The sequence below is a fragment of the Pelecanus crispus genome, chromosome 11, assembly GCF_030463565.1.
Source record: "Pelecanus crispus isolate bPelCri1 chromosome 11, bPelCri1.pri, whole genome shotgun sequence".
In the NCBI taxonomy this organism is placed as follows: Eukaryota; Metazoa; Chordata; class Aves; order Pelecaniformes; family Pelecanidae; genus Pelecanus; species Pelecanus crispus.
In genome coordinates this window covers 36,217,818-36,505,167 of record NC_134653.1, presented here as the reverse complement: position 1 = coordinate 36,505,167, position 287,350 = coordinate 36,217,818, and the positions used below count along the sequence as shown (strand labels likewise).

Here is a 287,350-nt window from a genome sequence, read left to right as displayed (position 1 = left end):
AAAAGATTTTTCACAACTTCAAACTGGTAAAATAGCAATACCAGGCCTTCCCTCATTACAAATTTGGTCTCTGAACAGCTATTTTATTTAAATAAAATTAAGCCAGAAAGTTGCCAGTAAGTTCCACTCACATGCCTGAAGTGAAGCACATAAAAGCAGTGATTTTCTAAGCGTGTGTCTGTGCGTCAGGTTGACCATCTGAACCTCGCAGCTTCCTTGCTATGATACATTAATATTTATTTGTGAAACGCTGTGTGATTCCCTGTATGAAACACCTTTCACAAGCGTAAAGTCTTAGTCTCCTTTGAGACTCAAATGAGGCTAGAAATCACACCAAAACCCCTAGGTGAAGTGCCTCTTCAAGTAGCATCCTGCCTGAAGTGAATTTTTAAAATGCTGCACACAAAACCCCTACTGGAAAATATAAAATTTTACCTTTAAGCCACATGGTATAATGAGTGGAATTATGACACCAACTGGTGCCTTCTGTGAAGGGTATGTTTGGTATTTAAGTCAGGGCTAGCGCTGTGGGTTTGAGCACAGAAATTCAAGAATGTCTTTTCTTTAGGAGACTCCTTAAGGACACATAAAGGGCGGCAGATGGAGAAACTCGCTGAATCTCGGATAAATTGCTGAGACGTTGTGTAGTTGCTGTAAATATTGTAGGACCTCATGAGAGCCAAAGGGGACAAAAAAAGACATCTACACAGAAGCAAAGTGTTTGTAAGCCTCCAACATTCAAGAAGGAATGAGTGTCTACCTGCCTGCAGTTTTGGGGTCCTTAGACCACAGTCCTCTAAGGCGAGTCCCAGTGAAATAGGTCTCCCCACACAGCACCAGTGTCTAGAGAAGGACCCTGCAGCATTTCATTGTGTACAACAGTGTTTGCTGATGGTTCAGACTCATCCAAGCCATTTCCCAGGTGTCCTAAGCACCGTACCCTATTTGCTTCCGAGGGAAAATCAGACTCCAGCCTGACTTTTAGAACTGCAGGTGAGAAGGAAGGTTCAGTTTTCCCTTTAGTGACGTCCTCTGTTTCTTTCTTTCGTTTGTACCTATCAAATCTGTGACGGAAGCTTAGTGCCAGTTTCTCGCTAGTATTCTGAATCCGCAATTAGGACAGACTATTCTTTTTAAGATCTCCATGCACCGCAGTCAGCAGAGTTTTCTCTAAATCCTTTTATCTTATTTAACCTCATGAGTTAAAAAGATTTTATTCATTATCTTAAGTATTAATTATCTTATTATTTTATTATTATCTTTAGATACTCTAGAGTTCGACATGCCAGCTTTTTTGCTGCAATTTCTGGTTGTGAGTACCAGTTATCATACGTAAAGACTCTGTGCAGGGCAGCTCCTTATTCTGGATGGTTTCACTCGGGCAAACTCCCAGATGTGGCAGGATCAGGCCTCCTATTCTGAGGGTGCTGATAATTCCAGCCAAAGTCTTCTGTCAAAACTTCTTCCGAGCTCAGCGCAACAGATGCAGCCAAAACCAGTTCCCTGCTAGTGCTGAATTAATACCCATCTCTTATCTTTTGACTCCAAAGAGATGGCTGGATGGACCTTATGTCCCTTGGTGCAAATATTTTCTGACTAATTCTCCTATGTATTTTCTCACTTTTGTACATGCGTACACTTTTTAAGGAAAAACTTGCTTATGTGCCAAAAAATTCTGTTCCTGCTTTTTCCTTTGTTCCATGGTTTCTCCATTTAAATTGCCTCATAGCAGTTCCTTTTCATTCACATGTGTTTATCAATTTTTAACAATTTTCAATTACCATATTAATTTCTCGAATTTGCAGAAGTAATGTTGCTGACAGAAGCGTCATATTTACTGCATCGCTTCTAGCCTACCTGAAAAAAACCCCAGTGAAAACAAGAGTGCTGTTTACAGAGATGTACCACTTCGGGTCAACAGGGATCCAAACCAAATGGTTACACGCTGACATCTTTGTGATCTCAAGGAATCTAAACCAGTTCTCACTCTGTAGCCTGCAACCTAAAGGCCTTTTCTGGGAAGGGTTAGTATCAAACACCTAAAGGGGCATATTCTTAATTTTCAGTATGCTCTTAACGTCGAGCGTTCTGCGCTCACACTTTTAAAACGCAGTATCTCAAGCCATAAGAAATTATCCGAAACTGTGGAGAACTTGACCTGCGTATACTTTTCCTTTCAAACTCTCCTTTCATTTTAAAAAGGTCACACCAATTGGAACAATAATTAGCAGAACAAACACTACTGTCCTCAGAGGAGACCTTGCCTGCCAAACTACTGACTGAAGAGAATGGTTACAGCCAGACCTTCCTGCTCTGGAAAAGAGACCTGACTTAGGCTGGAAAATGCTGGCAGACCCTGAACTTTATCTGTGCTGGTGGGTGTCAGGCTATAATAAAGCACACCTCAGTCAAGCACATAAAACCAGGATTTAATTCAGAATTTGATGCTTAACTCTGCATCATCAATCTTCCTTCTGTATTAATCACACCAAAATACAGACTGTTTGCATCTGTTAATACTCCAGAGCTTGTTTGACAACTGAACACAGCTGAAAGCTCTTAATTCTTGATTTGTATTTTGGTTTTTTGGGGGGTTGGGTTCTTTCTTTTAGCACATAGCAAAGCTAGATGCTAAGAGCTGGCCTGTCCTCCACTGAAGTTTGCCCAAAACAGAAAACCAATTTGGAAGAGCAGGCTGTACTCAAGAGCTTGTTAAATAGAGTTTGAGTGGATTGGCAATTATTTGAGGCTGGTGCCTATTAAAAAAAGTACCCTCAGTGAGTATTTAGGAAACACTAGTTTTCAATAAACAAGGAAATTGGAAATATTATACAGATGCTAATGAATGGGACTTCAACTCTGTCAGAATTAGTCAAATTCATCCCTGCTGTGTAATGCCTAACATTTGGTAAAACAGTAAGACCTCTGGACCCTTCTAGATGAGAGACAGGTTCTGCAGAGCACTGCAGCCCTGCTAGTTTTACTGGCGGCGTGCTGATTTACATCAGCCGTGAATCTTGTCCTGTTGCAAGCCAGGAAAGGGGGGCGTTGATGGTTGGAAAAGCCTGCAACGCTGGTAGGGCTGAAGGTTCAAATCTGATCGCAAAGCCAGGCAGCAACAGGCATGCCTTGGCCCAAAGGCAACCTTCACACGGGCTTCAAGGTGCCTTCGTCCCGACCGTTACGCGCAAGGTCGCTGAGAAATTGCGAAGTTGTTAGCGCTGCGGGTGCTGACGGCGCAGTTCCGCTCTGCTCTCTTGTACCTTCTGCTCTCCTCTAGGCAGCACGTGTCGAACGCCCCGGATTTTGCGAAGGTTGCAGGGCTTCGGGTCTCAGCCTTCTGCACTTCTCCATTAGCTGGCTCAGTGTTGCTGCAGTTGTGCTGGAGATGGGACTGCGTCCTGAGATTTGGACTGGGAGCGATGCTAAGGGTCACGCCAGCGTGGCAGGCAGGGAGTTTAGGAAGTGTCAGCTGGGGAAAGAGAGAAACAAGCTGAAGGCGCAGCAGGAGAGAGGGTTTGTCTGGCACAGCCGCTGCTGCAGCTGATTTCCCCGGTTCCTCTGGCTAATGCAGAAACCCTTTGGACAATTAGGAAGTGCGAGGGTGCTCTGTTTCCATAAAAAAGGGGGTTTCCATAAAAGAAAGTCTGGCAGTTCTGCACAGCAGACGAGGTTTTCTCAGCTGTAAAATTCCTTTGTTTCCCTTACGGATTGTTTCCTTCCAGCTGAATTCAATGGGCAAACCAACCGCTCTCCCTGTCTTTGAGGGTTCCTGTGCTTCACCTGATGCTAAATCATAACATTGGTTTTCAGACTGAAGCACCGCAGCCTTCGGAAGGGAAGAGCTCTCCGACGGCTGCTGGGGAAGCAGGGCACCCAGCTGGATGGACCCGCGGTGCAGCGCAGGTCAGCTCCTCTTCGGCAATGCCTCCTCTGTTAAGCGCAGCCGTAGCGGTCCCGTTGGAGAACATACCTACAGCAGAAATCCCATCTGTATGCCGCAGGACCGTGCAATGGCCGAGAAAATCTAGTTATGCTAAAATTCCTCTTGCTATCTGTCTTTTGACCTTTTGTGGTATCTGCTAGCTCATTTGTCTTGCAGCAATAGCAGAAATATGAGCAAGGAAGCAAAAGAAAAGCCGAGAGCTCACAAAATTGAACACCGATTTCGGATGAGACTAGCAAACCCAATTTTTCTTGCGGAGATGTCCCTTATCACTCTCTTACTCACTGAGGTAGGTCAAAACTTTTCAAACTGGGAACGTATTTTTTATTGTCTGTTGAACTCAGTCAAGCCATGATTCAATTAACTGGATTGAGAGAGATGCTAGTGAGTTATTTGTGCACCTGGCAGCGTACACAGAATACTAATAGTCTGGGTAATGTTCTCCAAATTCTTGATCAGCAGCAGCTGGAGCAAATTTTTTTTATGTTGATGAGTAGGGAAAACGAAGAAATCTATTTCAGTGCAGCGACAGTAGTATATTTACATTACAAACACGGCAATTGCTAACCATTACTGGAATTCAGCTGCCAGAATAAAGGCAGTGGCATTCATTTAGTTTCATTTCCAATTATGAGAGATCCTGTTGTTTTTTCTCTAAAATAAAAACTTCGCAAACCTAGCTTAATTACAAAACTACATGGGCTGCTACACAACTTGTCTGACGGCGGATATGGTCATCTGTCGTCCCAAGCGTTTTGAATTCGTTCGGCTTTGGGTAGAGGAAAGGCAGTCTCTGGTCCTGTGATTATCGTAAAATTTCTTTTATTTCATAGCTGAGCGTGGAAACAGGCAGCCTGGTGCTGTGAGGGATAACTACCCACGGTAAATCGAGGACACCCCTCGCCCCTTTGTTCACCGTGGGAGCTGAATCTTTGGCAAGCAGCTCCTCTTACTAGAGTAAACGGTGACATTTGTTAAGTGCTTCCAAACGGGCGCTTTGTGAATTTTCAATATACCTACCCGGCCTCCGATCCAATTGTCACTGAAGCGAAGTCAGCGGGAGCCTTTCTACTAACTTCAGGGCCACAAAGCAAGTCTCCCGCGGTATGGTTTGTACAAGCAGGGAGTGGCGCGGGGGGTGGTGTAATTTGCTGGCCGTTGGGGAATTTCTTCCAGTGACAGCATTGCGGGGAAGGCTAGTGAGGGTGGAGGCTAATAGGACATTAGTGACCCAGGACAGCAATTCTGCATGCAGCTCCCCTTTCAAGACAGGTGACCCAGTAAGAAAAATTATTCGAGGTAATTTGATGGAAATAGATATTTTAAAAAACGAAGCGTGTTGGAACAAATCCTGCTGTGGGCACAGAAGCGATTTTACCAAAAGAACGGGGTGGAGTGAATCTTTCTTCTAAGTACTGCTCCAAAAAGGTTACTGAGGCTCTCCCTTTCCTTCCACACCGAGGAGCAATACCCCCAAACCCTGCTGGAGACCCCAGCCCTTTGACCTTCCTGCGGAGGTTTTGGGAAGCAAAGGAAGCTCTGACATTGCAACGGGTACGAGATCTAAAATCTGCACAGGGCCTAAATATCCTCTCCTGGCTTCACAGCAGGAATGAAATATTTCAGCTGTGACATAAAGCTTCTCCTGTTTGTTGAGCAAAGCGATGCGTGGATTGGATTTGACTCATTAATAAAGTTTTGTATGCGGGAGCTCTGTTATTTCTTCAGGCTCTTGCTACTATACAGTGAAATACAAGATTAAAACCAGCAAATGTCAGCTCAGAATCAATCTGGCTTGTGTAGGTCCTTTTAAATACAAGTTGCTTTAGTGCCGTTTTCAGCTGGAGTTGCTGCTTGCTGAACACTCGGAGGGTACTGGTTATGCTGCAATTATCAAGAAAAATTAATTCTATTCAGACCCAGTGCAAATTTTATTATGCGTGCAGCTGTTCAAGATTCACTAATTATCTGATGAACCTTTGGAGGCAATGAATTTTAGGTTAAGCATGTGTACATTTTTGTTATGCAGACATTTTTCTTGATCAGTTTTCTCTTCATTTGGTCACTCGATTATGTGGAAGCAATGAGCAAAATCTGCGTGTTTCACTCTTTAGAAAGGAAATTTCCACTTACGTAGCCTTAGTGCTCTCAGCCCACAGGTCCTTCAGTGAATTTTCAAAACTCCGTGATCTGTTGCACTCCACGTAGCAACCTCAATAAACGGGTCATCTCGAAAAGACCAAGGTTAGACCCTCAGCTGGGCTCAACAGTCTTTTCTCTTTTGAGCTCTTTTTGAGCTCGCCTGGAACCATTTCACCTTCAGCTGAGCAGGGGTGGCTGGTAGGGAATCATGACCCAGGTCTCATCAGGGGATGTTCTACGTGGGTTTTTTTCTTGTTTAGAAAAGGTTACAAACCAAAAGCTTCCTCTCTTTATTTTGTTCTTTGCAGGCAGCTAAAAGTTCTTTCTGTTAAAACTGATTTCTGAAAAACACCAAAAAAATAAAAAAGGAAAAAAGGAGCAAAGCAATTCTGAAACAATGAGCAAAAGGATATGCTTTCGAGAGGAGCAAGGTGATTGTTTTTAAGCCTTTTAAATATTTTGCAGTCTGTATTAACTGAAGTATATGTACGTAACTGGTCCAACCTTAGCAAAGCCAGCAGCAGCTTTGGGTTCAGGCCAGATCCATTAAGGGCGGCACCATGATTTGGGCTCCGGATCACCCAGAGTGACTTTCCATGCCACCTTGAGCACTCACCTGCCCCCCTGCTTAGCCCCGAGCTTTTGCCTGGGGGGCAAAACATTCTGGGACTGTTCCAGCAAAGGCTGAAGACGTTATTCTTGAGTCTTTATACCAGATCCATGCACTTACAGGACTGTCCAGCAATGCAGATTTGAACCAAATCAGGCACGGACACACAATTGCATCTCTAGTGAATTAGCCAAAATATAAGATAAGGAGCGTATGTTTATCTTCTGGTAGCTGAAGATGATATGGGATCTCGGAAAATGTTAAAGTGCTGCAGGCAGATGGTGCGTGATCCAGCATGAAGCCTGCCAGTGAAAAGTTAACCTGTCAACATTTTTTTTTTTTTTTTTTAACAAATATGAATCAGCAGAGCAAATTTATACTGGATCAGTGCTTTGTGTCTCAGCTGCAGTAGTTTTGATCTAAGTTGGATTTATTATATCATTGAACCATGATGCGAGTGTGCAGAAGATGTGACTACAGCTCAGGGAACTGCGTTGCTGTCAGGGGAACACACCCTTTAACATACCTCACCCCGAAGCTGTTTGTCTCTGGTTGCGTTGCTTTTAAGCCTACGTCTGGGAGCCTTTTTCCATGATTGCCTTTCCTTCGAACCCAGCTGCCGCAGCACGGTGCCATGCTGCGGTACGCAGAAATATTGGTGTTCTCCATAAAGAGGTTACGTAGCAAGGAAGAAGAGTATATCTATGTAGATATAGGTATTTATAGATAGATAAATACACGTATAAAGCTGTATGCAAGAGCTTTGCTGGATTCTTTCGCGGTAACCCACGTGGTGCCGGCAACACCCAGCTGCTGCGTTACCCTGGCTGCCCTTATCATCGAATCATGGAATGCTTTGGGTGGGAAGGGACCTTTAGAGCCCACCCAGCCCAACCCCTGCAGTGCCAGGGACAGCTTTAACCAGGGCAGGGTGCTCAGAGCCCTGTCCAACCTGGCCTGGGATCGTTCCAGGGATGGGGCCTCCACTGCTTCTCTGGGCAACCCCTTCCAGCACCTTCCGAGGGGATATTCTCTTCCCTGCTGCCCCTTGTAGGTACAAGAATGGGCTTGAGGTGTTCAGCTGTGCTCAAAAAGAAAACCTTCTCGTCCTCCCAACGCCCTGCCTGAGCCCACGCACACCGCGACACCCCAGAGGTGCTACCAGGAGAAGCAGCTGAGTAGTTTTGCCTGGGTAAACTCTGTTTTGCACAGGGGTGTTGGATGAACTGGAGCACATGAAAGGCGTTGTGCTGCTCGGGGTCTGCCTGGGTGCTGCTGCGCTCTCCTGGGGCGCTGCGGGCGCCTCAGAGCAGAACCCTTGCATCCTCGCAGGGGATGACTGCTCGGAAGTTCATTTGGTCAGGTCCAGTTTGTTTCTCTGCACTGGATTTAAGAGGAAAGGACTACAGTTTGCCGCTGGCCGAGCCTGTTGTCCGTGTGTATACAAAAGCCCCAGATCTTGATTATAGGTGGGACCTTCCAGCAGGCTTCCGTCTGGGGAGTAGCACTTGCGCTAATAAGCAACATCTCCAGTGTCTTGACTTTGTCTCATGTAATGGGAAAGCAAGTTTCATGAGCCTAAATCGGATAGATATTGAGGAAAAGCCTGTATTTTAGTGAGACCCGTCCAAGCCTGTTAGAACCTGCGTGATGGATCATTTTTAAGACCTCGGCTGACTCGCTCTCAAACTCAGTCTGGAGTAGGAGCACGGTTACGTTCATTCAGGACTCCTACTGTATCTCTTTGATTTAATACCCCCGTGAGTTTGATGGACCAGTACCACAGAGCACTTTTTTGGATTGTGGTTTTGGTTTTGACAGCTCAGTTGTGTGCCAGTTGTCTGCGTCAGCTGGACTTGTCTCTTCGGGGGTGTGGGTTATCCCTGGAAGTCTTCAAAAAATGGGTAGAAGTGGCACTTCAGGACATGGTTTAGTCTAATCTACCGTTGATTGGGTTAGTGTGGACTTGGTAGTGTAGGTTAATGGTTGGACTGGATGATCTTAAAGGTCTTTTCCAACCTAAATGATTCTATGATTCTATGATTGGAAGTCAGTGGAAGGATTGAACACCCTTGATTTTGGGAGATTTGGAGGAAGCCCACACATGACTGGTAGTGCTTGGGTAATGGTCTAGATTGCCAAGATCACATTTGAGAGTTTCTTCTGTCTGTGGCGTGAAAAGGAGTTGGTTACACGCATTCTGGAGGGTTTATGCTTTGGGGTTTATTTTTACAGTTTTTGCCTTTGGTTCCTTTTTTAAAAATGTTAAAAAAAAAAAAAAAAACCCAAAACCCAAAAACTACAGGTTACAGCTATAAAGCAATAACGTCCTTCCCAGCTCCTGAGGTCCCTAGAAGGCACTTGTGTCTCTTCTGGGTTAGGCTGTAACAGGTTAAATGGGTTAGCATGCTGGGTTTTTTGTTTTCCAGCTGAAAATTGGAAATGCATTTTCTCTTTTCTTTTTTTCTTTTTGTTTTGTTTTTATTATTCCTCCTTCTTTATCTTTAGAATTACAGTAATTAAAACCAGGTCATCCTCCATCTTTCTCCAGAGCTTAACAACCAGTAACCATTGCCCTGCTGAAGGTATCCCACTGCTGGCTTTACCACATTAAATTTGTATGCTGCTTGTGAATAAATATAAAATGCTTGCACATATACCCTGATACTACGTGGTGTCTCAGCTCCTCCAAAGCGTGGTTTATCACACTGGCGTCTAAAATATTGATCTGGGCCTTGTCTCAAGCTGGCAGCTGCAAATCTTTAATCATTGCTTTTCCTTGCCCCCCCCCCCCCCCCCCCCCCCCCCCCCCCCCCCCCCAGTTTCAATCCCAGGGCTTTCTAGCCCCATATAACAGAATCGCAACAAGAAACACGGGTCAGCCCAATACATGCTGTAGTAATTTCCTTTATAACATTGTTTTCTACCAGTAACTCCTAGGAAAAAAGTGATACTGTTCAAAATAAAGTATATGGAGAGAGATGTGTCTTTGTGATCCCGTGCGCTTCAGTATTCCATACGTAAAAAAGGACGGCTTTCTTTTAGACTGTATTTTATATTATTTAGGCTGTGTCTTGTCTGTTCAGACTGATGCCTCTTGTTCTGTAGTTTTATCTAAATGCGTGTTATAAACTGTGCCTTAAACTGCGCAGCAGTCTGGTACCGCAGGAGCCAAGGGGCTTTGCTGAATCAATGCCTTTGGTCAATCGACTTCGGTGGAGTCGGGTGTGACCTCTAACAGGACTGCTGACAGTACATCTAAAGCCAGGGGGTTTATTGCAGTCGCCAGTAAATGAAACCAGCAGATTCTTTAGCAAATGGGCCTTCAGAAGTGGGAGGAAATTTGCCCCGATATACAAAGATGAAAAGCAAGGGGCTAAACTGTCCAGATGTCAGTTGTACTCTTTTTTTCTCAGTCTATCACAGCTGTAAGTAACAACTATTGCATTGCTTGTCCCTTTTTCTTATGCAGGGACAAGCATATGAATAGGTGGAGGTTTGTTTTTATTTGCAGCCATTGTAAAATAAGCGGTGAGGAAGGAGAGGCAAGAGTCTTGTTTTTGTGAACAAGGGCCATAAAAACTAAAACTGGAAAAAATAGCAGAAATCAGGACAAAAACTTTTTAGCTTTTGCATCTTGTAAAAAAAAAAACAAAAAACCCAACCTTTTAATGAAAAATCATTCTGCATCACAAACCAAAATATCGCAGTGAAATGTTTTGACTCCTTTTCATAGCTTTTTTTTTTAATGGAGTTAAATGAAGTCCAGAATGTTGTACAAAATAATAACATGGTGTCCCCATGCCAGTATTTCTTCTTCTGCATGCTTCAAAAACACAGGGGAAAAAAAAAAAATATCTGTTTTTTTCCTCTGAGGTTTTCCAGTTTGGGAGCAAAGCACATGCTACAGGTTCCTCTCAGCTGTCCAGACTGGAGTGAGCTGCTGCTGCGTAGTCCCGACACACTGGATTTGTCCTCCCTAACACGACCCTGGGGTGCGAGGCGGTACTGGCCGGCTGTATGCGTGGTATTTACAGAAATGCTGCTTTTCAGAGCCGGCGTGCTCCGGTGTGCTCATTAGCTACACGTGCAGCTCTAGCAGGGTAAGGCCATGTTTGCTGGGGCGTCTGTAGTAGGAGTTTCAAGAGAGACACATCAACGGTTTTGTTTTATAAGATTCAAAACTTCTAATTTCTTACTAAAAAAACTCTGCTTTTATCTATGAGGTGTACATGCAAGAAAACTTTAGAACAATGACTTTTATGGCATCTGCCAATATTTTTCATTTTAACTTAATGGGGGATTTAAATTATCATTGAGTCCTATTTTCTGAAGAGAGCAAATGCGCAGAAATTTGATTATATTGAGCCTCTAACTGCATAAACACAATACTAGCCCCAGTGGACTAATTCCATTAAGACTTGAACTATCCATCTTGAAGTTGTTCATGAATACAAACTGCCAGAGCTTCTGGCATTGCTGGGTTTGCAAAACAACTTGTATGGTTTTGTGTCAGATAATAAAAGCTAGCTTTATTTAGAGAGACATTAAAAGAAACAGGTTTAATAATATATTTAAAAACTTCATTGTTACTCATATGTTGTTTCTCTCCGCTTGAATGGTATTCTTTATTACAGCTGTATATTACCTTCAAAACGCCTCTTGCGCTGAACCTTGCAAGGTGCTGAATCTGTAAATATATGATCTGTAGCATAGGCAGGTGGAGAATTTTAATTCTTGCGGTAGAAAGGTCCGTTTCAGTAGTTTGCCTATCCAAACGGTGCTCTGGTTTGCCAGTTTTTTAATTCTACCTATCTTTTGGATAACTCTTTTTCTATCTAAATAACATATTACTGCTGAGGTTTGGGATTCATTACGGAAGATCTGCCTGATTAGCATGTTAATTGGGACCTACCAAATTCAGCGATAGGGAGGTGATTGTTCTATTAGCATTCTGCAAGATGAAAGAAAGATTAATGACTGTGCATGCACCCCTTGAGGGGTATAGAAGTAACACTTCTTTCCTGAGATATCTGCGTGTGAGAGGAGGTATTTGAAATGGCTGGGCTTACTGAGGGAGCTGCCTGCTGATTAGTTACGCGTGGAGCAGAGAAAAGTATAATTGAGTTTGTTTCTTGATGAGAAGGGAGCGATAGGACAAAGCAAACAGAACAGGGCAAGAACGTCTGCTGTTATAAATAAGCGAAGTCCCATTGATAGGTTGATGTCAACCAAAGCTTTGGTCCCTTCAACGGGGCGAGCTTATCGGTGGGCCGGCAGGACAAGATTTGGGGCTGTTATATGCGCTATAGTCATAAGAAGGTACTTGGATGCCTCGCCGCTATGAACGGAAGGGCTCGGTTTGTAAGCAGCAAGTCTGTACCTCTCTTCCAGATGCTGTGCTTCCTCGCGGCCACGTAGTCCCATACAGCCACGGAGTCTGACCCATACATACGTTGAACAGGTTATGCCCAGGGCATTAGAATTCAAAAGGCCTAAAATAAAGTCATCTGGGGAAAAAAAGAATGACATGTAGGCAGGAATCATATTCAAATGGAGAAAGGAATAATAATAATGCTAAGAAAAAAGAGCTCTGGGCAACATTATCTGAGACAAACATGTAATCCTTCTTACAACTTTATGATCGCTGTCCCTTCCCACAGCATTTCACATTAAACTAATGTATCCTGCTGCAAGAGAAAATACTATGTGCTCATAATATGCTGAAGAAAGAAGCGAAGTGGTATCATCATTGATCTTTCCGTCAAACTGTTTAATCATTTCTCTCTTGTGCTTAAGAGTTGTCCTCTCCTGCTTTGGTCAATGAGCTGAGTTGTGGAAGCAGTCGATAGCAGGAGACTCTTTCCAGTTGCATTCTGCCAAGTCTTCTACTGCTGCTTCTTGTGACAGCACCTACAAACTCCCACGGTTTAACACTGCGCACGCTGCTTGGTGCTGCATGCAGAGGTAGAAAGGCTGAAAGCCCAGAACAAAACCAGGAGATCATGTAAATGGATGGGAAAAAGTGGTCTTTTTTTTTCATTCCTGATGTGAAGCGCTCTGTGCTGCTCTTCCAGCCTCACCATGGAAGTTCCTGGTATCAGGATCCAGCCCGCAAGTAGGGACTGTGGAAGACTGAAAGCTGCAATGGGTGTAAAGTATTCAAAGGACTAATGAAGAGTAGGAAGAAACAGCTCCAACTAAATGTTTGTAATGGCTTGAGTTCTCTTTGAGAACTTCATCAGATGTATGATATATGGTTGCTTAAACAGCCTTTGTACTGCTTCTGGGACTTAACCTGGAAAGACGTTCTTTGTTCTGCAGTTCTAGCTTAAACTTGTAGTTTAAGCAAAGCTGTATGTGACAGTGTGTAAAAATATCAATGAATCCATCGGGACAATTACTTCCCAGAAGCTCATCTGGGCTCCTTGGAGCTGGACTGGTGGTCAGGATGAATTTATATTATTTTGTCTAGACATGTACCACTAATTGTTTTCAGTTATTCTTAAATCAGAAAAGTTAGGGTTTTTCTTTTTTAAAAAAAAAGGTCAGATCTTCTTTTACTGGATCCTATAGATATTAAGCTTCATAACCACTGAGGGAAGCCAATACTATGGAGCTGGCCACCAGGAACCTTGGAGGATACGTTCCAGTTCGAATGACAATTGGTACCATACAGATTTGCTCCTCCTCTCCACGTACGGCTGTGAAACAGATGCACTCCAACATTCTCTGGCAAGCACAAGTCATGCCTGTCATTTTGTTGCAAAACTCGGGCGCTAATTTATTCCAGGGCTCTCAAATATTCGTGTGCCCGAGGGAAACACCAGAATGTTGGTTTCTTTGCTTCTTCTGAGGTCTCGATGGACAACAGCTATTTTGATGCAATTCCTTCTTATATAAAATCATTGTTCCTCATTTCTTTCATTAAATTCTTGAGTAAACACTGTCAGCTTCTGAAAATTTAGAGGGTTGTCCATGTGGTCTCGTCCATGAATGCACGGGAAATTGTGTTCCTGGCTTTGGGATTTGAACAAATATTCCTTGTAAAGCAAAGGACACCTTCTTCCCAAGATTATCCTCAACAGCATGAAGGAGACCAAAAAAGATTCCTGTGGATGTTATTAGTTTACCATAACTTGATCTTGTTACAAATGCAGGCCATTCTTTAAACCTTTGTTCTACTGTTTTGTCTGGCGCTCACGCACACATCTCCATTCATACGTTACTCACACCAGTCTTAAAATTTCTGTTATAAATTGATGCAGTTCCAGGAAGATTTGCTAGAAATAATTCTATTCTATTTCCCGGTGTGTCTGTTGGCCCTGGATATCTCCACCATTAGATGACCATAAAGTACCATTTGATGTAGTAAATTCCTGATCTGAGTCCCCATTGCACAAGCACAGACCTTGTGCTTTCAACAGTTTGCTTTAATGATAGGAAATTTTTTAACCAAGTAAAGCTGGGGTGAATTACTTTATTCATAGATTTTTTTTTTTTTCCTTTTGTGATGCTGTGTCATCCTTATCCATGTGAATGTTTCTGGATCTGGACTGTAAATTAATCTCTGGCTAAATTTTAAATTGGGATATAAGCAGCTTATTCATCTCACTCAGAACGCAGAAAACGGAGATATGTGTCCTGTGCTCGTGTGAGTTACGGCCAGACTGCTCGATAAAAAGCTACGTACAGCAATAGTATGCGATAGTGATGTGTTTTTTAAAGTCACCCTGAGATGGAGTTTGCTATTTGTCAAACAATAGCTTTTTGGTAGTGGTAAAACCTGCGTACATTATCTTTCAACACAACCAACAGTACCTGTGGGAGACCGCAGTTCTGTATAAAACAATTGATTCTACCGATATAAGCAAATTAGGGGTTGTGACAAAGGGAGGAGTTTTCTTTTTAGTCTAAAATGCTCCCCACTGAGAACTCCCACCAGGTGTACCATGCTTTCTGAAGTCATTAATGTAGATCAAAGAATAATTAGGCTTTGGCAAGCATAAGGGGGTTTGATTAATCAGACTGAACAGCATCCTTTTATCTCACAATACCAACTGCCTGTTGATTCAGCGTGGTGTGGCCGGGTTTTAAGAAAGTACTCTCACAATTATTTTCCTCTTGCACAAAAGCATAGCATTAAGATGAAGCAGAATCCATCCTTTTGTTTCTTACCTTTCCCGGAACGGAGGACTAGGAACAAGCATTTATAGCAAATAGCAGATCCCATGTGGAGGTAGCAAAAGGCTGTCATGAATTTAAAGCTGATATTTACTGGTGGCTGACACATTGCTGTTGTCCAGGAGATAGCAGGGGTTTTTCTTGATATTTGGTTGTTTTTTTTTTTTCCCCCCAGAGATCAGCAGCTGACTCGTGACAAATGCTGAATGGTGGTGGAGTCAAGTGCATGAATCTAGCAGGTGACAAATCTTTGTACGAATGGGATGGAATCACCAAGACTTTCACTGTTCTTATGTCCCCACTCCCCATTGGGGTTCAGCTATTTAGAAAACTCAATAAGCCTTTCTTTTATTATTTCATATGAGCCAGTACTTTGTGAGAAGGAAACCTAGTAAATCTTCTGAATTTTTCACTCCACCAGTGCGGTATCTATTGGAATCTGCAGGTAGAGATCAGCTTCATGACCTACAATACAAAAAAATACAGTAAGCTGTGGGAGCTACCCTTCCGTCAGACGGGTAGTATGAAATCTAAAAGTACCTGGATGTAAGGGATTTTTTTGTTATTGATTTTCTATGGTAATATGTTAAAAAGTCATGTGAAGCCCAAACTGAATGGTAATTCAGACACAGCACTGAACAGATACTGGACCTGAACACTAATTCTTTGTGAATGGTAGAGACCATCCCTTCCTCCAGGAGTGGAAAATCCATGCAGTGCATTTGTTTCTTGAGGACAGTCCTGTGCGGTGAGAGACTGGTTCTTACCCTGCATGTGTCAGACAGCAGACCAGTACTTTCTTGCTCGCTTACAGGACTTTGAGTTATTTCTTGAAAGCTCTGTTTGCAATTCATAGTCCATCTTTCCAAAGATTCTTGAACTCCTTGCCGACACCTATGCCATAGCTTTGTGAAAAAGGCATGCCCTGCTACCCCTGCTTGCAGACGGCCTATTGGTTCCTGGGATAAAAATGTTTATTTCAGATGGATGAAGAGGGGCAGAAAGTCAACGGTGTTAATGTGATCTTGTGTCTGTAGAGCGCTAGTAAGACTGTCTGGCATAAATATGATCAGGGTTTGGCATACAGAGATGTCTTCTGGCTTAATCACCCGGTAAAACCCTAGAAAATTACTATCAACATTTTAAAGTACATTGATTAGAGTAGGCGAGGAGAAGAATCAAACCAGAATCTTTTTAAATTGAGTTTCATGCTTCTGTTAAACAAGAGCATACAGTCCTCCTTCAGGGAGAAGGGAGCTGCTCAGGTCTGTTTGGTTGTGCAGCCCTGGAGAGAGAAGGGAAGAACAGGTTTTGTTGTTAAATTTTAAATTGACTGTAATGGCCACTCTGACATTTCATTTTCAGATCCCACAGAGAGCGGATGATATAAGTGGGGGAAATACAGGGTTTTTTGACTGACCAGCGCTCTGTACCCTGAGAACAGCTGACTGCTTGGGTGCTTCTCTCCTCTCTTCCTGCCACTGCAAGGCGGTAGCACCCACGGGTGTTTCTGTTGTGCAGGTGTGTTACGGTGTAGGTGATCTCAAGAGCAGCTGAAAGCAGAGCGGGGAGAAGGGGGAGCAGAGCAGGGTTTTACGGGTGCCATTTCGGTGGGTGCAGAAGCGATGGGACTCACCGTGGGTGCTGGGTATAGCAACATTATGAATTTTCACCTTCTTTCCAGAAATTATTCTATGTTTTTCCCATCAAGTTGTAATATAAGGATATGAAACACCAGTGATGTCATTGCTGCGTAAGAGCACGCGCCTGGCGGGCGCCTGCGGCAGTCGCTGCAGGTGTCTGAGGTGGGCCAAGAAAAATCCCAAGGAAATAATTGGATCAGGGTGCCCTAGGCTGCATCCCTCACCAGGAATAAGGAATGCTAACGTGGGGAATGGGCCTTGATAGAAGACTGGTAATGAACTCTAGAGGTTAAAGAGGAAATAGCACTGAAAGCTTCCCCAAGTTACATTGTATTTCCACAGGAAAAACATCTAGGTTTTCCTTTTTGTTGGCATGGAAAAATAGAGAAATATAAAACAGCCTTTGCTGGCTTATGGTGAGAATATGATTTTCAGCTTCACTGGAAATGTGTTTTTCCCGCTTTTTTGCACAACTGTAGATGCTATCAACTTTCTGGTAAACTCAAGCAGTGTTACAAGCCCTACAAGGTCGGGTATTAGCAACGAGAAATGACAGAAGGTCCTAGGGAGATGGGAGCCCTGAGGCAGAGCAACTTGCAGGGTCAGGGCCTCAGCCTTGTTTCAATTACAGATTAATGGCATTTACTTGGACTAAAAATTTTCAGAGGATTTTTAAAGTTTGCTAAAGTTTCTAGTGCGTTTTTGTGTCTGGTTTCCATGGAAAAGGAGAGGATTTCCTTGTAGCTGGAGTCCATGAGCTTGGGGAAGGTAGGAATTTGTACCTGGGCAAAGATTGACCTTGCGGTAGAGTCAGATGGAAAAAAAAATACCAGAAACCTTTGTAAAGGGAATATTCTTGAATTGGTCTCGGAAGAAAACCAGCTGCATTTGAGGCTTTCTCTAAAGGGAGGCTCAGGTTTGTTCCGCAGTTCCTCGCTGCTTTCCATCAGTCACCGCTCCCGTGCCAGGCGAGTTAGCGCCCTTCTTCAGCGCACCGCAAAGCGACGGCTTCCTTCCACCTCTTGGGATTGTCCCGAGTTAAAATAAAAACCATAGGAACGATTCTTTGCGAGTGTGAGGACGAAGATTCCCATACGTAGGGAACGACGCCAGGTGATGTAGCTGGACGTGCCCGGCTTTGCTTACCGGGCAGGTTTGCAGGAATTCAGCCGCTTTCTGCAAAGCGCAGGCTCTGGGCTTTGCTGGGGGAGATGCCTGGCCACCCCCTCAGCGAGGAGCAGAGGGGCGAGACGCACTTCCTGAAATTCCTTCCCCTTCTACAAGGTAGGAGCAGAATTTGCCTTCAGAGACCGGGCAAAGAGAAAAAGGAAAGACTCTTCTCTTTCCGCACGTTCTTCTGAAGCGGCTGCGAGTGACAGAGCAGCAAGCTGCGGGACTGGGATCTGCAGATCCGCACCGCTGCCAGCTCCTTCCTGAGATGCGAGGAAAGAAAATCTTACAGCAAGTAGGCAGCATTTTCCTAGCAAGACTACGTTGTTCGTCTCCTTCCCTTACATCAATATTTCAGCGAGGAAACAAAGTGTTTCCTTCTACCAAGTGGTGAAAGATACCTCAAATAAAACAGGGGAAGTAATGCTTTTATTACCAAAGTATCTGTGGAACAAAGTGCTTCCTTTTTTTCCTATTTATTTCTAAATCATATTCACGCTAACTGGTGCATCCATTTTCTGCGTCTCCATCTGTGTGAAAGAAACTTGGGGAGAAATTACCTCGATAATGTCTTTCTAATCTTCCTTGTTTACAGCACGCTTTTTGTTCAAAGTCATTATGACAGTCGCGGAAGATTCTGAGTATGATGCAGTTATTGAATTTTAAATGAAAACTAAATTGGCTGTGGTAGAGGGGAAAAGTATTTCATAACACAGTAATTTTTCCTCAGGGTACAGTTGCTACATTTTATTAGAAATAAGCAATTTTCACTATGTCTCCAGAATGTATAGAACAGATAAACATGAGATATTAATCTAAGGAAAAAAGGCTTTTACAAGTATTTAACACCAAATGGTGGTTCAAAGTTTGCATGTTTTCTACATATTGCTGGTGTGCTGGAGAGAAGCCATTTACTCATTTTACTGAAGTAAAACATCTCTTAGCTTTCGCATCGGTCAAAAGCCTCCAGTGGTGTCAGTTAGACGGGGTTTAATTGAGCCGTTTGGAGGCTTTTTTCCGCTTTATTTGCGCATCTGGGAAGCGGGGAACGTTGTCAATACGTGGAAGGTATTAAATTGCCCATGTGGCTACCAAACAAAGCCTTCCGCTGAACGGGCAGCGCCCAGCTCCCATCGCGATCCCCAGGCGTCTCCCAAGCTGCACCCACCAGCCCCACGCAGGGAGGAGCGCCCCGAGGTTCTCCCGGGGTGGTTCCGCCAGCAAGGCGAAAGGGAGGCGTTTGAGAGGATAAATACTGGGATAAAATAAATGCGCCTTCATGGCAGCGTTGCAGTCGGTTGGCAGGTACTCACTTCGCGGGATAGCTCTGTCAGCCGGCAGGTCTCCGCCGGGAATAGCGCTCATGCACGGCACAGCTCGGAGGCTGCCGGGAGGGAGCTCGGAGCAGCCCCCTGAGCCCTGGCCATGTGGGCACCTCCCTGGCAGGGATTCCAGAGAACAGATTTCTGCAGCCGCTCAAGCTGCTCCAGCAGCATAATTCAGCCATCCCTTTCTAAGCGAGCAGCAGCGATGCCCTGCTTTTACGTTCATTAGACTTGCTTCATTCCTTCGGCAGCTCGCAAGCTCTCGTTAGGCTGCAAATGAGCAATATTCAAATCAGCGCTGAGTGAATTCTCATTGACCAGTACGCGTTCTTGTTCAGCTTCGGCTCCAAGTACGGTTTGTCAAACTGGAAGTAGATGTGAATTAATTGTAGCAGAGGAAGAGGTGTATTTTATCTATTTGCAAAATATACAAATCGGGATGGAAGACGCATCCGCATATGGTTAGTGGAGTCCATAGGGTCATGGTTTCGCTCGGCAGCTGTCGCCAGCCCGTAACGTTGGCATCGTTCCCATCCTTTGCGTACGCCTGCCTTTCGGCTACAGCTCTGCTACGCAGGAGCCAAACGCTCTGCGGCCTCTGTCGTGTTAACAAGCCTGTAGGTTTTCTCCGATAGCTCTTATCCACCAAAATACGGATGGGGAACACAGCCTCTATAAGCACTTAGGTTCCTGAGCAACCCCAGGTAGCTACATCTTCCTGCTCGCAGCCGGGGCATGTTTGTACGTGCCCCTGTTGATGGCCTCTGCGGGCTTTGGCGGTGTTGGCACATCAGTGTCCCCTGCTTGTGGCTCGCATTTGTTTCATGGCTGTAGATCACATTGCGAATCTAAACGCGCGGAGAGTGCAGAGCAGGGTAAGTGCAGCAAGCAGGCAGGAAGAGGTTCGATTGAGTGGAGCCTGTAGGCTTGCAATGGGATGCAATTATGGAGAAATCATGGTTTGCTTGGCCTCTGGTTGCTTTGTGCTTTGGGAAATAAAACCTGCATAGGCACTGAATGCAAAAGGAGTGTTAGAGATGCATTCAGAAGAGTGTGGATAGAGGATTTTGTTAGAGCCTCACAGACTGGTGCCATTTTTGGAAAATCTGGTCCGGGGTTGGGCTTTTCACACTTTTGCCAGGATGCTAAAATAGAAATTCAGGGGAGGTTTACAAGCCAGCTCCCAGCAAACCTCACACTAAGTAAGCTAATTCAATTTATCAGTACTTAATCTGATGCTGGGATGAGAGACCATTTAGAACTGAATATGTTAATGTAAGTCTCTCTCCAGATTAATCACAAGCAGTTATATTTTTATGATTTAGCAGTGTTGTTTATGACTAACATTTATAGAAGATTACTAGTAGATTTTCAATAAAAGCTTTTCAGCTAAAACTAAGATTATAACAATTTTAGACATAATTGGACAACTGTTGAATTCAAAAGCTGATAAATATAGGGAGTTTTTCAAAACTGTATATGGCATGTTGACATAATGGCAGGTTAGACTTCCAGATGCATCTCTATATGATGAATGTATAGCTTGCTAAAAATAGTGGTGGTGTTCATTGGTTGAAATACATCGCAGCCGGTAAGCAAATGAAAGGAGTCCCCCCCATTTCAAATTAAATGAGTTGTGAAAAGCATTTTCTAATTAACAAGCCTCTTCATTTTAGAGCAAATAGCAAAATCCCTCAGAGTATGTTTTTCTCTCTTCTGTTTTTTCCTCTTTGTAAATATGTCATCATCTGTTGCTTTGCTTCCCGTGTAGTCTGTGTGGGCTTCACAAACTGAAATGGGACAGAGACTTGTATTCAGAAAAATTTAAAAAAAAAGGTTGCAAAAACTTGGAGGAAAATTTACGGTTCACATGTAGCTTCTGAAAATAACACTTGTTCCTCCTTTCTTGCTAACATACGATACACAGGTACCGGCATCCCTTGGAGGCTCTGGACCCACAATCGTAAGTGATCAGATGATCTCGGCTAAACGAGCGGCTGGGTAGCAGCAATGCCAAAGTAACTGTGAGCTGGATTTACCCAGCCACCCAGGATAATCGTTCACCTCACAATGAATCTGGAGATGTGATCTGTGAGCTGCCTACAAAGGCAGAAAAGAGAGGTAAGCTTGTAGTCACCACGCTTACATAGTTTTACAACCATCTGCATCAGCCTTGAAATAACTTTATAGTAAATAAGTTGCAAAAGGTCCAAAATCTCTAGTTTAGGGGAAAAAATTATCTCCTCTCCCTCCCAAACTGGAATTTTATCATCTTTACGTTTTGCTATCAGATTTGCTGTAAAAGCGCTTGAATTTTAGTATAACTGCTGCTTCTGTTAACTTCACACAGGAAAAAAAACTCTTCAGAATTTTTTCTACATGTGCATGGGTGCATTTATGGGCTCAAGCTGCACCAGGGGAGGTTTAGGTTGGATATTAGGAAAAATTTCTTCATGGAAAGGGTTGTCAAGCATTGGAACAGGCTGCCCAGAGAGGTGGTGGAGTCACCATCCCTGGAGGGGTTCAAAAAACGGGCAGACGTGGCACTTTGGGACATGGTTTAGTCTAGTCTACCCTTGATTGGTTTAGTGAGGACTTGGTAGTGTAGGTTAATGGTTGGACTGGACGGTCTCAAAGGTCTTTTCCAACCTGAACGATTCTATTATCTTTCCTCAGGCAGTACTGTGTAAGACTATCCTCCGTTTAATGATATTTTAATTAATTGTTTCCTGGTTTTTAGCTTTGCATTGGCTGCCACCCATTCAATCTTAGTTTTGTATTTTGGACAAACCTTGCTGTAAATGGCGTTTCAATGTCTACACAAGAAATGTAAATGTTGTTCTAATTTCCAGCATCATTCAAATGCCCACATAACAGTTATCCTGGTGAAAGCAAATTGAATCTGTCACGTCATCTTCTATGGAAGTCTAATTCTTGGTAACAAAAGATATTGCAGCTGACAGATGGAGCTGCACACTACATAATTAAGTCTCCAGTGTGTGTCAACTGTAGCCTTTCAGGCACAATTAGAGTCTGACCAGTTCACCCATTTAGGCACTTTAAAAAAATATACATCCCTTAGGTGGATGCGGAGGTTTCTGTGAAAAATGAATTCCAAAATGCACTAAAGAGAAGAAAAAAGGATCGTGTTCATCGCCAGACCTTCCAGTGATAAAATTTGATACAGCTCTTTAAATCCTCACTTTACCTCCTTTTCTTTCGCATTTATTATGTCCTGAGTGTAGCTAAGCATAAACTCTTCTCAGTAGGGAGGCTCATGAAGGCAGTGGATGGAAAATACGTTTTCTTTAGAAAACTCGCTTCGGGAACCCCCAGCTGTGCAGGAGGTACAATTGTGTTAGGCTTGTAACTGTAGATTGTAAAACTTAGGAAAAACTACAAAACAACAGAAAACTTTAAGAAAAGAAAAAAAGGCGCTTAGTGGTGTGTGATCCATCCGAAATTAAAGATGAGCCTGATGCATGACCTTGTGATCTGGGTCTCAGTATCTGCTGTGCCTGGGGATCTCCATGTCTAGGACTTTTCTTCACGGAGTCACAAAGATAAAGAGGTTGTAGGTAATCTCTTCCACTGCTCTCCTGACAAAAGGTTAGACATCTTACAGTAGTCTTCTCTGAATACATGAGGTGTTCTGGTCTGTAGGAATACCTGAGCAATACCAGATCTCAGGGTTTTTTCCTGTTATACCTGTATTTTTAACTTCCAGAGTCGATTCCGTTATTTCTAATATGCGCTGCTTTGTTCAGTCTTTCTTCCTTCACTGGAACACACACAGAAGTTGCCTGACAGTCATCATAACGATGCAGCAAAAGCAGCTCTCAGAGTACAACTGTTTTTTCACGTTCCTCTTCACTTTTCAGGCATGCTATGTGTCATTAAAGAGAATTTCCTTGAAAGAAAAAGCAGAATTTTGCTGCTTTTATTACTCTGGCTGCTAATGAAGGATAGGCTTATTAATTCAGAAGTTTTAATTAAATCACTTTCAGAGGGACTGGCTTGGCACGAAAATATACTGTGTGTCTGACCGTAAGGAGCCCCTGGTGATACAGCCTTCCTCGCTGACCATTCGCGTTGGAGACCCATATTTCAAATTGGCGTTGGCGAGGAGGTCAGGAGGCAGGAGACGCCAGGACAGCGTGCGCAGAGCAGAACTCCCCAAATGCAGGGCTGCAACCACCAAGCCAGTCTTTTAGCTTTCTGTAACTGTGTCGGCAGACGTCTCGGATGTCAACACCCACCCAGAAATGGAACTGGACCACGGCGAGCAGTTGCACGTGTCCCACAGCAGCATGCAGGAGGTGAGGTAGCCCCGCACATGGTGGCTTCCCTGGCTGTGAGGGAGGGTGGTCTAGAAGAAGTCTAAACTAAATGGAGAAAACCAGGTTGCCAAGAAGCCAGTCAGTCCACTTTTCCTACACAACTAGCTTAAAATGGGATGGACTGCCTGTGGCTGGCCCTATGGAATGACTAGGTCAGGCTGGGGAGTCACTTTTAGCAGTTTAAATTAGGACTGGAGTGGGATTTATCCACTTTTCTTGAGAAAGAAATCTCCAGAAGGTGTATAAACTTCTGTGGCAGATCTGCATTCAGAAGAAAGGAAGCTAGGTCCCTGAACTTGGTTCAGCTCTATGGCTTATATAGGATAGATTTAATTTCAAGAAATAAATCTTTTCTTGAAAAAGAAAAAAACCAAATGTGTCTAATTCTGGGAACGCTACCTGCTGGTGAATTTGCCCTCTGACCTGCCTCTTTCATGCTGCCCACCCCAATCTGGCATAGATTTACAAAATTGATTTAAAGATTCAGCTTTCTCATCCCATTTCCATGCTCTCCCCCAAAGCAACCAAGTTACAATGCTTTCTTCAGGCAAAATGCATTATCGAGAATGCCATTACTCGATAAACCACAGGCGGGGTCAGGCAGGAAATATTTTTCCTTGCAGTCATCTAAAAAATAGGAAGAGAGCCTTGATTTCATCTACCAGACTACACCCTGCTCGCTCCCCTTCTGGCCCGTGCCTCTTGGGTCTGCGTTGCGCTTTGAGCCGTTGAAGTCCTGGCCCCGACGGGGCTGTAGTGCCGGGAAGGTCCGATTCGGATCTCGCACGCTGGTGTAAGGCAGGAGAAACCCCACGGACAGGACCTCGCCAACTAAAAGCCATAATAGCCATGATACATCAGGTAGAAGACCTGGAGAGAGCAAATGCTTTTATCTCAAACACTGAATTTACAGTAATTAACAATTGTAAATGCAATTGCAATATTTTATAGGCTGTCCTTCCTATGGCTGTGGAGAATGGGAGTTAATGGAAATGCGCTTGATAATACTTGTTGGCTGAAGGGCTTACATTAGCTGATCTAGTACCTCCAAATGCATACTTAGGTAATAATATAGTAGATGAATCGGGGAGGAATGAGGGGCTTGGGGTTTTTTTTTGAGAAATAATAAACGTGTTTCTCTCTCACTAGGCTCCGCTGGGATATTACTGCTCTTCATACAGCCAAGTGTTTTGTTGGAGAGATGAAGTGCTGCGTATAAACTTGTTCATTACCAGAAACCTGAGAAATACTGAGCTAGTATCATGTCAACAGTCAGCTGGGGATAATGCATTTCCTCTCCTTCTAATAGATTTTGCCTTATGTATAATCACAAGCAATACTAAAAAATTACAACGGGGGAAAAAGGGCCGCTGGAAGATGTCTGTTCTCTGTGATACGCAGTTCTTTTGATTTGAAGTATCAGGGGCAGAGAGGATGAAAATAATTTGTTTGGGGATTATCTACACACAGAAAGAAACTTGATAATCACTTGAGTGAGTAGCTGCTGCATTTGTTTGCTACCCTCTTGCCTAGTGCTCATTGTTCAGCTCAGTGAAATTGTTGTTTCCAGGGGTGGGGAGTGAAGGAGGGTTCATTAAAGTGCCTCTGCTGCCCGGTTGCAAAAAATGTTAGCGGCCGCTTAGCAGGGCTCGCGCGCTCAAGGAGGTGTGTTAGTTGGATCCACAATATTCATTGACCAATTAATGTGTTTTTTTGTTTTTCCTTAGGGGAACACAAAAGCTTTAACACAAGCAGGAAGGTTTAATATACAGACCAGCTTAGTCCTCAGAAAAGGAGATGCTTAGCGCATCTTCAACACAACATAGCGCTTAATGGCACATGTATAATTACATTTTATAAAGATTTTATAAGAATAGCCAGAATAATATTAATGATGTGTGAACATAGGTGGCAAGACTAGATTTATGTTTCAGGCAATTACATTTTACAAGCTGAAGTAGAGAACAGAGGTAATTAACAAGAATAATGAAAGCACTACCTTGCCATAAATCACTGTTAAAAAAGAGTAAATAATAGAAGACAAAGGGATTATGAGTCAAGTTCAGTCGTTATTCATCAATTTTAGAGCAGAAGGGTGGGTTTAATTAGTGAAATGGCATAGTACTTGTTTGGTGCTTTTCAAATAATCTGGATGCTCTTCTATCAGTGGGAACAAACATCTGATTGAATGCAAATGACAGTGATTACCTTCTCCACATTTCTAATCAGTGCAGGAAATTTCATTTTGCCCTCCTTTTGATGAAGCAAAGGGAGTGAAGAGCGGGCATGCCGAACTGGGGAATTTTGCAGACCTGATTGCAGATGAGGGTAACGGTCTCCCTAATCTGCGAAGGAAAAAAGCACCCACTTCTCCAGCAGTTTCAGTTTTCTATGAATTGTTTAGTTCCAGTTTTTAATCTGCAATGCTTTGTGGATCAGAAAGCAAATCAGCCTCCACTGGGAAGACCCTTATCTATTAATTACTTTTTCTTCTTCTTATCCTGGGAGAAGATATTTCTCATGCTGAGCCGCAGGAAGTTGATGCTGAATTGCAATAGCAGTAGATGTTACTCGGACGCTATCAAAAGTCTGAGGCGAGCGGGGTCGTTGTGAGCAGCTCTGGGCAGAACCCCAGCATCTTCTGCACGTGTTTTCTTTGCATGTCTTGAGGACGCGGCTCATCTTCAGCTGAGTTCACCCTTCCTCCTCATTCTGTTTAATGTTGTGAGAGGAGCGGCTGTATCTCTGCCCTGCAACAGACTTCTGCAGAGGAGACGTGGTTGACCTTTGCAATTCGTGAGATCGCGTGTGCTCACGATATGCCTCTAGTCTGCTCTGCCAGGGCTTGAATTCACCACTGCCCTTTGTGTCAGCCGCCTAGTTCACTCCTGACAGTGGTGAATTGTCCAGAATCCTCAAAGGCTGTCAAAACCTAGGACTGGCTGTGTGCTATGTGTTGTGGCTTTCGGAGCGATATCACGTTAGCTTTTCTTCTTTAGGTATGGGAGCCATCCTTGGCACCCGCAGGAGGGAGGTATGAGATTCTTCCTTTGCCTGTCCTTTATAGCTTATAGTTACACACACTGCCCTTCGGACAGCTCGGTGTTAACTTGCTATTAGGAGCCTCTGGTGTATGAAAATCTTGTGGCAACTCCACTCGGGTGAGCTGTGGGCCATGAGCACCTGGACAGCGTGCCGATAAGCACGGTGCAACTCCTCAGAAAGCAGAGCGTGAGAGCCCGAGAGCAGGCTCACCATTTACCACAGCCGCAACGGCATAAAGCGAGCGGCTCGGCCATCCAGGTCGGGGCTAGAGCTTTCCCAAACTAGGACATGCCACTGACTTCTAATATTGTGTCTCCCCTGCTGAATAACAGAGTTGTAAGAGGTGATACCAGTTATCCCCCAGCAAGTTCTCCTTCCCCTCCAGTGTTATGGGAGAGACAAGGCACTGCTTCCCTCTGAGCCTTTACAGTATAGGTTGTGGTCAAAAAAGAAATAATGTGGCAGATGCTTTGCCAGCCTGGATAGGATGGAGATGACTATGCATATCCCGTCATCACCCGAGTCAAAAATTAACAGTACGTTTTTGAGCCCCCCTCTTACGGAAATGTGAAGCTTGGTAGAGAGATCCCAGGGGAAACGACATGCCACAGTGTAAATACGGATTTTCCCATGGACAAACCAATTATTTAAACACCTTGTCTTAATATTTTAGCTGATACAAGGGCTGTTTCTTTGGGCGTTGTTTTGTATTCCTCTCAGGGCTGTGCAAAAATGGACTGAAAACATGACTGACTGGAGAGAGCGCTTTTTCCTCGTGATCAGCTTGGGCTGTGATTTTGACTGACTTTACAGACTAAGGGACAAGATAGTGGCTACTTGTAGGTGCATCTGATCTCCCATTGCCAAGAGGACATGCTGCCACTCTGATAAGGAAAAGTAATGCCGAGTTATTTCTCCATTCACAGAACACAAATCCGGTTTTGCAAGCAGTTTGCCAGATCGTGATATAAATCAATATAGCCCCTTTACTAATCCCTGGTTGAGGGCCATTTCATTTGCACTTGGTATCTGTGTCCGAGGTGAGTGGGGGATTTCTTTGTGCTGCTGGAGATTTGCTACAGGGCATCGTGAGAGATGGCTGTTTCACTGCTGGGTAAAAAAACCTAAATATATGCAACAGGTTTTGTAGAGCATTAAGGCATCCTTTGACTGAAAAGTAATGAGAAATGGACTATTAACTATTATTCATTATTGTGTATGCAAAGCCTGTGAGCCAAGTTTAATTAAATTCAATGAAGACATATGCAATAAAAATGAACAATTAGCAGCAGTGAAGGATTCTGGTCTGAATCTGTGAAGACTTCCTGCATCCCTGTAGCGTGGCGAGAAATAAATAGAGCGTGGCATCTCAACTCTGACATACATAGAAAGCGAAAGCTCTACGTTGCCCATATTACAAGTGGGTAAATTCAGTTGATCTGCATTTGTCCTGGATTGCACGCTGCTTTCTCCCCTGCCTACAGACCGCAGCAGAAATGTCTAGCCTCCCGAGTCACCTCCAGCTCCTGACAAAATGCTCTGTGTCACACAGAGAGCACGCCTACTAAATATAAAATGTTGCAATGCAAGTCTAATGAACACTTACGGAATCTAATAAAATAAAAATGCACTTCTGAGCCAGCTATCATCTCTCCAGTTACTGTCTAGGTGGTTTGGGGTTTTTTTCCCAAGTCTTTGCTTGGTGGATGTTAGGGGTTTGTGAATTTTTAGGCTCTAGAGTGCTCCTGAAGAAGGTGGTTGCCAGACCCATGTTTTCTTCACCTATCATTTGCTTTAGACTCTTTATCCTTTGTAGTATCTGGCCCCAGGACTTGTGTGGACCCCAAACTGCGCAGCTGCTGTAGCAGACTGCTGCCGTGACCCTTGACTTTTAGCATAACCTTAATTGGTTTAGTGGTGGGCTTGGTAGTGTGAGGTTAATGGTTGGACTGGACGATCTTAAAGGGCTTTTCCAACCTAAACGCTTCGATGATTCTAAGATCTGCTAATCTGTGCAAAGAGTTGTTCGTGGCTAGCCAGTATTGCAGCGTGCTCCACCCTGCGGGCCACAGCGTGAGTGATAAATAGTGCAGGAGGTATGGAGAGCTGAGGAAACCGGTGCTCGTTCACTGCTGCAGATTCTCTGTGCTGTGTCATCATCTCTGGTGATGCTAGGGTGAGGGTAACGGTGTAGATCCGTTGTGAAAAGGCTCAATGTTTCCTTGGGCGCTCAGTCTGGGAAAAAAATCTCTGTGGTTCAGAAGCTGCACTGGCTGATCAGGAGTGCATTGCAGTCCTTCATGTTAGAGTCCTCAAGAAATGAGGACTATATCTAGTTGAATGAGATCAATTAGATCTAATTGAATGACTAGATCTAATTTCTAGATCTAATTGAATGAGAAACGTAGCCTGAAAAAAGTATTTTGTGATGGTCAAATTAAAAAAAAAAACCAAAACCCAAAACACCCCCCCCCCCAAAAAAAAAACCATAAAGAAGAAGAAAACGAAATTATTCCCATCATTACAGAAAGTTAAATTAAATTTTGCACATCCTATAGCTCTTCATGGCCCAAACCCTAGATGCAAGTTTCGATACTGGGCTTCCTCCACCTCCTCCACTGGCAGGCAGTGCCATATTCGAAAATGAAAATACAGAGGGTTAGCTGTGCTTCTTACAGCCTTGTCTCGGACAAAGATTTTTGTGAGCTCAGTTTTCCTTGAAAGGGATGAGCAGAGCTCTGCCGGCACTGCAGGTCGCATCTCTCCTGCAGCTTGCATAAGCCGACGTAAACTCGGTGCAAACCCTGACAGCTTCACGCGTGTGCTGCCAGTGTCATGATACGGAGCCATGGCTCAGCAAACCAAGCCGGATTCTTTTGGTGCCCCGCCTGCTCTAGCACATCACTAGAGCTGATCAGAAACTGGCCGAGAGAAACAGTTCCTCGCTAAAATTCTGACTCATCAAAAGCGAAGCAGGTTACAAAACGCCTCTGTTTTGAAGAAGCAGGGCAGTAACTTTCAATTCTGAGCTTCTTGGAAAGTAACACCTTTTTCTTTGGAAAAAAAAAAAAAAAAACATTTTCTTTGGTTTTAATATTTGTACTTATACAGTGTATGTATAGTGCATAAGGTACAAAAGAATTGTCCAATTTTAATGACAGATTTTTTTTCTTGATTGAAAAACAATGTTTCAGTTGTCTGAAAATAAATCTCAACTATTTTAACTGGTGGCAAATGTATTTCTTTAAAAATCCTAAAGCAGAAGAAGATGGAAAAAGTGGCAGTTTCATGTGAAACAGAAAATCTGGTTTCAGTTCAGCTTTACAGACAGCACTGCCCGCGTGTCCGAATAGTTAGCTTCAGGAAATGTCTTCACATGAAAAAATACTCATGCAAAACCAATGTTGTTGCATTCCTATCTCTAAAGATCTGACTCTCTGGACACAGGGGCATTGACTACTTTGAATTTAGACCTAATGGATAAATGCATAATAAGGGTTTTCCTGGAAATCCTTGGAGTTTTCTGTTCTTTGGGGGCATATTCTTGTTCCTCGTGTTCACCTCCCTGTCTTTGTATCTTGGTGAGTAAAGCAGCGATACCTTTTAAAGATGTCATTGAAAATCAGGGGAGGGGAAAAAATCTTCAAAGGCTAGTTGTGGGCGTGTGGAAGGAGGGATGATTTTTTATGAGATTTAATGGAGCTGGGAGCCGGGTTATTTAAGATGGGTGCAAAGATCCTTTGTATTGACAATTCAGTGTATGAACCATAAACTCTTCACTCTGTGCCTATAAAAAATGAAAGGACCAATTCCTTATTGAGGCATTCAACACCCAGGAGACAAAGATGCCTGTCTGGCAATAGTAAACATATTGACTGAAACCTATTTGAATTTCAAATTGCCAAATGTCCCAATTTTTTGAAAAGCTTCCTATGGTAACCAAGGTCTTGAAAGTCAATTGAAACTTAATTCTCCTGGATATCTCATGGGGAAAAAGTACATGAATCCAGACAGATTCAATTATTTAATTTTAATGAAAAAATAGATAGCTGCTTTATAATGTCCTTATAGAGCAGTAGATGGGAATTCAGCTCCTTTTTTCTAAGATGTTATCCTAGGATAAATGACAACGGCGGTCTGCCAAACATGGGTTGCCCAGAGGTTTATGGCCAAGGGTTTTCTGCTTCCTCTTGTCCCTAGATCTTTCTTTGCCCTCCATCTGAGCCCAGGTCTTTCTGACATGCCAGCCAAGCCCAGGCCAGCGTTTCCTCCCCGCCCGCAGATGTGCAGATGGTATTTATAAAGCATTGCACAGGGGATCTGCTACGGGCTGCTGTACAGCCACACGTTGCAGCAGGACATGTTTACCGTCTCATCCATTAGAAAGGCTCTCGCACAGCAAATCAGCCGCAGGTCAGCGCTGCCGCTATCAGCATCGTGCCGGTAAGATATCCTGTGACTGCCGTGAGGACAAAGTGAGTCCTGAGAGCAACTGGGGAAAAAAAGCCGCTCCAGTCTGCCCAGTATCCTCGCTCTGACCATCTTCTTGGGCATTTGGGATCCCCCCTTCTATCCGATGCTCTTGGGGCGAGCCAGGGACTTGCCGTGGTCTCAGGACCCGTTTGCCGCGAGGCGGCTGGGCAGAGCTGAAGTTGAATGAAAAGTTGCAACTAACTCTCCCTGACTTGCACGCCTCCCGCCACATTCATCAGTAGAAGAGTTCATCGTGATTAATGCCAGTACTCTGAATGCCAATGGAATTAATTATTTCCTCTGTATTGGCCGGCATTGCCTGAAACGTTAACTCCGCATAAAACCATGAAAACAATTAGTGCGGTGTAATCGTGGGTATTTATTGTGGAATTCGTTTTCCTTTTGTTTTTACGGTAATGTCGTGTACAGAGCAAAGGTACACAGCAGCAGGGTTGTTATCAAAACCTCAGAGGAGTTTATCCTCCCCTTTATATGCTCTGCACACGTAGAGAGAGCCTCCATAATCGTAGCAGTTAGCTGCGTGCGTACTGCCGGGCAGAAGAGACACCTACTACTGTAGGGCTGTCCTTGACCTTGGCATAATAAGACTTTTATCAGATACAGTCAACAAGAACACCACTCAGTGCTTCTGTCTAAAACTGGTATTTGTTGTTGCTTTTGTTCCCGTAGCTCCCTGTTAAATAAGAGAGGACAAGTTGCTGCATATCAGCTCCATTCAGCTAATTGTGAAAGAGATTTCATATCGCCGCCTTTGTCTCTGGTGGTTTCTGTTGGGATTCCCGTCATGCAGTCTTTTTTCTGTATTCCATTTTCTCTCTGTCTTGGTGTACAGTCGTAAATGAAGGCAAGCATTTATCACCACAGCAGCTTTAAATATCAAATGCTTGATGAATTTACTCTCAGCTGGCCGGAAGCAATACTGTGATTGCAGCATTTTATAATCATCAAGACTTGTTTCTCTAAGCTGAATTAATTTGCATGAGCAATGGGTTATTAGCAAAGTTGCTGGTAACTAGCATGCACAAGCAAATCGTGGGAGAAGACTCTTGCTGTCTGCGCTTTCCTTGGGGAAACTTGATTTTGTGAGATGTTTTAAATGGATGGGTGAAGAATTGTGTCAGAGGGCAAAGGTTTAAAATGGGTGCAAGGAATCCGACCCCATATCATAGAATCATTGAATCGTTTAGGTTGGAAAAGACCTTTAAGATCATCAAGTCCAGCCATTAACCTAACACTACCAAGTCCACGCTAAACCAATCAAGGGTAGAGGAATAATTTCATGTTTCCTGGCTTGGTGGCTGGATTATTTTGTGATGAAAGTAAAACTAGAACTGAATCATTAAGGTTGGAAAGGACCTCTAAGATCAGATCCTGCAGAGCCAAGCTCTGTCTCTGGCCGTACAGGGCATTCCCATGTTTCTATCAACACTTATCTCTAGCCATGGTCTTCCAGTACAGTAAATCCAGCACTAGGGTTTGTAATGCCAAGTCAAAAATACAAAGAGGACCATTTTTCTTGTATAAACCCAACCCGTCATTCAAGCGTGCTCAAGAATTCTTGATGACTTAATTGTGTACCAGCAGATCAGGCATCGCCTGGCCTCCTTTAGGCAGGCAGAATAAAGCCAATCGATGCTCTAGATCGTGCATGCTGGCTAAATCAACAGGAGTAAACTCCATGCTTACCCTTCTCTAAACCTCGTATTTACATCTAGGTGGGCTGGTGGCATACGGATCTGGAAGGATGACTGGGCTAGCATTTGTTCCGACTCCCTGGGGTGACTTCTTTTTAAGATGGTGGAAGGTTTCTCTATCATGGCGGGGAATGGACTTGTGTGTCTGCGGCAGGAGCTTCGGCTGTTTCCGTGAAGGCGCCTAAATGCTTCTGACAATTATTTGAAGTGGAAGGCAGTGTTTACGCTTCCCAGCCTCAATGAGATTTCTCCAGCTCACTGTGGTATTTATTGCTGTATTAATTGCTTATGTACAAAAGCTTGTGGTATCGTGCAAAATGCTAATAACAGATCCTAATGACTACGCACCTCCCTCTCCTTCTCCGGTCTGTGCCTTATTGATGTTTTCATTAAACTGTCCAAACAGCGAGGCTGGATGCACATACCAAAATGTTTCCTTTTCATTGAAGAAAAAGACAGAGCCTAAAAGAAATTGGTGGTTGGAGGGTGTCAGACAACTGGCTCTGAAGGATGAACAAAAGCACTCCGAATAATCATGTAAGAACTGACAGTTGGGAGGGATGGCAGAGGCAAGTGGTGGTAGGATGGTAAAAGGCAATTTTTGCATTTTTGAGGAACTTCTCTGAAAATGGGTCCTGATCTCATAGGGACGCTAGGGAACATTCATATGGCAATGGAGCATACCCTGTTTGGGGAAAAATGCATATGGAGAAATCTAGGGCTTTAGATGCTTGTGTGTAACTGCACATTAAAGGACTGCAACACACAGGGAAACCAATTTACCCATGCTGAAGTGCATCCCTTAGGAGAGTCCCCTCATTGCCTCGGGAGGGAGACGCTGGACAATAAGAGCCACTACCAGACTTTCCAGGAAATTCTTCCTTACGTGTGCTGAGAGGAAGGCAACGAGGGAAGCCTCTGGGCAGCTTTGGGTGCATCCTTGAAAGATAACAGGATGACCCGTTAGCTTGAATGCTCTTGTAGCCTTTCTAAAATTATTTACAAGTCCCATTTTGCCACATCCACTACTGCGGGGATCTTAAATAATTCTGAAGAGACGAAAAAGCTCTGAGAGAGGGAGGGAGGGTCACCTTTTGTGGCAAGGTAGACATTTAGCATGTGCATCTGAGGCAGATGAGACTTCCCACAGCCCAGAACAGCAATCCCTGAGTTGCTTTTGCTCCAGTATCTGATACGTGGTTTTCTGGTAACCACAGCTGCTGCTTCTTGAGGTGGGGGGGACATCACAAGAGGTTGGCCAGACCCTGAGGTAGTCACGGCTGTTCTACAAAGACCTTCAGGCTGCGCATGATTGCAAGTGGCAGGATTTTGTGGTTCCACATGGAGAGAGCTGATAGCTCAAGGGCTGAGCCAGGCAGGCAAGGTAGCTAGTGGAGAATGGAGATTTAAAGACGTGGTTGGAGTCAGAAGTACAATCAACCTCATTATCTATAACAATGGGAAGAGCTTATGCCAATCATAGATCTGCTGACAATAGAGCGAAACCATTTTATTTCATCGGAGGATTGGACTGGGAATTGAATGCTACTGAGAACAAAGGCAAGGCTTTCAGTGAGATAGAGAGACCTGGCTGCAGCTTCTAAAAGTCCAAGGCTGTTAAAGCCTCAAATTGCAAACATAAAATAAAGCTATTTTAGGTCAATTTTAGTCATTCCTAAAATGCATTAATTATATTCTTTCTTTTGCTAGGTCTGTGCATTTTTTACTTGTCTTGCAAGGGAACTTGGTTGTGTCAGTGGAAAGATAAGAAGAACAGTACTTAGATTAACTTCTAAAGTATTCAGAATAGAGGGATAATGTGGTGGGCATGCAAGTTTTTGTTGTAATTCACTTGGAACAACCTGCATAACTTGCAGTGCCTCCATCCAAAACTTGTGGTTTTCTCACAGCTTTATCACGTACCTATCCTCTCTTTCTCCTTCTGTATATATACATTTCTCTATATGTTTTTATACACATTAATGTATCCTTGGTTAATGCTGCCTTTTAGCAAAGAACATAGTTCCTTTGTCCCCCAAACTGACTCCACCATCCCAGTTTTTATTCCCCCTTGGAGCTCTGGGGTTGGTATACATAAGAGGTACACTAACTCTTTGTTCTTCATGCTTTTCTTCCCACTTTAAGAATTTTGTCAGATACTAGCTCAGATGTGTCTCCTTCATTGAATTTGTAAATGACATCCAAGCTTTATTTGTCTGTTCATCAGATCAGCCTCTATTTTGTTACTCCTTTGAGAAGATGGGCTAGATGACCTCTAAAGGTCCCTTCCAACCCACAGCTTTCTATGATTCTAAGAATCGGGCATGAATTTGAATTTGTGAACAATCAGCGTCTCCCATGCTGACCGGATGCTCTAGGTATTCACACATGTAACTGTTTTCTGCAGGTTGATCTTGATCTGGTGATCAGAGCTTGCTCTTTTTTCGGGCAGAATAGCTGGAGATGTTTCTTTCGCAGCTCATCTGAGGTCTGTGTTACACAGCCCCCTTGCTGGCTGCACAGGGCTCCACCAAATCAAGTAATAATTTGTCATTTTGTAGAGCTTTTCATCAGAGACATTTCAAAGCGGCTCACAATGGAAGTGTCATAACCTCCATATAGCAAAGGAAAAATCAAGGCACAAAGCTATTCAGGAGATGAGAAAAAGCAGCCGGGTCTCCCAAGGCTTCCCTTCAGTGTTTTGTCAACCATCTTCACTGCTGACCTTAACCCGTGTCTTTGCTCTTACTCCACCTTTCTCTCTTCAGCCTAAGGAGGCATTGGGGAGAGGGCGGTGACATCACATCTGCTTCATCAGTGTCATAAAACGCATGGCAGACCTAACATTGTAAAAGAAGAATATTTTTTTTTTTTAATTCCTAATATGAGTCTATGTTAGAACTCTGTAGAAATAATTGATTAAGTTTCAATTTATACTCAGAATAATAACTGACATGGTGGTAAATGCGTTCATTGATATCTAATTTGGTGTGGCTAATTTCCTCAATGCCAGCTAAATGCCTGGGTATTTCTTATCGCCTTAATGTATTATCTGAATCTTGTTGCACATTTGTTCGGTGCTTGTGCAACTATGACTTAATTACACGGCAACTGAATTTATACCCTGCTATGGAAGTGTTGCTCGTCAGACAGTTTCCTCAGATAAACAATAGATAATTGCCGCGTTCCTGCTTTAATTAATGTAAATGATAAGATTATTGGAATGATCTTGGGTCCGGCCTTGGTGAGGCGCAGATCACTTCTCGAGTCATGCTGAGCTGTCACAGCACCCGCTGAAGCCAGTGCTGTCCATCACCACAGGCTTTCATCCAGCTGGACAGAAATCAGCGCTTCTGCATGTGAAAATACCGTCCCTCGGTATGAGGGAATGACACACGTGTAACAAGATGTAAAACTTTGCTCATTGCGGCAAGAATTGCCTATCCCCACGCCTCAGAGAAGGCTGTGCCTCATGTTCTTGCGCCGTGTGACCTACTTAAAGCAAGTGGGAGTCGATAGCCATTAACTTCTGTTATATCAGTCAATACTTTGTCCTCAAAGCAGTTGTTTTCCTCTCCCTGCCACACAGCTCACGGTCGCGGGGAAAAAGGAACTTTTCTCGCCTCCGTTCCCCCGACGCTTTTTCCCATTAATACCATCAAGCGAGCACCGATTTCCAAACCACACGTGAGCCAAGACGGACGAGTGCAGGAGGGGGACGCGGCAGCTTTCTGGGCGCTCTCGCCTGCCAGACAAACAGCTCCGACTTTCACACATTTCTTATCTCCTCCTCTGCCGGTGGGGTGGGCAGGGGGTGCAGGCAGCTTTTGTGGGGATTCAGCCTACAGGCGTGCCGTACAGCCTGCGAGCACCAAGCGGGACGGAAAGTGCCGCTGTGCAGCACAATTCCTGAAATGACGGAGGGAGCACGCACAGAATAGGAGATGCTGGGGAAAAAAAAAAACCCATGAGTGATCCTTCAAGATACTTAAATAATGCTTCGTGACTCAAGTGAAATGCTCTCTTTAGGCCCTCTGGAGGAGAATTTGACATTTTCCGTGCCACCTGCAACATTAAAAGAAAATGCTGTTGGCTTCTGCATTGTCTCCTGAAAGGCACAGGGGCTGACAGAAATGTAATCAAATTACCTGCAGCATTCATCTGTTGTCATAGCAGCCCTTGCAATGAATATAACAATAATTTCATCTACAGCTTAGCTTAATGCTTGCAGCTTTGCCTAGACCAGCCAGAAAGCAATTTTCTATCCCGTATCTGGCAGAGAGAGAGAGTTCAAGGGTTCCCATTTCGGTTTCACCAACAGCGGTCTACAACGGGGTAAAATCACAGATTATGCCTTTGCTGCATTCCTCCAGCATCAGACAGCACCCATTACCTGTGGGTCATCTCATGCGATTCAGGAGGTCAGATTAGATGATTACATTTTCTTCTAGCCTTAAAAAAAAAAAAAAAAATCCCAGAATCACTGCAGCGACATATATGCAAGTAATAAAAGCACAGTGCAGTGTTTATGTCCACAAAGAAGATCTGGCTGTGCTGTAAACATATGCCCTTCGTTTTGATGGAGCTGTGTTTGAGTTTGGGTGTGTGGAGCACAGCAGTGCTGGCACTGATGGAGGGCACAGCAGAGTGGGTAGAATTTGTCTTCTTTTTTTTGTTTTTGTTTTTTTTTTTTAATTTGCCAAGTAGTATGTTTCAAACAGAGATTTTACTGATGGACCCAGGTGGCTCCAGGCATCTCATGACTGTCCTTTGGTACATGTATGAGTATGAAGGTGTTTCCAACTGGAATTTTTTTTTTATTATTAATTTTTTTTGTTTTCCCTCTTTATAAATGCATCCGCGATATTAATACAAGTCTGTGGACTTCTGAGAGGACTATGGACATGATCTAGTGGTGGACTTGGCAGTGTTAGGTTTACAGTTGGACTCAATGATCTTCTAGGTCTTTTCCAACCTAAATGACTCTATGATTCTATGTGGAATGAGCTCCCTGGCTCAGTTCAATATCCCATAGGTGAGTAAGGTAAGTACCGCTGTGCTTGGCAGAGGGGCCAGCAGAAAGTCTCCACAGAAAGGCTAAAGGATTGAATGACCCCGCACACCTGGATAATGTCTGATACCTAAAGGTGGAGCATCCATTAGGTCCAAGAAAGGGTACCACTACTAATTTTCATGACTTACACTTCTTTGGATATGGAGGACTTTGTCATTGGTTTACCACTCTGAGAAATTTCAACAAAAGTCACTTCACTTGCTGATACTCAACTTCATTTTCTTTTTTGCTGCTATTTATTTACTACTTTCTTCTAGAAGCGACTGTTATTTACCACCTTTCTCAATTAAACAGCCACAGAATTCAGATATGTAGGAGTAACATTTCAAGAGAACAATTAAAAACAAGTCAAGAATGGAAGAATATGATAAATGAGACATACAGCATCTGCAAGAAATCTGTGGCTCCACCTCATACACCTGGGAAATGCCCCCCTCCTGTTTGCTTCTATCCATTCCATTCCTGCTTGGCAGATTTAGGGAGCTGAGGTTCATCCTACAATGACTTGTTTTTATCTCACATATTCAGGAATTCACAAGTTGAAGAGTGTTTAAATGCCGTGTGAAGAAAAGGCTAACTTGTGCATGGCCAAGATAAGCTGATTTGTAAACCGAGGCTTCCCTGAGCCTGGTGTATGGAGTATTCTTCCTCCAGGCATGCTCTGCTCAGAGCAGTGAAGCTTTCTCTCTCTGGAGCGACTGTGCATAATGCCCTTCCCAGGCTAAACGATGCTAAAATGAGTTGTTGCAAATTGCTTATTTGTTGTCATTTTACTTTTCTTTGTATGAATAGACCTAATAATATAGCCATGTGCACAGTGCCTGTCGTATGATGCTCTCAAACACTTTACACGGGTGCAAAAATAGTATTTATGCCTATTTTACAGATGAGGTAAGAGGGATGGCAGTAATAGAAGAGCACAGCTGAGTCTCAAGCAGGGGTACAAAGAGTTAGATGCCGTGCTGGATCATACCAAGCAGTACTTTCTTAGAGTTTGGTAAGCATCAAATAAACATCAAAGGCAGTTCTTGCACCAGATTGTATGTCTGGGAATGTACGTCTGTCACGTTTGACTGACCCAGCGGCAGGTACAGAACAGCTGTATTGAGCTAGAGAGCAAGGAAGAAATGTCGTTCCCTACCTCTGCTGCCCTCTCACCTCCCAGTATAAAAGGGCTAAAATATCTTTCAGAAAAGCATCAGGAGATGAAGAATCCAACATTTTCCTCGGTGCGTGTTCCCCCATTTTTTCCCTCATTTCTTCCTGGCTTGAAATCTGGGGAGCAAGGTCACCCGGCATGGGAACTCACGCTCTCTCCTGCTGACGGATTTGCTTAGAGAGCAAGCAGGAGGGATAAACACGAGTTCTCCTCTGTCCCTCGTGCCCAGAAAAAATTGCTGTTCATAGACAAAATTTGCCTTTTTTGCGTTCAGATATGAGCTGGTCATTAGTCAACTCCTGTTCCCATTTGGGCCAAATATGGTAAATTTGGAGCTGTACATGATTGTGAGTTGCAGCCCAGTGAGCTTGGACCCGTGAGCTTTACAAGGGATGGCTCACTCAGACACCCTGCTCCGTGGCCGTCTGCTAGTACCTGCAGTACAGAGCTGCGAAGCTCTTTTACAAGACAACAAACCTGAGTCAACAAAAGTTTCGCACCAAGTTTCACTGGGGAGGCTGCAGGGTTGGTGTCCTGGTTTTGGCTGGGATAGAGTTAATTTTCTTCCTAGCAGCAGGCACAGTGCTGTGGTTTGGATTTAGTAGGAGAAGAACGCTGATAACACGCTGATGGTTAGTTGTTGCTCAGCACTGCTTGTGCCAGGCAAGGACTTTTCAGCTTCCCATGCTCTGCCAGGGGCACAAGAAGCTGGGAGGGGGCACAACCAGAAGAGTTGATCCCAACTGCCCCAAGGGCCATTCCATACCATACGGCGTCATGGGCAGTATAGAACCTGGGGGGGTTGGCCGGGGAGCAGCGATCGCTGCTCGGGGACTGGCTGGGCATCGGTCGGCGGGTGGTGAGCAATTGCATTGGGCATCACTTGCTTTGGATATTGTTATTATTATTATATTGTTATTATTATCATTACTATTGTACTTTATTTCAATTCTTAAACTGTTCTTATCTCACCCCAGGAGTGTTTCTCACTTTCACTCCTCCGATTCTCTCCCCCACCCCAGCGGGGCAGGGGCAGTGAGCGATGGCTGCGTGGTGCTGAGCTGCTGGATGGGGCTAAACCACGACAGTCAGAAATAGCAAAAAAAGCATCAAGTGGCTCGGCCATCATGGCTTGGCTAACCTACAAATATCTGATTTTCCTGTGATTTGCATGTTGTATTGAAAAAGCCCCAGTTTCGCCTTTGGAGGGTATTACAGCTTTAACTTAATTTGAGTTAAGTAACCTACCCCTGAGAGGCACCAGCAGCAGGGTCGTTCCACAGCCCGCAGAAGCTGCTCTCAGCGGCTTTGGGCTTCTATCCTGCGGGGCTGCAACCCGTGATGACGTTGAGCATCATCTTCTGCTACATCAGAGACTGTGGGGAACGGAAAGCGCCAGCCTCTTACATCTCCTTCCCAGTCCCAGGACTCCTTGGCTGTTTGGATTAATCTGTTGGGGAGCGTTGGAAATGGAAGGCATGTTTCAGGGTTTAACGAGAGGAGCCGCTGATGAAAATTGAGACCTGAAAAAGGGTTGAATGCCACCGGTATTTCTGGTCTGATGCAATGAAGTTTGTTGTGAAGGAGTAAATTAAAGCAAGACAGAAGTTTAAACATCCAACAGAAAATATGCTGAAGGTCATGAGACATAACAAGTTAATAAACTCAACTGGATAATTTAATTCAACCCCAAGAATGCATCTGTGTGCACTGAATAGTAGGTAAGAATTTGACGTAACGAGATGGGAAGGCTTTGTTATCCTCTTGTCTTGCCGGGATTTGCTTCAATTATGCCAAAGAATGTTACTTCATTCTTGCCCTAATAACACTGTAGAGGAAATTAAATTACTCATATATAACAAAAGTGAACTGATTTTGACGTCTCTTCCAGGCAAACCTCCCGCTGTAGTAGCTCCTAAGCGCATTCTCCCTCACTTAAGGTCTCATGCATATGTATGATTATCACTCATAGTAAATATAAGCACTTTGCGAGAACGCAAATTAACTGCAGGATGTAATGGAGGTTGCCAAGGGTATTTTTTATTGTTGACTGTAACATGAAGTCTACAATATGGGTGCAATAATGAGTGCATCATGAGGCATGGAGAAATAATCCCATCGATGTCTCTGACATCAGAAACCACAACAGCAAAACTGATGTCACTGGAACCTTCAGCTGCTTTTACCGTGCTTTTATTTCATTTCATTTTAAAAGGAGACTTGATTTAGCGTGAATTTTTTTCTTTATATTTTTACAACTCATCGATTGGTGAAAGGAACAATTAAAGGCTGTAGAGCTAAAAAAGAATTAATTTTATTTTTTCAGGCTGACAGACCTTAGCCTTTGGTTTCAGCTAGATTAATAATGGTGGCTTCTCTCTGATGCGATGGCTCTTTCTTAACGTTTGATTGCTTTTTCATTACATTAACTAGGTTTTGGAAAGTTTTTTTGTAGCGAATTTAGCCTCCAGAAATAAGCCTCACAACCTTGAAACTAGGGCTGAAGCCTGCAAGGCAGGCTATTGCCTCAACGATCTGCTCTTGCAGTCTTTCATTAGGAGGCAGCTACCACATCCCAAACAGTACAGCATTTAAAACAATGGAGCTTCATTTTTAAAACCCATTACTTTTCCCAGCCCATTCCAAATGCAGCTCTCAACCTTCGTTCTTTTGCTAAAACAGCCTCTTATTTGACCTTTTATTCGGCTCCATCCCCCAACCCTGCCGTACGTCCGCTGTCGGAGCCTGCCTGTGCCAAGGACTGTGCTAGGAGGGGTTTCTGCTGCGGTTTTGGGGTTTGGGGATGAGCTTTGGGGTGCACATGGCTTTCATCATCCATAAAGTGGTGTCCTGGACAGAGTGAGCTAGTTTTGAGATGGACATTCCTGCAATGTTATCCGTAATTTCTGTCTTGAGCTTCAGGTTCTTCCTGCGAAGTGGGGATGGAGTTTTAGGGGCATTGCTGGGCTTTTTGTTTTAAACCCAGTGTCCTGGTTTCAGCTGGGATAGAGTTAATTTTCTTCCTAGCAGCAGGCACAGTGCTGTGGTTTGGATTTAGCAGCAGAAGAATGCTGATAACACGCTGATGGTTTAGTTGTTGCTCAGCACTGCTTGTGCCAGGCAAGGACTTTTCAGCTTCCCCTGCTCTCCAGGGGCACAAGAAGCTGGGAGGGGGCACAGCCAGAAGAGTTGATCCCAACTGCCCCAAGGGCCATTCCATACCATACGGCGTCATGGGCAGTATGGAAACTGGGGGGGTTGGCCGGGGAGCAGCGATCACTGCTCGGGGACGGGCTGGGCATCGGTCGGCGGGTGGTGAGCAATTGCATTGGGCATCACTTGCTTTGTGTATTGTTATTATCATTATTACATTGTTATTATTATCATTACTATTTTGCTTTATTTCAATTATTAAGCTGTTCTTATCCCACCCCAGGAGTGTTTCTCACTCTCACTCCTCCGATTCTCTCCCCCACCCCACCGGGGCAGGGGCAGTGAGCGATGGCTGCGTGGTGCTGAGCTGGGGCTGGGGCTGAGCCCCGACCCCCGGAAAAAGAAGCGAGAAGGCTACAAGGAGAGTGGGGGCAGGCAGGCAAGAGGCCGGTAATTACCCAGGTGGCTGGTAATTACCCGGGTGTAGCAGAGGGGAGTGGGAACAGCTCTGCCTGCCTTTCCCTAAGGACCACAGCACTGCTGTCCTGGGGAGCAAGAGACACGTCCTCTTTCGGCCCTGATGCATCTCCCCGTGCACTGGGCCATACTGCCGTTGGCAGCAGCGTCAGCATTGCAAAGGAACAGCTCAAAGAAAAAGAAGGCAGCGTATATATTGCAGGCATGGGAGGAGGGAGGGAGCTGAACTTTCACTGAAAATGGCAGCGTCCTCTCCACCCATGATTGAGTAGATGAGGAAAATGGGAGAAAAATGGAGACAGCCGTCCCCGGGTTAAGTGTAACCTTGCTTTGCTGCGGTTCAGCATCACGGGCTTCTGCGCCAAGCATGGCGCGCGGGTCAGCGCTCTCGGCGCTGAGCCCCTGCACGCGGAGCGAGGTGCCGAGCCGGCAGAGAGCCGTCACCGCGGCGCAGCGGAGCCTGGCAAGCGGGGCAGAGGCTGCACTCGCCCCGCCTCACGCATCCGAGGGCTAAGTCGTTCTGATGCAGCCTTCAAAGAGTAATTCCGAGTACCAAGCATTGTATAAGCCAAAATACAAAATCGACTGAAATAGAGGAACTAGTAGAGAATGAAATTTCTTCTTATTTTCACCCATCATCATTTTTTGTTTCTAAAGCAGAACGCGTCTGGCATGCAGACGGCGGGAAGCGCAGTGTTTTAATGACACTTAGAGCATCCCAGAGGACCATTCAAAGCAACAAAAAAACCCCGGTGATGTCCTTAAGGACAGCAGATGGTTTCTTCAAGGTGAATAATTTTATTGTTTATTGCCTGCTCTGTATACTGCGAGGAATGACATTTAAAAAAACTGCTCCAAGATGTTTTTACAAAGCACAAAGAAAACATTTAGGAGGCAAATTATCTATACCAGTGACCGTGTCATCACCAGAGCTTGGAGTCAGGCTTAGAGGCACGTAACAGCTTTGGGACAGTGAACTTGCAGGAAAACGTGGAATAAGGGTCAGGTTCACGCCTCTGCCAACGTCACCGTCTTTGCAATGACCTCCAGAATGGGCTCAAAATCTGGAAGGAGGAGGGGGAAAAAGAAACCCCCACCCCCCCAATCTGAACCTTGCAGTCGTGCGGCAGTGCTGTCAGTCGCTTCAGTGTCGCCCGAGCTGCAGCCGCAGCGCTGCTTTAGACTTGATGGCACACAGCTTAGCTGAAGAAGTGTGTTAGAAGGCTTTTAGCCTCTTTTTTTGTGCTTTTAGTGCAATAAATACAAATAATAATACAATAAATACCTGGGATGCTCCTTCCCAGGGGCTGGAACGTGGCAGGGTCCTCTGGAAATGTGGCCAGGTCAGTCCTTCATCTGCGTTCAGATGGAAACGGGCCCTGAGATTCAGCTGGTGATAAAAAAAAAGCCAAGGGTTCAGAGAAAAAATCTCAGAACTGGGATGCTTTTACATTCCATATGAAAACACAGCCTGTGAGAAAAAAGTGTTGTTATAAAAGCAGGTGATCTTCTGAAGCTTTTATTACATAGCTTTTTCATTTTTTCAGGAGAATGGAATACCATTCAAAAGCTTTCCTTTTCCAAGATATTTCTAGGTATGAAATCCAGATCTGGCCAAAAAAACCCAGCGTATAGTGCAAGAACACCCGGAAAATGTCCTTAAAGCACCTGTAAGCTTGTGTTCAAAATTTCTTCAGTACTGAAGATTTTAATGCGTTCGTATTTGGCCAAACCTTCCACTTCATTTTCAGGGTTGGGTGTTTGGGGTTTTTTTTTTTTTCATTTTCCCTCTTTATATTATATTCATATTCTTCCACCCTATGAATATTCAATATTCATAGTCTCCCTTCAGTTCCTGTCCCAACAGATATCAGTCACTTCTCCAGGGAAGTGCTAACTCTGAATAGAAATTCCAGTGTGACCTCTTCCACAGCTAAAAAAACCTATTGCTCACCAGTGCAAACTGGTTTGAGACTGTACCTCCCTGGTGCTCTGGCCAAAGCTGGCTGCTGCCAATGGCTTTGATGATTTTGTTCTGATTCTGGAGCATGTCCAGAGAAGGGCAGCGGAGCTGGGGAAGGGTCTGGAGCACAGGGCTGGTGGGGAGCGGCTGAGGGAGCTGGGGGTGTTCAGCCTGGAGAAGAGGAGGCTGAGGGGAGACCTCATCGCTCTCTACAGCTGCCTGACAGGAGGGGGCAGGGAGGGGGGTGTTGGGCTCTTCTCCCAAGTAGTTAGTGATAGGACGAGAGGAAATGGGCTCAAGCTGCATCAGGGGAGGTTTAGGTTGGATATTAGGAAAAATTTCTTTACGGAAAGGGTGGTCAAGCATTGGAACAGGCTGCCCAGAGAGGTGGGGGAGTCCCCATCCCTGGAGGGGTTCAAAAAACGGGCAGAGGTGGCACCTGGGGACATGGTTCAGTCTAGTCTGCCCTTGATTGGCTTAGAGTAGACTTGGTAGTGTGGGTTAATGGTTGGACTGGATGATCTTAAAGGGCTTTTCCAACCTAAACGATTCTAGGATTCCATGATTCTATGATTCTGCAGTCGGATTTGAAGCCTGTAAAGCAGGCGCATGCTTTTACGGGAAAAAAAAAAGCAACACTCTCTGAAGGTAGAAGAAAGAAAGTATCAGTTTATAACTTTTTTGGTTGGCTTTGAGTTTTGTTTTGGTGGTTTTTTTTTCCTTTTCTTTTAAGAGTTACTTCTGGAAGGATGGTGAAAAGGTCACAGCAGAATTACAGGAGAAAAGTGTCCATAGCTCAGCCTTACAAGCTGCTTTCAAAGCAACTTTTCTGGACAAAAAGATAAAACACCATCAAAGGCAACAACTTTTTTTTTTTTTTCCCCCCCCTTTTACCTGAAAGGCCATGTAAAATTTCTGCCTTGAGAAGGATGGAGGGAGACTCAACCTCCCAGCCCAGGCAGAGCATCGCCCATAGCTACCTGCGACAGCGATGCAGCTCAGGAGAGCGAGTCTATTATTTTCTACATTTGGACATTATTTTTGTTTTAATTAAATCCCTCGGGGAGCTCATCCTGCATAGGTGTCAGGGGCCACCACAAAAATGTAGCCGTGCCTTTTTGTTTTGCCGTGCTACAGTGCGCAACAAGAGATGGCCTCTCCTGGAGCAGAAAGTCTGGAGCAAATTAATGCCCGTGTCCTGGAGAAACGTGGGAGTCGTTAAATGAAAAAAGAAGCAGCAGGAAGGCAGAGAAAACACGGGCTTTGGGGTTGTTGCTTGCATTTTTAATGCTTATGCAGGAGGCCTGGAGTGAGGGGTTAGCAGCTGGAAATGAGCAAAGCCCAAGCCAGCCCTATACAGGCTGCCAGTGAAAATTAATCGGGGAAACGTCGTGTTAAATCCAACCAGACATACGAAATCTAAGCTAGAAGCACCTCACCGTGAGAGTTATGTGCAAATTAAATGATAGAGAAGAGGGAACTTTGTACTCAACATCAAAACACTTCGTCGGGAATTGTCCCCTGCCCACAGCGCAGCCGGAGCCGGGATCGCCGCGCTACCGCTTGGATTTGGGTCGGATACACCCCGTCCTGCCTTCGCACCTCAGTGGAGCGTATGACCAAACCTGCCAAGACATGTTTGATTATGTGGGTGGCTTTGTTTGTTTGTTTGTTTTTTTCAAAATTGTGAATTTCGTGGCTTTGGCAGTGAGAAAGAAAGTAGCTAGCAACACCGTTTAGAAATATTAAAATGCCAAAGAGAGAGAAAACTCTTTTTGCATAGTCAGAAGCTGTTATAACTAGGACTTCTGGGATAATGAAGAATAAGAAGACTTTGGGTTGTCTGACTGGTTGATTTAACAGGCTGCAGAAAAAGCAGCCACGGAGAATGGTGATGGCGCGCTCTGCTCCCATCGGTCTCCCAGATTTGGGGTGAGGTATCGCAGGGGAGGGGAGGCAGCGGCTCGACTCCGGGGGTCACCTTGGAGATTTGGATGTTGGTGCTTAGTAGACCTGCTAAGCCAGAGCTCCGTTCACCCGAGCGCCGACGGTCTGGCAAAGCACACGTTGCCTTTACCTTCTTGAAACCATCAAAGCCATTTTCCTAATTGACTTACAACTGTTGTAATGTAAGAGTTTTAACGCTGTGAATAAAGATTACATATGATTAGATAAGCAGTTTAAAAGCTCAGGGGGCCAAATCGTTGCATTTATTAATTGTGCTCGTTCATTTATCTCTGTGCTTTATTTATTATGATACACTGATGGCTGCAGGGCTGAGCCCCTCTACATGAAGCAGACCCATCTTTTCCACTCCAATGGATCCTCTCAGAGAGGATCACAAGTATAACTGGGTAATTTCAACTGGTAATTCAAACCATTAAGTCTGATAAATTATTTTTTTTCTTTAGACCCGTTTTTAGTCTAAAAACTCTTGTGTTGCAGTAGCAGGGCAGTCTGCCTTTAAATGCAAGGCTAAATCTTGCTGCCCTTCCTCTGTTTGAAGGGAAGGGCGAGAGTTTATGCTTTGTTTTCTTCCCTGGCTAAGAGATCACACTGAACTGTAAAGAAAAAGACTTGGGGTTTAGCCTTGCGTATACATTTTTTTAAAGAAGTGGCAAATTAAAAGTAATGACTTGGGCATTGCGTGTTTGCGCTTTCAGCTGGCCGTAATAAATCTTGAGACTGAACTGTCGGAAGTATTAAATCACCGCAGAGAAGCTTGTCCTTGTTCTTCACTGCCGAGACAATAGGGTTTTAATAAACAATATCTTTGATTAGGTTCAGCAGGAAAGCCAAGGATAACTTAGAATTTGTATCTGTCAGGGATTCAGCAAGAATCCTTGTAATTCACCTTGACTGCAAAAGCTCTTACAAACACACGTGAGACTTGATAATAGGCTTGGCGAGAGGGGGGTTTCTCCGAGTCTCCACATTTGTACTGCTGGGAACTTACTTCTGTAGTGACAAAGCCTTTTCTGATTTTCCCTAGTACATTGTAGAAAATAGAGAAATATTAATATCCCACCCCAGGTTTGTGATCTGTAAAATGAAAGCGTCTTTCTAAAAATAATGGCAGCCCAACATCCACGCATGAAAGCAAAAGCAGTATAAGTGATGCCTATAATTCACAGGGTCGCCTGGAGAGCTGTTATCTGCCAGGGCAAGGCTGCTGGAGGGCCGCGATGCTGTCGGGGCTCAGCCCCAGCCCCAGCTCAGCACCACGCAGCCAGAGCTCGCTGCCCCTGCCCCGGTGGGATGGGGGAGAGAATCAGAGGAGTGAGAGTGAGAAACACTCCTGGGGTGGGATAAGAACACTTTAATAATTGAAATAAAGTACAATAGTAATGATAATAATAACAATGTAATAATGATAATAATAATAACAATATCCAAAGCAAGTGATGCCCAATGCAATTGCTCACCACCCGCCGACCGATGCCCAGCCAGTTCCCGAGCAGCGATCGCTGCTCCCCGGCCAACCCCCCCAGTTTCTATACTGCCCATGATGCCGTATGGTATGGAATGGCCCTTGGGGCAGTTGGGATCAACTCTTCTGGCTGTGCCCCCTCCCAGCTTCTTGTGCCCCTGGAGAGCATGGGAAGCTGAAAAGTCCTTGCCTGGCACAAGCAGTACTGAGCAACAACTAAACCATCAGCGTGTTATCAGCATTCTTCTCCTACTAAATCCAAACCACAGCACTGTGCCTGCTGCTAGGAAGAAAATTAACTCTATCCCAGCTGAAAGCAGGACAGGCTGTCCTCGCTGTACCGCAGCTCAGCTGACTGCCGAGCTCAGGGACTCCGTGTTTGCTCTCACGATACAAAACCAGCAGGCCACCTCCTGCTAATGTCAGGTAATGACCAAAAAATAAAAAAAGAGAGCCATCTGATAGATGGCGGATGGCACAGAAGACCTTGCCCTGCTTTAAAATACGGTAACGTGGGCCTGGCCAGGGATGCAGAATAGTTGCACTGAGTTCGGTGCCCAGGAGCTGCTGCTGCTGAAGCAGAAATGCCTCCTGAGTTGCCCAAGCAAGTACAAATACGCCACTGCAGCTTTTCAACGCCATTAAAAATTGGGACCATTTAGGCCAGTTGCCCCAGAGATTGCTGACGTTGAGGCTGGCTTCCCACTGGCTACTAAGACGGCAAAAGCCTCAAGCGGTTGATGTGAGTCAGTCTGCATCCTGCAAAATATTTGGCTCATAGGAGCGCAGGCTGGATGCGGGGCTGTGAAGCCCTCGCCCTGCCGTGCCGGGGACCACCATGTACAACACGCGGTGCTCCCAACACACTGATGTTCCTTCTGCCAGGCCAGCAATGTCACTGCTTGTTCCTCCGTACCTTCATACAACTGTAGAAGTCAGCTTATGATTTAAGCCATAGATGTTACGCGTTGCTGTATTCGAAGCCTCTTGCTCTCAGCTCCAGAGTCTGACTTCCAAGGCTTGGGTGTAGATGTTAAATACTGGAATACACCATGTAGAGCAGTGCCATTCCCTTCTGAAAAAAAGAAATCTCCTCTTAAATACAATGGCTTGAGCCTGGGTAGAGAATATGATGATAGCCCGGACAATAAACACTTATTATGATAAATGGAGTCATGTTCCTCAAAGAAGAAGGAACAACTCACACGAAAATAGCCAAGGAAAATGAGACTTCACGGGCTGAACTGGCTTGATGAACAGTAATGATATAGAGCCACCAAAACCGATTTGCAAAATGCATTTTGACTTCATTTTAAAGTTGCTTAATATTCTCATGATATCTGTAAAAGGTTCCAAGACAGACGTTACACTGCTTTAAACAAATTATTATTTATGTTCCAGCCACAGAGAAAAGGGCTGGAATATGTGGCCAGAACTTAAAAGGAAAGCAATGCTCAAAATGAAAGTGGGCAAAGAAAACTGAGAGCTGTTGTTTCAGAATAATGACTGTCCCAATGGGATAATTAATTTTCCTTAGAGCAGCTTGTTATTTTTCAAAGATATTATACTTATGCAGATTTAGCTGTAGAAATACTATATTGTTGCAATTCCGCCAGTGTGGTGCGGCTCTAATTACTCACTGCTCAGAGCATGAAAAGGAAATAAAAGATGAACAGCAAGTTAATTTTTGTTTTAAAAACGAAGAAGAAAGATAAGTTTTAAAAGAGGAAAACCAGACCATCGTATCAGACTGGGAGCACGGATACATTTCACGGAAAGAGGAGCTGCAGTAATTCCGGTGTTCCCGGGGGGGATGTTGCCAAAGGTGAGCTACAGCCTGGGAGGAGGCTGGAGGTTATTTACACCAGCGACAGCGGGATGAAAGCAGCACGCCCTGAAGCACCTGCTACCGAGCGCAAGAGCTAACGCGCCGTGCTTCTGTCACCCGTTTCTTTGGGTTTAGCCTTAATCTGCCTATATACAGTAGTTTCAACAAATCTCCTCCAAAACTAAGGATGCTGCCGTGCCTGCGGGGCTGTTTGGCTTAAGGCTGCTGGATCAAACGCGCTCCCAGGACAGCATCTCTCAGCCGCTTCAGGCAGCAAACCTGCACTCACAGGCTGCTGTCTCTGGGCCCAGCGCGCCTCCGCGTTGTGTCTAGGGCTCATGCTGTACCCTTTAAGTAAACCGACCATTTTTCCCAGGCGATGAAAATCCTTTTCTGCCTCATTTTTCCTTGCTGTCGTGGTTCAGCCCCAGCCAGCAGCTCAGCACCACGCAGCCATCGCTCGCTGCCCCTGCCCCGCTGGGGTGGGGGAGAGAATCGGAGGAGTGAGAGTGAGAAACACTCCTGGGGTGAGATAAGAACAGTTTAATAATTGAAATAAAGTAAAATAGTAATGATAATAGTAACAGTATAATAATAATAATAATGATATCCAAAGCAAGTGATGCCCAATGCAATTGCTCACCACCTGCCGACCGATGCCCAGCCCATCCCCGAGCAGCGATCGCCGCTCCCTGGCCAACCCCCCCAGTTTCTATACTGCCCATGACGCCGTATGGTATGGAATGGCCCTTGGGCCAGTTTGGATCAACTCTTCTGGCTGTGCCCCCTCCCAGCTTCTTGTGCCCCTGGCAGAGCATGGGAAGCTGAAAAGTCCTTGCCTGGCACAAGCAGTACTGAGCAACAACTAAACCATCAGTGTGTTATCAGCGTTCTTCTCCTACTAAATCCAAACCACAGCACTGTGCCTGCTGCTAGGAAGAAAATTAACTCTATTCCAGCCGATACCAGGACGCTTGCCTTTCCAAAGCTTTATGCAGTTAAGCGCTGAGCACTGTCAGTACGTGCAGACATACGATGTTCCTGATCCCTCTGCAGGTTGGAGCAATAGTGCTCAGCGCCAACAAACTCTTGAGAGCTTCAATACATCTGGTGAACACCTTGGGCGCTGTCTCCTGCCAAAAGCATAAGCCTTAATGTATCCACGTGTGAGTGCGGAGCAGTGGGGAGAGCTCCGTATCATCCACGTGATGCTGGAACTGATTTCCCTCATGGCTTGCCCCGCCGGGATTGCAGACACGTTGGTTGTGCCCCTACAGCAAACCCCCGGAGCGGAAGGAGCAAATCCAGCAGCTCTCACCCTTGCAAGCACCCGTGTGCATCGCTGGAGAAGGCTTGCGATGGTTGCGGTCGCAGTCGGCTCCGAAGCATCCATCGCACCAGTCAGTGCTGGCTGCTGCGGAGGCAGCAGTTGGGGAGCGTTATTACAGCACTGGCCATCGAGGTGGTGGAGTCCCCATCCCTGGAGGTGTTCAAAAAATGGGTGGACGTGGCACTTGGGGACATGGTTTAGTGGGCATGGGGGTGTTGGGTTGATGGTTGGACTGATGATCTTAGAGATCCTTTCCAAACTTAGTGATTCTATTCTAATTTTACTTTTATTAAAAAATAATCCAGCCACCAAGCCAGGAAACATGAAATTATTACTCTCCCCTTAATTGGTTTAGTGGTGGACTTGGTAGTGTTAGGTTAATGGTTGGACCTGATGATCTTAAGGATCTTTTCCAAGCTGCACCATTCTATGATTCCATGATTCTGAATGAGCTGGTGCCTCCTGGGCTCCAAGTGCACAGCCCGAGCCTGCTCCACAGCCCGCGTTCAGCTGCGTGCTCTCACCGGCTGGCAAATGACCGAGTTATTGGCCAGAAACCTTTCCTAGCTCAAAACAGCCCTGCAACGGTGAACCTGCCAACGCCGTGCGCCTGCGAAAGGCAGGTTCCCCGAGGAACTGCCGCGCCGCGCTTGTTTATTGAGGTGCTACAAATAGGTCAAGGATGTGGCCCCTGTACAAAGGCAGCTAATTAAATGTACAAATCCAATAAAAACAAATATGTCACTTTAATACACAGGGCCTGCTGTTCCCAATGATAATAGGATGCAAGTGGGTTGGTGTAGCTACCATGATAATGGCAAAGAAACCCAGGCTAGCCCAGGGGAAGAAATAGAATCATAGAATCATAGAATGCTTTGGGTTGGAAGGGACCTTGAGAGATCATGGAGCCCAACCCCCTGCAGTAAGCATTGCCACCGAGTCCTGCTCCAAGCCGCGCTGCAGCCGGCTTCCCCAGGCTGCTGCCTTGGCTCTGGCTTCATGGGTTGGGTGAAGACAGGCAGCACTTCCCTGGCCATTAACGCTCTTTTGCTTTATTTCCTTATTGGTTTGCCTTCAGTGCTGCTTCATTCACGGTGACTGATGCCTCTGTTCTGGAGGTGCCGAGGGCTTCACTGAGCGGCAGGATTGATGCTCCCACCGCTGTATCACGCTGGCCTCCACCGCTGTTACTCGCGTTTACAAATGAGAAGCGAATGGGGCATTGCAGACGCGGACGGGGATCTGCAGAGCACCCGGCTGCCCTCTGCTTCATGCCAGCCCTGCCTGCCCCAACACCCCGTCCTTGCCTGCCCCAGCCTCGGGCTGCCTGGGGAGGGGAGACAGCAGCCGTGGATTTTATCTGCTATGTTAAAAGTCAATACAGAGGAAAAAAAAATTTCATCAGCTGGGCTTTTGCCAGCTGATGGGGGTCACAGTACATAGCGAGCAATGAAAAAAAAAAAGCAACTTAAATTGGCAACTGCACCCAAAATGAAGTTTCTCAAACCAAAGGGATAAAAATGCCACCTCACGACCACCCTTTGGCTTTCTAACCCCCACTGTAGCCCATGCCGTGCTGGGCAGCGGTGCTTAAGGGCATGAGCAAAAACCTCATCCTGATGGCAAAGCCGGGGATGCAGCGGCATGGAGCAGAACTCTAAAGAAGTGTCTCCTCAGTGACCAAAGCAACGTGAGCTGCGAACGCATGTCCTGCTCCTGGTTTCTGAATTCCAGGTTTGGGTGGATTGACACAAACGACTGCCCCCACCTCATTTTTTTTTTTTTTAGAAACAAACACAATTTCTGTAAATGACCCTTTGTTACTGCATAGCAAAGCCCAGACCTGCCAGGCAGCGCTCTAGCTGTCGTGCAGAGCTGGCAGAGCAGCTGGTACTCCAGATGCTCTGGCATTTGTCATGGTCACTTGGATGCTTGTGAGCCAAGAATAGCCCCAGCACTCGTCAGCAAGCTTGCAGGGAAGCAAAGGCCGCCTCTGCCCCGTCAGCTATTCAGAATGAAGCCTCAGACACAATTTAACTAAATAAATAATCAAGCACTTTTAAAAAGGAGACAAGTACAGAGGTTGCTTATGGGCAAGGATGAGGCTACGGAGCGTTAGTGCTGGCTCATGGGGGTGCTGGCACAAACCGAAAGTCTTTGCCGTTTCCTTCGCACCTTCTGAGTCGGCTCGGCCATCGTGCTATTAGCTATTAGATCGGCCATCGGTTAATTAGCACGGTTACAGCATCATGGCCGACGAGCAAAGCCGTGCTGGGGAGCACCGCAGGGCATTTTGGCCTTGGGCTGCAGCCACGCTCCTGCTCCAGCAATGCCTGCGTGTTTTACCCAGGCTGAGTGTGTGCTGAGCGGGTCAGGGTTACCTTAGAATCATAGAATCATGGAATAGAATCATCGAATCATTTAGGTTGGAAAAGACCTTTAAGATCATCCAGTCCAACCATTAACCTCACACTACCAAGCCCACCACTAAACCAATTAAGGGGAGAGTGAGAATTAATTTCATGTCCCTGACTTGGTGGCTGGAATATTTTTTAATGAAAGTAAAACTAGGAATCATTAAGGTTGGAAAGGCCCTCTAAGATCATCAGTCCAACCACCAACCCAACACCCCCATGCCCACTAAACCATGTCCCCAAGTGCCACCTCTGCCCGTTTTTTGAAGGCTGGCACTGCTTTAGCCCCTCTTAAACGGCAGGCACAGGCTGTGCTTATTTCTGGCTCCTGTACAGACCCCAACGCCTCTGGCTGCGCCAGCTGACCGAGAGCAGCGTGGTATTGAAATGAATAATCCTTCCCGGGGCTGCACCCTTGCGCGGCGTGAGCCGCTCCTGCAGCATCCACGCTGCTGGCAGCGCCCACCTTCACTGCGGCCCCCGGCCCGTCCCACGCTTTGGCCAAGAGCTGTGCTGGGACAGGCCCCGGGCTCAGCGAATGCCGGAGGTGATAAATCCCATGGGTATTTATCTGCCTTTCCATAGCCAAAGCCACCTGCGGTCCAGTGCAGCGGGAGAGGGTGGGACGGTGCTGAGCTGATACGTCAGTTGGGTACGTTGCAGCTGTTGATGCTACAGCAATGGGAGTGCGGGCTTCATCCCCCAAATCTTCCCTCTGCCTCTTGCATGTGATAAACATAAAATAAAGCCCTGCCGGAGTCGTTAAGCCCAATTAATACAAGCTGCCAATAAACAAGTCAATGCCTGCGCAGTTTGTAAAACCCCTTCGCAGGCTTTCTGCTCCGCCTGCAAGCCGCGCGGACCGCGCATCGGGCTGCTGGCGGCTGTACGGCACACACACGGAATTTTGGGGGGCACGTCACGCGGTGCGTGCTGTACCCCGACCCCTCCCAGTGCTCCCAGGCTCCGGCTGCACCCCTCAGCCCCGGACAGACAGACAGACTGAGCTGGCTCAGGTTGCTGCGTGAAACCCCACACAAATCAGGCGTGCTGCCGTGTCGCAGCTGGTGGTGTAAGACCGTGCATTAAAAGCTCATTTACAGTTCTCAAAATGAAGTACCTGAATAATCCAGTTGTTCACTTTGCCATCACAGTAATGCCACTAAATCCAGTGGGAGAGTGGGGGGAAAAAGCAAACAACAAAACTGAACAAACAAAAAAAGGCAAACCAAAACAGACTCCCTCTAAGTTTTGGGGGAAAAAAATGAAAAGGTACGGTAAGACAGCAGGAATTTGTGTTTACAGCAATTGCATCATGTGTAGGACACGAAATTGAGCACATCCATAGCGTGGCCAAAAATTAAACAGCAAATTGAATGCCATGATTCAATTCTCACCTAACAACGGCTGTAACAAGGGCAGGAAATGGAATTCCTTGACTCAGTTGTCATGACAATACTCTTCAAAAATATCTGCCGTAGGATAAACACTCACTGCCTCCATGTGACTGGAGAGCGCACGTTTCCGCTCGTCCTTGCTCCCATTAATGCAGCATTTTCTTTCAGATCAATGCCAGGACCGAACAATTGCACTCAGCTGCTGGATGCGAAGGCAGCAGATAGCAATGGTGCAGTTTCTAATGCAGCTGCTATAATTAGTTTTTGAAACTTGCACTGCATGGGGAACTCCTCGAGCTATGTCGTTACACCTATAACGGGCTAATTGTAACATGGTCACATTGCTTTTTTTTTTTTTTTTTTAACTCACATTTTTCATTGCTAATAAGCTTGTTAAATAGTGACAAGTACAAATGTTTATAGCAGAAAAATGAAATGCAAATGCTGTTGCTACACTAAAAAAAAAAAAAAAAACCCAACCCGCCCTACTGTATAATTTTTCTTTCTGTTACCACTACTTCTGTGCTGGTCTTAGGAATTATACACCTCTAGGATGAAAATGCAACATATTCCTTGGAATATAAACTGTGATTAGAGTAGGATACTAGTTCTGGCTTTATTCCTAAAACTGGTATTTTATATATATAAAAATATATATTATATGTGTATAATAAAGGGAAGGGGGGGGGGAGAAAGAAACCTGGTTTCTCTGCTGTTCAGCATCAGCTTTGTTTTAAAGAAATTTAAGAGCTAATTGGGCAGCAAGGGGGAAAAAAAAAAAAATACACACTTTAATCCATGAGATGTCCTGCTAATTTACTTCTCCTCATTGACTTCGTAGCAAATATTTTACTACCATCCTTCCAAAATACTGATAAACTTCACTGGGGTGTGATTTAGCTATTGCTAGTGTATTTATGAAAAAAAAAAAAGAAAAAAAATAGAGGGAGGGAAAGAGGGGAAAAAAGTAAACCAGAAGCATGAGTGTCCCGGTTTCAGCTGGGATAGAGTTAATTTTCTTCCTAGTAGCAGGCACAGTGCTGTGGTTTGGATTTAGTAGGAGAAGAATGCTGATAACACGCTGATGGTTTAGTTGTTGCTCAGCACTGCTTGTGCCAGTCAAGGACTTTGCAGCTTCCCCTGCTCTGCCAGGGGCACAAGAAGCTGGGAGGGGGCACAGCCAGAAGAGTTGATCCCAACTGCCCCAAGGGCCATTCCATACCATACGGCATCATGGGCAGTATAGAAACTGGGGGGGTTGGCCGGGGAGCAGCGATCGCTGCTCGGGAACTGGCTGGGCATCGGTCAGCGGGTGGTGAGCAATTGCATTGGGCATCACTTGCTTTGGATATTGTTATTATCATTATCATTATTACATTGTTATTATTATCATTACTATTTGACTTTATTTCAATTCTTAAACTGTTCTTATCCCAGCCCAGGAGTGTTTCTCACTCTCACTCCTCCGATTCTCTCCCCACCCCACCGGGGCAGGGCAGCGAGCGCTGGCTGCGTGGTGCTGAGCTGGGGCTGGGCTGAGCCCTGACAGTGAGCCAGGTCCCCGCTGACGGACGGGCAGTGCCGCAGAAAGGAGAACAGGAACGAGGAGTCGCCGGGAGCAGCGCTGGCCCAAAGCGTGTAACAGGCACGTTATCTCCCCGAATCAGCGTTTCAAGGGCAAAACGAGACAGAAACCCTCGCTCAGTTCAGTTCCGCAAGCGCAATTCAAGTTAATCTGAGGCAGAGCAGCGGCGTTAACATATAGATCCCCCAATCACGCTCAAAACACTCCATTATCCTTTGCAGTAGATGCCTTCGTCCCATCCCCTTGCTTTTATGAGCTGCTTTACAACCGCTCAGCCCAGAGGTCACCTTTCCCGCTGCAACCTAATGTAGCAAACCAACAAATCGCTTTAGAAACGAGCGGGGGTTGCATTTGAATTTCCACTTGCCCTGCACGCTCGCCTGCCCCGTCGGATGCCGGAGCCGGCCACGCACATAGGGTTCGCCCGGCTCACCCTCGCCCGCGGCGACCTCGCGCCTCGGCCAGCGTCGGTGCTTTCTGAGCCGCTGCGGGGCTTCGTGACCGACAGCTTTAGGCGGAGACGTTGTACAACGGCACCCGAAAAAAAAAAAAAAAAAAGCACGGGCAGTTTGCGTGGCAAAGCAGGAAGCTGGTTAGATGGGACGGGGTCTGCGCCGTGCAAATGCTATTTTATTTGCGCTTAGGTGTGCATGTGGCAGAGTTCCAGGCTGACCTCAGGGCAACAGCTGAAGGACCCTGTCGTCACCAGGCATCACTGGGCAAACCCCTGTGTGCCCATCACCAGGGCTTCGGGGCTGCGCAGCCCTCAATGCAGGTGCCACGCACCAGAAGAAAGGTCCAGCCCCTTCGCGCTCTGAGGCTCGGTTCAGGCGCCTTTAGCTCCTCAGCAGCTCTCTGGAAACGCTTTACCCAAGGATTTTGCACTTACTCGTGCACAGAGCTGGGAATCCAGTGGCCAATGGCCATGGGGAGGGATGCTGGGATGGCAGGCACGTGTTTCCACAGCCCAAGCCAAGCCCTAACGCCTGTCTGGTTACAAAAGCTACCGCTGAATCGTCTTGGAGAAGAGTTACCATCTGATTCTCACCATATTAAGTCAGCTAGAAGAAAAAAGATCTTCCTTTTGACACTACTTTTGATACTCTGGCAGTCAGATTATTATCACTGAATTATCTGCTGATTCTGGCACTGAGATATCCCTGAGTATTATCACTGGTTCCTCACTAATTATTTAATGAGGCCAAACGGGGCATGGAAGCGATGCCTCCCAGGTCCTGGCGGTTGGTGACAGCATGTAGTGGCTACTGAGCTCCTGATGGAAAGGAATGAACAGGTCCCCGTTAACCTGTCTCAGGTAGAACCATAGAATCATCGAATCATTTAGGTTGGAAAAGACCTTTAAGATCATCCAGTCCAACCATTAACCTCACACTACCAAGTCCACCACTAAACCAGTCAAGGGTAGAGTAATAATTAATTCCATGTTTCCTGGCTTGGTGGATGGATTATTTTTTAATGAAAGTAAAACTAGGAATCATTGAGGTTGGAAAGGACCTCTAAGGTCATCAGTCCAACCATCAACCCAACACCCCCATGCCCACTAAACCATGTCCCAAAGTGCCACCTCTGCCCGGTTTTTGAACACAAAAGCTACTTATATACAAGTATCTTTTCTTCTAAGCCTAATGCCAAATAATTTCTTCTTCTAATAGTTTTAATTATTTTTAACACTAAATTTGTTTACACACCCTTCTCCCCCATCCAATCTCCTTCCCAACCCCTTTTGTCATTTCACATCCATTTTTCCTCACCCCCCTCCATGCCTTTCCAAAGGCCAAGGGCTGCTCCCTGGTTGGTTGAGTTATTTGCTCCACCACCAGCACCAGCAGCGTTAGCATAACTCCAGGGAACCGGGGTCCTCGTTAATTAACTCGTACCCCTCTGCTTGCTCGGCAGAGAGCAGCCCATCAGCAGTCCTGCATGCGCAGCTGATGTCGTCTTTTCTAAACCAGCTCAGCGCAGTAAAGGGACGGGCGTTACAAACCCCACAGCCCATGTTTCCTGCCCTCCTTTGTGCAAGTAGGGTCTGATTTGCTGTTATCATCCTTAAAAACGGGGCAGACAGGGCACTGGCTCCTCTCTCTGCACATGAATAAATGCCTCAGCCGCAAGGCAGCAAGGGAGGAGCAATATTAACTACTCCTGATTTCCACCAGCGTGCAAGAAGCAGCGAGGGTCCGAGAGCTGGGCGAACACGTGAGCAGTGTCGCTGTATTTCACCTGTTCACCCTCAGCTAAGGACCTTTTTCTGTCAAGGTGGGCATAACCATAATTATTAACTGCTGGAAAGGGCATTAGCTATCGCGGTGGATCGACGCGTTTCAGCCAGGTGTCATTGCACGCGCGCAAATGTGCCGGTTACAGATTCAGATACGTGGAAAACTTTGAAAGTAGTCCCAGCAGATGAATTGCTGTTTGCATTGGACTAGATGGAAGCAACTTTCGGAGAAAACGAACGGTGTATGCAAGCAGCAGGACGCCACGCTTTTTCTATCTTGAAACCCAGAGAGCCACTTAATTCCTGCTTAAGCCAGACCCTGACGGCTCTTTGACAGTGTACTTTGAAGATAAGAGCAGATGGTACCTCAGATGATCCAAACCCGTTCCATAAAGTAAGCTGAAAGTTCAAAATAAAAATCAAACTGGGACTTAAACAAACAAACAAAAAAAACCCTAAAAAATAATCCTGCCCTTTTCTCAGATAATCTGAAACAACCTAGAGGAAAAATAATACCGCGCCGAAGCACAGTGTCAGGCACTGCGAGGATGCGCTCGGGCTTTGGCAATACCCCATGTTTTTCTTTCCTCGCTGTAAATGAGTTGGCAAGAGCCGTAATCTGAGAGCAAAGCCTTTGCTTCCAACCTAACCAGGACAGAGCCTGTGTGGGAATGCCTTCCAACAGTAAGGGAAGAAAAACCCAGCAGGTTACAACAGACGGTAAATATTTCTCCAAGAAGCCTCTGATTTGGCTAAGCACAGATCACAAGCCATGAGAGGGGAGATGCTGGAGCAGGGAGGGAGGACTGCAAGCAGAAATTAAACTGTCAGCTCAACAAAACAAAAAAAACCAGGCGATAAAGGTAGCATCTCCGCGGCTGTGAAGGAGTGCGTGGCTGGCACTGCACATGGGGTACCCTCCTGCTCCTCCTCCTCCTCCTCAAGGTCTAAAGGCCACCCTCTCGCCCACCTGGGTCAGGACGGAGCCGCTGCTCAGAGAAAGCCCGAGGAGCTGGCGGTCACCGGGCACTCGTTGGAGCACGAGCGGAGGCGATGGCTCCCTGCAAAGCACCGTCGCATTAAATGGCGTGTTTCTGTTCCAGCGTGAAAGGCAGCCCCAGCGGAGGCTGGGAAGCTCTCAGCTGAAATCCCCGCCGGTGCCGAAATCCCTGCCTGTGCATTGACGCGGCGGCATCTGGAAGAGGGAGCAGGGTGAGGACCAGCCTGGCCGGGCACAACCCGCTGCCGCAGCTCCGGCGCAACGCAGCTCGCGGCGGTGCAGGCTGCAAAAAACACGCAAAGGGATAAATCGGATCAGACCGGACAGCCGGCATGCCTACCGACACGTTGCCTTTAGCGAGTCCATTTCAAGGTCACCAGCATCACATTCAGACACAGCACGAGCTGGCCCGGGACAGCACTCTCGATATTAAAAGGAAACAATCCATTAAATGCGCCTCTTGATGTGCTCTCATCCTTGCTGGTGATCCGAGCCCACCTCTGCCAGCTCAGGGAATTAGTCATCGGAGTGGCGTAACGTGACCTACGAGTCGGCAGCGGGGATAGCAGCTACCTGCAAGCCTGCAATTTGCTCGCCATCAAATAGAGGTGGATGGCTTAGCAGATCCCAAATTACAGTGCAAGTAGGAACGGAAGGTTTTACGGGAGAAATTATTATTGTCAGGGTTTTATGGAGAAAATAACCCCGTAGAATGTATTTTAAGGTAGTAGTTTAGACAGGAGCATGATAACATCATAAACCATGAGAGGAAAACTTGACGCATTTAAAAACATCAGAGGAAAACCGAGAGTGAATTACTACTGTCTTGCCTTTCCTAGTTATTTGTTGTCTTAAATGATATGTGTGTGCCTGTGTGTGCATTTGTGAATACGTTTCTTTAATTCTTTTTAGATAGATTTTACAAATGAAAGCTCACAGTGTTGCTGTATTAAATAGTAAAAAAAAAAAAAAAGAAAAAGAGAAAGAAAAAGCTGTGAGTGTTTACAAGCACCAGCCGGAGAGTACAGGTAAGCAACCGCATCGCTACAGAAGACGGAGGATGCTATCACACAGCAGCCCATCCATCTGATGGCAGCCACCAGGACCAGCAAAATTCCCTTTGACAACCTCCCACCTCTCCTCCCTTGCGTTTTGGAAGCCACCAGAGCCCTGCTAGAGAGGCACGCAACCCCACAAGTAGGTTCGATTTGTTTTGGGATCTTCTCAGTGGTCCTTTATGCATCAAAACATACAAAAGCTGCATCAGCGCAGCCTGAAGAGCGAGGTGCAGGCGCCTGGTTACGGCGTGCAGGGAGCTCAGGAGGATGCACCAGCGTGGTGGCCTTCTGCTGCCTCTGTGGAGCAACCAAGGTCCTCGGGGATGTTTGTAGGAGCAGTCTGAAGTTCACCTTAAGTTGCACCACCCGGTGCCATCCCACACAGGGATGAGCCTTTGCTCTAACACGGCACCACCCATATCTCCTTCTCGGGTCAGTTTTCGTAGAAAGTGGAATAATAATAATATAGGGCTGGAAAACGTTCACCCACATGCACTTCAGCATGGAGGCCATCACGTGCTGCACGGAGCTGACATGGGTTAAACTCCATATGTCTTCCATTTATCATAATTGAATGTCATAAACAAGCGTCCTCCAGCCAGCTCGGGAACTCCACCACCTCTCTGGGCAGCCTGCTCCAATGCTTGACCACTCTTTCTGTGAAGAGATTTCTCCCAATATCCAACCTAAACCTCCCCTGGCGCAGCTGGAGGCCATTTGTAGATTCAAACCTCCAAGTCTTTCACTTGGCTCAGATTAGAACAAATTGCAGGCCAGACTCCATTTAAGCTGAGTGCTGAAGGATAAATGCCTGTAAGTGAAAGTTACCTTTCAGTGAGCAAGCGGAGAGGGAAGGTGCCCACACAGCTATTTATCCCCAGCATAACACAATGCAGTCTGCACTTTGCCAAAAAAATCACAATGTACGCACTTCGGAAAGAGTTTAGTCATGTGGGGGATGTACCATTACACTTAAATCGTGTTTTGCCAAAAAAAGAATTGCAATGCATGTCCTTCAGAAAGAGTTCAGTCACGTAGGGAAGGTAACTTTACACTTAAATCTTGTTCTCTTTTTTTTCCATTAATCTGCTCTAGGTGTGTCTGCATAGACATGAGATTAAGGAGACTCTCAACAGAGGCAAAATCACCGGTGCCCAACTGACTTCCCTCAACAGCGTATGTGCCCTCTGCCTGGGAAACTCAGCCCTGCAAGGCACGGTCCCCAAGGCACCAAATCCCCAGCAGAGTTAAGAATCTACTTTTCCTCAGCCCTTACTCAAAGCCTTGGTCCTCTGCTTTCTGCAAACACAGATCTGGTCACGCTCCTCCTCCTCCTCCTCCGGTGGTCTCAACCCAGCGGGAAGCTCTTTGCCCAGCACTTGCAGCAGATATTTGCTTTCCTAATAACAAAACTAAACTATGGAAAATGATGCACATGAACTACGCAGGTTTTCACTACAATTATTTTCAGCAAAATACTACATCAAAAGTATCACAGAGCTGTGCAAGGTCTATTGGAGAGGTATAGAAATAAGAAATGGAAAAGGCCCGTTCAGTGACAGGTCCAAGAAAAAGGCTTTTTTAGCTCAGCTCCCTGCTCCGCATACTGGCATATCACCAAAAGCTTGTGTCTGATAAAAGAAGACAGGAATGAAAGTCTAAAACATATTTAAGTAACTTTCTAGGAAGGGGTTTCTCTCTTTTTCAAAAATATGATGAGGATTCACGACTGTTTTGAGACTCTAGTCCAACGTTTTCTCTGCAAATCACTAACCAGGTGGGAAGCTGATGAATGGAAGTTTCTGGTGGACACAGAGAGAGGCAAAGTGATTTTACCCTTCATTGCACTCTTGCAACTTTCCAAGGTTTCCCTCTCAAAGTCCAGCTCTGAAACTTCTGCTGGAAGCTTTGAATTACAAAATCCTGCTCCTCAGTGCAGGATACGGGGACAAAGCAGAGCTGGGCAGCTCGCAAGGATGTGAAGAGCTGTCCCTTTCAAACTCAAAAGAAACCCAGCTAGCATGTTGTGGGCTGGCTGTGGCATGCTACATGTAAATAAATACAGCAGAGCTGACTGCAAACACAGCGTAAGAGCAGGCATTTCTAGGGGTAAGGGCAAGAGCTTCTCCCCAGCGAACAGATTTCCAGATGGTGTTATCCAGCCTGGGTGTGGATTTCAGTATAGAATCATCGAATCGTTTAGGTTGGAAAAGACCTTGAAGATCATCCAGCCCAACCATTAACCTAACATTAGCAAGTCCACCACTAAATCAGTTCAGGGTAGAGTAGTAATTTCATGTTTCCTGACTTGGTGGCTGGATTATTTTTAATGAAAGTAAAACTAGGAATCATTAAGGTTGGAAAGGATCTCTAAGATCACCAGTCCAACCACCAACCCAACACCACCACACTCACTAAACCATGTCCCAAAGTGCCACGTCTGCCTGTTTTTTGAACACTTCCAGCTGCTCCTCATAAGACCAGTGCTCCAGACCCTTCCCCAGCTCTGTTGCCCTTCTCTGGACACAGTAGGGCGATGCTGATTTCTATCATTTAAAGATCTGTCTCAGACTATTTAGAAAGTGGGTCTCTGTTAGAGCAGCTCCAGGGTATCTTCACGGCATAAGACACCCTTTCCTAGGGAACTGTCAGCCAGTGGCACGAGTTATTTCAATGTCTACATCACTTCAGACAAAGCCTCCGCCATCTGCTCTACCCTCTAATTACAAATGCAGAAAACATAATTCACAATCAAATCACATAAAAAAGGAAAGAAAATGAGCAATTAAAATGCACATTCTGCCAGGCAAATTAACCTTCCCTTCCCAGCCACACTGTACCCATGACTGCTCTTGCCTGTTACAGGCAGGGTCTGAATTAGTCCCGGGCCATTGGAGACTTCCGTCCTGCTGGCTTCTCTGACAGCAGCCTTCCAGGCTTGATCTTCTAATCTACCACGGGATCTCTTCAGCTCTAGCCTGCTGCAGTAGTTACTGGTGACTTCCTAACGCTCGGGATCATTTTTGCTGACGGAGCAATTTACCTTCCCAATGTACGGACGTATCTTTGCTATTTCCCGCTTCCCGCCTCTTTTCTGGGGTCCTCCTGGCTCACGAGCCAACAAAAACTTGAGTGTTTCAGGGGAATAAGCAGGGATGGGTGGTGGTGCCTTTGCCAGCAAACACCCCAGGCTGAATTCATCTTTGGTGCAACGTCGCTGCGCTTAGTGAAGTTATCAACCGCTCCGTAACGTTCATAATGAAATGTTCATTAACATGCAGGCATCATTTATACTCCATAAGTAATTCAAGCCTACAGAGGCAAGTTCTTGCATGTTCAAAATTCGAAGTCTCCTTCTCTAACATCAGCCGGTTCGGAAGGGCTGAAATCCAGCTCTGAGACCAGGGTGAAGGGGGGGTCCTTGGAGAGGGAGAAGCTGTGCCTTACCCCCACGTACCTGACCCATGAGACAAGAGAATGGACAGCTCTGTCCGTCAGTCCGTCCATCACTGTTGCAAGGGCTTTTAGGAGCAGCCTGAATGCCCAGCAGGTCCATCCCAGATGATCAGCGTCAGCGCTCTGCAGTGGTCCAGAGCAGGGGTAAAAATCTCCGCTCTGTTAATTGAAAGGAAAACGTCACTCAAGGAATGCAAAGCTCTGCATCTGACGTGTCTACAGAGCCTTTTCTCATGGCACATACTCTCACTCATGCCCAGGTGGGGAAAAAAAAAACCCCTTTGTGAGCCAGCACTGCAGGCTGATCTTCCTTCCCTCCGTCCCTGCTCAAAGCCTGCAAAAGGCTCGCTCTCTTTTTTTTGGCAAGGCTCAGGTTTCCCTGATGGGGTCAAGGAACACACAGCGGCTGGTACCCGCTGTCCCCTCACTGTATAGCTGCTATATGGCACGGCCACGGGAGGGCAAGGGGATGGGGCTCAGCACCATGGCACTCTGCCATCGCAGGGGCTTCACCCAGGATCATAGAATCACGGAATCGTTTAGGTTGGAAAAGACCTTGAAGATCATCCAGTCCAACCATTAACCTAACACTACCAAGTCCACCACGAAACCAATTAAGGGTAGAGGAATAATTAATTTCATGTTTCCTGGCTTGGTGGCTCGATTATTTTTTAATGAAAGTAAAACTAGAATAGAATCTCTAAGGTTGGACTCATCTTGTAGAGCAAAAATCCAGCAACAAGTGGGCTGCCATGAACCCAGGCTGAGGGGGGGGTCCCTGGCTGGATCAGGCTGCTAAATAATTTCTAATTTTCCTTTTAAAAGCCTGCTCCAGTAATCTTCCTCCCCTGCCTACCTTCAAAGCCGCTCCACGGGATCCTCATTGGCAAGGAGAGCACGAGGCTCTGATAGTATTTTGGAAATGTTTCAGGGCTTTACAATAGTTTTACAATATCTTGCAGTGAAGTGGCAGATGGGATTCTGGACTAATCAATACACTAAGCAGAGCCAAGCGCTGGATCACTGATCTGAACTGAAAGAATAAATAGTAAATCAAAAGAACACAAAAGTACCATCAGTTCTGTAAAGCAAGAAGATCTGTAACTTGTTCTGCGAGCGATTGCGTTCCCAGATTTGCCAGCCCGTGCTGTGAGCTCAGCATGATAAAAGGAGGAGGCAATCCTCTTCCCGCACAAGCTGCCATGCCCGAGGAGGAACCGCAGCCCTGCTTGCTGCCATGGGTGATCGCGACCGCAGCTCCTCTCAAAGCTGCTTGGCGTGAGGCTGAAGATGGGCAGCCCGAGCTGAGCACGGGGCGCGGGCTGCTCGCCCCAGCCCAGTTCCCAACGCTGCGTTTGCCTTCCCTGGCCCTTCATGCTCTTCATGAACCAAAACCGCACGACGTTACGTGAGAATCATAGAATCATAGAATTCTTTAGGTTGGAAAAGACCTTTAAGATCATCCAGTCCAACCATTAACCTACACTACCAAGTCCACACTAAACCAATCAAGGGTAGACTAGACTAAACCATGTCCCAAAGTGCCACCTCTGCCCGTTTTTTGAACGCTTCCAGGGATGGGGACTCCCCCACCTCTCTGGGCAGCCTGTTCCAATGCTTGACAACCCTTTCCGTGAAGAAATTTTTCCTAATTTCCAACCTAAACCTCCCCTGGTGCAGCTTGAGCCCATTTCCTCTCGTCCTATTGCTAACTACTTGGGAGAAGAGCCCGACCCCCCCTCACTACTGCCTCCTGTCAGGCAGCTGTAGAGCGATCAGGTCTCCCCTCAGCCTCCTCTTCTCCAGGCTGAACACCCCCAGCTCCCTCAGCCGCTCCCCACCAGCCCTGTGCTCCAGACCCTTCCCCAGCTCCGCTGCCCTTCTCTGGACACGCTCCAGCACCCCAATGTCTTTCCTGTATTGAGGGGCCCAAAACTGGACACAGTATTCCAGGTGTGGCCTCCCCAGCGCCGAGCACAGGGGCACAATCGCCTCCCTGCTCCTGCTGGCCACACCATTCCTGACACAAGCCAGGATGCTGTTGGCCTTCTTGGCCACCTGGGCACACTGCTGGCTCATGTTCAGCCAGCTGTCAACCAGCACCCCCAGGTCCTTTTCAGCCAGGCAGCTTTCCAGCCACTCTTCCCCAAGCCTGCAGCACTGCATGGGGTTGTTGTGACTGAAGTGCAGGACCTGGCACTTGGCCTTGTTGAACCTCATCCAGTTGGCCTTGACCCATCGGTCCAGCCTGTCCAGGTCCCTCTGCAGGGCCATCCCACCCTCCAGCAGATCGACACTCCCACCCAGCTTGGTGTCACCTGCAAAGAGAAGTGCTGGATGCAAGCAGCGAGCCAAGGGCCCTGCAGCTGGCCGGCGCGGCACTTCAAAGGAAGCTCCGCAGCTTCCTCAGGAAGCAGCGTTTGCCGTCAGCCACGCCGGAGGCTTCTCCGGCAATTAGCAATCAGGGCTGAGACGATGCCCAGCTCTCGAGTGCTGTCCGAGCCATGACAAGGCCTCAACCAAAAGCCAAGGGTCACATCATCGTTGCTGGCAGATGGGACCGGGTGGCCAGGAGGTTGCCTGGGCCATTAGGCAGCTTGCCACCAAGGGACGAGCGACCAGCTGCCTGGCTGTAAAACCTGCGGCATGCAGCTCCGCATGTCGGAGATGAGGCAAAGCGGGGTCCCGGCCATGCACGAAGTGCAGGGGCACGCGTGAGCCCCCCCTTCCCTTCTCCTTCACAGCTACAACCTTAATTCAAGACTTGCAGGGGTACCGTGCTGAATCGGGAAAACCAAATTGCTCCTAGCAGGGGAGAAGGGATCGTCTTTCCCTTTCTTAACAGCCCCTGCGCCCGGGGATGAGTCAATACCCATCACCAATTGCACAAGAAAAGGGTTTGCGTTTGGGTTTTTTTTTTTTTAAATATTTGGAGATTATAAAAGCCAAACAAAAAGACATGCAACAAGTTATACATTCAAAGGAGATCCTTTTAAACTGCAGCTGAACTGTAGTTATGGTTATTATACAGAAACAGACATAAAACTATAATATGGATCAACACATTTTATCACAGTCATTCAACAAAATACTGAGTCCATGCAGCTTAGCTATTACCTTTCCACAGCTCTGAAAGATTTACCACAGTTTCAGCTTAATCTGGAATTTTATTATGTAGTTATTTTAATCTCACTCTATTTTATCACTGCTTGGAGTCCTATTATCAAAGTAAGATGATGTTTAGATATAGCAATGATGAATAATGTTAGAAACAGCTAAAACAGAAACAGAACCCAGCTCTGTTTTGCTATATGCAGCAGAAAACCATCAGGAGAGCCTTTATGATGCATTATAGAGCGATAAAGGGGTAGTTCTGACTGGGTGGCTGGGATGAGTGTTTAATTGGATGTTCCCTCTCCTGGTTATTTATCTGTACGAGCATCTCTCATCCGTCATCAGCCTGAAAGCCAGAAGAGACCGCGAGACTATCTTCTCCGAGAGCACGGCTGAATACCAGGCGCCAGCCTGATTTTTGCCTACTCTTACGCACGTTTTGCTGAGGTAAAGTATTTGCTCAGCAGCAGGACAAACCCGCAGTGGAAAATCCTTCTCCCCTCATTTTCTCCTTAACACTGGAGCAGGGCTGCAGGCAGTGAGTCCTGGGACAGACGAGCCGGTCGAGCACACCCTCCCCGCCAGCGAGCAGAGCTGCACCCCGTGCTCGCTCTTGCCGTACATTTTTTTTTTTGGAGATGGCGTTGCTGCTTAGGCTGAGGGGGTCTCTGAGAGCACGCCTTGGGGCTGCAGTCTTTGCCCTGTGGGTATTTTGTTCAGCCATGGTCTGGTGGGTGCTTTGCCCGGTTTGGAATTCAGGAGAGCGTTAGAGAGAGGCGAGTGCTCTAAAGCACCAATTTACCCCTTACCTGCCAAGACGCTTAAAGCGTATATTTAAGCGCTACCCTGAATCAGCACCTTTTCCTAAATTAGGTCTAAAAGTTTATAGGACATGCTTTCATGCTTTAAAAACATAAGGACGAAGTGCACCCGTGGCTGCTTTGGGAAGGACCGGCTGCTCACGTGGCAGAGCAATACAGCGCCAGCGAGCAGAGCCTCCGCTGCCCCGGGCGCAGCCATTGCAACCGCGACACGCGAGTCACCCGGATCAGAGCAGGCATCCTGCTTTCGGCTGGGGTGCAGTTGGGTCTAGCGCACATGCACCACGGGGCACCCTGCGGTTTTACCTGCGCGACCGCGGAGAGGACGTGAGGAAGCGGGATGGGAAATCTGCCTCCACCCTAGAGGCATGGGTGCGTGAGTGGCAAGGAAAAACTCTTACAACACTCTTACAAAAGAGTTTTTCCCCAGGGCTCCGTTTTGGGGCCAGCCGTGTTCAATATCTTTATCAATGATCTGGATGAGGGGATTGAGTGCACCCTCAGTAAGTTTGCAGATGACACCAAGCTGGGTGGGAGTGTCGATCTGCTGGAGGGTGGGATGGCCCTGCACAGGGACCTGGACAGGCTGGACCGATGGGTCAAGGCCAACTGGATGAGGTTCAACAAGGCCAAGTGCCGGGTCCTGCACTTTGGGTCACAACAACCCCATGCAGCGCTGCAGGCTTGGGGAAGAGTGGCTGGAAGCTGCCTGGCCGAAAGGGACCTGGGGGTGTTGGTCGACAGCAGCTGAACATGAGCCAGCAGTGTGCCCAGGTGGCCAAGAAGGCCAACAGCATCCTGGCTTGTGTCAGGAATGGTGTGGCCAGCAGGAGCAGGGAGGGGATTGTGCCCCTGTACTCGGCGCTGGTGAGGCCGCACCTGGAATGCTGTGTCCAGTTTCGGGCCCCTCAGCACAAGAAGGACATTGGGGTGCTGGAGCGTGTCCAGAGAAGGGCAACGGAGCTGGGGAAGGGTCTGGAGCACAGGGCTGGTGGGGAGCGGCTGAGGGAGCTGGGGGTGTTCAGCCTGGAGAAGAGGAGGCTGAGGGGAGACCTGATCGCTCTCTACAGCTGCCTGACAGGAGGGGGCAGTGAGGGGGGTGTTGGTCTCTTCTCCCAAGTAGTTAGCGATAGGACGAGAGGAAATGGGCTCAAGCTGTGCCAGGGGAGGTTTAGGTTGGATATTGGGAAAAATTTCTTTACGGAAAGGGTGGTCAAGCATTGGAACAGGCTGCCCAGAGAGGTGGTGGAGTCCCCATCTCTGGAGGGGTTCAAAAAACGGGCAGAGGTGGCACTTGGGGACATGGTTCAGTCTGGTCTGCCCTTGATTGGTTTAGTGTGGACTTGGTAGTGTAGGTTAATGGTTGGACTGGATGATCTTAAAGGGCTTTTCCAACCTAAACGATTCTATGATTCTACAAGGCGGTTCTCCTGGGAAAATTGCAGCTCCAGTTTCCAGGGAGCAGTTCCGCAGAGGAAGAGGGCTGATTCTGCTTCCAATCTTAATGGAGGGACTTTTGAGTCACATCTACAAGTGAACAGCGAGTACCGTGACCGGTGTTCGAGGGGCCCTGCCTCCAGCCAGGTGGAGGGAAGGGACAACCAGGTTTACTGGGCTGTGCGGAGTCGATGGGCTGGCGCATCAGACCCACAGGAGCAGAAGGCTCCAGTGCACCCCAATGCCATCAAGCTATAGAGGGACAGAACCCATCCGTATTTCTGGAATGACAGGGGATCCCAACAGCTCACCATACTGGAGGCTGAAGTGAGCCGAGCCGGGGATGTGTGGCAGGAGCACCCCACTGCGACTGGCCCAGACGCCCCGTGCACGCCTGGCACAGCTCACCTCAGGAGAGGTGCGGCGTTGGACGGCCGCACGCCGAAACCATGTCGGAACGAGAACGCGAGCGAGCGGCTGCACGGCGCTCAGCTGCTGGCTGGGGTTAAACCACGACGGGGGGGCTGGAGCCTGCCTTAGCGCAGCCTGCAAGCGCAACGCTGGGAGGGAAAATGGGCGCTGTTCGTTCCAAGCGGGATCGTCTCCGCGTTCCAAGGCAGCCGTGGGACAACCCCAGCAAGGGGAAGGGAGGACGCCGGCCCAGGGCAGCCTGCACGGCACACGGGATCCCGGCGGGGCATTTTCCGAAGCACGTCCACCACAGGTTCCGTTAACCCCCACGTAACCACTCTCCTACGTGGTCACGCACCGTCCGCGCCGGCGTTGATGCTCCAGCCCGGGTGGGCACGCGCATTCCCAGGGGAGCTGCAGGAATGGGAGGCTTGGGATTAATCTCCTAGCAAACGGGCTGCGTGCTGCCCTTCCTACACGACAGAAGTGTCACCAGGAGCCTTGGCAGCACGCTGAGGAGAGCCGCGGGCCCGGTCTGCACCGTCCTCTAGTGGCCACCAGCCCCGATTCACTGGCCCAGCTCTGGTCCCCCCAGGGCAGGGGCGAGCAGGCAAAGCCCCCGGGCAACTCTGGGTCAGGGCTGCCCTGAGCATAGCCCGTTCCACGCAGCCCTCGCTTTCTCCGTCACACCGTGCCCTCCCTGCGCCGGGGTCCCCTCTTTTCCTCCGCCTTCCCCTACTCAGCTGAGCCCGGGACCATCATCGCCGCAACAACGACAACCGCAGCCAGCACGCTGATCAGCAGCAAGGCTCCGGCTTTACCCGGCACCCCAACAGCAGAGACGGGGACAGCAATTGCCACTATTTCTTCCACCCTTTCCAAAGCTGAGCTCCATCCCGGCAGGCAGCCAGCCCCGCGGAGCGGGATCGGGGGGCTCAGACCTCGGAGGGGGACCCGGGTGGGAAAGGCCACTGCAATGGCAGCGCAGGCGCCGGGCCGGTCCCGAGCGTGCTGCTCCGGTCTTTGCCACCTGCCAACTCGCTCCACGCCGGCTTCAGCGCAGCTCTAGGACAAATAACCCAGCAGGGTCATCCCACACCAGCCAGCTACCAAAGGGCCGGTTCCCCCGGCCCTCTTCACACATCCGACGTCTTCCGAGACCAAATGACCTCACCCGTCTCGGCATGGGAATGGTGCGACACTAAGCTGCTGCTACAATCAGACTCCACTTTTCCTCCCGATCCCCGTCTTTTCGTTTCAAACCAGAGTTTTTTTAATCTCCACGACGGTGCACGTTGCCAGCTTCTAAAAGCAGAGGCTTGTCGTGGTTCAGCCCCAGCCAGCAGCTCAGCACCACGCAGCCGCTCGCTCACTGCCCCTACCCCAATGGGATGGGGGAGAGAATTGGAGGAGTAAGAGTGAGAAACACTCCTGGGGTGAGATAAGAACAGTTTAAGAATTGAAATAAAGTCAAATAGTAATGCTAATAGTAACAGTATAATAATGATAATAATAATAATGATATACGAAGCAAGTGATGCCCAATGCAATTGCTCACCACCCGCCGACCGATGCCCAGCCCGTCCCCGAGCAGCGATCGCTGCTCCCCGGCCAACCCCCCCAGTTTCCATACTGCCCATGACGCCGTATGGTATGGAATGGCCCTTGGGGCAGTTGGGATCAACTCTTCTGGCTGTGCCCCCTCCCAGCTTCTTGTGCACCTGGCAGAGCATGGGAAGCTGAAAAAGTCCTTGCCTGGCATAAGCAGTACTGAGCAACAACTAAAAACATCAGCGTGTTATCAGCATTCTTCTGCTACTAAATCCAAAACACAGCACTGTGCCTGCTGCTAGGAAGAAAATTAATTCTATCCCAGCCAAAACCAGGACAAGGCTTTTCCACGGTCTTGTAACAAGGAGACAGAGACCAGCAGCGGATGAAACTCCCAAATTGCGACCGCCTGCTGCCCAACTCTGCACAGAACACCCAGGACGGCATTTTCCTCCGAAAAGGCGATGTGCCTGCCCGAGGGCAGCTGGGAGACCCCCCCCGGCTGCTCCCCGGGGCCTGGGTGCTGCAGAGGACCACGCAGGATGGCTCCCGGCTTCGCTGGCTGTGGGACGCAGCCTGGCAGGCTCCACATCCGCAACTCGGATGACCAGGACCAAAGCCCGCAGGCAAAAGTTGCCAGTGACAGCAACAGCCCCCAGGAGGAAGCCGGGGTGGGCTCCAGCCTTCTGCTCGTGGGCACAGGGAATGGGGAGGATTCTTGCTGGGAAAACAATCTCTGCTGCCGCGTATGAAATAAAGTCTGAAGTAAGTCAGGCCATAAATCTCTTGATAAGCTGGAAGAGAATAAAAGCTCCCATTAATATTTATACTCAGCTCCTCAAAGATAACAGGAGTTCATTTACTAAATACCTTTGAAAAACTAAGCCTTGGGGCAGCCATGGTCCAGAAGAAACCTTTCAGCCAGGCAGGATGCTTCAAGAGTCACCTTAACAAGGAGAGGACTGTACCTCCGCAAGGAGCCACCCGCTACAGCTTTAGACACGACACACCGAGCGCCCGAAGCCAAGCCCTGGGACAAGATGCCACAGCGGATCCGCTCCGGCTCCCTTTGGCTCCAGCGAGGCTTGGAGCCATCCCACGGAGCGCGCGAGGCTGGCGAGCGGTGCGACACCCTTCGGGTGCGTGTCGAAGAGCACGTATCGAAGATGACGACCGTGCGCTGGCCCCCAGACCCAGCCAGGCACACAGCTGATGGGAGCCGCTCCGCCGGGAAGCCGGCAGCGGCAGCGACGATCACCGCAGCCACGGTCGCTGCAGCCATGGATCATCCAGCCATCGCCGCTGGCACGGCGGTGGGACTTCACTTACTGCCTGCATCCCTCGCCCCGGCCTCCCCCTGTAAGGCTGCCTGCGTGACACAGCAGCAGATTTCGCCTACGGCTTAACTCAAGGCTTACTCAACTCCAGGAGCCACGGCCCCGGCTGCAGGAGGACGGTACCTGGTGTCGTGGGTCAGCCCCAGCCCCAGCTCAGCACCACGCAGCCAGCGCTCCTGCCCCTGCCCCGCTGGGGTGGGGGAGAGAATCGGAGGAGTGAGAGTGAGAAACACTCCTGTGGTGAGATAAGAACAGTTTAATAATTGAAATAAAGTCAAATAGTAATTATAATAATAACAATATAATAATAATAGTAATAACAATATCCAAAGCAAGTGATGCCCAATGCAATTGCTCACCACCCGCCGACCGATGCCCAGCCAGTTCCCAGCAGCGATCGCTGCTCCCCGGCCAACCCCCCCAGTTTCTATACTGCCCATGACGCCGTATGGTATGGAATGGCCCTTGGGGCAGTTGGGATCAACTCTTCTGGCTGTGCCCCCTCCCAGCTTCTTGTGCCCCTGGAGAGCATGGGAAGCTGCAAAGTCCTTGCCTGGCACAAGCAGTGCTGAGCAACAACTAAACCATCAGCGTGTTATCAGCATTCTTCTCCTACTAAATCCAAACCACAGCGCTGTGCCTGCTACTAGGAAGAAAATTAACTCTATCCCAGCTGAAACCAGGACACCTGGGCAGAGCAGCACACCGGGCAGAGACCCCGTCTCCTCACCAGCAGATGAGACCGAAGGCCGTCCGCTGGGGAACTGCGCTTCTTGGTCATCGAGCCTCTGCTTCCAACACCACAGCACGTGGTATCTCCCGTCTCCAGCTGAGATAACGAAAATGTAAAGCCTCGCTCTCCCAGTCTGCAGGAAACCGATGCAGGCAAAAGGGATGTGGTGATTCACTCACGCCATATCCCGGAGCCCGAGACTGCCTCCCAAGAGCGGCACAAGAATGCACCTTGCCACCCACCTGAACATTTTTATAAAAGTTAAATACAACCACCTGTGATTGATGCTTCTCCTCACTTAGGCGCTCCAGCCCGAATCTGGGTAATGCGCGGCGTTATTAAAGCATCAATTATCTTTAGCGCAAGCGGGGCTACATTAGCAGGACCGCCGCCTGCTCGTTTTGATAAGGTTCGCTCTGCTCGTTTATCAGCAAAGCGGGTACACCAGCGGGCCACGGAGTCTGCAGGTTTTAACTCCGTTAGGACGGAGCTGACATCCAGACCCTCCGCGCGTGCCCATCACTCCGAGCATCCCGGCTGCCCTGGTCGTTGGTTTATTTCTCAGGGCGGTTGGCGCTGCGGCCCATGAGGAGCAGATACCCGCCGGCTACAAAACACCGGGTGAGCTCCCTGGGTCCCAGCGGTGTGCTTACCGTGCTCCAGCTACCCATGCGAAGCGGCCGGAGAGCTCAGCCTTGCTGCCCAGCGGGCGACGTCCCCAACAGCTCAAGTTTTGCTCCTCTCACGTGCAATGCGGCTTAGAAAATGACAGGAGACCAAGAGGGTTCTCTCTGAAGCTGGCCATGCACTAACCCAGCTGCAGGTGCCGCCCGCCAGCTCCGAAGAGAACTTCCCCTCTGTTTTTATCAATTTTGGCTCTACCCACACGCCCCAGTTCTCTCTTTTCAGAGACGCAAGCGTGGCCCAGGGACAGGGCTAAGAAACTGCAGAAAAGCAATTCTTTTTATTAAGAGGCCTAAAATTTCCTTCATAAACTACACTAAGATAGACTCTTGGCTTATTAACAGCAGTAAATCGCCAAGTCCAATAGACTTCAGTTAATGAATATTGATTATGATAGTGCTGGAGAAGGCTGGTGTCAGTAGAACTGAGATCCCGTAGCCCTCTTTGCCTGAGCGGGGCTGTAAATTATGCGAGAGCTCCTTTGTTTTTTCAAACTAGGTAGTGGAAAACACGGGGGTTACGGCTGCACTGCAGCTTTCGCTCTCTCAGGGCTGGGAAACCACCGTAACACTAACAGCAGCCGGTCAGCGGGGCTGGGCATTTCTTACCGGTTTTTTTGAAGCACTCGGGAGCTTGTGGCAGTTTAGATTGGATATTAGGAAAAATTTCTTCACGGAAAGGGTAGTCAAGCATTGGAACAGGCTGCCCAGAGAGGTGGTGGAGTCCCCATCCCTGGAGGGGTTCAAAAAACGGGCAGATGTGGCACTTGGGTACATGGTTTAGTGGGCATGGGGGTGTTGGGTTGATGGTTGGACTGATGATCTTAGAGATCCTTTCCAGCCTTAGTGATTCCTAGTTTTACTTTTATTAAAAACTAATCCAGCCACCAAGCCAGGAAACATGAAATTGCTACTCTACCCTTAATTGGTTTAGTGGTGGACTTGGTAGTGTAGGTTAATGGTTGGACTGGATGATCCTAAAGGTCTTTTCCAATCTAAATGATTCTATGATTCTAAGATGGGATTTATCAACTCACCCAGTGCCCAGCTCCCGCACGCTGGAGGAGCTTACATGCAGTTCAGAGCAGCAGAGGACTCCCGGGCCGCTAAGATGACCGGGGATGCTTGGGTAGGCAGTTCTAATACCCACTCGAGATCCCTGAACCTGGTGTGAAAAGCGAGTTATTTTACACACAGAAGCCCAATTTCTTGGAGGACCACTGCCAGCCTGCAAGCAAGCGTCCTTAGGTCCGCCGTGCTGGAAGGGGACAGGCACCGACTCGGCCCCAGAGCACGGATCCCGCTACCTGGGGCAAGCCGGCCCCAGGCCTCGGGCTGGCATTTGCACTTTTCCACCTATTTACAGGTGTAAATGTACACTTCCTCCATCCCCCCGTGAACATCTTAAAATTCTAAGCTGATTTGCACAAACACCACGGTCGCCTGGACCTTTGGCTCACAAGACAAATCTCATCGAGCTCTTGATGAGCGGCTCGGATCCTTTACCTTCAGGCTAGGATGACTTAGAACGGCCTTGAAATGACTGAAAGCTCTGGAAAATAAACCAAGGGCAGTCCCTTGCAACACAGAGAGACCTTATCGCTATCCTCTGGGAGGGGGATGCGGCAGCGATGGGTGGGGAGCGTGGGGGACTATGTCAATGTTTTTATAAAACTATCCTTTATGCTCACTGAAATAACCCAACAAGAACAAAAAAAAACCCCAGAACAGCCCTCTGCCTCCTCCCCGCGTCTGATAAAAATCAAATAATAACAGGAGTGACTTATGCGCTCTCTGCCTGGTACTTCAAGCTGGCCTTCCAGTTAATACACACCATGATTAAAGCATCTATAATCTGCAGTCTGCGGAGACCTGTAGAGCAGGAGCAGCAGCGGGTGTGCAGCCTGATAAGGGTTGTTCACTCAGCGCAGATAGAAACTTTTAATATTTATAACTGCTGATTCCCCCCCCCCCCCCCCATGCCTCCTATTGAGAGGAAGGGGGTGAAAGTTTAAAGATAAAAACTTGATGAAAGACCAGGTGGAATGTTTTTCCAAGGACAGGCAGGGGCTTACAGCTATCTCCACCCAAGAGCTGGTTCAAGAACGCGGCCGAGGCGAGCGCAGCGTCAGGGCCGGGGGACGCAGTCTCTGGAAGACCTTCAAGGCTCGTCTAAAGTGCACCCAGGCTCCAAAAGCTCCTCTGAGCTGCCCGCGGTTTGTCTTGGCTGCACCAAGCAGAGTGGGGCCGTGCCTGGCGCTGCTAGGCGTCGCCCCAAAATAAGGGCCTTTCAGAAAGGCGTATTTTAAAAATACTGAAGACTTCAAAAATATGGAAAGAAACACCGTAAGAAGTTCACTGAAATTCAACACAAATTTCTGGAATGAGTCTCTGCTGAGGGGAGAGAAACAGTTCCCAGAAAGTATACAACTCACCTGTAGGCTTTTGGAAGGGTTGTTACAAGGAAAATAACAAACCAACGTAAAAATTCCAGAAAAAGACATTGACAGAATTTACCCAAAATAAAAAAAAAGATAAGGCAGCTGCTTAACACTAAGGTTTGTTGCACAGCTGTACTGTTAATGTATGTGTTAATAATTACCTCTATGAATGGTCTTGCAACTTTAGGTGAAATATTTTCATAGAATCATAGATTAGAATCACAGAATCATAGAATCATCGAATCGTTTAGGTTGGAAAAGACCTTTAAGATCATCCAGTCCAACCATTAACCTACACTACCAAGCCCACACTAAACTAATCAAGGGTTTTCTGCTGGAGATGGCTCTTAAGAAAGTACAACAAATTCTTCTGCTTTCACTCTAAATCCAGCAGCATCCCTTTTCCAAGCGCATAGATGGTATCGTAGTCGGGTCGTTTGGTCTCAGAGACACAAGGCTCTGCCCACAAGGCAGCAGGCCACGTCAGAAGGTGGAAAGAAGACAAAAGCTGCTACTTTCCACTGCTTCTCCCCCAACTCCACGTGCCCCACGCGTGGGCTGCCCTCGTTTGGCGCCAGGAGAGCCCGGGACGACAGGCGGAGGCACGCAGCTCACAGCAAGGCTCGGCCCACCCTCTGCTTGGGTTCTTACACCTGGACAAACTCCCTCATTTTCAACGCCGTGAGACCTGCACTTGCCCCATGCCCAAATGGTTTAATCATAGAATCATCGAATCATTTAGGTTGGAAAAGCCCTTTAAGATCATCCAGTCCAACCATTAACCTACACTACCAAGTCCACACTAAACCAATCAAGGGTAGACTAGACTAAACCATGTCCCCAAGTGCCACCTCTGCCCGTTTTTTGAACCCCTCCAGGGATGGGGACTCCCCCACCTCTCTGGGCAGCCTGTTCCAATGCTTGGCCACCCTTTCCGTGAAGAAATTTCTCCCAATATCCAATCTAAACCTCCCCTGGTGCAACTTAAGACCATTTCCTCTTGTCCTATCACTTCTTACTTGGGAGAAGAGCCCAACACCCCCCTCCCTGCCCCCTCCTGTCAGGCAGTTGTAGAGAGCGATCAGGTCTCCCCTCAGCCTCCTCTTCTCCAGGCTGAACACCCCCAGCTCCCTCAGCCGCTCCCCACCAGCCCTGTGCTCCAGACCCTTCCCCAGCTTATTTGTGCATTAAAAAAAAAAAAATCCTAACACTCCCGCAGCGTCAATATTACAAAAGATACGAATGGCACTGCCAGCAGTACTTTCAGACAGACATAACTGGGCCAACCCGAGTAAAACAAAAAGATGCAAAGGCGTTCAATATTCGTTCATTCCAATATTCAATATATTCATTCATTTCATCTGAAAGACGATACATCTTTCAAAGGTAGCTGTGTGGTCCTCATTACTATAGCATCAAAGCACTTCAAATTGTTTACCAAACACATACATACAACGTATGATACAGGGAAATACATTTTAGAGCTGAAATACAACGCTTGGGTGAACCTGGACTGAGGTGTCTCAAGTTGTATGTGATCATCTCAGCCATTTTGCCTTCCTACCACAGATACCAGAAGTCAAAGAAAAAAGAAAAGCAGGCTGGCCAGGGAGGAGACAGGATTGCTTTTTCACCAGAGAACAACAGAGAGTGAAACTTTTTTTTAAAAAAAAAAAAAAAAAAATTGTATCCTGAAAAACACCCTACCTGAATTCAAAAGCATCAGAGGAAAATAAAAAAATTAAAAAATAAAAAAAAAAAAGGAGGAGGTAGAGCTCTATAATCTGAGGACATGTCCATTGTTTGGAAAGTGTGAAGAAAACTGGATAAAGAAAACATAACACTTTGTGTCTCCAAGACAGCTGCAGTTTTCCTTGACTTAAACAGACTTGTCTGCCAGAAATTGGATTTCTTGGCCTCCACTTTCTTGACTCTACTTTTCTCCTCCACAAAATATCATTTCAAAATACACAAGCAGAGTTAAAGTGAGACAATAAGTTGAAAACCATTACAAAAAAAAAAGCCCTGAGTGAGTTCATCTGTGTTCTTAGTAAGGAGTTGATCTCAAACTTAAAATGTTGGGCAGGGGGGGGAAAAAAAAACCTACCACAAGGAATTTGTGCATGACTTTTGGAACTATATGGCAAAAACCCAAATTAACGAAACCACCTAGTACGAGGGGACTAGTTAAAACTTGATCAGCACCTGGATACGCACTGGCCAGAGCTCCTACAACGCTCGCAGGCTGCAAGCGAAGCTGCATTAAGCTGCTTATCATTCTGAAGCAAAAATCAAGGATTAGACGTACCTCCCACTGCACATCAGTTGGCCTCCCCAGCTACGGCAGCCACCAGGATTACGCTCATTTCCAAAGCTCACGAGCATGCTGAATTAAGCAACCTCACAGCCTGAGATGGATGTACATGGAGGAACATCAGCCACGCTTCGTAGATGGAATTACCGAGCATCATCTACGAGTTGTTTTTGACAAACCTGAGCTTTCAATGCCTCGAACGTGAGCGTGTTAAGACAAGTACATAGAAGCTAAACATCCCTCTGAAGACATGAGTTCAAAAGTGTATATAAAAAATATAACTAGAGTATCTGAAGACATAAGTTTGAAAGCGTATATAAAAAAATATAACTAGAGTATCATCAGGTGTTTACAGCCACGCACTGAAGTCACTTGCTACAAACAGGTTACCAGCTCTAGTATGAAAGGAACACATCTGAAAAATAAGAGCAGTAGTCAGAGATCGCACGTCCCCTCAGTCGCATCGAATGGCAGCAAGGCAGTTTGTCGACGCAGTCACTGATCACAGCCAGCACCAAGCAACTTGGGAGAAAAAGGCTGGAACCCCAGCAATGAACAGGTCCAGAAAAATTTGCTCTGATGGAAAATCCCTCCCAAATATCAGGTGGCAACACGCAAGCGTGAGAAACAAGGAGCAACAAAGGCAAGGCCCTCCGTGGGCAGCGGCAAAGGTCACTGAAGAAGGCTGCACCCTCCTCAAGCAGCCCAGCTCTCATCACGTGGAGATGCTTCAAAGGCAGAACCGCCGAGCACAACACGTGAGCTCCGTGCACATCCCCAGGATCAGTCAGTCGTGCAGATGTGTTTACAAAGGATCACGTCAATCTAAAGTGAAGTGCTCTGCAAAAATATCATTTTTCTTCCCAAACAAACCTCGTACTTGCTCAAATTCCAGGGGCACGTCAACAGCCTTTTTCTTTACTTCTTTATCAAAAAGCTACGAAGAAAAAAAATAGAAGATATTGGCAAAACTCCGTAGAAGCTCTTCTCCCTGGCTGATGCCACTGCTCACTCTAGCCTCTTAAAAGATCCAGCAATAAACCCTTCATATAAAAGCCATCCCTGTCACCACTGCTGCCTCATGCTCCATTATTTAACAGATATTTTCCCGCTTTCCCTGGCTCTGGGTAACCCGAAGTCAGTCTAGCCCCCTCCCCAGCAGCAAGGCTGATGAACAGGACACGGCTATTGCCTTTGGAACCAGCCTCCCTTCCTCTGGTTCCGATCGCCCACAAAGGCACGGCAGCGCTACCTCGTACGCCGAGAGCTCCAGGAGCCCCGATATGTCGTCCTCTATTTCAGACAGCGACCGGTTCAGGGTAGCAGCTGCCTTGGCCACATCTGGGTGGTAATGGTTTTGTAGAGACTGCAAAAGCGAGACAAACAGGAGATGGTTTAACAAGTACAGGGTAACACACACCCATCTGGATTCCCACCCAGCGTCTGCCCCTTTGTTGGTCAGATCTCTGGTGAACATTGAATTCTGGCAGAGGCAGGTTTGCTGTACTGCGCTACTACAGAGCTTCAAGAAATCCCGATTTCAGCCGTCTTGCAAACACGTCGAAGGCCCCTCTCACCCGGTTCACATCCAGCTCCAGACAGACAGACTCCTCCACAGACCATGCCTGCAACGCACAACCCGATTCTGCTACCTCCCATAGCCCCAGTGCTGCACCCGAGCTCCTGCACAACGCTCTTCTTGCTGCTTCAGCCCCTCACACAAAACCCTTGTAGCATTTAAATGGAAAGCGATAACCCTGGCATTAAGGTTTTGGAACCATCAGGAATAACGTAACCAATTTCAACCTTCATACGCCATCCTACAAACGATCCAGGTGAAAGGTGAATGTTACAATCTCCTCTCGTGTTTTTAAACCCATTTCTACAGGATGACCTAGCTGTCCCCAATTAATTTCCATCAGTGCTCAGCAAGTTCCTCTCTCCCCTCCAAAGCAAATAAAAAGCTTCATACATTTGCAGCTATTTAGTCTGCTTCAGCTGTTAACCGCACACTTTTCAGCCGCACAGTCAGACGTGTGCTCACAAGTCACCTACTAATTAGCACGTACAATTTCTCCAGTGTGGAATCTTTTGCTGCTTATGCTAGGATAGAAAAGGACGCAGAATAAATGATCAGCCAGAAGCTCATCTCATTTGCAAGACGTATGCCAGCAGGTTCTGGTAAGCGGGACTGCCCGCTGCCAACGTGTGTCAAGGAAGCGGCAAGGGTGGAAGAAGCCCACGGCAGACGCAGACGTTCCTTTTTAGCTGACATACCTGGATCTCCCAGAGAGAGCTCTCCAACGCCCTGCTTTCAGATGGCTCCTCCTCCTCCATAATATATGGATCTTCTGACATACCTGAGGGAAGAGAGATACAGAGCTAATACCTTCTGTGTGATGTACGTAACCCCAAAGGGAACACAGAGACGCAGAGCGGTGCTGCAGCCAGAGTTGCTCCTTCCCAAGACATTTGGGGTGCAGGAACAAGCTGACCCATCCCAACACGACCCAAGAGTCACCGTTTGCAGCACCACAGCATCATGTTACTTTTAAAGAGCAGAGGAAGTAAGGCACAAAGAACTGGAATAGTCTGATGCCAAGCGCATCTCAGGCAACTTTGAGCGGTCACCACTGGTGTTCGACACCGATCGGTTAAATCACAGAGAGATGAAGCAAAAACTCAGGAGTCTGCCGAGGCCCCAGTGGGGCCACCTACACAAAACCGCTACAGATTGAAATCGAAGAGGTCTCTGGTTTCTGCACTCATTTTCTTCTCGTTTCTCGAGGTGAGCAAGACAAGCTCTGTGTCTGGTACAGGTGCCCCCCAGCCCTTTAGCATTTGTAAGTCGCCTGGGTCAGCGTGCAGGGCTCAAAGCAGCCTTCTCCCAGGGAATCACAGACGCCGGGGAGCCAACTGCGAGGCCGAAGGTCAGAGAGGAGCAATGCAGATGGGTCTTCACCGGCAGAGAACTTGCAGGAGCAGCCTGCTGGCTTTCCACAAACTCAAGGGACAGAGGGATCCTTCCAAACCTCAGAACTGGGGCTGGGATCTCCCCTTCTCCTCCGCAGGAATCCCGCTCTTTATGATATCTAAAGGCGTAACACAAAGCTCCCCTGCCCACCTCCCCTCTTACCTTCCGGCCCGTTAGGTCTGTGCACTAGCACTTTGCAGGCGGGGTGCCTCCGAAGGAGATTACGGATGAAGGGAATGACCATGAGCAGAGCCTCGGGAGGGGCAGTGAGGGCCAGCCGGGAGAGGCGCTTTATAAATGCCGCTACCAGGTACGCCGGCAAGTGACTGTTGGAAAGGAGACAGAAGAAACCAGCATGTAAAAGTCCTAGCAAGCAAGCCAGCAGCCTCACCAATCCAAACAGCACGGCAGGTTAAAGATCGCTGGGGTTCTTCAGATTTTTTTGGGCTACGGAGTAAAGAGAAGCTGTAAGAACCCTGGTTTCAAGCAGTACTACAGGGTCTTGTGCGCTCCAGGGAACAAATTTGGGGAGATTTCTATTCAACGCACGAATAACGTCAGATCACTCTGCGGTTCAATCCAGATGCACGGCACCGCTCCAGGCACTCGCCATAGCCGAGCACAGCTCTTGCACATGGCCATTCACACGGTGGTCTTTATTCAGTCATTTTATAAACTTCTGAGTGCTTCGCCAGGCAACCTTAATTATATTCTTCTAATGTCGTTTTGTGGGTTTAATTAATCCACGGGCCATGGTGTTAAATCTACATAATACTTCCAGGACTAAAGTAAGCAGTGCAGCTGTTAATGGGAACGTAAGGCTGCTGTAATGTAAATGTGCGGGACAGTTCTTTTTTTACGGTAAAAACAGCAATCGGCTCATCTAGGCACCTTCTTCAGGTCAGAAGAGCCGGGATGAAAGGTGACAATTTTCAGCCCCTCAGCCTTTCAGCCCTAGGGCTTGCTACACCTGCAAGGCTCTGCAAAGCCACCCCACGGGACGCCAGCGGTCGGATCTTGTTACTCTCCCCAAAGCACACTGTGAATACAGGGGCTTTGATATTAAGCGCCTAGTGCTGAACTGTAAAGCATTACTCTTAGTTTATTTTATAACACATGATGGCAACTATATGACCGGCTGCTTATCTAGTTTCTTCCCTGTGTACTATGAAGTGACAGCATCAAGACAGACAGCCAAACGTTTTATATTTCAATGACACACATCTGCAAAAGGTCATCAAGTTATCAGCAGCTTCATGATCTATAAAAAGCCCGCAAACGTTACTTTTCTATATTCCTACAGACAGAAAAATCATCACTTTCAGCCAAAGTGGAATACAGATCAAAATACATCCGTAATCACTTGCAGATCAAGCTCAGATAACCAACTGCATTTTTACTTTCTGAAACTAGATGGCTGTGTGGCAAATCTTCAAAAACAGCACATGAAAATTACACAACACTACAGTAACACTCTCAGATTCAGTCTTCTGGGTAAAAATGAACCTAATCCAGCAGGCACACTGAATACATTATCTCCAGACGTGTGGGGGACCGTTCAAGAAGTCTCTGGCCTACAGAAAAGCAGGATGAAAATATGTGAACATACCTAATAAAGATGCTACTTACGTCGAAGACAAAAACAGATCAGCTAAATGGAAAAAGCGGGCTCGGTACTTCACGTGATATATAGAAGGGTCTAAAAGACTGTACAGCTTTTTGTAAAAGTCAGGATATTCCCTGTTAAAAAAAGGTAAAAGACAACATCCATTAGTGATGTACAATGGGACTACACTGCATCTAAATGTTCCTGTGCTTTCATTATAGGCTACCCCAGACCACTGCTGTGCTCTCTTTAGCTTTCTTAGGCTTCTCTCCGCAGTCACCATTTGAAAATAAGCTGTAAGGTGAATTTATGGCTCTTGCAGGACCCAGCCATCTTCAGGATGTGAAGCTATGTCCATTGACTGCAAATGGTACAGGATGCACTGAAAGGCATACCACAGACTACAGCTTCACTATGCGATCAGATCAATGGAAATCGATTTTCAAGTGCTGAGCGACCACAGCCTGGAGAAGAAGATACTTAGGCTCAGCTGAAACAAAGGTCAGACTATCAAAAGAGCTCAGCGTCCAAACAGCTGAGCCTCTTGTGCAGCGTTTGTCTTTCTCACGGGGGAATTTTAAAGCCTGAAGCTGCGTAGAATCTATTTCAGTTCCTTTCTATAGAGATATAAATGCAAAAACCCATGTTTTGTTAAACAAGATGCTCTTTTCACTTACAGATTATGCTGATGAATCAGAATAAATAATCCATTTAAGGCTAGAAGACTGATTGCTCCACCTGTAAGAAAGCAGGCAGGTATCAACACAATCGGAAAACAAATATCTGCTTCAACTTGTTTCTATTATAAAACCTTCCCATAAGGAACACAAAACTAAGAGTACCTGCAATTAGAGCCAGCACGATGGCTGTACGGTAACACAATTTCATCCAGAGGCTCATAAGTTACTCACAAAGATTAAGCTGTAGTTTAGAAGAACAGGCTCTGAAGGACATGCTGCTCTCATCCCCCAAGAAAGCCACACTGGGGAGGCAAAGGTCTCCTCAGAAAGGACATTTCTGTAGGAATCTGTGCACCCTGTGACCGGATGCAGGCCAGGTATCAGCACTGCTGGCTGAACTCTACATTTAAAAGAAATCACTCCAGTATTCTACTCTTCCCAAAGCCTTAAATATGATCCTCCTTGCATACAAGGAGCAACAACACTGACACACACAGGTGAAAACATCTCACTTGCAGGGACAACGGAGTTCACACTAGTTCCTTAGCTTCACCCCAGCCAAGAGTACATCTATTTCATCACCCAGGCCATGGAGTTGCATCCAGCAGCCCCCCAAAGTCCATACGCACCACGCTGCAGAGCCTCACAAAGGACAAAAAGCCTGGTTTCACTCACCTATGCCATAGGCCACCGTCAAGAAATCTATCATGAGAGTGGGCTCATTCATGTAAGGCAGGATGCAGTCATGCAGAATGACAAGAACTTTTTTGTAAAGGCCAGTGGGCAGCTGTGAAGGACAAAAGAATAGAGTGAAACAATCATTGCAGGGAGAACTCGGAAAGCAACAGCAACCCACGGCTCAAAAAGGCAACGCACAAGCAAAAGGGAATGTGGCAGGACAATACAGAACGGCTTGCAGCAACAGTTCCCAAACGGGAGAGTTTACAAGTGACACCTGACAATTAAGTTCATTCAAAGAAGCAGGTGCTCACAACTAAACGTGTCATCACAGCTCAGAGGGGAAAGTCACCAGCAAAAAGGTTTGGGAACCTTCAACTTGTGAACAGAGGTTAGAATCATTGAATCGTTTAGGTTGGAAAAGACCTTGAAGATCATCCAGCCCAACCATTAACCTAACACTGCCAAGTCCACCACTAAACCAGTTAAGGGCAGAGTCATAATTAATTCCATGTTTCCTGGCTTGGTGGATGGATTAGTTTGTAATGAAAGAAACACTAGGAATCATTAAGGCTGGAAAGGATCTCTAAGATCATCAGCCCAACCATCAACCCAACAGCACCATGCCCACTAAACCATGCCCCAAAGTGCCACATCTACCCATTTTTTGAACACTTCCAGGGATGGGGACTCCACCACCTCTCTGGGCAGCCTGTTCCAATGCTTGACCACTCTTTCAGTAAAGAAATTTCTCCTAATAGCCAACCTAAACCTCCCCTGGCGCGGCTTGAGCCCATTTCCTCTTGTCCTATCGCTAGCTACTTGGGAGAAGAGACCAACACCCACCTCACTACAACCTCCTTTCAGGCAGTTGTAGAGAGAGGTAAGGTCTCCCCTCAGCCTCCTCTTCTCCAGGCTAAAGTTTGTTATGCTGCAAATCATTCCTTACAGGCAGGCTTGTTTAAGGCAGGAAAAAAAAAAGCTGAGAGTAAGCAGCAAAAGCAGACCCTACGTGAGGCCATGTTTCTTGGCAGGAGAACAATCCAGCAGAAATGGTGAGGGGGCTGTTCTCATCAGCCACTGAAAGCACAGTGGGGTCCTACCAGGAGCTCCAGGCAAGGACAGCCACAGCCCCTAATGGTTAGCGACTGGAAAGCAGCGCAGACTGGAAAGCAGTGGCAGAAGCAACCACTCACCTTGTGCTTCAAAAAACTGAGCCACATTTTTTCAAACGCCTGCTTGTGTGCCTTTAAAACAGAATTGCAAGCAGTGAGTTAAACACGCTGGTGTAGATAAGGCTGTATTTTAAGTTGATAAAATTTCAACTCTGAAGCACCAAATGAACAGTTACCTGCAGCTTTGACACTTTCAATTCCTCCCAGTTATCTAAGAAGAAAGGGAAAACAAGTGTTGAACTTGAAACGGATGTTTAAAAAAATTAAGATGACCCTTTTTAATGTAGTCCTTTGATACCCTAAAAATTTGGGCCCAAGTCCTTGTCTTGACACAAGGCCACAACAGACCCCACTGCAGACTGAGGAATGTGGATTTTGTAATACTGCTTAGAATCACTGCGATCACGGAAGCAGACATTTTTCATTAGCAAACAATAATAGAGTCTTTACGCAATAGAAATCTTAAACCCGATTTTCCTTTTCATACACAGTTCCCCACGTGGATCTTACTGACCTTGCTTCACCATAAATTTGACCATGTCATGCTCTTTGTTCGGCATGTTAATGGGTGAAATGAGGGAAAATACATTCTGCTGGTAAAACGGCAGCGGCCTCTGAGAAAAAAGCATATCATCAAACACGAAGCAAGTTCCACAACAGATGATAAGATGCTGGACTTCAACATTGCCCTATTTCCCAAGCTCTGAATATATTTAGGAAAGAAAAAGGAAAGGAAAAATGCTGATGGCTGAACTACATCCCGATATATTCTCTATTGCTGCCTCATCCTGGAGGGTTACTTGTTTGCCTAACACTAAATCTATCTCTGAACTAATTCTGGTTTAACAAAACTGGTGGATCCAATTAAACAGACTCTTCTTCTGCACCAGAGAGAGAACAGAATTAAAAGTTCTGCGTGTGCCACCCGAGCTGCAGAGATTTGGGTAAAACAGAAGCCAGAGCCCAGACCAGGTTTTGCAAGAATAACAGTATGTGTGTCTCGAACTACTTCCAATTTCAGACTAGAGACAGTCTTAGCAGAATTAGCATACCTTATGAGCAAGGGAAAAATAATAAATTAAAAAAAAAAAAAAATCTATGCCTTCAAGTGAGCACATTCATTTCTCTTGCTTCCAAAGTCTTTCCACATACCACTAGTCCCTTGTCCCTTGTCCCTCCCTGCTTCACGCACAAGATACACGTTTCAGAGCAGTTTATCCAGACCCACCTCAAGAGCAACAATTTAGAATCATAGAATCGTTTAGGTTGGAAAAGACCTTGAAGATCATCCAGTCCAGCCATTAACCTACACTACCAAGCCTACTCTAAGCCAATCAAGGGTAGACTAGACTAAACCATGTCCCCAGGTGCCACATCCACCCGTTTTGTTACCTCTTTTGTCTTCTGCATGACTTGTCCAATACTCTCAGTGACCGCCTTTATGACAAAGTACCGAATGTCATCATACTCCATATATTCTTGAAAGCGAGAGATCAGGAGTGAAGCATCCTCATGTAAGGGAAGTAAGCCATCAACAACTACCTAACAAAAGGTTTGTGAAGGAGAGCAACACGTCAGTCCCTTGCAGGACTGGAGCAGAGAGCGAGCTGTGCTGGCTGAGGGCACCCTCCTGCCTTTCTCAAAGGCAGCCAGCATGGCTGTGCGCTGCTTGCCCCGAGGCAACGTTCACAAGCCATTTTGGCAAGTCCTCCTGACCTCCAAGATGGGCCCCTTCTATCCATACCATTTAGAAATGACACGGTGGATGAACCCAGGGCAGTACTTTCCCTCTCATCTCCCAACCCTTGCAAGTGAGGCCAGGGACCTCAAAAAAAAAAAACCCCCGGAACTGGTACGTTGCAAACACTCAGGAATCCAGCTCGAAGCTGTACAAGGCGGCTGCTCCCACACCTCCCCGGGGACAGAGGCTCCAGGTCTCGGTGCTCTCTCTAGAGCACCGCCCTCCCTCCGCACCGAAAGCCTCCTAGCTTGAAATTCTAGTCCTGGAGAAAGGCGAGCGCGCGAGGCCGCGCGTGCCATCGGGTAACGGGCAGGAGGAACTTTTCATAGAATCATAGAATGCTTTGGGTTGGAAGGGACCTTGAGAGATCATCGAGCCCAACCCCCCTGCAGTAAGCAGGGATTGAACCTGTGAACTTGGCGTTATTAGCACCGTGTTCTAACCAACTGAGCTAACCCGGCTGGTCGAGTTCCTCAGCTTACCTTAAGATGTTCACGAGGAAACGTTAAGCTCCCCTTCCACTCTACTTTGATCAATGGATGCTGTGCCTCTAACTCAACGAACTTCATGAGGGTGCAGAGCGATGATTCCTTTAAAAAAAAGAGAAAAAAACCATCTCAACAAGGACACCACGGGGTCAGACCCAAAGGAGGCAACTTCCAAAGGAGGAAGAATGAACGGAGAGGATCTTCACTGAGGAAGCTGCGTGCCTACTACCGGCAGGCTGGCGAGCAGAGGTGAGCCAGAGCGCCGACAGCGTCTTAGGGTGCTGCCTGCCCTCCCACGCTGAAATCTGAGGGCGATAATTGCTTCTGCGTGGCAAGCGACCCCGGCGTGAATTCGTGCCTACCTTGACCTGGAAGGCATCGTGCCCCATCAGCTCCGCCAAGCAAGCCACGCAGTCGTTGTAGCGGTGCCTCATCCACATCTTGTATTTGTCCTCAGCGCTGCAGCCGTCTGAGGGGGGAAAGCAGAGACGAGCCCCGGGAGCTCAGCCCGGCCGGGACGGGCCCCAGGAGCGGGGAAGCCGGGCTCGGGGCCCCCCACGGCCGCAGGCCCCCCCCCAGCCCTCGACTCACCGGCCAGGGAGGCCTCCTCGGCGGGCAGCCGGCCCACGAACAGCTCCCCGCGCTCCAGCAGCGCCCCGAAGAGCCGGCCGCAGGTCCTGACGGCGCACAGAACATCCTCCTCCTCCTCCTCCTCCCGGCCCTGGGGAACAGCCCGGCTCTGAGGGAGGCAGGGCCCGCCGCGGCCCTCAGCCCCGCAGCCCGCCCGGCCCCGGCCTTCCTCCCCTCCCGCCCGGCCCCGGCCCCGGCCCCGGCCCCGGCCCGCACCGCCAGCAGCTCCAGGATCTCGAAGACGCGGTTGGCATTGCCCCGGCTCCCCAGCACGGCTTCCAGGCAGGAGGCGAGCGCGGCGGCCCTCGCCATGCTGCCGGCGGAAGGGCGGCAGGAGGAGGAGGAGGAGGAGGAGGAGGAGGAGGAGGAGCCGGCGGCCGCCCCGCCCGCAGCCCGGCTCCGGGAGCCCTCAGGCCGGTCCCAGGAGACCTCACCCTGGCTGCCGGAGCCCTCAGCCCCGTCCCGGGAGCCCTCAAGCCCGGTCCCAGGAGACCTCACCCCGGCTCCCGGAGCCCTCAGCCCGGTTCCGGAAGCCCTCAGCCCAGTTCCGGGAGCCCTCAGCCCGGTTCTGGTAGCCCACAGCCCGGCTTCCGGAGCCCGCAGCCCGGTCCCGGGAGCCCTCAGCCCGGTTCTGGTAGCCCGCAGCCCAGCACCCGGAGCCTGCAGCCCGGTTCTGATAGGCCTCAGCCCGGCTCCCGGAGCCCGCATCCCGGTTCTGGGAGCCCTCAGCCCGGTTCTGGTAGCCCGCATCCTGGTTCTGGGAGCCTTCAGCCCAGTTCTGGTAGCCCGCAGCCCGGTTCTGGTAGGCCTCAGCCCGGCTCCCGGAGCCCGCAGCCCGGTTCTGGTAGCCCGCAGCCCGGCTCCGGGAGCCCACAGCCCGGCTCTGGGAGCCCGCATCCCGGTTCTGGGAGCCCTCAGCCCAGTTCTGGTAGCCCGCAGCCCGGTTCTGGTAGCCCTCAGCCCGGCTCCCAGAGCCTGCAGCCCGGTTCTGGTAGGCCTCAGCCCGGCTCCCGGAGCCCGCAGCCCGGTTCTGGTAGCCCGCAGCCCGGCTCCGGGAGCCCTCAGCCCAGTTCTGCTAACCCGCTGCCCGGTTCTGGTAGCCCTCATCCCAGTCCCGGGAGCCCGCAGCCCGGTCCTGGTAACCCGCAGCCCGGCTCCCCGAGCCCTCAGCCTGGTTCTGGTAGCCCTCAGCCCGGCTCCCCGAGCCCTCAGCCCGGTTCCGGGAGCCCGCAGCCCCACCAACCCTAAACCCGCATCTTTTGAGGAAAACCCGCCCAATTCCCCCATTCCGTGAGGCAGCGACGTCCCCTGCGCACCGCGTTACAGAAGGCAGGGCAAGGCGGTGGTATAAAAATGTACACTTTATTACACCTTCAGGTAGGATACATCACTACTCCTTACAACCCTACTGCATCAAGTACAAATGCTTATCTTCGTAAGCTATTTACAGGTCGACTTCCTAACACACTCCTGGGAGAAAAGACACATCAAAAGGAAAAAAAAAAAAAAAAAAGAAAGAAAGAAAAAAAGTGATTTTTCTCTTCATTAACTGACCTAACCAAGAAACCATCGCCTCTTTAGACACCAAATCAGACCAGCACAAGGATGCAGTCACCAGCTTTCCACTGTCAGAAGCGTTCCCCCCCGCCACGACTTTCATGCACATAAGAGCTAAACATTTAAAAGTAAAAACTGGGGCTAACTAAGCAATATTTTGGGATGAGCAACACTATACTGTACGCAGTGTCGGTTACCCGTTCCCACTGCATTCGCTTTGCATTTTAAGCTAGTCCGCCGCCAAGGCGACCGGCTTCGCGGCTAGTAATGAAGTTTAGGTAACGGCACAAACCAGTGGTTCAGCAGGGTGAGGGCAATACTGCTGCATGCACAAACAGCTTAAAAAAAACCCACAAAACAAACCCAACAGTGCCCCTGAATTTGCAGACCTGAAGGTCCAAGAAAAAGAGGACGCAGGAGAAAAGAGGTATAAAATGAAAAAAAAAAAAAAAAGGGAAAAAAAAAAAAAAATCAGGAACGCTGCCTGAGCCGGTGTTTACATTCGTATTTTATCAGAACGGGCTGTACCTAAATCCTACTTAAACCAGGAGCTGACTGGGTGCTCGTTCTTGTTCAAGCCATCTGGACTGCCAGGTACCAATAGGTGTGTACGTACAGAGGTAAGAACAAAAGATACGCTTTCCTTGCCTTTAAATAGGCTCCCCTTCTAAAAGAGTAAAAAGATGACAGAAAGGAAAAAGAGTTTGAAAACCATCTGAGAAAAGGAATGTTATAATTTTGTCTGAATTTTACACATCGTGCAGTTTTATGGCCAAAGTAAAATAAAACCATTCAAGCCACCAAGAGCTTTTTGATTCCTTGCTCTGTGCTGTCTGCAAACAGAGTCTGTGTTTCATTTTATGCAAGAAAAGTAAAGAAACCCCCCACAGTTCTATGCAGCTTTTTGCTTGGGGTTTGGTTTTTGTGTTTTGTTTTTTTTTTTTTTTTCCCATAACAATAAGGCAAACTGATTTGGAGGAAGAGGCCACGCTCTATTCACATCCAAAATACCCACCTGAAGATACATTCATCATTAGCTTTAGTAAAAGAATAGTACAAAAGTTAGATCTTATTCTTTACACAGTTGAAGAATTAAGTCTTAGATTTAATTTCACTATTCTCCCCTTCCCCCAGCCCCCCACCCCCCCGAGCTGAAAGCTGAGTAGAAAGTACTGAACATTTAAACATGTTGCAAGAGCAGAATGAAATGGAGAGATTAAATTTCATCAGTTGGAGAGTTTCCTTGACGGAAGTCCCATGAGAAACAGCTATGGATCATTTGTTTAGCTGTATCCACCAAACAACTCTTTTAAAAAAAAGGAAGAAAAAAAAAAAAAAAAAAAAGGGCTACACTTTAATACACATCTACTATCAACACAGTATTTACTCAGTTCATGCCTAAAATATCCATTATCTTAAAGTGAAATATGAGAATGAGCGCACAGGTTGGGTGATTCAGTAAACTGTACACAAAAACTACTAACAAACATTTTAAAAGACTTACAAAAATGGCGAATGAAACTTTTGTTCCTTTTTACTTACATATACTTACAGGTTTTCACATTTATTGGCTGAACTTTGCAGGGAGCACTTCAAATATAAGCTCTTCCAGAGGTGTTCACCTCAAGCTAGAACAACACGCAGCTTTTACACAGATGGAAAATACTTTGCTGTATTAGCCACACTTGGTTCTTTGAACGGCTTCACCGTGGATACTGAGCGCACACCCAAACTATAGCAAAGAACTGCACATTCCCACAGGCAGTTTATGGTATGCTAACACGGATGAATTTTACTGACATTTATGGCATGTTACCATTTTACTTTTGTGAAGCTGGGCAGAATTTGAACAGAAGTAACGTTTGCTTTACCTGGTTTGAATGAGCACAGAGAACACTGGCAGAACGCGTCTTGTACAGATTTTGAGTGCTAAACAGTTGCTAATATGCTGAAGTTGTATGAGAGTTTCCATGTTTAAATGTTCACCAGCAAAAAACCTCGCTGTTAAAAAAAAAAAAAAAAAATAGAGGTTGTTTGTCTTCATTTGGATGTTTGGAGTAGCTTCTCACTTGGCTCAGCAAACAAGAAATGCTGTGTTTCCCCGTTATTGCATTTTAATCGTTAGTTCAACTGGGTTTAGTAGGTGCCTTTAATCTGACAGTAGGCGTCCTCATTTGTACTTTTGCTTGCTGATTCTGGGCTTCAGATGTTGCTGGTGTCTGGGCCGGATTCTGTACACCCGGAGCCTGAATCTGGGGAGACGCGGTTGTCACGACTTGCTGTTGTATCAGCTTCTGCTGGACAACCTGAGCAGTAGCGGTTGTCGCGGGAATCACCTGAACCTGCTGTTGACCTGCTGTCGTCTGAGAAAGCGTCACAGTTTGGGGTTGAGCTTGTACCTAGGCATGAGGATGACAAGGCAATTACAAAAGAATAGTCTGGTATTAAACGGAGCGTTCGTTCCATTTCCGCTCTACGGAAATGTGTTCAAAAAACGGGCAGAGGTGGCACTTGGGGACATGGTTTAGTCTAGTCTACCCTTGATTGGCTTAGAGTAGACTTGGTAGTGTAGGTTAATGGTTGGACTGGATGATCTTAAAGGTCTTTTCCAACCTAAACGATTCGATGATTCTATGATTCTAAGGCATTTGCTCTCTTGACTGACAAGCATCTTGGGCAACGTAGGAAGGCTGGGAGGGATTCTGGGAACATAGGCTCAGGGGTTTTCACTGAGAAACACCGTTCTGTTGCATTTTCTAGAGCATTATCAATCAGAACTAAGAGCCAAGATGCCTGTAACTCAGATCTCTGCAGTGCAAAGCAAAGGACATTCCCCCAGCTCCTTTACGGAAGACAGATGGAAGGTAAAAAATGGATTACTGGATAAACAGGAAAATTCCTGTACTGCGGAAGCAGAAGTGAAGGAACAGGGAAAAGAACAGAGGGACAGATGGAGGATCAAAGAGGTTAAAAGGCCGACTTTGCACCCGTATTGTGACAATAAGTACAGCCACCGAGGCTTCCTACCAGGCTCTGACATTAGCCTTTCAGACTACAGCTGCCAGTCTCTGTTGCCAATTTAGGGTAGAACAGTTTGAACTCCATCCAGAGATCTAATTTTCATAGCTCTACCCAGAGCAAGGGAGAAAACAATTCAACGACTCCTTGTTCAGAGGACAAGGTAATGAAAACTGAGCAGCTTCAGCTGCCTTTGTCAGACGCAGGAGCCAAATGAAGCTGCAAGGGCTTCTCCAGGGGGAAGTTAGCTCTTGACCAACCCAAGACGAATCCACTGGGAAGCACTAAAAATGCAGGTGAAGAGAATGCCGCATACACATCGAGACCGCAGTTTTAAAAATACTTAGCATGGCCTAATCCTACTGCCACCGATGTCACTGGCGTGTGTGGGAGGGGAGCTGTTTATTTGTCTTTTTACCATGGACTTCAACGGTCCCAGAGTTACGCCAAGATCAATGACTTTTGAAAATCTAGCTTTTAATGCCCCTTGAAAAATTATCTAGGAGCTCTTACTGACTACAGAGGACAACTCAACTTGTGTTGACTGATGAGGTTTCTACTCCCTGCTGTCTACCTTGCCCTTGAAGCATTCACATCTGAGGTGGTTATCAGTCAGCTTACACCACTTTATCATCATTTTAAGACAAACAGTCACAGACTTTATTCTGCACTAAAACACTGCACTATAAACTGTGACAGATTAAGAGCCGATTGGCTCAGATTTTTGTGCACCGAAGGCAGTAACTTCATCCACTGTCCAAAATTAAATCATTCCTGCCAATCAACTGCGTAAGTTATGCCTGTTGCTAATGGTCTGAATGACATTGTTCGAAACAGTGATAAATAAACTGCCTGGTAGTTAGGGGAGGGGAAACCAAACCGCCTGACCGTCTCTTGCCCTAGTCCCGTCCGTTGTCACACCACATTTAGAACTGATACCACACCACTCTGACTTCTAAAAAGCACTTGGCACAGCTTTCTGAACTGGAACAAAACAACTTGTAACCCTCGATTCGTCCCAATTTTTGTAGAACAAACTCCGATGGCGCTCATTAGTTCCATTATTCGCTATCTTGACTATATACATCACAAGAAACCAATTTTAAAAAAAATTCTTTCAGCTCTAGAAACTATTTTTTTAAATCTGTTTCTCAGTTTATCTACAGTGATGAACAAACACTGCTCCATCTACCAAAGTTTTAGACTAGAGAACGTGCAGCAGCTGACTCAGTATTCACATGATTCATTTTTATAGAAGGGCGCTTGCTGTATCCTTCAAACATACTGCCTATGCCACACATAAGGTGAAAAATACGCATATTCCAAATAAGTGAGCTTTCAGTAGGATCACGTTTCTAGCGCTACATTCGACAAGCGCAAAACCTACCTGTTGGGAAACTGAAACCATCTGTTGAATGTTGGCGACAGTAGCCTGTTGCTGGACCACTTGTGGAAGCTTTGCAACCTGTAGTGACATGAAACAGAGAAAGATTTGGTCAAAATCAAAAATTGCTAATGGCAGCAAAACATCATACCTATCAAAACTGCTACCAGGTGAAAACCTCTCCAAAGTCCTGTTCACGATAAGTTGCAGCTTGGCTTTCTCAGGGATACTGAACTTTTGTAAAACTTTTTAGATCAGCATATTGAAGAACTTCACTAGGAGAGCAAAAGTCCTACTTTCAATTTTAACGAGGAAACAAGTATGTTGCAATACTCATTTCCTCCTAACTATACATAAAATTGAAGGAAGCACAGAAGTTCTAACGGGCTACATTATCTTAGATATACTTTTGAAAGAGTAAGGCTTCCAGTTCCTAAATCCCTTCTTTTTCCTTGGTTAAGCCTGATCCAGCTACGCAGAAAAGAAGATAACCGGACTGTTGATAAGAAGATAACCTCCTAATGGCTGGGAGGCAGCACCAGAAAACAGGAAGAACTCCGTCTGAATTTTCCTTAGTAAAAGCAGTATGGAATCCCTTGCTTAATAAAAAGGAGTGACTATTTATTTCAAAGGGGAAAGGCAAACTTAGAGCTCAGATAGTTCCTCTGACCTGCTACAAGGCCACATATTCAGCGCCAATGAATTTTATTACAAAGTCAATTTAAACAAATGTGTGACTAGAATGAATACGAGTGGGCGCTAAAATGCTACATCACCTGTCATCTTTACAATTCTGCAGTCACAGCAGAGTTTAAAGGTGTAAACCTGTGTTACCTGTACCTGAATCTGGGCCTGCACTTGCTGGGTTCCACCTGGTTTCTGGGTTTGGGAAATTGGAGTTGTTAAAAACTGTGTTTTTATGGCAGGCTGTGTAGTATAAGCTACTTTTTGTTGCTGTGAAGTCTGCTGTTGGGTTTGGACTGTAACCTGTTGAGCATTTATCTGCAGAAGAGAAAAAAAAGGCATCAATGACTACAAAATATATGTGTACTTTAAAGAATAGGTATGTAGCTAACAAGATTAATTAATTATTGAAACAAAATCCTCCCAGGATTAGTAATAGCAAAATGAGCATGAAACTTTCATGCGCTCAGACAAATGTTCTGAATCACTTGAAATATTTACTGAAAAGGTTCTCTCTTACACACATGCACACATATGCACGCTTCATACGATAGTGCCCTTCCAAAAAACCACATTGGTGGCTGATTGACAGCAAAGCCCACGAGAGCATGACATTTCAGGAAAAAGTATATTTTGCACAAATTATGCTGTGAACAGTGAAAACCTCTGGGAGTTTTCCACATTTGGTTACATTAGAAGTGACTAAAGACAATCTTCATCTTTGTTACTTGAAAAAGAAACTCAGTTTGAGGCATGAGAAGTCATGGCAAACAGCCGCCTAACTGAAAAAAAGTTATTAAGCACCTGACAGGGCACATGAGAAACCGTTGTCTCTAGATATACTTAAGATTCACCCCTAGAAATACTGGCTGACTCTCAAGGAGCGCCCTCATAATTCAGAGCTGGAGCTTTACAGCCACAGCAGCATTACCTAACTCAACAGGAGAGCAAACAAACAGTACCTTTTGCTGCACAGCAGCTTGACCCTGCGCAACCTGAGGCTGGATAGCTTTCTGTTGCTGTGCTGCTTGATGGTGCTTGAGTTTTAGAAGCTGCTGGACATGCAGTGGCTGCGCAACTACCGTCTGGCCTCCTGAAAAGTACAGAAATAATTAGAACTGTCAGAGTCTTCGTTTTATTGCTTTCTTCCAGTAATCACAGCTTGCAAACATAGATTGTGCTTTCTACAGACTTAGGCATCTGCACAGCTTTGAGCACTAATAACCCACTGATTTTAATGGTAATAAGACATATGATTTTGCGAGTGGAGAAAAAAACATTCTGTTGTCTAAGGGCATGAATAAGCTTTGTGTTCTAACAATAATATTCCTACGGGAAAAATTCTGTCCATACTACAGAGACTGTTACGAAGCCCTCCTATTTCCATTTTGCATTTTAAAAGAAATTATGAAATTACTATGTCTTTATTTTTAAAAACATATCTGCTCGCCTACTCTCATACACAGATTTAAAAAAAAAAAACAACCAAACCACCACATCTGGCTAAAGAATCATGCTAACCTCCAGATTAAATGCAATAAGTGTAATTCTCTTACTTCATTTTTGAAACAAACAGGAATGCAACCTCTATCACTTCAGTTTTTAAAAAGCATGAGTATCCCACAGAAGACATTACTTGAAACATCCTACCTTTACAAAAGTGGGATTTAAAATGTTATTATGCTTTAGCAAGTCTGTTGACGTACCTGCTGCTTTCTGTGGCTGCCCAATGGCGACACTAATGCCTGCAACAGTCACGGGGAGCGTGGTAACTCCTGCCGACGACACAACAGCAGCTGGAACAGACACCACCGGAGGCTTCGCCAAAGCAACCTGTGCTGCTTGCGGAGTTTGGGCCTGGATCTGTCCTTGTGCTTGAAGCTGGGAAGCAGGAACACGAGTCTAAGCAGTAAGGAATGAAGGTTATTGTACTGGCACAAAAAGGATTTGCTGCATACAACAGGTCATTATAAAGTGATAGCTGTAAATGTTTCTAAATATAACTGCTTCTTTACAGTAATACACTTCAAAGATGGAGTCAGCGGGTAAGTGCAATTTAAAGCTGTTTATGCTACAGCTGTATCTTTTGTACTGCCTAAGTCATGCAAAGGGCACCTGTGTGCGTGACTGACCAGTATCCAGTTCATTTAAACCAGTAAAGAGCATAAGGTGTTTAAAACTGTTTTTCCAAAGTCAAAGACAACTTACAAGACGAGCAACTTGCAGGTTTGTCACAGTCGTGCCCGTGAGAACTGCGCCAGGACGAGGTGCTGTAACTGCAGTGAGTTGTTGAGTTTGCTGCTGCTGTTGCACTTGGACTTGTGCTGTTTGCTGTTGTGCCCCTTGCTGCGTCTGCTGTGCTGCCTGCTGCTGGGGAAGCTGCAGTTTCTGCTTCTGCAACTTGATCAGCTGTTCCTGCAAAAATCAAACACTTCCATCATTTCCAATCTTTTACATGTCTACAGGAAAAAAGCGGAGATGAATCTGGAACTTTGAAGGAGAAACATTCTATGCTAGACTTTAGTTAAGAACAAAGAGCTAAGGATGCAACTCCTTTACGCAATGGGTTGCCAGTGAGTAAGTGCTTTACATCCTGACCAAATGCCATAGCGGTACTGTTTGAAACGGCTGTCAGCCTCACTGCCTTCGTGAAATTTTTAGTAAGATCAAATTTAAGAAAGAGCTGCATTACATGCTAGCCCAAGAAAACAGGATACAACACACACTGCTAACAATGCTTACAGTAACAATGAGAGTAACGTGTCACGTTACTTCAGAAGCATTTCCTCACCTGTGACAGTTTCCCTACAGTTTTTATTTGAGCTGGAGACTGGGCTTGTGCCTGAGCCTGAATCTGTGGGACCTGCACCTGAGCAGCCTGCTGCTGCTGCTGCCTCAGAAGCTGGAAGTGAGCAGGGGTGATTGTTTTGCCGGACAGCTGGACTGTTGGTGTAGCTGTGAATAAAGAAAAACCAAAATGCTCTGAAGCAAGATTTTCAACATTCAGTTTAAATTAATGGATTTCACCTGAAAAGCCAAGCTGTTAAATGCCTATTTTTCTGCTCCAGTTTGTGGACTAACTACAAATAACAACACGTTAGAATAAACATAATGTAAAAGCAGAGTAAGTAATAAAATATATGATCCTTTCTTCACAATGGTTGTTAGTCGAGACAGTCAATTCTCATATTCTACTGCTAGATTATCAATTATTTTTTTTAATTGTAAAGCCTAGGAGCCAAGCAGCTCTCTACTGTAACACTTCATCCAGAAATACTGGAGAAAAATGTCATCTGAGCACCAACAATAAAGCAAGTTAAAAATCACAGCACTGTTTAACTGCGCTGCCAACAAATCCAGACTTTGAATATTGTGGGGCTATGGTGGTCAAGCAACCTACAGAAATTCTGGGGCCTTTTATGTACCCTTGGCAAAAATCCCTAAACACACGATTGTTACCTGGTGTAACTTGAGTCACCAAAGATCTTGTCTGGGTCTGCACAGGCGTTAAGTTTGTAGTTACTACCGCTGATGCTGTCACTGATGTTACTGCACGAACTCCCTGGGTAGACGCTATGGTCACCAGTTCCGTGGAAGCAGCAGGTGCTGCCGCAGTTCGCTGCTGGGTATGTACCACTTGTGCAGTTGCAGTGCCTCCCGAAGTCTGAAAAGGAACAAAGTCATTATTTCTCACAGTTTCCATTCCTCATACACAGCTATGGAACCTTCTGGAAATGGATTATACAATTTTAGAAACAAACAGCAAAAATGCAAAAGCATTGCAAAAGCAAAGAAGATCCAAATCTTTCTAACACATCTATCTGTTTGGATATGTCTCATAATCAGCATCTGGTTAAATCTTTTTCAAACAGGCTGACCATCAAACCCTTAACTACATTACAGACATTTGATTTTACTACCTTTCAATTTTTTGCTTTATCTTCCATAGTCTTCCAGCATTAAAATAATAATAAAGATCATGATTAACAAAGCACAAAACAGTTACAGGTTGGAAATGATAATGACATAATACATTGCCTGTGACAGCACTCGTCTACGAACTATTTTTGATGCTAGTACCTATTAGGCACTTTTTTCTGACAAACTGTTGCAGCTTGTTGATATTTTGGTCTGGGAGAGGGCTTTGATACAGAACCACACCATGCACAGGAAATTTGCGAGAAGCAGAGTTTCTGATTATGTGGAAAGCTAAAGAAGAACACAGATACGCTGGTAAAACATGCAACCAAAATCAGTCCAGGGACACACCTAGCGATGCGATCTACTCACAGTCAACGTTCCGGGTATAACAGGTGAAGCCAGGCGTTTATTAATGGGCTGAAAGGTAGCAGCCGGGACTCCAGCAACGGTATTCACTATGACATTTCCACTCACTGTAGCTGAAAGCAAGCCAGGATTAAACGTGAGATTCTAAAAATGAAAATCCGAATGTCCTATCATCTCCAATGCCTAATTATAAAGTCCTCTTACCAGTCTGTATACTTGTCCCCGTAACTGCTGTTTTGATTGTGCCCGCCTATTTAGAAGACAATTGAGGTAACAGTTCAGAAAAACAGTAAAACTATATATAACTCTTACGCTACTATGCTGTTTAACACAATGCTCTATTCTAGACGTGACAAAATAAGAAAAATTGAATAAAACATACAGATACTTCCGCAGTCGTTCATTCATTTTACATAGCAACAACAACTGATGTATATATTAGGATTCTGCCACACTAACAAGCAATTGGAGACCAGTGAAATGTTTGGTAAGTACTGGGCATTTGACATCCTTGTTAGCAGAAGAAGGGAGCGATATATTACTCTGGCGCGCCACAGACAACCACTTACACATGAACATCGCTGAGCAGTAGATACACAGCCATACTTATGGGGCAGAACCCACCCTCTGTCTCTCTCTGTAAAAGCTGTAGTATTCTTGCCCTTCAACAAGCAAAATAAAATCACCACCGCCTGCAGACATTAGTATGCAAGCTGGATCGGCTCTAAAAACAAAAGCCCCAGACCTGTCATCAGACTCATTAAAACATACTCTGGATTTAAGGAAGCCATCAACACTTTGCACAGATTTGCAATAAAACAACCATGATAGGCCCTGTAGGATGCAGCATTCCACTTGCCTTGCAAAGGTCAACAAGGCTTTGGTTTTTAAGCTACTTTAACCGAGCAGCTCGCACAGCTACGTTCTCTTTACTCTCCGAGTTCTCTGTAGAACACTGTTCACCGACTGTGTAAATGTATTTGCTCAGATTTTGATTAAAGCCTAAACTGAAAAAGGCAAAAAAATCTTTGCGAAGGATATGATGTTTTTCTACCTCAGAATGCCAAGACCTGTTGCTCTAATAGTATGAATACGGTCTTAATAAATGAGAAAAAAAAGAAGACGCCCAGCATACTCAGGAAAAAAACAAAGAGAAAGAAAGAAAGAGTTTTTCTCTCGCTAGACTGACCTAAAATTCTCACTTTCCAGAGAAAATAAAACACGCAAATACGGTACACGCAGAAGAACTGAAGTGACTACATCAGAGGCACCAAGCCCTCCCTTTCTTACCAATACTGCTGTGTTGGCCACAGTAGTTACTGCAGTCTGCACTACTGCCTGTGGCTGCTGAACTACCTGTGCCTGAGCCTGCGGCTGTGGTTGGGCTTGTGCTTGCTGTACAGCTGGTTGCTGAGCTTGCTGCTGGCCAGCTTGCTGCTGCTGAGGCTGCGGACCTGTCTGCTGCTGTGCCCTCTGCTGTTCAGCCAAAGCCTAGGAAATCAAAGTGTGAGCTTCATAGTCTTCAAAACAGTGCATGGAACAATCAGGACGTGGTTTTTTTTTAAAAAGAAAACACAAACAACAAACAAAAAGCCTTTAATTCTAAGCACGTAATATATATGTGTGTGCAGAGACAGCAGACAAATCCGTCTTCACTGTCACTCTAACTCCAAGTTGCATGACCTAACCGGTTTCAAGCTACAAGCTATATTCACGGTTGTATGGCTTACAGCACAGCACAACAAGCGATTTACCATCAACAAGCAAGGACACGTATCTCTTTCTGCATAACAGAAGAAAGGAGGCTACAGAACGGTCAAGAATAAAACAAGATTCTTATACGTTTTTAGCGCGCTTTCCAAAAAGATGCTTCTAAACAGTGAGTGTGACACACAGGCCCAAGGAAAGGTCCCACTTTGGACCTTGGATATCTAAACCCTAGTACATGAACAATTTGCTGCTGCCCATAACATCTACTGTACCGCCAAACTTCTCCCAGGAGGCAGCTTTTCTCATACCTCCTCTGTTGTCTAATTTTTTTAATTCCTGCAGCCATACGTATAGCTGAGATGAAGACCGTACCTTTTTCTCTTTTGCAATACGTTCTGCTCGGAGGGATGCAACTTGAATTGGAGGAAGTGGCTTATCATAGTTGATTCCACTAGAAACAATGATAAGACAAAGCAGACAATTGTTACAAATAATAACTGAAAGTTAAAAAATTAAAAAAAAAAAAAAAAAAAAAAAGGCATTTTTATCCTATTCATCACTCCTCTAAGACAGAGAGTGCCCACCTTTCTGCAAGCACTGATGCATGCTTTGGATTCTTCTGGAAAGGATTCATGCCAAGTCTGAAATTGAGCAAAACTGTATTACTGGAGAGAGAAAAAACTTAAAAACAATATTCAATCTCACATGTTTTAGTGGATGACACCACAGTTTTGGTGAAGTTTCATGATATTCCCACCAGTACTGGAGCCTGCATACAGATAGACATTTTAAGAAAGACTCAGAGTAAATATTAAATGAACACAGAAAAAGTTACTGTAGGAATATACATAGAAAACAATGTACTACTAAACAGCGTAGACATCAAAACATTTACAATTCAGGCAAATGGAAAGTGTAGTTTATAAAGTAGATTAAAAAAAAAACCAGCTGAGTGCTCTTCTGCTCGTCATCATGCAAAACAAATTCATACAGTGAGTAAAAGCTCATCCATGAAATATGAAGGTGTTCCTGGCCAGAAGGCCAGGACGCAAGGAAAGAGGTCAAGAACAGAGCAACAAAAGAGCAGTTTGAAACAGAATGTAAAATGACTCTCGGTTGCGAGTGCAATTCAGAACACAGTTTCCAGGAGATCTGCGGTGACAGGGAGATGGAATCATCCCAGTTAAACTTACAGCGGTTTGATAGGCGGACTTCTTTTCCCTGCAATCATTTTCATCATCTCAAAGTGATTAGTATAAAGTTGCGTGTGGGTGGCACCCTCATCTTGAGCATAGATCTGATTGGTACGAAGTGGACGACTGTTTTTAGTCTAAAAAATGAAAACAAACCAACTTTCAATTGCGAACACACCCACATGGCTTTTTGTCTATGTATAAACACATGGTGCACTTGTAGATTATTTAAAAACGTACTCCAACATATCTATCACAGACTGGTTTCTGCCTCGTGCCACTGATAACTTACTGTTACACAAAACTCTATGGGAAATATATAAAGAAAGAGCAAAATAATGAGCAGTTCTCACGGTCACACTGGCATCAGCACTTGGGGACATACAAAATGGCAAACTCTAATTTGAAAAAGAATCTTTGCTTTAGTTTAGATTTTGCAAGTTTAATTCAGTACCCAAACCAAGAGCCCATTAGTTTATAGTTATGCATAGCGCACACGTAATATAGTAAAACCATCACTGCACTGCTCTCCCAACAAAGCTATGTTAACATCCAACACACCATGCCACTCTAACATTTGGCTTCTCCTAAGCGGAAACTGCCAGTCAGGGACAAACCTGCTTATTAGTCAGAGAATGGGACTACAGTCAGAAGTTCTAGATTCTCTACTCGGTCCTGTCACTAAATTGCTGCACGGTTTGGAAGAAGTTGTTTATAATCGTGGAATTTATTTTTATTTCTGTAGTGTACTATCATCCTCATTTACTAAAAGGCGCTTCAAGCATTAAATTCGCTATATATTTGTAATCCACTTAGACCCTAGCATGAAGTACATTCTTACAGATCTTAAGTACCATCATAATAATCAGGATAAGTTATATGGTGGTTGTTAGGTGGAAAAATACCCACTACAGTTTAAGTGAAATCACAAACTGCTTGCATGATTTAAAATTTATCTACCAAATCCGAAAGCTGCAGTCTGGTGTCAATCCACTGTATCAACAAAGAAAGGAAAAATAAATTTGGAATTTTAATTGATGTTTCAGAACTCAAGTAGCACTCAACATGGATCTCATATGAATTTTCTGCCCACCTCCATTGCTGCTAAATACCACAGTGTCTAGATTTGATTTTGAAAGAATACCAATGCACACCTTATAAATACTTTTTGTCTTCTTTTTAGGATTAGCTTCGTACATTAGCTGTAAAATAAGAAGGAAAGTTAGATGATCTTTTGTGGAAGATTTTGTTCAGGTGCTTTTTCTTTTCAAAGAAATCACATAAAATAAGTGGAAATCCTGATGAGGATAATTTTATAATCTTTTAAAAGTTATTTATTTACACTGTTGAAACATTTAACAAAAAAACAAGCGTTTACGGAGATAAGGAAAAAAAACTCTACAAACTTAAGGTAAAAAAAGACGCATCATTCTACGTAAACTCACCTTTCCTTCTTCCCTTGGAATAATGACATTTTCGTATCTGTTTCGGCATTGTTTTGGTGAGCGATAGACTCTGCTGCATGAGTTAACAACATCACTAACAAGGTCCCAATTGGGAGTGTGTGCTGGCGATACAACAGCAAGATTTAAAGGAAGCTCCAGCAGCTGCTTCACTGCCTACAACAGGTAAAATACAAAAGCTTCAGGTGACAAGTCATTCCAATCTTCCAAACCTAGCCTTATCTGCGTGCGTCCACACACCATTACTACAATGATACAGACAGCTTAGGGCTCAGGAGATGGGTTCACCTACATTCACGGAGAATAAACAAGTATAAATGCTATTATGCAGACTGACGTGCAAGAAAACACTTGGAGATGGGTATAAGAGGGACAGAGAGCTGCCACCCAAGTGCTGCTCTCTTCTCGAAGGTGGGGAGAACCTTAGTTGCGTTATCCAACGTTCAGCCAGCACAACTAATCTGGAACATAACAGGAAGTGGTCTCTACAACAAACACAGGACTTAATCATGCATTCTGCAGTCTAACCTTTAATTTATCCTTAGAGGAACACAAATGATAGGCAATCTGTTCCGAGTTACGCCAGCAAAATGCCAAACTAACCATTAAGAATTAGAAATAACCTTGAAGAGATAAAGTGCAGAAAGAGCCCTTTCTGAAATGAGAAGCAAAAATACAATAAATAATAACAGCAGAAAGCGCAGGTATCATCTGACCTGCAGAAGTGCCCAGTCTTCACTGATCAACCACTCTGGATTATCCTGTCCAGCCTCAGCAGCTGGTTTGACAAGAGTCGGCAAAGGCTTTGCAAACTGCGTTTGTTGTTTCAACAAGATGTTTTTCTTTTGCTCTTTGCCCTCCCGGCGCATTTTCAACATTCCTGGAGTTGCTCGATCAAAAAGTGAACGAGGTGGAATAACTGTCTCTCCATGACGTTGCTTTTTCTTCCTGCCTGCAGCTAAGACAAAAAAAACCCGCAAATATTCTTGGTAAATAGTTACTACTGTTCTTCGATTCTTCTGCTACTTATCGCCGCAAAATGCTCCTACATGTGTACAGAGTACTCCCCACTGCCTCTTAAAAGCACACTGTCAGCAACTACACAGAGCCCGGTATAAAGCAAGATCAGCCTTGTCCTAACTCACATAGTAGAATGCCCATTTTCTAAAACTGTCCTTTTCAAAACACCTGTATGTCTAAATAGAAAGACACACTGTAAGAACTGGGCCTTCCAGTGATTCTATTGCTTCAAGACCACGGTGAGACAAGAATTTCACCTCTTCAAACTTGCAAATTTGATCTTTACTGAACCAGACATATAGGAGGTATGAAAAATCCCTTGATTTTTTTCAACCTTCAGCAATAAATCTCAGAACAGTTTCGAACAAACATTTACCAGATGGATCTGTTTTGTGTCGTTTACGTTCCTTCCTGACATAGACTGGAGGCAACTTTGATTCTGGAATAGGGGTGGTATCATACATCAGGCACATAACAGAATCAATGTAGATATCATTGTCATCCTGAGGCGGAGTGGGAGGAGTCCAAAGCTGCACAGAACAAAATTTGTGGTTACTGCGATATTGACTCTCCACTGATCTTTCTGTTTCAAACAATAAAAAGCCTATTTAGGCTGCCCGGTGTTACTTTTACTTACCGGCATTATTTCGGTTTGTCCATCTGGACCTTCATAGACATATTCCTACACAGCAAAAAGAGAATACAGTTCAAATGATCCAACTGAACCCTGAAGGAAAAGGTATCCTCAGAACAACTGTTAAGAAATACACTGTTTAGAAAAACAAGAGTAATCAGGAATTACTTTGTTGTATGCATCCTCCCGAGTGTATGTTAAAAGTTCCTCTTCATCCTCCCAAAGCATTTTTTGCTCTTTTTCCTTTAACTCCTTCATGTGCTGGACTTCCCATGCTTTCTTTGCGGTTTTCAGTTCCATCTAGATGAAAGTCAGACTCCTTATAAACTTTATGCAGTAACAGACACTGGATTAAAAGTTATCCATTTGTACTTTTATGGACAAACCCCTTAAACGTTGACATTTTCAGGCACAGAAATCTTACAGCAATTTCTTAACAGATACTTTCACAATCATTTAGAAGAGATTTTTTTTTGCCTCTGTTGAGGGTCTTTAAACCCTCGAAATAAAGCATTTTCAGAATTTCAGTTGAACAACCAAGAGAACCAGAACACAGCTCCTTTACCCAACTAAGCAGGCTCACTGGAATTAATGAAATTTTTCCCCCGCTATCAGTGGAGTACAACAAATATTTGCTGAGCTGTGCTGAAGAATGTCATTCCCATTTTATAAAAAAACAAATTAAGAACTGACACCTGCTTAAACCAAGAGAATCCCCAAGTAATAAGCTCTAAGGCATTCCGGTGTTCATAAAGTACAGCAAAAGAAGATTGCAGAAGCACCTGCAATATATTCCATGTCATTGGAGAAACTTCCACTTCACATTGAAAACATAACCCTGCTTGTACATGCTGTGACAGAACAACATGGAAAAGAAAGATTTGTTGGTTTACCTCATTCAACCGTGGCTCATTCTCATCAACTGAAACGTGGAAGAGCTCTAAATAATTCAAAGCATACTTCTCAATTGGAGTCAGCTGAGAGAACGTATCAAGGAAAAAAAAAGTTAGTATTGAGGATAATAAATGTTAACTGAAGGAGAGTGTATCAAAGCTCTCTTAAAACTCATCTCCCTCTCTGATGGTTTAACATCTTAAGTCAGTAGGAGATCTCCCATCCATTTAATGGGAGTATCAATCCTATAGATGACAAAGCTGCTTTAAGGCCAGACTGCAAAGAAATTGAAATATTTCAACTAAACATTACTTTTCAACCCAACATTCATGGAAAGTCACGGTACCTGATCCACAACAGCAACTAACTCCTGCAGCTGTGAGGGCTCTTCATTGTATTTAGTCTCGCAGAGCTCCGAGATTAAAGGTTCAATGCTTGACTCGGGTCCTATTTCTTGTACGCCATCACTTGACTCCTCATCCTCTTGTTCAATACTGTTGAGGGCCTTTCAGAAAGACATATTTTAAAAATAATGAACACTTCAAAAATAGGGAAAGAAACCCCATAAGAAGTTCACTGAAATCCAGCAGAGATTTCTGGAATGAGTCTCTGCTGAGGGGAGAGAAACAGTTCCCAGAAAGTATACAACTCACCTGTAGGCTTTTGGAAGGTTTGTTACAAGGAAAATAACAAACCAGCATAAAAATACCAGAAAAAGACATTGACAGAATTTACCCAAAATAAAAAAAAAAAGGTAAGGTATCTGTTTAACACTAAGGTTTGTTGCACAGCTGTACTTTTAATGTATGTGTTAATAATTACCTCTATGAATGGTCTTGCAACTTTAGGTGAAATATTTTCTGCTGGAGATGGCTCTTGAGAAAGTACTACAAATTCTTCTGCTTTCACTCTAAATCCAGAATCCTCCATAGGAGAATGAACCTCAAACAATTCCTGAATCGTTTGCTTGGTAAGTAGAAGGGGGTAAAAAAAAAAAAGAAGTACAGTCAGCTTTTGGGACCATTCTATTTTTGTATATAACTTTGAATTAGCTCAGGTTCAAGTGACCTTATAAACTATGGACTGACTGAAGAAAAAAGAAACCCTTTTCTATTATTTCTGGAAAATTGTCTGCTTTCTCTTCTGTAACTTTCTCCTGTAGGACTACAGAGTAGAATAAAGCGTTAACAGTCCATTCACAGGAAAGTCAGAAATACGCACTGTCTCATCCTGCACCACCATGGGGGGAGTGCCGCAAGGGGATGGACCAGCTTCATCAGTGCAGTCAGTGGCTTCTGCATCTTCAGAGCAGCGATTGAGAGCCCATCTCACTAAATACCCAAACCTCGTATTGCATGTTTTTAAAGTTGTTGAAACGTTCATCCTTACAAGCTCTGCAGAATTTTGCAGCAGGGTGCAAGAAACCAGAATGCATTAAGTCACACAGGATGCCTGTGCATCACTATGCAAGTAACCGAACAAAAGCAGACGGACAGTGTTTGAGAGAGTGTGGCCCTAACACCCAGAGTTCAAGCACTCATGAAATCTAATATGCTTACCTATCAATTCTAGCCCAAACAGATTTCTACTAAACTGTTATTAAACACTCCAACACAGATGCCTGAATTTCTTAAACACTGCAACACTGCAAGTGTTTGAATGTATTTTGAATATTAACTTACCTGGGTTAAAAAGGCCATTGAATAGTCATTTCCCTGAGCAGCTACTTCTCTGATCAAGTCCTTTGTGCCGTTTTTCAAAAGCTTCTCTTCTACAGAATTACCACTGACAAGCCTAAAAAAAAAAAAAAAAAAAAATACCAGGAAAAAGAAAATAATAGAAATCTGGTAAGTCATTTCCAAAACAGCTTTCAGAAACAAGAGAAATTGCCCCTCAGAGAATAACACTGAACTCTTAAAGTTTGCAGGGTTTTGGTTTTTTTTTTAGTTCTGGTACAGGCCCAGAACAAAACACATACCACCACCTCTACTTCAAAGCTTTCTTTTAATAATTAGTGTAATTTAAAAAAAAAAAAAAAAAAAAAAACCAAAACAAACACCAAACCAAAAACCACCTCACTTAAAAAATTCCATGTAAACTAACAGACAAAACCATGTAGCTATGATTCATTGAATACATTTGGTGTTAAGAAAGACCACATTTTCATATGATAACCTGGCATTTTTTTTGTTGAAGTGAGACAAAGTTTTCAGCACTGTTTCCACTTTATTTCAGATCATACAGAGTAGCACTATCTGAATTAACCTTAACACTAAAGCATGTTAAAGAGCGGTCGTTGATCTGTAACCATCACCTGTATATATGGATATCTTTACATCTCCCAATTCTGTCACACCATTCCTGAGCTTTTGCATCCATCACCGGGTTTAGATCATTGTCATAGAACACAACGGTGTCTGCCTCAACAAGATTGACTCCAGTGGAACGACTGTGAGAGGAAAGGATGGCACAGAAAATGCGCTTGTCTCTGTTGAAAATTTTCATCAGCTCCTACACAAATGGAATAAAAGCGAGGAGTAAATAAACCATACACCAAAATAAAATACCCAGCCAAATTCACTATAGCCTAATAAAAAACAAAGACAAGCCAAGTGTTTCAAAATGAGTAAGAAACAAGGCAAATTTCCTTCCCTGTTGTAGCGTATAAAAGCCCGTGCAGCACATATTGCTGTGCCAGTGGACAACCATTAGGGCTAACTTACCTGCCGTTGTTCGTGGTTAGCATATTCATCAATCCTCACAAATGTGAGGAAATGGAAATTCAGAAACAATTCCAGTATGTCCAACATCAGAATCATCTGTGACAAAATCAGCACACGGCGCCCTTCAGATTTCAACTTTTGAAGCAAGACAGCAAGAGCTTCTAATTTTCCTATATTTCAAACAAGAAAACCAATAGTGGATTTCTATAGAAATTTCATTCCTGTGAAACAGGAAATTACTGAAGTATTATCACCAAACGTCCTCCTTTACCTGAGTCATACTGCACCAGCCGGAGGTCAGGGAACTGCAGCAAGTGAGGAGTTGTAATCTGTTGCAACTGATGCAAGTGTGGAGCTGCCTTCTGCTTAAGGCTGTGCTTAAGGAGTTTCAATCTGTGACTATACGAAGGGGGAGGATTTGCTACATACAAACACGGGGGAGCAGCAACTGCAGCTGGCAATACGAAGAGAGCCCTGTGAAAAGCATCAAAACAAGGGAATACCAGTTTAAAAAGCTACATACAAAATGATCATCTGCAGCAATAATTTTCAGCCTGTCAACCATGTAATTTTGCACTTGTATCCAACCACTTTGTTGAAGTGACTTAATAAGTGCTGCATACCTTCAAAGCATTAATACTCTCTATCTCCCTTTATCTTTTTGTTTTGTTTTGTCTGCTTCGATGGTAGCTTCTGTTAAGGTGTTAGCGCTGTGACCACTGTATTCAGTCACTGGAGCTCAAACACAAGAAACACCCATCATACCAAACTTACTAAAAGCAACTCAAAAAAAGTTTGAGATCTTCTAACTGCATTTCATGCTTCTAGAAAACTGCAGCTATTGCTCTGCACACAATCCACTAAATGTCAGCTTTAGCTAAATTAGCTTCCGCCTACACCTCTGTGTGTTAACTCTGGTTGGTTGGTGTCTACTCAGAAGTAAATCCAAAGCGTAAGAATGTAAGCTGAAGTATGGTCAGCTGAATTTGGGCTTGAAATTAGGAACGAGGCACTGAAAACTCTTATTATAAACATCCTAAAAGAAACAGAAGCGACTGTTATTTTTATGTTCATACTGTTATTTTTATGTCCATACTGCACATCATTTACTGCTAAATATATCAGTCTAAACCAAACAAGCTCATGAACAGAAACAAGGTTTTAAAGCTTTTTTTGAAAAGGAGTGCTTCAGCAGTAACTAAATGTGGTAAAGGCTTACAAGACAGAGCCACACATTACCTGTTAACAACATCCTTTAGAGATTCTTGCTGCTGAACCAAAGTCAGGATCATTTCTTGCAATGGGTTACTTGGGCCTCCAGAGGCACTTGAAGAAAGGCCACAGTTCACAAAGCCAGCCCACCTCCAACTGTTGTCTTCGCTGGAAGACAGCCGAGGGGGCTTGCTTTCACCGGCCAAAGAACAAACGCTCAGCAAGTCTCTGCCATACACTGGGGCCCGTGAACAACGGCGCTCATTGCCAGAAAATATTCTGTCCAGGCGCTCCTTCAAAAGCCGGTTCTTTTCTTCATAGGTTTCCTTTGCCAAGAAAAGTCGAAAAAACCCCATTTACTGCTCACCACAATCACTTAGGAATTTGAGTTTCTTTAGAATGAAGCTATCAGGATCAGAGTGCTGTGTGCTTTATACCACCACCATCCCAGATTATAACTACTTAGACCAATCCCAAAAGGTCTAAATTTTGGATAAAATTTGAAGACTACAGCTAAATTCAATATTAAAGAGTCAATTCTCTCTTAGTATATTATCTTCTTGCTTTTTTTAAAGTACATTTTCATAGTTTTGGAAATAAAACAAAATTTATCATTTGTATTTGGGACATTTCAATTAACACATTAATACTGATAAGGTGCAGGTTCTTGCACAGTTTAACATATACTTGATGTTTTCCTATGCTTTATAGGTTGCTTGAGTATCTTTCCTAAAAACTTCTTAAGATTAGAAATCTATAAAAATTTGCTCAATTGCCTTTGTGTTCAAAACACACAGAAAATCTTACGATTCCTTTATTTATGCTTTACTACATAATTACGATATATTGCAGTTATAAGAACCTGTCTGCTATCACAGCACAAGAAACCTGTTAGCTGCTTTTATACACCAGAATTTATTTTAAACTCTGGATTACAGATGAAAATGCATCAGCTCTGTCAACCTGAAACCCTGACAAAAGTTAGCGTTTTTTACCTAATCGGTAATCACCAAAGTTCCTAATTTATTAGGAACTTTTTCTAGCTTCCAACTATTACATGGACTTAGCATCAATCCTGAAGAGTTGTGTTTCCATAAGAAAATAAAAATTAAGTACCTGCGATTGTCCATGTGTAGGTGCTGGTTTTAACACTGCTCCCATGTCACCAGATGACAAATTAGTAACTGCAGTTCTACCTGGAATACAAACTGAGGATAAACCTTGTGTTTATATATTTATTCTTCTGAAGATTGGTTTCATTTATTATTTTCAAGAAGTAGACATTGCATAGCTGTAACACATCATAACTGCAGACACATTTTCAGTCTAAATGTCCACTGGGTATTGCAAATTTGTACTTTGTTACACATCAGATATCTGACAGATATTTACACCAACTGTTTTCACAAAAATCCAAGATAGTGCAATAGGTATTAAGATTCAGAAGTTATACTCTAGATCAGGAGAAGATTGTTCTAACTTATCTTAAACAAATCATCTAAGATTTTTCAGAAAACATATGGATTCAGTGTATCTACAAACTGATGAAGCTGTATGATGGAATCTCACAGCAGCATTCTTGCTAATTCAACTGCTAGAAGATGTTTCCCCAGACAGCTAACTAAGCTATGAGAACATCTCACACACAAGTAAACTAATTGAAACTACAGTACTACCCTTCATGTACCAGCGGACTACAGACATTGTGTAGCCATTATTTTCTTGATAGGATATATAGGTTTCTATCTCAGCCAGAAGGCACTGCTCATCAGCACTGATTATTTGTACTAGAAAAGCAGGACAACCCTCCACTGGTCACAGTGAAACTGTATTGAGTGGCAAGTCAACATGCCCGTGAAGAACTGCATTCAAGTTAAGAAGCAGGTGCTAGCCCTTATATTAAGAATAACAGACTCCAAGAAGTCTGCAAAGGTTTAAGCCTTGCCTTTCTGCATTTTTATTATGGACAAGCTAATACAGATAGCAGTATAAAACCAGTTTTACTATGCAGCTACACGTGAGCCCAGCAATTATAGTTTCCAATTACCCAAAGCAATGGAATTTATTTGGTATTTTATCCAAAATTCAGAAAGACAAAATAAGTGTTTTCAATATGCTTTACATCTTCCTCCAAAGATGAACAGCAAAAATAATAATGTTTTCTTTTATCAACTGGGAATAGTACAGTGGTTATTATTACTTTTAATGGAGCTCTCTTTTTACCATCACGAGAGTAGTGAGATGCGTGAGTTTTTGTAGAAATCTTACATCAATTTTCATTCTGAACTGTGGCCATATTAGGAGTACCTGTAATGTAATCAGAGCTGGAAGGTGAAACGCTTGAGCCACAGATCTCCCAAACTATGACAGAAATCCTTTACCTCCCAACAACTGGCAGGCTGTTGAAGCCTCCTCTCCCTTTTTTATGATGAGATGTTTACTCTTCAGAAAGTCAAAATACGAACTTCAAGGGCCCATTAATACACCAAAAAAAGGAGTGGTAAACAGTCTGTTTTGAGGGAACGGTTTATATCCAGAGAAAATTACAGCAGATGGCCATTTCCAGGAACCAACTCCTAGCATTGCATTTATCATCACTTAACAATCTGCTGGTTTGTTGTAAATGCATCCTAGACAGCAATTTTTCTATTGTTTTTTGATCAACGTCTTGATTGTGTTTTTAAGCAAGGAGCTGATCACATTTGCAGCAAGGCACCAAACACCTAAGCAGTATTTGCAGAGGGAAAGGGAAAACAGTAGCTTGATTAGATAGAGAAGCGAAGAAAATGAGATAAAAGCAAAATCAGTGTGGAAAAATGGAGAGAATTGCTGGGCATTCTCTGTCAGTATAAAAAATAATCACCCTGGTCTTTCTTTGAAAAAAGTAACGAAGTATTTCAAACTCACTTCTTCCCACAAAAATCTGACCTAAGACACAACCAGTAAAAAACATTCTATATATTTAATACAGTTTCAAGCTCTCCTAAGTTTGTACTAAAAAATTATTTAAAACTCCAGTACGCATCAGATGCGAATCAGAAGGATTTGCCTCTTAGTTTACCTGCTTCTGAAGTCAACTCACAGAATTACGATCTGTAACAATTTGGAGCTATACGTCAATGTGATTTGAGTAATTAGATGTTTAGATAGAAACCTACCTTGCTGTGTGACTGCTGTGGAAGTTGGGACACCCGCTTGATGCTGGTTTCCTAAAGCGTTCAGAGCGTTCTGAACAGTTCCCGCTTGGGAAACCGTCTGCATGACAACCGGACCCTGAGGTCTCAAATACTGCTGACCGGGTGCTGAAACAATCTGAAGCACACTTCCTGCAATGGAGGATTTTTAAAAAATTAGGCTGGATAGAATGGTAAGGAATAAATTGTGTTCTCTAGCAAAAGATACTACTGTTACAAACTGATCAGTACTGCTTCAAACTAGGTTAATTTTTCCCAGACAAGTTCATTACACCAATCTGATTTAAAGTTCCATAATATCCAATAGCGGGAAAACAGTTAAGTCTTCCGAGTTAAAGAGGAGATCCATGTTGTTGGGGATATCATTTTAAATCTAGGTATCTTACATGGAATTCAGATGAAATTCAATCAACCAAAAAATCCTCACTCAGCGTTCCCTCTATTTATTTTGTTGGCTACAGAGAACCAAGATTTCCAGGTTCTCCTGACTTTGGCAACACACATACTACGAGCAATGGAAATTTGAGGGTAAAATATATTGTAGCATTCAGGTCAGGGTAATAGTTGGGTCAAAATCCAGAGGCACACCAATCTTGAAGTATTTACACCACTTCAGAACAAACCAAGAACGTCCTCGGTTTTGTCTGTTTCTGCTCACCGGGGAGTTTATCTGAAATAATGCCTCACCATACTTCAGCTGCGTTCCATACATGTGAAAACAAATTCAATAATAAAATCTTGAAATACAGCACAGAAGAAGAAAGTAAGCGTGTCTTTCATTTGACAGGCATGTATTTTTCAAAACAGAGCTACCCCGTTACCCCTGTCTCACACAGAAAACGGGCAGAGCAGAGCAGTACAAGCAACAGGGACGGAAAAAACGCCTTAACATATAGCAACAAGGACTGTGCTGCTCTTATCAAAACCTGAGCATTCTGAATAATGGAAAACTCCCACTTTTGAAAGAAGTACCTTGTAACTGCAAGGGTTGCCCTGCAGTGAGCTGGCGAAGTTGACTATGTGATAAAGTGAACTTGTTCCCTTGGAACTGCAGTGTTACAGGGGTCTCTGGCTGAGCGATTCTGCCTTGTGCTCCTGCTATAGAAGCCAGCTGGGCTATTTTTACTACCTCACCACCTGTTAAGGAGGGAAATAGGCATTAAAAAAAAACCTCCAAAGTCAGAGGCGGGTTGTTCAATATTCACGATTCTAAGTTTTGGTTAGTAAACTGGTGCTGAAGCGCCTTCCATGCATAATTATACTTAGTGCATCAAAAGTGTCATATAAAAGTTAAGCAGGTATTGCTTTCTGTATTTGTTGGACAAACTGGAAAAAAGCTGATTGCTTAAAGGGTAAGAACATCAACATTTTAGAAGTTACCACGTTCATTAGCAAAAAAAGCTAAGAGCTACCTGAAAACTCATGTGACACTTTGTAACAGAACAGGTATAGACATTAAGTGATTTTCACTGCCTTTTCAAGAGCACGAAGGAAGGTTTAAGGAAGAGACAAAAATATTCACACATGTGGCACTGGAAATAGGCATTTGAAATGGCCCGAAATTTGCTGATGAAACATGATTTATATTAAGCCATCTGCACTTAGACAAACCACAACGCTTTAAAGTGACACGGACCAAGCTTTTTGTGATTTAAATGCAGAAAGGTTAGAGGCATTTAAGCATGAAGTTTTACGATATTGAGAAAATATTGGCGTGAAAATTCAGCTTTTGTAAAGGCAGTGCATTACCCCAGAGATCAAATTAATACATCAGTGCTCAGTACTCTATACACATGCTAATAGGCAGTGCACATACAACCTTAAAGCAAAGCCTCATCGCTTTTCTCTGCCTAACACTTGCGACGTTCCTCTCGGCGAGAGGGGCCGTTAGCAGATGGATTAGTGTTTAATATGAAAGGAGTAATTAGGATAGAGCTAAAACGTTTGGTCTGAAGGAAGTCTCGCCAGCGGAAGAAACATGCAGAGACAGGAGATTAAGTTGACACCGCTAATGTATGTCCACAGCAATTCTATTGTTTCTTATCCAATTTTCGATTTTCCTTGGTCATAAGCAACGCGCTGAGCAAGGCTAATCAGAAAGAGTGAAAAAAAAACAACGATTCTGTACACATTTTAGGGTGCCTAGTAACTTAACCTCATTGTAGTACAAAGGCGGGAGGAAACCTCGAAAGGGGAGGCCACTTACTAGGCAACCGTGCCTGGGCCTGAGAGGTGAGTACCAGCCTCTGAGGCAGCACACTCTGTTGGATGGTGTGCGAGGGGGCCTGCGGCTGGGCCTGGCCCAGCTGGGCGGCCTGCGCCGAGCTCTGGCCCCGCGGTTTCACAGGGTTGGCTGTGCTAGTTGCTGTGGTGAAGGTCGCTGCGGGCTGGTGTCTTGGAGCACTGGTGGAAGCCTGAGTTGTCTGAAACTGTGCTGCTGCGGCTGCAATCAATAAGGGTTGTTTGTGCAAGCTGTTAGAGGTTTTAACTCCGCTCTTTTAAACAACCTGCATTAAAAAGAAACCTTCCAACAGGATATTAAAATGGCTACAGGAACGGCTTGTCCTTGCGGACTGGGATTTCTATCCACACCTACTACTCCGTCTTATTTTTACAACATTATACATCCGGACAGCATTGTTTAAAGGTTAAACAAATACACAAAAGCACTGTAAATTCCCATCTTTGACAGAACATTACGCGTGATCGGGGTTTAAATACCAGCTGTGCCGTATTTACTTCATACGCTAACAGTTAGGTTACACAAAGCTTAGTTTTGCATCACGCTGGCAGATCGTACTGTAGAAACTAGTGGGGAAATTTACTGGCAATTAGTCTGTCGGTATTTTCAAGCCATTAGTGTTCTAGACCATTAAGCTAGAGGGAAAAGGAGTTCTATGAACAGACTAACTTGTATCGTCTATGCAGAGGTTCAAGGCGACCAACCCAGCACTAAGTCTCCTACCTTGATTTGACGACACCGTAGCTATGGGTGATCGTCCTCGTACTTGTCCCTGTTGAGTTACCGTTGCAGTGGTCACCGTGCGTTGTACTTGAGTGCTTGGGAAAACTACAGTCCTGCCCTCAGGTTTCTGACCGTACTGAACGGGTTGAAACAACCTGAAAAGAATACGAAGGGTCAAAGTCTATAGCAAGATCACAGTTCAGCCTTTAACAATAAACTCTATCACCCAAAGAATGTATAAACTCATCACATCAGATGCTAAGCTCTTTCTCGCAGATGGCTGAAGCTGGTAAGACTCATCGCTTCAGCAAACTTCACATGTGGACATTCTATTAAGTCTTTTTGCTAAGTCCGAAAAAGAAGAAAACTTTCATTGCCATGCATCCCATTTAACACAGGGTGCATCAGAATTACAGCAAACAGCTTAAACAGTCTAGCCCGCTATCTGGAAAAAGAACGGGGCTCTCGTATCATTTCCAGAGAGACACCAACATGCAGACAGCTCCTTTGCATCAGAAAAACAGTTCCACATTACTTCGAGATCACTACCTCACTAGCAGAGAAATACTCTCAAAAAATTTACTGCTATAAAGCTTCACGTCTCTTATAACACTGCAAGCAGAGCTAACGCTGTAGGCCCAGCTTAGTCTTGAAGAATTACTTCCATGCGAATTTTGCAAAACAATGCTCCCTTGCCATAAACAAGGACCCCAAGAATAAAATGCATCTGCCGGTGAAGTAAAAACTACGGGAAATTCATAGACACACTTCAAATGGCATCATATGCCTCAAAACTACTATTAAAACAGAATCCCTATTTTCAAGGGTAAATGAGAAAGCAACAGAATAATAAAACGCAAAGTCAAGCCTGAGGTTTTGCGTGAATTGCATTAGCAGAGGTGCAGACAGAACTCTGTGAACATCGCAACAGAACTACATTTTCCTCCTGTAATTGTAGCTTAAAAGGAGGGCAGCTGTACATACCTGCTTGGTTTGAGCTTCACTGGGTTGGGCCTAGCCGGTGGCGGAGGGGAGCTGTAGATTTCTTCTATCAGCTTTCTAGTAACCTTTTGTTTTGGCAACATTTGGGCTTCATAGTGAGTCATTTTGTTTTCCATTCCAATGAGATCAAAAAGAGACAGGTCTGATTCCTAGGGACATTGTAAAATAAAGTTTATTTTATGTGATGACCCAAACAGTTAAGTCCTCTCTATGTTCTATGCTGAATTCACTTTCTATGTTTTACTTTTTAACTTGAAATAAATACTGTAAGTTTAAAAAGTGAACTATTAATTATTAGCCAAAACTGTCTAGAAACCTTGGAAATACCTCTTAAGCTGATAGTCCCATTTTAAGCCTCAGCATCGGTAGAAAAAGAATTGAAATCATCAGCCAGTTATGGAAATCAAAGCAAGTCATATTGAACGATACACCATATTCATATACCATAATTTCGAAAGAATGAAGTGGAGCTCTTAAAAGGTGTTTTTTAACTATCGAGCTCAAAGGCCAAACTGTAAAGGCACACACATAGTTTTGGAGTAGAAAAATATGAAGGACAGAAATAAGATTAACCAAAAAGATCAACTCATCTGCCCCATTACTTATAGCTCTCTCTAATGCAATTATTTCCTTTGATTATCTCAAAGAGGGGGTTCACTTCTTTAACGATAAGACAAATAGTGGTACTTCAAATGGATTGACAGAAGCGTACTAATTTAGTCATTGAATCAGAGTGTTTACTCTTATATGGAAAAGAGTAAGTCTTGCTCTCCTTTAGCTACTGAAAGCAGAAAGAAAATTAGAGAATAACATAAATAAGCACTGTGCTACCCAGAGTGTTTTCAGTGTCGGAAAATTCCTGCAAACATGAGTATGATGAAAGCAAAGCTGATTTTCTTTGACCGAGTAGTTCACGAAAATTACTGATTACAAACCACTTGAAAAGCTCAAACTACTATTACAAAAAAGAGATGCAGCAAGTACACGCTTGGTAGGCACAGCTACGGAATAGTGAATTCCTTCTGTTCATAAACTTCAGGCAGACTTACGATGTATAAGAAAGCAACATTAAGTACTGAAATTCTACAAGGGCACTAAGAGAGAAAAAAAAACAGTTTACTTTTCTACTCACCTTCCAGATATCCCTTTCTAGGGCACTCAGTACCAGAGACGCAGTTCTGTATTCCAGTGTTTCTGATACGTAAGAGGTGCTGGAAAGCCGGGGGTTTATCAGATCAGGGTGATTACAAATCCGTTGCAGCTGCATCAGGACATGCAGGACACTGATGAAGTGTCCGCTTTTCAGGGCTTCTTGGGTTCTACCAAATAATTTACACAGAAATACATTAATTTAAGTACAGCTTTTATGGAGATGTCCCTAAATCAGCAAGATGAGAATGTGCAATGCAGAATGTTAGGCAAAAGTCTTAAAACAAGCTTAGATTTTACCTAGGTCTTTCTAGAGTATTTTAAGTAGCACTGTACCAAATGTAAATTTGGAAACATCAAGCTTAAGGACCAGCGCTACCTTACAGTCAACTACGACCGAAGCAGCTCCCTGTCCTCTGCCTGCTTTGTTTCGGTTTTATCCCTGCACCTATCAATAACCACTTGGTATCACAGCACAGGTAAATGGGCCAGTGGGAGGAGAAACACTTTGGGCTTTAAGAAATAAGAGAACCACTCTTTAGAGACAAATCTGAAAACAAAATAGCAGCAAACCTGATCATTACAACTTGATTTTTAGGTCCCAGAGGTAAATGCATGTTTTTCATTAGGCCCATAGCATTACTTGCCTGTAATTTTAGTTTACAACGTCATCACATTCTATTCACTGGTCATAATGGAAGATCTCAGAAAAAAACTAAAGCACTTCCAACCATGACAATCATTTATCATTTCGCTTAAGCACCAAAAATGACAGCCTTTTTTATTTACGGTTTTAACTCCTTACCCCGGTTGTAATATGACATCTTCATACATAGCTTTTTGTCGACTAGAAAGACGGCACTTTAGCACATGTTCATATTTCTTTGTTAGCTGCTTTTCAACGTCTCTCTTTGATCTTCGCAAAATAAATGGCTGAATCATCTGAAACGTTTCATAATTGAGGGGAAAAAAAATTTTCTCACTTCAAAGTCGCAGTTTTACAACATGAAGCTAAACCTATTTGCACCTAACACATTTGATCTGATAAACCTCATATGCCATATATAATCATATTGCTATGCACGCAGTTGTATAGGCATTAATTTGTTCTTTAATTTTTGCATGTTATGCTTTAAAACTTGAGCCTTGTATTATTTTTTTAAAAGAAATCTCCATACTATGCCGGCAGCAGAAACCCCTGCCTTCAGCAGGACTTTCTGTCTGAATTGAACAAAGTGTTGAGAAAGACCAGAAATTTCAAGGCGAACCACATCTTTTCCTTTCTTCCTCCCCGCCCCTGCCCACGCAACGGCTTAACTACTGTAGCAGGACAGATGAGAAAAAATGACAACATACTCTGTGTAACCTGATGACCAGTTTGTGGCAATAATCCTGGTTCTCCTCATTAGCTGCTTTTACTGGAAAATCTAGGTAAGGTCTGGAAATTCCCGGAATCAGAAAATGCACCATGGTCCACAACTCCATCAATGTGTTATGCAAAGGAGTGTCTATCAGAAGCAAACGATGCTGGCTGTGAATAATAAAAGAAGATTTTTTTAACTGATATAGCATTTAGCTAGCATCATTATGAAAAGGACAACAATATTCAAATGCTGCTTACTGTAGCTTTAGGTTTGTCAGATACACAGAAGAAACAGTAGTGCTAATAAAATTAAATCTAGGATAGATTATCTTTTTAATCTTGACTATACCACCAAACTAGCTTCCTCACTGGAAAGTATCAGAACATTCAAGGAGACATGTTTGGGAGCACAGACTATCAGCAAAGAAGAATTACGGTGTTACAATAGTTGCAAGAAAAAAATCCTGAGCACGTCTCTGAATCCTGATTGTCTCAACTAAAGGCACGTCGGTAGGTGCCTCTTGCACAGGAATTTGGGCAGACCAAATCAAGAGGTTTTTTATCCATTTTCTGTCAGAGAACTGTGTGACATGAAGAGAGAAAAACCCACTGCCAGCAGAAAAACAATTCTCTGCTCCGTACCTGCGGAGACTGAAAAGTGCCTCCCAGTGTTTCTCAGTCATGTTCTTTATCTGTTGCATCTCATCTACTATCAAGTATTTCCATCGCATTTTCATAAATGCTGGGTGGCCTTTGAACAGCTGTTTGTAGGAAGTGATACACACATTGAAGCTGTTGGGTTCTGTCCATTCCTACAGAAAAGGAAAGGGAGGATGAGACAGAAAAGTTACGGCAGAACCCTCAAGTATCTCACAACCAGCTATTTCTTCACTAAGAACAGAAAGATGCTATGACCCAAAGCACTCTAAAAAGGCAGTCTTGGTCTTTGAATTATAGTCAGTTCAGAAAGCAGGTTAAGTATTGCATGTACTGCTCCATACCAAGGGAGTTCCAAAAATGCCTTTGAAAATCTAGGACCGTTAGGTGTGAAACTCTTTGTAAACCAACTTGTGGCATTAAAAACTTCTCATATCCCAGCAGGATGTAAGGAACATACAGATAAATGCAGGTTAAAGGAAAAGTTTTGCCGTCTAAAATGCTGAATACAACCGTGTAAGAGTTGCAAAATACAGTACCTGTCTTTTTGCCCTAAGTTCCCTTTGGCTGCCAAAGTAGAGAAGTATTTTCAACCCTGGGCACCAGCGTTTCAGTTCCAGCTCCCATTTCAGTATGTTACAGCTCCGTACAACAACAAGGTGAGGGCCCCAATTACCTACAGAAGGGGAAACACAGCAGTTAACAGTAGAGACTACTGACAATTCACGTGCCTTATACTCTCCCCGGACTTTAAGGGCAATGCACTCAAGTCGTCATTACAAGCGAGATGCAATAACAACAAACACAAGGTATTTTGATGACTAATCTATTCTTTATTATTTTTCAGACCGCAAGTACCCCTTGTGCACCTAATGTCTATTTTTCCCTCAACTACATCAACTGCTTGCTTAAGAGATACTACTTCCACGTCAAGCTTTGCCTTACTTCTATTCTTAAACCACCCTGACTACAAGAACACTATTAGTAATATCTGAGATGATAGACGAGACACATTTGTCCAACTGTTCATATTTACTCCGTGAATTTAACTATCTGTGGCCATCTGGTCATGAAACAATTTGTAAGGCTTTTTTATACTAATAAACTAGGCTTCGGAAGAATTTTATCACCTAGAAGGTAACAGCAGATTGATCAAAGAGTATACTTGATAAGAAGGCACCCCTATGCCACACATTCTAAGGAAGTTTTTCTGACATATCTCACTCTGTGCATTAACTAAAGTCTGATAGGTTCAGCAGAAAAAAACCGTGACCCTAGGCTACAATTCACAAAGACAATGCTGGCCCAGTACCTGTCTAAAATTGTTAGGCAGATGAACTTACCTTCATTACAAGCCAGGTGGGCAAAAAAGGCGATAATTTGTACTGTTTTTCCAAGCCCAGCCTCATCTGCCAGAATGCCGTTGAGGTTCTTCCTATACAGCTTTGCTAACCAATCCAGCCCAATCTTTTGATATTCTCTGAGAGGCCCATACAGTAGCGATGGAGTATTGTATTTTACCTGTAATGTGAATGATTTAGTATTTTTTTCTGAGATAAATTCACGGAGCATGTCATAAAGCATAACCATTCTGTAGCTCAATAACTAGAAAATATTTATTGTCTCTACAACTACCTGACAGGAGGTTGTAGTGAGGTGGGTGTTGGTCTCTTCTCCCATGTAGTTAGCGATAGGATGAGAGGAAATGGGCTCAAGCTGCGCCAGGGGAGGTTTAGGTTGGAAATTAGGAAAAATTTCTTTACAGAAAGGCTGGTCAAGAATTGGAACAGGCTGCCCAGAGAGGTGGTGGAGTCCCCATCCCTGGAAGTGTTCAAAAAACGGGCAGAGGTGGCACTTGGGGACATGGTTTAGTCTAGTCTACCCTTGATTGGTTTAGTGTGGACTTGGTAGTGTAGGTTAATGGTTGGACTGGGTGATCTTAAAGGTCTTTTCCAACCTAAACGAGTCTATGATTCTATGATTTGTTGCTAAAATCTGTGAAATCATGAAAAAAGCATTCTTTATGTAAAAGTAAGCACACACAGCAGCAGAAAGTAGGGAGCCTTACCGCTGTCGTTATCCTGGAGCTGCCTTTAGGTAACAGCATTTCTGCTGCAGCAGCAACTTCCGATATGTCTCGCATGTGCTTCTTTGGAGGGCTTGATCTATCTATACCCTTGTACTGGTCAATGCTGAGAAGGGAGTCTATGAGGACAACTTCTTTCTGAGGACTTTCCCTATCAGAGATAAGGTCTTCCATTTCTATGAGAGAGAAAAATTACATTGGCATTTAAACTAAACTTAAGTACCAGTTACACAAAGGAACTGAGATGACCAGAATTCAGACAGGGGTCTAAAAGGAGGCACCTAACTTTTAAAAACAATTCTATGATTTTCAAGCTAGTCGAGCTAAAATGAAAATAGCCTAAGCTGAGGATCACGTACATGTTCTGGATGTTCACACTAGCTAGGTTAACATGACCATTAGCTTTTCACAACTTCTAGGGAGGTCCTCTCATACTACCTAAAACCTATCTGCAAATATGTAATTCTATCATCACTCCAATACAGAGCAGATGGCAACTTGTAGTAATAGCTAGCTATGAAGTGTGCTGCTTAATTCAGTGTAGAGAGGCTCTTCCAGGGCGCTCTATTGTTCCTGAGAATCTCACACATCTTGGCTGTAAGATAGGCAAACACTACCCTCTTTTCATAAACTGAGAAATGCAAAAAAAAAAAAAAAAAAAAAAAAAAAAAAGGAAGAAATTCTTCACAGACCATCATCCAAAACTATTTAGTAATAACAGGAATAAATCTAATTTTTCTAATGATCATTCCAAATGCTTAGCAAGAAAGCCGCTATATTTTCCATCCATTCTTGTATGTAACATTCTTCTTCACTTAAAAAATAAAAATAATTTTAAACCTGATTCACTCAGTATTTGTTCTCCCCCAGTATAAAATGTCTTTCAACAGCAAGCTGAAGAGCCAATCAATTTATTGCACCTTGTAAGTCAGTACAACTTCTTCTAAACAAAAAGTAATTTACCTTCCTCACTGCTGTCCTCTTCACTGTCAGGCTTCGGCTGGGGCCAATGAAAATTTTCTGCAAAGGCACCTTCATACATCTTCAGTAAATCTTCCAGAGGCAATTCAGCTGAAGGTCATTGAAGGACGTAAGTTTAAAAATATCAAAATTTGTAACAATCAGTAACATTGTTTGTAATCTCATTACATTCTTCACAATTGTATAAAGACAGTTCTCTAATCAGAAGTTAATTGGAGAGGTAATTATTAGGTCGATGATGGCAATATTTATTTAACGACCTCGATTACAGAGAACACTTGGCATTACACCAAGCAGTTTGCTCACCCAGCTTGCTTTTTACTGTATTACAAACCCACCATACAAACTGCCAGTAAACCACTGGCTGGGGAGGTAGGGGCATCAAATCCAGCCAAGTGGTTGAAAGACAATTCAAGACTTCAAAGTTTCAACACTGAGCTGTACCTCAACCCCGCCAAACAGTACCTCCATGACGATCCCTTGTCTGATCTGTTGAAGCAGGAATGTGCATGCTGGCTGTGGCCAATCAATCAGGAATCATCCTCATTAGGAACTTGGCTGACTGGCCAAGAGTTATAATCTCTCCAACTGGCCAGCTGGCTGCAGCCACTAAGCTGCCAAGCAGACCAAACAAACGGATTTGGAAACTGCATATTAATTGCCAGGCATGTATAGCTTAATGGGAAGCTTGCCTCTCAAAATCAGCAAGGTTTTTACTGTGATAAGTGAAGCGATCCCTATGGGATGCTTTGCATGCATCATGCTCAGCACAGCAGTTATTGTTATGTTGCTAAAGAAAGACAGCTGCTAGCCAGAGCACTGTCCCTAAAAGCCCCTTATCTTCAAGTATTTATATCCCCCGAGATCAGCACTTCAGGGCCCTTTGAGACTTATCAGGTGGGTCACAAAATCCTTCCGAGATACTCAAGACAGGTGATGGTAAAATGTTCGTGTTCAATCTGATGCACTTCTGGTTTTAAGTATTTATCACGCATTCCAAGAACTTAGGTTGAGAGTCTTTTGGTGTGAGGTTTTAAAGAAATTCACTGCTTCATTAGAGAAATACTTTTTCTCAAGCTACCTTGTGTGATAACTAGTTAAGTATACGGACCACTTCATAAAATACAGATGTCCATCATCATCCCATAAACTAACCACTACAACTTTCCAATACATAAATACAGATCACATATGACTAAACATCAACTTCTCATCTATAACCCTATTTACAAATACAACAACCGCTGCATGTTTTCACTTGTCATTTCAGAGCCCACCACAGAGATGAATCAAGCCACACGCCTACCTTCTTTGGCTAGATTAGACAATTCAGTTTGATGGTTTATGTTTCCTTCTTTAGCTTCTTGTTCTTCAATTGTTTCTTCTTCATCTTCAACTAAAATAAAAACAACTGCTAACCTTGGCATTCAAATTACACAATAATTCAGGAAGTTTGTAATTACACACCTCTGAAGTGTACTAGCATAGGATATTATAAGCTGGCAGAATGCAAAAAGAATGAGACATATGGAAAACAAGAAAATCTGAGAGCAACTATACATGGAACTTAAAAGGTAGGTGAAAAGGAGAGATGCACTTCTGCCTCAGGACAAAAGGTAGTCTCAAACTCCTAAGTGTTGGTTGACAATGGTCACCACAGACAGATTATTCTGTAGCTTTAAACTGGGGATTTTCTTTGTCAGAAACATGACACAGATGTCATCAGAAGAAAGGAACTAAAGTAGATGGGTTATTCAGTCTGAAATCCTCAAAAGAAGTTTAAGACCACTAGTAAGGTTTGAGAAAAGAAGGAATGAGGAACAGAAAGAATTAAAATCCATCAACAATGATGGCAGTGTGTTTTCAGGGAAAATTTTATTTTCAAAATTTTCACTGAAGCTCTTTTAAGGAAAGTTTACTATCTAATTGACTATCTAATCTCTCTAAGAAATGGATGAGGTGGTATTTAGTTTGTGAAAACCATTGCATCCATGCAGTAGCGACCAAAAACCTGTGGTTTCAGGGTTTTAATATGCAACTTAGGTACTACGCTATAGATGCACAATTTTGAAAAGTGACTTACCCTCCTCATCAGTCAAAGATGTGCTTGCCTTTCTTTTCCTTCCAGATGATGAACCACCCTAGCATTAAATAATTAAAATGTGTAAAATTGTAGAAAACAAAGTTAGGGAGTTTGGTTGTTTGGTTGGTTTTTAAAGAAAGCAACTGGTGCCTTGCAATCACAACAGCATTTGCTAATAGACACTGAACACCTATTAGGACTTTCCTGGCCATGCAAAAACAGATACTCTGCTTCTGTACTGAAGGTAACGTGCGATCAGCCACTTTGAGTGTTTGTGGTTCAAATGACTCAGGTCCAGCTGCGGCACAGAGCCACAGTACACTCTCTCCTTTAAAAACATTATTGAGGCACAAAACTTCTACCCAGGTGGGAATCAAGGACTAAATTTTCGCTAGTCAATAAAAAAGGGATATAGCACAGGGCTACCACTGTTCTCTCTCAGCTGTCCAGCACACTCTGTAGCACAATTTAGCCAGTGCAAGGGAACACTGGCAGGCAGTGCTAGGCCACGGTTTGGCTGGTAACACATGCTAAAGCTTGTTCCTAACAGGAAATTCAGATGCAGGCATCCTGCTTGGTGAAAGGGGAGTTCAGCAAGTGGGCATCAGCTGTGCCATGCCAGATGGCTCGCTCATTTTCTTCCAATTGCACAGATGTAGCCAAGGAGTCCTAGCACACATTTTGTCTAGGGCAAAAGATATTTAAGCTTCATTCAGTTTGATCCCTTCTGTAACATATACCTACATCTCTCAGCAGATAAATCACAGCTGAACAGCTGAAAACATGCTTTCATGCCCCACTAAGTTTACCCCTGGTTACAGCAGATGAAACTCCTGCCTAAAATGAAGCCTGGCAATTAATTTGTACATTTTTGTGGTCTTGCAATCTTAGAATGACTGATTCAAAGCCATTGAGTAGGTACAAATTGTTCCTTTAAAAGACATGTATCAACCGCAATCCACTTCCCTGTTAAAAGTTGTGGTTCTTAACCAGAAAAAATGGTATTTGTGCGTATGAGAAGATGTTCAATTGTCAGTAACTACACAGAAATGTGCTTACCATCACCGTGTATTTAAGGAAAACATTTCACGTTTATCAAAACTTTTTCACACAGGTAGTCATATTTAAACCAATTTGATGGGTTTTTAAGAAACAGAAGGACTTACCATTTCACTTTCTTTTTCCAATAAAAGGTCTTCTGCAGGTTTTGTATCCTTACCTGGAAAATTATTATACTTCATGTATGCATTAGCCACTTAGCAATTTTATGTTTCTTATGTGAACTTTTAAATGCATTCAACATAAAACACAGGCAATATTAACAAAATCTAGCACAAAAGCATAAAAAACTCCTGTAACTCATAGTTCAGATCTGTTCACAACCTATTCTGTCACCAACACGATCAAACTCCACTGACTGAAATAATGTAAAACAATAGCGTCAGAATTTATACTGGATTTCTTATGAAATGGAATACAATTACCTTTCCTTGAAATTCTCTTTAAATTCAAAGCTTTTTTCCTTTTCTCTTGAAATTCAATTTGCAGTTTTATTTCAACAACCTGAAATGTAAATCAAGTCTAATAAAGCATTTAAATTTTATAAATAAATTACTGAAGATGAAAAAAATGGTATGACTTGCACAAGTATTCCTAAGTCGGTATTTTACCTGTTCAATGTTAGACCAGAAGTATTCTATTTCTCTAGCAATCGACGCAGCAATTCGCCTTAGTTTGTTTTGTTCTTCCCTTTTAGCTCGCTCTTCGTTAAGTTTCTTTTCTTCATGATAACGAGCCACAGTTCTTACCATCTAAAATACCGTGAGAGATACTGAATTAGGTTGCCTCAAAATACACATCATTGTGTTTCTTAAGATATAGTGGTTAGCAGCAGCCAGATGTTGACCGCAGCTTTACACAGGTAACATTTACCTCCAGTATTTCTAATTCTTACCATGCCGGTAAAACAACAGACATGAAACTCAAAGGAAAAAAGAAAATACTATAACTAAGCAATCAAGTAGGAAACTCTTAATTCACTACTCTCTCACAGTACAAAAATTAGGAATAAATCTACCTAAATCAGCAGCAAACACACGAAGGAAAACTTTTTGTCAGACAGCACACATGAAGTCATAGAAATCACACCACAAAATGTCAGAGACCAAAGGTAAACTGAGTTCAAAAAGAGTGTACATACATGAGTGAAAGATCAGTCAACGACTGTTAAAGACTGACTCGATTGCAACCTTTAGCTCAGAAGGTCCCTAAAACATTGACTTCCAGAACTTCGCAGCACACTGCCGGGGGAAGGATCATCTCGTATTTGCCCTTCCTGTTTCTCCTATGCTTAAAAACCTACCGTTGGCCGCAAATGGAGTTAAGTGCTTCAAATCTGGATTTAAATTATATTCAAAATGCAGATCTTCGTTTCACAAAACGATACACCTATTTCAATACTTTGCTTGTAAGAAAGAGAGTTCGGAATTTCCATCATTTCAAGAATATACAATAGAAAACAACATGGCAATTTAAACTAATGACCTTCAGTTGCTCTCTCCAAACTGGTCATAAATGTATCAAAAGAAGGTGCTACACCACTAGAATCCATACAAAACTCTTGCTTATTGTAAATAAATAGATTTCACATATTTCATCTCACTCCACCCCAATTTGCATTCCATCACTGCCTTAATTATTCCCACTGTGCTGCTCTCTTCCCCTATGGAAACAGTTCTCTACCATGTTTCCGCTGCTGTGCTTAGAACTCCATGGTTTCTCCTTCATCTTTTTCTGAGATTAAGAAAGAAAAGTTAGACAGACAACCACACCCAATGGAAGTTATTTACAAAATTCTGTATTTACTCTTCATGGAGAGGGAGTAACTGATTTGTGAGACAAGCATGATAGCTGTACTTTTTAAATATGACACAGTCAACAAATTGACTGGGTCCCCTAAACAAGCTGTTTGATTTCTGGAAGAATAAAATCCACAAAATCCAGAACTATTACTTGCATCCTCAATCAATACAATTATCTAGTCCATTACAAATGCTAGAATATCCAAAGCTGACAACATGGCTTCTCATTTAAGTTAACAATCGGTGCCTTATATTCCCATCACTTCTATCTGTAGAAAAAGAATGTTTAAATAGCTTTGCTACCAAGTTCAGTGATACCAAGACCGATTGTTCCGAGTCAAAAAAAAGTTTCTCAACTACCTTCTTAGCAGTTGCCATCTTCCACTTTCTCTCTTGGGCAAAATCAGTTGCCATCCACTGCATTTCTTCCAGCAAATAATCCCAGTGAGATTTTGGTCTTGGAGCCTCTTGGAGCTTAGGCAGTCGCCTCAGGGACCATAAACCTTCCTTTCTCAGTTCTGCTATTCGCTGATGGATTTGATTTTCCTTAAAAAGAAGTACACACAGTTACAATGAAGCTGCAGAATGCACCTAAAACAGTAGCCAAATAGAAAAATAATGATTGTTCCCACTCCATCAAAATAATTGACAGCAAAAAAAAGGTGTAACAGCATGACACATGCATTAACAAAATCAAGGCTGAACACTGCATCAATGAAAAATTTACCGGACTAAATTCAACTTATGCATAAAGAGAATCACAGTACTTCAACCTGTATTACAAGAGATACTTTGTTAAATCACAGGATAAAAAAGATTCGCTGGGCAGCACAAAAAAAACAAGTTACAAGACATATGCGAACTGCAATGAAATAATCTTTTTTTTTTTCAGAAATTGAAATTGCAGATGTATTTATCCAAAGAAGATAAATATAACTTCATTATCAATACTGCTTGATTTCGTGAAAAAACAAGTTCTCTATGACATTCCTGTTAAAGAAGCAAAACAACATCTCCATTAACTATAAAAATAAATGAGGCTGCAGTCACCTCGAATGAGTAGACAGAATCAATATAATAGAAAGAATGCAACAGTATGAAGACCAGTAAGCCTTCTTCAACTTCTCTGAATGCCCATAAAAACAAAACTCAGCATGTAAAGCAGACTTAAAAAAAAAAACACCACACCCCCCCACTCCTGCAAAAAATAGCCCATTTTCATAACTCAAACACATCGCTCATGTTAATTGTTATTTGTGTGTTAACTGTTCATAAGTTTTGGGGAAAACCAAAAAAAAATCTTACCAGCTTTACTTGCTCAGCAAGCTTGTCTTGAGAGTTGTCCTGTGGTAATACTGCTGCATTCTGAGCCGGACTTTGTGTTTTCGGTGCTGCTGCTACTGCTAAGCCTGGGGGTTTTGATGCAATAGGAGACAGGGACTTGTTAGTTGCTGGAGAGGTCCTGTTTGTTTGTACTGGATACGTCGAAGGCGGTGTTGTGCCCGAAATAGTCGCTGGCGCAACAGATGAGGTAGGCGGTAGCGTATTTGCCGTAAGACGCTGAGAAGCCTGAGCGGGATCTGCAGATGGTCGTGTCAGAGTCACAGTCTGCCCAAGAAACACATTTGTTAGCGATGAGTTTAGGATTCAGTAGTTAGTCTAGGTTACAGCAGAACATAACGCGGAGTTAATTTTAGTTTCATAAAAAATTTACACCTGCATTTTTATAAGGAAAGGATTTAAGCATCCGGTGGAACTAAAAAAAACTTTAACATATTTCAGGTATTTTCAAGAAGATAATGTTCTTGGATTTTACTGGGCATCGAAACAAACATATTTTCACCCCAATAAAGTTCACATACCTGTTGCTGGATTGCAGCTTGTGGCTGAGACACTTGGTTTGGCGTCTGTCCTTGCACGTGGATTGCTGGCGGCACCTGCTGTTGAAGCGGTGCTGGAAGCGGAGTGGAAGTCAGGGGTACGCTTTGAGGCTGGATCTTCACCTGAATCTGCGGCTGAGCTGGGGATTCCACTATCTGCGGTTGCTGCTGCGCAAGCTGCAGCGCAGCTGGGAGAGACGTCATGGGGACGTTCGCAGGTTGCAGTCTCCCTGGCAGCTGCGGCGGCGGCGTGTGCAGACTCGCTGCGTTCTGCACGGGAGGGCCTTTCGACGGGTCATACTGCTGTTGACTCTGTTTCTGCCCAGTCAGCTGTACAGTCTGAGGAGTGGGAGGCATTCCACCTACGAAGCAAGAGGAAACGCAACACAGATGAAATGCAAACGTCCGATGCTCTTTACTGATACAAAGAGGACATCAACTGCAAATAGGCTAATTTGTTACTTACGTTGCCACAAGACACCATCACTTGAAAAATACCACACCACAATCACAAAATAAACCACCGTTACAATAAACAACAAAGTATTTCATGCACAGGACTGCAACTAAAATTTGGAGCACAGCAACTATGAAAAAACACGTCATTATATGTCTTCTGAATTTCTTATACTTACAAAAAAAAAAAAGAAAGAAAAAAAAGAAAGGACTGGTGAGCTAACGGAATTTAACCTAAAATAACAGCATCGAGTTCTTAACACATTCGCTCTAATTCTACAGCTCGGCATGACTAACGAATCAAAATTTGTCATGATGTTGCCAATTAGGAGGTTTCCTTTTCATAAATCATTGGCTCAGTTCCAGAATTCTCAGATTAACCATTTTGCATCAGCACCTGTGACGTATTTCCATGCCCACATGCACCTTTGGAGCCCGTCACTCAGCTCCTTAAACAAACCAGGCATTGCATACCAAGTATTAATTTACATGGAGAAGTGCGTGGTGGGACTAGGATCTTGGAAGGCGGGAAGCCCAAGTTTCTAGTCTCATCACTAACATCTCCTTGTTAAATTAATGTGCAACTGGCATGTGGTGACACAGTACCTTGTGCCGTTGGCATTAGCTGTTGAAGAGGAACTCCTGAAGCCACACCCGGGTGCTGAAAAACCATCCCATGACGGCCCACTTCAATTCGTGGTCTCTTAGACGAATCTGTGATATTCAAATTCCATTTATGGCATGGTATAATGGAATGGGTTCAATTTTACAAAGCAAACTACTACACATGATTCCAACATCAGCTCAGAAAGCTACGACTACTATACATGTGTAGCATTCATGAAGAACATGCTCCAAGGGCAGAGTCCCTCTAACTTCAAGTTGGCCATCTCCAATCTTCTTATCCAGAACAATCAACCTAACAACGTCTCCATGCCTGCCAAATCCAGTCCTATATATTGTGAGTGGAGTGCACCCTTCACACAGCACCATTCACAATAGGTAGTCCTAAGGATCTGGCAGTTCCCGAGGTGAGGCAAAAATGTATTTCAAGAGTTAAAGAACAGTGGGCTCCATTAACTGTTTGGGAAAACAAAACAAAACAAAAAAAAGAACCAAAGTGAAATTCTGTCTGCGGAACATACCTGCTGGTGCAAGTGCCTGCTGCCTCTTAAAAGCTTCGATCTCTATGGTGTTCACAGTCGCTGCTACTGGAGTCCCTGTATGCGTTTGCTATCGGAAAAAGAAAACAAATCACAAAAGTTCAATCTGTAGATAGTCTAACACCAAGATGTAATTTCCAAACGGATCTAAAGAGGCCAGCACGGAACAAATCCTTCAGAACAGTTGTACAACGAAGAAAACAAGACTCGTTCAATACCTGCTACAAAGTTTTAGATGTCCATAACGCACAGATATTCTTTGCCGAGTTTAAATTTTAAAACAGTAACTAAACTGATGAAGTTGGTTATATATAATACACATCTACATTTTTTAAAAAGTGATACCAAACCCAGGAACATGGGATATGTAAAAAATAAACTTGCCCAATTTTATTTTTTTTTAAATAAATGGAAATTTTCATTACTGTATTACCCTTCATCATTTGCATAATGCTGCAATGAAGTCAAAATGATGGACTCATATGGTATATAGCTGCAATAAAAAGCTGACATGACAAAAATTAAACACTGTGACTTCATTCCAGGATTAATTAGAAGGGAAATTAGATGAGGAAAGAGAATTTACGCGTAAACTGTATCATAGCTAACAAGACACAAAAGTAAGACATGAGAGCCAATACGTTTGTGAAAGCTAATCCTTTTCACTCTGTGTGGAACGTCAGCAACACACAAATTAACTCTCATCCTGAAGACAGTTTAAGCTTACTTGAGTGTCCACCACTGTCACTCTCAGGGTAGAGCTCCATGAGAGTTAGCCTTGAAATATTTCAGGGAAAACCGCTAAGACTCAGAAGATGGAATAAGAGAATCTCAGCCAAGTTACACAAGTTCCAGTTCCAGCTTTCCAGAGGCTAGACTTGTCCTTGTTTGCACAGCTGGCAAAATGAGTACTACGAACAAACTCGAGGAGGAGAAACACAATATTGCCATAAGGTGACATCAGAGCTCATCAGAAATTACCAGACATTTTGTCTGAGGAGAAACATCACACAGCTATGAATTAACAAGCCTGGAAGAGCACTGAGATGGAAAAGAAATCACAGGGGTTTGACTCAGCAAGTTGGCGTTCAGCTTCAGTAGGATTACCCAGTGCATGAAAACTTTGTTTTAAAATTACTACAATTAATATTGGCAATGACGGCAGAGAATCTATCCTAGATAATCCTTTCAGCATCAAACTCAGATGGCAGACTTACATACAGGATTATTAAAACAAACAAGTTTGGGTATATGACGATTTCCATGCTCTTTGGCCCCTCAGCACCACTGGCAAGTACTTTATTAATGTCCGCCAGGGTTTGTGCAAGCCCGGTTCTTTTCAGTGAGTTTCCAAGTCACGTTTTTAAGTTCTCCTCAATATTTAGCCATGCTATGCCCAATATTCTACTGTGAAAGTTGTTATGAGAAAAATAAGGGTCCAAAGAAAGGGCTTGAGAGATTCTATCAGAATATACAAAGCTGGACTTTATGTACACCTCTGTGCCTCTATGTCCTAGAAAATGAGCTAATTTAACATTCAAGTTCTTTAAGTGTAATTTGCTATTGGTGAGAGCCTCTGCCATACTGATGTTGGGTTGACGGTTGGACTGATGATCTTAGAGATCCTTTCCAACCTTAATGATTCCTAGTTTTTACTTTCATTAAAAAATAATCCAGCCACCAAGCCAGGAAACATGAAATTAATTATGACTCTACCCTTAATTGGTTTAGTGGTGGACTTGGTAGTGTTAGGTTAATGGTTGGACTGGATGATCTTAAAGGTCTTTTCCAACCTACATGATGATTCTATGATGTACAGTAAGGGTTTGCAAATGTTGTAAAAACTTATTATGACAACATAGCAAAGACAGCGATTTCCCTCAAGAATCTTCCAGTTTATTCACAGGTCTTTTCTTCTCTCATTTTTAATTGAAATTCTACCAATGTAAATCAAGCCTAAGGAAGTAAACACCAGTCTATATTGAAATAAACGGTAGCCATCACGACCCTACATCTTCAATGCTTCATCAAATACTATTAATTAACATAGCCAACATCACCTAAAATGACTGGGTTTCAAACACTCTTCTTTGAGCTGAATATATCTCATGCCGCTCAGATTCTATCAATAACTATGAATTAATAACATTTAATCTCTTTGCTGCTGTGAGGGCATTTGTGGCCGCTCTAGCGACACAGCTATAGCCTTAAGATGTGAACCTTGGTTTTAAGAATCTCTGACTCATATTCATCCCTAATGGCCATGGTTCACTGTTGTATCACACTCGATATGGATTAAGTTTTCAAATGTTTGTCTTCTCACAAGGCAGACATACTGCATATTTCAAGTCCAATGGGCAGTGGCTGGCCGAGCGTCGTACACTTAGGCATTTACAGAATTTTCAAAATAAGTCACAAAAACTTATTTTCTACAATCCTACTGGATTAATTAACAAATTCAGCTTATGTCCTGTTTGCATCAAATGCTTTCCGGGACATCAGTTTAAGAAAGTATGTTCTCCAAACTCTGCTTCAAATGCCATTTATTTCACCTGCACTCTTACTCGGGATGATTGCATACTCACAGTTTCAGGCTGCATCGCTACTTTAGGATTTCTGACTGACATTTTCTTAAGAGTATGCCTCCCAGCTGTCTGCATTATCACCACGTAATTTAGGCCAGACGCTTGAAAGAGCAAAGATGTTATGTCTTTATAAATTGCAGTCACATCCCACTAATATTAGACTAAAACTGTCCTAGCTTTAATTAAAATAATGTAGTTCTCCGGAGGTCATGGTTATGTAGCACGCCCACAATAATCATTCCAGCTGCTGCACTTACGCACTCAAATTTGAATGATGATGCTGATCGGGACACATTATTTCTCTATAACCAGTTACACAGAGAAAGACTGACGGAAGGAGATGATACCTTCTGCTAACAGTCTGTGCTAAAAGGTATTACCACAATTACACAGAGAGTTTTGTACATTTTTAGCACGTACCTGCTAGTTTCTCTGAAACAGGTCTGAAATGGTGTAATACTTTCTAAAGTACTTCATCACTGCTGTAGCTATAGCTTGATGATAACCCTAATCACTATAATAAATAACCTGATATAATATTATGTATTTTAAACAGCTTAGTTGAGGCCTGACTACCTAAGGAGACTTCAAGACCCGTCAGTATTGGCCGTAACAAAGAGCTCTCAGTGCAAGCCCCTTAACTACGCCACTCATTTGTAAAATAACACAGTGAACTTCCCGTTTGCTACACGCAGGAATACAACCCAGTCTACATTTCATTTAACTCTCCATTTTCCAAAAACCTAGATGAAAGCAGTGCCGGCTGCACAGCTTCCACGGTACAGCAGAGTAATTCACCCTGTAACCCCTGCTATTCAAGTGTATACAATTGAGCTAAAAAGTAAATATTTTAGTTGCAGAGGAATCCGGGTATGTTATTTCTCAGGGTACATAAGCAATGATGTCTGGGTAGCACAGATTTGAAGGTAGCTGCATAAACCCATACTAGCCTGAACTGAAAGGTTGCATCATCACTGATCCACAGAAATTTTAACTGATTATTGCACTTATTTCTTACTTTGTTCAGTATTCCCTCATGCAAAAAAAAAAAAAAAAGAAAAAAGAAAAAAATTGTGGAAAAGGACGCATATAATAAAAATATGCACTTCAGTTTCTTCTTCCCAGCATTTATGGTAGAGCTAACAGAAAGCGGTTAGTTATTTAAAAAAAAAAAAAAAAAAAAAGAAGTGTCACAGGGTTATTATTGTTGTTTAAAACACTTCAGGGGAGGCAAATCCAAACCTTCTGTAGCCATACTCAAAACCTTTATTTGATAAGGAAAAAAAGAAAAGAAATTTAGGAGAAATCCACAATTACAATGCCACAGACAAAAGAATCCATATTATCACTATGCAGAATGCACAAATGAACCAAATGCATTAGGGAAACAAAAGACAAACAAACCAAAGTGAAAACATTCAAGCTGAAAGTTAATGAAATAAGCCAGCAACCTGGAGACAAAGATTTAACTTCCTCAAGGCTTCATTAATACTGATGCATTTTAAGATTGCAAAGGTTTGTTTTGTTTTGTTTTGTTTGGATGATAAGGGATGGGCTCTTGGGAAAATTCTAATTCATCTAAGAAATATCAAATCTGAATGAAGAAAAAAAATCTGGGATGAAACTACATTTTAGAACCATTGAAAAGTACCTGAAATGGTTGCTGCTGGGATGAAAAAGCAGCAGAAACATTTGGAGGAAGCTGGGTTGCTATAGCGACAGGAGTACCAGTCTGCCCATCCTTTCCTGTCACAACCTTTACCTGAGAGAAATATTTTGGGAAAAAAAAAAAAGAAGGGAGAATCATTTTCTTTTTAAAAGTTTTTCTCTTTTTTTTTTTTTTTTTTTTTTTTTTTTGTCGTACTGTTCAACACACTCATTTTGCACTGATGGCACCTCACTGAAGAGGGGATCATAACTAAACGACCATCAGCACGGCTCGGTTGGAACGCAGGGCGTTGTTGAAGAGTTCCGTCTCGCTTTTAATAGCACAACAGAGTCTGACGGCCTTGGCTATTTATAGTGACTTCTCGTCGCTGGAAACGTTTTCTTAAGTCCAGTTAACATAAAAGCGTGTTTTAAATTTAATGATTGCTGCTCCTAACGGACAACACATTAGCGTGACAGACAGTTCGAACTGAAGAGAGCTCCAACATTTATTTAAGCAATGAGCACAGCCACCATTCGCTCTCCCCTTGAATTCCCAAAGTGATCAACCTTTCCAGGCAAGGGATGAAGTGCGCTGCTTTAGCAGAAAGTGGTAAAGAGGGGGGAGCGGGAAATAAAAAGAGAAGACGACAAAAAAAAATACAAAGAAAGAACATACTCAAAAGATGTCTTAATCTTTCAAAAGGATTCATCGTTTGAAAACACGTAAAGACTTTTGCTCTTGCGCTTTGCAAAATTCTCCAGCAGTTCAACGGAGAAGCGGCTTTCACACACAAAAGACCATCCATCACCAGAAGGCAGTGAAGTATAGCAAACTCCAAACCCAAAAGACCGAGGGGCAGAGCCTCAACTGACGTAAATTGTAGTAGCTCCACTGGCTTCAATGAACCTACACAATTTGCACCCGCTAAAGATCTCCCAGAATGTGCGCGCTGTAGTTAAAAGTACCTGGTATTTCAGCTGACAAACACGCAACCCAACAAGAACACCTAAACAATTTGACAAAATACACACCAGGTCAAAAAAAAAATACTGAATATCCATTGCCAACAAATTACAGTAACAGGCTTGCTTTTAGGTTACTATATATAGAAAGAAACGATTCCTTCAAAAGCATCAATAACTATCACAAGCAGAAATAGATTTTTCCTAGTCAAGAGGCTTAGACCACGAAACAATGAACAAGTTAAACTTTAGCTGTTATACTGTTAAAACTTCCCACAAATTCCAACTGAGGATATGGTCACCAATGATTCACACCCGAGTCATCACTCTTCACTGAAGACACTCATTTCTAACAGACATTTCAAAGCACTACGAGTTTCTTCACGTAACAGGTTTGGTTTGGTTCGGTTCTTTAAAAGCTGGCAACTCCATACCCACAGATATTTTCACAAATTTTAAAAGGTATTTGTGAGTGCCAGGCGATGCAGCGGCATCAGCTACATCTCCCCGGCTGCACGGCAGCTGTCTGTGGCAAGCTTATTTCAAGTCCTTTGCCACTGATAAACGGTGAATTCAAGTTAGTAATTTTAAACCTTTGCGTAAATAACAAAGTTAACTTCTTACTGTCCAGTCTTACGAGTGCTATTTTTCAATCACTTAGACAGCAATACATGCACAGAGCTCTACGACAGCCTAAATGACCTGATTCATTACTATGGACCCATATACTTTATGATTCACATGTTCTCTCTGAGTAATTAGATTAACTTCAGATTTTGCGTTGGCCACAGAAACGCTGAACTTCAGTAACATCTATGGTTAGAAGTCACGCGAGTCACATAAAAGTTAACCTCTTGCACGACTTTTGGCTTATTCTTTTTTGGTTTGTGTAAGTCTAGTAAGTGAAATTTAATCCACGATTCCTATCCATATTCATTCTGATAGCTTAAAACAGCTTCCACACCAACGCCGTCTTTATCTGTGTGTTGGCTTACACACTAACTAGGACAGTGAAAGCTCCTTTCACCTCTCTGTTCTTTCTTTTTAAATACAGACATCTAACGGCACGCTCAAACCGACCTGTCCAATCACGCTACCTAGCAGAACGGCATTCTCTCAGACCAACTATGTAAAGAAAAATTGCGTACTTCATCAAGTAAAAATGGTTTTTCAGGTACCGTCACATTCTCTAATACTTCATCATCCAAGTGCCACAATTTCATCTACGATTTTATTCCAAAACGTTAACAGATTTCTTACCTCATCATTGATGACCTCGGATTGTTCTTCCTCTTCTTCCTCCTCCAGATCCAAGTCATTTTGCCTCAGGTATGCTTGCAGCGGAACACAATGTTTCTTCTTAAAAGCTAAAAAGTCCATCATATTTCCTTGAAGATGTTGCAGGAAAAAGAGTTCAATCAAACATTCCTTAAAAGTTTCCTTAAGAATTTCCATCTGCTTGTGGTGATGATCCAAACATTGTTTTCTCATTTGAGCGGTCTCTTGGTTGGCAGGAGGAATCTCCTCCAATTTTTTGGGTTGTTTTTTCACTGCCGTATTAACCGTAGGAGTAAGAGGAAGACTCGACAGCCCCTGCGGTACAGTGGCCCGCGAAGGACTTGTGGGAGGCGGTGGTGACGTCATTCCAAACGCGCTAGGTCCTCCGACTCCTGCTATCAATCCACCCGAAGTCCTGTCGTATCCAATGGGTCTGCCCAGCTGCTGGCCCTGAAGCACTTGCTGCTGCTGTTGCATAAGTTGCCCTTGGATAATATTGCTGATCTGGGGCGGCAAGCTGGTCGTCGTGATATGGCCCGGGCTAGTCAAAGATTGCATATTTGCTCCGCTAGCTACAGGACTTTGGGGACCGAGATGGTGAATGGTGCCACCAGACTGAGAATGAGGTTGCGAAAGCCTGCGCTCCCTCACCGTAGCAGGCGTCCCAGAAGATGGAAGCTGTACTTGTGCAGCGGCCCCTTGAGCAATTTGTGCGATTCCCGGTCCTTCTTGATACACAAAGTGCCCGCCATTTGAAGGACTCAAGCTGATTTGTCTCACGAGCACGCTAGCGTCTACAAATCCTCTCGTAGGGCTCTGGCTGCACATCCCCAAGCCAGGGCCTGGGGTGCCTGCCCGAACGTTCGGTAAGGTTTGCACCGGCACAGGGTTAGGCTGCGTAGGGCTTTGAGACTGAACTTGTTGAGGCAGCGGCGACGTAACTTGAATATACGACGGGGATCCATGCTCGAACCGCCTCTGCTGAGGACTGAACTGAAAACTCGGCGACGTTGGGTTTGGAATCGGCAACGGGGTAAGCGTTATCTGCTGGTTTCCCGAAGCCACCGGCCCGACGTTCTGCAGCGTGATGTTCACGTTCTGCCCAGCCACCGGACTTCGACTCATTATAAATTGCTGTATCTGGTAGCTGGGGGACTGGGGTGCAGACGGACTTGCAGAAGGTGCAAACGAAGCTGCAGGGGACTGGGGTAAATTTGCCTGTTGCTCTTCTCCCTCACTGCCCGTGAAGGACCTGGATCTCTGGAGCTGGCGCTGGGCATTCTGAGGACCATTACCATGGTGCATTCTCACTGTTCTAGGTTTTTTACAGTATACTCTAAAGAAATAGACAAAAACAGAAATTCAGGGAAGGTAAAAATATTTCTGTAACTGAAACTACTTAGTTACTATTCGAAAGGCTACCTTACAGTAAGAACTCAGTTATCCCATCTTTGCAGTTGCTTAAAATGTTTTATGTCATCAGTCAAATTATCTGAAATCCTCATCACCACTAAAGCTCACTTAAATCCCTCATACACTTCTCTAGCTAACAAAGTGCTGTTGAATAGTTTTACAAATGATACGTTCCCCTTAGCTTGTTAGAATGACTTCAAATAATTAAAAAAAAAAAAACTTTTTCCCTTTCTGCGAAACTTCAAGAATCAAAAGTCTCCAATATCAAAAGTATCTATTCTTTTTTGTGTTCATTATTCCCAATGTTTCAGTGCTTTTAATGCTTAATACGATGTTCTCAAAAACACAACAGTTGCTTAAAATCTAGTTTGCTTCTTCAACGATAACTAAAAATATGGTAAAAATGGACACCGACTATTCAACTTTATTGTTCTAGCTACTGAAAAAAAAACACGTCGTGAAAAATCTCCCTACCAAATCACATAGATGGTTGGAAAAGTATGGTATCTGACAGTTAACTCTGCCTTCTCTTTCCTTCAGAACACTAATGCCTTAAAAGAGATGAAAATTAATCCAAATCTGCATTTCATTTAAAATTCTGTTTATTGAGGCAAGCTATCCAGAAATCCTAAAATGTTTTGGTTTCATATTTCAATCATTGACAAAAAAAAAAAAAATTCCACTGACATGCACTGACAGGTAGATTAAGTGCTGGGTGGTCACATAGTAGTAGCAGAAAAAAAAAAAATTAAGTCTGATTTTTCGGGGGGTTTTGGCCAAAATCTCTCTGATATTTTGGAAACAAGAGTTTCGTTTATTGGTATTTCAGGCCAAATAGACACACAAGCACGCTGCCGTTCCTCTCCGCTCCTAACTCAAGTTGGTGACAAGTGGCAACAGGCAGCAGCGCATCAACACGGCGGCAGTGCTGGGAGGGTACGGAGGCAGCGGCTGACTGACTGCCCCGCTCCTCGCCTGTTCCTCGGGCAGGGAAACGCAGCAGGACTCCGCCGCTCCCCTCTCCTGGGCTATCTGCAGCAACCTGCTCACGCCCTGGGGATGGAGACGTTCCCTTCCTCGGCCTTGGGGATGGAGTCGGCTTCCTGGGAAGGCGAGGATGCGGAGGCACGCTGTCACGCCGTGCTAGCGACGGGGGGCTGCAGAGGAGCAAAGGGGGGCTGCAGAGGAGCAAGGGGGGGCTGCAGAGGAGCAAGGGGGGGCTGCAGAGGAGCAAAGGGCGGGCTGCACAGGAGCAAAGGGGGGGCTGCACAGGAGCAAAGGGGGGGCTGCACAGGAGCAAAGGGGGGCTGCAGAGGGAAGATGTCCCACGCCAAGGAGGCAGCAGGCAGCGCAGCCTGCCCAGGGACCCAAGCACAGCTCTGGGTGGGCTTCGCCTCTCCCGCTCCTCGGAGCTCAAACCTGAGGGAGATCCCTCAGCAGGGCGGGAAGGGAAGGCAATATTCCACTCCTCACAGGCACTTTTTCCGAAAGATTCAATAATGCTGCCATACTTCGTGGTATTGTCACTCTTCCGCAGCACCGATACCAAATAATTAAGATGCAAACGATATCACCTATCGCCAGGAACAAGGTCTTATTATTTTAATTACCTATGCCTCGCTAACATGTACGGCGCGAGTGAAAACACTTAATTAATTACAGGCTGATAAGGAAGCGTAACCAGCGCGCTGCCGCCGCCGGCCCCCGCCTGCCCGGGGAGAGGGATCGCCTTTTGTGTGCGAGGAGGGAGCGATGGAAGCGGCCCGCGGGCCGGGCCCAGGGCGAGGGGCCGGCGCCCCAAGTTTCGCGCCGGGCTCCCCACGCCGGGGCAGCGCCCCGGGACGCGCCGCCGCCGCCGCTTCCCCCCCTCCCCTCCCGCTGCCCGCGGCGGGACGCGGCCGGCCCTGCCCGCTCCCCGGCGCCGTGCGGGGAAGGCCCGCTCCTCCGCGGACCGCCCCCGCCGCCAGGACCGGAGTCGCCGGGCCTCGGGCCCGAGGCCTGCGGGGCCGGTGAGGCGGAGGAGCGGGGAAAGGCGGGGAGGAGCCGGGGCCCAGGCGCCCTCCGCGGGCCCCCCGAGCCCGGCGGGCCCCACTTACCGCGGGCGCCGGGGCCGGACTTTCCATTCGCTCCCGGCAGGAAGCGGGGGCGGGGGGCGGCCGGAGCGGCAGCCGCTACCAGCGCCGGCAGGAGACAAACCGCGCCGCGCTGCGCGCCTGCGCCTGCGCCGGCCCCCGCCCCGCCGCGCCTGCGCCGCCGCCTCCCGCGCATGCGCGCCCCGGCCCCGCTGCCGCGGGCCCGGCTGCCTGTGGGGACCCGGAGCGCGGGCCCCGGGCACCGCCCGCGCAGGAGCCAGACTCGGGGAGAAAGCTAGTTTTTATTGTAGCGCAGGTAGGCGAGCGCAGTGAGCCCTTCGAAGGGTCATTTCTGCCCGGGCAGGTAACGGCGCTGACTGTTTTCTTCAGGGTGTCGTGTCAAAATGCACGGAAAGCTTGCCTAGGCGCTGCGTACCGGGAGCACGGGCAATAAAACCCCTGCGGCGCTTGTGGGGAGCGGCTGAGGGAGCTGGGGGGGTTCAGGGGAGGCTGAGGGGAGACCCGATCGCTCTCCACAACTCCCTGACAGGAGGGGGCAGGGAGGGGGGGTCGGGCTCTTCTCCCAAGTAACAAGCGATAGGAGGAGGTGAAATGGCCTCAAGCTGCGCCAGGGGAGGTTTAGGTTGGAAATTAGGAGAAATTTCTTCACCAAAAAGGTAGTCAGGCACTGGAACAGGCTGCCCAGAGAGGTGGTGGAGTCCCCATCCCTGGAGGGGTTTAAAAGACGTGGAGACGCGGTGCTCGGGGACGTGGTTTAGCGGTGGACTTGGCAGTGCCAGCCTAACGGTGGGACTCAATCTTAAAGGTCTTTTCCAATCTAAACGATTCTACAATTCTCTGATGCAAAGGGAGAAAGAAAAAAGCAACCTCATGCTACTCTTGATTACAATAAAATACTGCCCAAAAAAACCCTGGCGAATAGTTTAGCAATAAAAATATAACTTCTACCTGCTAAAGAACGACATTCGGTTCTCATTTACAAAGCAGACATTGCACTGCTTCTAACATCGACTACCGAAGATGTGGCGCACACTGAATCCAGCTTGTACGTAAGCTCTGCTTTCCAGAGGTTGACATAACACCTGCACTCTGCCACAGGGATAACTTCCGTATGGATTTCGGCTGTGACAAAGAAGCCACTGTGGTCTGATGGTCAGGACTTGGTTCCTGGAACTTTTTGTGACTAAGTCTAAAAATTATAGGTGAATATTGGTTACTAGCTACAAGTATAGGGGGAAAACTTTGAGAGAAAACTGAAAGGAAGTGACAGAGTATGCAAAGATGACAGTGTTTAAAAAATTCTATTTAATGATAATTAATTACACTTAAATAATGCAGCATCTGGGGAGATATTCTAAAGAGGAAAGGACCTACTGAAAGACTACTCTCCCATGATTTTCACTCATCAATAAATTTTAAAGTGAGCAATGCGTTACAGATCGGAAGATTTATTTTCTATAGCAAAAATGGGAACTGCAAATAAAAAGTAAAACTTTACCTGATAGAAACAGAGTCATCAAAAGCACCTCTATCTGCACAGTTGTCATCAGAGCGATGGTTACAACTGATGCTGTCAAATGCTTCTGGTTGAAAAAACTGGCAGGTGGTTGTGGGCACGGGCTGTGCTGGAATGGGGGGCACGGCGGGCACCTGCTGCAACGCAGCTACGGCTGGAGAGAGCCTACGTCCCGAAGCCTGAAAGTGCCGTAAAGTAAACTTGTATTTTTAACACTTACAAATGTTCTAAAGCGATTGCAAAAGAGGGCGTGAGGGTTTAAGAAATTGTTCCAAGGAGGGAGGTAAATACATTGAACAGGTACAATTATATTAGTACCATAAAATGACATTTGTTCCTCTCTATATATGGAATTCCTTTTTCAGCATCATCAAACCCATTCTGGGATGAAGCCCAAAATTCTCTATCTTGAAGAAGGAGCTTGTCTATAATTATTCTTTGAATACTATTCTTACATCCTTGAACAACAAGACCGTGGTTCTGGTAACATTTAAGCCCATTCACCTCAGCCCACATAAAACAAAATGTTCCTGTTACTCAGTCCCGATTCTCCAGAGTTGCTGAGAGTCCTACACGCAGTGAAGTCAAAACAGATGCCGTAAGCACACACGAATCTGGGCTTACAGGCTCATTTAGCCGCGAGGAATGTATTTCTCTGCCTGCAACTGCAGGAGCGAACCGAATTCACACCCCACGTGGCAAATTGTGTTTTTGCTTCTCACCTGTGTTTCCCCCTGTGGTTGGCACTGGGTTTGGATATGCTCCGCTGTTTGTTCCTCTTCTTGCTTCTGACCAGACTGTTGCTCCTGCGGTTGTGGAGCTGTTTGTTCTTCAGCCAACACCTATGACAACAGAAGCAGAGGAAGGGCAGGGGGCAGAAATCGCAGCAATAGGTTTCTTTTTAATTGTTTTAATTCCTAATAGAATGAAAACGGGACTGTTGCCATGAAGTCACGTAAACATTTATCCTGAAATGAATTCCTAATTGTCTATACCAATACTTGCGACAGAAAATTCTGACTTGGCAAAAAGTTATTAGGTGTCATGGTTGCCTGCTTCTGACATGGCTAAAATGCCAAAAAATGAGACAACCACAATACAGTAAGGGAATAGATCTGGAATGGACAACTTATAGCTATATAATAGCTATAATAGCTGATAGCTTTAATGCACTGGTAAGGGGGACTTTGGCAGTCAAAACCCATACCGAACAATTTTCAGTCTTCCAAAAACCCTGGTAATTTTTCCTTATTCCCAGCCTTTCCCATTGTTTATACAGGAAAAAAAGTAATTAAAAAGTACTTGACACTGAAAAGAATTGAAAACAATGTACAGAATGGAATTCACCTGGAAAAAACGAACGGACCTTTTCCTGCATCGTCATAGGCTCTGCACAGATGGAAACAACTTCAGACACAGGTAGTAAATTGTCATAGTTGCCTGCACTGAAAGTAAATGAAGTAGCTTAAGCTAACTTAATTTTATGCAACTATTTTAATATTCATGACATTTTAACAGAGTTTTAAAATTCTGTGAGAGGACTCTGCCATTAAGATTCGACAAAGCTGGGGATTGGCAGGGAACTCCAGCCACTTCTTTATCTAGAAATATGATGGCTGTATTGTTAGACCTGAGAAAAGGAGTTGAGGAAAGCCTGGGCTGACCTTCCTTGTATGTCACATGGAACAATACTGAAGCACTTCAAACTTTCCTTTACAACAGCACAAGCACAGGTTTGATTCTTTGACAGTACCTGCACTCCTTTAACTTACGGCTGAAGCTCATCACGAGAAATGTCACTGTGAAATACGTTCATGCTTAAGAGAAAAAAAATTCACCAATCAGGCCACCAAATTCTTTAAAGGTTAAATCTGGGAAAAATTATCATTGACAGTAGAAGTAAACTTACAGGAACCTATTTGAGGAGCTTCTTCTTCTAGCAGTCATTGTCATCGACTCAAAGTGATTCATATAGATATGAGTACGCTCAGAATTCTGGTCTCTAGCATAGGCTTGTCTAACATGAAGAGGATAACCACCCATGTTCTGGAATAAATAGAAATTGAAGGCTTAGGTACCAAAAATAAGTAGTCGTTAAATGCCCTGTCTCAAAAATCATAGTTCACAATAGTCTTGACTGAAGACAATTCATATCCTGCCACTTAAATAAAAGTTAAAATAAATAGCTCCCCTTCCTTATTTTTGATATACTGATAGTGCAAAGTGATACATCCAAGATCATATCATTGTCACAGCACTGGGGAAGTTCATGTTCTTAAGTGTATGGAAACTATCATAAATATAACATATAGCAGTCACACTGACAGGGGAAGATATTTACTAGCATTTGCTTGTATACCAAGCCATTCAAAATTCTAAAATACAGTTACAATTCTGCGTACTAAACACTCGTGTAGTCCACTAACAGCAATGAGGAATTAAAAAAAAAAACCCAAACAAAAAAAACCCCCAAAACCCAAAAAACCCCAAGTCTTCACAATGTAATGCAGATTTCAACTTGAACTCACCTTTCCTTCTGGACCTGCAAATGCTTTTAGGTAATGATTTTGGCATTGCTTTGGGGAGCGATGAACACAGCTACAAGAGTTAACGACATCGCTGACGAAGTCCCAGTTTGCTGTCCATGCTGGTGACACAATAGCAAGGTTTAAAGGAAGTGCCCGTAACTCTTTCACCGCCTAGGAGGCAGAGAGAAATCAAACCAGTGTAACGTTTCAATTAAATGCTTTTCTTGTGTGCGCAAGCACGTATAATCCTGTATTAATCAAGGTCTATAGATGCTGTCATAAACTTGCAAGTAAAACGCTTTTGAAATCCATAAAAACTAAGTACCAGCTTACTTTTAACAGTGCCAAGTCTTCAGCAATTAGCCACGCAGCACTATCTTGCCCAGTGTCAGCCGCTGACTCGATGGGAGGTGACGAAGATCTCGCAAAAGAGGTTTGCTGTTTTACCCAGAGGAGGGTCTTCCGAGCTTTGCTCTTCCGTCGTGTTTTCAATATTCTTGAGTCACTTGATTGAAAAGTGAAGGTGGAGGAACAGCTGTCCTTCTATGGCAACGCTTCTTTCTCTCACCTGAAGCTAATTGACAGGAAAAAGTTGTTCTCTCCAGTGAGAAAGGAACTTTGTGCAACAAGGTCATGACAGAAAATTGATTGCTGCAAATCATCTGACTGACGATAAGCCTTCTGCAGTACTTCTCTGAATGCACTTACCCTCAACCTATGGTCCCCTGGTACAGTGTTTGACTTGATCAGTCATTTTTAAACAGCTTCTTGCTTCACTACGAAAATAAGCTTAAAAACAGATCAGATGGACGCACAGTAGTCTCATTGCTTTACTCCTGCTCATTTAATCCACCTGTATTCTTCTAATTTGTAAGGACAAGAGCAAGTTTTCACAGCGCACTCCCTCTTCTCTCACTCTATATTCAATCATTTTGCTGAGCGATTTCAAGCTTAACAGAGATAATGGTACATGCATGCCTAAATTTTTAAACACAAACTGAACGAGATTCTTGCAAAAGAGTTTGCATATTGCTTCACACAAAAACGTTACCGCACCTTCCCATGTATTTTGAATCCAACTTACAGGACAGATCTGTTCTCTGCCGCTTACGCGCCCTCCCGACGAACAGAGGTGGAAGCTTAGACTCTGGAATCGGGGTACTACTATACATCAGACACGTAACAGAATCTGTGTAGATGTCATCGTGATTCTCAGGTACAACAGGGGGAGTCCAAAGCTTAAAAAAAAACCCCAAAAAACAACACAAAACATCAAGAACAACAACCAACCCATAGTTTGCCATTAATTTAAGCGTTTTAGGTAAGGTTTCATTCAGATGAAATAAGGGCTACTGACTTACAGGCATTATTTCTATTTCTCCATCTGGGCCTTCACAGACAAATTCCTGTGTGAGAAACAAGGAATTTTTGATACCTCAATACATCATCCAGCCCAGAACCCAGCATTTAGAAACATAAGCATGCTTGCAATAACTATAATGAAAAATAGTTAGAAAAAAAAAATATCTTAAGGAATTCATCTTAATTTTCAAAAGGCAGCATACTTTTCTCAGTCTCTTCCTTCAGTTATTACCACCTTGGTAGATAACTGTGCAATTCCAAGTCCACCTACAAAGTGACAAGTCCTCCTGCTAAGAGGCAGCTTGCTACTCTACAGAATTAAAAGTATCCACAGAGTGACAGCTTCAATTTCAAGAGCACAATACTCGTGCAAGGGCACCTGACCAGCGCAATACAAACCCAACAGACATACTTCAGTACATCGTTCATAGCCACAATATGCAAGTTCTTCGAAAAGCAGGGGCTTGGAGATCCCTTCATGTTACCATGTTATAAGCATCTTGTCTGGTATAGGTTAAGAGTTCCTCTTTCACTTCCTGCTGAAATTTTTCTTCTGCCTTTTCCAGCTCCTTGGCACACTGATATTCCCATTTTATATTTGCAGTTTTTAACTCCTTTTAGGAAGAAAATTTGTACACTTTAAAATATTACCGCTTTTCACAATAAATATGCTAACAGCAGTAAATTGCCACTGATTTGAGTCTCACCTTTTATAAGCCTACAGTCATAGCAAAGTTTGTTAAACTGAGTTTTCACTCTTGGGTAAGGCCCTCGTACCAGTAAAGAGAAAGGGAAATATGTCTACCTGTTAATTAGGAGCCAATGGGTTTTTAGACCACGACCATTTCAAGCAAACTTTCAGTGCTCATAAACAAAAAACAAACAAAAAACCCCAAATAAATAAACAAAAAATAAAATCTAACAACAGCTGAGGGTTTCTATTTTGTTTGTATTAATTACTTAGAAAATGAAATCTAGTCACTTACCTTGTTGACTTTCTGGCTTTTCTGATCATTCAAAGTATGAAACAATTCCAAGAAATTCAACGCATACTTTTCAATTGGCTTAAGCTGTTCAGAAATACATTTTGGTACATTGCTAGTTACTTAGCTTTTGAATTAGAAACACATAAATAACCAGTGATTTAAAAACAAGCAGAAAAACAAGCAGAAAAATAAATGTATTTATTGCGGTTGCAAATAATGGTACCATAATTAAGGTAGAAAAGAGATCTAAGGACCAAGAAATCTGACATTCTGGTCCCTAGCTAGTCTGCTCACATCCCACCAGTGTCACTAAGAATAGGCTCCAACTACTGTCTTCCATTTTCCTAACTAAAAAAAAAAATGAGCATGCCATCTGAGTTATTATGCACACTCTTGACTGGTTGTTAGTAAGCAGGCCGCTACCTGGGTTCTACACAAGTAGCCAAAGGGAAAAGGGGACAATCAGAATCTGACAGAGCTCAGGGAACACTAAGAATAGTCGTTTTGTGGTTAAGAAACAGATCCAAGGGCTTTAAGAAAAAAGACAAGGATCTGGCAAAGCACAGGACTGTAAAACAGTTTTATACCACAAGATACAGTTTAGTCCAATGCACTTCATGATCCTCAGGAGAACATTTGGTGACTTAAATGTTTCAGTACCTGAATAGATCTATCAACAAGCTCCAATTATGTCCCAGGCTTGTTTCAATATTTAAGTGTGCACAAAACAGTTTGATGTAAATAGAGTGGAAATAAGGTACTTTATGAAAGCCATTTGATTGTTGCACAGGAAAGTAAATTTCAAATATTTCTAAAGCTTTAGATAAACCAAGAGAAATTGTCATACCTCATCTACAAAGCTAGCCAGCTGTTCTAGCTGTGAAGGAACCACAGTATTTCTTGAATCATACCACTCTGAATCTATGTCATCTCTTATCTCAGATCGTGTCTCTTCTGTAAACTTTCTGGAATCCTCTTTTCCCTATGCAGAGCAAAGAACCTTATGGAAACAAGTTTTCAAGTATTTGATAAGACAATGTATGATGTCAAAAGTTTTTTAATCATCCTAAAATTGAGTTTAGAAAAGTCAGATTACAGACATATCTGACACCTTCTGCTGCAGATGTTGGTTTCGTTTGATTAAAACAATGGCAAAAGGAGTGTAAAATTATCATTGGAACAGAGTTTTCTTTCTAGATATTTTTATCTTCTGATTCTCTATACAAGCTAACAATTCAGGTTTTTTACTGATTTTAACTGTGATCACATACCACTGGCCCCCAAAGAAGTCTGAAATATAAAACTAGATGATGTTTAAAATTCTGCCTCTGATCTAGTAAAGCACTTGTTTTTTACATATCATTAGAGAACTGCTCACATTCTTGATGTTACAGTACCTGAGTTAAAAGGTCTGTTGAACAATCATCTCCGTGAGCAGCCACTTCTTGAATTAAATGTTTAATACCTTTTTTCAACAGCCTCTCTTCAACAGAATTGCCACTTATAAGCCTGTAAAACAAAGAAACTCATTAAATACTGTTCCCTAGAAAACAGTGACACTTTCTGAAACTCAGCTGTTTCGTGTCTAATGTTCCTCGCCTACAGCAGTGAGCACCAACACTCATTTAGATTTCATAGGAAGTTTCATATTCCTTTTTAGTTTCTTAGAGGAAAGCTTTCTTTTTACATCTGATTTCATATTTTCAAAACACCGGGTTCTTTTAAGTTCTTATCTTCAAAATGAACAATAAACGGTATTGTCTTCTATACAATTGGATTTTTTAAAAAACTCCATACAGTAGCAGGGTATTTGCAAACAGACACCAGCCATGCGTACCTGGCCAGTGGTGTAAGGTGAGCAAGAGCTCCCCTCTGCTCTCAGCACATCCTTCCAGGAAAAGAAACAGTCACTTGAGAGAAGCTTTCAAATACATCTTAAAACTACATGAACGTCAGCATCTCATCACTGGTGGATTTGAAATCCAATGATAGACCACCAAGAAAGACTTTTGTTGTTTATCAGGAGCAGGAAACACCCACAGATACTAGTGTTTGTTTTGACTGTCCCAACACAGAAATCCAGATGGCTTACAAGATGAAAGTGGGAGGGAAAGACAGGAATAGAGGCTACAGTAAGGGAAGGGACAGGACAGGTCTTTCATTTTCCCTTTAGTCTGAAGGGAAGAAGTATGTTTGACTCATCCAATCTTGAAAGGGATCTTAAAAGACCAAACGACTTAAACTAAAAGGATGACCTCAACCAAAAATCCTAGTTTCACCTAAAAACATAGAATCATAGAATCATTTAGGTTGCAAAAGACTTTTAAGATCATCCAGTCCAACCATTAACCTAACATTACCAAGTCCACCACTAAACATCTTCCCTTAATTTTTGATTTTAAAACACCTATACTATTTCTTAGCATAAAAGTCACCTGTATATGTGAATATCTCTGTCTCTTGCAATTTTATCACACCACTCTTTAGCCTTTGTATCCATCGGCGGATCTAAATCAGTGTCATAGAAGACCACGGCATCCGCAGCTACACGGCTGACACCTGTGGAAGGAGTGTGGGAAGCAAGAATAGCACAGAAGACTCGCTTGTCTTGGTTGGAGTTTTTTATGGATTCCTAAAATGGGGAGACAAGCAACTTAATTACAAATTCACATCAATAAAGCATAAATCTCTACACAAACTTTTTTACAGAATGAGATCAGAAAAATTGCTTTATTACTTCCCCAACTGGCATTAAGCTTGCAAACATTTTAAGTTATCTGACTGCCCACATTACAGATCTATACAATTCAAAATTAAGTTGTGTACCATTAAAACTATTAATTTATGCCCCAGACAGCCAGATAAAAATCTGAAGCTCTGTTACAGTAGTCACATTATGTCCCATAGCTAAGCACACCTGACTGGGTTATCACATTCTGTGCGTGCTTCATCATTTGTCTTGTCTATTGACTAAATTGAATCCCTTCTATTGTGCTGCCTCATGTTGCTTTAAGGCAAAGTATTCCTTCATGTTTTATACTGCATCTGACAGAAAGCATAACAAAGCAATTTGAAATAAAAAAAAATAAGGAAAGAATAACTTCACTATAGTGTTAATGTCTGCTCAAATTGTAGGCCCCAGAGGATACTGAGAATCTTACTGGGGAGGGAGATGAGCATACTTTCAATTTATCCTCAGGCAATGCCAGGGCACTCTACAAAAAACAAAAGCCCCTGGAGTAAGGCTGAGGAAGTGCCAACATAAAACCAGCAGCTACACTTAAAGTACTAACAACGTAGATAGCTACAGATAATAAAAGCAAAAGCAATTAATCGAAACGCTATTGTGAAATAAAACATCTGGATTTCATGCACGTATAAAGGTAGGACAACGAGTAGCATACCTCTTGGAAACACCCTGGATGCCTCATCAAATAGTAACATGACTGACGTATTTCATATGCAATTACATATTTTGTGCTACAGCTACATACATAATTTGCTTAAATAACTAATGAAATTAAGCAAATGAATTTTGCAAATGCATGAGCCTTCCCTTTAGCATTTTCCCTCCCACTATGAGCATCTATTCACTATTACCTTGAGAAAGAGCTCCTCTTACCAGATAATGCCAGCTGTGAGCACTGCTCTCATTAACTCTTATGTATGTGAGAAAATGGAAGTTCAAGAAAAGCTCCAGTACATCGAGCATTGGAATCATCTGCGTCAAAATCAACACACGATGTCCTCTTGCTTTCAGCTTCCGAAGCAAGACAGCCAGAGCTTCCATCTTGCCTGTTGATGAAATAGGAACTTGAAGGTTCTGCAGGTAGCATTCAACAGTTAGAAAAAGCACATTCGCATAGTTATAGCGGGTGGTGGGATTTTTTAATACCTGAATCGCACTGCACCAGTCGGGGATCTGGAAACTGTAGAAAATGAGGCCTTGCAATCTGCTGCATTGAATGGAAGTAGGGAAGTACCTGTTCCTTTAGATTAAACTTCAAGACCTTCATTTCATGGGTATAAGTATAAGGAGGATTCGCTACATACAAACACGGAGTAGCAACAGCAACAGCTGGCAATACGCACAGATCTCTATAAAACAAACCAAAACTTTGATATACTACTTTTTAACAGCTCGGGCTATTAACTACTCAAAAACAGTAATAAAGAAGATGTCTGCATGGAAGCATAAAGGACCTGGCTAAAGGTAATTAAAATTAAATCAGTAGATGAAGTTTTATGTTAACACCAAGTCAATGCAAAAACACTCATGAGCAGAACAAGACAAGAGTAAATTACCACTATCCGTAAGGTTACCCAGATAAGCTGACTTACAACTCCTGCTTTTTTTGTAAGTATTCACCCCAAAAAATACAAGATAAGTCAAAATAAAGTAAAATTGCTATATAACTAATAACAATTGCCATGGAACTATTAAGAGTTTTAGTATCTTAGAATGATCTAAAATTATACGTCAGGGAGGCAAACAGATCCTGCATAAAGGAATTTAGCCTGCAATAAGGATAAAACAAGGCAACTCATTTATCGCTTTTAGCATTTGACAGTACTTTACATAAATACGCTGGTTTGGATGGTAGTATACACCCATCAGATTTGTGCAAAGACGGCAAATGGGTTTGTCTCAATTACCTAGTAACAACATCCTTCAGGGCGATCTGTTGCTGCTTCAATGTCAGAATGAGTTCTTGCAATGGATCCTTTAGAACCTCTGAAGTACTTGAATAGGGAAGGCAATTTGCAAAGCCAGCCCAGCACCATTTGTTAATCCTGGCAGAACAATGCTGAGAGATTTTTTTTTCACTGATCCAAGAGCAAATTTCCAACAAGTCTCTGCCATACAGTGGGGTTCAGGAACAACGACGCTCATTCCCAAAATAAATTTTGTCCAGGTGTTCCTTTAGTTGTCTTTTTTCTTCTATGACACCCTTTAAATTCAAAATTCTTTTCTGAATGTATTTTGACCGGATAAAGCTTATGCAAAAAAGAAATTTATGCAAGAGGAAGTTGAAAATAAGGATAACTTAGTTAATGCGAGAGTTCTGTGAATGACTACGAAAGCAGATGGGAGCAGGAGAAGAGCTGACGATTACAATAGTATTTGTGATACACGGACAGATGTTAGGTTTGGTATTTTAATGAAAAATAAATCCGCTCTCCTACCCTATGCCTACTAGCAAAAATATAATGGGACTTTCAAACTACCATTGGAGAGTCCACTGGTACAGATGGATGAGACTAGTCAATCACAATATTCCACATGCTTTAAATATTAAAGCTTTGACTATTTCAGCAAACACATACGTGCACATGAATCTTGTAAACTACACATTGTTCATGATCAAGTATATACGCTGCCATATAAAGAGTTAGCATAGTACCTGAGGTGGACACGGAAGTGTAGATACTGATTTAGATTTACTACTCAAGTCATCCACTGTCCCATTAATAAATTCATTTTTCCAGGGAAGCAGGAAGACAAGAAAAATATTTTAATGAAGAAAATAATTTAATGTCACAGACATATGATATGACAATATGAGGATATTGTGGCTTCTAGAATTTTGATTTCTGAATAGTTAAAAAGTTAAAAAGAAAAAAGAAAGCGGGGGGGGGGGGGGGAGGGAAGAGAGAAGGATGTGAATTGAATCATGTAGCACCTTACCTTGATGCTTCAGAGACTGTCTACTAATAAGCAGACAGAACTGACTGTAAGACAAAGTAAATGTTTTCCCTCTAAACTGTAACATTACAGGCTTCTCTGGCTGAGCAATTCTCTCTTGTGCTCCAGCTGTGGGAGCCATTGGGCCAAGTACTATCTCGCTGGCTGTTAAGAGAAGACAAAAAAGGTACAAGGTTTAAAAATAAGAATTTCCTTACTGTGCACTGCAGGATTTAAATGCTTATCCCATGCATATAGTGTGCCCTATTTCTAGTGAAGGGCAACTTTACTCCAGACATAACTCTTGGGTTGCACTTAACTGCAAACAGACTAGGTCTCCCTCTAATACTGTGCATTCTTAAACTACACATGAAATGTTCTTCCCCTCAGTACCACTGGTAGACCTAAAAAAAAAAAAGGATTATTTTACTAGATACAGTTTGACTGGTATTTCACAGGGGTACTCACTTGATTTGACAATGTACAAACTCTGTAAGGGCTTCAAGAGTCTGCACAGGTATATTTTAAGCAAAGTTTTGGGGGAAAACAACCACAGAATAAGAGATCTTTTCCTGCACAATTCATTTTTAGCAATGAAATTTAGTTCTTAGAACAGTCAAGACCACAAAAGCATAATTACCAGATACAATTTTCAGTCTCCCTTCATACTGAATGCTTCCCATTCATCCATGCAAAAACTGATACTGTACCCAGCTGAAATCAATATGTAGAGAATTTAGAAAAGGCCTGAAAAAGACTGTGCTTGAAATACTGCACTACATCCCCACTCATCTGAAAACGGTCTGTTCCAAAGGGCTGTATCATATAAAGGCGACCCAGTTAACAACGACCGTTAGCAGCGGCTCAGCAGAGACCCGAAGAACGGGGCAGTGGTGATGCCTAAATCTGATCAGTCAGTTAAGACTGATGTGTGAAAAGCTGTCTCACACACTGCAGGTCAGGTCTGAAGAGAGACTCTCATTAAGATGGTATACCTGGAGGCCAGCACAACTGCCAGCAAAATTTCCAGTGTTTGCAGAATAGTATCATTCTGTTTATAAAAGACAGACAGATAGATAATTAATTTTGTTTTGATTTTGAGAGTGAATTCCTGTTAGAAAACCGCTAATGGAACTTGATATTCAAATATATAATGCATGAACGTATTCAGTACAACCTCATTTCTTCCCCAAATTCAAGCAATATTTAAAAAAAAAAAGACAGCAAACCAGAAAGCGGTGGTTTATTATATGTACAACACACCGTTCCTACGCTGATTTTCTGAAAACGTGGCAAGGGGTTGTCGTCTCTGTATTTTCTCATGATGATCTTCCGTAACTGTTGCTGTGTCCACTGTCTGCTGCAACTGAGACCTTGAGAAGTCTCTAGTCCTACCTTCGGGCTTCTGTCCATACTGCACTGGTGTAAATAACCTAAAAATTAACAAAGCATCTTTCTGCACATACAAAAACCAGACATGAGGAAGTTGTTAATCCCTTCTCCCTGCTACAAAATCAAGTTAAAAAGCAGAGAGTTATTTTTAGTCAGTAATCTGAGCTAGAAGAGGTACCCAGCTGCAGAGCATATGGCAGGAGGAATTCTGCTTCTCTCAACATGCAGAAGAAACACAGCATACTGTAAAATGCAAGTACGCCAAATGCTCTGAGGCTCCAGTCTTCTCTGAAGGATTACGTGGAGGGGTACAAGCATGACAGACCTCCCATATTCCTTAATCATCTTTGGAGTCTGGAGACAGCAAGAAAACTCCCCAAAAGATGCTAATAAGGATCCAGCCTCTTAATGGAGCAAACTCTTAATTACGGCTAGGAGCAATACAAGTACAAAAAGCCCGGGATCTTTTACTTCCATGTATCTTCAGGCGGTTTGGTTTTAAAAACATACCGCAACTGTAAAAGCTGACTTCACAGTAACTGTTTTGTGTATACTACTTCAGAGAAACTAAAGATGTCTAAATGGTAAAAGAATGAGTTCTTTTTCTGCTTTACGTATATGTTTTAGCTATCGCTTCCAATTCTTAAATTTCATTAACTGACACAGCTCCTTTCTGGCAGAACTGCCTAACAGAACCAGTGCAGGACATCCTCCTTGTCACCTGCTACAGCTGTGTGTTGCACAAGCTGTCTTGAGCTTTAGTAACCATACTTTGCTCTTATCAGGTTAATTTATTGTAAGTCTACATGGCTCTAGAGCAGAACTATGTTCACTCCAAGACTCAAAAATGAACCCTCCCAACTGCTCTTCAGAGAGAAGAGTCAACAGCAAAAACAAAAGCTCCAAATTAAATTATTTTCCTTCCCCTTGCCCCCCATCCAAACCCCCCCCAAGATTTCTTTAAGTGCTTTGCAAGCACATCTTAGACTTAAAATTAACTAGAAGGAGAAGATTTAAGTATTCTGCTTAGGAAACTCTACTACAGAAGTCACTTCCACTGTTTGATCAAAACCACAACGGACTTCAACTCTATTGAGTTTGTCAGGAAAGATCACAACTGAGCTTTCATAAATGAAAAGAACTATTACATGGTAAAAAGCAGTCTGCTTTCCCTCAGAAGACTGGCATACAGTCCTTAGCAGTGGTCAGTCTGGAAACAAAAGACAGCAAGAAAAATAAGTGCTTCTGAATGAACCCTCTTGGCCCCAATAAATATTACTCATTTTCACCTGTTACTTCAAATAAATCAATCAATCAATCACTGCAACACTGCATACCTATTTGGTTTGAGTTTCACTGGCTCAAGTCTGGGTGACGAAGGAGAACAGTAGATCTCTTCGATAAGCTTCCTAGTTACCTTCAGTTTTGGCAGTATTTGCGCTTCGTAGCAAGTCATTTGGTTTTCCATCCCAATCACATCAAAGAGAGACCAGTCTGCGTGCTTAAGTTATAAAAGGAAAAAAAAAAAAAAACAAGCTAAAGAAATATTCAAAATATTCTACTACCATTCAGTTGCAGTAAAAGAAAATAATAGTAGTAATAATACCACATTATCTGGGAATGATTAAAAAGCTTGCAGCTGATGCCAGAATTAAACCAAAACGCGGAGGAGCCAAGCGTCATGTGATTTTGCAGAGAGCAGCTGCCGTTACTTTAAAAGGTTTCAGCAACCTACACCATGAAAATAGAGCATTATGCTCATGTTACCAAGTCAGAAACAGGACAGCACCCTCAAATTACAGGCTCTGCAGTTAATTCAATGCTTGTAATTAAAACATCTGTCTTTGTAGAACTGGCATTCCAGACTCATCCATTCCCACCTTGATATATTAACCCTACTTCCTTCACAAGCCTTTGATGCTCACCCTGTCCCCCTGCCCCAAAATGATTTTTCCAACAGGCTTAAAGGAGTAACTGTTTGAATTTCCCAGGACACATAACGCTACTGGTTTAGCTTTGTCCAGTCTTCCTTAAGCCTCTAGTATTGCTGAAATCACTTTAAAAAAAAATGGATTAAATCCCTTGCAATATAACTTGAACAAAGAGACTATGGTTAAAAGTAAACTGGGGAATCTGAGACAGCTTCTCATCTCCGGGGCTGTACACCTATGCCCTCAGGACAGGACAAGAATGGCACCTTTCCCTTGATTCCAAGGCCCATCCGTTCTGGTTAACTGGGAACTTCAGGCAAAACCAAAAAAAACGTCGCAAAATAGTCTGACCTTCTTTGACAAGGATAGCAAATTCCCAGCATACCTACTAAATTCAGTACTGCCATCAAGTCAATGGTTATTATTTATAAGCTTAGCAGTTGCTTCTAAAAATAAATGAATTAGCAATTCAGATTTTGAAATTTAATTGGAACCTGAATTATGTGTAAGAAATTTTATGCCCTAAGCCACCTGCTCTCCCAGTCAAATCCAGTCAAGCACAAGAGAATTACTTCCCTACTCACCTTCCAAAGATCCCACCCCAATGCATTCAGCACTAGAGAAGCAGTTGTGAACTCCAGCGTGTCTAATACACAGGGAGAACTTGGAAGCCGGGGACTTATCAGATCAGGATGATTACACACCCTTAGCAGCTGCGTCACAATATGGAGGACACTGACAAAGTGCCCACTCTTAAGACATTCTTGAGTTCTGTTATTTAAGATGAAAACACAATTTAAATTATCTTTAAAAAACAGTGCTTTTTAGGAGCCCAGGTCTTTCTGCACACTTAAACTGTTGCTCTGAGTAAATCTGGTAACACCAAGTTATCAAACTTAGAAAAGTATGAGTTTAAAAATGCAGTCTTCCATTCCTCCAGCTTCTCTCACATTCACACAAACTTTTAATAATTTATAGAATGTATTCTGATTTTAAAACTCACATTATCATAAACCTGAATTCCTCAAATAGCCATGCTATTTCAAATGGAAATGACATCGGATAAAATATGAAACATATTGTCAATATTAAGGCCTTTCTTTTTCTAACACCTGAATAAATACCACTATAAATTATCAAATTCACTGGAAAATACAAACTAGACATATCAGAAAAGCAATGTAACATATAACCTAGGATATTCAGTTCCTAAATAACTTAAGAACTAAATTTAGACAGAAACTGTAACACATGGTCAATTGCCTAAGTTACAAATATTTTGGCCCACATATAGTTTGTCCCATAATCTGCAACTACTGTTTATTTATGTTTCCTTTCACCTTGTAAGACTACTAGATCTAAATAAACAAACACAGAATGAAGAAATGGCTGAATGCAATTACCACTAAGTGTACGACATGATTAGCCTGCACAGCACGATGATTATGCCTATGTGCTTTAATATTTAGGTTTGCCCATGACTCACTGAGAAATAACATGCTAGCAAACAAGCTTTCTTATTGTAACTGGAATGGTTCCTAACTTTAACGATGAATGAACAATTAAGAACTACTCAACAGATGTACCTTGGGTGAGACAAGATGTCTTCATACATTGACTTCTGCCGATTAGAAAGAGTACATGTAAGCACGTGCTCGTATTTCCTTGGTAACTGCTTCTCAACATGAATTTTGGACCTCCGCAAAATAAATGACTGCGCTACCTAAAAGAATACAAACCAGTAACTTCTGAATTGTATTTCCTCAGAGAAAGAGATACTAGTATTAAGACACTATCCTCAAGGGAGACGTACTCTCTGGAGTCTCGCTGCAACTCTCTGGCAATGCTCTTCACTGCCCTCCACAGATGCTACCTTCATAAAATCCAGATAGGACTGGGAAATCCCTGGAATCAGGAAACAGGCAATGGCCCACAGATCTTTTAAGGCAGTAGGCAGAAGCGTATCCATCAAGAGTAAATGATGATGACTGTGAACAATGAAGAGAACAATTAAGGTAAGATCTATTTCATAATTTAGATTACAAGAAAAGAAAATTTACAAGAAAATTTTAAAAACCTGCAATTATAAGTGCTGAAGTTGTTTCAGAAAGTAACTGACAGACAAAAGCAAAAAGAAAAATTTCAATGAATGCTTCAGACCTCCGGAGATTGAATATTGCATCCCAGTGCTTCTCTGTCAGATTATTACCATTCTGCCTCTCATCTAAAACTAGATACCTCCATTGTACTTTCATGAATGCTTCACAGTCTTTCCAGAATTGCTTGCAGGAGGCAATGCATACGTTAAAGTTGTTGGGGTCAGTCCATTCCTGCAACATAAAAACACAAAAATCCTAAAGGCTTTTTTGATGGCTTTCAGAGCAAAGATTATTAAGCGTTTCCTCTTCTGGGATTAAAATAGATTATCTTGCATTTTATCCCAGTGCAGTTCTTCAAAGCTTTCAAAATCCCAAAAGGGAAAAGAATGCTCAGTTTAGCTCTCTGGTTGTGATGTTTGAAACACTATGTAAAATACCCTTAACAGAAACTGTTTTTTTTAAAGAAGAAAAAACTTTTCCTACAAAACACAGCAGACGAAGTTTCCTAGCCATCCAAAACCAACTGGCAATGAAAAGCCATCTTTCCTTACACATTTTTAAAGTGTTCCTTGAAGAGTTTGGACATGTTTCAGAATACTTATACTTGCTGTTACAGGTTATCAATAGTATTCATATTTAATGGATAAATTCTAAACTCTAAGATTCGTATGTGTCAATTGTTAGGTAAATTCTACACAGAAGTATAAAAAATTATTATGGAGGATCACAGAAGCTGTCAAATGTGTGAATTAACATCCTAATATTTCCTTTCAAAGGCAAAAAAAAATTAGAAACACAAGCCACAAAGTTAAAATTGCAAGAATGGAAAAGTCACAGAACTAAAGGAATAAATATGCTCAAAGGAATAAATATGCTTAAAGTTATGGCAAATTCGTTAATTTTCTTCTGCTCTGCTCAGGTCACAAAGCAAGAAAAAGTTATTCCATGATTTATATGGCACAGTTCTACAAACTTAAGAGAGAAGTGAAAAATTGCTAGTAAATCTAAGATTACATGAAGGACTCCAACAAGGAAAGAAATTGAAAAGTAACCAGAAAAGACACATCACCCCAAAAGGAGGAATAAAACTTGTATGTTGTAAAAGCAGTAATGGAGGAATGCAAGAAGTTCCTTGTAACTATGGAAGTTGCAAATACAAAAATTAGAGGGGGGGGGTGGGAAGCAGCCTATTTTGCAAATAAGTTTAGTGAAGTTTTGAATCCCGAAAACACATACATGGCTTCTAAAGCTACAAAATACAAACCAAACTTCCTGTTGCTTCTGGATTACGCATCAATTTCTCATCCAAAAAATGGCTACATTCAACACATTTTCTTAATAAACTTCTGCAAATACTAAGATGAGGTACAAGGCACTGGAGCAAAGATGTGAGTTTCCCCATAGAGAGATTAGGTACTAGTCAAAAATATCTGTGCAAAGGGACATCGTGCCAGTAAGTACATACACGCAACTTAAAAAGGCTAGCCAGATATTGGTCATCAAAGCAGATTTTACTGGTAAATATCGAACTCTGCTTATGAACTAGCATTCATGAAATGAGGAAATACCTTCATTCTTCCAGTATGCTACATAACAAAAAGAGAAAAGAACTAGGTTGTGATATCACTATACTAAAATTTTTAACCACAATGGTATAATCGTGAGTCAGGCTGATATTTTCTTTCTGTGTAATGCTTATGTTACCCGGTACGTGTGTAGATGAACCAACGTTCCATACTACCTGTCTTTTTTCAAAAAGTTCTCCTGGGTTCCCAAGATACAGAAGAATTTTCAAAGCAGGACACCAGCATTTCAGCTCAATCTCCCACTTCAGCACATTAAAGTTTTGTGAAACAACAAGAATAGGACCCCAGTTACCTATAGAGATAAAAGGTATAGCATGGCTGGAAATGGCTGCATAGCACTTCAGAGCTTACAAGAAAAGGCAACTGTGTATATACAAACAGCATACACATGCACGTGCACTAACAATGAAAAGAATTGTGTATCCCTTTTTATAAAAATTTATTCCAGGTACATTTCTTTAAATTATACATATTAAACGCAATTCTTCTTTTTTTTTTCCTCTTACTGAAAACACATTCAGTGGTGAACTGGTAAAAATATAGATTTATAAAATAAAAGATCTACAATATTTCATACCTTCATTACATGCCAGGTGTGCAAAAAAAGCAACAACCTGCACTGTTTTTCCAAGCCCAGCTTCATCAGCCAGAATGCCATTGAGATTCATCTTACACAGCTTTGCCAACCACTCCAGTCCAGTCTGCTGATAATCTCTAAGAGTGCCGCGTACTAAGGATGGAGTATCACTTTTTACTGCTGTTGTAACTTGAGCACTGCCTTTGGGTAACAACGCTTCTGCAGCAGCAGCAGGATCTGCTAAATCTGCCATGTATTTCTTTACAACAGATGTGAGAAGATCTGGAAGCACCACTTCCTTCTGAAGGCTGTCTTTCTCATTCAAAGAGTCTCTTATTTCTGCACAAAATAAAAAAAATCGTGCTGATGCCATACCCGAGATCACAGAATCATAGAATCATTTAGGTTGGAAAAGACCTTTAAGATCATCCAGTCCAACCATTAAATGAATTAGATGAATAATTAGATGCCCAACCATTAGATGAATAATTCATTAACAGCTTTGATGCTATTTACAGCTAAGCCAGGGTCTAAAGAACACAAGAATTTTACACTCTAAGAATAACGTAAAATCCAGTTTGCCAAACGTGACTACATAAACAAGGGCAAACTGCAGTGGGACACAGGTGCACACCTGAGAGTTTTAGTGACTTCAGTCTCACGCACCGGCCCCCAAGGGACATAAAACTGAACCCTGATACAAACAAGAGCTCAGCAACAAAAAGCCTTCACAGTGCGTTCATCAAAGCTTTAGTAAGCTACAGGAAGTTAGCGAGCTCAAGAAAGGAGATATTTATGACTCAAAACTAAGACCAAAATACTAGCTCCTAAACATTTATTTTGGTAAGCTTATACTAATGCTACCAGTACGCAAAAGAAAAAAAAAGTCATGCAAAAAAAATTCCTAGGTTCTTATCACCTTTTTTTGAGATGTTCTGTGAGTTTAATAGATTCTTCCTCCTCTCTTCTAACTCTACTTGCAGTTTTAAATCTACCACCTAAAACAGAGAGAGAGTGGGGGGAAAAAGATCAGAAGGAAATGACAAACATGAACGCACTTAGCTTCAAATACAACTATGAATTACTTAACATTCCTTCGACAGTAAGACAGGCATCAGGCATGGCTACAACGCAGAGCACTCGAAGAAAAGAATCGTGTGTATAAAACTGACCATGAATAGAAGTCATCCACATAATAAGCGAGAGCTCCCCAAGAATAACTCACATCAAAACTTAAATGTCCGCAGCGAGCCAGCTAGGGTTAATGAAGCACTCTGCTTCATGACATATAAGGCCTGAAATTATTCACGCAACCATAACATGAAGCTATCTTTACCAACAGATAATATTCACCACACGGGCTGAGCAAAGCTCACTTGCAAGATTCTCGCTGTTATGGTCCAATAGGTTTTCATTTGGTAAGCCTTTAGATTTTTTTTTCTTTTCTTACATTTACCTGTTTAATGGTGGACCAGAAATGCTCAATTTCTCTGGCAGTAAAAGCAGCAACAGCCCTCAGTTGCTTCTCTTCCCTTTTCCTGCATGTTTCCTTATGAAGTAGCATATCCTCGTGATGACGAGCCACACTTAAAATCAGCTGAATAAAACCATAACATTAAGTTTTCACTCTGTTCTATCTAACAAGCGTATTTCTAAAGAAAGGGGGAAAAAAAACCCAAACCAATCCCTTTAGGAGTACTGCCCAAACTTTCCAAACACAGTGGAGAGGCAAACCAAAACTCGCACATCCTCAGTGATCACGTCCTAACCCTGAAAACGCTGCCTATTCTTCCCCCCCTTTTCTGGTTGAAAATATCAAATTCACATTACTCTCTGGGCAGTTGTCGTCTTCCATCTTCTTTCTTGATCAAAATCGGTTGCCATCCACTGCATTTCTTCCAAAAGGTAATCATGGTGTGATTTGTGCCGTGGGGCCTCTTGGTGTTTGGGCAGACGTTTCAGAGACCACAAACCTTCTTTCCTCAGTGCTGTTATGTGCTGCAGAATCTCATTTTCCTTCAAGTAAACATAATTAAACCTACGTTTCCTACTGCACAACACAAAACCAAGACAGAGACTCTGTGAAAGTTGTTACATGAATAACCGACAGAAATGATTACTTGGTCCTTGGAAACAGTCCACGCTGTTTGAAGTTGCACTTTCTCAAAAGATAATGAATAACGCATCTTCTGCAGCTTTATGTAAAGTCTCTGAAGGACTTTGTGATGCAGCAGTATTATGTACAATCACTAGAGAAATTTGGGATGCAGTGGTACTGAGTCTTTAGAAATTTATTTTTTCCTCCTAAAATACAGTACCTCTATATCTCATCAGAAGAGCAGGGGTGATTCAGTGAGAATTTTCACAGAACTGAAATGCCCTGCCAAACGGCAGATGGACAGAGTTCCCTAAAAAGTTCATATAAAAATACATTTAGTTTATGGCATTTTTATTAATGCATGTAAGTGTCCTGCAACTGCTGGCAAGTAAGCACAAGCAGCACAAATTCTTATTGTGATTTTTTCCCCCTTGTTCTAAACATGCTGCATAAAGCGTTAAAATAATTGATTCTGTTTAATTAAGTCTCCTCTTAGGATTTCATTAAGAGAACAAATTCTACTTTGCTAGAGAATCTGCCTGATTCCTTCTTATTCCTCTTCTTCAGGAAAAATCATACGGCATGTCTACAACACCATTAAAACCAAAAAGAGAGATACAGCTACCTACAGCACATTCGAAATTTAAATGAAGACAAAGTTTTATTGTAAAGAAAGATTTATACCCAGCTGTGCTATACAACAGCTATCTGAAGCAAATTATTAGGGCTTGGTAAAGTCTTTTGCAAAACCTACTGAAATTATTTGCTCCTTTTTCCCCAGGTTGGAGTAATAAATTGTTATCCATGAAGTCTCAAGAAAAAACACAATGGACACCGCTGCCAGATTAGCATGCTGTTCCCTCTTGCTGCGCCCTGTAACTAACTTACCTGCAACCTTCTGCATATGTTTGAAATTTACTTTGAAGCACAAAATGAATTTGATTCAATGAAAATGAAAATCCAGCACAAGAATATTTAAACTGAGAGTTGGGTAGCCATCGCAAATGACATAAATGAACAGGTATGTTCTTCGCAGAAGTAAAATTTCCAGAGAAAGTAGCGGTAAAGCACCTAAAATTAATCTCGTCTAGACTTCCTTAACAAGACAGACGTTAGTGCTCTGTTTCTGAGGGTACTGTCTTCCCAGTATTCAGGCGGACTATTTAATGGTGCAGAACAGACGACAACAGCAATTTCAATACACAAAAACCAGCCGTTCAATGCCGCATACAATATAACGTGCAAATCTGATACCTGTTGCTGTACAGGAACTGGAGCTGTGACCAAAAGCACGTGCTTCTTACCACAGCCTGCTAGTTGTTCCTGCTGAAGAAAAGCTGGGTTCTTGCTGCGTGGAGCAGGTAAGGAACTATGCAAACCTGAAAAGTTTGGTCCATTTTGCTGTTGGCTTTGCTCCTGGCTAATCTGTTGAGGCACTTGAGGAACAGGAAGCATTCCACCTGCAGAGAAACTTTTAAAAATTGCAATTTCAGTAATTAAGATAGTGGAATATCGAAAAGAACCGAAGAAAGTGGCAATACCGACTGTTACATAGTCAAATCGACTTTCTACCATACCACAATGCAATTGCATACCTAAAAGCTACGAAGATGCAAATCAATCAGCATGCTAGTCTAGAATGTACTTACCCGCTCTGCAACCTGACAACACAAAGATCTTTTTTAACAACATCCTACAGAGAGGCGATAGCTAGGCAACCAATCTCTCTCACGGTATCAAATGACCAAAAAGGAAAAAATTTCATGCAACACACCAATTAAAGAAAACAACAAATTAGGCACTTAAGCCCAGTGCATGGAAAATGAGATGTGCAGCGCTCACTAAGATTTCTAAGATTATCTCCAGAGGGTTTTTTAAATCGTATAATAATTGGTGTTAGATATAACGTTACAATTACAGAAAGTCTCATTAAAGCAATTCTCTTTAATTACAAGGCTTAAAACTTTACATTTGATCGTAAACACTTTATCATAAGTCATCAATATACGTATTAGATGTACCAGTGTTATTTTAAAGGTCGCGACATTTTTTTTAAACTGTTACCAAAACTAATTATGAGGCTCTATGTGAAGTACTATTTTGGAACTAAAATAAAGTTAACCTAATAAAGTATCTCGTTATCAATAAAACGGTGTATCGGTCTACCACTTCCAAAGCTCTGTGCACATTTACCTTTGATTTCACTTTTACACTCTCTTTATTTTGCTGTGAAATGATTTTTATGGTCACAGAATTGCTTCCTGCCCAACTTTTATAAAAGAGAGTTCCTCTCCATGGTCATTGACCTTTTAACTCGATGTAACCACTTGAATTCTTTATCATTCCAGGAGATTTATCCCGTTACTTTATTTCTAGCAGTCAGGCGCAGAGGATTCTTGCAGCACCTACTGAGTCTTGACCGGTACGTCCGTACTTTGAAGATGACAGAGGATGGACAGTCAACAGGCGCTCTGGGCTCTCCCGGCACACCGACTGCCGACAACCAACGCCGCGGTCGCGCCGGTTGTCTCGCACACCCTCACGCGCTGGAGACGACGGAACCTGTAAGAAGAAGAGGGCGATGCCTGGCGTCACTCCCGCAATTCCCAGATCTCTCGTTCCATAAAGCGCGGCAGGGGCAGAATGATTTCTCCCCTAAGTAGGTTACGGCCAGGAATGCCATTAACACAAACCCAAGCGGGGTTTAAGCGCTGCCTTGAAAACGCGGTTGCGTCTGCAGCGCTAGCGGCCGAGGCCCTGAGGAAGCTTCAGCGCGCAGATAAAGTTATCTGCGAGGGGAACGCGTTACCAAACCTCCCCCGCTGCTCAGGCAGACCCGAAACCCGGCGGTGCCGAGCGAGCGGGGCCTCACCCGCAGCCTTCCCGTCGGGAGCTCTCCACCGCCTGCCCCGCAGCGGCACCGGGGGCGGCAAGGCGGCAGCTCACGCTCTGCATCTGCCGGGGAAGAGGGAAAAGAGCGCCTGACGCCCAGCTCGGCAGGCCTGGCACGGCGGCTGGCTGCGCGGAGCGAGGCGGGGAAGCTCCCTCAGGGCGCCCCGGCCCCTCCGCCGCCGCCGCCCCCAGCCCACGCCCGGCGCCCTGTTCGCCCGCCCGGCGCCCCGTTCGCCCGCCTCGGCGCCCCGCTCGCCCCAGCCCAGCACCCCGCCGGGCCCCGCCGCCCCACCCCCGCCCCGTTCCCCCTCACGGCCGGGCCCGCCGCGCTCCGCGGGGCACCGCCACCACGGCGCCCCCTGGCGGCCGCCGCAGCCGCCCCTCGCCCCGCCCCCTCAGCCGGCCCCGCCCCGCCGGGCGCTACCATTCCCCTCTCACCTGCGGGGGGGTGCGCGCCCCCCCCCCTCCCCGGACGGTCCCACGCGCACAGAGAGGGGCGCGCAGCGGCCTCACCGCCGGCGTGAGCTCGAAGACAGGCAGCGGCAAAGCACCTCGGTGCCCCTTCAGACGCAGCCCTGGCCCTCCCGCGGCGCCCCGGGGAGGCCCCGGTGCCGGCCAGGGGCTGTGCGGGCTCAGGCGGGCCCCCCTAGGCCCCCCGCGGCCTGGCCCTGAGGGGCTCTGCCCCCCCCCCCCGGCCGTCAGGGCGGAGCGGAGCGGAGCGCAGCCCAGCCCCGCTTGGCTCCCCCTCACAGCCTAATGCCGCGCCCTGTCGAACAGTCCCTTTTAGAATTTAAACCACCTTTTTTTTTTTTTTTTTTTTTTTTTTAATTCAGCTCCTGCACAGAAGCGGGAGCTGAAGTACCAAATTGATAATCCCCACGAAATAAAACAAGCACGCATACCAAGAGGTAAGAAATATCCTTTTTTTTTTTTTTAATTATTATTATGTTTTCTCCAAAGGCTATAAATAGAAATTCTCGTTGATTTCAACTGAGATCATGTCAGTATGGGGGCCTTTACTGTAAGCAAATAAAGGTATTTTTTTTCCAGATTGAAAGGGATAGAAAGATAGAGCTTTGGATAGACTACTGCAGATTCACTCAACAGTATGAACCAGCAAGGGATATAAATGAAAATCTAGGTAGAGTCCCTCTCCAGAACACTTTTACGCACGCACTCTGATAAAATAGAGCAAAGCCTTCACGATAAAATAAAAAAACCCCAAAACCCTAATCAAAACTCAGGTAAAATAAACAAAGCAAATCCCTTTATAAGGGACAGCTGTGCTCTGGCAAAAAAAAAAAAAAAAAAAAAAACCACTAATTCCAGAAGAAGCCATAAAATTAGAGGCTTTGGCCAGAAACCACTGAATGAAGGAGCAAAGAGCTCACTCTGGTATCCAGTAACTACCACATTACAAAGCAAGTCTCCATACAGACCCATCTAGGGAAGTGTATTGAGCACTTGGACTAATACCTGAATGCTTGGAGAGTCTTGTTCCACCCCTCCCAAAAGTGTTCCACAGGCAGGGGGGGCAGGAAGGCTGCTGCCTTTACTGGTTTTTTCTGCCACCGCTTCCACGGAGAGTTGGAAACAAGAACCAGAAGTCAAACCGCAGTTGGGGAAAGGAGAGCAAGAACTCCAGAGTATGCAGATCCCCCAAAACACTGAAAATTAAAATCAATTCCCAAAGGAAGACAGTCCTCAGACGTGTGCTTCCTGTATCATTGCACACATTCCTCTGTTCCGAGCAGCTTGACGGGAATTCAGAGTTCACACACACAAAGTGAAGGCAGATTTGATTAAAGCCCAGAGGAAGTCAGCACCGTTCCTTTCACGCAAGCTAAATTGATTCAACTCCGGATCTAGCAGATGGCGAAACAGTTTCCACCACAACCAGAAATACTAAACCAGCAGCAACACGTTTAGTGATCCACCACAGGCGACGCTAGAACATTCACGGCTGCACACTTTGAACTGCAGTCCTAACAAATTAATTTATATCTTCTCCTCACGTCTCAACTACAGGTCTGCGAAACGACACCTCAGGCGGAATTACGTGGTAGCTGCGGATCTATATACTTGAGTCTGCCCAAGCATGCGGGCAATACTGGGAGGATGACATCTCCCAAATCAAAGGTCTCGTCTTGAAATGCACCGTTCGGTCCACGTTCCAAAATTAAGCCCTCTCGCTGAGTAAGGAGTCATTTCTTTTAGACTTGCAAAGCTTTAGAAAACACAGAAAATTTGTTTCGATGCCAAAAGAATTCAGAGCAGTCAGCATGATAATGAGTTCCTAACCCATGCACGTTATTCCACAGGAAAGTCACGGATGACATGGAAAAGAAAAGCTTAATGGCATTTGGAGATCAGGTTAAGTAAAGGTGAAGAAAATAATAATAAAAAAAAGTTAATGGAGTCATAACTTTACAATAATAATAATAATAAAGAGTATATTAAAATGATTTGCCCCATCTTTATGTAGGTATTATACATATTTAAAATACTATTTTCCAGATAAACATGTAATAAAAACATTATTCAAATAGCAATTAAGATGTCCTGCATTACAAGATTCTTTTAGAAAGCTTATTTTACGTTACACTATTTTCAAGTATACCAGTCAGGTGAATCGGTCAGTGGTATAAAAAGCCTCTTTTACTTTTTCTACCACACCGGTTTCCCCACCCAGTTTCTCCCGGGCATCCGGTTCTTGATCTGCAAGCACACAAACCCCTGCTTTTCTGGATTCTTGGATTTAGAAAGGCCACTTTTTTGTAGACAAAGGGAGTTGCAAGCAGTAAGGGTCCCACGTCCAGCCACTTACTGGCTCAGTCGGAATCATCATCACAACCATCACTGCCTTCGAGATCGCTGCCGTTCTATAAGGTAAAATAGAAAATGGGTTGTCAGTATTTCATTTACATCTAGAGACTGACCTAAATCAAAGACACTGACTTTAAACTTCTCCAAAAGTATCAGAAAATGGGGCTAGATCCCCACTTCATGTCTTAGAACCATCTATTGTAACAAACTTCTGCGATGGTAAATGACGCTTCTTGTAGCAAAAATATTGTGCCTTGGATTACACCCACCAGCAGAAGAAATTTCTTCTCATTTATATTTACAAGTGCATGATTACAGCCTGCAGTACGTGGGAAACCTAAAGTGGGGTAATAGCGTGAAATGTTGATGTTTAAAATAAGCACAGGTGAGACAAGGTAACCAGTGCTTTTTCATGCAAGTCCCTCAACAGTTAAGTTTGTTACATTGTCTAAAGCCAGATTTGAGAATGTTGTTTGTCTCCTGCAGAGAATTTACGTCCAAACTGTATTAGAAATGCGTGAGGGCTCACTAATACTTGTTTAAAAATGAAGTCAGTTGTACAGAGTAGTATGAGGGAAGTACTACAAATGTTAGCAACTTACGAGGAAACTGAAGTCTGAGTTCTTAACCGGGAGCCACTCCTTCAGGAGTAAATCAATACAGTGCGAGAAATTTGGGGGGTTTATGTAATTTTTTGAAGCAAGTACTTTGACTGATGTGATTGGCATCAAAGGATTTTATAAAGAAAGGTTAACATGACAATATGCCTGTAGTTACTCCTTTTTTCCCCCACCACCGCTTGCTGAAAACGTATAAAGCCCCAATTCCCATGAACTTAACGTTGACAATTTAATATCCTACCACAAAACAAATTCCGAGGGACTTAGACAGTTGCCTTCGTAACAGCAAGCACAGCTCACCGAAGTGCAAACAGCCTGCAAAATCTCCAAAGAGTCTGTCATATCATGCCTTATTTATCCTCCTCCAGACAGCTTGTGCTAACTGCGATGCCAAAACTGTATTTGGTCACGTTTATCTAAAGCGAGCAGACCTGCCTCCCGCCAGCAATACATGAGTGATTCCGAACCTGCCAGCAGTTAACTCCTGTCAGCAGCAGCATCAAGAGCCCCGAGCCAGGTGAGGGTTCTCTGCACCACAGTCTCTTTGGGTCCCATTTAACCAAACTAACGTGGCATTTGTCATAACCTCCTGTCTCAAATGTCCTCATACAGCGCTACGCTTCAGAAAAACAATTACCACAAGTACAGAAATAACCCTGAGAAATTTCTGGTATCTTGCTTGTACTATTCAACGAGGCAGTAAATTGTGTATGTTGAAACTCTTTCTCATACTCAAACAAAAAATGGCAGAGACAGGATTAAACCTAACATTCTTCAGAGCAGGATCGTTATCTACACAAAACAAAGCTAGTTTTAAAGACTCCGTTAAGTTAAAAAAAAAAAAAAAAAGGTAATTATTTTCTTCTAAGTTGCACTACACAGAATTATTAGCCCTGCTCATCATTCATCCTTCAAGGATTTGCCAGCCCTGTGACCAAGAAAATGTGAATTACATCCAGAACTGTAAGGTATCTTTAGGTCATCAAGTCCAAACTCCGACTCAAGCAGGGCTTCGAAATCAGATCGGGTTGATCAGGAACTTGTCCGATCAAGCACTGTTGTATTCTAAGTCACTCCAGTCGTTGTCAATTTAAAGAAAATACTTTGTGAGATTGACTCAAGATTCCTCGTGTTGTTTCCAACCTACTTTAGCACATCCCAAACATCTTTATACTCTTTTCTCGTGAGGCTATTCTACATCTCAACCAGAAAAAAAAAAAAAAATTCTTTAACTTAAAACTGAAATTTTCTTTGGGTTAAAAATGTATTCAACATCTTTTGTTTTATTGTAACTTACAGCCGATAGCAGTTCCTGCTGTCAGAAATCAGATTTCACAATATCCCATTTTATTCAGTAGTTGTTGTTCTGATGACCCATTTTGAGCTCATGGCAGATTGACTTAAAAAAGCTGGTCCTAAATTTCCCCCTGATTCCAAACCTTATCTAGCGAGCAGGGCATTACACAGAATGAGAATTAGCCCCAAATCAGCAAATACGAAGAGCCAACCAAATTGTCAACCCGCAAACTAGTGTCTCAAACAGCTTCACAATAGCAAAGGCTGGTAACATGTCCGTCATTTCCCGTTGCCAGTTTAAGATTCTGCAGATTGGCCGGTGCTTTAAAGCCTTCCTTCCTGCCTCCCCCCAGCTGCCCCAGGCAAAACCCTGCAAAAATAACACTTTGTATAGTTCGCTCCACTGTCATCAAGTGCAGAAAGACGGAAAAGGTAATAAACATTTCATACTCCAGATGACTGTCATCTTCCACAGCATACTCATGGAAAACAAACATGTTACTAATGGAAGAGCTACTTCAACGTGACAGCTTCCATTTGATAAAATAATGGCTTCAATCATTACCTTTGAATGTTTGTTGTTAGCTTGCATCCCGACAACAGACGAGTTGAAGTCATGAATGGGGAGGGTGTTTAGCCAGTTCACCATGGATTTCTCTTCCCTTTCTGTGTTGATAATGGTGGGATAGATATACTGCTCTTTGAAAACAGCAATCTTCTCCTCCTCCTCTGTCCACTCCAGCGGCTCATGCAGCCCATCGTTTCCAAAACGTCTGTTGTACTTTTCAAAGTGTACTCTTTCCAAGACCAGCCCAAGTCCTGGAGCTTTGGGGACATCTACTTTCTCCTCTCCCCAGCTGAGCTCCATGATAGACTCGGCAGCGTAACCTTTCACGATAGCTATCACCAGCCCAATCATCTTCCTTATCTGATGCATCATGAAACTCTGCCCTTTCACTTTGATGACTGCAAATTCGATGTTCTCCCTCACGAACGGCTCTCCGCAGTACATCTCCATTATGTACCGCTTGGCGCTGGGGTCCCTGGGTCCCTTCTGAGATGTGAAGTTGTGGAAGTTGTGCGTTCCTTTATAGCACGCAAGCAGTTTATTGACTTTTTCAAGGGTCTCTTTGTCCAGTCGATAAACCTCTTCTTGCACATCGTGGTCTTTATGGGCAAAGGCAAATGTTGGCAGCATGTAAGAGTAGGTTCTGGCGTCACATTTGTTCTTGGAGTTGAATCCCCCAGTGACTCTCTTCAGACCTTATTTTAAAAGCGACATTAGGTTTTTGAATCAGTAGGTTACAATCTGACTGTGATCTCACTCCTACCAACAAGAATAATCTTTAAATAAAATACCAGCAAAAGATAGAAAGGTTTATTTTATAGGACCCTAATTGCAAACTAACAGAAACATACGGATTTGTGTTAAAACTAAACAGCTTACAAGTAAAATCACAATGGTAAGGGAGAGACCTTCTGCAGGAGAAAGCTCCTCTTTGCAAGCATTTTCTCTGCCCACTCCAGCATCCTTACCCAGAATTCTGATGTGAGAAGGAAGATGGTTATTGATCTTTTCTAAGATGTCATCTATTAGCCTGACCTTTAGCGACACAATCTGTCCAGCTGCAGACACACCCTATAAAAACACACAAACACATCGTTATGTACCTTGGAAGCTCTGGGATAGCACTTGCAGAATTGAAATAGCCGAAGAACAAGTTTATTCCTTTTTCTCACTGGTCGTTTCAGGCCGAAGCGAGGCAAAGGCAAGGCCGCAGGCAGAAATCCAAGTCAGAGCACTCCTGGAAGACCTGCTGGTGCTGTACAGCCATACCGCACCTTAGCAATCTTAGCTAGCAGAACGCTGCGCTCCCTTCCGTGACATCCCACTGTATTTGACTGCTATTAAGTAAAGCACCAACTGAAAACAAATGACTTGGACGTAAGACCAGCTCTGAACTCCAGTTCAGGCTCAGAACCCCGCTGTGGCGGGCTTAAAAACAACCGAGACGCAGCTAAACTCGCACGCACCCCGTCAGCCAGGCAGCACCAACAACGAGGAGCAGCAGCAGGCCGGGAGGCTGCAGCAGACGACCGTGACAGAAACGCAAAGTTTAAGTAGGAAGCACCAGCTTTACAAACACCATCTAATCAGTACCCTGCGCTCTCTAAGTATTTGCTTGTGCTTAAGTTTAGTAGTGGACAAAAGGAGAAGTTTGAAGCAACGTTCAGCATAAACGGTATTTGCTATTGGATCTGACTCTAGATGACGCTTTCCCAGCCCATCCCAGTAGCACTGGCAGGGGTACCCCAGAGTTTATGGGAGCGCAGGCCCTAGCCAACGTACCTTATCTGTTCGAGCACACCGCTGAAAAGACATTTTCTTCATATCTTCCCCGTGGTTTTCTGGGATGCAGCCTGACTGAACGAGGGCAGATACTAAGTCATCTTCAATCGTCTTGAACTGTGAAGATCCCACATTTCTCTACAAGAGGACATACAGTACAAATAAGAAATAGGACAAATAGTAATAATTGGATAACTGAAAAATTCTGTAAATCAAGCACTGTTGCAAAATTCTTTAAGTCTTCCCTTCACAGCCCCAAAGGCACTGCCATTCTCTAACGAAACTAACTGTACTTTACCAGGGAGCATTAATAAAACATCTGTTGTCCTGGTTTTGGCTGGGATAGAGTTAATTTTCTTCCCAGTAGCTGGCGTAATGCTGTGGTTTGGATTTAGTAGCAGAAGAATGTTGATAACACACTGATGGTTTAGTTGTTGCTCAGCACTGCTTGTGCCAGTCAAGGACTTTGCAGCTTCCCCTGCTCTGCCAGGGGCACAAGAAGCTGGGAGGGGGCACAGCCAGGAGAGTTGATCCCAACTGCCCCAAGGGCCATTCCATACCATACGGCGTCATGGGCAGTATAGAAACTGGGGGGGTTGGCCGGGGAGCAGCGATCGCTGCTGGGAACTGGCTGGGCATCGGTCGGCGGGTGGTGAGCAATTGCATTGGGCATCACTTGCTTTGGATATTGTTATTATTATCATTATTATACTGTTACTATTAGCATTACTATTTGACTTTATTTCAATTCTTAAACTGTTCTTATCTCACCCCAGGAGTGTTTCTCACTCTCACTCCTCCGATTCTCTCCCCCATCCCATCGGGGTAGGGGGAGTGAGCGAGCAGCTGCGTGGTGCTTGGTTGCTGGCTGGGGCTAAACCACGACAAAAAACTTTACCAGGGAGTGTTAATAAGACATCCACATTCTGATTTACCTTTTACTGTTATTGCAAGTAAAGGATTGTTTCTAATTTTACTGTGCAATACTTCTGCAGCGGAGGTTTTCTGAGGATTCCTTCAACTGCATGAAAAAAAGCATGAAGGGAACACCTTTCCAGTGCCTGCAAGTTAGCAGCTGCTGCTCCAAACCCAGCCTCCGCAAATTCTGCTTCTAGAAATCAGGCAGGGTTCTTCTGCTCAGTTCGCCTCGGCTGTTGTGCAAGGCAGACTATAGTTTTCTCCAGTGACTTCTGCACACAACTCACAGATGAACTAGAACAGAAATGCACAACTCTGCTTGCGCATGAGGCCTCAAAGCACACGCCCTCGATACGAACCATCCAATTACGAGCGCAGTAAAGCCGACAGGCATTTACACTGATGTGCCCACAAGCATGAGATTTACTGCTGCTGAACAAATCTACTTGGTTTAGCCTACTAAACTGGTGGTGTTGGGTTGACTGTTGGACTGACGATCTTAGAGGTCCTTTCCAGCCTTAGTGATTCTATTCTAGTTTTACTTTCATTAAAAAAATAATCCAGCCACCAAGCCAGGAAACATGAAATTAATTATGACTCTCCCCTTAACTAGTTTAGTGGTGGAACTTGGTAGCATTAGGTTAATGGTTGGACTGGATGATCTTAAAGGGCTTTTCCAACCTAAATGATTCTGTGATTCTACTTTGTTGCATAAACATGAAAGACTCCCTTCCCTGTCGGCCTGCAGTGTTAGGTTAATGGTTGGACTTGATGATCTTGAAGGTCTTTTCCAACCTAAATGATTCGATGATTCAATCTTATCAATTATCCCCTGGAGCTTTTAAAGTATGCCTCCATAAACATGAAATTGCTACTCTCCCCTTAATTGGTTTAGTGGTGGACTTGGCAGTGTGAGGTTAATGGTTGGACTGGATGATCTTAAAGGTCTTTTCCAACCTAAACGATTCTATGATTCTATGATTCTAAGAGTATGTGGAGCTTGCAGTACACCAAGAGGAGCAGCAGATGGAGCAAGCTCATCCTCTTGCTGCCAATACTGTGCGCCGCAAAACCATCCCTGAACAGGCTCGAATTCACTGCTCCAATGCTGCTGCTCTAACAAAGCAACATCCCTTTTCTTCCACACGCAAACACCGATGTCTTGCAACAGTTTTCCTGTTTCTAAACCGCTACAAGCCGCCCCATTAGAGTGCATTAGAAAAAGGAGAATTTAAAATGTCTTCAAGTACATTAATCTTTTTAAAAGTACAAGGGACGGCAACGTCAACGCAAATTTCATTCAAATACGCAGCTCAGTTCTCTGGAATCCGCACGTAGTGAGACAACTTGAGGTCTAACCTACAAGAAACCTAGCCTGACTGCTTTGAAATGGAAAGCTTTAACCAGAAGCGGGAGCGCTGGGCAGAAGGGGATCATGCAACAGCGCTCCAGGTTGTGACGGAACTGCAGCGCCCGTGCTTTCAGTCTCCTCAAGAGCCTCATCTGCAGCAATTTTTGAAAGATCTTCTGCTGATGCTCTGTGCTAAAGGCAGACTCACTAGAATCGCCAAGTATCAGAGGTGTCCCGCTGACCTTTTTTTATTCAAGTTACCACCAAGCCATCTGAAGCCAGGTGTGCACTGTTCCTGCCCCAGCTTTCCAAACTGCAACTGCTTCCCTACTCAGTCACTACGGCTATAGTTAGAAACCTAAGAGACTCCAAAAAAAAAAAGCAGGCCAGGTTGTTTTGCCAAACGACATACTTGCATCCCGTGGTAGCCTTTCCCTGAATACGCCATCAACAACACGATCTTCCTTTTGGGTGACTTTTTATTCCGATCCTCCGCGTCCTCCTCCTCCGCGTCTGTCTTCAACTTTTTGTGCCGATGTCCATTTTCTCCCGGCCTTTCCACCGCCTCGCCGCTGCTGCTCAGTCTCTTCGTCTGGCTGGCGACCGCCGCTCTCGACTCCTCCGCCATTGCGAGAGCCTGCAAGGGACGGCACGGCAGACGGGGCTCAGCGAGAATCTGTGCCAAACCCCACGGCTCCAGCCCCCGGAGCGGCGGAGCGGGGCACCCGGGGCTGCTCAACGCGCTGCAGGCGGGACGGGGGCCCGGCCCTGCCCCCTCCCCGGCCGCGTCCCCGCCCCGGGGCCTGCACGGCGGCCCTCGGCCCGGCACGGCGGCCCCCGGCCCGGCACGGCGGCCCTCGGCCCGGCACGGCGAGGCGGGGGCGAGCCGAGGCGGATCCGTCCCCCCGCGGCCCACCCGGCCTCTCCCACCTGCCCCGCGCCGAGCGGCGGAGCGCGGCGGCCCGCCGGGTACCTACGCTGCGGGGCCGGCGCCAGGGCCCGCCGCACGCCGCGCTGCCCGGGGCGCGGAGCCCGCGGCTCACAGCCCCCAGAGCCCAGCGCAGCATCGTCCCCGAGCGCAGGGCCCCGGCCCCGGCCCCGGCCTCCCGCCGCCACTTACGCGGGCGCTGCGGGGCGACGCCGCGGCGCCAGAGCGACTGGTGCGGTACGGCGGCCGCGCGGGGACACGGCGGGGCGGGGCCAGGGACCGGGAAAGGGGCGGAGCGAGAGGCGGGGCGAGGATGGGCAGAGGGGCGGGAAAGGGGCGGGGAAACGGGCGGGGAAACGGGCGGGGCGCGGGGCGGAGCTGGGGCGGGGCGAGGGCGGAGCTGGGCCGAAGAGGGCGGAGATAGGGGCAGGGCGAGGGCGGAGGGCGGAGCTAAGGGCGGGGCGGAGGGCGGAGATAGGGGCGGAGCGATGGGTTGAGGGCGGGGAGAGGGGCGGAGCGATGGTTGGAGGGCGGGGACATGGGCGGGGCACTGGGCGGAGGGCGGAGCTAGGGGCGAGGCTAGGGGCGGAGCGATTGGTGGACGGCGGGGCGAGGGGCGGGACGATTGGTTGAGGGCGGGGACATGGGCGGGGCGAGGGGCGGAGGGCGCGGCTGGGGCGGGGTGGAGGGCGGAGCTAGGGGCGGGGTTAGGGGCGGAGCGATTGGTGGAGGGCGGGGAGAGGGGCGGGGCGATTGGTTGAGGGCGGGGACATGGGCGGGGCGCTGGGCGCTGGGCGGGGCGAGGGGCGGGCGGGCGCTGAGGGGAGCGGGCCGGGGCCAGGGCCGGGGCCGGGGCCTGGGCCTGGGCCTGGTGCCCGGGCGGCTCCGGGCCTGCGGGATTCGGGCCCGGGCAACCCCCGCGGCTCCCCGCTGCCAGCCGCTCCGCCGGGCCGCGCTGTGCCGGGGCTACGATCCCCCCCGGCCCCTCCTCGGGGCGTCCGCAGGGGCGGGCCCGCGCCGCCGCGTAATGGCGGCAGCAAAGCCGCGGCCGCCGGCACCGCGCATCGGCCTCCCCGCGGGCCCGGGCCTCCCCGCGGCACCGGCTGCGGGGCCCGAGCGTTCGGGGGTGGCGGGGAGGGATGCCGAGACGCTGCCGGGCCCGGGCAGCCATTTCCAGGCGCGAGGGCCCTGCCCGCCGCCTCCATTTGCCGCCGGGGCAGCCCCTGCCCGGGCCCACCTGCGGCGCAGGGGCTCTGGGGAGCCCCGAGGCCTGGGCAGCACTAAACCAAGGGGCAGCGGCGGGAAAGGCAAGCGAACGCGTGCATCCCTGGGGTGAATACTAGCTGTAGAAGGAAACGGGCTCACGCTGCGCCAGGGGAGGTTTAGGTTGGAAATTAGGAAAAATTTCTTCATGGAAAGGGTGGTCAAGCATTGGAACAGGCTGCCCAGAGAGGTGGGGGAGTCCCCATCCCTGGAAGTGTTCAAAAAACGGGCAGAGGTGGCACCTGGGGACATGGTTTAGTGGGCATGGGGGTGTTGGGTTGATGGTTGGACTGATGATCTTGGAGATCCTTTTCAACCTTAATGATTCCTAGTTTTACTTTCATTATAAATAATCCAGCCACCAAGCCAGGAAACATGAAATTATTCCTCTCCCCTTAATTGGTTTAGTGTGGACTTGGTAGTGTAGGTTAATGGTTGGACTGGATGATCTTAAAGGTCTTTTCCAACCTAAACAATTCAATGATTCTATGATTTTTGTTTCCCTTTACAAACTACCCAGGGCAACTAGCGCTGCCAGTCAGGCTGAGATGAGGCCAGGGAATTCCTCACACGGCACGCAGCTCTGCCAGGAGAAGCTCAAGGCTTCCCTTCCCAGCGGGACGCAACGCTGGTCCCTGTCCCCTCCTTTCCATGCAGCTTCTGCCAGCATCAAGCACAGGCACCTACGATTTCATTTTCCCCGTTGGGCTTTCCTCCGGACAGCTTTCCCAAGCAATCGTCGTGCTCGTGTCTTCTGCAACACGTTTTTCTCTGCAACGATGTGCTTAACGGGAAAGCTGCGTACAGCAGGCACCCTTATCGGGCAACGGCGCGTACCTCCCAAAAAGCCAAACGCACCTGCAAGTTGTTCTGTAACGCTGCGAGCTTCAGCGCTTCACAGCTGGAGCGACCCGGCGAGGATGCGGGTTCCCTGGCACGCTGCGAGATCAGCGTGCGAGAGCTCGGCTCCGTCCTTCAGCTGGAAAATGGAAGGGTTGGCGTTCCCAAGCAGGCCAGATTATCAGACGTGGGCTCGTTATTTCTGCTAGTAAGGGGAAGAAATGCAGCCCATCCTTTTTTTTTTTTTTGAACCGACGCTTCTGAGTGCTTTCAGCAGCGGCGTGGGGCAAGGGGAAGGTTTATCGCACGGCCCCAGCTGCAGTTTGTTTAGAGAAGTGATAAAGGATCGCGTGTCAGGGTGCAGCACTGCTGCCAAGGGAGACTGGGAATACAAATTTCTTTATCGCTTTGACCAGGGCATCTGAATCTCTTTTTTTTTTGCCTCATTTCCTTAGAAAGTGAAGCTTATGCAATCGCGCTGCTTGTCTGTCCACCACCGTCTCTTCCTCCTCCCTCCCTGCCGTGATTTCTGAACGTGGCTCATCGCAGCTGAAGCTGAGAGAGGGGAGAAGGCCCCAGCCCGTATGGAAAAACGCCGATGGGACAGGAGCAAGACCTACGTGAGGGAAAAGCTTGGGTATCCCAGCCTCTTGCCCATGCCAAGAGCAGCAAAGGCGCTTCGAAACAGGCAGCGCGACCTCTGCTCCCATCCCCCGCACGGCACGTGCTGCCTCTTTCCTTTTTGAGTTCTCTGTTTTATCTTTAAACAGCCGGCTACTAAAGGCGAGGAGGAGATGAAAGCCGCTTGCCAGAGCTGCTGCTGTGGGTCCGTTCTGGGGAGGTGGCGGCAGGAAGGCAGACCCTCAGGGATGCAAAAATATGAAAACGCGGCAGCAACGCGGCCGCGGCTTCTGGCGCGGCGCAGAAGGTCCCGCTGCAGGTCGCCGCGAAGCCCGCGCGCTTGCTCGGATTTGATTCGCGGCGCACAGCGAGCGCCCAACACCTGCAGGAGTTTAATTAACAAGGGCGGGGGTTCATTCCTCTCACCCGCACGCCCCGGATTAAATTGGAACTGGTGCAGGCAATCGGCGAGGTTCCCTGCTCTTTATGCGAGGAGCAGAACAGTTCATCGGTGTTTAATAGGAGCGGTAAAATTAAAGCACGTCTGCTTGGCATGACGTGAGAGCGAGCTGCCGTCAGGTTTACTCAGCAGTGAAATCAGCCTCGTAAAAGCGTTCCAGGTACAAGCGCATCCGGGGACTCCCGGACAGTCACCCCTTTGCCGAGCAGCCAGCCCGCGCGGGGAGCGAAGTAGCTGCAGGACGGGGGCTCGAGCAGAGTCGTGGTTTGAGGCGTATTGATTTTATTTTCATAATGACGTTGGTATCAACCCTTACTTCCTCAAAACTGGCTCGTAAGAGCGCTCGCGGAGCGTCCTTTGAAGCTTTTCTGGCAAGAAACCTGCATTTGACGCTGCTCGCTTAAGCCCAGTCTTAGAAATACGTAATTTAACATATTTTCTGAAAGTGTCCCAATCTCCTGCCAGGTTTCAGCTCCCAGGAGGGGGCCAGTTCTGGTTCTATTGTCCCCAAAAATGCTGGTTTTACAACAGAAACGTCCCAGAGAAGTTTGTATCCCTGGCGCTACGTGCCATCCCTCCTCCAGGGCCTGGCACCCATCGTCAGCGCTTCATTCGTGGTAATAAATTGAAATAAATCCGCGCGCTAGGATTGTCTGGAGAGCGTTAGCCGCCGGTCCGCCGAGCTGCGGCAGCCGTCGCCTCCCCGCACACGCGGCCCTTCCCCTCCTGCCGCAAAAAATCTCGGCAGCCCTCACCGCTTCCAGCGTCGGAGGCGAGTGGGAGCGCGCCATCAGACCGGCCGCAACGCGCCGCCGTGGGAGAGGACGTCGGCTTCAACACCGCGGAGCTGAAAGGCGCCGTGAAAGAGTTAACGCCTCGCGAAACAAAGCTTTAGAAGAGCCAGCGACTAGAAAGGGGAATACTTGATCTTGGTTCAACGCACGCGGTTCTACTTCCTTGATGTCACTCAGCCGCCTCCCATCTTTTGGAGTTGAACGAGCGCGTTTCCATTGACGTCCTTACCAACAACTAAATATAAAACGCGGGAACGAAGCCAGAAGCCCTGGGAGAATTGCTCGGGTTTGTTTTCTCCTCGGATCAACGGCAGCGTAACGTCACGGTCAACGTGGAGGAAGTTGGGCGATTTTTCACTGGTGCTTTTAAACCCTTCGGGCCCCGTGGTTTAGCGCTCATTAGGCGACCCCGTCCATTTCTGTTGTTTGAGTCTTCCCGGCTCGTGCTTCCCCCCCTTTGCTCTGCTGCCCGTGGACAAGTCCCACGGATTCAGCATTCCCTGACCCCACGGGTCTGACGCACCCTCCTCCATCCCTCGTTTGGCTGCAGCTTTTCCACCTGAACCTTTAAACTTCAGCTTCAAAAAGAAACCCCCTCCCTTACCCTCAGCATCAGAAACTCCTATACACATATTCCTTACCACAATCCCCTGCCGCAGGGAACACGCGCAAAGTTTTTCCACAAAAGGGGGCTTTCCATGTTAAAAATGGTTGGACTGGATGATCTTAAAGGTCTTTTCCAACCTAAACGATTCGATGATTCTATGAAAAACTGAATAAACGCCCCACCAAACCCCCAAAACCCAAAGATCCAAGTGTGCTGAGCTGTCAAGACTTCAAGCACCACCAGCATTTATATTTATTTAGCCCTGGCCAGCTTGCCGAGGCTGCCGTAGCACCTCGCCCAGGTCGTGCCGCCACCACCACCACGTTTTTGCCGGGTGGAAGCGCAGCTTCTCAGGGCTGGCCCCAGGGCCGATGCCGCTGCAGCGCGGGGCAGCTCCGCCGGGAAAAGGAACCGACCCTCCCTGCGCGCGAGTCCCCGTGAAGGACGACGGACCGGAGCCCGGCGCTTCCAGGCAGGACCGTTCTCACGGAGCCGACGCGCGGCGTCCGATTCCCTGCAGTGGGAAAGGCAGGGGCAGGAAACAGAAGTTATAAATAGGGCTGAGCAAGAATAATAACAAAAAAAAAAAAGCCAATTCCAGCTCATGGTAAATTAAGATTTTGAAATAGGGTCTTTTCTTACAAGAAAACAATGCAGGAACTGCGTGGGGTGATGCTGAGTCACACGGGGGTGCTGGGCAGGGCTCTCCCCAGGGATGCTCCTGGCCAACGGTAACGTGCACGGTCCTGCATGCGGAGTTTTGGGAAATGTTTGGTGGGATTATGGTATTTGGCTCCTGAAAGTTCACAGCTCTGTTGTTCCAGCTTCTGTAAGAGCAGAAGGACCGGACTAATTAACTCGGGACCTCTCTCGCGTCCCAGACGCAGAGCTTAGCTTTTCATCTTAGAATATTCCAATTCAGAGCAGGGATGACAACTCGTGCGCCTGAATCCAGGACCAACGCCCACAGCATCTTCCTTGTGCTTTTTTTGTACAGCTGGGTGGGCAAGAGTAAACTGAGCCCCGTGCCATTCTGTTCAAATGCCAAATTGCAATGAGTACGAACACGGCAGGAAAATATTTAATCTTAATTAAAAATACCCAAATCTTGCCACTACACTCACACTTCGGGTACCTCTCTTGTAAAGCAACAAGCTTCCCGGTTCTGTTGATTAAAAAACCAAAAGCTAGAGTTTAAATTAATGCATATTTGTCAGGAATGGTGTGGCCAGCAGGAGCAGGGACGTGATCGTCCCCCTGTACTCGGCGCTGGTGAGGCCGCACCTGGAATGCTGTGTCCAGTTTTGGGCCCCTCAGCACAAGAAGGACATTGGGGTGCTGGAGCGTGTTCAGAAAAAGGCAACGGAGCTGGGGAAGGGTCTGGAGCACAGGGCTGGTGGGGAGCGGCTGAGGGAGCTGGGGGTGTTCAGCCTGGAGAAGAGGAGGCTGAGGGGAGACCTGATCGCTCTCTACAACTGCCTGAAAGGAGGGGGCAGGGAGGGGGGTGTTGGGCTCTGCTCCCAAGTAAGAAGTGATAGGACAAAAGGAAATGGTCTTAAGTTGCACCAGGGGAGGTTTAGATTGGATATTGGGAGAAATTTCTTCACGGAAAGGGTGGCCAAGCATTGGAACAGGCTGCCCAGAGAGGTGGTGGAGTCCCCATCCCTGGAGGGGTTCAAAAAACGGGCAGAGGTGGCACTTTGGGACATGGTTTAGTGGGCATGGGGGTGTTGGGTTGATGGTTGGACTGATGATCTTAGAGATCCTTTCCAACCTTAGTGATTCCTAGTTTTTACTGTCATTAAAAAATAATCTAGCCACCAAGCCAGGAAACATGAAATGAATTCTTACTCTGCCCTTAATTGGTTTAGTGGTAGACTTGGTAGTGTGAGGTTAATGGTTGGACTGGATGATCTTAAAGGTCTTCTCCAACCCAAACGATTCGATGATTCTGTAACTATTAGGTCTCAGAAAAACACCCCCGCAATCCCACGCTGCCCTACCCTCCCGTACGGCCGTCGGGCGCCCCGCTCCAGCGCCAATAAACACCTCGGCCAGGCTGATCTTGCAAATACTGAAACGGCCGAAATGTCAGCGTCTCACCTGCGGGGAAGGGGTCCGCTCCCAGCTCGTGACGGTTCCCGACGGCAGCAGGAGGGAGCCTGGCCAGGCAGTAAGGACAGACGGAGCCGCGGTGACAGCTCCCACCCAGAACCCGGCTTGGAGGTGCCCAGCGTCAAAGGCTTCGTGTGCGGCTCTGGGCAGCGCAGCTTGTTCTGTCCCAGGCTCCGTCCCCGTGGAAGGCGGGTGACAGCGCTTCCTCCACCTGGAAGTCAAGGCTGGTGGAACCAAACACTAAATATCTTCCTCATACACCGCACGAATGGAATTAGAAAGTACCGAAACCAGGCCGCTAACAATTTCAAATCGATTTTATTTTCTTAAATTGATGTTGTACAATTTAAAGCCCAAAAAAAAGTCACACAAACACACAAATAAAAAAATGTTGACAAAGTATCAAGCATTACCTTATAAAGAACACCATCATACGCTCTCACAAACCTGAAGATACGTGTTTATTAGACTGAGGTTTCTTGAAATCTATTAAAGTCGCTAGACACAAACGCTGCAACAGTAACAAAGCCATGACAACAGCGGGTGGACTACCCTGGCAACTTCAACAGTGGGGGGGGGTTGGTTTTGGGGGGGTGTTTTCTTTCTTTTTTTTTTTTTTTTTCCCTTTCTTCTTTTTGCATACCTTATCCTCTACAAAGCAATAAATATTTTTCACCAAAAAAAGTTGGTTTCACGCTACATGCAGTTAGATAAAAAAGAAAGTCACCAAAGTGATGGCAGAAGAAATCACCTGTCCAATTTGTTTTTTGTTTGTTGTTTTTTTTTTTTTCCCCCACCCCCCCATTTTTGGGGTTGTTTTTTCTTTGTGTGGTTTTTTTTTTTTTTTGTGGGTTGTGTTTTTTTTTTTTTAATTCAAGCACAGTGGCTAAGTTTCAAGTATTGAGAGAAAACATATATATACACGTTTGTGTTTGTGTATCTATATACACGCACACACACATCCTTGTATGTACATACACAAACACACACATATCCAGGGGTTGTAGGTCTGTAAACCACGATTTTTTTTTTTTTTTTTGGAGCAATATATACGTGTGTACGTTGAATGTGGACAATTTGGATACATTCAAGTAATTAAGTACAGCTGGAAGGTTAGTGCTGAGCTTACCACACACACGCACCGCTAAGCCTGCGGCACGGACGCGGAGCCCGGCTGGTGCTGCTCCCTGGCTGGAGGCTGTCGGCGCGCTCGGGGGGCTCCGGGAGGGCTCCGGGAGGATTTGGGGGTCTCTGGAGGGCTCCGGGAGGATTTGGGGTTCTCCAGGCCACGCAGCAGGCGTCTGCATCGCAGAGTTCAGTCCTGGCGCAGCGCTTCCACGCCGCCTCCCCGTGCGCCGCAGCCCTTTGCGGAACCGGTAAAATCCTTTCGGAAGCAGTCTGGGTCTCCTCGGCATTTCTGGCCACAGGCTGGGGGGGTTGGCTGGTTGTTTTTGTCTTGTCTTTTTTATTTTCTCCTTTTTTTTTTTTTTCCCCCCAGGCACAAGCGCAAACGGCCACAGAAGCAGCAGGCTGTGAACGTACGATGCAACAGCGGCCCAATACCGAAGCATTTGTGAAAGCTACGCTTAAAACTTCCCTGGTCGGGGCAATCTGAACTATTTTTCAATTTCTTTACTGGCGTTTCTGCTCTGTGATCAGAAACACCCATGTTGCCAAAGATGATGGCAGCTCCAAAGTCAATTAAGTTGCTCCTGAAACCCTGGTAAAGTATCACACTGAACGTGCCGATGTTGAGAGGGGGGGGGGGGGGGAAAAGCGATGAGGACTTAACCACCGTGTGCAAAATATTTTTAGATCCCCAAAAACAAAGCCTGAGGTTTCGAGTTGCTTTCCAAGGTACTTTTCTGCCCAGCGCTAACCAAATACTGCCACGACTCTGATAAATTAAGACACTCACGCGCGCACGCAGACAGACGGAAAGGCAGCCAGCCTTCCTCACGCACATGCTCACGGCATCCGAAGCCTCAACCAGAACTCCAGCCACTCGCACCCGCAGTCTCATTTGGCTGGAGTCTCCTTAAAAGAAATGCTGAACGTAAAACTGAACACTACAAGATTTCTTTATAAAAAAAAAAAATATGTATGAAGCAGCAAATAAAACTTCTTAAAAAAATGCATTTCCACTTGTAAGTGCGTAGGATCTTAACGCCTGTTCTTGAGCTCTTAACAAGCACGGAGCTTTATACTGACTGTCCTTAAAAGAACATTTAAATAAAAAAAAAAAAAAAAAAAAAAAAAAACCAACAAACCCAAATAAAACAAATCGTGGTACTGCCAGACTGCAAGTCAGCTTTGCCTGGTGCAGAGGAGGAACAGGACAGACTCTGCAGTGCTTTTTGCCTCACGCTCACAAGATACAGTACAGTTAAATACGTACAGTTACACACAAACCATATATATATATATCAATATATATTCACCCTTAGGAATACATATTAATATACGCACACACGTAGTGCAATAAAACAACCAGGAAGCGAGGAAAGGAACAGAAGGAACAGCATTCCTAACAGTCGTGATGTTCCTGGGTTGTTGTGTGATGCAAAGTCAACTTCTCCGAGTTCCCACAGTGTGTAAAGTGCTCCTTTGATTCACAAAGCTAGTGTTTCAGTCCGGGGGGGCCGAGGGCTCCGGGACCGGGGATTTATCCAGCCGACAGCCAAAAGCGGGACAGCGCGAGCGCTTCCTCCTGGCAGACGCGTACCGAGGAGGCCGAGCCGAATGGCCAGGAGTCTTCCGCGTCGATCCCGCCGAGCTCGGGGACCGAGGGAGGGACGGATTCATTTTGGCTGCTTACGAACCCAGGAGCGTTACGCTTCCCGTCGTCCTCCCGTCCCTCCCGCGCGGAGCCATCCCTGCCGGCGTCGCTCGCCCATCCAGGCGGAGAGGCGGCCCGTGCGGGAGACGCAGATTTGCCCAGCAGCAGCGCGTCCCCTGCCTCGCTCGCTTCGTCCGCAGGAGCGACTTCAGCGACGCCGGGGCGAAAGGGAGCACGACTCCCTCCTCTGCCGTCCGGTACGCGCGCCGAGGCATAAACACGGATGAGGAGGGACAAAGGAGAGGAAGGAGGGGAGCCGCGGGTTGCCGGGGAGCTTGAAGATGCCTGGCTCTCAGCTGGGTAGGGAAAAGTACACAAACTGGCCTTGATTTCTGAACGACACCCTCCGACGCCAACTGAAGCCAGCAGTTTCGGCACATCCATTGCCCGCAATGGACACAGCACTGGAATACCCTGTTCTCGAGCAAGAGGAGGCGGCAGCAGTCTCATCCTTCAAAGTGCTGGGAGGAAGCAGACTTCTACCCTTCATCCCCTCTGCCAACAAGGGAAACCTTTCCACATCGGCTACGTCTTCGCCCAGGCCTTTGGGCAGGGGAGCATTTGTGCTCGCTGCAGTCACGCGTCCCCACCGAGGAATCCGAGTCTGTGGAACGACTTCCCAAAACGTCAAAATACAAAACGCATCGAGCGGTTCATCCTCCGGGTCGTCTCCTACTGCCAAAATCGTTTCCCACCACAGCAGCAGGCCCTTGGAAACAAAAGCGATCAGCCGGGGCGAGGCGCGTGAAGAACACCACCGGAGTCAGGCGCAGAACCCCGACAGCAGAGCTGACAGCCTGCGCTCGATGCACAGTTTACCTGGGAGAGGGGGAAAAAAAAAAAAAACAAACACCAAACAATGAAGGAAATCAACTTCTCATTTTCCTGGCAACATAAAGACTACCAGAACACGCTGGAGACTGCAAAAAAGGCAGAACTTCAAGTGGAAGCAGCCCTTTCGGAATCGTTACCATGTACCGGTTTCGGCTAGGTGAGGACCTGGCCACAAACACCACGCTGGGAAGGGACAGGTGGAAGGGCTGAATAATTGGAGATCCGACAACGAAAGCCAGGAGGCGGCAGTTCTGACGCAGGTATCAAGTTGTTATAAAGAACCACCGTCCACCAGGAACAATTTATTCACTTTTAGTTGGCGGAGTGGCTTTTGCCGGCAGGTGAGACGATCCAAGGTCTCCGGTGCCATTTGTCATGGCTCACAACCAAGAGACCGAGCCCAGCCCAGCACGGTCGGTGCCACATTCCCACTGCCTGAGCCCAAGACTCTCTCAAAAGCTAAACGTGCGCTGGGATTCGTTCCTCTCGCAGGAAGACTCGCTGTGTTGCTAGGTTCATCGTTTTACTTTTCAGAAATGAGGAATCGTATACCTGAGATTTAAAAAGAAATGCATGCCCGCTACAGCCTGCCAGAGAACAGCTCAATCGGGGAGCTGGAACACAGGGTGAGAGAGGGAATACCAGGGTATCAGCGGGGAAAAGCAATCTGTTAGATGCATTAACTGTATCTCTGGACAAAAGACGCGCTTTAGGTTTGGTAAGAAGCGGTACAATAGGAACTACTTAGTATTCCCCGTCCGCTCAGCCCTCCCGTTCCACACCCCACCGCCAGCGTCCCTTTGCTCTCCTTCAGCGAGCCTCACGTCAGCTGTGAAAGTCGGCGATAATGAACTGACTGATTGCCTGGGAGCCAGAAATCTCTTCTCTCATTACCTATCCGAGAGCTCTGCCTACACGGACGGCTAGAGCAGGCTGGCAGCGCTCCGGGTGCTGGCCCAAGACACGCGTTTGGTAGCCAGCAGAGGGGAGAGGCGTGGTTTGCCAGCTGCGCCCTTTCCCTTCGGCCGTCGGGGACTGCCGCGGCCAGGCTGCTTCAGCTGTGACGGAGCAGAGCCCAGGCCAAGTCAAGCTGCTCGAACGGACGACAGCTATCCCCCAGCCCCTCTGCCTGCCTCCCGTCGAGAGACGACAGAGGCGATTAAACACCAGCCATAAGGGCAGGGAAAGCGCGCTCCGAGCAAGTAAGGTCAGGCCTTTCCACTCCACACGTGTTATTTGCAGAGCCTGCACCAGCGGAGAACAGCCCTCAACGCAGGGAGAGCACCAGAGAGGTGACGGCTCAGAGCAGCGGTGTCCTGGTTTCGGCTGGGATAGAGTTAATTTTCTTCCTAGCAGCAGGCACAGTGCTGTGGTTTGGATTTAGTAGGAGAAGAATGTTGATAACACACTGATGGTTTAGTTGTTGCTCAGCACTGCTTGTGCCAGTCAAGGACTTTGCAGCTTCCCATGCTCTGCCAGGGGCACAAGAAGCTGGGAGGGGGCACAGCCAGAAGAGTTGATCCCAACTGCCCCAAGGGCCATTCCATACCATACGGCGTCATGGGCAGTATGGAAACTGGGGGGGTTGGCCGGGGAGCAGCGATCGCTGCTCGGGAACTGGCTGGGCATCGGTCGGCGGGTGGTGAGCAATTGCATTGGGCATCACTTGCTTCGTATATCATTATTATTATTATTATACTGTTACTATTATCATTACTATTTTGCTTTATTTCAATTATTAAACTGTTCTTATCTCACCCCAGGAGTGTTTCTCACTCTCACTCCTCTGATTCTCTCCCCCACCCCACCGGGGCAGGGGCAGCGAGCGATGGCTGCGTGGTGCTGAGCTGCTGCCTGGGGCTGAGCCCCGACAAGCGGACGGGGGGGTCCATCTGTCCCTGGGAGAGGAAGCCAAACGATCGCAAGTGCGTAAGAGTTCAGCTTTCACCGCTACGACAAGCACTTGCTGATGAGAAAAATACTTGTCTGCTGCCCTCTCAGCCAGGCCTGGGACTGGGGCACCAGGCAGGCGAGCAGCCCTGTTTCAGAAAACGCGCTGGAAGGAGCCCTCGCTGCGCCCGTCGGCCATCTCTGCCCGACGGCCACCGCAGTTTCACGTTCCCCAGGTCCTCTGGGCAATCGCAGGGATGCTTCCAGCTGGAAACCAAACCCAGGCCCCTGCTGCTGCCAAACCACTTCCTTCAGCAAGTTCTTTCACACATCAAAAGCTCCAACAAAGCCCTAGCAATCGCTCCGCGTGGGAAGCTCTCAAAATGCGGCTCGGAACAGGGACCTGCATTTCAAACAGTTTTCCCGCTGGGAAAGCAGGAGGCCAGGCTGCAAGGAGCTGTCACAAGCCAAGAGATCTCTGCTATGTCCACCAAGATGTAGCCAAAAGGGAAAAAGGACACAGGTACTGAGATTTCTGATCCATGCAGCTAGAAAAACGCCTGTTCTAGCAGGAGAAAAAGTAGAACACTCACATTTATTGATGTTGTCTATGTCCCCCTGTTCAGTGATGATGTTCAGGAGCCCCTCCATCAGCAGCAGGGCCTTGTGGTACCTCTGTGCACAGTCCTCTCTGTGGTGGAACATCTCATCCAGGGCTGCAGACTGCACCTGCGGGCAACACCCCCGTGCCAAGAGGTTACTCCCAGACCAGACTCGGCTCTCCCAGCGCTGCACGAAGACCTCCCGCGCCCAGCCTCCAGAGCCTGCATGCAGCATCGTGAGTAAAACCATCGACCTGGGGGTGCTGGTTGACAGCCGGCTGAACATCAGCCAGCGGTGTGCCCAGGTGGCCAAGAAGGCCAACAGCATCCTGGCTTGTATCAGGAATGGTGTGGCCAGCAGGAGCAGGGAGGTGATTGTGCCCCTGTGCTCGGCGCTGGGGAGGCCGCACCTGGAATGCTGTGTCCAGTTTTGAGCCCCTCAGCACAAGAAGGACATCGGGGTGCTGGAGCGTGTTCAGAAAAGGGCAACGGAGCTGGGGAAGGGTCTGGAGCACAGGGCTGGTGGGGAGCGGCTGAGGGAGCTGGGGGTGTTCAGCCTGGAGAAGAGGAGGCTGAGGGGAGACCTGATCACTCTCTACAGCTGCCTGAAAGGAGGGGGTAGGGAGGGGGGTGGTGGTCTCTTCTCCCATGTAGTTAGCGATAGGACGAGAGGAAATGGGCTTAAGCTGCACCAGGGGAGGTTTAGGTTGGATATTAGGAAAAATTTCTTCACGGAAAGGGTAGTCAAGTATTGGAACAGGCTGCCCAGAGAGGTGGTGGAGTCCCCATCCCTGGAAGTGTTCAAAAAACGGGCAGAGGTGGCACTTGGGGACATGGTTTAGTCTGGTCTACCCTTGATTGGTTTAGTGTGGACTTGGCAGTGTAGGTTAATGGTTGGACTGGATGATCTTAAAGGCCTTTTCCAACCTAAACTATTCTATGATTCTATCTGCTAAGGCCAGCGGCCGGACGCGTTAATGCCCGACGCCGGCTCTGTGCTAAGTCTGTATGGTTGTTACCATTTGCACAGCGTAGCTGAAGATGAGCTTCTCCGCCGTGATGCTGTTGATCCGATCCATGAGTTTCTGTTTGTCCAGGAAGAACCTCTGGAGTCTCATGTTGAGGCAGTGGCAGGATGATACACTGGATTTATAAAGCTCATTCAGCTTCTTCACAACTAGAGTAAAAGGAAAGAAATGTTTTAGGCGCTACTTCAAGCTCTCCCCGTGCCTCCCAACCTCCACGCACAGGACCCCAAATGAGCAACTTCAAGACCACGGGGTTACGTTAAAGCCAAAAGACTGGCAGGAAACTACTCGCTGCACCAACAGGGTCTTTTTCCTTTCCCCTGGCACCTTCACCAGTTACAAGCCCGCACGTGGCAACACCTACACACACGCTTAGTTCACCTGAGGCCGGGTCTATTTTTGTTCCCTTCAGCTGCACAAGGCAGAGAGCAGTTCGCACCGTGCAGGACGTCTCACGCGCCACCAGAAGCAGCAAGACACGTCAGATACAAAGCTGCTGCTGCTTGACGGGTGACGACGTGCCGCGAAGGAGTACGGGACTTGCATGCGGTAGCTGTTGGAGCCGAGTGTGGATGAGCAGCACTGACTAAGCAAGGGAATCTCTCTCCTGGGATTCTGCTGTCCCAGAAAGGAAAGACACTGCTGCCCGTGAAAGGCCACCTCCTTTCCCGAACCACAGCAGCTCATACGGGAAGGTTACGGGACAGAGAATCAGGAATCAAATATGATTCTGAGCAATTAAATAACAATCCAAAACGGCAAGCGATGCCACAGGCTTGAGTCTCCCTAGCTGCACGGCATGATCTACACAAAGTACCGAATACAAACTCCCACCAACACCTGACGAGTATTAACTGCTACGTGCGCATCTGAAAATACCCACGCTGCACGATTTGCTGCTGGGGGAGGCAAATTAACCCATACCACGAACCAGCCTCTCTCAGCTACAACGCAGAGGGGCAACCTCACGTGGCAGCCAGGTCTCGCCACTGAATCTAGCCTTTCCCGGCAGAGATAAGAGAGCAGAGAGCCAGAGAAGAGACAGCCTGGAGGAGGAACGGCTGCTGTAACTCTTCATCAGAGAAAAGGACCGAGGCACAAAAAGGCAACCCTGCCAGGGTCAGGCTGTCGGAACACCTTTGCTCAGAAGGAATTTGAGAGGGAGGTGGGAACCCCAAAGCTTGGGGGTGACATCAGGAGGGTGAAATGAAAAACTCCAGGAGACGAGAGTCAAGAGAGACTATTTAAAAACCAAAAAGCAAACACCACACAACTACAGCAATATTCTCCTCCATGGAATTGAATCGGAGCTCTGAGCTGTGGCCAAATTATCAGGAAAAAAGAGGCTGGCTGCGGGCAGGGACCCTGCCTGGCACACGCTGCCCAAGGATGCTCCAGGGCAGCGTCTTGTCGTGCTTCCCTGCTTTTTCCATACACGCGGGACACAAGAACCTTGAAAACCCTCTTGTCCTCACCGTGCCCTGGAAAACCTCAAGGGAGCAGTATTTTGCGGGGCGAGAAATAAGAACAGACAGCCAAGCCCACTTCCCACACACTGAAGGACAAATTACACTACGAATTTGTAGTAATTCGTAGTAGTAAGCTGCAATCTGCCCTGAAAAGGAGTAATTTATTTGGGCTATGACAACTTTCCCCTTAGCCCGAACTTGTGGAAGATACGTAGCTCAACCCATGTATCTTGCTCCATACTGCCTGCTACAACATATGCGCACTCATCGTATTTAACTTCTATTTTTTTACATCCCATCTTAAGGCAGCACGAGGACTTTCAAAGACTAAGCTCTTTGGGGAGGGCGGCTGATGGGTCACGTACTTCAAGTGCTTCCAAAAGCTCCCCAGTAGCATTAGAATGGTAGTTTTTAAATTTTTTTTTTTTTTCTAATGACTGAATCAGAGCTAGCTCACATCACAAGCCAGCCAGTCAGACGCAAATGTAAGGCCGTAACACTAGCAAAGAAGCGACTCCGGCATTACCAGTATTTTACTTCCTGTGGTTTTGGTTCACTTGAAAAGTCACTGCCAAGACAGGTCTCCATTTGCCAAGTAAGCACTTCCTAGGACACGCAGTGTGTAATTAAGCTGGACTTACGGCAAGTACAAATAAGCACCCGAGATGGAGATGTACAAGGAATCAGATAAGGTACATTCCCCTCCCATTAATTAGCGCTGAAGATTCTCACAGGGGCGTGATTAGTTTTGAGACCTAAAGTCAGTGTGAAGAGAGGAACGTTCCCCTCAGCATGAATAAAAAAAAAAAATAGCCAACTGTGCAAGGGGACAATAAGAAATAAGTCCTTGGGCATACCGGTGGGAGTTCACACTCACTCAACCCCCTCCATACCCTTTGCGACACTTTTAATATTTCAGGTCCTGGGGGCTGTGTGCTCAGCGGCCCCTTACCTTGCTTGACGGTGGAGGAGAGGCACAGCTTGCCAGCTTTGATCTGCTCTATGGCCATCTGCAGCCCCGAGGACAGAAGCTCCGCTACTTTCAGATACAGCACGAGCTGCTCCGCGTAGCTGCAAAGAAAGCACATCGCAATGCAAACGGATCCACGGGACAGCGGTTGAGCGTCCCGAAGGACTTCTGGTACGTAAGGATACGTGGGGTGGGAGGGAGGGACAGAAGACCTGGGAGCTGGGCGGCTCTCTCCTCGGTCCTTACCTCCACTCCCGGCTGAGCAGGCTGATCTGGTCGGCCACCACGCTCTCCTGGAGCTGGTACTCGGACGTCACCGAACCGCTCATCTCGCTGGAGCTGCCCTTAAGGGCGGCGATTTCCATCACGTAGTGGACAAAGGCCAGCGTGAAGCGGAGGCTGCGCAGGATGTCCGTGTGCTCTTGCTGTCGAAGGGAAGCCAAGGTGGGGGTTAGAGAGGGAAAGCTGGCGTGCCAGGGAGGGCTGCTCACCTAGAGCTGTGCCAGCAGCTCATCCCAGCTTACGGGAATAACGCCTGAGCCCCAAACCCCCCCGACACCTCCGCTTTGGGCAGGGACAACCAAACTCAGCCTCAAGCCCGCGCACCGCACCGGTTCCTCCTCCACAGTCATAGCAGCAAGCGACAGCCCCAGGCCAGAAATTTCCAGGCAGCTCCCTGGAGAAGCTGGTGAGACTTGCTCCAAAATTACAGGCCCCCTTCCCGAGGAGGAGCCCAGCTCTGTGGGACTCTTTCAGAAGTCAGCCAGGAAAGGGGAGAGACCATCTGCACCGTGGGCCCGGCGCTGGTTCCCAGCACAGCGATGCTGGCACAAAACGGAAAGCGGGCGTAGATTTCATGAGAGTGACAACCTCCTACGCCACAGAAAACTGCAAAGCGTGTCCCAGCCTACAGCCCGGCCCTCGCTTAGCCCTTGGCCTTTACATCCTCCCAGGTCAGCGCACTGAGCCCTGGCTGAGGGCTGAAGAGAACAGCAAGGACAACCTCTGATCTGCAACTCCTGCCCAGGAGGGAAGAGAGCCCCTCGCACGAAGTGCCACGTTCATTTCAACGTAGTTTCTCCTCTGGTATTACAGATCGAAGGGGACTATCCCATTTCTGGGAAGCTGCATTGCTTAAGTCACTGCCAGCGTTTTTGGGAAGTTACTATTTGCAGAAAAAATGAATGCTTGTGGGTCTACAAAATGAACTGCTGCCTGGGTCAGATGCAACTCCACTGTTTGTACGCTCTCCGTAGCGAAGGGGCTGCAAATACTCAGTGGCTCAGGTCTCTCAAAGGGGGCTGGTAAGGATGTTTCCTACATGAATTTATCAGAAAAAACCCATGCTCAAGTTCTGCAAGCTTTTGTTTTTCCACTCGCTGGCTCAGGCACTTGGCTGCTAAGGCAGCTTTGACTATCTGAAATACAAATCTCTCCTCCCACTATCTTCCCACCTGGACAGTCCAGTACGGTACGGAAGTGTTATCTCCATCTTCCTCTATCTTCTTTCAAAGCAGAGGAGGAACTTGGACATTAAGTAATTGCCAAGTCATACAAGAAGTTTGTGGCAGAGCAGGAAACTGCTGAGATCTTTCAAGTCTCAGCCTGGTGTCTCTAACCACCGCACAGTCCTTCCTCTCTGCTCATACGGTCAGCTTCTATTAATTACGCTGGCGTTTGTGGCCTCATTTGGCATCGGAAGAGTCTTTCCTTCCCTAGCCATCTCTGTATTGTGTTTTTAAAGCACTGCAAAAGCAACTAAAACCTTCCATTTGCCCTGTCTGCACGTAAAGAAACTTTTACAAAAGATGGAAGAACCGCCCACCTGAATGCAACAGCTTTGCTCAAGACAAACAAGGGCGCTTAAACAGCAAGATTTCAACGCCCTGAAGGTACCAGCAGAAATCAAGAAAATCTGCCAGGTTTGCCAACTCCACAGAGCACGAAAAGGAGTCTCGAAATACGCTGTAAAGGTTTTGTGACGTGCAAATGGATTACTGTGCTCAGCGGAAACGATGGCCGAACAAAAATGACTTGTTAGAGCTGTAGAAGCTGAGCTGAGTGCTAGGAACAAGATCAAGCCGGTACGTCCTTCGGACACTTCTCTTCAGACCAGTGTCCGAAGCGGTGGCAGCTGGCAGGGCCCCGTACTTCTGGGACCTCACGCGGGTAGGATGCTCAGTTAAACTCACTGCTATTGCGCTCACATCAATGCTGAAAGTCCCAGCCCTGCGGCTCCGCAGGTAATTAAGCAAACGAATGCAATTCAATGTATAATTGACAAAAAAAAAAAAAAAAAAAAAAGGGCTAAATAAAATCTGAAGGAGAAGAGCAAACCCACTTCCTTAAAACAACGTAGGCATATCTCTGTGGGTACATAGGGGTTTTTAGCAACACCAGCAAAATTCACATAAAAAATTCACATACAAAATTCACACATACAGCCCCAGAGAGCCCGAGGAGGTATCACCAGCAGAGCAGAAACCACGACTGCATCTGCTTCCCACCTCTCCTGCAAATGGGCAGCCTGACCTACATTTCAAATCTCTCTCGGCTACAAATGCATTTGCTCTGCTTCAGCCTGTCTTCAGCCTGCAGAGGAGGGCAGCCTGGCAGCCTTTCAGCTCGCCGATCTGGTTCATCTGTTCTGGTGCAGGATGTGGCGTCCCCCCGTCCCCGTTCGTAACGGAATTGCCAGGTTTACTTTTTTCAGATGCTTTCAGCAGAGGCCGTATCGCTGCCTGGCTCCCCAGGCGCACGCAGCGGGCAGTCGCTCGATACACGAAGCTACTCACGCTCTCAAGTCAGCGAGTACTAACGTGGAGAAATGGTGGATTTTAACCCCGGTCATGGGCTGTTTCACGGACTAAACAGCTTGGTAGCAGGCTCAAAAGTCACTGTGTTAAATATGCCGTGGGCTTTCAAAGGACTGCGCCGGCCTAGCTCTTTTGAAGCCGATGTGCCCCATCCTTGGAAGCAGCCCCTTGGCTGCAAAAATGGAGTCACTCAACCTCTGGATTTGCTTCACTTTTATTCCGCCCTGTTCTTTGCCCCTAACATTGTCCCTGGGATATACCCACCTCCATGAGCGTCTCTTCGGGCAACTCCGGTGCCTCAAATGTAACAGCACCTTCCAGGTTGGCGGTGATCGGATCAGCAAATGTGTACCGGAGACTTGAGGGGCCTTCCACAGCATCCCCACCCGTTCCCACTGCCAAGTGCCTGCCGGTGAATGAGCCTCCAGAACTGAGAGAGCTGGAAGACCCCACTGAAAAGAAAAATAGACAAATGAATTACTGACGATATTAACAGTAGGCCAAGCGTCGCTCACCCAGGAGAGGGGACAATCCTGTAGGATCCAGGATCCTGGCTCTGCTAGGAGCCAGCAACGGGTACTTTGGAGGAAGATGCAAGGACTCTTGATGCAGAGTAACCACTCCCCAACATAAGCTCCTTAGCGGTTCAGGTAGACCTCAAGCAAGACAAGCTCAAGCAAATTTAATACACCTTCCAGAATGTCTGTCATTTATGGAGACAATTCGGAAGCACTCTTTTTGTTCCTCTTTTGTCCAAACACTTTCTGAATCCTGCCATGATATCAGGGGCGGATTTTTATCATACACCACCATAGCCAACTTCCCCGCCATGGATCGGTGTAGTTTGAGCCCTGGTTCCCTACCTTTTACACTATTACTATCACTAATGAGCACCTCTGATAAGTGAGGTTTTTATCATGGTTTTAAAACATCAACCACTTACACGCAAACCAGGAGAGCTTTCCATTACATGCCCTGCACTTCTGCTTCCCCCTCTTTACAAATGGGAGGCTGGCCAGAGAGTAAGTGACTTCAGCCGAGCCAAGACCCTACTCTCAGGATTCAGGAGACCATGTAAGTACGGTGTCCATCAGACGATTCCCTCACCATCATCTTTTCCCCGAATCCACCCTGAGAGCACACTGCATATAAAAGATGGAGAGATCAAAAGGAATTTGTCTCGGAGTACTCATAAAACATTCACCACTTCCAGAGCGTTTGATATCCCCTGACACACTGCCAGAGAGGGATATATGCTGTCTGACGGGGGGATGCCAACACCAGCTACAATACCCTGCTAATCTAATATCTACCAAGGCGATATTCTCCACTGTCACTGGTCCTTCAGAGGGAGATGTTTCTCTTCTACCCATGAATTTACTTTGCTGCCCTACCCTGCCTTCAAAAGATTCAGCAATATAATGCACAACTGATCTGCAGAGAGGCACAGTCTCCTCTCCTCCCAAAGCTCTCTCCCTGTTGGCAGCTACGCTTCAAAGCAAAGCGGATCATCAAAGACTGGCACAGTATTTCCAGATCTTTCAGAGAGAGGAAAGGACCAACAGTGTCACATTCTGGACACCCTGTAATTCCAAGAGGCTGTTTGCAGAAATTGTTATGACGACTCATGAAAAGGCTCTGCCTTTATATCTGTCAAGCGATCTTACTCACGGCTTGTCCAAGCACTTGGGGTGCAGAGTTTCAGCTTGCAAAGCTCCCTTTTCACCATTCCCTTTGTGCATTAACTATACCATAAGGAGTTACTGCACAGACCTAATAAACCAAGCTTGTCAAGCAGCGTTGCTTGGACCGCCTTGACCCAACACTGCGTACGTGCTGTAGGTTCACTACTCAACCGCCTTCTCCTCCAGGCATCCCATCTGAGATCTTGACTGTTCAACAGACCCTTAAGCATCCAAATATTAACCTGCTAAGAACTGCTGCGTGGATCTGCTTCCAAATTGTTATTATCCCCGCAAAAGCAATACAGGAAGTCCAAATTCTCTGTTCGTAACATTTTGGTAGCAGCTAGAGGCCGTAGCCAGGATAGTAACCCCGTTGTGCTACAAGGCCCATCAGACGCTTTGTAAGAGTCTCTGCCCTACAGAGCTTACTCTCTAAACAGACGAGACAAAGAGAGGATTATGGTCCCCACCTTCCAGACAATCAAGGAAGTGAGTGGTTTTAGTTATGATGGAAATGCAAGCCATACCCAGGAGCTGAGCCCATGTGTCCCCCCATCCCAGTCAAGCAGCTTATTCATGGTCACATCCAAACCTTCGCTGCAGTAACTGAGAACAAGAGTCGACTACATTCAATGAGGAACAGCCGAGAACCCAAACAAGCCAAAAATGCAAATAAAAGTATCCAAATATTTTTTTAAACTGGATATAGAGTCCGGCTCCCACACACACTATCCCAAAAGGGCCAATTACCACAGCCTCAACTGTTGGCTGCTGAGGCCAGAGTACTGGCGTCTTAAAATACGCATCTGTCAAGCCGGAGTGCATTTCCCCATTTCCTACTTAAGCAGCTCAGAGCGTAAGCAACACCACTAATAATTTTGCGTACAGAGCCATCCTGGCCCTTTCCTAACGGTACTCATGCACCGAAATTGTTGGGCACGGATGGTCACACTTGTCTTTTATAGCTCATCCAACACCCATGGGGAAAACGATCAGAACACGACACAACCTTTATGTTTCTTGACTTAAGAGCAACAGTGGGTCTATGAACAGCTGCAGCGTTATTCCTGAAGCAGAGGGAAATGAAGTCAAAGAATAGTTTGCCTCTCTCTTCCAGTACTGGAAAACCACTATATGGCATTAGCTCTTGTGCCAGTGCGAACGGTTACCAGCCAGAACTGGGGTTGGCAGGAGCCAGCATGAGAACCTCAAAGGCGTTTTAGACCAGCTGAGCTCTACGGCTTGTGCTCTGAGCAGCCCTCTGCCACCACCAGTGTTCAGCAGCACGGAATTCAGCACATCGCTCTGCCCCCAGGCATTCCCACTGGAACAGGCAGGTAGCTATCAGCCCTTTACCTGAAAACATCCTGGTCCTCGTGGTCTGTGGGGGGGTTGTTCCACTGGGAGGGGATCCGACAGTAAAAATCACTGGGGATGGGCTGGCAGAGCCCCCAGCCCGGGCACCAGAGTGCAGGGTCCCTCCGTAAGCACCTGAGGGAGCTGGGGAGACAGTTGAAAGGTGCAGACTGGCATTACAGGAAAGTTACTCAGAGCACGGTGTGCCTCACCCAGCAGTTTTATGTTCCTGCAAGCTCTCTTGGGAGACAGTGGTTCCCAGCACAGGCCAGCGCTTCCTTTGGAGGCATCTCCCGAGAACACGACCGGGCCAGGCTGGCATGGGCTACGGGACGCGAGCCTGGGCAGCGTTACGCGTTGCTGCAGCTGTTCTCCCCTCCTCGCTTCCCAACCTGCAAGCCCAGGAAGACCCACCCTTGCAGAGCCATTCATATTCGAACCGCCTGGCAGAAAGTCCCCCGCTTCCACGTGTTATCACGTTCAGAAGGGGCCAAAAGAGGAAGCCCTGCCTACAAAAAAATCACACCACTAGCCAGCAGTTGCACAGCACGCATAGCCCACAGACCTTCGAGCGCTCCACAAAAGAAAGCAAACATCATTACACTCCTCACACACGGCAGTCGTTTCCTTTGCCAAAAGCCATCAGAAAAGCAGCCGCCCGTTTGTAGGAGGCACGCAGACATGCTGTCCGCCCCAACCCAGGACATCCTGCCAGATCTGGCTGGCCTCCCCACCTACCTGCAATTTCCATTGGCTTCTCGTTGTTCAGGCTGTCGTTGCTGCCAGCTTCGGAGATCTGTGCCCCAAAGGCTGCCTTCAGAAGCAGGTCAGTGAGCCTGCCTGTGCTCAGAGATCTAAAAAAAAGGACATACGACATGATGCAGAAAGTCCACAGGTGCAAGGTTTCAGCTGACTTCCACTCCAGTTTGTGCCATTCCTGGTCCACAACCACTTAACACTACAGAGCAAACAGTCTGGAGCTGAAATAACCACTCTTCCTCTTTCAACAGAGCATCTGAAGCACCTCCTGCTACTTAGAGAAAGCATACAACTACTGTGACTAAGTGCAGTAATGCAAGTACAGACTACGGCATTATTACAACACAATTTTTCTTTGATGGAAGATACGGAGATTAGTGTCAGAGGACTCCTCCAGATCACTGGAGAAAGCTGCAGACTGCAGAGAGGCACGTAAGAAAAAATTAACACTAACACCTGAGCGACTTTGTATCCTGCAATGCTCACGACAGCCAGCACGTGGCTGTCAAACAGGTCTCTGGTCTGAAGACCCGCGCCCACTGCTCAACGGGCAAGGAACACCCGTAACACCCTCTCATCCACGACAGGCACAGGCTCCACGAAGAGCAAGGCACACATCTGCATAATTGCAGGGAGTCCAGTCTAAAAACAAAATCCTGCATCCCCGTTTGATGAAACCCTGGACACTAAACACAGTGTGAAGCCGCAGACAATCTTTCATTTTATAAAATCTAGGCCATGGCCTGCCTCTGTAGAGGAAGACTTTAAAAATCTGCATTGTATCTGCTTGCAACCCAAGGGTGCTAGCAGATAACTACAGAATGCTGACAGATGCTACATTACAACTTCAGTGTTAGCTGGGGTTCGGAATTTGCCCTATCCACCCTGTATTAGGGAATGCAGCACCGCTGTATAAAACGGATTATAGCTCACCTGCCCTTGATCTCTTCCACAGGCCTCAATCCCAAGCCAGTTTGCTGGCAGTGGAAATGACCCATCTCCTTCAGATCTGGTAAGGTCTTGTTCCGTGTCGGAGTCACCATGACCCCCTGATGGGCCAAGAGGGTGAGGAGATTCTGGGAACTTGGGGTTTTGGGAAACTCAAATGGGGACACAGCCTAAGAAGAACAGAAAAAAGAGAGATATGCCTTCAAAACAAAGGAGGAAGGTTCTCCTTGCCCCCCCCATTTGTTTATCAAAATTAAACGCTTAAACAACCTGCCTGAAATAGAGAGGTAGAAATCCCACCCCACACAGTCAACTTGTCCGCAATCCCAGAAAGACTAAAATGAAAAGGACAACAAACTCTGCTCAAAATTTGTAGCAGCCTAACGCAAGCGCAGAGGAAATGCTGTCACAGTGCCAGCTTCGCATGAGACACCAGGGCTGTCACCTGCTTCACCGTCCGCCGTCTCTGCCGGGGATTCCTACCGGACACACCGGCGTCACGAGCCCAGTCGCTGTGTGCAAACGAGCCCTCGCTAATGCGCTTCTGCCTAATCTGGGCAGCTCCTTTTCATGGCCTGTTTAAAACCCTGGGCTCTGCTCAGATGGTGAGCACCGCTGCCAAGTGAGATCTGTCCACTAAGAACTAGGACGCTACCCCGTTTCACACGGGTCACTAAACAGCCCTTGAAGAAAAGCGAGCAAGCGGTGATCACTCCAGGTCAGAGGTAGCTGATCATGCAGCGGTTCACCCCTAAACAACCCAGGAGCAAGCTGTGAGAAACCCAAAAGCAGACTCCTTGACATACCTTTGTAGGGGAGCCCATTATAGTGGGCAAAGGGCTTCTCTGCATGAACTCGGACAGCTTCGGTGAGGACCTGAGCTGCCGGCAGTGCTGCAAGCCGTGAATCTGCAGAGGCTGGCTGACTGGGGTATGACCGAAGTGAGCGACGAGAGGCTCAGAGTGCTGCTTGGTTATCTTCTGCCTGCAGGAATGCAAATCTGACAGGTTGGGAGCGCTGTGGAGCCGGGAGCCCATCCCTCGAGGAGAGTGTTCGGGCGCCGAGGAACCTGGAGGGCCCAAACACAGCGACAAAGCACGTCATTTTCTGGTTCTAACACAAAAAGCCAGCCCGATCCCAGGACTCGCTGCTAAAACATCTACAGATCAAAACCTGCAGCGGATGGCTAAGGATGGCACTCTGATCAGCGCCACAATCTGCTAGGCCTGATCGGGTTTTGACTCTACAGGAGGAAGGGACAGGCACAACAGGGACATAGGAGCATAGCTTCTTTCCTTCACTGCAGCCCTTAACAGAGAAAGGGACCCTGGCCATCAGAGTTCAGCAGCAAGGAAATCACACACAGAATCATAGAATCGTTTAGGTTGGAAAAGACCTTTAAGATCATCCAGTCCAACCATTAACCTAACACTACCAAGTCCCCACCACTAAACCAATCAAGCTGCTTGGCAGAGGGGGAGCTGCGGGTTTTGAGATGCTTTTCCTTCATTCAATCCATTGACTTCAAAGTCACAAATTTGAATTTCTGTGATGCAGGGTCTGTCAGCACTGGAAGAGGCTGGCTGATGGGACGTGAACGGATCAACCCTGACTCCTACAAGCACACAGAAATCCCGGCTGGCCAAGCAAGCATCAAGAGAAGCTGCTGAAGGACCATACCCAACCTTGAATGCCCTGAGACTATGTCTCTGGCCTTATCCATAGGAATAATGAAGGAAGGTAAGGACCAACGCACCGGCAACAGGAATCCGGCTTCTCACTTCTGCTCCAAGAGAAGAGGGGATGACAGTCTGGCTGGGCTGCTCTGGGATTGTTCCAACTTTGAGGGAACACAATAAAAAAAAAGCTTATTCAGTATTAAGTTTCCATAGGCAATAACAACACTATGCATCATCTGTTTTATAGATAGATGCTAGCTGTCTCTCCCATCTTCTCAGCCCTAGCTGTGTAGCGAAAAGATCAACAGCTCCTGTAAAAGGAGGAAAAAAAAGCTCTGCCTGGTATTAGTTTAGCTAGTTTTAGTCTGACTTTACAGTGACATTAATTCAGAGGAATAGGATATGAATATTCTGCATTTCCCCACCAGCAGAGACCAATAAATACAGGATCGGAGACACGAGGGATAGAGAACAGCTGGTTACATCAGAGTCTGTTCCTTTATAGAAAACAGCAAATTGCATCAGTTGCACGCTGGGGTTTTTCTTATCCCTTTTCCACTTGAATTGCTTGTTAGCATCTGGATCAGGCTACCAGATATTCAGACAGCTACTCTTCAGTTTGAACAGTGAAGTTCAAGCCCTTCCAAAGCTGGTCAGAATTTTGCTCTGACAACAACTGGCTTACGTTTTTTTCTCACCCCAGCCTGAGCCAGTAAAAAGATGCTTTGCACTTACAGAAGTCCTCTTCAGAGGGCAGCAAAATGTTTGATGCAGACACCAAAACAAAACTTGCCTCTCCTGGGACTAATAGGTATTCTCCTCTCTGTTTGACTGAGGCCAAAACACTTGTCAAATAATCCATTGAGAAGAGCCATGGGGGAACACAACAATCTGAATTCCCTGTTACCTGGCAGCTCCAGCGGGTCATAACCTCCCTCTTTAGAGGAAAGAGGCACGCGGTTTTATTAGGGCAGCAATACGCCGGTTGACATCTTACCTTGCGGTGATGGCATAAACGGCTTGGCACCACCGAAGGAAAGCCTTCTAGAGCTGGGCACAGATCCATGCTCTCCAGGATAAGGAGGGGAAGCACCAGTTTTAGGAAAACCAAGAGGACTTGAACTGCTAGACCTCCGGACCGTACCAGACCTTGTAAGAAACAACAGCAGCACACACGTTACTCCAGATGCCAGTATACGATTCTATGATTTTATAGAAGATTAAAGGAGAACAGTTTCACCAGACACACACACACAGCTACTTCTGCAGAAGCGCAGCTTCGTGACTCTTTATCCTGGACCAAAATCCCACTGTTCTAGGACTACACCTGTACAGATTAAGATGATAATCCTTGCTCTCAAGAGTTTCAATCCAAACAAGATTTTACAAAACAAATGAAAGAATGAGATTAGCTTAGCTGTAAGCAGGAAGGCCTGTCATTTTTCAGAAGTCACTTTTAGATGCTTTCAGGTGTCTACGCCAACCCTGAACAAGACAGGGTTTCGTATCTCGCCACGTCCAAGGTGTTTATTTTAGGCAGTGTCTTCAGCATGCCCCGAGAGGGCTCTATTCAAGTTCAAGTGTCCCTCCTGTGCTGAGCCACTTGCTCTTTTGCCAGAGCAGCCGTTCAGGTAGAAAGCTCCGCGAGCGCAGGTCGTACGACGCGGAGGTAAGCTGTGCCAAAGGCGCTGCTCTGCGACACAGCTTTGACTCAAATCAGAAGCTACAGAGCAAAACAGAGCAGTGTGTGGCTGGCAGATCTGAAACAGTCCAGTACTACCCAGCGGAATTTCTTTTTGGGCTGGACAGTCAGAATTGCCTGGGCTCCAAACTCCTTTAATGCCTTGTGAAGCTCCACCTTAGGGAGTTAAAATTCATTTGTACAGCCCAGACACGCAGGAACCTCAAGCACCACCCAGCCACTAAAATGAAACAAAAGAGGAAACTAGACTAGCGGGAAAGTAGTACAGCCACACCATCACCCTGGAGAGAGATGGGATTATTGTACATTAATTAATTACTTCTCAGTATTTTAGTGTTTTCACCAGTCGTTGAGAACGCACAACCTAAACTCTATTTACAGAAATGCCATTCTGCCTCTGCAGGCTCCTTCACCAAGATTCCCATCACACTCCTCTGTATGAGAAAATAGTCTTTTCATCAAATCCTTCATTCTGCTCTCAATTTGGAAACATTTTTTCCCTTGTCAAAGGAACATTAGTCTCAGCCAGTAGGCCAGTAGGTGGTTTTCTGGACAGGAATCAATGAATATGCTGAAGAACACCCTCTGTGCCAAGCCACTGAAAGATGCTGTCACCGAGGTATCCTGCCTCCTCTCCCAGAGACGCTGCATTAAGCTGTCCATACGTATCTGAACCGGAGGAACACAGGCGTAGGGGTTTCAGCAGTGCAAGCAGGGCTAGCTACATTACCCAGGAATGGCAAAGTCAGCCTGATGAGGTGTCAGTACATCTACTCAACAACACTACTAGGTATATGCTTTACTTTATGCCACGTTTCAGGAAAAAAAACACATTAAATGAAAAAAAAACCAAAACCCAAAAACCTATTTCAGTAGTTGAGATACAAGAGTTTGATCCGCCACCCCCCCCATTTTCAATGTATTACTACATTTCTCAGCCAAATGAATCCACACTACATTTGCATGCTTGGGGGCAGGGAGGGGGCGGGAAGGAAATCCTTTAAAACTTTAACCTAAAAATCACTTCTCTTTAGGTTGCTCAGAGGTCTAACGCTCATCAAGTGCCTGGACCTGAAGCAAAGTGAATACACAACAGGGAAGTGGACACCTGGCAAGGTGAAAAGATACCTAGACGTTCAGTGGCAGAAATTACTGCTCCCCTGTGTTTTTCACTCTCCAGAATATGAGCCATCCAGAAGGCTGAATATTATCTATCAGGTATTTGCAGAAAAAAACACCAGCTGACTGCCACTGCTGAAAGACGTGGAACGTCAAATGCCACCCTACGAGACATGGGATAAGCAAGCAAGCAGACGAGCAGGACAGGTGATGTGGCCAAAAGTACGCACACATAATTATCGCCTCAACAAGCAACATATCTATCCACAAACAAGCTACGTTACACGGGCGTACACCAGCCAGTCAGATGACCGGGGTCGATTTTTCAGAAAGAAGAGCGTACATCAAGGTTTGTAGCCAAGTGACTTGGCAAACATGAGAAGGCATGGGGCAGCAATGGCCTATTTGATACACCTGATGGAAAAGTGGAATCACGCACTAAATGCTTGATGATTTCTCCTTCCATTCCTGAAGGGTGTCTACTGAATTTGCTGATTAGAGGAAGTGATGGTGAGAGATAAATATGGCTTCCTGGGGCAGGAAAAAAAAAAAAAACCAACCATGACGCCAGAGATTTTGAGAAGATGCTAAAAGCAGAGCGTGAATCATCTGATTGCGTCCATTCCTCAAGTTCCTCTGCAGGGACAATGCTAATCTCATCATTACACGGTGCTGACTAAAAGGAGGAAAACATGACAATTTGATCCCTGACTGGTAGCTGCAGGCTGTGAACCTGAACTCAGCAGCCCGTCACCAGGTCTGGGGTAGGCACGGTGCCCCTGCGCGCGCCTTCTCCAGAGCTCTCACTTTGTACGTCACGTGGATAACCAGGACTGTTTTGTGAGTTCCATCAAGTTTTGATGTAAAAAATACAAGGCACATAGGAAACAGGGAGGAGCTTATCACAAAACCTGCCACACACCCAAAGAAGCGAACATGAAATAGTATTAAAGTAACACCGGCACAAACCAATCTCTCTGCTGATCCCTGATTAATATCAGCATACTGTGTCTCTACTTCTGGGTTCACTTGGAATAAGCCTTATCCTGAATTAGGCTGGCTGAAGCCCAAACTTAGGCTGACATAGGTATTACCCTACTTCTGAAATCCAAACTTTAACTAATCCAGATACCAAAGCAACTCTTCCAAAAAAAGACATGACACCTCACGGACACTTCTGTTCGAATGCCCCTGCCGTACAAACTCTTTAAGATCCCATATGAGTCTGCTTCCAACCAGCCTACGACCTGGGCTGCCACTGTCCACCCAGATATCAAACCTGTAAGAACCAGAAATTATACAGGAGAAGAGACCAAAGCCCGATGTGACTTGGATGTCCAAGGCATTACCACCAAACTCAGAAGGTCAGCTGTTCAGCCAAAAGCTGGCATCCGGGTCTTCCTGACGGCCTTCAGAAAACACGCTCTGCCTCACAGGCATGAATTGCTCATGACTTTAATCAGTCCTGGCTGCGTAACCACATTAATATGCAACTCGTGTAAGACACATCACCTATGGTGTGACTAGCTACAGGAACCAATTAAGGTAAAGTCAAGTAAGTGTTGCAGCCCCATCCTTTTAGTTGTTTATCTCAACTTTTTCCTTTTATAAAGACATCTGCCAGATGGATGGTTCACTCTGCTTGGACACCCAACCCATAGCTGGCACCGGAAAAGCTGTTGGACTCAAAGGGGCTCAGCCTGCACTGAATGCTGACGGGAGCTGTCTCACACACATGCACACAGACAAAATTTACAGTACATGGTAACAAATAAATCTCAACACCGCTACAAAAATACCCCCAAACTATGTTACCCCATAAAACACACCACACTGGCTCCCTACAGCAAGGGGGAGAGCCCATCACCCAGGGAAATTTTGAGAGCTAGAGAGAACAAACTGTGAAACAGTTTGTTTTACAGCCCCGAAACTGTAATACAAGAGCCCCTGCACTGACGTTACCCCCTCCTCCCAGCCCCAGCACTTACCGCGGAGAGGCGTATTGATTGGGAGACTGCAGGTTCTGCTCAATCCGCCGGTAGTTATGGATTTGTGTCGGGACTGGAATGGGCACGGAGTGTCCGTACTTGCTGCTGGAAAACTGACCTGGCCGGCTGTTGGAAGGAGACACACAGAGAAAGCTTCTTGTAAGGCGTGGGCCTTCAGCCAGATAATTAGAGGTTTTATCTTCGTAAAGCAACCGGACACAGGGAGCATCCCCTTGGCTGCTCTCAGGCTGTGGGTTTATACCGGGAGGTTGTTCAAAGTCCTATCAAAGGGAAGTGGCACCACACATCTCCTGAAAACAGGCACCTTTCTGCCAGCACGATTCCCACCCGCAGACTGAAGCTAAAACATACACCCAAGCGCACCACTCCCTCCAGGAAAATTGGAGCCCTGCTATTTCAGGCCACGACTGGCCTAGTTTCCAACAGCTCAGATCCACAGCCAAAGCGCACATCATTGAACGGGCGCTACACATTCGTGGCTCACAAAGGACACCAGCAAAGATTTTGCTGCCAAGAGCTACTTGCGATTCATGCAGAGGCACTGCTGCAGCCAACGGCCTCTCCGTGAAAGTCTCAGCACGCCACGAAGAGAATACAAACTTGTGGCGTATATCAGAGTATTTGGAAGCTAACTACAGGGTGGAGAAGGCAACTGAGGAGAGAATAAATCTGGGGGACAGAAGCTAGTACCTATATACCCATCAAGGTCAGCTAGAATATCACACACAAAGAATGGGACAGGCCCATTCTGCAAACTTCAGATTTCTTTCTCGCTCCATCCAAGCAGGTTAATCAGCTCACGTCTGCTATCCATCCCCCCGGGTGACAGTTCCCCCCGTTACTCGTAGCCTGTACAGCACACTATACACAAACCACGCTATACAAAAACCATGCAAACACCACATTTAACTAAGTAGCCGCCTAAAGTCTTTTCCCAAAGGCTCCAGAACTCTAGGATTAATTGCCATGGCAATGCTATTTACAACTGCCAACACCAATTGCAAGGATGTTGCACAATTACAGAAAGATCTTATTGGTAATGGAGGCTTCCGCAGTCTTCCTTGCTGTCAAATGAGGACACACATGTGGGCCTGTCCCTGAGAAGCAGAAAGCATCACTTCTCCGGGTCTAACACTCGGAGCAGAAGTGTTTTACATAAGATGAAAGGAGATATTTAATTCAGCAAAAACACACATGCACGCACAGGGGAAGAGAGAAGAGTTTGTGACTTATTTGGCAGTTCAAAGCATCCAATTACCCAAATTTATTTTTTGGGGAAGGTCAGTAGTACTCTCTGGTTTATGGTGACAGTGTTGAACAAAGCTGACCTGCAGGAATGTGTCTGCGGGTCTCCACACCGTGTACATGAAGACACTCCTCCATCACAAGATAATAACTGGAAGAGATCTTTCATCAAGGCTGAAATATCGAAAAGTGATTCAGATTTCTTTGTTCCTCTCTCCGTATGTCTACTAATTTTTTAAGTTCTACATATTCTTCTTTGTGTGCTCTTATTTCTTCCCGCAAGAGGAGAGACTCTTAGTCTGATGTTTGTCTCTAAAAGGCAGCACGGAAGCCTTGATTCTCCATTGACATACAATAAAATAAAGGCATTCAAGGTTTCCGATCGCTCAGTGGAAAGGTGAGGCTTTGGCGTCTCTGCCTTCCGCCAGTGTAAGGCATGGTGTCAGACAGATATAAAGTGAACAAAGCTTTAACCAAGAAATCTGAGCGTTAACATCAAACTCTGTACATATCCTGACTTCCAACACACATTTCAAACGCTCTCTTTTCCATCTGGTCAAAATCCTTTGGAGGAAAAGAAGTTCTTGGATGAAAGGATCCTCCCTCTCCCCAAGAGTTCTATCCAGTCCTTAGAGGAGCCAGGTTTCTCCACAAGGTGCAAGTTGCAAAAGAAAGCATCCAAGCGAGCTGACATACACTAAACCTGCTAATTGGCCTCAAGCCTTAAAGAGTACAATTGACAGTAAATTTGCAAAGACCAAGAGATAAAGCAGGGACAGGGAGTTTAATTACTTGGCAGTAATTAAAAGCTCTTTGAAAATGGTATTAAATCCATTGCTGTGGGATACATCCAAGGAATTACCTTTCGTTAGACTTATTAAGCATTTTCAACAAGAAAAAAAAATCAACTGTCAGCATATTTTAATTCTGCCTCGTCCTTACACTCTTAGTTAACAAGAAGGAGAACTGCTCTAGAGGGTACCGCGATATCCCAAGGAAAACCCACTGCTGGCCACTCTAAAATAGCCTTTGCTTTCTGTCCTAGTTGGACTGCATCCAGCCTTGCTTGCTAGCCTAGAGCCACACACGAAAGGGAGAACTGCTGCTTGCAAGCGAGCAAAGACGGAGAGAAAATCAGCAGTCCTCTGCGCTGGTGAAGCCAAGTGCTGAACCAACGGGCCTCAGGACATCTACGGTGAAGGGCACTGAAATCCACGTTAATAGTAAGGGCGTACCTGGGTGGCACCACTTCAAAGCACTTTCAGGGGACAGATCAAAGATCGTGCTTTACGCTCTGGATTCGGAGTGACTGCTTCAATCTTTCATTATTTATGTCTTACTCCCCATCCTGGACAGGGTAGGAAGTACCTTTTCAGTGTTTCTTTACAGCAGATAGAAAAGTGGGAAGTAGAACTAGAGCGTTTGGCATCTGCTCCACAGAAGCCGCTGGGAACGAGTAGGAAAGACAGCGAGAGCAGAAACATGTTTAGATTGCAGCCTCTGGCATCGACTTGCCACCTTGTGATCCAGTAGAATACGATGAGGCCGGTCTGGTGAAGACAGCGGTGAACACTGAAAAGTAGGCAGCACTTCTAGTCAACTTCCATGAATTTCTACTCACTGCTGTCCCGAAGCAAGGCCAAATCCCTTAATAAAGACTGATCCCCGGAATGCGAAGGAATCAGTTAAGGAATAAGCTGTTAAAAAGCTTAGCAAGCGATGGCATAAGAAGCCTCATGCAATTAAACTCCACACTGTGGTACGTGCTTGCCAATTAATCTGATCACGTCAGCAAAGCTTTGAGCTGTACTCTTCTCCCTTCAATTTGTATGCTCCGAGGCTATGTTTTGTCATTTTCTGGGTTCCCTTTACGTGACGAGCGTGTTCAACACATAGCCTGGGACTACGTTTTCTTCTTAAGATAGATTTTAGGGGTCATCCATCTCCCAGTGCGAAATCCCCTTCAACTGTCCTCCCCCAACTGGTGCCATATTGACAGAACAGAAGATGAAAGCTGCCGGGCTTCCCCAGTAGGCAAGAATGAGGTGGGAAGCAAGACCACCAGTTCCCTGTAAGCTAAGCACATACCCTAAAGCTTCAAGCTCTCGAGTCAATGGGATCACCTTCCAGAGACCATTAACGTCTTCTGAACACAAATGCATCTGGAGCCGCTGGCGGCGCTGGGCAGCTGGTGCTGTTGTGTGCAGGCAGCTGTCGACATTTCTAAAGGCCAAAGCTGAGTTTATATCAACTGGTTTAGTTGCAACCAAACCTCTGACCACGCCTGTTCGCACTTGTTACTCCTATTCCTGCATCCTCCGTTAATAAACAAGGCCCGGGTAGCAGCATTACTTCATACAGACATAGTGCAAGGAGCTTTTTGGATCTTCAAGCAAACTACAAACAACTAAGTAGGCCCAGATGTGTCCTTCAACAGCGAGGGGAGATGAGCAACACTCCTCCACATTTGCCCTGTAATTCAAGTCCATTGTAACTTCAACCTTAGCTAAAGTGTTGTGCTCTAATTCACTGCATGAATTTAGAAACAAGGGTCTTTAGCTGGAACACTCACCGCCTCTGCAGGCTGAGCACAGAGGGGATGAGTAGCACATGCATGCCAGTGCAGTACATTTGCTTTCTGCCTGAGAATAATCCCTGGCCCCTCAGGGAACAGAGTTAATTCCAGCTCGACCGCATTCTCTCCTAGCCCCTCCTGAGGGCCAGAAGAGGGAGAAACAGGCTCTGTAGTTGGGACTGATCCGTGCCCAAGGCTGGGGAGTTTCTCATGGGTGTTTCTTGTTACCCTTAATTAAAGAAGAGATGTAGATCTTGCCCAGCACACCAACATCTGTAAAATCCCCTCCTGGAAGTCAATGGGTGTTCAATTAACCAATGGCGCACAGTCACCACTGAACAGTCTTTCTCACCTGGATGGGCTAGGAGAACTGCTGTATGGGGGTGAAGGAGATGGTGTCCTTCCCTGGCTTTCCAAGCCCGCTGAAGTCACCAGAGAACTCCTGAAGAATGACAGAAAGAACCCAGCTGTCAGAGCCTGGGAACCAACCCTGCTCCCCCCCTACAAAGCACAGGAACAGACCTGTGTCTGCCCAGCACCCTCAGCTGACTCGAGGCATGGGAGCCCCGGCGACTGCCATGCTGCCCCACATATGCTCTGGTAATTCAGGTGCCACATGAAACTGAATCAAACTGAAAATGCTCAGAACCAGGCAGCTGACAGTTATCCCTGTAACTGAAGTTAAATCAGCAACATGTTCCCTCCCACCCACCAGAACCCGAAGTCCCTAAAGCACAGTACGCTCCAGTGGCTAAACAACGGCAGTTGCCTTGGTGGTCTTACCCGCTGTACATCAGGCTGTCTTGGATTGGTTTCCCTCCTGCAGCCTCAGCAGTTAAATCACCTGAGGAACATGGAAGTGCAGAAACAGATTAATTAGAGATAATTTTCTTTAAAATCTTTATATATTCAGAGCAACTGAGGTTTCACTCTCTTCAACTATCTGAAAAGAGGCTGTAGCGAGGTGGGTGTTGGTCTCTTCTCCCAAGTAACAAGCGATAGGACGAGAGGAAATGGCCTCAAATTGCATCAGGGGAGGTTTAGATTGGATATTAGGAAAAATTTCTTCATGGGAAGAGTGGTCAAACATTGGAACAGGCTGCCCAGAGAGGTGGGGGAGTCCCCATCCCTGGAAGTGTTCAAAAAACGGGCAGACGTGGCACTTTGGGCCATGGTTTAGTGTGCATGGGGGTGTTGGGTTGACGGTTGGACTGATGATCTTAGAGGTCCTTTCCAACCTTAGTGATTCTATTCTAGTTTTACTTTTATTAAAAAATAATCCAGCCACCAAACCAGGAAACATGAAATTAATTATGACTCTCCCCTTAATTGGTTTAGTGGTGGACTTGGTAGTGTTAGGTTAATGGTGGGACTGGATGATCTTAAAGGTCTTTTCCAACCTAAACGATTCCATGATTTGCTGTAGAACTTCCCGCTCCTCCAAGACTGCTGAGTTGCTGCTGAAGTCAGCATTTTGCAAAATATACGTGGGCTGATGCTGATGTAGATGCTGCTGATCCTTATACCCTGAAGTTTTGGAAAATTTAGGCTGAAAGGAAGTCCATTTGTAAGGGGGCCAAAACCTGACAGAATCATTTGGGGCAATAGGTATGTGCCCACTTGGTGCAAGCAGTTAGCTGCTGTGTAAAAAGACGGTGGTATATGTTGCACGTAGGGCTTTGAAACATCTGCGTCCTAAGTGGCAAAAATCCAGGGCAGCCAAATGAGCTGGCAGCTGGATACATGACATAGGGGAGTTTGGGCCTTTGCCAAAACATCTGAAGACTGGAAACACAACTAGCACTAGACAAGCGTATACTGGTTCCATCGCTGTTCCCAGGAAGAAACAACCAACACCGAGCTCTTCCTTATCATAAGGATCACACAGCAGCGACCTTTCACAGGTTCCAGTTCTACCCCTCCAAATTCCTGTTTTAATACAAGTAGTGCAACTGTGAAAGGAGGAATTCACAGCGTTTATCACCAAGTCCCAACTCAGCAAAGCATCGTACACACGGTCAAGGTTGAACAAAATCCTTCTGCTGGTTAAGTAAGGACTCGTGCATGGACATGCTCAGGCACGTGGCTGAACTGGGGCCCTGGCCTCTATGTACATCTATATTTTCAACCAATTCCTATCAAAGTATAAACACACAGAGGTGCTAAAATGAAATTCAAGATGTCTGAAGAAAAATCCAACATCTTTTAGTTTTTCTCAGGGATTTTTTTCAAGTGTAAAATCCAGCCTGCTAGCTGAAATGCTGTCTTGGACTGTGATGCTGAGTGAAACCAAAGACAGGATGACATGGGAACAGCTTCTGTGAGAGAAGGACATTTCCCTGTGAGCCTACTTAATCTTCTTTCCAGTTGGATTTCCAGGTTCAACCTCTTATTGAGGTTGCCAAGTAATCTTTACTCTCAAATCCTATCTCTGAAGGTAATTACAAAATATCCTATGAAACTAGCCAGTGAGACAGATGTCTCTTCCAGCTTGAGAACAAAAACATTCCTGTTATTCAGTCAAAACAGACAGGTTTAACTGCTGTTTCAACTTTCTAGTAACTACCCTTAACATCCACATCCCCCTCTGCTTAGAACACCTGCATTTCTAGAATCCACCTTACTTGAGAACTGTGCTGGGACCATAACAAAGTCATCCGTGTCACAGGACGAATTCTTACTGCTGCTTCCAGCAGAGTCCTTAGATCCATGCAGAAAGCCGGGGGAATCCTGGGTAGGAGATGCCAGCGCCTTCTCCTGCAGCTGCTGCTGCATCTCTCCAAGGGACTGCTAATTCAAGAAGAAAACAAACACTGGCTTCAGCACAGCTACTTCATCATTCTGCTTGATCCTTTAAACTGAGCTGTACAAGGCTATAAACAGCATTTTGCTGATAAACCAGGGCTGATAGTTTGCCAGAAGCAGCTGTTTATTTTATTGAAAAGGAACAGCCTTTTATGTCCATGTCAGAACAGCACATCTTTTGTTACACAAAACATACTACCAGCACGTCTGATGCTCCCCAGATAAGAAAAATTCACTTGAGGTATTGCATCCCTCTGCTAAGGCTTTCTGGCTCAACCACGCGTTTTCTACCAACTCCATTTAGTATGGCTGTGAAACAGAGAAGAGCTTTCAGAGAGAGTTTTGGTTGTTCTCTTGGGTTATGGTTTTTTGGTTTGTTCTTAAACACTAAACATCTAATCTCTACTCGCACTTTTGCGGTAAGCGGCACTCGGGAACTTGTGCGTAAGTGTCGCTGCACTTTCAGGGCAACCCTGTTTTGGGGTTTAACAAGGAGTTAAAGAAAGGCCTGAAGGAGGCTAAGCAGTCAGTAGACGAACATCTCACAGCCATCAAAACCAGGACGGACCCTAAAAAGTCCCATTTTTGCGCTTCCTTCAGCCAAATGACGAATAGCCCCACAATCCTCACGCTTTGCAGACAGATGGAAGAGGCTGGATAGTTTAAGAAAGCTTTAAGACAGCTGAACTGCCCACGGAGTAGACCACAGTCTTTATCCTAATGCATTCTTAGGCTGAGAAAGACTTGAATCAGCTTTCACTCGGACCCTATTAAGACCTTGTTCACCCCGCAAAGACTGTCCTGCTGTACCAGTGGGGACTGTTGCTCACTGTACACGCCGTACATACAAGCAGAAGGAATATTCCGGCTGTCAAAGTTGTCTCTTTTCCACCCAACCTGCTAGCTCTGTCCTGCAGACGTGGCGTTTTTCCCCACACGCTGAGCCAGCACGCCTCCATCAGCAAGACTTCAAAATGCGGAGTGGGACCAGTGCAGCACACCTCTGACGTGGGACCCCCTCCCAGTCTGGCGGTGAGGCTGTACCATCCCTGAGCTTCCCAAACCAGGGCAGCTCAGGGGAGGGAGCCTGTTTTTCACACCATCGACCCATTCCTGAAGTCTTACGGTGAGGAGGGCCTCAGCCAACAACCCTCTACGTGGGGCTGCAGGGGGGAAGAAGCTCTCGGGGACGCAGCTACGTGACATTCAGAGGAGAGCAGACCTCTCCTTTCTGTCCAGCCCACATCATGAGCATCGACATCAACTTCAGACAGTGCCCCTCAGCCTCTCCCACACCAGGTTGAGACGCCTGGGCCCAGGGAAGCTCAGAGAACAAAGCGAAAAAGGCAGTAATGCCAGGGAGTAAAAAATTCAATCCTTCTCCCTTCCCCTACCCACCACACCACCAGCATTCCTGAGTTCAAAGCCAAAAGGCAGCTTTCACCAACAGCCTCTGAAAACAAGCTTTCAGTTCAGTGAGCCGGAGGAATGTCAGGTCACAGGCCGGTTAATATTCTGCCCTCCAGAAAAGTTTTCATCATTTCAGGTAACCAGAGAGAAACGCTGTCAGTTCAGATCATCTCTCACAAGACCACGGGACTGGGGCAGGTCTGGGCTGAGCAAAGAGCTTTGCTGAATGTCTCTCTGCGGCGCCTGGGAACGCTGGTCAGAAAGGAGCAGGGTCACCTTACAAAGAAGAGTGGATACGCTGCCAAGCTGCAGAGACTTTGCATGAGAACAGAGAACTTGCAGCCAAGTAAGCAGTGCTATACCCTGAATTAGTGGCTGGTTTTGGTTCCAAGGAGCTTTCCATCTCTGCCAAGACAAGCTAGCGTCATTAATACCAACTTCTTTCATAAAGGCTTTTCATCTAATAGGCAATGGCAAATTGAAATATTTCTTGTGGAGAGAAAGACAACCTTCGGGATCCAAACTCTAAACAGGCTGGAGAAGACACTGAACCAAACCCAGGCAGAATGAAGGTGTTCAGTAACTTGCACCAGAAGACAGCAAAAGCAGAGACCTTGTTTCCCAGAAGCAAGCAGGGAGACCATTAACACAAGGAGTGCATCCTCCGAGCTGTACTTACAGGAGGTGATGCCAGGTGGGAAGTAGAAGAGCTGCTGGAGGAACTACCGGAGCCTGAACTGGGATAAGAAGGCATTGGCACGGAAGCAGCTGAGAACAGCAAAAGACAAAAAACAAAAGAAGTTGTCAGACTAAGACCAATCAACAATAAAAGGTCTTTTTCATCTTTTCCCATCAGGTTTATCTCATGTACCATCATGTATCTCACGTATCAGATATGGCCAATGAAAGAACAAAAGAAAAATCAGCATTCTGTTCAGTTATACAATTCACATCCATCCACTCCTCCGCATGCTATTTCACAGTTATAACTCTTGGGGTGGAAGGTCTCAGAACATCTGGCCAAGGTCAGATGTCCACTCGACAGCTGGCCTACACAGGCAGCAAGACGGTTTCTGCCCTAAAGAGCCTCCAAAGCATCTTTGCAAAGGAAGGGAAAGCTAAATAGAAAAGTGGACTGAGTCACTCATGTCAGGGGCTGAGGTTAGGAGCTAGACCGTACCCTTATAAGTTTCTTCTTCATCAGACCTTGTGGCTTAGCACACGTACATCGGGTGTTGGGAGGTCTGTGCTAAGTTAAGCACGTGCCTACTCAAGCCCTGTGTGCTTGCTGCCCAGTCACTTGGGCATCTCAGGCCACACGCTATATAAAAAAAAAAACCACCACAGAATTAATCATTCCACAAGGAAATAGTTCATTGCTTCCTATACCTCAACACATTCTCCCTGGGTCACTTCTGCAAGTGAAAGAGGTTTTGCTTATTTAATCTCTTTGTACAGAAATTGTTCCGCAGCACAGGCTACTCTTGCATCCCTTCCTTTTATGTTTTATTGTTCAATATCACAACTGCCCATTTTATTCACTTCGTGGTCGAACTGGCTTTTGTAAGTCTCAGAGAGGCATAAGGCTCACACTGAAAGGACTAGTCAGCTTTAACCTTAAGGCAGAAAAGCTGATTAAGGCATCACAGGAGAAAAGAATATTTGACTCCAATGCCTTATGCAAGTGAGGTTCAGTAAATAACTTTAGAAGAGCTCAGCTCAGCTGAGGAGGGAGACGAGTCAAAGGTAACACTGGCTCTTTAACAGACTTTGAAGTATTCAGTGGTTCCAATTCCCCAGTCCACCCGCACAAGACTGAACAGTGCAGAAGTTGCAGAAGAGCCCCAACATCCCCACCTCAAGGCAGCTTAAAGTCAGATTTTACTCCGCGACCATTTTGGTATTTGAATGACTTAAGACAGAGATCAGAGGCAATGCTTAAGTGAGGAGAGGAACACTTTGCTCCTCTTCCATTGTGCTGGCAGAGAATTTGCACCTTCTATCAGATTTCTGCCTTTGCAGGATCTGTGCTAATGACTCCATACTTAATACGGGGAAAGCTAATAACACTCAGAAAAAGAATGCTTCTGTTTGAAGTAGAACTACCTCTGTCATTAATCACATTAGATACTGCAAAGTACTTACTCTGTTCAACCGGCTAGAAAAATAACAGTACATCTCTCTGCAATTAACTCTTGAAACAGTGTTCTAATGATAAAAGAATGGGGAAATATGCCTTTTAACAAAAGGCTTTAAGAAGTCTTTCCATGTAGCCTATCAAAGAAGGTTAAAGGACGACAGGACCAGTGTCATCTAGCTCAAAGAGAGCAATCACTTAGATGCTGAATTCCTCAGTCTGACAGAGATGTAACAAGATCCAACAACAGGAAAATGAAGCCAAAGGAGCGTAGACTTAAAATACACATTTTAACGTAAGTAATCAACCCCTGTAACAGTTTAACCAGGGTCACAGCGATCTCCTCCACCCTTTGCTAACGTTAACAAAACCCAAATGTTTTTCTAAAGAGGTTAAGTTATACTGCAAATAGAGATTGATTCAGCAGAGTCCCGGGGCTTGTGCAATAGGAAGCCGTAGCGGGACGGCTGCGTGGGGCCGGCGTGCCGCGACACACGGACACGCAGATGCCCTTCCCTCTTGCGTTGGGCTCTGCCAGCATCTCGAGGGTTAGGTCCATAATGAAATAAATCTTTCCAACGCTTTGCGAGAGGCTACTTTTTCGCCTCTGCATCTATTCTACACTTGACTTTTGTGCCCTTGATGGACTGTGCTGTTAAAAGGCACTGCCCTGGCTCCAGTAAAGGAACAGGGACCGCGGTACCCTGACACTGGGTATGCTGGGAGGGTGGTCAGGGGCTTGGCACGGGGAGCTACACCGCCCACGCCCCACACGCTCTTCCAGCACAGCTGGTTCCCACTCCCCACGCTCAGGGAACACACACGGAGGTCTGGGAACTTGCCTGTAAAATGGAGAGCTCTGTCCTGCCTGTGCCACGCTGCTTTTGATCTCCACGATCCTCCCACAGAGCCTGCAGAGCAACTCCTACTGCCTTCCCTATATACTTCATACCAAAAATCAGAGGGGGGGAGAAGTCTCCCCATTTTCATCCTGCCCACTCTTACAGAACAGTTCACCCCTGCACAGACAGACCTTCCTATTATGGAAAGACACTTTTAAGGAAAGGTAAGCAATTTCTGAACTGGATCCACACGTGTCTGCTGCAAGACTTACATCACCGTTCATTTTTCCTGGAATTAGTACTTTTGTTAGAGCCATTTCAGTTCTCTCTCAAGGTCCCCTCCGCTCTATTTTGGTTCTGTGTTTATCACTGATTTAAACCTGGCTGGAATTGAGGCTTTTCTATTTTTGTCTATTTGCTTTGGCCAGCTTTCCATTAATCTAGGAAGGAAGACAAGCAAGCAGACTTTGCCACTATCATCTGAAACTCAAGTTACAACTCTACCTGCACGAAGCACACCTTTAGACACAGCCTCTATTAATCATTGTTCTTATTTAAAACCCTGTAAACTCCCCAAATTCACACTGTAATGCTGCGAGATCCAACGCAAAAGGTCCCAACACTAAAAATGGACTTTCATGCATGCAGAACCACAAGGTTTGGCTCTGACAAACCCTCCCTGACCATGATATCCCTGTTGGTGCATTTTTCAGCGTCAGCCACGTAGGACAGCTTGAAAGCAAGACGCTTGCTTCCATCTCCTCTACACACCCAGGCACTCCCAGTTTAAAATTAAAAAGGGTGCAAACACTTGGCTCATCATGTTTTCAGCTCAAGTCTGAATGCGGGGAATGTTAACATGAATTGTAGGCCCCCACCCAAATCCAAAAATTGCTGGATTGTAATTGTAACATAAATAAGTCTGTTTTCATAATTGTCCTCTCCAACTTGTTCCAGCAACAAAACAGTCATCCTGTACGTTGCGAAACCAACACCAACTGGTTTCAAAATGGGAGAGCTGGGAGCCATAAAGGCAAGCTTCTGCTCCAGCTGTGCGGATCTTGATACGGGATCCTACACCTGCAAAAATCACTGCTGCAAATCATCCTAACCAGGGCTTGGTTGTCTCCAAAATATCCGAGCCTCAAGCTTTATACAAAAGCTTTATTTGGAATCCAAGTTTTTACAGAGACTGGAGAGATGCATTTTTGTGATTATCTGGATTCAATCAAAACCAGCCACCGGAAAGTTACTTAATTGCAGTCTCCGACAAGGCAATAGTTGGAGTGCAAAAACTGAAAGGACTTGCCTGAAGAATAAGCTGCTTTTTTGAGTTAAAAGATTTGCACCATCAAAATCTTTCATATGCAGAAGTCATAGTGATTTTTTTGCTAGTTTCTACCCGAGTATTTTATGTGCAATAATATTATAAAGATGGTAAAAGTCAAGTTAAGCCTGACAGATATTCCAGACACTGAACCACCCGTACACTTTGGAACCATAACCACTCACGTTTCATGCTCTCTTAACTCAGAGTAAAGGAGGTACCAGCTTACCATTCATTAAAGGCAGGAGCAAAAAAAAAAAAAACCTCCAAAATATTCTGCACGGGTACCAATTACAATGTGTTTACTGAGAGAAGACTTGCACAAGTGTCTAATTATGCCTTCTCATGCTGTAACACGCTGCCCCGTAGCATACACTGATCAGACCTGGCTACAGACAGACGACATTCTGACTAGACACAGTATTTTAAAGACTTTATTAATATAAATCTTTACACATCTAAAGTACATGCTTAGTCACAGGTAGAAACCCCACAATATAAAATATAAACAAACAAAAAAAAAATAAAGTACACATTTTAGTTAACAAAGACCGAGGCGCTGAACCCCCTCTCCAGGCTAAAGCCTGTGGCAAACCGAGCTCTGCGGTACCCCCTGCATGGCAGCAGCAAGAGGTCCTTGCTTCACTAAAGGAGTGAGATGAGGGACACAGAACCATAGAACATCCCAGGGTGGAAGGAACCTCCACCTCCACCTCCAAGATCACCTGGTCCAACCTTTCATGGGAAACGGAGCCTAGATGAGATCATCTAGCACCCTGTCTGATGGCTTCTTAAAAAATACCACATCCCTGGGGAGGTTGCTCCGGTGATTGATTGTTCTCAGTGTAAAAAAATTAGTTTCTTACATCAAGATGAAACCTCTCCCGGTACACGTTGTACCCATTACCCTTTGTCTTCTCTATGTGGCTCCTTGTGAAGATAGAGCCTCCATCCTCTTTGTAGCTGCCCTTTAAGTACTGGAACACCGTGATGAGGTCCCTCCTGAGCATTCTCTTCTCCAGGGAGAAAAGACCTAACTCCTTCAGTCTTTTCTCACAGGGTAGGTTCTCTAACCCTTTGATCATCTTCCTGCTCCTCCTTTGACCATCTCCAGTGTGTCCACATCTTGAAAACAACCATCCCTCAAAAACGCAGTGGAGAGGACGAGCTTGTCAAAAATTACGTCTTTGAAGATTTTTGACAGAAATGTTGCTTTTGCTGAACAGCCAATGGCTCTCACTTTATTTTTAATCATGGTGTGACCAGATCTGGACCAGCCTTGACAGGGTTCAGGAGGCCAGGTGATGCACTCGGCTCTGCATGCTGGTGGCAGCTCTCCCATTCTGCCCTTGCCACCCGAGGGCAGATTTCCCTGCAGGGGTACGGAGACCACCACGCTCTCCTCAGGCTGCAAAATGTTCTCACAGGGAAAAGAAGGGTCTCACCTTAAAATTGGTTTGGGACCTAAATGGATGCGCAGTTGCCTGCGTCTGCAGCGCAGGTGCATCTGAACTGGAAGGTCCTTTAGGCAAAGGCAGGCGGGTCCCTGCGCTTAGCTGAGGTCTCGGTGCGTTCATCACGCAACAGCGACGACTCCGAAACATAGATGCTGGTACAGATCATCCAACAAACTCTCCTAAGAGAAACTTGCATGCTCAAATGTGAATGACTTAGTCCTGCTTCCACCGAAATCAGTGGTAGCCCAATTATCAGCTCCCAGGGAGAACAAACACGAGGACACCCTGTTCCTCCCCTCAGTTCTCCACTGCAGGCCTGAAGACTCTAGTTCAGTCTGAGCACGACCATCACGATTCAGATGCAGCCGTATCTCTTCTCCTCTTCCATACTTCCTACGCTCACGATGCTGAGCCACATGTTGAGATGAAGTAGCACGATAAACTTTAGGACTCATCTTAGCTCTGCACGCAAAGCCAGGGGAGCTAGCAAGGTTGCAGGTGCTCAGTCATCTACTTCAGCTAAATCTGTGCAAATGTTAAGCATGCTACCATGTTAAGCAGCGTTCCATACATCTCCGGTGAGTTTTCCTTATTGAGATCACCGTAACCCTGACCTTTGCTGGCACACTGGCTCTTCCCTCACCTATTCAGAAATCAAAAGGACCACCATTCCCACATGCAGCCTTTCCCATCCAGGCTCTTCACTGCACTTCCCAGGGGCCTTCATCCATCACTGCCACCTGGCAGTAGCAAAGACCTCCACAGCAGGCTACAAGAACCATCTTCTCCACTAGCAGATTTCTGTGCAAACACTTGAAGACCTCCAGCAATGGGGAGATTTTTCTCCCCTCATCTCTTCAAAACCAGTAGCAGTCTCTCCTACCTGGAGGGGACTCCAGGCTGTGGACATGCACCCAGAGGTGAGGGCCAGCAGGGCAGCAGAGAGGTCTGGAGTTCGTATAGTCCTTACCTGCCTGTAAAGGTGCTCTTTTTATTGGGCCTTGACCCCACACCGTTAGTTTTGGCACAGCCGGGGGCAAAGGCTGAGCTACAGTCCCCTGCTCATAATGCTGCCTCTGGTTTCTGCACAGCAAATGCCCCGAAGTCGGAAACTGAGGCCAAGTCAGGAGAACCCTCTCGTGTTTGCAGGGGGTTTTCTGTTCCCCTGGCCAATAAAGCAACGGAACTGTCGGAGGCAAGAGATGAGCTGGTGGGCATGCAAGAACGTCCCAAGAGGGTGGTCCTCTGCCTACAGGGGAATTGGCCTTTGAAGGGCTTTTCCCACACGGCAGTGGCGTAGCAGGTGCCGAGAGCTGAGCTGGCTTAGGAGCAGTCCTACGCAGGCAGAGTCCTTTCCTGCCCACGGAGCAGTGCTGCTTCACAGGACTTGCCCCACATCTTGCCGGCGCAGATGGCGACAGGGGCCTGGTTGGCTTGCAAATTCCCCTAAACCAGAAGCGTCTTTTCTTGCCCGCAGGACGGTCACCTAAGTACACAGTTAAAATCTGTATCAGGAACAACTGAGAAGTCCTGCTCTGGAACCAGGAAAGCAAGAGACTGTCAGGAGTGAGGTGGACATCAGACAAGGGGCGTCCACCCATGGCATCCATCCAAGACGGGCTCCGTGTTCAGAAAGCATTGGACATGCTTCCTCCAAAACTTCCAGCCCTTGCATTGAGCACCCCAGATCAGTCACTGATGAAAATTCTTGGCTCTATCATTGACTCAGGAGAGTAAAGGCCCAGGAGGATCCTTCCAGAAGACGACAACCATACACAATTCCACTAAACCAAGTCTCTTGGCCAGAGGACTATCATATCCCATACAACAGAAGCAGTTCTCAACTGGTTGGTTATGAAAGGACATACCTCTGAATCATAGTACAGGTAGTTGGAAATTTTCAAGAGGAAAAAATGAACTTTCAATGGAAGTCTTTGTTTTGGCCGGTTCTCACAGAGCACCCAAATTTAACCCTTCTCAAGCAAGATCTATCAAGAATTTAGAGGTAAATGCTGAAACAAGATTTGGCAACCAGAGCCTGCCTTTTGGCACAGCCAACCTAAGGTACCACCTGGCAAGCAGGGACAAGAGTGCCCATTTCTACCCCTCGTTATCCTGAATTGTCCTACAGATGTGGATGAAAAGCAAGATCATGCTGCATAATCCTGTTTACCTACAAGCATCCCCACTGGCCAACCACTTCATACAAAGCAGCTGAGTATATTGCAAAGCTACATTTACTTCTACTTTAGGTTTCTAAATAGCCCCCTAATCATCCCTTTGAAGATAACTCAGCAAAATTAAATACATTTTGATGGCAAAATCCGGACATGACACAGTAACAAATGCTGAATCCCTGCCTAAATAACTAAGAAAACATAAAGCAGTCTTTTTTCTTTCCTTTTGAACTAACAGCAAAGGAAGTCATGTCATAGTTCAAAAAGACTTATAATCAAAAATGCAACACTTACATTTTTTCATAGAGGCACTTGCATCCAAGAATGGGTGATGGAAAAATTCATCTGGGAAAAAAAAAAAAAAAATCAAGAACAATGACTCAGTGAAAGGAAATGACTGTAAGAAGTTTATAAAGCAGTTAAAGCATAGCAAGTTACAGTATTTTACAGTGATTTTTCCATGCAATCTAGTCAGCCATGGAAGTTGACTGACTGTGGTTGCATATAGTACTGGTCAAGAATGCAGACTGGGGACTGGATGCAGGATCTATTCACGAAAAAAAGGATGGGAAGTTATTTAGAGCTAGGGATTGCTATATAAGTATGAAGGGGAAGAAAAAAACAACCCCAAAAACCCAAACCAACAAAATAGTGGCTCCTCCGCTACCAGCCACCTCTGCAAAATCAGCTGGGGCCATTACATGAGTGAAGAAAGGAAGGAAAAAAAAAAAATCTTTGCCAAAAGCACAACCAAAGGACATGAGGATTTGTACCTTGGGACTCACCACCAGAACCAATGGATTTTCCTTCCTCACAGGGCATTAAAGAACTTAGTAAGGTTTTGCTGCAAGCTACAACCCTGGGCTACTGGGGAGAATACGTGAAATTAATTGTTAATGCTCCTCCGTCTTGCAACAGCTCTTACACTTGTAGGAACAGGAATCGGTTATTGAGGGCCAGGTAGCGTGACTACGTCGAGACCTGGCACGGCCACGTCTGTGCATGTGCATCAAAAGCTTTTATGAGCAAGAAGGGAGAAATCCTAAGGCACAAAGTAGCACTAAAAGACAAAGTCCCTGGCTGATCAGGATTGTAAGTCACGCTAATTGCAGGGATCCAGGGGAGCTGTATTTATCACACCGCACTGCCACTCACTCCACAGAAGAGGAATGATGGACAGAGGGACTTCCACTGAACGATCTTCCATCGCACACGGACCCGAACCCATCGCGCACTGAAGGCAGAAATGCATTTTCTAAAAGGCCACCACAGAACTACAGCCCAGAACCTCCTTCCTTTCACAGCAGACACAACTGCTGCTTTCCTCACTCATTACGGGAGGATATTCTTCAGATCCAGGCCAGAAAAGCTTCTGTCCTGGCTTGCTGGAGACCTTCTCCATGTTTGCCTGTCCTCACAAGTAGCCACCCCTGACTCTTCCACCTCTGATCCACTGCAGCTCTGCGCCAAGTCCTCTCCTATCGCCATCAGCAACGCAGCCTTTCAGGAGCCTTAGTCACGGACCAGCACTGATTATTTGGCTAGCTGCAGGCAGCTCAACTTGTTTTCCCAGTATGGATTTCCTGTTGCAACACCCAAGGTTTACAAACTTCTGCTTTCTGTAAACAGCTCCTCTTTGGCTTTCCAGAAAGTAGCGACTGGGTTTTTTGTTTGTCTGCTTTTTAAACTTAAACAATCCCTCTCTCCCCAGCCCCTCCTTGCTAGTGCCACGCCAGGGTCCTGCAGCCAGAGTGCACCGGTCTGGAGCTCAGCACAACAGAAGCGATGGAAATCTCTGGCAGGGAAAGCTGGAATCTCACCGATTAGATCTGCTGTGGATGGAGAACATCCCTATCCTGCCAGGAGCTGCCTAGCTGCTGGAGTTTCCTGCTGCTTCTTTCGCCTGCTCCTCTAGAGGGTACCATCCCTCGGCTGAGCTGATTCAACTGAGGGGGTGGAAATGACCATTTCTTTCACTTTTCCCCCTCCTCCCTCCAAACTGCTTATTAGTTGTGCTTGCAAAGCAAAATTTAACAACCCTGCTTGTAATCATCAGCAGGAAGCTTGCAACATGAAACCCTCCTGGCTTTCCTCTAGATAATCTTGAGATTGCAAAGACCATCAGTTCCTGGTAGAAGAGCAGCTGAGATGCACAACACGTAACTGAAGTTTCAAGCTTAGGTATTGCTGCTGTGTGAAGTCGGGGAGCTCCGGAGGGCACCGCGCACATCTCCAGGCGGAATACCGAGGGCCTCGGGGAACGAGGAGCAGCAGGACACCCCGCTCCTCTGGGGAGGGTGGCTCAGGAATCATCCCCAACCCAGGAGCACATGGGAATCTTCACCTTACAGAGCGCAGGAGGGTAAAGGAACAGTGAACAAAGGCACCGACCATCAGCCAAAGTAGACTTTTTATAAATAGCATAGGTGAAGAGAGCAGCCTACGGTTAGTTAGCAAGCAGGAGGACAAAGCAGCTATCTACTAGGAGCCATCTAAGGTAAGGGCGAGATTTGCCTCAGACAGGATCTGGAGCTGTGGGACATTAACAGTTTGTCCACAGCCGGCCACAGACAGCACTGAAAACAGGACGATAGCTGGGCACAGGGAAGTGCTCTCATTTCACTGTTGCTACTATTTGGGCAAGGGGCATCATCGGGAGGTCTCCTGAGCTGACACTCTGAGGAAAGGAAGAAGAGGCCATTCAGTAAGTGTAGTCTCCTAGCCTCCAGGAATATAGAGGAGCTGAAGACCGAGCACCAGCAGACAGCAGGGAAAGGAAAACAGTTGTGTCAAGCACGGAGGAAGCTCAGATGCTTCGGCAGGGAGTCAGAGGAGGGGAGGCAGAGGTGGGTGAGACCAGAAATAAAACTGGGTGCTGTGGAAGTGTATCAGTCTAAATAAATCATGGCTCTGGTATGCGCTTTCCTCTCAACTGACGGGAGATATTCTAATATCTAATATGAAAGGAGGCTGTAGCGAGGTGGCTGTTGGTCTCTTCTCCCAAGTAGTTAGTGATAGGACGAGAGGGAATGGGCTCAAGCTGCGCCAGGGGAGGTTTAGGTTGGAAATTAGGAAAAATTTCTTTACGGAAAGGGTGGTCAAGCATTGGAACAGGCTGCCCAGAGAGGTGGGGGAGTCCCCATCCCTGGAAGTGTTCAAAAAACGGGCAGATGTGGCACTTCGGGACATGGTTTAGTCTAGTCTACCCTTGATTGGTTTAGTGTGGACTTGGTAGTGTAGGTTAATGGTTGGACTGGGTGATCTTAAAGGTCTTTTCCAACCTAAATGATTCTATGATTCTAATATGGCATGGGATGCCACACAGCCATTGAGATCTGCCTTCTATAAAGCACAAGGACTATCTCGCATATAGGCTTCTGTATAGAACATATTCACAAACCCTCCCTGAGAAACAATTACATCTTACAAGAACATGCCAATTTGTAGAGAAAAGGATCCCGCATGTGATTAAGGGCAGGCAACAATCTCAATGCAGCAAGATGTGCTGTAACTGTTGTCCCGAGTGAAATCAAAGTGTATTATCTCACATTTCCAAGTGTTAGACACTGACTCGCGCAGTCTACTCCCAAGAGGTACAAAACCAGCTTATAGCGGGGCTAAAAAGGTTTACCAGACTCAATTTCTGGCAGCAGGGAAACAGGAACCTCGAAGATATTTTCTTCTGAAACGCACAGCAGCATGATAGAAGAGGTAGAGCTCCACAGCCCAGACAGAAGATCAGCAGGGTGCTTATATCTATATTACACCGAGAGGCGCTTATATCCAAGTCAGCCTGTCAGCAGCTTCAACAACTCCCTTTTCAAAAGGCTTATTTTCTCACTGCTGCACCCTAGTAATCAGTAGCTCTTTACATTCAGCACTGGAAATTACGAGCAGCCTCTGTTAATCCACACGCTTGCTTCACCCAGGTGACACTGTCCCCAGAAAGGCTTTCCCAGTCTCTCTTAATCCAAACGAGTAACAGAGGCTGCAAAACAATTTCTCTTCATCAACTAGCATATGCTGCTTAGCAGGAGACAATCCGCCTGAGCAGATAAGCAACAAAAAAACGACAGAAAACCAACCCCCAAAAGACAAAAATATCAAACCCTTTTACCCCAAGCATGACTAAAAAGCAATATCCTGAAAACACACAGCAGCATGCTATTTTCAGGTAAAAAAGGTAATGTCTGTGCAAAAAGCAGAAAGCTCTATGACTTGCCGTGATACTGCCCACCTGATTCTTAACACAAATCCGTGGGCTTTGGCCCCGCAGCCTTGTTTCAGGAAAACCACTCGAACAGGCTTGCCCGGCACCAAACCTTATTCAAACATAGCGGCCTGAGGGGCAAACTTACCCTTTCCACCAGCAGCACCAGCCCGTGGAAGCAAAGCTGCTCCCCGCTGTTCTCCTCTGCACTCGGAGGAGACGCACCACCAGGACCAACTTCCTTGGTGAGGGAGAGTATTCACACCCCGGTTTTTACCCGAGACAGGTCTAGACTATCTTTGCCCAAGGGGAAAGGAGAGGTACAGAGAAGAATAAAAGAGCACAGAGTTGCCTTTAGATGACCTGGTCCTTTCAGGCGCTCTAGGAAAGGTTCCACCTCTGCCTGCTTTCCTCTAGGGCATGGCTTCACTAGAGAGGTTCTTCAGACCTTTTGGCTCAGCTAGACACATCTGGAAGAGGCTGCCAAACCCAGAACTGCCTGGCACATAATGATTGTTCTCAGTTTAGAAGGAATTAAGACATCAAAAAAAAAAAAGAAAAAAAGAAATCTTCATGCCAGCCAAGTCAGGAGACTGAGACACACAGGTCTACAGGAAGAGCCAAGAGACTGCCAGCTTGAGCGCTGATGAGAACCCAAGGCATCCTTCCACAGAAACCTGGAGAAGGAGCAAAGGCTCGGCAAGCAGCTCCTGGCTCGGATCACTGCATACCCTGAGAAAGGGAGAGTATTGACTGAATTGTTCATTAAACGGGTGCAGCTTGCAGCTTTGGGAAGGAACTATGACAAAGAGAAAGAACACGGATGCACGAGATAGGTGTTTCACTTAACACGATAGAAGTTCAGAGATTATAAAAGCAGAAGCCAGGAGAGGGAACGCAAATAAGAAACATTTGCTGAAGGTGCGCGAAATCTCTGGGTTTACAAAACTGTAGTGGAATCAGCGCTGACCTTTCCAGCACATATACTAAAAAACCCAAGGCTACACAATCTTCCAAGCACAGGTGAAACCCAGGTGTCTGGATGCTTCTCCTAGCACCAGCCAAAAGTATGGCGGTTTGTGCAACACCAAGGCACAAAAGACAACACAGACAGGCAGCAGAACTGCAACTGGAAGGAGGTCTTACCAAAGTCCATGCGGTCCTTATGATTACGCTGCAAAAGGCCCAGCAGCAGCTGCCTCAGGTGGCTTGATGTCTCCCTGGGGATGCTAGGATTGAAAACAAAAGGAAAATAAGAGAGACTTGCGGTCCGCTTCAACTGCTTTTACATATTCAGGCAGGCAACCTGCAAATGCAAACTTGCTTTGTGCCTGCTGGGCTAGGAACATAAGAGGAGCTCACTGGAGAGGGGCTGAACAGGAACATCTCTATTTGCATCTCTCTGGCTTTTACTCCCCGTTGTCATTGTTAAGGCCACAGCTAATCCAGCTGCAGCGGCCTCTCCCACGAGCACCTGCAGATCCTTCCCTTCCAGCGGTCCCAATGTCATCCCTCTGGTTCTCAGCTAAGTCCACTCCACACACACAATATTTTGCACACGATAATAAAAATCTCTTCTACTTGCTCCACTGGGAATAAGGAGGTCGTTAAAATGAAGCAGTTACCAAGGGGAAGCTTCCAATTAAGACATCGCTGGTGAAACGTATCACCAATCACTACCATTTTATTAAGGCATTTCGTTTCCAACGCAGCTTACGGAAGACTAGCAAGCGACCTCTGTCTATTTGCTTCCTTGATATACGGCACTTATTAATCAAAGGCCACTAGGATGTGAGCAACTGCCACCCGAGTGAGTTAAAATTAGTGCAGCTATTAGCCCACTTTCCAGTATAGCTGGAGGGGATTGTGCCCCTGTGCTCGGCGCTGGGGAGGCCGCACCTGGAATGCTGTGTCCAGTTTTGGGCCCCTCAGCACAAGAAGGACATTGGGGTGCTGGAGCGTGTCCAGAGAAGGGCAGCGGAGCTGGGGCAGGGTCTGGAGCACAGGGCTGGTGGGGAGCGGCTGGGGGAGCTGGGGGTGTTCAGCCTGGAGAAGAGGAGGCTGAGGGGAGACCTCATCGCTCTCTACAGCTGCCTGACAGGAGGGGGCAGGGAGGGGGTGTTGGGCTCTTCTCCCAAGTACTTAGCGATAGGATGAGAAGAAATGGGCTCAAGCTGCGCCAGGGGAGGTTTAGGTTGGAAATTAGGAAAAATTTCTTTACGGAAAGGGTGGTCAAGCATTGGAACAGGCTGCCCAGAGAGGTGGTGGAGTCCCCATCTCTGGAGGGGTTCAAAAAACAGGCAGAGGTGGCACTTTGGGACACGGTTTAGTCTAGTCTACCCTTGATTAGCTTACAGTAGACTTGGTAGTGTAGGTTAATGGCTGGACTGGATGATCTTAAAGGTCTTTTCCAACCTAAACGATTCTATGATTCTACTCTTTTTGATGGCCGCTGCCGCACAAAGCAGCTGGTAAATCATTGCGCTCTCCCTCACCCCACAAGCAGATGGGGGAGAGGCCAGGGCAGCTCTTCACAACCCCGGTAGGTTGCGAGAAGCAGGGAACAAATGAACGGATTAAGGCAGGGAAAGCAGAGTTCAGCTCTTGCATAAGTGGATTCAGCTCTGCTGACTTTCCTCCGGGCCCAGAAGCGGTGCTGGGGGCTGTAGCAGCCAGGGCCTGCCCGCAGCCAGAGCGGAGCTCTCCCAGCAAAGCGTCGGTGGCTCCAGCTCCGTCCAGTATCGACTCTGTTTATCGCGGCTGTGGCCAGCGTGGCCCCCACGGTCTGCCAGGCTTTCCCCTCTCCCCGTGCGTGGGTCAGCTGAGGTAACGGCATGCGTGCTCAGCACAGTAATTTTAACCGCGCGGAGCCCAAGCCTGCTCAGTAGCACAGCACGTGGCAGGGCTCCGCTTCGCCGGGCTGGCATCGCTCACCGCCCTGAAGCCAAGCCCGACTGATGCTGGGAAAAACAATCCTTCCTGCACCATTTCCACCGCCTCTACCCCTGACACAGACAGGATAAAAAAAGAAGCTGGGACAAAAATACTAGGCGGCGGGCGGGGAAGAGGTGCTAGCTAGCACCAACAGACTCTTGTTCAGTGAAACTAGAGATGTGAGGCAAGGCGTGTATTTATAGGTTTCAGTACTACCCGGTTATTTTTCAGTGAAGCCCTAGGCCTTGCTGGCACAGGAATTTGAGCCCAGCGATTCCTAGAACAGGATGATGGCAAGCATCCCTCATCCTTGTTTGTACTGGAGGAGCTGCTTTTCCATCCCTGACTCTAGAACGGATTCATGCACCTTCCCAGGCCGAGAAAGGAAGAGGCCACCAGGACTCCAGAAGGCATGCAGTTAAATTGGGAATCAGTTTGAGCCAAGAAAAAAAAAAAAAAAAAACCCACCCTCTTGTCAAAAAAGATGTGCCTTAAAAGCACACTGTGAAACAGAATAACCCAAGATACCACAGCTAGCAGAGTCTCCTGAAAAATACATTAGTGCTGGAGACCTGCAGTCCTCCGGTGTTATGGTCATAATTTATTTAGCCATGACACGTAAAGCTCTTATCCAAAAAAGAGTCTATTTCCCAGCAACGACTCTAGCTTTTGTATGGTTTTAAAGCCAAGAAACCGGAAGGTCAAGTAGCAGACCTCAGATGTCACAACACAGACTGAAGACGGTGCCGATTCACAGCCTGTTTGCCTCCTCTTATCTCGCACATCTAAAACGTCAAGCTTTGCTACGCTACCCTACAGCATTATTTTCCAAGGCCATCTTTTTAAATCTAAGCAACAGAACTGCCTCCTTCCCCCCCGCCATGATCTAGCATCTACTTTGCCAAGCAAATCAGCACCACGAATGTTAGCCATTTAGATCAGCGCTATTAAAATTGTGAGGCCTTTAGGCTTGTTCCTGCCGACACGGGCTCCCCACCTCAGAACGGCATTTCACCCGTCAGCACCAGCACCGGCCCGGCAGGCAGAGACCGCTGGTGAGCATTTAATGAGCTTTTTCTGCCCCACCCCGTTCCCAAGCCAAAACACACCACTTTCCATGGCGATGCCGGGGAGGTGGGTGCCAGCCAGCCTTAGCCCCAAGGAAAAAAACCAAATCCTGGCACTGCTGCAGCCCGAGAAGCAGGTCTCTGGGGTGGCTTCGTGTTTCATCCTGTGTTGGCAGGGCTGGCGGAGGCAGTTTATTCGTGTTTACTCAGGAAATAGCACAGATTGCGGCTCATGTTCAAGAGACAAACTGACTTTGGAAAGCAGGGAACCGGCATTTACGCAAAGGCCGCTTCGGCTCAGACTTCTACAGTGCAAGAAAACAATGGGCTCGGATCTAAAGTTCGGAGGAATTTGGCAGTTAAAAAAGCAGAGAGGAGTGAAAATGGCAGAGGCAGAGTGCGTACCGAGGACTCCCAACAAAGGAGAAGGGCTAATCCCTACAAGAACAGGCATGCTCTCCTCTAACCGAGCCGAGTTTCATTTCTCCCCTCGCCTGCCTCCTACTGCACGCCCCACGAGCCAAAGCAGCAGCCAGGCAGCGTGATCAACACAAGGAAGCTCATTAGTTGTAGGGATTAATTTCTCTCTTAGTAAAAGGGACTACCTCAAAGGGAAGCAGCCATGTTTTAGGCTGTGTAGGGGAAACAGAAGCTCTACTGCTCGCACAGACTCTTCGTCTCCAACTATGTGGCAGCGGTTTTGCTTTGAATTGTTTTGTTTGGGTGTTTCACTCCATCACACCCTCTGGTTCAGTCCAGAAGAGCATGCAGATGCCCCATATTTAATGCTGGTAGAAATTTGCCCCTTCTCCCCAAGTCAAAAAAGGAAGTACTTGAAGGGAAGTTAAATGCATAGAGCAAGTCATTGGTAAGAACTCTAGCTTCTTGACAGTTCCTTCTGCTATCTCTTGGAGCCATCTAAACTGATAAGGGAAAAAAAAAAAATCCACATACAGTATATGTGGCTACATTAGCAGCTCTGCCAAACGGAAACTAGCTTTCTGGTTAAAAAAAAAAAAAAAAACCTTCCAATTTTTGGATGTATAAACTTAGAACTTCAGTCCTGCCTCTATACCAAGCTAAGGTTTTAAGAGCAGGCATGAGGTTCTGCTTTTAGAGCTCAGAGATCAAAAGGAAAGACCACAGCAACAAAACCAAAATACACTGACAAATCACAGTGCTGAGTGGCAGCTCGATGCTTCACTAGGTAACGTACACCCCGGTGGGACGAAAGCAGTTATCTTCCCCTTGGAAACTGCAGCAGTGTCTATTTCCATCGAGGTTATAATATTTCCTCCTGGTAGCGGAATGGACACAAGCAGTTGCTGTCCTGACACGTGAGACATGGGAATGTGATCTGCAGTCAGGTAGGGCAGGTTAGAGGAGAGGCTGCAGTTTGGCTGCTCGCACGATTCAAGAATTGCCGTGATTTTTTTCCCCCCAAGGCTCCCAGCCTCAGGGAAGCCATACACTGGGGGGGGAGGGACAGGACCACTAGCCGGCTCCTGAAATCACTAACGCTCCTGAATTTTTGCAATGTAGGAGAGAAGCAGTATCCGCAGAAAGAGAGAACACCAACTCTAGCAACCTGCTGCTGCCTGACTTTCTCTGGGCCACATCACTGCTGGTTTAAGGAATGGGGGAAGGCCGGTGGCCAAATATTTTACAGTGGCCTCCCTGAGTGACAAGCCAGGAGCATGCGAGGACAGGTATAAATACAGAGTAAACAAGTGCATGCAAGCGGTGACACTGGAAAAATGCTTACTTCGGCATCAGCATCTTGTTTTTCTCATAGAAGAGACGAAGATCCTGTGGGCTGCTGGCCTGCAGAGGAGAAAGAAAACCAGTGCATGAAGCAGTTGACAATGAAGGAAGGGGATTAGCATTTCTATTTCACACCTATTCTGAAGAGCAGAGAGGCACTTTTCAATTGCTGAACCAGCACAGACAATGAGAACCTGCAGCTTGCTTTACATCCAAAAGCCAGCGCTGTGCCAGAGCGAAAATACAGTATTGCAGCCCGCTGCCTTTTTGTCCGTGACCTGGTTTTCTCCTGCTCTCCCCCTTCCAAGGGCTGAGCTTCATTGCAGTGGGCTCTGATGCTCAGGTCTGAGCTGGCCTAACAGCCTCACCCAGGAGGCTAAATAATGCAGACGTGAGGAGTCCCAAATGATGAATGGCAGCTCCCGCTGAGAACACGGATTAGTGCTGCAGGGCATTTACAAAAGGGGCAGGGAGCCTGACATGGGCAAGGGATCTGTGAAGAGACCAGGAACATGGGGAAACGGCAACTGAATTGGGATTTTCTACTTTAGATCCAGGAAGGCAGAAGGTCTCAAGCCACAGCTCCTATTTGTGCAGTAATATACACAACTACTGGAGATGTTGACGACAAGATCCCAAATTCTGAGAGATGGGATTTTAAAAAAAAACAAAAAAAAAAAAACCAAAAAAACCCCCCACACACACACAAACCAAAACCAAAAACAAACCACCACAATAAAAAGGGGCTGGGCACAAGAGATTTACGGCTGAAGTTAAAAATAAAATCACCAGTACAGAAGCAGACACATAAAACTCTCCTAACGTCATTTCTCCATTTGTTTTTATGCAATGAATAATACAGGCCAGTAAATTAACCCTAGTGTCTCAAGCTCTTCTGCTCAGGCAAAGTCTCTTTATTAAAGGCAGAGCAGGCTGGCTGGCATGACACAGACATGGAGGCACATATAAACAGGGAAGGAAGATCAGAGAGATTAATCTGCAATCAATTATTGGTGCAGCAGAGTGTGTAGGAAAGCGTGAACAAGGAGGCAACAGGCAGCTTCTCCTGATGTTCAGGGCAGGCTCAAAAAACCCTCGAGCCTTCCACCTACTTCCATTTCTAAATTAGAAGCATTTAAGGTCAATTAAGATGCTTAAAACGGCAAATCAGACAAGCCAATCTGCAGATGGCCATCAAAATACCACTACGACAGCCTGGCTGCAAAAGCAGCCGCATAAGATGCTGTTTCAACATCACCTACTCCCTCTGGCTGAGGATGAAAATTAAGGATAACTGTGAGAGCTCAGGACAACACCTCAAAAGAAGCCAAAGGGAGAGTCTTAAAAGCTGCTAATATCAATAGACTCGTGTAGTAGTGATCAGAACAGTATTTCTTGCATAGTCTTAGCAACCCAAGCTTCACAGCTCTCCTATCAATTTGTACCAATAAGAGTTACTGGATTCGTAAAAGAAGGAAATAAGAAAGATTTCCTGGTTCTCCTTTCTGCAGTAACACATCCTTTGCTGTTCACGGACACAGAAGGGACCCAAACATGAGGTGCAAAAATATCTTCTTCAGAAACCATTAAAATTAATGTTATTCAGCAAAGCACCTCATTACATAGATGCTAAACTGCATCAAAATTGCCAATCGCTGCCGCTCAATTTGATTTGGTTCAGTAAAACTCCATTCTACACCTTCCCCCCCCCGCAGATCTTGCCCTGTAGTTAGATTTGTAATATTTGGCAAACTTCAGCGAGGCAAGCAAGCTTACACGCTGCACCGAACGGCTTGGCCACAACGCTCTGCGTGATGAAAAATACGCCCAACAGACGTAACATCCAAGGAGGAACAGAACCCCGCTGCAGGGAAGCGCGGTGCTTGCTCACATCAGAGAGATACAAGCCTTGGCTGTTTGCTCTGTTCATTTCCCGTCGCAACAACTCAATTGTTTCACAAAGACAATGAAGCTCTGATCCGTTTCAAACACTGTTTTGTCAGAAATTTTCCTGGCGATAAGGACAGAGTATATTAAAAGCAGCACACATGCAAAGCCCAGTTCATTAGAGAGGGTTTCTAAGCACTAGCTTGGATAGAAACAAAAATCCTCAGTGAAGTTCCCCTCCTCTTCGTACAAATTAAAGAGACGTCCCTCCCTGTAGGGCTGTTGTTTCTCCATGTTCTGCTGTCTCAGTACAATTCTCACTTGTTCTGCAAGGACCATATCCAGGGGGTCAGGCTCCTACCCACCCAGACCACGCTTCCTCACCAGGGCTCTCCTCAAGAGCCCACAATTCAAGGCTGGGCTCTGATATAGGCAGCTGCCTGCTGGGGAATAGAATCAGAGAATCGTTTAGGTTGGAAAAGCCCTTTAAGATCATCCAGTCCAACCATTAACCTAACACTACCAAGTCCACGCTAAAGCAATTAAGGGGAGAGTAGTAATTTCATATTTCCTGGCTTGGTGGCTGGGATAGAGTCATTTTAGTGAGCGCCCAGCACAGACAGCTGTGGATCACCATTAATTTGGTAACACCAACTACATCTTCACCTAACTTCAGTATTCATCAACTAAGTCACGCAGTTCTGCTCCTAGCAGCAGGCTCCCAGTAACGTGCCCACCGCTCTCCTGCTGTTAGCATCCATTTCATGAAGCACTGGTACCTTCAGTCACTTTGCTCACCTCTTCTTTCAATAAATAGTGCTTCTCTGAGAATCATGGAAAAAATGCAGAAGTGTTTGTAAGACCCTAAAAATGCCATTTGAATTCCTTCTTCTAAGAAGCCAAGAGCTTAATTTCAAGTCTACCTTCCAGGTAGATACACCCTACCCAAGGAAAGCACCAGAAAAAGCACATTTTAGGCACCTAACAACTAGGCCATTCAAGGTACACAGAGCCAGCTGCTACCTGTAGGACAGCATCCGTGGCTCAGAAACAGGGATGCAGAACAGCCAGCTCAGTTTTCCCCAAGAACAGGAGACACCAGCAAGGCCAATTCACGCCCTTGTTCCCCCTCTCATGTTACTACGGAGCAGCTGCATTAGTGTGACTGTCTCTGGTTTTGTCTGTCCTTTCTATATATAAAGACAATTGGACAAATTCAATCCTGCCACTCTTGTTACTTTGTCCTGAGCAGCAGTGGAAATATGTTGAGCCAACAAAGGCATTCCGTGTAACCCTGCCAAATCCCACTGGGTGCTGGCTGCCTGCAAGCGAATCGCACGCGAAAAGCACGCAGGGTGGTGTTTCCAAAAAGCACTCAGCACTGGATTTGTTGCGCTTGGGGAAAGGGTGGATGCAAAAGCCCAGCGCTCAGTCAGAAGAGGGCCAGAGACATTCACACGCTCAGTGAGCAGCACTGTCTAGTCAACACTCCATAGCAGGTGCACGCTATCTGCTCTTTTGTTCGAATCCTTTCCTTTGGGATTCCTGAGGATTTGGAGGTGCAGAGAAGGGATTCAGATGTGTTAGAAAGAAAAAAAAAAAAAGAAATAAGTAATGATGTTTCTGGCTCAGTAGTTCTAGGAAAAAGCTTGAAAACAACCTGCAAATACCTTCTGCTTGTGCAGCCTTAACAGTTGATATTTTAAGACTCCCACAACTAAGTGGTGGGCATTCAGGGGATCCTGAAAGCACAAGGACCAGAACACAAACAAGCAAACAAACAAACAAAAAAAAACCCTAAACCTTTTTCTTTTTATGGATGTTTTTCTCTCTGCTCCCAACAGAGCAGGATCAGACCCACAAGCGCTGGGCCAAAAGCCAACGACATGGCTCACTGTCTACAGCAACAAGTCATAGAATCATAGAATCATAGAATCATCTAGGTTGGAAAAGACCTTTAAGATCATCCAGTCCAACCATTAACCTACACTACCAAGCCCACTCTAGACTAATCAAGGGTAGACCAGACTAAACCATATCCCGAAGTGCCACATCTACCCGTTTTTTAAACGCCTCCAGGGATGGTGACTCCACCACCTCTCTGGGCAGCCTGTTCCAATGCCTGACCACCCTTTCCGTAAAGAAATTTTTCCTAATTTCCAGTCTAAACCTCCCCTGGCGCAGCTTAAGCCCATTTCCTCTTGTCCTATCGCTAGCTACTTGGGAGAAGAGACCAACACCCACCTCACTACACCCTCCTTTCAGGTAGTTGTAGAGAGCGATAAGGTCTCCCCTCAGCCTCCTCTTTTCCAGGCTAAACAACCCCAGTTCCCTCAGCCGCTCCTCATAAGACTTGTTCTCCAGACCCTTCACCAGCTTCGTTGCCCGCCTCTGAACACGCTCCAGCACCTCAATGTCTTTCTTGTAGTGAGGGGCCCAAAACTGGACACAGTATTCCAGGTGCGGCCTCACCAGCGCCGAGTACAGGGGGACAAGTCCATCACAGCACCCAATTTCAGCGGACTAACCTACCGCCGCCAGGAATACCTGTCCCCATGGACACAGGGCAGTCCAGAGGAACAGCTTTGGGAACAGAAGAGCAGCCGCCTAACAAATAAACCAGGAGTTCAAATTCTGGGTATAAAATCCTCCCTTCCCTAGTCTTCCCCCAAGGCCCATTTCACAACATGGCAGTTGTTGCAAGTGATACATAATCCTAGTACTTATGCAGGCAGAATTAACCCAGAAATAAAGCAGGGGACTTGGCACACCAGGCTTAGAAATTAATTTTTCACCTAGCAGCTAGCTGGGATGAGAACATATGCAGGCAGGTTAACTCCTTCAGAGCTGCCAGACCAAGCAGCAAAACTTGCATTACCTCTCTCGTCGCTTCTCCCCAGCTCGCTCTCCCACAGACACGGCGCGCCACGTCCGTAAAGCAGCTAGGAGAAGTTTCACACAAAGGCTCAGACAGCAGACAACCAGGCTGCACGGTCCTTAGCAGGATCTGATGTCCAAGGGGACCCATCCCACTGCCAGAGAGGGCTCTGACACAAAGTGCATGTGCTCGGCTGTGTCTCCTTACCAAGAGCTGCCCAGTTTTCAAAGGGGTCACACAACAGAAACCACCAGGAACACCAGTGAGATCCCCACACCCCACCCCACCCCCCCCCCCCCAAAAAAAAAAAAAAGAAAAAAAAGGAGATTGAGGTCATTTAATCCTATTTAAAACATCATCTGACAAGGAGTAGATTGGTTTTGGAAGATATTTTAGACCTTGCATAAATCTTTTTCTTCTCTGCCTCCAGTTTTGCTTCTGGTTGTCGCTTGTCTACACAGCCTACGTCACCTCATGGTGGGCACTGGGTCCCAATCTTTTCGGCTCAGGTAAGGACAAGAGAAAACCAGTATATTCCCAAGGCACTTCTCCGTACCGGTCGGCAAGACCAGGAAACACACTGCTCAAGTCTTGTCCTCAGCAACAGAAATGAAGAGGTGCAAGTGGAGACCACTTATTAGGCAAGGCAAATTAACAATTCCACATTAATACAGCGCTCAGCAAATCTGTTTATAGGGATTATGAATCCCATTAATCTCAGCCCTATGGCAATCTCACTGTTTTGTTTATGGGCACGTTTAATACAAAAAGCTCCTTACGACAGCTTCGCCAGCCATCCTACCAACTGTTCGCGTTGGAGCATCAGCAGCTTCTTTCTTGCCTGCGTGCAGGGAAGCAGGGAAGGGACAGGAATGGCTCTGGGAAGTTGCCTTGGGTGACCCAGCTATAGTTAATTTTGAAAGAGCTAGAAATCGCATTCACGCACGTACGCGCATCTCTGCCTTGATTTACAAGCACCTTCCGGATTGACAGCTGCCTCGGCCTTTCCACACGTTTGATCTTTCCTCCATCTAACCCAGCCCCCCAAAGCCCTGTTTTACTTTTAGGCAACTCATTCCTCCTCGCTACAGGTGACACTGGAGTCCCGTTGGCTTGCAGCCCCGTGAAGGTGCCTAGCTGGCTCACGCAGCAAACAGCCAGAGCGCCCAAATGCAGCATGTTTCGTGCCACCGTGCTCTGGATTCCCATGGGAATTGCAGCTAGACAGAGGTGAGGGGCTGTCCTTGCCAGTCTGGGAGGGAAGGCATGGTGAGGATTTAGCCTGAAGGGGTTCACGTCAGACATCCAGTTCCTGGCTGCCCTGTGCAACTGGGTCTGCTGGTGGCACTCTGCAGAATCATCCTGCTATCTGCCCACCCGTTTGTAGATGTCCCTCCCAAAAGCGCTCCTTCCTACTCATGGTCTCCCCATCACCTCAGTCCCCTGCCCTTCTCCCCCCCCCAAAAGCCCTGTGAACAACAGCTTCCCGCCTGCTCAGTGACCATCAGCAAATTCTTACAACGCAGTCATGCCAACAAAGAAATCAAGCCGGTTAACATTTAACTAGCTTTCCGACATCTGCCCTAGGCAGGCTTCTTCCACCTGAAACTGGCAGCTAGGAGAAGGCAATTCGTGACACACGCGGTCAGAACAAATAGATGGGGCACAGAGAACCATCTGGGCCCAGCTTTTCTCTCTCCCTGATCAAACAAATCCACAGCTGCTACTGCAGTAACAAATGGGGCCTGGCATTTTGCTTCAAAAATACAAACCCCAAAAGAGGAAAGGGTGTGGGGGAAAATTCGAGACACAAATGACCCCCGTTCCCAGCCCAACAAATGTTGGATGTATATGGGAAAGAGAGAAGTTCTCCGGTCAGGCAAGCACAAAGCAAAGATCAGGACTTGCTGGGCAGGGACCGAAACGTCCCTCCGTTGCGACGGCAAGGCAGGGCATTGCCATGCCTCGACCAGAGGGACACAGGCAATCCAGACTGCTCTCGCAGCACCGCCAAGACCGGGCTCCGGCTCTGCCTCGCCTGCGTACAGCCCCGACATCGCTCGCACGCTCCGTCGCGGTTTTGCCCGAGCCCACCTCCGGCACTGCGAACGTCCGGGGATTCCTCCCACACCAAAGGTGCCAGCACCCAAAGGTGTCGCCGGCCCTCGCCCTCCCTTGAGCCCGAGGACACACACACAGGCAGAGCGCTGACGGTTTTCTGACCACCTGCCCTTTCAAAACCTTGGCTGCAGAGCCGAATAAAGCTGACTGGTACTCAATTTTATTGCCTGCGAAAAACCTTCTCTAAGAACAAATGTTTTCAGAAGAACATTCCTGTGGCATGTTCCAATGACCAACGATAAAAGCCACCTAATTCTTTGCAAAGAAATCAGATGCCCCAAGGTTGTGTGTGAGCTCCTAAGTGAAGGAACACCTACGATAAAGTCCCCACGTTAAATGATAACTAAAACATTTCAGTGAGCACATTATCAAGGTGCCTCGGGACTAAAAGGCACCAAGTTACAAGACAGAACGAGCACCAGGCTCTCCTAATGCATGCAGAGTCAAAGCTTGCTTTCTCCACCCCCACATATTTTTCTTAACACACAAATATTTATTTTCTTTTACCCTAACAGTCATTTTCACCTCTCAAGCAAAGATCCCAACACTGCCAAGTGGATGCAGGCAGTAAACAGGAGCCATTCAGGAGTTTCAGTGTACTTTGCAGGGGTGTTTATGAAAAAAGAAATATGCAAAGGAAATGAAGTCTTGCTCTAAATACAGAGTAAGCTGGTGGACAGAAGATAAAGCACTGGAATGGAAGATTCTTACAGCAGCAGGGAAAAAATTACCCTAAAGGAGAAAAGTGTTCCTGGCCCTAGACAAAACCAAAACATACCATTAGTTTACCTTCTGTATTTGCCCACTCTTTCCTGCAACGGATTCGGAATTCACTTTATCCTTCCTGATGATGTAACTGCATAAACATTCAAGGTCGTGTGTGAAATTCTAAAGAGCTGTGGAACTAAAGCTCATGAAGCCCTGCAATTTGTAAAATTTGTCTTACTACATGAGCATAGATTTGCCCCCCCAACTGGCTTTTTCCTTTTTTTGAGGGTTTGGGGGTTTTTTTTGTGGTGGTGGTGGTGTTCTTTGTTTTTGGTTTTGCTTTTAGTTTTTTGTTAGGCAGTCAGAATAAAGAGATGTCAGGACCTGAGAAAAGAGGGCCACAGTTCACATTTGCCCTAACTGACCTAAGAAGCTGAAGAGCTGGCATCAGCTGCCACATCGGCATGCAAATTTGAGGTTTGGTCTTTTTCCATGGCTTAGAGACGAGCTCTACAGAGCTCACACATTAGAGAAGCAAAGAAGTATCAGCAATGCAAGCATCCCTCTGCTGTGCTGCAAGACAGCAAGGGGAAAAAAAAACCAACCTGACAAGTACAGTACTTTAAAATAGTGGTTGCAAGGGAGAGTCTGCAGATCTCATTCAGCATGGGAGAAGAAAAGTGATACGCAGTGTGGCACACTAATGCTCGGGAAGAAGAAAAATGCAGAGTCTAGGTGAACTAAATGTACGTATGTATATGTAAGCTATATGTAAGACTAAAAATACATGAAGTAATCCCGAAGCAACTTGCATAAGGCTGTGATGAATTCTCCATCATTCAGAAATCTAAACTCAGAGAATGCTTTTCACAAAAGATATGCTCTAGCTCATCCAGAAGTTATGGCACAAATTATAGGGTGGAGTTTTACTGGGCTGTGTTATATTTGGAAGGGTTTGGACTTGATGAACATAAACATTTCAGGCTGGAAGGGATTGCTGTGAGATGACAGACAAGATCCTTTTGATAAGCTCCTACTTAACTGCTCTAAAAACAAAGTCAATTTAGCTGCAATACATCAGTTACCACCAAATCATCCCGAACATTAACTTGCAATTACAATCTTCCTTATTGTCCTTCCGTACCCAACAGAATTATAAATGATACACTGAGTACATTTGTAAATAGAAACCAATTTTTTAACTGTGGGCCTGAAAAAAAAGCCCATTGCTTTAACTGATGCATGATAATTTTCTGAAGAGAGGACCCTTCCTAAGGATGTATAACCAGGAAATACATTTCACTGAGATACAGCCCAGAGGAGGAGAGTCCTATTCTAGCAACACGTCCAGCGTTACAACATTTAAAGCACCACATTGTCAAGGTGTTGGACAGCCAGACCTCCATGAGGCTGGTTCTATGGGAATTAATATTCTAGATGGCAGAAAGCTTAGAGTAAGCGGATTAAAAGGGAAAAAAAAAGAAAAAAGCAAGCGAGTCAGAAATATTAGCTCTAAGCAACTCACCTGAAAAGGAGCCTTTCCTGTCAAACACTGATAAATGATGGTTCCTATACTCCAGAGGTCAGCTTTGGCATCGTAGTGTTGAGACATAATGACTTCTGGTGCCTTTTTGGGGAGAGAACAGAAATCTGTTTTATAAAAGGTGTAGCTTTTTTTTTTTTTTTTGGCAGCTACAAGAAAGAAACAGAAGTCACTATTATGCCTTAAAACCCCTGAGCTAGATTCCCCAATAACCATGAAAGATTTGCTCCCCAGACGACTGTAACACTACCTTGAAAGGGCCAATTCCCTATTTAAGTGGGGGAAGCGGAGACTTTGGCTCAGTCAGACAAAAAATACCAGGTGCTGTTTCGCTACTTTGGGCGAGCTCAGCGCTCTCCCTTCTCAGCGTACCATTTTCTGCTGAGTGCGCCTGCGCTCAGCAGCCTCGCTGAAATCGCAGGGACGGATCATCTAAACCAAAGCAAGTAACAGGTAAATAAATGATCAAGAAAAGCAAAGGCTCACACCGCGCACCCAAGCTTCAGCCTCCGTCCTGACCTGCATCGCTTGCACGCTTTCCTCATTTAGCCTAAGATGGCAGCGTATGAATTATGCTCCAGAGCCCGCTGCCAAGCTCACGGTTGGGTTCCGAGGCAGATCTGCGCCTTTCAGTCCAACAGCTTGAGCCCGGCTGTGCCGCAGACTCCGGTTTCTAACCTCACACCATGCCCTCGGTTGCTCCCTCCCAGGTTTGTTCCAGAAGCTGGAGATGGTGCAAGCCCCCAGAGCCCTGCGTGCCTTAGGAGCGGCAGCAGAAGAGGGACAGAAGGGCAGGCTTGCTAATCCCACGTGTTTTTAACAACAGATTTCATCGCAGTGCTGCCAGCACGGAACAGGATCAATTTTCTAGCTCCGTCAGAAGCAAAGGCCACATGTAACAGGGGAAAATAAAAAAAAATGGCAGCAAACAAGCTGTGGACAGGAGCTCGGTCTGTCCCTCGGGGAAGCAGGCATGACACCAAACAAAGCCAAGGAAGCCGGACAAGAACTGCACAAGAAGGTCTGAAGTCTCACGTGACATGGATCATATCAGGGTTCAGAGAGAAAGCTCATTCTGGTGTGGGTAAAATACCTTTCTTTTTTAAAAGAGCGAAATGAAAAGAGCAGCAACGGGCTATGAGCTGAGGCAGGGAATGCAGGCCGGCCTTGCCAGCAGATGTTCCCAGGGCTACCGCACAAGAGCCACAACAGCAGCAGGACTTCAAACACCCCCTAAATCCCAGCTGAACCCTCCCTCCCCACCTTTCTTCAAGCCCATCAGTAAACAGAGAACAATATGAAACATTCCAAGATTCCTTGTAATGTCCAGAGTTGTTTAAAATAAAAAAAAAAAAAATAGAAAAAGATCATCTCTAACTTCCTCCAGCCCTTTCAAAAAAATAAGCTGGGTGTTTTCATTTACTTTCACAAGAGTCTCTGAAAGAAAAAGTATCACTAAAAATAGACAATTCAGGAAGCTCTCACAGGAGAAAAAAAATGTTACATCATCTTCACATACAGCATAGTTCAAATAAACACCAGGCTTCAAAAAAAGGGAGAGGGAGGAAGTCTCTTTTGCTTGAGTTAGTACCGTGGAAGAGACTACCAAACACACGGCCCCTGTGTGGTGCAGCCCAGCCCAGCCTAACTCTGCCCGAAGAGTACAGACAACAAAAAAAAACAGACTTAGAGTGGGTTAGACCATGTTCAAAATCAGGTGCCTACTGTCCCCAGGGCACCTGTAAAAAAATTCAACCTAAATTGACCCACGTCATCTTCTTACTTCGAGCTCAGACACCCACATCCCCAAGGAACTACTACCTGGCTGGCTTTGGCATTTTTATTTCTGGCCTGGTTTTGTCATTTTTAATTTCACTGACTTGATGCGACACTGAGATCTTGACTGCTGCCACGAGCACAAACAAGAGATCGCCTCCTCACATCCTGGTCCCAGAGTGGGAAGTGCAAAGGGAGCGAAAGGGATCAGTTTGGGTTTTTTTAAACACATCTGCTTCGCAAGCTAAGAAATCACCCTGGAAGCAGCTGGTTTCGTGAAAGAATTAGCACAGGGAGGAGGGTTAGGGAGTGGGAATGCACAAAACAAGTTGCAAACAGAAGCAGGTGAGCTCCATTTACACTCGTCTGCCGAGCCGTACAGCGAAGCATACTTAGGAGTAAGTTAGCCAGAATGCCAAAATCTCTGCCTGCATAGGTCCATAAATCCAAAGGGATTTTGCCAGACCAAAGAGCTAAAAACAGTTGGGAGATTTTACAAGCCTGCTGTTAAACAGGGACCCTGCTCCTGATGCTGTGGCGTTAGCAAAAACGACTGCAAAGCCCAAGGTGACAGCAGGCTTGAGGAACCACTCTGGCTCAAAAGGGCCTGCTGAAGCAGTGATTTACTGGGGCTCCTCTCCAAGGAAACACCACCTCAAATATAGCCAGATGCGTGAAACAGCACCCCAGCCCTCACTCCCTCTTGCTGTTGCTTTGCTCGCAGCAGTGGAAATAGATTTCATTTCGCAACGCCTTCAGTGGAGAGGCCCTGCTTCCCTCTGGAAAATGCAGTTTCAGGCAGCAGACAGCAATCAATACCCTGGTTTGTTCAGTTTTATTTATCAACAGCTCACCTGAAAGTTAGATGACAACACAGGTACCTGTTGTCCAACACTACCAGCAGCTAGAACTTTATGAAGTCTCCCTGTGTAATAGCTGGTTTCTGACAAGTAAATAAAATTCCACCTTTGGGGGAAAGACTAGCAAAAAGCAAAGCCTTGCTTCTGGGGTGGGGCGGGAAGCAAGAACAAAACAGAAAAAACACACTTACCATGTACATTGGTGAACCACACAATGTTGCTGCCATCATATTATTCTGCAGATACCGGGCAAACCCAAAGTCAGCTACGAAGAGAAACACAGAGGTGGGTCAGGGTCAGACACCAGTTCTGGAGAGCCTGCACATTCCCCAGTTGATTCCCCCTACTTTCCTTCCCGTGAATCTTCGCAGCAAGGGAAGTACCCCATCTTAACAAGACTTTGATTGCTCTCTCCTTGAGCAGTAACATCCTTGTGCTAGTTACTAATGCACACTATGGACACGAGAAAAGACTAGACCAAGCCACAAAAAACCCCAAACTATTCCGAAGCACAAACTCCCATCCATTTTTCAAAGATCAACAGTCACTTCTTCCTGTACCCATTTGCCTGCACTCCGAAAAGTCAGCTTCCAAGCTGGTAAAGCGCTCTCGACTTCAGCGAGAGCGTGCCAGTTCGCACCAGCTAGTTCATCTGCTGCTATCTCAACTTTTGACTTTGGGGAACTGGAAGTTCCCCTCCATTGAAAAGGCTGCAATGTAGCAGGCATCCAAGAGAAACCACCACTCGCCACCACCCAGGTTTCTAGACCAGCCCCGCTGGAAACAGGCTTGCTCTGTTCCTTTAGAAGAGCCTCAACAGCGCTAACCCCAGCACCAGGGCAGAACGCTGAGCCGTAGTTCACCTGGTAGCAAGAAAAGCCGGGGACAAGGAATACCAAGAGGAATTACCTCTGCAGGTTACTCCGCCTCTGACCACGGTACTTAGAGGTTCTCTCAAGGTTATGACATTTCAAGCCAGGAGACTGACACAGCTGTTGACGCTGTCATCCGTCACTAACGCATTGGTACGGCTAGCTATTCCCTGGACCACGGACTTCTCGGGAAAGCGGGAGGGAGGGGTTGCAGGGTACATCACACCCAAGAGCAGCCGTGCCCGCAGCCCTCCCGCCTCCGTCTGCGGCTCCCAGTCACTTCACCTTCCAGCTAACTCTGCACTTCACCAAAAAAATAAAAATGCTTCAGCCAAATGGGCAGCAATGTTTCAAACTTTTCCACTGGACCTCACTTCTCAGCTGAATGAAAGCATTAACTCTTCCTCCACAACACAGGGTACAGGCGCGGAACAGTTTTGTGCAATTGGTGTCAGCTTCAGCTCCTGAACTGTAACCTAACCAAAAATCCACGTGCTGAGGGCGATACCACCCGGCACTCATTTCTGAGGGACCACAGGGGATACATGTGCTCTGTAACTGGATTTCTGGAGCACTTGTCCCAACTCCTGGTCCATCTGTGCCACTCGCCTAATGTGCAAAAAAGGGAATTTCTTCAAGATGCAGCTGAGAAGCCTGCCTCTAATTCGGACTGTGGGAACTCCTGCTTTTAGGTGTGCCTGGCTCCCACTGTGCTCTCTGACGCCAGCCCGGAGAGCAGCTAGTTTCAGGCTTTAAAGACACCAACATTTGTCTGCAGCTTTTAACAGAACTGAGGTAAAGTCACAACGGCTGCTCATTTCTTGCTAAGCTGGAGATTACAAGCCAATTAGGGCAGGCTGGTATTTGTTTTCACTGAGGGAGGCACCGTTCAGCTGGAAGCGGAGCAGGGCCTGCCCAATTCTGTTGTGTCAGTCTGTGTCCTGGCAGAGCAGAAGGCTCTTGCTCCTCCTGCCTGGAGCCATCAGAAGGTTACATCTAGCAGAGGAGCTAAGCGAGGAAGATGAAAAACATCAGGGCATTTTAAAAAGTGCAGCAGTTCCTTCTCCTAGGCTGTTTCCCAAAGATGGATGCTTGCCACTTATCTGTCACCAAACTCTCCTGAGTGCGCTTAGGGTGACGTTTGTGATGGGGTCTTACCGATCTTTATGCGAATGTTGTTGGGGTTTGATTTTCTGCCTCCAGCATAGGAAAGAAGGATATTCTGCGGTTTCAGGTCCCGATGGATGATGCCTTTGCTGTGCAGCATTTTCATGGCACCTGCTATCTGCTGGAGAAAGAGCCTGATGGTGTCTTCACTAAGTGTCCGCATAGCTAAGGAGAAAAAAAAAAAAAGATAACCACAGATGAAAAAACTACAATACCAGTTCTCTGAAGTGCCCAGAGGGCAGATTTTCCACAACAATTAGTCATAATTTGTCATTTTTATTTCCACATATGGCGTTTTCTCTCCACGCACCATTTCTGAATGATTCCTGCAGGCAACAAGGGAGAGCATTTGTGTTGCCAGCTTATTATTCTGTGGTCAGGGCTTTTCTCAGCCCTGAGTCTTTTATGGTGGCCTCGGGCCAGTGGTGGGTGCTGAATTTGGGTTATCAACTGGGTCCAGTCGTGACATTTGGTGAGGTTTAGGCTTCCCTCAGCAAAAGCTGCCAGCCAGATCTAGGCAGGGCCTGTGGCCAGAGGGTCGCTGCCTTTGAGCTATGGTTGATAGCGGTTGGATACCTAAGGTTTTATCACAAAAGCTATGCCTAAAGGCGGAGCTAAGAGGAAAGGCAGCTAGGATTAGGATTTACGCCTGCAAAATTCATTAAGGCTCATGCTGGGCCTGGAGAGGGTTGGTAGGTTAAATTCAGACAGTCAGTCAGGGTACATGGACAGCAGGGATCTGTAACTTCGGGGTATGAGTCCAAGTGTAGGCCTAACCCTTTGTGCATCATCACCCACTAGACCAAACCGTAATTCTAATCCCAAACCCAGTGCGAGGGTGAACCACAGTCCAATACCTAACAACACACCCCTACCAAATGGCCCCTGCAAACTGGCATCTGACACCTCCGTCTTGCATCCACAGATGCAGCAAGAACGTCTCAGAATGCTTCCATATGCGAATTTTTTCCAAAAAAGTATCAGTAATCCAAATCTGCAAATATGGAAGCTCTGAACTGCACTCTCCCCAGATATGGGCTTCCCAAGAACCGTGGTGAGAAAATAAACACTGAAGGGATTGCAATAATGTTCAACTGGCTCTTCTAATCGGAGCGATGCGGCATTAGCTCTCCTTATTTTAAGAACTATACATATGAAACCCTTGCCAAAGCTGGGAGCAGCCTGCTGAACAAACCCCAAGATCAACAGTGCTACCAGCCTGCCTCCTTGTCAGTCACTGAGCAAGTCAGGCTTAAAGCAAGCACCATCCCACTTGAATAAAATAATTTCTTTCGTAAAAGGTCCCTGTAAATTACTTGGGACTTCATTAGTGTTTTTCCAGCTGTTCTCTAGTAAGGCATTAAAACAAGCTGGCAGGAGCTTCAAAATGCTACTCTACCTAGTCAGCTAGAAGGGAGGAATCCTTATGAAAACACAGATGAGGTTGCACACAGCTTTAACACAACACAGGAAATTAAAAATTTAACTTCTAAAATACATGCATGGGAAACAGCAAGGGACACAAATAAGTTAAACAGCACTTAGAAAAGAAAATAAAACTCCCACCACTCCCAAACCTCACTGTTCTAGAAGGAGGCACAAGCAGAGCTAAAATGTCACCATGGCTATCAGCTGGTCCTGGACTCATACACGTGAGGCCAGTGCACATGTATATTGAGTTTCTCTCTCCTCGCTGGGCCTTTTTGCTCAGGAACTGGCACTCAGCTGGAATTCAAGAGACTCCTCGGCAAGAAGGGGAAATTCTGTGAAGGGATGTTAAGGATATTAAGAGGCAGCTGAGATGGAAGTCTACCAAACCCACTTGAACCTTCTGAAAAAAGCACTGCCTCATCTTTAGCCAGGCCTTCCCCGACCTCCTGCTGAAGTATATCAATGTACTCAATCCCGTACCATTTTCTGTCTATTAAAGGTCCAGCATCTTAGCTGTGCTCAACCCTCTCTCCAAAAAGACATCTCTGCAATATTTCCGAGATTCCTATTCAAGGAAATCTATTTAGGAACGGATAAAACACCATCTTTAAACGAACCAGCAAGAACTCCAAAGTTTTTTGCCCAATTCAGCTCAGGCCCAGGAAAGGACAGACTGTCTCATCTTCCCCCAAACATGAAGCAAGACTTGAAACTTGGCAGCTCTTAAACATTATTAAGCTAGCAGGCAATTCCAAACTCCTGGCTAAATACACTCTGCCTCTAGCAGAGAAATGGTGCTGTCGAGAGCCTTGTTCTGACCTGCAGTTCCAACAGCATGCCACATCTTTAAGGCGTTACCCTCTCCTTTATATAATTTGGGGGCTATAAGGCTAACACAGCACTAGCCACCATCCCTCAGCAAACCAGTTAAGCCTCCCTAATGCGAATCCTAACTCTTTATACTGAAAAAAAAAAAACCCTACTGCTACCAAGATCAGAAAAATCCATTCACCCAAAGAAAACAGGGCCTCTAAGCTACTAATTTTTGCAGAATTTAAGCTTTTCCACTTCACAGAAGTCAGTGCGAAGCTCTCAGCCCTGCAAAGGTTTCCAGCCATGCACAGAATCTAAGCTGGTCTTGAGCCTGCAGACTTCCCCACAGTGCATCTGCTGGGGCATAATGGAGCTACCACGGTGCAGCCCGGCAAAATTAGGCAGAGGTCTGCTGGATCCTCTGGCAGCATTATATATCATGAATCCAGGTAGTGCAGCAAGGTAGGACTGTGAAATTGAGATGCTGCCATCAGTAACAGAGAAGGGACAGCCAGTTACTTGAGGAACATAGGGGCATACCCTTTTACCTCCCTCCATTAACAGACACGCCGTAACGCAATAAAACAAGAGTCCTTATCTCTCATACTCAGCCCATCAGTCTACCGAGCGACAGCAGCAATCTCCAGCCGAAGGACAGAGACATAAATACAACTGACACTTGGAGCGACTTCAGGATATTGGTCCACAAAAGATCTTCTAGACCAGCTACCATTGATGGGAGGGAGAAGATACAGAAGACTCATTTAATTTATGTGCCACCAAAAAAAGAAAAAAAAAAAGTGTGGAGAACAACACAACTCACTTTTTTTGCTACATCCCAAATAGGGAACTTCTTTTACTTCTGTCCCTATAAAAAGGGGGCATTCTGATTTTACCAGAAAACTGCTGGCAAAACACTAAGCCCACACTGAAGTCTGGGCACCCCCGTGGATGCCTGTGGTGAGCAACACGTTCTTTCAGAGAACGCCGTTTCACAAGCCTTACTTTGCCATTACTGAGAAGTAATAATATCCCTGTGTTTATTTTCACAGGCTGCACTTCAGTGACGAGGCACTCAGCTTACTGCCTTGGGAATGGCAGCTACACAGGTCAGTAGATCAGAGCAAATATTTACTGCAGGTCAGCACAGGGCCCGCGTGCCTCGTAGCTCTTGAGGCGTAGGAAAAGGATGAAACCACCTAAAAAGTCCCCTGGTCATCCTGTGCTGAGGTGTTCAACCTGCGAAGCGGCTGCCAGGTAATAGTAAACAGCCCTTGTCAGCCGATCCAAGGGTAGATGCGTTGGAATACACCCACTGATGTTACATGACAACACCATTTTGGAAAAGTTACTTAGGAAAAAGAACTTCTCCTCTTACCCACAGGTGCCACAAGTATCTCTAACATGGGCCCAATCCAAATCATGCTGGAGTCTGAGAGACCCAAGGTGATTTATTTGGGGCCCATCTTGTAACTCCCCCAGCTCCACCTGTGCAGAGCGTGGCCAGCGAGACTCCCGTGAAGTCTTCTGTACAAGTCGGAAGGCTTATTCCAGATAGGTCTAGTCTGACCATATTCCTAATTACCTAGCTGTAGAGGGTGAAAAGTTCCACAGCAGTGCCTCGCACCTCTTGCTCACGCCCCTTGGGATGAATTAGAAGATCGCAGCTGCTTGCGCGTCATGGCCAAACCAAGAAATGCCTGGCTCTGACATGAAGCTTTCTTCAGAGGTGTGCTCTCCAAGAAGCAGCTTTAAGGAAGGTCATGAATATGCACTTACGAACTGCCCATAACAGCCCGTGTCAATGCCAATTCACGGAATTTAAGAAGAAATTTTAGATCAGCCTGCTCTGACCTCCTGAGTACCCGAGGCCACAGAATTCCCGTTATTCCCATAGAGAGGATGGTCACTTCTGTAGCGTTTCCCACAGCTCTACCACGCACAGCAGCAGTCTGCCACTCTCAGCTCAAAACACACCCTACGGTGGGCTTTAAAAGAAAGCAACATCCACAGAGCTCTGTCGGAAGGGAAACAGCGTTGTGCCATTAAACACCACCACCACAGAAGTTGTGCTCAGCAGAACACACGCAACCTTGGGTCGTACCGAAGAGATGGGGCCAACCAACAAGCGCAACCCAGCCGAAACGTGTGTGGCATTGAAACGTGCGCGCACGCACGTCTTCCAGTTATGAAGACCAGGAGAATTAGAGTGCCTTTGGATTCAACGCGGAATTACCGTATTGCCTAATGCTGGTAATTAGAGGGCAGAATGGATTGGGAAGCTTACAAGCTCGTTCAGTGAGAAACAGGGGATTTGCATGCGCAGCTTGCGTAAGCGTTGCAGGAACCACCAGCAAAAATGTCTCAGGAGTCAGTGGGAAAGTAGATGTTGCAATTAAATACCATCACGCAATTGTTAAAATAACTGAAGCAGCACAATAACTGCTCAACAGAGATGAGCCTCCTGCGTACCAGTGAAATGCCCTGGAAGAAATCTGAACTTTTCCAAGATGAGCTTTCAGGAAAATAAATCGTTATCGTCAAGAGCACCCCAAGCACCTGCAGAAGCTGGGAGAGGAGATACCCCAAAGGAGCATGCAGTGGAACAGAAAAAGCCCCAGGATGTAAAAGCTGACACTCATATCTAGGCTCTGGCATCTGGAAGACCCAGATCTCTGCTGCAGCAACGGGAGTAACTTAACTTCTTGCTGCAGACCCTTACTGACTGCTCCCTCTGGAAATCTGTGCCTGCTGGGCTCTCCTTACTGGCAACCGGCACACAGACGTTAAGAGTTAAAATAAAAGCAAGCACCAATTTCCCAGTCACAACAGCTGCTCTTTACAGAGGTAAGAGCAAGGTAAAATCTTTTATTGGTGAAAACAGAGCTAAAGGTAACTTTTTCAAACTAACTCAGGCAAAGAAGGATCAAACCTTACGCCAGGCAACACTCAAACCAAACTGGGGTAAAACTGAGCTTTATTTGGAAAATACAACTCATCGTCACTTTCCCAAACGAGCCACCAACTTCCTGAGTACTCTCGTTTGATAAAGAAGGAAGCGAGCTGCATTAATAGCCTAGCTAGCTGCACAGTATGCTTCACTTTTTTTTTGGAGGGGTGGTGGAAGAGAGAAGACGACAACGGACACATCGAAGTAGTAGTGCTAAGAGGGAGATTTTTCTATAGACCCATGTTTCTATAAGTCATTTGGCCAGAAGCTGTGTTCTTGTTTACATAGGCAGCTTTGCCAACAAGAGCACACAGCCCAGCGCTTTAACATCAAGGTTCATTTCATGGGCATGAAAGTTAAAAACTTTAGCTTTCAAAGCCCACACATTGGTAAAACTGAAGTTTGACTATTTTTTAAAAGCATTTTGTTATTAAAATTTGCACTTGGATTCAAGGAGAAAAAGAAGGTATCAAATACAAAACCATTTTCGCTTGGTATTCGTAACGGCATTTCACCACCACCAAAGATGCTCCTTTTAAAGCAGAGCAATACCCAACAGATGCAAAACACCATCACTTAATCTGAGACCAAGCACACTAAACCTGGATTTTAAAAAAACAAATGCCTGTCACTTCTCTCTCATCCACATTTTAAACAAACAAAACACATGAAAGGCAGAATATTCCTTCATTTTCCTTCAAGTACTAAATCCTTTCTGAAAATTAAAGTCCACAAATGTAATTCATTACCCTGTATGAACAGAATGCAACATACTAGCATCAAGCCCCAAATAATCATTCCAGGGATACCAACACTAGCTGTAGGCCAAATGTAAATTTAGCTTTTAATCCTTCAGTTTTTGCCATTTCCAGGCATCATGTACCTCAAATAAGGAGCCTGAAGTATTACCCAGCCAAGTAGCTTTCAAGTTGAACAATGTGAACAAACTTTATTTAACCATGACCCAGAGCCACAGCAGAAATGAGATTAAAGTTGTCTCTTCACATTTAGTAATCTTCTAGGTAACATGCAAAACAACAAGAAAGCTACTTTAAAGAAAAAAAACCCCAAAACAAAAAAAACAGCCCACATTCAGGCCAACAGAAAATAAGGGCTGTGTCTGGCTGCAGCTAAGCAACTTGTTCAACACGTTATCCTCCTAGCACTTAGGTATTCAGGCGCAATGTGATTTCCACCTAGGTCGGGATCCTGTACCTGTGCAGTGGGCTGCACTGAAAAATAGCTCGGGCCGTTGAAGCCTGAGTCCCAGCGATCCAGCTGGATAACACGCAAAGCGTGTTTCACTCGGTTTGATGGCAAAGACACACTCCAGCCTCACCAAAAGGTTCTTCAAGGCACCACAGTCACAGATACCTGCGCCACATTCTCCAAAAGCCCCTGAAGTTAGCAGTTTCCATCACCCTCACGCCACCACTGGCTACACTACAGTCATCCTCAATACACTGAAGAAATGTGTTCTGCCCTAGGTGTGGGGACACCCTTCAGGGTAAACTTAAAGAAAGTGAAATATACTCTTGGGATCTTATTTTAATCCAGCCCTACAGAACTGCAAGGCTTCAGTATAAATAGCTTTTTTTCCAGTGACAAAGAAAAAGACAAACCATGTCCCTAGCAGCATTAAAATATGTTTAATCTATAAGGCCATTGTAACTAAAATACATAACTACTGACAACAGTCACCACTGACCTACATGGGAAAGACTACAAGACTAGCTTTTATTGTCCCGGATTCTCACTTTTCAAATGATTATCAAGAGTGAACCTCTTAGAAGAGGAGCAGTGACTTTTTTTTTTTTTTTTTAAATTCCTGCAAAAGATATATAATCTGCTTAGTTAGATCTTCCACAAACCCCAGCAACTTTAGGGAGAAAAAAACCTAGTGTTTTCTTCTGAATACAGAGGATATTCTCCATATCGTTCTACTTACTGTGAAGGTAGTCTGCCAAGTCACCACCATTACAGTACTGCAAACAGAACAGAAAGCTCAGTTAATGCAAGGTAAATCAAAAATTAAAAAGAGTAAACTTCACTAGGATGGCAGGCTTATCATAGTACTTAAACATAAGTAATCACACGTCAAAATATGTATTCAGAAGTGGGCAGGGAAAACCCCATTCCTATAGGTTCTTCTTTTGTCCCGTTTCCCCTAAACTTTGTGTTGCATTATGACTAACCAGCTTTTGTGCACGTGCACATCCGTGTACATGCACAGAGAGAAAGACAAAACCAGAACAAAGCAGAAGGGCCACCGCTGGAGACGCCACCAGAAAGCTGGCTGAGGAAAGCCTGGGAGCAGCCACAGCCGAAAACTGAAACTCCCTACATCACGTTCCACATCATTAAGGAAAGTCAACAAGACCTCAAGAGTGAAGACTGCAGATGAAGGAAAACATTCAAAGGCTTTGCAGGTAGGCTGTGTCAAGAACATTCTCGTTCCACATCTCTGAAGCAGATACTCCCCAGTAACACCCATCTGACCCTTGAGATAAGACGTCTGACTGATTAAACCTGTGCCAGCATGACCTTCTGACAGTTAAGTATGAAAAATTCCCCTGGCTGCTATTTTCGACCACACTGCTCCAGTTCTCAAAGGCATGAGGCTGCAGATTAGATTAGCAAAAGCATCACAGGTGAGACCACGAGCAGAAAGCGCTACTTGTGTAAGAAGCTGGTCTGCTTAAAACAAGTTTAAAAAATTTTAAAAAAGGGAAAAAGAGAAAAAAGGAGGGAAAGAAGAAAAAAGGAAAAAAAAAAAGTCACATGCACTCACCTCCATAACCAAGTAGACAGAGTTTGCCAGTTCCTGGGGAAACAGAAAAACAAAAGATTTATGTATTGAAATATTTCACACACTTCACAACTGCTGCGTTTCCTTTTAAACAGGTAAACTGTGCTCTGTTACAATTCAGACTGAAGAGAGGGTAAAAACTTCATTCTAGGCTAATTCTTGGAAGATTGCTTACTTTAAAAGTGCCAGGTATTTAAGCATACTGTTCCTTTCTGAGCGTGCATGTGTTCACCAAGCAGATCGCCCGTATTGTGGCTTGGGTCTTCATGTTCCTTTCGGGCTCTCGGGATTAACAGTGGCATGCAACGCAGATGCTGGCACGCTACTATCTTAGAGCCTTAATCATTTCCACATTTAACTTGGCCCTTTATAGCAGCTATGCCCACATGAACCTACACTAGTCTCAACAAAGAGATAAGAGCAACGCAACTGTGGGACCTGCAATTCAACCCCACGGCTGAAAAGTGCCCAAGGGATTCACCTTTGATTTGAGGGCGAAAAGGAAAGATCTCAGGTCAAAAACGCAACATCGGCCAACCAATTTCTACACGTGCATTAACGCGGTGCTATTATCGGGTGGCTAAAGCTTTCTGAATTATCACGAGGGTCAACACCAGCAAGGTCCAGGCCAAACGCTCGTCCTCCTACATTTGCTACAAGTGCCACACCGTGATGCTTCTTACAATCTTGAGAGTTCCCCTCCAGCCTTAGCTGATCTCCGCTGGCTCCCTGGCCTTAGGCAGCACACACAAGGTGGTGTAGCCACGGTACAAGCACAGGACGCTGCGGAGAAATGTCCCACAAACACAGAGCCCCACGGAGCCGCGTCGGGAACTTTGGCGGCTGTGCAACACACACGCCGACACCAGCGGCTGCCTGGCCAGCAGAGCTGCCGGACCACTGGCAGAGAACGAACGTGAGAACGGCCAGATGTTTCAACCCTGGGTAGACCCAGAACGACCCAAAATCCTCTTGCTGACACAGGAGTCAGAGAAGCAGACCTACTAGGTAAAAGCCTGCGTGCTAGAAGTCACTCCTAAACTCAAGGCCCAGCGTTGGACAAGCACAGGCAGCAATTACCTGGCTAAGTGGAGAAGCTCTGAAAGCAGAACGAGAGTTCACTCCATTTCCACAGCTCCAGGGCAGCATGCCTTTACTTACAGGCTGTTTAGACACCTGCCTGCCTGATTCCTCTTCCGAGCCTGACTACAATTCCAAAAAGCCCCAGCACCCACCCTCCCAGCCTTCTAGTTTCCAGGCAGTCTCCACCATCTGCTCTCAGCCCCTTTCATCTTAGTGTGCCCACAGGACTCTACCTCCCGTCAAGCCTGTACCAAACCCACCACCTTTGTTGACGCCTCGAGTCCTCAGCACCTCCCCTCATTTCTCTTGCAGTCCTCTTTTAACCTTGCAACGTGAAATCTGAGTTTGCAGATGCTCGCTGGAAGACTGGCTGGAGGAAGAGGGGGAGAGGGCAGGAAGCTGAACTGCCTGCAACTGGAGAGACTCAAATTTGAGAGACGCTGCATGCGGCACGGGCCACGTCCCCCAGACGGGCCGGAGGCACGGGGCAGTCCGGCAGCCTCAGCTCCCACGGCTCCTCTGGTTCCAGCATTCACCAGACCCCGGGGCTGGCTGTCCCCAGCTCTTAGAGCTGTTCTCACTGCCAAGCCCAGCTGAGCTTTTTGAAGGTCCCCTTGTTTGTCCAAAAAGCAATTTTCTGTGATACTTGAAGGCGGCATTTGTTGCATTCCCTTGCATGACAAGTACTGCTTTAAACGGGCCTTGTTTTCCAGTCTCTGCATTTAAAAGCAGCACACATTAAGCCATCCACTTTCACACATGCTTCAGATGAAGTGGGAAACCAGCCTGCGGTGAGAAGCGCCAGCCCAGGGAAGCAGTGCAAGAAAACCCCAGGCATTGTCACAAGCTTTGCTGGGGGAAAATTTTCAGAAGTGTTCAAAACCCACCAGCTCGTGCTGTCCTTAGCAGGAACAGTGGAAAGTCAAGGTTTATGAAAGACACCCAGGCCCTTCACTTCTCCAGGAAGTCCAACAACAGAATCACAGAATCGTGTAGGTTGGAAAAGACCTTTAAGATCATCCCGTCCAACCATTAACCTAACACTACCAAGTCCACACTAAACCAATTACGGGAAGAGTAATAATTAATTTCATGTTTCCTGGCTTGCTGGCTGGATTATTTTTTAATGAAATTAAAAAATAGGAATCATTAAGGTTGGAAGGGACCTCTAAGATCATCAGTCCAATCATCAACCCAACACCACCATGCCTTCTAAACCATGTCCCCAAGTGCCACGTCTGCCCATTTTTTGAATGCCTCCAGCGATGGGGACTCCCCCACCTCTCTGAGCAGCCTCTTCCAATGCTTGACCACTCTTCCCATGAAGAAATTTCTCCTAATATCCAATCTAAACCTCCACTGGCGCAGCTTGAGATGTACTAGAAGATGTGAGGACATGCCAGAAATGCGGCACGGCTGCTCAGGGAACGACTGTGGGGCAACTGCTGGGCACAGAGCAAGCGTCCAAAGTGGTTTTTGCAGCCCACACCGAGTTCATCACCGCCACAGCAACGTTTTTCATAGACACTTTGTTGTTTCAACATGCTGTGACCATTGCAGCTCAGTAACTCTACACATTAATATGTATACTGCCAGCACGGTTTGGGGAAGCTTGATATTATTAGTTATCTAGAAAATGAAGAGGAGATTTAGCTTACACAAACTAAGTCCAAACGACAGTTCTAACAAGTTATTAGCCAATAGCTAATGTACACTGTACAGCTTGGTTGTTTTTCCACTGTACGTTATTTAAAGACTCTGCAAACAAACACCATCAAGCAAAGTCATTGATTTTTGGCAGCCAGCATGTACAGTGACGGGTTAACTAAGGACCTACACCGGCACAGAAGATGCTCTGCTCAACTCCCCCAGCAACAACGTGACCTTGGTGGTTGGTGGGTTCATCCCACCAACACAGGGTGACGAGGCAAGAGGGCAATGCCCAAAAGGCTTCCAGGAGAGAAGCAGGCAGCTCCCCCAACCAGCCGCTGCCAAGAGCCCCTCTGCACATTCAAGCCTGACGAGGAAGCGCTCGCCACGCTGCCGCACGCACACCCACCGCAGGAGAACATCGAGCGAGCGTATTTTCAGATCGCAGACGCCTGTAGCAGGGAGGACACAGCTTCCACATTTGCAACCTCAGCATTTCAAGACCTACTTACCAGAAAGAGGTCTGTAGGAATTTTGTCACCAAAACTAAACATTTATTTCGGGAAGGGCTCTGGAAACAAGTTTTTGTTTGGAAAAAGCCTTCAGCCAGATCTTACTGTGGTTACAATGCATACAACTGTCTAAAGAGACTTCTGGTTTCTCAAATAGGCTGATGGGCTTCTCTGAAGCTGATTCAGCGGCAGAGTATTTCTTTTCCATTTTTATCCTTCCACAGTATTTATGGTTTGTTCATTAACAAAACAAGGAGGAAAAAAAAAAAAAAGTACTCCAAGCCAAATCCTGCATGCTACCAGTCTCTCTGAAAAGAAACAAAATGCCCAACCCACTCATTTCCACATCAGTAACAAGAATAACATTACAGTTCGGTGTATTTTTGCAGAGGCTTATGTCCAAGAAGCGCTACAGATAATCTGCCCTGGACCTTTTACTCACATGTGCCAGCCTGTGCAGCCAAGGCTAACCGTGTTACTAAAGAGCTCGACGAAGGGAGCGGCACACAGACAACCCCCTAACTTTTCCTCTCATCAACAGTACCCTGACCGTGCTCCACAACAGCACCAAAAGGCCTCTGCCAAAGACATTAAGCTGATAATTAATCAGGCTGGATCACTGCCTGACTCGTAGTTCTTGCAGCAGATGCCCCAGCGATGAAGTTACAATTTAATTGAATGTAAAAATAGGCAACAGCCTCTACTGTCTACAAATAACACACATCTGCTGACCGAGGACAAAGAAGTGAAGAAACTTCATTTAGCAGTACAACATAAATCATCCCAGGACCGTGCTGTGTCAAAATTCCTCACTGGGGCACTAGGAGGGATGGTGTTATGGACATCAAGACCCAGCAGTCCCATCTCCCTTTAAATTTTCTCTCCACCCACACTGGAAGGTGGCATGATCCTCTTCTTGGAAAGCGTATGTTTAGGTGTGTCCAAAGGGAAACGTCTGGGTGTACCCACAGTTAGTCATCCTCCTACCGCAGCTTAAAAAGTCTCCGAGAGGAAACTTCCTTTGCAAAATCCTCCTCTGCACTCTACCCCAGCGCCTAGCCTGCCACCAAGTTTAGAAAGACGTTTAGGAAGAGGAAAAAAAAATAGTTGAAGTTTCGTTACACAACGGTCCAGATCTCTCTCAGTCTTCCCCCCAGTCTGTGCGGACCAGTGTTGTAATGAACACTGGGGTAAAACCAGCAAAGAGTGGCTTCCACCTCACGCAAAGCCTCTCGTCTAGCAAGCCTGGGGGATGCAGGAGGAACACCTGGGAGATGGACGTCGCTCCGCCGTTACACCCATGTGCTGAGCACCACGGGGCTGACAAGGCTCCTACCGCCTGCAAGAGAGGAGCTGTACAGGCTCAAGTCCTCAAAAATGGTTTTGTTGCTCTCCTGAAGAACAGCGTACCACCGCCTGCTTGTTGGCCTCCCCCCGATGGCAGCGGTTCCCGTATTTGTACCTCTCGGAAGGTATCTACCACGCGCTGCTGAGCGCTGCCGCTCAAACAGCACGCGGAGCAGCTGCCAAGCGAAGATAATTGCTGCACGCAGATCTCCGTCAACGGGGCTAGGACCTGTCAATTGTGCCAACGCAACAGAAGCATAAAATAAAGCTGAGGGCCTGACAGTGGAAGATAAACTCGACACCAACTGAAAGCTAAGCTCTTCCACTGCCTTTTTTTTTTTTTTTTATTTTTATGTGACTTCCCCCACTCGCCGCAGGAGAACCGCAGCACAACGCGCCCTCCTGTTTTGCCAGTAGGATCTCATGGAGCCAGAGCCCTCTTGGCCGATGGTCTCCAGTCATCGCTCTTCCGACAGCGGTGCCGAAGTCACAAACGCGGGCTGTAACCAACACCATTTTGCTTTACAGAAACCAACCCCTAGGCCAATGACACCTGGAAAGCCTCTAGCTAAGGCAGGGGCTCCCAAGCTGGCTGGGCTCAGGAAACAGAACCTCCCGTTCTCAAGAGAGGGAAGAAACTATCCAAACAGTAAAATCTCTTGGTATTATTTCACTCTGGCTCGCAGCTTGCCTTGAGCAGGCTAACCTCTGAGGAGGGAAAGGAAAATCATCTTGCTACGCAAGGATTATCTCTTGACGCAACTATTTGAACGGAAGCAAGATTAAAGACAATAGTGACATTAATCTGAATTGTGGGAGCACCTACCAACACTCACCCTTTGGAAAACAGATCTAAAGCAAATAGCTAGAAGATATTCATGCACCTTTTGACCTCATGTGGAAAGGAAAAAAAAAAAAATCTCAGAGCCTACTGTGTTTCTCTGTTCTCTGGCCCTGCTCCCTTTCTTCACTCCTTTTGAACCTTTCCAAGAAGGAACCCAGGAACATTTCAAACAGGTTTCCAATTCAAGAGACAACAATTAACTTAGATGAAGGAAGGAAAAGGAGGAAAGAAGAGCAAAGTACTCATTCAGTGCAGTATAATCACCTCCCTGCGCAGACACACAATACCACAAAATGTTTCTCAAACCCAGACAGAGCTTCACAGCCAGACAACAGCACATTTTAGGACAGACTTTTGGGATTCAAGTTGCGCAGCTGGTGAGGTCCTGCACCAAGAGAGTTAGCACGTTGTAAGGAACCACAAGCCGCTTTCCTCTTGCGTATGGGCTACACTGGGAGTGGTAAATCTTGGGCTGCGGTAGCAGTCACATATAAGCACTGTCCAGGAGATGATGGTATGCAAGCAACCAATACCAACAACCAACAGCTACTCAATACCTTTGCCCATTTTGGCACATCCAGGTCCAGCAATAGAACTTATGGCTACTGACTGGAAAGCGTTATCACCACAGTCAGCAGATCTTTGACTTCCCAAAAGAATGAGGGCTTCTAATTTCTTCATGTAGATCCCAGGGAATAGGCATAAGCAGCAAGACCCAGGGAGGCCCACAGACTTCTGCACTGGCTCTTGACTGCATTCTGCTTCCTACAGACCTGTCGGCTTGCTCCAGCTTGTGGGGCACCAGCGGAGGCACAGGGCAAGCAGAAGGGAGGCCCTGCAGCACAGAAGGGGTTCAGGGCCAGCCTTGCAGCAGGTGGAGTTCTGCAGGACCAGGAGAACCACGATGCAAAGAGCCAGTGTCACCCCAGTCCAGGCACTATGGTAGTGTCTGCTTCGGAAACAGATGAGTTGTCAGGACAGGTTGTGCTTCAGGGCGGATCAAAACCAGCAGGAAAGCTATCCTCTGGTCCTACAGCGGCTTCGGGAAGGGAGGGAACGTACTTCCCATCCCCCTGGCAACAGTCCTAAAGTCTGACTGCGTGATGTTAAGAAAAAAAAAAACCCAAAAAACAACAAACAAGACGGCATCATGTCCGTGGAGCTACTGTTTGCCAGGCAGCTGAACCCACCACAGACAAATGGTAGGACAGCTGGTAAGACAGCTCAGTCTTCAAGTGACCTGAAGAAACTTCACCATCCCTTCCACTGGACACGAGCTTGCTGCAGCTTCTTCCACCCAGCCCCAGCTCTCCTCTCCACCGCTGACCGGGCAGTCTGCTGCTGGCTTTGCACAAATTCACCGCAGGCCTTGATCAAAGCCCTGAGATTCAACGCACTTGCTGGATGACCGATAGCTCGCAGAGAGCTCGAACAGGAAAACATGACTCTCCTTCGGAGGCAGGCTGGGCCTCTGCAGAGCAACACACTACTGCAAGGCAAAGCCGAGAGCTGCATCTGAGCCTAACCACAGAAACCAAAATATAGGATTAATGTCAGAGTATAGAGACAAAGCGGCAGGTTTCACAAGTCACAGGGCTTCAAGGTGAAACCAAAAAACACACACTGGAGCAAACTGAAGACTCGTGCTGCCGGGACACTGAAAAGCAATCACTTCTGTCAGGAGTCGTGTTCGTCTGGGGGTAACGCCGCAGCACCTACGCCAGTTTGCGTCCCCAGCCAGCTCTCATTCCCGCCCGAGAGCGTGCAGCGCAGGTCACATCTGTACGCAGCAGCTGCAGCGGCCCAGCAAGGGTAAGAGACTGCAGAGGAAAAGCAGCAGCAGAATCCTGAAAAGTTTGGACTTTCTGACGTGGGGTGGAAAGAAGTCGTTCCCCCTTTGCCAACATTTGCCAACAGGCAGAATAAGACCAAGAAGCTTCTTTAACCAAAAGCAAGCTCCTTTTTGCAACTGGCAACACATTATGTAAATGCTATCAAGAGAGGAGACTTCAGAATTCTAAAAAAAATGGTAAAAATACTGAAGATCCGATTTGCTTTTCTCTATTTGTTCTGCTTTTCTATATTTGTTCCTCATCTCCTTTCTGTATCACAGTCATATAATAAAATGAACATTTAAGGTCGAGTTCCCCATTACCTTAAGCTCAGTCACATGTACTGGAATGAAATCCTTGCACACCATAAGGCTGCGTTTGACGAGCCTACCCAAAGCGCTGGAGCAGCGGGGGGAGCGCTGCGGGTCGAGGCAGGCAAGAAGGCAGGCTACAAGAGCCAACGCTTCACTTTTAATCGCCCACTTGCTGAGACATATTCACTTACGATGTTCAAATACAAGCAAAGCCACTCGATCTGGAAGTTTGATTTTAGAACCAATTAATGTAGTTCCACTAATAAAGTTGGGAACGGCTTGGGTTTTTTTAATGGCATATCCCAGACACAATCTGATATCCTGCAGGAGACTTTTTTTTTTTTTTTAATGCAACTTTGGAAATCAGAGGCCCAACCCTCACGGGGTTTTCTGTGGCAGCTGCATGACTGATTGGCCTTTGCAAGTTGTCTTTTACACCCACTTATTTCATACTTCATTTACCAGATTTAAGAAAACAAACACACACTGTCACAGCACAAAGGTGTTATAACAAGGAGTTTAAAGAAAAAAAGCATAGGTTTTCAACTAAAAAACTATCTTAATTTTTGGGGGGGAGGGGGGGGAAATTCCAGTTACCAAAAACCAGAGTAACATGGGCTTGAATCTGCAGTATTTAAAAACTGGAGAGAACCGAGTATGTTTTTAACATGCTGGCTACAATTGCCAACTAGATTTTAAAAAAAAAAAAAAAATCACACACAAATGAAAAATCCTGCAAAGAGAAAGTTGCCCAAGTGCCCAGTCGCATGCACGGCGACGTTAAGCAGCACACACGCGTCGGAAACACGCGACCTACGTGCTCCGAACCCATCCAGCCCGGGCTGCACCCCAGCCCTGCCTGCCACCGCCTCACCCTCCGCTGCGATCCCTGGGCTTTCCCATCGCCGCGGCAGCTCTTGCGCTCCAGGCCGCCAGCACGTACCGAGCCGGCTGGGAGGCCTTCCCTTCCCGGAGACCTAAGATGCTTTGCTAAATAGGATCTCTAATGACTTCAAATTCTGCATCTTTCATTCCCCCCCACCGGAACCACGCTGTCTGGTTGATCTCTAGCATGCCAGCTCAGCTGACCTAATTCCTCCTGTTATTCCGACGCTAGGAGACAAGCCAGGTGCCCCTGCAGCCAGACAGAACATTATTGCCCTAAGCAACCAGCGATGCAGGATTTGATTCATTTCTATCGGCCCCTCTTGAAACAACCTTGCCTGTTAAACAAATGCAGCTTCGAGATCTTCGCTGTGCATTTCGAGAGCATCTCTTTACGTTTAGGGTGGTATTTCAGGCCTGCACATCATAAAGCAGGAGATACCATGCAGTTAAAGCACCTCTTGATATACACGAAGCACGAAAGAGGCTCTAAAGCTATCTGTTGGCAGGGCTCTTCCCTTGATTCCGCTGTGGACATTTATTATTAAGTTTCTCACAGAGGAACCATAAATCTGAAGACGATTAAGATGGCTTGTCATAAGTAAAGACCTTTAACAAAGGTCTGTACCTGAGGAACACTGTCTTGGAAGACCGCATCACTCGTATTCACTTTCCATCAAGTTTGCCATTTACTATTGCTACATGACCATGAGTAACAGCAAAAAAACACAGCCAAAACATCACCCAACCAACAAAAAACAAGCAAAAAAGTACACACTTACTTTGAAAACAAAACAAACCCAAAAACCTTCTCTCCTTGACGTTGCAGATCAAAGACCACCACCTCTGCTGACCACCCCTGGCCTTCGCTTCTCATTTCCCCCCGTACCTCGCTGCGCGCCACGCGATGAAGGCGCTCTGCCTCATGGAAGAGACACGTCCGCTTGAGAGGACCAGAGCTTCTCTAGGAGCTTCCCCAAACCAACCCGGAGCCATGCAGCTCAGATTCCTACCACCACCACCACCTCTATGTTTGCTGTTTGCTAGTCTGCCTGTGGCGCAGAAGTTTTTGAGTTGGTATCACAGGTGGGAAGGCAGGGGGTGCAGGAAAGGGAGAGGAAAAAGGAAGACGCACGACAGTGAGCGGTATCCTCAATTCTCTACGCGTGCTTGAGCATTAAGATGAGCTTTTGAAACATACAGCTTTATTGCAGTTTCACAGTTTAGGGGCAGATCCAGTCCAGCCACAAAATTAAATCTTTTAATTGGACTTTGGTTTGGACCTATAAATATTTGGAAGGAATTCAAACAGTGGTTCTCCATCTGACTTTGATCCCACCCAGCCACTGATTAGGAGGCACTTCTTCCCATCCATCTCAGAATCATAGAATCATTTTGGTTGGAAAAGACCCTTAAGATCGTCAAGTCCAACCACTAACAAATCTTCCAAATCTCCACCGCCTTGCTTTGCCCACTCCAACCAAATGCATTCACTCATCGCAAGGATTTAAAGAGTGGAAATTTTCATAATGGAACCACCGATGGAGCTTCGTGAAGAGCAGCACGAGTAGCACCTCAGCCGTTACCAGAGCTCTGCTGTCAAACCGTGAACACAACAGCCTACCAGTTTCCGATTACTCCTGGGAAACATTCCTTAATCTGTCATTATAGTCTGAGTAATGCTACCTTCCACAGGAGCTTTAGAGGCTATTAACTTCCACGTCGCCGGCTCTTCCATGACATCTTAATCATGTGAGAGGAAGACAGGTATGTGCTTTACACACCAGGATGAGTAAAGCAGTGATCATAATTTCAGAAATGCAACAAGACCACTCCCTCTAAAAAAAGCCCATGACTCCTCTAAGGTCTATAGTTAGTGGTCAACATTTGCTAGATGTTTCTGTGACCTGCACAGTGGGGTACCCACCTAGTGAAGCCAATATAAAAAGATGTTCAAGACTATAAAACTCTCTACTCCCCATAAACATAGCCATTTTGGTCCACTAAACTCTCAAGCCTCATCCTACAAAACCACTGGCAGAGGATGGTTGGATTTTCCATCCTCTTCCCTTTCTAGCTCTGAATTAAGCCAGATTCAATCTGCAGTAACAGAGTGATTCCCTTCAACAGATGCGAGGATGCCGACAGAGCAAAGGAGCAGACACCCCATTCTTGTCCGCAGCGCAAACAGAAAGAGGATTGCTTGGCAGTTCAGAGAAGCCTGCGCACTTTACACCCACTCACCAGGAAATTTGCCAGCTTTGCTCAGGCATGGAATTAAAACAGGATTTAACCAGGCAGGCAGCCTGACCTCAGGAGCATGATCTCGCAGACACAGAGTGCCTCCTTAGTCATTTCAAGCGTCACAGCGGAGCCCTGTCTCCTGAGACGGGGCACCCGAACTGCGGTGCCCGAGGAACCAAAGATCCTGCGTTAGGTGGCACGAGAGGTGGCGAGGCAAGGAGGTGACGCTGCAGCAGCACTGATTCATCAGGCATCACACTCATCGGCGAAGCGCTGCAGCAGAAGCGAGCGGGGCTGGAGGGCATGACGAAAGGACGCTGCTGTACACAGAGCTCCAGAGGTCCCCGGGGACAGCAGGAGGCACGTACAGAAAATGTGGACTAGCAGCTAAAGGCTCCGTATCGGAAAAGGGTGATGGTGCAGGCAGCACAACAGGCCATCACAGCCCACCGGCCCTGATCCTACCCATCACAAGGACTTTCTATACCGCAACAACAGAACAAGCCTCTGATTACTTGGCTCTCGAAACCAGCCCAGGGTGACCGATGATTAAGCTGAGAAGTGTTTGTTCTGCCACCCATGCCTTAATCCATGTGCACCAGAAAAACTGCACTGCAAGGACTCTGTGTTCTTTGTCTCCAGGAGCTCCAGGTGATACAGTCACCCCAGCACAACTATTTTTGATGAGTCTGTGCTACACGAGTGAGTTAAGCATTACTCTCAGCTCATCCCGAGCTGGTGAGTACAGAAAGCCAACTTGACACAAAATTATGGAAAGCAGACCTTCAGGTAACCTAGGCTGAACCAGAAACTCAGCAGCGCGGTGCCCTGCGTGATGTCAACAGCTATGTTTCTACAACCAGTCCATCCCATCCGTGCAAAAGTTAGGAAAAAAGCCCCAAACCACCCGATAACCCACACAAGCACAGCCATAGCTAGGTTGCTTTAAGAAGCAAGCTCAGATCACAGCACGCAACTAGGGAAAACGTGCCAGTAAAATAATCCTTCTTCCTATTTCATGCAGGAAAACACTTTCCAATATCCAAAGCGTGATTTATGTCCAGGAATAGCAGATTTTCTGCCCTAGCTCCAACACAGCCACATCCGAGATTTTCAGTTGACGCGTATTCAACCAACCTTCCTGGGGCAGCTGGCACAGCACAGGGAAGAAAACACAGCCAGGACCTCCCACTGCCCCAAAGATCTTAGTTACACCCAAGAACCTACTTCTGACCAGCGCTGGAAGAAGCTGTCTAGCGCACAGTGCTCCCAGGATCTGACAAGTTCAGCAGCTACCCTCCTACCATTGAATCCCCTTAGCTCATCAAGCGGTCTCTGATCAGAGATTCCGGTTCAATGTCCCGAGTCACAAAAGAAACCAAAGCAAGTCCCACACACCAGACCACACGCTGCTAAGCTTTCAGCATCAACGTGCATGAAGAGTTGAGCCGATCCTCAGAGTTCCAGAAACGTGTTTTCTAAGAAACCTCATTTCCAGACCAAGTTCCTCATGCGGTGGAAACCATCACTTTTATCCTTGTTGTTCCCTAACGCGAAAATTAGTGACAAGAGCTCATTTGGCCGTCTTTAAAAAGATTAAAAAGACTTCTGATCTCCAGACGTCTCTCTAGACTGCTTTATTCCCCTCAACTGCTGCAGTCTGGAGACCCCAGCTCTCAGCAATCCAGCTGAGGAGTCGGGCAGGGATCGTTCAGTAGCACCTAACGCACCCTGCGTACGGAGGAATCCGGTTGTTACTTTATGCCAAACATCTCCTGTGCCTAGGAAGGATCCACACCACAACTCCATACGGACACTAAATAGACAGCACTTTTAGAAACTCAATACAATATGATTTATCCTCTTTTTGAGCGAGGGTTCTCGCATTAGGCTCCTAGACTATTCACAGCACCTCTCACTAATACATGAGCACATAATAATGGGAGTATGCATATTTCATTTTGTGAGCCATTCTCATGTAATGGTGCTGCTCTTAGGACTCCAGTGAGGGGATCTATAAAAGTCCAGACGCTGCACTTTTAAGCATTAAACATTCACCATTCTCATTTGTTCCTAACGAAGCTTCCTATCTTGTCATTATTTATGAACCAGTATCACAGAGATCTATGAAACTAGAAGGAACACAGCAATTTCCCCTGATCTGAAGGATAAAATGAGCATGCCAGGGTGAGAGCTGCTGTCAGTATTAGATATCAGCACTGCAAGCGTCTGTCTGGGGCAAATCTGGCATTTGAAATTGTTGGGACACCCAACAAAAGAAATCTTGAGTTGTACGAGACCTGGTTAGCGTTAGCTTTTAACCAGGAAAATGCAAACAAAAGCATCATCGGGTGTAATCACTTGCTTACAGCCACTGTGGTTTTGGCAACCATTTCCTTGTGTGCAAGGAACACGCGAGTAAAAGTTAAAGTCACTGTTGACAGGAGGCGCAGAGGAAGGGACACAAAACGCAACGACAGGCAAAGCGACGGGGCAACGGTAAGATTCACAGAAAATACTTTTTCCTTTTTTGCTCTGTGACGTTGTAGGACAAGAAGAACCCTCTTCAGTTTTAGAAAGCCTAAAAGTAAGGGCTCAATTACCTGCAACTATGACATTTTGGAGGGGAAATATATACGCAGCTATGAATGAAGCAACCGATCTTGTATCAGAGGAACAAGGTGAGCAATAAGTAGTCTTTTCCACAAAGTAAGGGAAGGCGGGCAGAAGCCAGCCTCCCACAGACCTGCACTGTTACCTTTGCAGATGATTTACTCTCACACAACTCCTAAGCAGACACAGAGCAAGGCCAAACACTCAGACACGTTACACACCCAACCCGGGTGGGCGGACCGCATCAGACCATGTCTGGTGACCGATCACCTCGCACCGGGGGGAGACTCCACACCAGTGCCACCCCAGTCAGCTCATTTCGTCCAAGAAATCAAATTACCCAGGTCATACAGGGAGCCTCTGACAAAGCTGGTAACTACACATATACCTGGGTGTGCCTTGAGCCCAGGACCGTTCTCAAGTTCCTGTTTCGTGGTATCTTACACAGCTTCTTGCTAATACCCCACCAGGCTACACGGCTACACGCAGAATTTAACTACAGCTCACTTGCCATCACATAAGGAGAAAAATGCATTGCTGCAGTTGTAACAGCGGTTAAATCACTCCTTCTGCAGGAAAGGTCTTTGAGCTGCTTCCTACCCAGCAGTTATTTGAAGCAGGGCGAGGAACAGAACACGAACAAAGGTTTTTGAAAGATCTGCAATAAGCAAATCCAGCAGCTTAACGCTTTGTACAAATGCAAACTATAGAGGAAGCGCAGGAGCTGCCGCTCACTCCCTCAGCTGAAAAGTTATTAAGTAAAAGGTACAGAGGAGAACGAAAAAACCACGAGATCGAATGCTCCAAGCAGCCTGTGCCCAGGGGAAACTTCCCCAGCTCCCTGAGCCACTCCGCAGCACGCAGCAGGCCAAAGGCGGTCGCTGCTTTGCCAGCCCAGCAATAAACGGTGGCTCAGGAGCAACACACAGCGGGCCTCTTACCCACGGGACATTTCCAAGAAGCAATCCCGCTCCCGGCAGCCTTGCAACCCTCCCAAAGCAGCCTGAAATCCCCCCCCGTCCAACCTTTCGCCAGAACAACCCCAGGCATTAAACGATTTCCAAGGACATGGCCCCCCCCGCAGCACCCCGCCACGACCCCCTGCCCCGGCAGCGAGGGACACGGTGGGTGTCCCAGCCCCGGGGGGCTGCGGGGTTGGGGTGACACAGGCAGACTACAGCACCCAGAAGGCACTGCAAACAGGCCGTAACAACCGGCTGGCACTCGCGTTCGGGGTGACGTGGAGGCCACCGGAGCCAATCCACGGGAGAAGGAGGAATGTCAACAAACACGGCGGCCTGCGGGACACGTGATATCAGGGACGGGGCAGGCTGCTCCCAGATAAGCCACCCCAGGGCCACCCGGGGGGTCCGGCGGTCACGTAGCCGTCACCCGCAAATATCAGACCTTAGGGTGGCACAGGCTGGGCCGACACACCGCGTGCCGGCCCCTCATCCAGAAGCAGAAGGGTTCCATTTTAGGCTTTTAGATCCTGCGGTGTTTTTTTTTTTTCTTTTAAAAAGCATCACAAATGTCAGAGAAAACTTGCCCCGTGACAAGATTTTTTTTAAAACTAAAAATTCAAGGGGAAAAAAAAAGTTATTGGATAACTTGGGTTTCAGAGCAGATCGGTTTTAGCCCCTTAGATTAGGTCTTCAGAGCTGGCTTTGAAGGAAAAAGCAACTGCGGGAAACCACAATAATCTAAAAATGTCTGCTGCAATCTTTAACACTTAGTGATTGCCACAAGGACAACAGAAAAATGCAAATGAAAATCCTCTGGAACTGAAGACAATCATATGCTACAAAGTCACGCTCACACTATTTTTACACTGTTTAGGAAAAAGACATTTTCTTAGGGAGTATATCCAGACCAGAGAAAGAAAATAAAAGATAGGCATGCCAGGAATAACTACCGTAATTTTATTTCTAACATTTTGAGAACTCAGGAGCTTCCAACACAGGCATATTCACCACACACTGCATTTCACTGCATAACATCCTGGGAGCCGGAGCTCCTGCCTCAGCTCCCAACTGCGTAAGAGTTCGGAGGTCCTGACAACGATTAATACGTGATCTGCTCAGCCGTGTTTGTTTACCTTTCCCTAACTTATCAGAAGACTTCCCCCCCTCCTTCCCCGCCCCCGGGAATACACGTTTGATTACAAACAGCTGTTAAAAACTGAAATTCCACAAAGCCCATTCAACCTCTCCCACATCCAGAATGCTTTGCCATAATTGAATGTATTTACCTGGAAGTCATACAAGGCGACGATGTTCTCATGTTTCAATTCCTAGAAAAAGTAAAACAAGGACCATAAGCAAGGAGCAACAAAGGACACACAGAACAAAGACTGAAGAAAACAAGCCAGCCTACTTTTACCTTAAGTATTTTTATTTCCTTGCCCAGCAGAGTTTGAGATTTTGCAAGGTTCTTCTTGTTAATGCATTTCACAGCTACTTCCAGCTCGGGTTTCTGAAAGAGCGCATATGTAATTCAATAATAAATGTAAATGTCACCATTAATTTACATTAGGATAAGCAGCCTCTTAACAGATTACAAATACTACTGAAAGAAGCGTCTCGCAGCACCGGTAAAGGCCTCTCGCTTTATATCCTAATGCCTATCCCTCGCTTGTTCAGACTTGCCCTTTCCCAAATTACGCCTGTCAGCCCAAGGAGAAAAGCCCAAGGTTTGGGTTTTTGTTCCTGCTTTCTGCGCTGATTATCCTCTTATTTAATCACAAGAAATAAACGCGCTATGCGAGCCGTAGCTTATCCCAAACCCTAATGATGGAAAATCCACTGCCGGATTGGTTTCCTTTTATTTCCCAGGGAGCGATTTCCCCTCCTCTTGGAAAAATTAAGCGGAGCAAGACAAAACTTCCCTGACACACAAAAAAACGCCAAAAAACCAAAACACCGCACCAAAGCCAGAGCCCTCCACACGCTTCGCAGATGGTGCAGGGGGGGAATTTTGCTTGGCTTGATTTCCAGGCAAGGGCTGGTTCTGGCGAGCAGGACGGCTCTGCGGACACCGGGGCAGCGGGCCCCGCTCCGGCCAGCCGCAAGGTGAAGCCACCTGCCCGCGTCCTGCCGGGGCGGGCGCCTGCCTGCCAAATAAACTCCAGAATAACAATAATAAAGAAGAAGAAATATGTCTACCATCAACCAGAGCTGCCCCAGAGCGCGGCGGGCGATGCCCAGGCTAAGCACAGCCGCCGCAGCCCAAGAGGGATGACCGGGATGCGGTGCCCGGCTTGGCCCTGACTAAAAAATACAGGAAAAAAACCAAACAAAACAGGGAAAAAAAGAAAAAGGAGAGATTATTCACCTCTTTGTGCCTGCCTTTGAAGACGACGGCGAAGGCTCCGTGCCCGATCAGGTCCTTCCTGCTGAACTCAAACTTTCCCACCGTCTCCATGGCGCTGGGCCGGGGGTCCCGGGGCCGGCGGGGGGGCTGCGGCCGGGCCGGCTTCAGGGCTGCAAAGGGACGGGGAGGAGGAGGAGGAGGAGGAGGGCGGTGATGAAGGAGCTCCCTTGAAAGGAAAGTCAACCTTTCCCGATGCAAACACAACCGGGCACCCCCCGCCACCCCCTCCCAAACACACGCGGTGCCCCCCCGAGAAGCAGCCGGGGGCCGGGGCCCCTCTCCTGCCAGCCCCCCCCGGCAGCTCGGCGCCGGGCTCCTCTGCCCCACCTCGCCCTCCTCCATGGGCCGCCTCTCCCTGCAGAGCGGCCGGCAGCCGGGCATTGTTAGAGGCCGGGCAGAAGTTGGCTCCTCAGCAGCGGGCCTGCCCCATCTCCTCCTCGGCACGGACCGGCGCGGCTCCTCCGGCGGCCGCCTCAGGCGGGGCTCCCCATGCCGAGCCCCGGCCCTCCCCGCCTCGCAGGCGCGGCTTCGCGGAAAGTCCACCTTAAGCGCGCTCCACCTTAACGCCCAGTCCACCTTACGGCAGCGCTCCACCTTAAGCGCTAGTCCACCTTAAGGTCGCCCTGCTTCCCCCCTCCGACCCTTCCCACACAGCGGGGGCCGGGGTCGCCCCCAAGCTCCCGCCGCTCGCCCAGGCTCCGCCGCTCGCCCGGGCCTCGCCACCCGCCCGGGCGCAGACAAAGCTCGGCGCAGGCGAGAGGCGAGAGGCGAGCGGCGGCCGCGGCGCAGGCGCGGTGCGCGGCAGCGGGGGAGGCCACCTGAGGCGGAGGGGGCCGAGCCCGGCACATTTAAAGGCGCCGCCGCCGCCGGCCCTGAGTCATAGCGCGGCCCCTCGCGTCCCTCCGCAGCGCCCGCCGGGGAGCAGCGGGGTCCTGCCGGTCCCTGCCACCCCGGGCCGCGGGGAGGTGTTTGTAACCGTGAAATAAATGGGTCCGTCTGGGTGGATTTGTAAAAATTCACCACAAGATCTGTGGCAGGGCCCGGGTGGGACCCGGTCCCGCCGCCTGCGACGGCCCTTCTTCGCCCGTGGGGTGGCCCGGCGCCTGCGCACGCTCTGGGCCACCTCTACACGCTCTGGGCCACCTCCTCTGCACGCTCTGGGCCATCTCCACACGCTCTGGCCCATCTCCTCCACACACTGTGGGCCACATCCTCTGCACGCTCTGGGCCATCTCTACACGCTCTGGGCCACCTCCTCTACACGCTTTGGGCCACCTCCTCCACTTGTTGTGGGCCATCTCCACACGCTCTGGCCCATCTCCTTCGCACGCTGTGGGCCATGTCCTCCACACGCTGTGGCCCGTGTCCTGGAGGACGCTGTGGGCCATCTCTTCCACATGCTGTGGGCCATGTCCACACGCTCTGGGCCACCTCCTCTACACGCTCTGGGCCATCTCCTCTACACACTCTGGGCCACCTCCTCCACTTGTTGTGGGCCATCTCCACACGCTCTGGCCCATCTCCTCCACACACTGTGGCCCATGTCCTGGAGGACGCTGTGGGCCATCTCCTCTGCACGTTGTGGCCCATGTCCTCCACATGCTGTGGGCCATCTCCACATGCCCTGGCCCATGTCTTCCACATGCTGTGGGCCATGTCCTCCACACGCTCCTGCCCACGTCCTCCACACGCTGTGGGCCATCTCCATATGCTGTGGACCATCTCCTCCACACGCTCCTGCCCACGTCCTCCACATGCTGTGGGCCATCTCCACATGCTGTGGACCATCTCCTCCACACGCTCCTGCCCATGTCCTCCACATGCTGTGGGCCATCTCCATATGCTGTGGACCATCTCCTCCACATGCTCCTGCCCACGTCCTCCACATGCTGTGGGCCATCTCCACATGCTGTGGACCATCTCCTCCACACGCTCCTGCCCATGTCCTCCACATGCTGTGGGCCATCTGCACATGCTGTGGACCATCTCCTCCACACGCTCCTGCCCATGTCCTCCACATGCTCTGGGCCACGTCCTCCACACGCTCTGGCCCATCTCCTCCACATGCTGTGGGCCATCTCCTCCACATGTTGTGGCCCATGTCTTCACATGCTGTGGTCCATCTCCTCTGCACACTGTGGCCCATGTCCTCCACATGCTCTGGGCCACGTCCTCCACACGCTCTGGCCCATCTCCTCCACATGCTGTGGCCCATGTCCTCCACATGCTGTGGGCCATCTCCTCCACACACTCTGGCCCGTCTCCTCCACACACTCTGGCCCTCCTCCACAGGCTCGTGTGCCAGGGGCCCGTGGCTGCTCCATCCCCTGCTCCATCCTCTTCCTCCTCGGGGAGCAAACCTCCAGCACGCACCGAGGAGCCATGGAGGGTGCCTCCATCAAGCTCTCCTCTGAGGAACCTTTCTAGACGCCCTGCTCCGGAGCTCGACATGCAACCATCGCTGCCATGAGAACCCTTCCCCAGCCTGCACCCGCTACTTGGCTTGGCCACCCTCAAGCTCTCGCTGCCGTGGGTGCCAGCCCGCAGGTTGTCCCCTCCGTTGCAGGAACCTGTCATGCATTTGACCCATCCCCTCCCGTTCCAGGCTGCTCAAACCCGCTCCAGCCAGCCGTGGTGGTCTCCAGACCACTTCCACACTTGCTCCGTTCCGTCTAGCTCCTTAGCAAAATATCCAAAGCGGAACATCGCATTCCAGCCGCAGAGAAAAGAACGCGCCTCACGGGCAGCTCCCACCGCTCCGTGTGCCCGTCTGAAGTTTGCTTTTCACACAAGCGCGCGGTATCGACCCGTGTGTACCTGCACTGCAATACCGAACGCGCGCTGCCGACGATGCCGGCAGCCCTACGGACAGGGTGCTTGGTATCGTGACGCTGAGCGTCCGCGCTTATCGCTGTTTTCAGCAAAAATTAGGAACAAGCAGCACCTCACAGCGTCAGCCCTTGTTTTCTACCCAAAAGCAGTGGCTGACTGATGCAATGTCTGGCCGGTGGTCTGCTGCCCTTGGCCGAGAGATAACGCGCGTTCAGGTACCACCCTGCACTTCAAATTTTCGTGGAAAAATGACAGCATATACCAAAGGCCGAGAGAAAAGTTGCGGTGCCTGACCGGCGGTAATTTGCATCTGAAATTCCAGCAGTTATTTAGTGCTTAGTGAGAACTGTAAAAGCGATAAGGGTATTCTTCAACGGGACTTGGATAACAAGGTCTGCTGAAGCAGCCTTTAAACCAAAACAAGGCTCGCGTACGCCTGTGATTTCAGCACAAATTAATTAAAAAATTACTTTTTTAGGAAATACAATATACTTAGCTACTTGTCTTCTTTTTCACTTCTAGGCCTGTGCCGTCCACGAGGTCTACAATTTCAGGCTTTTGTTAATGATCGCGAGAGGTTAATTCAGAAATTAACACAGGAGCCGGTAAAAGCGGCAATCATCAAACTTGCAAAAACAAAACAACAAAAAAAAAATCAAGCTACTTGGCAAATGACAGACACAAGACTTTATTTTACCAGCTGTTAAAAGCCGCTGTCTCTAACGCAGAACGTAACAGTTGCAAAAGGTTAAGGCAGGAAGCGAAGAAAATTTTTTGAAGCTTCATCCATGATTTCTAGGCAGGCAAAATCTTGTATCCCCCGCCAGTGGCACATAGCCAGGGCACCACGGTTGGCAAGTGTACTCTTGCAAGAACTGCGGTAAAATCTCCAGCGACCGCGGGTGTTTCTGCCTTTATTTTCCTATCCTGGCAAAGGCGCGCAGCCCTAGTGCAGGGCGAGGGAGGAAGTTGATATGAGTGCTGCTCAATTAGAGGCCAGAATATCAGAGTGATGAATGTTCTTTGTTCTGTACTGCGTGTGCTTATTTGTTCCTTCACGTGCTGACGGTTGTGGAAAAAAAAAAAAAAAGAAAATGTTTAACTTCAATTGGTTTTGATTAAATGTGGGTTCTAAGGTAGCTGTCTGCATGCAGCTACCTACAGAGCAGGGCGGGAAAGTCAGCCTCCTCTCTCTTAACATTTTAATTTTACTCTAAGCAAACTGGGTTTGTTTTTAAGCAGACTCACCGGGTAGCTTTCGAGTGAGTAAGTGGAACTTCAAAGTAGCGTAAGAACTGTGAAGGACTCGGAGGTGTCTGCAAGGATCGAGTTGTAGTACCGAGTTGTACTGGATGCCGTGCACACACATGAGGCACGACGCTTTCTTTGAACTCACGGTTTCACGTTTGTAGCCATTAAATGTCTCTCAAATGCATCTTCCCAAAATCGGCTAGTGAAAAGATTTCAAATTTCTGCAGAGATTTAAAAACTTACCCAAGGACAACTAAGAAATGCAATGCCGCTTGACAGCAAACACAGTTTTGAGATAGCTGGAGTGTGCTCTGCAGATACACGGTATTAGCAAAACAGTTGTTCCTTTTGGAACAAAGGCAGCTGAAAAGCTTTTTAATTAAAAGTAGGATTCCGCAAATCTTTTCTTCTGTGATTTGCTGATTAAATACTTACGCTCTGTCAATTCTTCCCTGATGTCCAGAATTCAGTGAGAGTATGTTTAGGCCAACATCCAACACGTGACAATACTGCTCTCCTCCCACAGTCTCCCATTTGCTAATGGTGAAAGTGCTCCCACCAGCGCACAGTCACCTGCTTCCTCAGAGGGAGGCATAAATCTTTGAGGGGACAGAGTATATCGTTCAATTTACTAATGCAAAACACGAGTGGGGGAAGATCTACTGCTGTGATTTACGGCGGGTGAAGAAAAATGCAAGCATACACCCAACTGTGGGAAACCTTTGAATATTTTCTTGAAATTCTTTTTTTTAACTTAACGCAACTTTATTCTTTTTTCTAATTCACACATGAAGGAAAGCAACAGACAACTGATATCCTGGTGACTCAGGTGATACTCTTTTCCAATACCATGTTTTAATCAGTAGTTATAAATATGGATGTTTCTACCTACCAGAATCCAAGAGTGCCATCCTTACCTCTACGATAGAATTATCTCTGGCACCACCTTTATGCTGTGGAATTGGTTAAAGCTACAGCAGTATGAGGGAATTATGCAAGAACAAGCAAACTCAGAATAAAGATTTAGAATAAAGACAGAATAAAGATTTCCATCTAGGGCTAAATTGTTCTCATCATAGTCCAGCCTATGGAATAAATTCTCTGTGTACCTAACCAGTAGCTCAAGGTGTGACTGAAGCTCATGTAGGTACAACTAGAATCATAGAATCGTTTAGGTTGGAAAAGACCCTAAAGATCATCCAGTCCAACCATTAACCTAACACTACCAAGTCCACACTAAACCAATCAAGGGTAGAGTAGCAATTTCATGTTTCCTGGCTTGGTGGCTGGATTATTTATAATGAAAGTAAAACCAGGAATCATTAATATTGGAAAGGACCTCTAATATCATCAGTCCAACCATCAACCCAACACCACCATGCCCACTAAACCATGTCCCCAGGTGCCACCTCTGCCCGTTTTTTGAACACTTCCAGGGATGGGGACTCCACCACCTCTCTGGGCAGCCTGTTCCAATGCTTGACTACCCTTTCTGTGAAGAAATTTTTCCTAATATCCAACCTAAACCTCCGCTGGCACAGCTTGAGCCCATTTCCTCTTGTCCTATCGCTTGTTATTTGGGAGAAGAGCCCAACACCCACCTCGCTACCCCCTCCTGTCAGGCAGCTGTAGAGAGCGATCAGGTCTCCCCCCAGCCTCCTCTTCTCCAGGCTGAACACCCCCAGCTCCCTCAGCCGCTCCCCACCAGCCCTGTGCTCCAGACCCTTCCCCAGCTCCGTTGCCCTACTGTAGTTTAAAACTACACTAGTATTAAACAAGCTAACTCTTCTACCAGCAACCTGGAGCAACATAGGCTTCATTTTGGTCTGCAAAGCCTAACCGGGAAGCTGGGTGGATGCTAGGGAGGGCTGGTGTGTACTCAGCCGCTCGCTGCTACGTGTACTTTGCTGTAGGTACTGGAGCTTCCATAAACGCTTAGCTGAGACTCCAGTCCCATCCTGATATACCTGAAGAGCAAGTTGTATCCACCGGACTGTCTCTTCTAGGACAAGTGACATTTTACATTTGCTCCTATATAGCAAAGTCCTGGATTCACACATCCCAAAGAACCTGTGCCAGATGTGTCACACGTTTCTTGTTGCTGTTCTAGACAGTTTTGGCTACCGCAAGCATCCTCTATGGGCCAGACAGCTATCTTTCCCAAGATCCTAATGTTTTTGCTTTTCTACTTCAGCAGCTCCATCCCGGCATTCCCCACACCATCCCATGGGAGATCAGAAGCCTCGCAGTGGCCACCCACGGAGCTGAACCACTGTATCTGGAAGGCACAGGGGAATCCTTGGCCAGATACAATCGCAAAGAGCAAGTTCTTTCCCTCGCTATGTATCTCTGTTTTCCCTTTGCTCAACGCAAAGGGAATCGCCAAGGTGCTCCTGTGTAATCTTCTTACAGCAATTGCCTCACAGGCAGAGGCACTAAGGGCCAAGAAAACAAATCAGTGTTTCTGGAAGAAGGGAAATACCGAACTATGAGGCTTGGGCACATGAGCAAGATGTGACTGAACACGTTACTGCACATGGACTGTGCCTGTTAATTGGCCACACCTTCTCTTTGCGTGAAATGAAAGCTTAAGCCTGAAGACGGGCTTTAACACGAGCTGTAGCACAGTCATAGGTATATACAGAGGTAGTGCTGCTGCGGGGCAATTCATTTTCCTCACAGAAATGGGTGCTTGAAACTTATTCCGAGAATTTCATAGCCAAAAAAGATGGACAGGGTAGCACAAGAGGAATGATCGGGTATGGCTCAGTTTCGGAGAACATCTGGATGAAAAGCAGAGACCGTATTCGTGCGGATTCAAAATCTGATTCAAGTTCAGACACGTTAAAACAGTTACACATCCGCTTTCCACAAACATCCTAATAGCTGAGCAAAATCGCCAGTATCTGGGCAGAGCCAGCACTAGCCTGAATGCTGGAATTTTTGCCAGATTCATCGGGAAGGAGTAAAGGAACTGAGTATGTAGTGCTTGGCTGAAAATCGGTTTGGTGGAAGAAACATGTTGAAGGTCCACAAATATCTGTAAATGGTGAAAGTAAATATTAGCCTAGCATTAACAGAATAGAAGGCAAGCTGCAGGCTGAATTTAATGAAAAATTAAAATGATATCTTTGAATCGTACCCATTTCGGATGTCTGTTAGTAGATTAGATTCTGGCTCGGTTACATTACAGTAAGGGCAAGACACAGGCTACAGTAGAACTGCACCAAAATCACACCAGGATAAGTGAGTTTTGAACACAGCCATGCCATGGCGCATTCCTGGAGAGGTTGAGTGAGTAGATTAATTTGGAACCCTGAAAACATCTGTAAATTTACAGCAGCCGTGTATGTTATGTCAAGAGTATTTGTTCATGCCTCACCAGGGATCTGCAGAAACAGCGCTCCAACTCTGCTAAAATGTTTTTATCTTAGAAAGGGAGTGATCCCCCACTCACGACATCAGCTCTTGATCACTGAACCTAGAGACGCTCGATTAAGTGATGGAGTCTGCAATCTGCTCCCTACCTTTCACGGCCAACTGCTCCCCCCGTCGCACGCACAGCTGAATCGAAGACCTTCAGGTGACATCTGAACATGGGATAACACAGCTGGAAAGACTGGATGTTTGAACTGTCAGAGCATTGAGGTTATTCAAATACCAGTGGCTCGAGCAGTACGGCACCTAGCATTTACGCACAGGAGAGGAAGAATCGCTTTCCATGCACTTCCATAGCCCTGTCATATTACCTTCTGGATTTATTTACGCTGCGGGCCCCTTTATTGATTAATACTGTTGAGAGATTTAACTAGCCGCTCAATTATCCTGGCAGGCCAGGTCCGAGATGTTTTATTACCCCTCTCCCTACACATCTACACCAGCTCACTGAACAGATTTTATGAATTATTGAAGGCAGCATTTTAATGTACTCAGCAAGGTGCTCTGGCAAGGGGCTTCCTAGGTTCCCCTTGCATTTCAATATCAGATGCGTTCCAGCTCCTGGCAGAGGGCTCTGGGCACTGAAGGCTGTACTCAGTGTTCAAATCTGTTAGTGCTCACATCAAGGACCATTACCTAACCTGCCTGTCAAGCAGCTGATTATATTAAAATGAGGTTTGCCAATAAATAAGAGAGAGTCTGCAAATCCTCCACCCAGAGCAGTCTGTTTTCAGGCTAATTGGAAGCTATTGCTTGCCAGAACGCTGCTTGTCCATAAATCAGCAGGTATCATGGCGCAGTTCCTTCCAAGACCTCTTCTCTGTCCTGGATGAGAACAGATTCACCCTCGGCCTCTCTCTGCATCTGCACACACAGTTTGGTCCGTGCCACCCACGGGACCCCTCGCATCAGTCCTGGGGAAGCCAGGGTTTGTTGGGAGGGGACACAAGCCACTCTTCAGCCAGCACGCTGGTCCTCTGGGACCCCCTCCAATGCTCACTCAAGTCAACAGGATCTTCAGCATCAGCCCTTGCTTTGGTGACCTCTGTGCTAAAAATAACCACTCACCTCATGGCGGGAGGAAGAGTAGGAGTGTCACATCCCTCTTCTTTCACATCTACGGAGTCATACGTTTTGGAGGCTAGCAGAAGGTTGCTCAGCCTTCAGCCTGGGCTCCTCTCCAGATAGGGCAGGGCCAACGCGGGGTGAGGAAGGGGCATGACTCATATAGGGGCAACCTCCAGCTTTAAGGTCTGGCCAGGAAAATCACGGCCCGCAAGACTCTCTCAGCCCCAGAATGTCTTTCCAAAGCAGTCCAAGTGGACAGTGAAGTCACATGTGTCACCTCAGGTGTCTTTGACCTTCTCAAAAGCAGCCTTAAGACAAAAATCACCGATGAAAGCTAAAATATTAGAAGCCAGCAGTGACTTCCCAGAGAAGCCTGTATCCATTGTGTTATGAATCAGAGGCCTCCCCGTTTTTCCTGCTCCAAAACCTGCCCATCTGAGAGCAGGTTTAACACCGTTTCCCTGCCGGCTTACAGCAAAGAGCCGCAGAAGCGTGTAGGCTTATAGAAACAGTCACCTCTTCCTCACCATCATGAACCTGGGGAGTCTGAGAGTCACAACACATTAAAAATAGGGTTCTCGGGCTTTTTTTTTTTTTGCAGCTGGGCTCTTTCTGGGGTTTGGTGCATCAGCATCACTGCCCCTGGAGAGGGGAGGCACGGCCAGGAGCACCCCATGCCCGGGACCAGCTCTCTCGGGATGGCTGACTGCTTCCAGCAAGCTTTCGGCTTTGCCTTGAGAAGAGGCTGCTAATGAAACTTTCCTTTTTATGACTAACTGGCTTGGAGGTGTCTGTGTTTTCAAGTAGACCAGTAGCATATACAATTTCAGGTAGGCATGGGTCCAGCCAAAGCCTTACTCATCCCAGGCAAAGCCAGGCCAGCAACGATAGTTTCCTCTATTTACAGATATGTGTAAGTTACAGCTGTAACAGTGAGGAATGTCCACAGGAGATCGGACAAGACATAACGACCTTCAGCAGCGATGAAGGAGATCTCTCCCCACACTGATGGGTTAGGGGGGAGCGGGCTGCCTGGGCAGCAGAGCACCGTCACTGCTGGAGCCTTTCTGGGACAGGTTGGGCAAATATCTGGCAGGAACAACACAGGCAAGGCCAAACCGTGGCCTTGGACGAGCAAGCTACGTCATGCCCGGCTCTCTCCCCCTTTCTGTGATTTGCCTTCAGTTTTGGTTTTGGGCAGAGGCTGAGAGTTTCTCTCCCTAAAAGCCCAAGATGAGCAGTTGCTCCTACCTCAGGCCTTGGAAGTTATCATCCTAGTCCCACTCCTCCAGATACAAAGAAAGAGCGCTGGGGGAAAACAAACTTCTTCCTCTGGACCTGTTATCAGCCAGCTTTTTCAACTGACAAGGACAGGCTGCCTTGCAGAAACGTAAAATTCAGCACAGATGCACCCTGCGGTGAGTCTGGACACAGTTTGCAGCAGCAAGCAGCTGGGATCTGTACCTGCATTGCAACACCCCAAAGCAATGATCCTTTATCCTTGCACATTTCTAGGAAACCCGAGGGACGATTCTCCAGCACGGAAGCCTGAAGCAATGAGTGACAAGGAAGAAAAGGTTTCAGTGGAGCATCAGGAAAGTTTCTTTAGCATTTAGTGCATTCAAACCCATTTTATTAAAAAAAAAAAAAAAAAAAACCAAACAAAAAACCCAAACCACCAAACCAAAAAAACCAGTGATCTGCTAAGATGTCAGACCCACCCATATCTGTACCCCAGCACTTACTGCCCCACAGCAAAGAGGAAGACCTAAGGGCAAGGAGATAATGAAATGCATTATTTTTCACCTGACTGTCTTTATTTCTTTCCCTGTTTTTTTTGAGCATCTGAGCTCTCTGCTCCATGAATTCACACAGCAATTGCCCAGAAATGCAGTTTAGCTGAAGCATTTGACTGGGGCTGAAGATTTCTAGCTGCTGACTTCCTGTCTGACAAATCAGAGGTGTATTTCTGAGAGGTATTTAGGTACTTAACTCCCCTAGATTGCTGTCTTTTCCTTTCCCTTATCTGTGTAAATTGCAAGGTCTTTGAAGACCTAATTTCTTGTAATTATTTCTGTACTATGATTTTGGTAGTGACTGTAATGCAGTAATGGTTACATCCAGTTAAAGATCAGAAACGCCCACATCTCAGCATTTGTCATTTGCCCTTTGTCAAACGTAACGAGGTACGATCAGTAACGAAAACGAACATCTGAATGAAAGCAAGAGGAAAAAGGCTAACCCTGATTTAGGAATTCTCTGTCCATAGCTAATGCTCTCCCCAGGGCTAGGTACAAGCTGTGAAAGTTGTTCTGCTAATACGCCAGGTTAACGCTAATGTTACCCACTAGAGGATTTTGGTTTTATTGACACTATAAAACATTGCAGGACGCATTCGCCATGCATATCCAGGCATTGGGAAGACACCTGACCTGGCAGTACTGGGCAGCAAGATCATCCAGAACTATGAGGGCTGTGGAGCTTTCCCATGACTCATGAAACTGTAGTCAAATATTCCATGACTCACGGATTAACCTAACAAAACCCATAGGGAAGAAAAGCTATTGGGTTGTTGGTTGACAAGGGCCTTTTAAAATTAACATGGCATAATAGGATACCAACATCCTCTGAGTCTTAAGAAACTCATAAGGAAGAGTTTTATCCACTCGCTTATTACCAAGGGACCTCAGCTGAGGTTGTGTAATTAGGATGGGACACTTTTTGCAGCTTCGAGGCTTGAATACCAATATTAATATAATCCAGTTACAGAAAGTGTGACCACAGTGCAACAAGCTATTAATACTAGCTTATATTGAAATGCAGTTCCCTTCCATTCTACTGCAAATAAACAAAGTTTATCCGACAAAGGCACAGAAACCAGAATGTAGCCTTAAATAAAGCACACATAAAATACCGTAAACAAAGTTAACTGTCTCCCCTTCTGCCAAAATGTTATACGCTTGCGTAACCCTGTAACCCGAATAGTCTGACTGCATGGACAGGGCATGGAATCATATAGAATCATGGAATCGTTTAGGTTGGAAAAGACCTTTAAGATCATCCAGTCCAACCATTAACCTAACATTACCAAGTCCACACTAAACCAATTCAGGGGAGAGTAGACTAAACCAAACCATGTCCCGAAGTGCCACGTCTACCTGTTTTTTGAACGCTTCCAGGGGTCAGGGGAAGGGGAGTCTGAACACACGTTTCCAGAGTCCTGGGTGCATTCATGCTCCCTGCTTTGCCACAAATTTCCTGGGAAGCTCTGGGCACCTCTGCGACTACGATACGATAATCATGCTGGTAAACTAAATAGCGAAGACAAACCTCTCTAATCCCTCTATGCCTCTGTTCTCTCCGCAAAACAGGATGAGTGGAATTGCAGAGTAGAGAGGATGAAATACATTGAGTATTGTGGGGGCCGGGGATCGACTGCAGTAACAGCGGCCGTAGGAAGGCCTGGCATGTCGCTGGTCAAACAGGTATAAATTCCAGAGGAGCACAAAGGCATTGGCAGTGGAAATCTTGTCCAATGTGGGACTTCCAGGGGATAGAAAGTGCCCCCTTATTTTTAATTTGGCATTCAGTCTCTGCCTGACCCTTAACATACCTGGGATCCGAATGGCTTGTTTGAATTCTCTTATGTAGACATAATAACAGACCTAAGACTAGGGAGCAATAGAATACATTTTAGGGAGCAATAGAATACATTTTACATTTAAAACATCACAGTCAGTTTGGTTTAAATAACATGTTGTAGCATTCCAACAATACTGATTATAAGTTAAGAGATTTTCCCCTTTGGAAGCTATATATGATGAATAAAGAGAAAAAAATAGGCAGAAGAATAGAGTTTAAATGGTGTCTAGGGCAAAGAGAGGTACACTGGAATGATTTGTTTTAAGAGAACTTGTTTATTTTTAATGACATTATCCTGTAGTTTATAGGACTAGGATTTGCTTGGCATAACTTCCTTCAGATCTCAGGGTTTATACTGAGATTCAGATTTTTCTTGTCAACAGTATTAATCTTTTAACTAATATTGTATCTTTCATGAAAAACCCCGAGCACTTCGTAGTCCTCAGGTCTTATGTTTTAAGACTCTACTCAACCATTCTCAATTTAATGTCGCACTCCCATAGGAGCCTAGAGCCTCAGCCAGATGAAACAATTCTAATTATATTGACGTGTGCCAGCAGAGATCTGGCTAATGCCAGCCAACATGCTTAGGAAGAGAATCAACTTGAAAGACATGTGTAACCACTGTGGCATCCGTTTAATGTGTCACAGGACACCAAATTAAGGCCATGATTAAAAAAAAAAAAAAAATCTGCTGATACCCGTATGGGTACAGACTGCTGTGCAAGGCACAGAAGGGCTCTCCCTGTGACTCTGACACAGAAAAGCCATCGTACATGAGTAGGAAGAATAACCATCGCAAGATGCACGCTCATTTTCTCTCACGAGTGCATATTCATTCTGATCATTGCATACGAGTGAGAGCTGGGAGGTTTATGTCTTTGTAGATGGGAGGTTTGGTTTTTCTTACAGTGAGCTTCAGAGGAAGGGTCCCCCCCATATCCAGGTAGGACACCCCAACAGCATGTAAAGAAATATTTAAATATATATATATACACACCAGAAACAAAACACAAACATCATCAGGCGCTGCAAGTCAGCACTGTCATTGAGGACGAGAGTTGCCGCCAGCAGACCCACCCACATCAAACCAGCCTGCCTAATTTGAGCAGAGAAATTCACTGTGGTTGGATTCAGTTAGAAGGACCATGCACAAATAGGCCCTGGAGCAAATGACACCATTTTAACAACATAAGCATACTCTTATCTGAATCATAGGTGCTCTGTTGTTACCCAATGACTCAAGTGTCCTCCTCACAATCGTTTAGCCATGATACAGAGGAGGCACACGCCGTCTGCATCACACGGGAAACGTCCTGCCTGCCTGTCGGGGTTCAGCCCCAGCCAGCAACCAAGCACCACGCAGCCATCGCTCGCTGCCCCTACCCCGATGGGATGGGGGAGAGAATCGGAGGAGTGAGAGTGAGAAACACTCCTGGGGTGGGATAAGAACAGTTTAATAATTGAAATAAAGTCAAATAGTAATGATAATAGTAACAGTATAATAATGATAATAATAATAATGATATACGAAGCAAGTGATGCCCAATGCAATTGCTCACCACCCGCCGACCGATGCCCAGCCCGTCCCCGAGCAGCGATCGCTGCTCCCCGGCCAACCCCCCCAGTTTCTATACTGCCCATGACGCCGTATGGTATGGAATGGCCCTTGGGGCAGTTGGGATCAACTCTTCTGGCTGTGCCCCCTCCCAGCTTCTTGTGCCCCTGGCAGGGCATGGGAAGCTGAAAAAGTCCTTGACTGGCACAAGCAGTGCTGAGCAACAACTAAAAACATCAGCGTGTTATCAACATTCTTCTGCTACTAAATCCAAAACACAGCACTATGCCTGCTGCTAGGAAGAAAATTAACTCTATCCCAGCCGAAACCAGGACACTGCCCCTGGTTACCAGCACAGCATCGGCCATGTAAAGCCATCACTATGCATCGCAGCAGCGAGTTATTTAGCACCCTTGCTGATAGGTCCTGAATAACACACTGTATTCTGGAGTTAGGCTAGCCATTCATTGCTTTTCTTCAGCAAAGCTCTGGCCAGCTCTTTGGCTTTTAAGAACAGGCTTGCTGATGTTGGGCTATTTCAGCACAAATGCCTCCTCACTGGAGCACCAGAGGTTGCAAGGGGGAATGAAGAACTGGTGGGCTGCTAGACAACAAGGCTGCCAGAATAGCTGCCTGATTACTTCTAGCAGGTGAGAAGAGATGAAAAATTTCAGGAGAACATAAGCAATGAAGATGTTCCAGGTTCACAATGTGCAATGATTAAAAGCAGCATTAAACCTATTCTGTAACCACACAAAATGACTGGCTTGTACATTGCTGCCTTACAGAACATCTGCTTTTTTTTTTTTTCTTCTGTTATCCAGGAAACCAAGGCCTCTCCACTCTTTACCCACAAGCTTCATTAAAGCGTGATAGCTCTTATCACACAGCACATTGTACCAGGTTTGCCATGCACATGGGTTTTCCAGGAAGTTTCTAGCAGTACTCCTTGTGCTGACTGCAAGAACTGTTATCAATCAACTGCTTTTAACCAGACACTGATGCATACATAGCCTCTGCGAAGGGTCTGGTTTAAACCTGTATGTCATTTATCTTGAAAAAGGAAATATGTTTAGCTCCTCGTACTGTTGTGTCTTTGACCTTCACCCACTGCCAGTGCTACAGACCTAAGGATTTAGCCCTAAATAAAGGATTTGGCCCTCTGCTACCCACTTCTCAAAG

General features: G+C 46.0%; 5 protein-coding genes and 1 non-coding gene across 21 annotated transcripts; all 6 read right to left on the bottom strand.

The window, feature by feature from the left end:
- Nucleotides 1–79,818: 79,818 nt before the first annotated feature.
- On the bottom strand, nt 79,819–89,282 carry NOC4L (nucleolar complex associated 4 homolog). 2 transcript variants are annotated; one of them, XM_075718861.1, is made up of 15 exons: nt 89,187–89,282; nt 88,932–89,061; nt 88,703–88,809; nt 88,335–88,442; nt 87,504–87,653; nt 86,626–86,725; nt 86,288–86,322; nt 86,133–86,183; nt 84,934–85,045; nt 84,256–84,316; nt 83,602–83,712; nt 82,135–82,298; nt 81,276–81,358; nt 80,251–80,364; nt 79,819–79,935 (listed from the first exon to the last, which is right to left on the bottom strand). In XM_075718861.1, the coding sequence occupies exons 1-15, from the start codon at nt 89,280–89,282 to the stop codon at nt 79,819–79,821; spliced, it is 1,539 nt and encodes a 512-aa protein (XP_075574976.1). The 2 variants fall into 2 exon arrangements, with proteins under 2 accessions (XP_075574976.1, XP_075574977.1); XM_075718862.1 differs by having other exon boundaries at nt 88,932–89,052.
- Nucleotides 89,283–91,866: 2,584 nt separating this feature from the next.
- On the bottom strand, nt 91,867–143,546 carry LOC104034961 (E1A-binding protein p400). Of its 12 annotated transcripts, XM_075719306.1 has the most exons (54): nt 143,520–143,546; nt 139,048–140,401; nt 135,595–135,597; nt 132,563–132,659; nt 132,033–132,140; nt 130,953–131,332; nt 130,396–130,698; nt 129,451–129,636; nt 127,900–128,040; nt 127,714–127,792; nt 127,396–127,448; nt 126,230–126,287; nt 125,453–125,542; nt 124,129–124,236; nt 123,148–123,341; nt 122,423–122,600; nt 121,619–121,755; nt 121,065–121,234; nt 120,416–120,590; nt 119,865–120,001; nt 119,043–119,229; nt 117,893–118,059; nt 116,909–117,063; nt 116,150–116,386; nt 114,916–115,080; nt 113,908–114,075; nt 111,866–111,957; nt 110,777–111,075; nt 109,809–110,011; nt 109,538–109,707; nt 109,129–109,325; nt 108,497–108,608; nt 107,637–107,780; nt 107,161–107,319; nt 106,814–106,897; nt 106,089–106,220; nt 105,924–105,968; nt 105,663–105,816; nt 104,983–105,224; nt 104,249–104,422; nt 102,804–102,940; nt 102,195–102,251; nt 101,983–102,061; nt 101,191–101,391; nt 100,105–100,150; nt 99,904–100,013; nt 99,064–99,277; nt 98,405–98,556; nt 97,822–98,028; nt 97,320–97,515; nt 96,576–96,703; nt 95,770–95,931; nt 94,929–95,010; nt 91,867–92,919 (listed from the first exon to the last, which is right to left on the bottom strand). In XM_075719306.1, exons 1-54 carry the CDS (start codon nt 143,534–143,536, stop codon nt 92,654–92,656), a joined length of 9,291 nt encoding a protein of 3,096 aa, XP_075575421.1. In that variant the 5' UTR covers nt 143,537–143,546; the 3' UTR covers nt 91,867–92,653. The 12 variants fall into 12 exon arrangements, with proteins under 12 accessions (XP_075575421.1, XP_075575410.1, XP_075575411.1 ...); XM_075719295.1 differs by lacking the exon at nt 135,595–135,597 and having other exon boundaries at nt 91,867–92,926; nt 94,933–95,010; nt 95,764–95,931; ... (2 more) ...; nt 99,073–99,277; nt 132,572–132,659; XM_075719296.1 differs by lacking the exon at nt 135,595–135,597 and having other exon boundaries at nt 91,867–92,926; nt 94,933–95,010; nt 96,576–96,706; ... (1 more) ...; nt 99,073–99,277; nt 132,572–132,659.
- A 1,046-nt stretch (nt 143,547–144,592) lies between these two features.
- LOC104027025 (E1A-binding protein p400-like) lies at nt 144,593–167,015 on the bottom strand. Its single transcript, XM_075719367.1, is given in 29 exon segments — nt 144,593–144,656; nt 144,810–144,929; nt 145,860–145,904; nt 145,997–146,133; nt 146,616–146,786; nt 146,949–147,112; nt 147,115–147,189; nt 147,700–147,853; nt 147,977–148,021; nt 148,463–148,591; nt 148,964–149,047; nt 149,811–149,945; nt 150,361–150,472; nt 151,399–151,595; nt 152,586–152,758; nt 152,859–153,061; nt 153,620–153,905; nt 154,653–154,814; nt 155,922–156,082; nt 157,379–157,542; nt 158,557–158,743; nt 159,559–159,695; nt 159,786–159,960; nt 160,133–160,302; nt 161,813–161,949; nt 162,235–162,573; nt 163,154–163,232; nt 166,742–166,894; nt 167,001–167,015. Coding segments are annotated over 29 exon segments (4,173 nt in total).
- On the bottom strand, nt 152,079–152,217 carry LOC142594631 (small nucleolar RNA SNORA49). Its single transcript, XR_012831520.1, has one exon. It is a non-coding gene; the product is annotated as a small nucleolar RNA SNORA49 (small nucleolar RNA).
- Nucleotides 167,016–169,686: 2,671 nt separating the features above from the next.
- On the bottom strand, nt 169,687–177,652 carry PUS1 (pseudouridine synthase 1). The gene is made up of 6 exons (XM_075718416.1): nt 177,563–177,652; nt 176,998–177,222; nt 174,317–174,454; nt 173,503–173,605; nt 172,532–173,229; nt 169,687–170,106 (listed from the first exon to the last, which is right to left on the bottom strand). The coding sequence occupies exons 1-6, from the start codon at nt 177,650–177,652 to the stop codon at nt 170,056–170,058; spliced, it is 1,305 nt and encodes a 434-aa protein (XP_075574531.1). The 3' UTR covers nt 169,687–170,055.
- A 9,519-nt stretch (nt 177,653–187,171) lies between these two features.
- Nucleotides 187,172–272,439, bottom strand: ULK1 (unc-51 like autophagy activating kinase 1). Of its 4 annotated transcripts, XM_075718154.1 has the most exons (28): nt 272,341–272,439; nt 271,390–271,482; nt 271,259–271,300; nt 255,666–255,698; nt 254,823–254,859; nt 247,672–247,845; nt 245,833–245,906; nt 242,988–243,089; nt 233,870–233,928; nt 229,250–229,332; nt 224,188–224,238; nt 216,633–216,721; nt 214,363–214,525; nt 212,522–212,582; nt 212,091–212,180; nt 207,898–208,023; nt 204,086–204,237; nt 203,166–203,249; nt 202,216–202,478; nt 201,395–201,579; nt 200,441–200,556; nt 199,703–199,846; nt 196,926–197,113; nt 194,092–194,270; nt 193,828–193,946; nt 191,398–191,555; nt 190,370–190,505; nt 187,172–187,871 (listed from the first exon to the last, which is right to left on the bottom strand). In XM_075718154.1, the coding sequence occupies exons 1-28, from the start codon at nt 272,428–272,430 to the stop codon at nt 187,816–187,818; spliced, it is 3,147 nt and encodes a 1,048-aa protein (XP_075574269.1). In that variant the 5' UTR covers nt 272,431–272,439; the 3' UTR covers nt 187,172–187,815. The 4 variants fall into 4 exon arrangements, with proteins under 4 accessions (XP_075574269.1, XP_075574270.1, XP_075574273.1 ...); XM_075718155.1 differs by lacking the exon at nt 199,703–199,846 and having other exon boundaries at nt 214,363–214,528; XM_075718158.1 differs by lacking the exons at nt 271,259–271,300; nt 271,390–271,482; nt 272,341–272,439 and adding exons at nt 255,859–256,085; nt 256,165–256,177 and having other exon boundaries at nt 214,363–214,528.
- Between the last annotated feature and the right edge of the window lie 14,911 nt (nt 272,440–287,350).

Excerpts from the sequence above, each read along its gene's own strand:
- NOC4L (XM_075718861.1), bottom strand. The coding sequence starts at position 89,282 with ATGGCGAGGGCCGCCGCGCTCGCCTCCTGCCTGGAAGCCGTGCTGGGG. Across the intron at positions 89,062-89,186 it reads AGATCCTGGAGCTGCTGGCG|GGCCGGGAGGAGGAGGAGGA; the intron begins GTGCGGGCCGGG and ends GCTGTTCCCCAG. Across the intron at positions 88,810-88,931 it reads CGAGGAGGCCTCCCTGGCCG|ACGGCTGCAGCGCTGAGGAC; the intron begins GTGAGTCGAGGG and ends TTCCCCCCTCAG.
- LOC104034961 (XM_075719295.1), bottom strand. Across the intron at positions 132,141-132,571 it reads GCAGGCACTTGCACCAGCAG|ATTCGTCTAAGAGACCACGA; the intron begins GTATGTTCCGCA and ends TGAATATCACAG. Across the intron at positions 107,320-107,636 it reads TTGCAAGACCATTCATAGAG|GCCCTCAACAGTATTGAACA; the intron begins GTAATTATTAAC and ends TCTTTCTGAAAG.
- PUS1 (XM_075718416.1), bottom strand. The coding sequence starts at position 177,652 with ATGCTGCGCTGGGCTCTGGGGGCTGTGAGCCGCGGGCTCCGCGCCCCG. Across the intron at positions 177,223-177,562 it reads CCTGGCGCCGGCCCCGCAGC|GCTCTCGCAATGGCGGAGGA; the intron begins GTAGGTACCCGG and ends CGTCCCTTGCAG. Across the intron at positions 174,455-176,997 it reads AAGGCTACCACGGGATGCAA|AGAAATGTGGGATCTTCACA; the intron begins GTATGTCGTTTG and ends GTCCTCTTGTAG.
- ULK1 (XM_075718154.1), bottom strand. The coding sequence starts at position 272,430 with ATGGAGACGGTGGGAAAGTTTGAGTTCAGCAGGAAGGACCTGATCGGG. Across the intron at positions 245,907-247,671 it reads CAACATTCGCATAAAGATCG|CTGACTTTGGGTTTGCCCGG; the intron begins GTAAGACCCCAT and ends TTCTCTTCGTAG. Across the intron at positions 208,024-212,090 it reads AGTTCTCCTAGCCCATCCAG|CCGGCCAGGTCAGTTTTCCA; the intron begins GTGAGAAAGACT and ends TCCTTCCAACAG.